The following is a 288,358-nucleotide window of genomic DNA, read 5'->3' on the forward strand; positions in this document are numbered from 1 at the left end:
TGGTGCACTCTTTTCAGTCTAACTAGAAGCCCAGTTTAGCACTAGCTGAATATTCTAGAAATGTGTTATTAAATTTGTCCATTAGCGTGTCTCCATTTGAATGTCCATAACGCTTTAAACCAGCATCAGTTAGTACTTCAGTACCTACCTGACTAGTTTATGAAATGACTGGCAGTTGATCAGATTGATGACTTGAACATCTATATGGAGTAGTTTGCTAAACATAAAAGGCTTACTGTACAGCACATCTGTCTAAGGGTTGTGTCCCAACACCAAGCTCCAAGCTACAGTATGTTACCTCATAGACCACTACAGAGTTCCATCACTTAGAATTTAGTATCTAAGATTCATCTTTCATTCCAAGTTTCTTGTCTGCCTACTAAGGAGCAGAGGACAAAGAGGAGGCTGAAGATTTTGAACTTTCAAAGGTCTGAAGGTCCTCTGTCTGGTATACTGGTGTGGTTATGGACCAGAGGACCATCCTTGGGTTCCTTATGAAGATATCTACACACCACAATTACTGCGGCAAGCTCACCTGCATTATTTGGGAAGGTGCTATGGGCTCGCACTGGAAGCAGTGCCACTTCTTGATTATGAGGCATTTAGCTCATGCAGAATCCATTACTGTTTGCTTTTTTTGTTTGTATTTGAGTATTATTGTATTTTAGTGTTTTTGTGATGTCATTGGCTTGATTTTGCCCCGCGACAGGCACTTTCAGTGTTTTCCCTGGTGATGCTGGTAACAGACACCCTGTCGCTGCCTTTGATAGTGGTGGGCTCGTGTAGTTGGGGCTGAAGATTCTTGGATGCTTTTAGGACTTCCTTGCGTGTTTTTTTCCACTTTGATTTTTGGAACTCATTGTTGGCTAGACTTCACATACTTTTCATTTTCCTGTTTTGACCATTGCCTGTTTATTTTTTGGTCGCCCAGTCCTGCTTTGATCTGCCTCTGGACATTCCTTTTACCACCTCAGGCATAGCAGAATGTGGCACAGAGTGGGACTTGCAGTTAAAGCATCTAGAAAACATGGAGGTAACCAACAGGGAGAATGATCTTTCTAGCCGTTTCTGGAGACGGTTAAGTTGCACGTGTCTTTTGTCCTGTTTGTTTTAGATTTGGAAGATTTTATCCCAAATGATGCAGTGTTTGTCATTATTGCCTTTTATTATAAAAGGATGGTTTGCAAAATATGGTTTACCTTTTTTAGAATGAAAAGACTTTACCTCTTTGCATACTTCAGTTCATTTTGCCTTATGCCCTTTTCAAAGCTCAGTTCGGTTTTTTGATTTCACGCCTGCACGGTTACAACTGGCTTGTCTAATTGTCTGATTTTCTAAAGCAGTTCTATGGTGAGGCTCACCCTGCTTATCTGGACATTCTTTTAAACTGACCTAAAAAGAAAGAGTCAGTCACTTTAACCCTCATATTCCTCTTAAACAGATCATTGCTGGCAAATCTTTCAGTTTTTAAATGAACTGCAGGACTCCATGGACGTTGTTTAGTAGAATGAGTTTGATTAATGCAGCATCATAGCTGGAGATTTTCTTTCTTTTTTTTTTTTTTAATTTTATTTCCACATCTGAACCATTAGGCTGAAAGGCCCAGCTAGACGTGTGTTTCACTTCAGGGTTATTTGTGCTATTTGAAGGGGCTTTGTGACGATGCGGGTTCTGCTCCGCGCTCCCTTTGTGCTTCTGGGAGCCCTGAACCCGTCACCGATGAGCTTGGCAGTGGGGCACAACAAATGGAGCAAGGGGTGGTGTACAAAAGTGCCAAGTGCTTGTATTAAAACAACAACAAAACAGTATTCAAATTAAATAAATAAAGTGCAGTGCATCAAAAATCATTAAATAAATAATCCATAAAATACGTGAAGTAGTGGAGGTTAAAACAAACAAATAAATCCTTTAAAACGAGGTCAAAACAATGCTGGAAGCAGTCCTTAAAAACACCAAGCCCCGTGACTTCTTTTTATCTGGCGGCTCCCCTGCTTCTCCCATCTGGGCCCCGCAACACGAGAGTCGCCCTACCAGCGGCTGACCATCTCTCTCCGCTCATCTGGTCTGGAGGCTTCGGGTTCCGCACTCTCCAGGCCGAGACTTGGGTTATCCAAAGGCCAGGACGCTCACAATGGGGACTCCCAACTCTCACTGCTTTCTCGGCCTTACGCAGCCAGCCGTCCTTCATCACTGGTCACTCGAGCACCTTGTTTGCTCTTCTGCCCCACCGAGCGTCGGCCAAACACCTCGCTCACATCGGCTCTCTCTCTCTCTCTTCCACTCCTCCTCCTCCTCACTACTTCCCGCTCTCCTGCAACCTCCGCCTCGCACTTCTATTTATGAAGAGGACGTGGCAATCAGCAGCCCCCGGGAACAATTACGGATGCGGACGGTTTCTCACCTGTGCACTTAGGTGAGAAACGTCTCCATCACGAATTCCCCAGGAACCGCTTCAGCCACACCACCACACCCTCTTGCTAAGCCGCGAGTGCAGCCATTATTTATTTTAGCAGTGTCCTCTTGACTTGAGCTGCAGACCCACTACACCACAGGCTTCTATTTGACTCCAGAGCATCTTCTACACACGAAATCTCCATCCATAGCAGTCACTGTCAACAGCACAGAGAACACACGTGGTAAGAGGCTCGGAAACAAATGACTTCCAGCTTTGCGTTGTTGTCACAGAAGGTGTGCTGTTTGAAGCCACAGAGCAAGTAGTGTGAAGCTGTAAAGGAACGGCGGTCAGTGGCAGTGAACTCCCAGTTTGAATTCTTCACAGATATGGTAATGTATGGAACAGTTGGGACCAACTTGTTAAATAGTCACACCTGATCTTAATAAAGAAAGAGCATAAGACCGGGATCCCCAACTCCAGTCCTGGAGGGCCGCAGTGGCTGCAGGTTTTCATTCTAACCATCTTCTTCATTAGTTTTTCCTGCTAATTGACTTCTTTTGCCTTAATTTTAATTAACTTGATTCAGGCCCCTTAGTTGTTTCTTTTTCTTTAATTAGCTGCCAAACAATAATGAGACAAAACAAGGTGCCACATGACCAGCTCACCCGTGCCCATCACATAATAGCTGAAAATAAAGAAAGGTGAAGGTCTCAGTGAGGTTGATCTCTCAGGTCCCCAAAACATTTTGATGGTGTTCTTAGAAAAAACAGAAAATCAACAGTTATGGAAATGTCTGCTGTATCAGAATGAGAGCAGCAACAAGCCATAGAATTAAATAACGAGTTTAATTAACAGCAAGAATTGGCTTCTCATTAAGAAACTGGTTGGAGTGAAATTAGTTGGAGTTTGAAGCCCCAATTTAGCTGGTCAACTGTTGACTTGTTCCACATCTCATTTCTGTTTGGCTGTCATTTAATGAAGAAAATAATCAATTCAGAGGACTGAATCCTTCAAAACAGGGCTATTAAAATGAAGGAAAAAGAAGTTAATTAGCAGTGAAAACTGGTCACTGATTAGGAAAAGGGTTAGAATGAAAACCTGCAGCCACTGCGTCACTCCAGGCCCGGAGTTCGCCACCCCTGGCCTAAGACCTCATAGAGGAGGGCAGAGAGAGAGTTTGCTGCCCGCTCATTTGGTTTGTCAGCTGCTGCGCTGTTGCTCTTTTATTGTTGTTGTGTTTTAAAGATTGTGTTGTTTCTTTCTTATTACTGTTGGGGATGTTTATATTTTAACTTTAAACATAATGTAAGATTGTGCTTGGGGGAGGAATTGGCTCTTTGCTTTATTTTATTTTGCATATGTGCACATTCGTGATTCTTTCTGTGGTCACTGGTACAGGACTTGTTTGTTGTTGTTTGTTAAACGATTCCCATTGCCAATTGTGATCATGGTTACAACTGGCAGTAATAAATAATTGGATTTTGTTTTCTGGTGCTCCTTTTGTTCTTTCATTCATTTCAAAGGGACCTGGATTAATTAGGTAATTCAGCACACACGTGGGCACAAAAAGTTAAGCGTTTCTATACATTTATAAAAAATACATTGGCAGGCCTGGGATTTACAATGGACCCCAACGTGGGGCTCCAACTGAAAACAAGAGCAGAAATACTTACAGAATACGGCCATTTGCCGAGTGCTACTCCACAGCTTGTGACTACATGCACGCTGTAAATTAGCTTAGACATGTCAACCCACACCAGATATTCAAGCAGCTGTGGATTAAGTGGCAGAGAAAGACGAATAAACATTAAGCTGCATAAAAAATAAAACAGGATTTTTGTGTTCAAAATTTCAGTATTTCTGGTCTTTCACTAAAAACAACTCAGAATTCTCCATCCCTGATGCATCTCGCCACAGATCCACAGGGTCCTATGAGCAAAGCACAACTTCTAGCTGCCTCCAAACACGCACCCACCAACTTCAGCTGATTATTAGATAACTTCCCAAATAACATTCTGAGAGCTCATACACGCTCCATTTTAACATTACAGTAAAATTTACTGAGTAACGTTCCTGTGATCTAAATGTCATCTTTGGAATACATTAAAGGGTTTGCTGGGATTGAAACAGCTGAGTGTTGGGGAGGTACCTCCAGATCTGACATGATATCTGTTATATACAGCAGTGCTCATGCTCTGCTGTGAAGGTTACACCGTGAGGAGACATTCGTTATGAAAACTGCCCAGACTCTGACATTGCATTGGTGCCTGTTGGATTAATTTGGTTATTAGGAAAAGCTGGGTGCATACGGAGCGATCAATTGTTAAATCTGTCATCGAGAAATGAGTTTGAGAGAAGGAGAGAGAGACAGTTATGCTTCAGATAGGATTCTACTAACATGGAACTGTCGACGTCACTACTTTCCACATACGGATTTCAGGGTCTTGTAGTGAAGAACATTTACAATTGTGACTGCAACACTCATTTTGATTAAACACACATATTTAACAAACAATGGTCTTTTTTCATTACATTTTCCCCGTGTTTTATAAAGGAATGTGTAGCTGCATGTCCTTAACTGTTCACTGAGACAGCACTTAGATGTAGGATCATCTTCTTCTAGTACTGTCCTATGTGGCTTGGTCTTGTTCTGCCGTTAGTACTTGTGGGTGCCATCTCAGGTACACTGCGACTGACCCACAGGGTCTACAAGCGCATCATGCCAGAATGAAAAGAAACCACTGAAATCTTCTAGAATAAGCTGATGACGTCTGTTTACCCTGAAATGAGTAAAAATCCATCTAATTCTTTGGTGCTCCTCTGATCCACAAGCTGGAGATACATTTTGAATTGGGACAATACTAACAAATACCAGAAGTTGCCATATTCAAAAAATCTCAAAAAATGCAAGACATAAAATGTTGCCAAGAATTCTCAGATAACCCTGGGACAAGGTGGTCTCCCATGCCTTGGCGGAGGTCAGTGTTCTTTGACTTTACCATCAGAAAGACGCTAAGCCAGGGGTGGGCAAAGTCGTTCCTGGAGGGCCGCAGTGGCTGCAGGTTTTTGCTCCAACCCAGTTGTTTAATAAGAAGCCCTTACTGCTCAAGTAACACTTGTGCTTCACTTTAGTTGTTTCGCTCGTTAAGATTTTGAACCCTTAGTGCTTAGTTTAGTCTTAAACAGCCGTATTCTTGGTTTTTAATTGCTCCTTATTAACAATAACATCCATCCATTTTCCAACCCGCTGAATCCGAACACAGGGTCACGGGGGTCTGCTGGAGCCAATCCCAGCCATCACAAGGCAGGAAACAATCCTGGGCAGGGTGCCAACCCACCGCAGGACACACACAAACACACCAAGCACACACTAGGGCCAATTTAGAATCGCCAATCCACCTAACCTGCATGTCTTTGGACTGTGGGAGGAAACCCACGCAGACACGGGGAGAACATGCAAACTCCACGCAGGGAGGACCCGGGAATCGAACCCAGGTCCCCAGATCTCCCAACTGCGAGGCAGCAGTGCTACCCACTGCGCCACCGTGCCGCCCTAACAATAACATGCAAATGACAAAAGAGACCAGCATTTCTCCATTTAGCTTGTTTCCATTTACACCTGTGTGTATATATCATGTACTATTGGGTTTAATTGAATACTTGGAAGGGCAGTGAAGAGAAAACAGTGAAGGACTGAGAATTACTGATCCATTTTAGGCTTCAAATCATTTGGATGTTATCCTTAGAAAGGAAAAAAAAATCCACGATATGAGAATGACCCGACATAGCAGAGTTAAAGCACTAACAAGCCGTGAAATTAAATTATTGGCAAGGGGTGTTTTCTAATTAAACAACACGGTTGGAACAAAAACCTGTAGCCACAGTGGCCCCCCAGGACTGACTTTGCCCACCCTGCACCAAGTTAAAAATCACATGGTATCAAGCCGAACTCCACTCCTTAATAATAATAATAATAACTCAGGTGCTCACCTCATGTTTGTCCAGAATGTATCGAGCAATCTTCAGACGTTGTGTAACAACGGCCTATGAAAATTCAGCCAGCACTGCATTCCACCGTAAACGTCAAATCAAACCACATGCATGGTGGTTGTAGGATTATTGTGTGGAAATACATCAGTACCTGGAAGATCTGCCCACTATGAAGGACCACAGGGACTTTCTGCTCTGCCTTCCTCTGGGCCATGTCAGGCCAGCTGTCTGTGAACTGAAGAGCAAATCCACATGGGGTCAGCAAAAGATTTTGAGCCTGAACTACTAAGACAAACACAAGCAAAGCCAAATCGCTTCTATTCTACTTTTGTTACTTTATGTTCCTCAATGAAATGGTTTGCCTTACTTGTACAACACTTCCGATGTTTTCATTAGGTGGCACTGCAAGCGTCCCAGAAGTAGCCCTTCACACTGAGGGGCACTCCCAGGGGGACTGTGGATGTGTGATCTTTTGAATTCACCCTTTCATAGAGGAGCTTTTGCAGCCCATGAGGTGTGCCCAGCAGAATTGTCTGTGGCAGAAGTGAAGATGGTCACCAGTTTTCCGTGATGCTTTTCCCTGACTGACTACCACAAACATCAAAGCAAATCAGCTTCCTGTTAGCTGGGTATGTGGGCTTCTTGCATCACGTATACAATATTTGTTTGGCTGTTGGTGTCTGAGCATCACCATGACTCCACTGTTTCGATGGTCACTTAGACTATGGATCATACTGATGCATCCAGGATTCATTGCCAGTTATGAAACATCTTCAACATCATTTCTCTCTTTGCATATCCCAATGAAGGTCATGGTAGCCACAAACATACCTGGGCAGGTCAGGCCACCCTATTATCTGTAGTCTGATCCAACACATACTGGGCAGTTACCAGATGTGCCAAGGCCAGCTAAAAGAAGCAAATCCCCACACTATGGCTATCCATGGGTCCTCTCCATGTGGGCCATGCCGTGAGCACCTCCTGCTGGATGCAACTGGGGGCTATCGTAACTAAATACCCAAAGCACCCCACTGAGTCCTCTTGATCTAGAGAAACAGGGACTCTACTACAGGGGTCTGCAAAGTCAGTTCTGGGGGGCCAATAGTGGCTGCATGTTTTTGTTCCAAATCCATTGCATAATTACACAGGAGTAATTGCCCAGAACAGATCTTACTTTATTTAATGACTTGTTAGTGTTTTCATCCTGCCATGACAGGTTATTTTGACAGATTTTTTTATTCCTTTCCCAAGATATCATCGACATGAATTGTAGACAGCAGCGGATTTGTAATTCTCAGTCCTTCACTTGTTTCTCTTTTTCCTCACAAATATATTTTACTAAACCAGACAGTTCACACTGAATACACACAGGTGAAAACTGAGACAAGTTAGATGGAGAGCTGGTGGTTCATCTGTCATGTGCAGCTTATTGCTGATAAGAAGCCCTTAAAACCATGCAGCTGTTTTAAGACTAAAATAATAATTTAAGGGTGGAGAATCTCAACAATCTCGCTTGACCAATAAGTGCTTTCAGCAGCAATAACTGACATCTCATTAAGAAACAGGTTGGAACAAAGACTACGGCCCTCCAGGACTGACTTTGCAGACCCCTGCTCTGCTACAAAGGTCTTCCTATATTAAAGAGCTCCTCATGGAAATTGTGCCCTGCAACCCTGCACAGGAACATCATTTTGTCCACTTGTGCTTGAGATCTCATTCTTCCACTCACTACCTAGAGCTCATAACCACAGAAGAGGATGGGGATGTAGGCTGATGAGCAAGCCGAGAACTTCATCTGTGGGCTTTTGTACCTCCTCCACCACCAACGTCCACTACAATACCCCAAACAAATGTGTGAGGAACTTCAACTCCACCACTTAGGGCAGCTGCTTACTCTTTACCTGAAAGGGGAGGACTATGACCTCAGATCTGGAGGATTCCCATCATAACCACAGCCACTCACATTCAAACCACTCAAGCTACAAGTTTTTTGAACAAACACCAGAGATAGTAGTTAAGAGGTCAATATCACTTGCAAACTGCAGATATAATCCTTGGGTTCCCACACTGAATCCAATCCAATCCTGGAATGTGCCTTGAGTTCTGTCCATGAATAGCAGCCGCAGAAGAGACAAGACACAATCCTCCTAGAATCCAACGCCCATACAGAACAGACTCACCTTAATGTCAAGTAAGCAAATCCCGGTGCTGGATGCTAGGCAGCAGTGCCCTGCCACCCCATACTCTTGAGGCACCTTTCACAAGGTAGCGCCGGGGCCACAGTCCAACTCCACACGTGTAATTTGAATGAGCACATTTAGACACGACTGTAAACTCCATATAACCCCTCAAACATCTGTGTAAAGATAAAGAGTTAAATTTCAGTTCTGCAGCAGAGCACAGCCCTCATGAATCCTCCCAGACCTGAGGTTTAAATTTCTAAAAGTGTCTCCATTCCTGTACCTTGGCATAGGCTGTCCCAGTGAGGCCGACTACTGTGGTACTTCGATGGCTCTTGTGTCCCTTTTAAAAATGCAAATCACCATTCCTGTCTGAGATGACCAGACACCAGCTTTCTTGTCACTTTAGGTTTGTCAGATTCTTCCCCTTTGAGTTCCACAAACCAGACAGCCATGTTGTTTGACTACACATTTGTTCTTCTTTATGTCAGCACCGTGTTTGATTAAAGTAATCCCTGACAAGACCTTCTTTTTTAACTAATTCTTTACCACATGTCCATTTCCAAAAACATGTTCATTCTAGTTAGCCGACAACTGTTACATTCTTTATACTACGTAACTCAAAAAAGAACAGAACGTTGACAGTAGGCTCCCAGAAACTGGCTGTCTTTTAAAAAAAGGGGAGTACGCAGTTTTGAGTTTTATCTTCACGTTTCACTCAACTTTTAGTTTTGCTGTTATATTGATTAACAAAAACAAGATAGCACAACCAAAAACAATTAAACAATTGACCAGTTATGTTCAGATCAGGCCATTGCTTCCATTTATGCCTCACCGGGCACCTCAGTTCTTCTCTGCAGGTATGACCACTGCACCAGTACATGGACTACTTCAACAGTCACTGAAAAGGTCAACCACTCTTTATATTTTTTAATTCATAAATGCAAACCCCCTGCCAAGTTTTCCTCTCTGCACCATAAGACCCAACACAATAAACTGTACGTCACCCAGCAGGAGGTCATGTCAGTGTCCCCACATCCATACAGAGCCTGCCCTGCGGGGCAATCCTTGTTCAGTGCTCTTCTTGAACGTGTTGTCCTGTGAGCCGCCTGTCACACAGGCTGGTGACTCCTGGGAACTCGTCTTTTGGTTCTGTTGTGGCTTTAGGTCTGCCAGACCAGTTCTTGTCAGAGTTTCCTTCATTTTCCAAGTTCCTGTTGATGCCGCAGGAAACTGTAGGCATTGACAACTTGGCTTTCCTTGCAGTTTCTCTAACTACAGATTGCACCTGCTTTTGAGTCGCACCTTGTCGTGATTCACCATTGTATTCAGTAGGAATGAGTCACATGTTTGCGAAGAGTCTTGCAATACGTTGCCGCTGGCATTTTAGAATTTAGTTTTGATGACAAGGGCAAGATTGGGTTGTGATAAAAAAAAAAAAAAAGTTTACAAACCACTGTTCTAAAAGAAAGAGCTACAAGGGTTACAATGGTCTGTCTGCCTGCCTGACGATTGCCTTTTTCTCACCATTATAACAGCAATATAAAGTGCAGGACTGTCCACGTAATTCGTTGGAGGGTGCAGAGACGCCGTTTGTCTCACCTCTGCTTTTATAGACAGAGGGTTTGCAAGGAATTAACACTGGGACACCCACAGGAATTGTTTGCATCAACTTTCATGACTTAGCTACTTGAACTTCCATTGCTGCTAAAAAATCTGAAAGTTGTCAACCCATTACTTGTCACCTGAAAAAAGGAATTTTAGCAAAATAGAAAATTACATTATTTTTCAGTTTTTGGTAACCTGAACCTTTTTTTTTTTTTTTTTTTGTAACCACTGGCACTTAACTGCTTACTTTTTTACCATTTCAGGTCATTGGATCTTAAACTGCTTAAATTTCAATTAAAACTGGAAAAATGGAGGTTTTCTAAATATTTTGTCCAGTAGTGTATGCATTTTTCCAGGACGTACTGTGCACGTCTAGTTTACTTATCTCGGTTGCTTTCATTTTAAACAAAGCTCGCCAACAAAGTATCTTCTGTAGGTGCATGATGTTGATCAAAATATTTGAAAGGGATACCCTACAGTTCTGATATTGAAAGTGGCAAAAGATTAGTTCTTGTGTACTAGAATTTTTGAATTTGTGCTCTCTTAGGTATGTTTCTTGTTTCTAAACCAGATGCAGAAACCCACAAAAATCAAGCAAAGTGCAACCAATGAGTTTCTTATGTTAGCCTAACACAAGCCATCAGGGATTCATTCTTGTCAAGTGAACATTTACCTGGCCCAGTCCCTTTTATGTGCCACAGTCAAGAGATGGCCTGCTGAATTCCATTATGACAGGATGTCTCTTAAAGGTGAGCCAGGGTATGGACAACCTTCAACATCAACAAGAGAAGAAATGTCTCCAACTGGAAAGTAATAGTAACAGAGAGTCAAAAAGTGAACAGTGTGTCAGATGGTGGACACTCCATTGTTAACTTTAGCTATCACTCAGCTGACTCATGACAAATTAAACACAAGCAAGGTCCGTGCACAATGGGCAACCAGCATGCTGACTCCAGAAATCAAGCATCACAGCAACCAAATGAGAATCTCAGGCTAATGACTGAAAGAAATGTGGAAAGCATCACTGTGACCCAAAGTCCAAACTACAATCAAAACAATGGGAACAGCAATTCTCCAACACAAAACACATCTTAAGTCCAAATCAGTGCTGCCAATATAGTTGTTGTTTTTGATTATGTTGACTCTGCTCGATAAGCCACTCTGTGAAACTGTAGATTTGAAAAGACGTCCCACCAACTCTGTCCTATAGACCTGCTCCCCAATCTGAAAGGCAACTTCCTTGGGACACAATGTTTCAAGAATGGTGACATTAAACTGGCCACAGAAGACTGGCTACACAAGTGGGACAAATCTGTACATGTGAGTAACTGCCTGAAACCGACAGACACATTTCTGTGAAATTCCAAACATTTCTAATAAGCAACACCAATCATTTACCCATGGAATGAGTTCAAAAAAAGTCAATAATTGACTCTTTAGTGATCAAGAAAAAAACCCAAATCTTGAAATGTGTAAAGATTTTGGTGTTAATTGGTTTTTATTATTTTTTCCTTAAGAAATTGTTTTCAAAAATCAGAATAAATCGTATCTTGTATTGCCAATTAATTGGGCTGAACAGAGAAAGGAAGGGCTGCTCCCAAAAACTCAAATAAGCACCAGACACATGAAGAAGCCTTGTGTTTAAGGATCAAGCTGGTCAAGAGGAGCCATCCACTCCTTAATAACTGACCTCTCGACAGAACAGAACGAAGTGCCCCCTTGTAAGACACATGATAATCACCACTTTAAACTGTTAGTCCAGTCTGCCACTGACATCAGCGTACTTGGAGCTTTGCATTAACATTTAAGAAAGTCTCCAGTGACTTGTTGGCACGTTATTACCATTGTACACATGACACAGCATAGGGACTGCACCTGGAGTAATGTTAAAAACTACAGAAACTCAACCTAAGTATATGAGTGGGACGAATCACGCATTAATATGGTCAGGCATATTAGCCATGGATTACATTAACTGTGATATAAAGGCTTGGGCAACACTGCATCCATAAAACTAAAACAATAATTCTGAACACCAACTAGAATCTGCGTATTATTACAAATGGCATCTGTGCAAACAGTATGTGCTCACTAATATTTTATCAGCAAAAAATTCTGAGCAGATATCAATATCTCTAGGAATTATAACAGCTAAACACACTTATTTAAAAACAGTATAAAAAAAAAAACCATAAAAACAAGACATGATTTTCACCTAAGGAGCACAGCCAATTAAGAACTCCCAAAAGTGCAGAATGTCTTGAAAAAGAAACACATATGCACACAGGCATGGAACATACACAGGTCTCTCAAACCCACAATCAGAACGTACGTAATTTAAGACAATAACACACCTCTTATGGAAATGGAGTTAACAGACTCAGTCGGACATAAGAAGAGAGTGGTGGCCAGGACTACAAGGTGGCACATGATATGGCTGAGCAACAAACAGGCAGACTGCAGCTGCCAGAGTGAAATTTTTCTGTTAGAGAATTGCCAATGGCAAAGTAAACAACGTTAAGATGACAAAGTAACATTCAAAGTTCTCTTGTGATTTTTATAACCTGACTCCCACCCTTTTGTTTTTCCTGCTGCATTTCCTTTCTTGCACACTCTTTTTCTGTTTGACACAACTCAAAGTGCCCAGGCCACCATCTTCAGATGGGCTTTTAAAGATGGAATGTCGGCTGGCAAAATCCTCTCTTATGCACTAAACAAGCAGTTACATGTGAAAACAAAGTGGAGCACTGCAAGGCGCAATCTCCATTTAACAAAACATTTTAATTTTTCATTTATTAAAAAAAACTGAGTTCTGTAACTGATATTTTTCAAATACACAAATAAAAATAAAGCAAAGTCCATACCATCTTCATTCATATCACTTTGTCCATTCGTTTTCATCAACCTGAATAGCTGCACCCAAATTGTCCTAACAGTCTATTAAAATCAGCTTAATGTATACCCTTATTTGGGTAATAATTCACATTTTTGTCCATTCATATGCAATTAAAAATTTTTAAAACTCTTCTTGCATAATATATAGCTCAGTAGAATGCATCTTGTGTGTTCTACCAAAACGTAAAGCTCTTTATCTTGATGTCTCCAGGATCTGAGTGGTTCACTTGCCCAGTAAAAAGCACAATGAAAGTCTCTCAGCAGCTTCTGTCAACCACCACCTCATCCTGCACCATGTTGCCTTGCTGGATGGCAGCTGTGGCCATACTGATGGCATCTTCCAGGGTTTGCTGTTCTTCAAGCTGCAAGAAAATGGAAAAGGCACTGAAACCTCTTTGCCAGGAGGCACATTTGCTTTTGCAAATAGCATCTGCGAAATTTAGAGAATGTTAAGTGATATGCACCAGAACTCTCAAAAGGAATCTTTGTGGACTCTGAACAGCCATTTGCTGAAGTAATGACATGTGCACAATGCCCAAAACTCTGATAATAATTGGTACATTTTTTCTTTTGGGCGACAAATGTGATCTGAAGCCAGGGATTCCAGGAAATGCACCAGTGGGCTAGGTGGTGTGCATTTTAGGATGATTATGTTACTTTCAGAGACAGTTGGTTTTGGAATGAATTTAGTTTAGCTCCTAAAAAAATGAAAAGATGGACTTCTAAATGAAAAAATTAGGCAACTTAAAAATGATAAAAGGGAATTTGAGAAAAATTATGTGTCTTTATTGTTTTAAAACATAAGGTGTACGTAGTATGGGGCTGTCTGTCATCTATGCAGATTCTGTTAAAAACAAAAACAAAACAAAGTCTTACTTTTGATTACAACACTGGGTGTTCAAATTGTAGTCCAAAACAAACACCATGCTTTAAAAAATGCACATGTATGAGGAAAAACACAGGTCTTGTTTTCATTGATGTGTGTTCATGTTTCACTTAATGGCTTCTTCCGGTACCGTCTGACACAAGTCTTAAGCATTAGTTGAATTTAAGAACTACCACCTCTCACATGTGGCTCTGCCTCTTCTGCTCTGATATTTTTGGCTTTTTGAGATCAGTTTCATGATCAAAATCTCATAAAGCACTTTAGATACAGCTATAGACAGTAAGAAGAAGAGAAAATATTTCTCTGTTTAAACAGCAAAGAAAGTAGAGTTATTCCAGCAGCTCAAAAAATGGTGTGTGAGTGTGGTGTCTAATTAAAAATGCTGTTCATTCAAGATGCACTGCATAGTATGCTAGTTTTATGAAATGTTTAGTATACTAAATAACATTTTTGTAAGGTTTATTTTCCTTACAAATAAGCTTACTGTATTTTACTCTCTAGATTTACCCCACTCATCTATATTACTAAACGACAGTTTAATATATGCACGGATGGCAGACGCAGGACACACCGAGGCGCATGTGCCAGAGTGCCTCAGCGCCCCAAAGTCAAACCCAGCAGCTTCCCAGGTACATCAGGTACATCATATAGCCATCTGAAAAAACAGTAGTACAAAAACAGGTCTTGCCAAGAATAAAAGAACCAAAATGTAATTTTCAGAGGAAAATATACTGGTTTCAAGTAGTTGAGAGTATAAAGCGCAAAACCCACCTGCACAGCAATCTGAGTGCCATTTGCTGTAGCCAACAGAGCCACCTGCTGGTAGTGGGGAGCAGCTATACTGGCATCTCCAGCAATCATTCCGTCTGTCGTTACAATAGCAACCTGTTCAGTTCAAGCATCAGAAGCAATAAAGTGGAAACAAAATGAAAAAAGTCAGGAATCACATGATGTACATTTAACAGTGAATGTAGCCACACAAATGTCAGGTTCTTAAATAGTGTGCACCTCTTTATCATAGGCACACGAGCATTATTTTAAAAAGCATATGATAGCCTTGATTCTGTATAGTATACTGGATAGGTTATAGTGTCACCACTGAGTCAGAAGATACAGTACTTGCAAAAATAAAACACTAAACTAAAACATTTAGGAATCAGATAAAGGTGACAAATAGGCATTGAACCTTTAAAAGACTGACCGGGGTGCAGGGTAATGGTATATTTCCTTAAAAACCTTATATCCCAGTCCCATAGCTCTTTCACTATAGGAGAGTGGTGATGTGTTGCTTGTACATATGACAATATTACTACTACTATTACTAATAAAATAATTTACAGTAATCCTCTTTTCCTAAGCCAAAATTGTTATGTTTTATTGTCTGTTTACCTTGAAATATCTGTTAATGTATGTGGCTTTTGTAAAATTTTGTATTTTGACTAATTAACATGTAAACACATGCTTGGAATTTTCAGCACACTCTGGAGGCTTACCTGCATGGGTTTAACTGATTCAACTTTTTAAATAATATTTCAAGCTATCCCTCAACCAAATGAGCTGCTACCATAAAATCACTGAATATAATCAAGCCTGTAGCAATGCAGTCAATTTTGTGCCATACTTTGTAACTCTGGTATTTTAAATATTTTTTAATTAAATTGTGGCAACAAATTTGCATCAGGGAAAACTACTATGAAAGATAAGTGACCAAAAAAAAGGTAACTCCATTTTTGAAACCAACAGAATAATCCAGAATACTATAGCTGGAGCTCTCAGGCTGATGAACAGGAGAAGTTAAAACGCACCAAAGAGTGCTCCTCATGAAGTTCTTTATGGCTATGGTTTAAATTTTAACACTATAAGTTCTGTCAAAAATGTCTGACAGGGTGAACTGTGGATCATTCACAAAAATAGTACTGATTTGTGTAGAGCAGCAGTGCCACCTGGTGACTACGATAATTAGCTTTCAGTTCAGAGTTTGCAACCTTAAGCCACTTAGTACCGCTAATGTGAGGGTCAAATGGTCATTCAAACTAAATAAAAGCATTATGAACCACAGAAGCTGGTGCTGAACAATTCACTTTTACATAGGTATGTCAATTTAAGAAACAGTGTTTACTAAAACTGCAACCTAAGACTGGGCATGTTGTGGATTACAAATAAATACAGTCTCTCTCTATCCACCCATCCACACATTTTGTAACAGGCTTATCCAATTCAGGTTTACAAGGAGCAGTCTGGATTTGCATTATCACAGCACTTGATGCAAGATGAAAACTAACTCTGGGTGAATTCACAAATACAATCCATTCCTTTTTTCTTTTTTTACATTTATATAGCACCTTTCTCACTCTCAAAGTGCGTTACATAGTAAGTGGAGAACCACTTCAACCCCCACTAACATGTAGCATCCACCTGGATTATGTGACAACAGCGATTTTTGCACTAGTACGCTTACCACACATTAGCTGTTAGATGGTGAAGTGGTGAGAGAGATAGCCAATTAGAGAAAGGGGATTATTAGGGGGCCAGAACGACTAGGACGTGGAGGGTAGTTTACCCTGGACTTTGGGATACACCCTACTCTTTATGAAGGATGCCCAGGGATCTTTTATGACCACAGACAGTCAGGACCTTGATTTTAGGACTCATCTGAAGAGTGGTGCCATTTTAACAGCACAGTGTCCCCATCACTGTACTGGGGCATTGGGATCCACATTCAGACCACAGGATAAGAGCCCCCTGCTGGCTTCACCAACACCTCTTCCAGCAGCCACCCAAGCTTTTCCTAGATGGTCTCCCATCCAAGTACTGGCCTGACCCTAACATGCTTAGCTTCATGTGGACGACCTGTCCTGAAGTACATGTGGTATGGCTACTGACAAGCTATTCTTGTGTTTAGCAATGTAATCTGAATAAGCAGGTTTTGATAATCTTATGTTTAAGGCAGTACTATAAACGTTTTCACCAGATGTTGTACATGTAAGTTCCAAAACACATACTGGCTGTGAATCGGAATCATCCGCTGTGACCATTGTGACAGTGTGCGTCTGTGAACCAGCAATGTCACTTTCATGAGCAGGAACGGTGATCGCTGTTCCATCTTGTGTCACCATGGTGATGGCTGTGCCAAGGACTTGTAAGTCTTCATTTGAAAGGTTCACCTTAACAACAACAGGCATTGTGTTATTACAAAATGTACAAATTAAATAATATGACATTTAAAAAATTATCTGATCTGACCTGGGGTAAAATTATAAAGAAATATCCAATTTAAATAGTAGAAAATGAGAACATTAGGCATCAAAATCCCGAATGAGCAGAGGGGAGACAAAATAAACCTATCAGGAAGTTACAAGTTGGAGAATGCTTCTCTGATACGCATTTTCAATGTGCATATTATATTAGCCAGCAAGATTTACACACAAAAGAACAACACATTTCTAATTACTGTATTTTGAAATGTCAATAATAGCAGAATGTTACTAATCACAGACAAAATGTATCATCTACAAAATGGACTTTTATACATTACACACAATAAGTGAAGATTGTATTGATTAACAAAAATACAGGCCAGAAATATAAAAATTCATTTCATACCAGTAAAATAATACAGTTCAAGACTCCAATTTTAATTTATCATTTATTTTCTGAATCTGCTTAGGTCAAAACAGGGTAGTGGAGTTGATTATACCTGTATCACTGGGATCAAAACTTGAACCGGCCGTGGATGAACCTAATCCAATACAGGACAATCAGGCAGGCGCGTGCGCGCGCACGCGCACACACACACACACACACACACACACACACACACACACACACAGTCACACTGGGCAAAGTTAGGTTAACCTAATAAGCATGCTTGAGGGATGTAAAATTAAAGAAAAAGAAATAGAGATCTCACATCCTACCAACAATTACATTCCAAATTTAACTTTCCAGCCACACATTTCTTTCACTACCTTCAAATTAGAAATTTTGTTAAACAGTGAAATAACGGAACAGCAAAAAGAGATTGAATACATGGACATAGGTGATATGACAGAAGTACGTAGATATTAAGTCGGAGAATTGTAGATCGTCTAATTCATGTTGCCATCATGGAAAAGTAGTGTTTCTTTCCGCGAGAATTAAAAGATTTGTTGTTTGGTGAAAGTGAAACCCACATACGCGAGTGGAAGAGATGCGAAGTGGCAAAGCCCCCTAGTTAATATATAAAAACAAGAGAGTCATATTAGCATGGTTCTGAAAATATTTAGTTTAGTTTAGTTTAAGTCAACCTAAAAAATATCAATTCTGAAGCACTGTTCTTTGTGTATAGAGCCTTTAATGCTAGTTTGCTGTGGTGGACAATGCAGTGAAGATGAGAAACGGAAAGAAAGCTAAGCCATCAATACAATACAGAACAACATACAATAAAACTCTCAAATCCACCTAATCTAATTTAGGACCACAGGTCACCAGAGCCTAACCTGGCAATATAGTGTGCAAGGCAGGAATCAGCTCGGAGATAACTTAACATTATCTTAGTAATATACAGTATCTCACAAAAGTGAATGCACCCCTCACATTTTTGTAAATATTTTATTATATCTTTTCATGGGACAACACTGAAGATATGACACTTTGATACTATGTAAAGTAGTCAGTGTACAGCTTGTATAACTGTAAATTTGCTGTCTCCTCAAAATAACTCCACACACAGCCATTAATGTCTAAACTGCTGGCAACAAAAGTGAGTACACCCCTAAGTGAAAAATGTCCAAATTGTGCCCAATTAGCCAGTGTGAATGGGGAGCAGGTGTGTTAAATTTGGTGTTATTGCTCTCACACTGGTCACTGGAAGTTCAACATGGAACCTCATGGCAAAGAACTCTCGGGAGGATCTGAAAAAAAGAATTGTTGCTCTACATAAAGATGGCCTAAGCTATAAGAAGATTGCCAACACCCTGAAACTGAGCTGCAAAACGTTGGCCAAGACCATACAGTGGTTTAACAGGACAGGTTCCACTCAGAACAGGCCTCGCCATAGTCAACCAAAGAAGTTCAGTGCACATTCTCGGCGTCATATCCAAAGGTTATCTTTTGAAAATAGACATATGAGTGCTGCCAGCATTGCTGCAGAGGTTGAAGGGGTGGGGGGTCAGCTTGTCAGTGCTCAGACCATACGCTGCACACTGCATTGAATTGGTCTGCATGGCTGTCATCCCAGAAGGAAGCCTCTTCTAAAGATGATGCACAAGAAAGCCCACAAACAGTTTGCTAAAGACAAGTAGACTAAGGACATGGATTACTGGAACCATGTCCTGTGGTCTGATGAGACCAAGATAAACTTATTTGGTTCAGATGGTGTCGATCGTGTGTGGCAGCAACCAGGTGAGGAGTACAAAGACAAGTGTGTCTTGCCTACAGTCAAGCATGGTGGTGGGAGTGTCATGGTTTGGGGCAGCATGAGTGCTGCCGGCACTGGGGTGCTACAGTTCATTGAGGGAACCATGAATGCCAATATGTATGGTGACATACTAAAGCAGAGCATGATCCCCTCCCTTTGGAAACTGGGCTGCAGGGCAGTATTCCAACATGATAACAACCCCAAAAACACCTCCAAGACGACCACTGCCTTGCTAAAGAAACTAAGGGTAAAGGTGCTGGACTGGCCAAGTCATGTCTCCAGACCTAAACCCTATTGAGCATCTGTGGGGCATCCTCAAATGGAAGGTGGAGGAGCGCAAGGTCTCTAACATCCACCAGCTCCGTGATGTCATCATGGAGGAGTGGAAGAGGATTCCAGTGGCAACCTGTTAAGCTCTAGTGAACTCCATGCCCAAGAGAGTTAAGGCAGTACAGTAATCCCTCGCTACTTCGCGGTTCACTTTTCGCAGATTCACGACTTCACGGATTTTATATGTAAGCATATCTAAATATATAACACGGATTTTTCACTGCTTCGCAGGTTTCTGCGGACAATGGGTCTTTTTACTTCTGGTATTTGCTTCCTCAGTTGGTTTGCCCAGTTGATTTCATACAAGAGATGCTATTGGTGGATGGCTGAGAAGCTACCCAATCAGAGCACGCAGTTAAGTTCCTGTGTGCTGCTGATTGGCTCAGCGACGGAGTGCTGCATTAACCAGGAAGTCTCATCTCACTCATTCAGCATTAACGTGCTCTTGCTACTGCATTCAGGGGATTATCACCTTCGTCGTCATCATTTTTACTGCGCAGCATATTCATCACCATCATCACGTCATATATAGCTACATGTACTTCGCTATACAGTAAGTGTAAACTTATCTACCGATTTCATATTGCTTAGCAGTTGTCCCTGTTATTAATAGAGTAAAGGGTGGGTTGTAAACAATACAGGGAGGGTTTAAAAACGTCCAAATACACGTTAAATAATTAAATAAATATGGTGTCCCTACTTCGCGGAAATTCAGTTATCGCGGTCGGCCTTGGAACCTATCTCCCGCGATAAGTGAGGGTTTACTGTACTGGAAAATAATGGTGGCCACACAAAATATTGACACTTTAGGCACAATTTGGACATTTTTCACTTAGGGGTGTGCTCACTTTTGTGTTATTTTGAGGTGACAGCAAATTTATACTGTTATACAAGCTGTACACTGATTACTTTACATTGTATCAAAGTGTCATATCTTCAGTGTTGTCCCAGGAAAAGATATAACAAAATATTTACAAAAATGTGAGGGGTGTACTCACTTTTGTGAGATACTGTATATACCTATGGGAATACTGTTTGGAAAGGATGTGAAGTAAGTGTTATCTTAGACAAACCAATTTAGTCACAAACTCGTCTATTCACAAAATGTGGTAAAAGTAAACAAATAGTGTGTAATTTATGGACTTAATACTAATAAACATAATACAACAAGCTTAGCAGACTTCACAAGGGCAAAATTAAAAATCCAAATACCCCAACTAACAGACCACCAGAAGACACAGCCTATACAGGTCCTTTGTGTGGCAGTGTTGGCATGAAAGTTAATCATTGCACATCTAAAAGAGGTCTTTATTGTACAAAATGACTGTGACCAGAGAGATGATGTCCTTGGTGAGAATGAAGCCCCAATGAAGCTGGGAACCTTAAACTGCAATATATATTGGGGGCTGATTTGTTTCGAACCTAGTTTTGTTAAACTTGACTTGCTTGTATGGAATGTTATTTGATTTTAATAAAATCAATAAAATGCAAAAAAAAATAAAAATAAACTGCAATATATAAAATAAATTGATGCATTGGAACACCATGGCATTTTTTTTTAATTTCCGCATCTAGAATTGTTGTTCTTTACACATTTTTTACACTTACGAAAAGTTAAAGTAGTGACTTTGGTTTGTAAGTTTAGTGCCTGTGTTTTATGTTTTTAATACCACGTAATATATTTAATCCCATACTCAAGCACCATATTAATGCATACTATGAGACAGATAAATGACAAGCGATCCTTACCAAATTATTTTACAGTTTACATTTCCCTCTTTGTAAGGAGTCATTAATAACAAAGGTTTTTGCCTTTTACAATCAAGTTGGTATTTTTTTTTTAATATATAGTACTGAACCATTGTTTTTCTGTTTTATTTATTGACTGATGAGGACAAACCATGAGTAGTTTTTAATTCATTACATCTATGCACATCCCGAGTTAAAAGAAGATGTTACAATTTTTGAAATTGTTATACTGTACTTATTGTTGTCACTGCTTTGTAAATGATTGAAATGTTTCATTCTAAACCATCTCTGAAAAGGTAATCAAATATGTAGGAACATGCACATTCTGTACAATGATGGTTAAATAGAAGATGTTTGCCATGTACCTGTATAAAATTTAGAAGAAAATTTTTTTAAAAAAAATTAGAGCAGCTTAGTGGAAAAAAGAGAAAGCGAGAACATAATTCAGCAACACTTCTAGCTCAAACCAGAAACCAGCTTCTGATTAGGAGAGTGGATGCTGTAAAAAAACAGAAACTGCACACTCTTCTAGATATCAATGTGTTTTAGTCAAGTAAGTTCAGCATCAGTTTCCTTGAGAGAATAATTAATTTAATTCTAGATTGGAAGCCAGTTCATGCAGTAATTGGAAAGAGAACAAACACATTTAAACAATCTGTAGCTACTGCTCAATAGCTTTGCCCTATAACAAACTAGTGTTTTGTTTTATCTCACTTATTACACTGTAAGTCTTTATAAAATACTTTTTCTGCTACACACCATGAGCCTAAGGAAAAAGAGAGAATGAATAGATGAACTTACTGTATAGCAGAACAAAACTTAGAAATCATAAAATAGGTGCTTTCACCCAAATTAATAAAACAGACTATATGATACAGCTCAAATGATTTCTTGAAAACACAAAGCAAATAAAGATACAATAGAATACCTTCAACCTACCTGTTGTGTGACATCTTGAGTAATAAGTGCAATTTGAGAGCCTATGACATCTTGTGTCACCATAGCAACCTGAGGGGAAATTTCGCCATCCTCATCTGGGCCCGAAAGGAAAGCGATTCTTTGGCGTTTCATATGGGGCTCCAAATCAGCCTCTGGGTCTTAACATAAGAATGCAAACAATGCAAAACAAGTGTTAAAAAGAAGGCCAACTCAGGACTGTGAGACAGCAGCAATCCTGTTTCCTAATTTGCTGGCATTTGTTGCCATCAGGCTGCAAACGATAGATTTCCAAGGATCAAGAACAACAGATTTAAGATCTCTTTTTCCCTTGAGCTCTAGGAATTTTGAGTTGTAGCAGTTGTAGATATCCTGCTGAATTCTGAATGATTATTTAGTAGTCTTAGAGATTATTATTCGTGTTTACAGAAATATTCTGGGTGTGTGTTCTGCTTATGACTAGAGCCGTCATCTGTTGTCTCTTGCCTTGTGTTCTTGTATCTGTAACAATATTTTCTACTTTCCTGCTGCAAAGAAACTTACATGTGGGAAATAAAAGTCTACCTAACGTAACCTTAAATAATTTTTTAAAATATTTAAGAAAATGCTGCTAAATTCACCAAAAAAATTCCGTATTCAAGTTTACATGATTTGGAGAGAGCCTAACTCAGAACAGGCAACAGCTACATTCTTGACGTACAACAAAGGAGTTTGACTTACATTAACAGAATTTTGCCACACATGGGAAACAACATTATAGCAGCTTAACATCACACACTATCTGGGAAGAACATTTTTCTAGTAACAACCAATGACATTATCAATATGCTATAGGAATTTCTTTGCAATGCCTTTAAAGATTGTGAAGACAGGTAGGGCAATACGCAAAAGAAACCTTTCTCGAGTCTTCAAAATGTCCTGGGGCTTCAGATGTGATTAATCTTCTGTACTTAATATATATAGCCAATATAGTAGTCAATATACACACATTGGAGTGATGTAAACTGCATTATGTCAATCAATATCACAGCAGCTTCTGAGATAGACCTGAATAGCAATAAGTGTCTACATCTGTCATAACCTACAGATCATTTACATAACCTGTAGGATTTAAATTAACATACACATTGTGGTGCAGTGGCTAAGAAACCAGGCACTACACAACTCGCCTCTAACGCAACCTGTATTGTGACCCTGAGCAAAATCACTTAACATGTTCTCCAAAGGTACTATCTGTACTTGTAAAGTGCATAGGAATAGGGGCTCACTAGATGAACTCGTTAAATAAAGTAAAAGATTATTTGTGTGTTTGTGCTGGTAACCTTGAGTATTCTGCAATAAAATCAGCAATTCACATCATTTCAATGGTTCTAGCAATTCATCTGCTTTTTTAACAGAAGATTTTTTTTTAATACGAGACTGAAAGAGGGTTAATAAGGTTCTCTTGGAATTACTTTTTTCCATTTCCTAATTTTAAAGCAACAACAGAAAGTCTTACAAATATACAAATGCAACATCTGAATAAAATGCCAAGAGAAGAGGTGAAGCAGTCACTTTGCATTGGCTTCAGAGGAAAAGATGCAAAGACACCTGGAGTTGGCAGAAAACAAAACACAAGAGGAAAGTCTTCCAAATGTAATCTATTTGGCCTGTGCTTTTAAGGTACTATAGTAAAGCACTGGTCATTAAGTAGTTGGAAACATCTTTAAAAATATTTATGTTTCACTTGAAATTGTTTAAATTTCTTATTTTATTTAGATGTTTTTGTATACAAACATAAATGCATCTTGCTGTAAAGTTCTACATTTGTTAAAGAGGAATGCAATGAGCTTGTTTGCTTAATAGGCTTTGTTGTCATGACTTTAAATAAGTTCATCTAAATAAGTATGGAGAATTACACAAAGGTATTTAAAGAGACCAAGTTGACATAGTTTTGTTATACAAGAGGGTATAGTGCTCTATCCACTTATCAAAAGGAGCAGTCCTGTTTGCCGCAAGTATAAAGAGTATTCCACTATGCTTAGCACACCAGGATATAGGGGTTTTGGGGTTTTTTTTTTTGTAAATCTTAAGTTAACTTTTTCTCTTTGCAATGAAGGTTGCAGTAACTTACACTCTCTGCCCCTGCAGTAGTACATACTTGAAAATCTGCTACTAGCTGGAACATGCATATACTGACTTTGTGCTCACTTTCATGCAAAAGCCTATAATCACACTGAAAATGAAACTATATTAGTGAATCTGACTATATGTGCAAAATCAAGTCAAGTGGCCTTATTGTCATACCATCCATCCAATGTTTCCCAGGACCTCGGTGCAACATATACATAAACACGTGGCAAGTGCAAGACAAGTGAAGAGCTACACTATAAATTTAGAAAAAAATAAATGGTAAATTATTTCATAGTAATAAATTGAAATAAATAAATAATAGTTAAAACTAATAATAATAACCTTTAATTCATTTATGATTATTAGTCTCCGAGCATCTACAAGCTACTTTTGATTAGCGAAATAGGTAAAATCATGAAAATAGTGCATCTAATGAAAAGCGTATGATCCAGCAGTAATTAAACCCATGTATCTACGTAAAATAAAAAAGGCCTGGCGATTTCTACATAACAGTAAAATCACACAGCCATTGCCACTTTCTACTGCAAGTGATTGACAAATAATTGAGCACTTTCCTTTGAATTGAATATTAGCATCTATAATTATGGTGAACAGTTTTGAACAAATTTTTTGTTGACTTCAATTCTTAAGCTTATTTACACTAAAAAAGGTATGCCGATTCTGAAAGTATAGTTAGTTTTCTTCTATCACATCAGGTTTTTTCTCTACCGCTTATATTCGTGTGATTACTGTAGCATGGATTTGTATAGGCTATTCATTTACACGCAAGACAGTCTGGTCAGAGGTTGTGCGCTGCTCTACGTAGTGAATAAGCAAAATCTATTTTTCTACTTACACACGTATTTCGTTTCTTTCAGATCATGTCTGGCTCTGCTATTTCTTGTCATAAGTGCCTAAACAACCCTGATTCATTTTGTTCTATCTGTGGCAGTTTCACCATTCCCAGTCAAAGGGCGAACATCAGCACATTTGAAGAGCAAGCCTATTTGGCATATTTCAAAGTTAAACTTGGTGATCAAGAGAAGTCTTGGGCCCCTCATTAGGTGTGCAAACAGTGTGTTGAGGGTTTACGGAAGTGGACAAAGGGAACAAGTGATAAGATGCCATTTGGTATACCTATGGTTTGGCAAGAGCCAGGAGATCATTTCAGTGATTGTTACTTTTGTATAGTGAAAACTTCAGGATATAACAAGAAAAATAAATGTAACATAGAGTATCCTAGTCTATCATGGGCTATACGCCCAGTGGCTCATTCAAATGAAATCCCAGTGCCAGCTTTCGTTACACTACCCTCTCTTGAAGAACATGATTATGGTGATGAACTAGGTGACAACAATGATGAAGAGTTTGAAACTGAAGTGGACTCTGTTCGTAAGGGATTTGATCAACATGAGTTGAGTAATTTGGCACATGATTTGGGACTATCGAAGAAGGCTTCAGAACTCCTAGCATCAAGACTGCATGAGAAAAACTTACTTGAAAAAGGAACAAAGGTATCGTACTTTTGAACCAGAGAAATTGCATTTCTGCAGTACTTTAGAACTGACAGTGTCTTTGTGTATTGCCATAACATACCTGGTTTAATGGAGGAATTGGGAATTCCAATCTAAAACTCAACTGAATGGCGACTATTCATCAATAGCTCAAAGCGGAGCTTAAAGTGTGTCCTCCTTCACAATGGCAATATATTTGGGTCAGTCAGTTTCTCTTTGTGAAGAATATGCTGACATAAACAGAGTCATTGAGTTGTTGCAATATCACCAACACAATTGGGTCATCTGTGTTGACCTTAAAATGGTATGCTTCCTTCTTGGTCAGCAACGCAGATACACCAAATACCCCTGTTATCTGTGCATGTGGGACAGCAGAGCTCGTGAGAGGCATTGGGTGGAAAGGTACTGGCCTCCAAGATCTGCCCTAAAACCAGGTGATCCAAACATTCTACATGAGCCACTTCTTGATAGAAAGAATATTATATTCCTGCCTCTGTACATGAAACTGGGTCTGATGAAGCAGTTCGTTAAAGCTTTGCTAACTGAAGGAGACTGTTTCAAGTACCTCATTTTGGCATTTCCTAGCCTGTCATTTGAAAAAATAAAGGCCAGTGTGTTTGATGGTCCACAGGTTCGGCAGCTCATCAAAGATGAATATTTCATCAGGACAATATCAGAAGTCGAAAAGAATGCTTGGTTATCATTCAAAGCCATTGTCAAGGACTTTCTTGGAAACACACAAGCAAATAATTATACAGGAATTGTCCAGAAACTCTTGGAGAGCTACAAAATGCTTGGTTGCAATATGAGCATCAAGGTGCATTTTCTGCATAGCCATCTTTCTAACTTCCCGGAAAACCTTGGTGCAGTCAGTGATGAGCAAGGTGAATGATTCCACCAAGATTTGAAGATCAAGGAAGGACGGTATCAGGGTAGATGGCATGTACATATGATGGCTGACTATTGTTGGAGCATCCGGCGGGATTGTCCTAACACTGAACACTCCAGGAAAAGCTATAAGCGTAAATCTTTACCTTAACCGCTTACCCAATTAATTTTCAATGTTTTACTGTAAAAAAAATGTCACAGAGTAACAATAAATCCTTTGTATGAACAAAAGAAATTAAAATAAACAGTACATTCAAGTTATTGTTTCATTATTTTTTCATTGTATGTAAAATTTGTATGTTTTTTGACAAAAAAAGGAGGGTACCCTGTATTGTAAAAACTGGATGTGATAGCAAAAAACTGGGTCCATTTCTGGATTCACCACCCAAAAATTAGTAAAAAAACAAGTGTACGATCTAACTCAACAAAAAATGCGTTCCCCAGTGTTTCTTTATGATGACTGTACTGAATATTTAATTAAAATTTACTAGCTTTATAAAATTTTCTAAAATTGTGGTATTATGGTACATAGCACAATCTGACAAGCTTGAAATTATTTAGTTCAGGCCATGAAAGCACTTTATTTAATGAACAGAGTGCTCATTTTTAAAATACAAAAATTAAAAACAGCAATTTGACAAGTACATATATATACAGCCACTCCAATTATATCTCTTTATGTCTTTCTCTTTCAATTTATTTGGCTACCAAAATTATGGCATGTGCCCTTTGCTGCCAGTACAGTCTCCAGTATTTTCCCGAGGTTTACAGCATACTGGCCTACTGGTTAAAAAATATTAACCTGGCACAGTCCAGCACGCCTTAAATATTAATGGACTTATTCAAACCCAATTCACTTAACATGAAAGACTGACCTGAGCCAATTTTGTGACCCTTGCACTTTACTCATGCCTATTTGTGCCGATGCACAGTTTAAACAATAAATAAATAAATTTAAAAAAAAATGCTGAGGCAAACATCACACAGCAGTAGTAACAGGTGTGGGATACCCTTAGGTCTCCGAGGGCTGCACATGCGCAGCACTCATCAGATCAGTGTGTGTCTACCCGCACCGAAAGGTATGGGTAATTTGTTGAACCCCATTTGTAATGTTCCTCACAAATGAGGTATTCCCAGTAAGTGCTGGCCAAAAGCCAGCACTGATTAAGTTTCTGCTGTTTCTACATGCAACCTGTCACTGCTAGCATTTGAATGGTTTAATGAGGTTCTCAGATTAGTCCTGCAGCGGTCACTCATGGCCTCTGGAGGACGCATGGAAGATGATCAAACCTGTAAAAGGTCACAACAAGTTTTCCATAGGTAAACCTGTGGAAGGATCATTATTGAGTCTTGAGGGATAAGAGCAGAAGGCCAGCACATCTGGCTGACAAACAAATGTTGCAGAATTAAAAGGAATACAAATTTCACTTGGAGCACTTTTTAGGTATGTTTGCATAGAATGTAAACAGCACCTAATGTTTTCGTCACTTCTATCAATACTGGCTTGTGTGAATATTTGTTACACCACCACACTTCTCCTGCTGTTTGAAATCGTACTTTTTTGATCTTCCTGATCATAAAAATAAAAGTAAAAAATGCAAGCAATTTAATTTATCTATAAATAAATGTAAGCACAACAACTCAAAGGTTCAAAATGTTGGAATTTATTAAAATCAAAAATGGAATTGACTTAAATCTGATTTGGGTTAAGGCTTAATGAACCAATTAAGATCTAAAAAATAAATAATCTCATATTTAACAACTTAAGAATATTTTCTTTTTTAAGACTTGACTGTAAGAAAGTAAAATTACGAATTAATATAAATAATTACTTACCATCTGAATTCTGCTTATCATAAAGAGCCTGTTCACTCTCCTCTGTTGCATCAAAGTCCCCATGGGCAGTGCGTTTGTGCATGGCAAGCGTGGAAGTTTGCCGATACGTCTTGCCACAGTGGTTGCAAGTGTATGGCTTGCAGTGTGTGTGTACCACATGGTGCTTGTACAAGCTGGAGTATTCTGTGAAGCGTTTGCCACAACCAGGCACAGTGCAAACATAGGGCTTTTCTCCTTAATAGGGGGAAAAGATAAAAAGCAATTGAAAAAACAAAATAAAACTTCACTTTTGAACTGCACCAATGACAAATTAAATGACTGACTGCTAATGGCAATATTTTTAGAAAATTGGTAAAAAATATTGACAACTAGCTGAAACAGATGACTTGCTGATAAATTAGTACATATTCAATTTGGATATTTATTTACCAAGAAAAATAAAAATCCCTGTCATAGATTATTGAAAAAGGTGGCAAAGGTTAATTGTAATGAATGCTTGCCACAGAAAGCTATTTTTATTTCTGTAGAATATTGGACAATCTTATACTTCTGACAAACTGGTGAGCTACCATTTATCCCTTTGTGGATTTGAGCTGAACAGAGTCCCAACTACCAACCTGTGTGTATTCTCATGTGATTCTTAAAATTGGTTGCGCTAGCAAACCCCCGTCCACATCCTGGTTCTTCACACAAGTATGGCCGCTCCCCAGTGTGAGTGCGAATATGAACTTTGCGTATGTTTGAAGTGGTGAAAGAGCGGCCACAGCCCTCAAATGGACACTTGAAGGGTCGTTCACCTAGAAAAGGAACACATAACCAAAATACAAATCCCCAGAGATTAATATGGATTTTATGGCGTAGATTGTAGGATCAGCTCTCAATGGTCTAAGGGAAAATAAATAAAAACAAGAGAAAAATATTATAAATTTAATAACATCAGGAGAATTGTGCCAATTATTTTCCTCTTTATTTTATAAATAAATAATAAAATAATTTTGAAGATCTTATTTTAAGATGTGCTTTTTATTAACCAGGCACTTGACAGGAGTGATGGCCCCTGCTCAGATTATTCCTTTTCCCTTGTTAAATTATGCAAGAAAACAAACAGAAAAAAGAAAAAGAAAAAAGCTTGAAGGAACACTGCGGAAGGGTGCATTAACCTGACCTGGGGCTGTCTTCAGTCAACCAGTTATGTGCACTACAGAACAGGGCCATCAGACTACCTGTGTGAGTTCGGATATGCTTTTGGAGGTCCCCTGATGTCTTGAATGCCTTCGTACACATGTCTTCTGGACACTTGTAGGGTTTTTCTCCTGTGTGAGTCCTGATGTGGCTTTTCAAGCCATAGCCTGTAGCAAAGGCTTTTCCACAGTCTGGCACATCACACCTGTATGGTCTGTCACCTGTATGTGCTCTTTCATGAACCTACAGACACAAGTAATGGTAAACATTCTAGAGCTTCATGCTTCACTTTCAAGCAAAAGAGATGAATAAACAAGTAATTTAAGAACCATGCATAATTATTTGGAAACGTGATGGGTGTGGCAAAATCACTTGGTGAGGTGCACAGTGCCATACCTTTAGGTGATGAGCTGTGGTATAAAGACGGCCACAGCCCTCATAATCACAGCGAAAGGACTTGTCACCGCCTTGCTGCAACTTCCCAGAGCTCTGTGGCTCCCCCTCAAACAAGACCTGCCAGAAGTGACACGGGAAGAGCACTTCAGATCGCAGAGAGTAGATCATTTCACTTTAGCCCACTGCCTCTGATATGAGAAACTGGTTCTCAGCAACCTCACAAACAAGAGAAGCTGCAGCTTACTTCATGTTAGAGGTATAAAACTACAGGTTGTTGCTGTCAAGATATTAAAACTGTGTTATAAACTGTAAGCTTGATTTTGATTAATCTGATATATTAATATCTACTCTCACCTGCACAGCAGGGTGTTCCTCAGGGGAGTCCATCTGCTGAAGTCCATTTGTGCCGGTTAAGTTTTGACTAACTGCAGACTCAGATATCTGCCACAAACAAAAACTTTATTAACAAATTTAACTACAATATATTGAAAAGAGTTAAAGACATAAAAAACAAAACATAAATATTTTGCTACTGGATTCATGCTACAGCTTGCAATAGTTTTCTTATTATTTGAATTAGTAAAAGCCCCCTAAAAAGTATTCCACAACAGTCCTTTTAATGTTTCTCTTTCTATTGTTCATTCTACCTCAAAGTTTTCTTTATTAGCTAAGTGTTAACGTTCAAACCCAATATATAGACCCAGTGTCTCCCTGTCTTGGTGCATTCTGTAAAATGCATAATCCTGTGAATTTGCATTTTAGGCATTGTAACTTTGACTTCTTCATAAAGTAAAATAACTATTATTTAACTGAGACACTAAAGTGCCATGATAGTGAGTTGACTGTTCACTCCACAGTAGACTTTTATTTACTCTGACACTTTTAAAGGAACTCTAGAACCCTTTATTATAAACGCATAATTTACGTTCCTCCCTTTACTTTAACAATTTAAGCTACAGAGAATATTACCAATAAATTCTAGGTGAATTAAAGAACATTATGAAAACATAAACAGTACTGTATGTACAAGCACATGCTGTTTCTCACAAGTGTAAATACATAACAGGCATAGAAAATTAAAACCAAATAAATGTGTGGAATCATCATCCTGCTTGTTAAAGCAAAAATTTGTACCTGCAAACACATTTAAAGACTTGGTCAATGGTTGTCTTTTGCAAACGTCATCACAGACGAATTTCCCTTTTAATAAAAATTGTATGTATAAAACAGATTTAGTTTTTAAACAAAGATTCAGCTTCCTTCTGAAAATAAGCCGTGTCAAAATATTCATACATAAATACTCATTCAAGACATTCAACAGAAATATTCAAAAGAAGACATTTTTTTACCAAGCTATTAAAATCCATACTAACACCTATGTAAAGATTACATAGTAAGAAGTAATACTTGGAAGTAAAGTTTAAGTGTCAGCCTGTACAGGTTTTCAAGTTTAGATGTCTGATGTAGCCATTCATCTTAAAAACCCAAATTACCTTGCTAGCATACTGCTCCAGAGTACTGATTGTGTCTGTGTCCACAGTGGTCTCTTCTGAGGTCAGTTCTTCAAGTCCTCCATCTGTGTGGACTACTAAGTTGGCGCCACCTGCCTGCATAGTCATGGGATGGTGAATATATGCTGTGCTTCCATCCTCCAGCTGGACAGCTTCCACAGCATTTGGATCATAGCCGTCTGGTAAACAATTGGTAAAACTTTTTTTTTACTATTTTTTTTTCTTGCAATTTGTATTTAATTTTATATTTGATTATGTAGTGTTGTTTTGTAAGTAAAGTTTCAACATGCTTTTTATCTTGTTTTGTAGTATGGTTAATTAGTTTGTAAACTTCTTTGTTACCCTGACCCTGAATTTGATTAAGAGGATGGAATTAGTGTTTTATGTTACATAAAACCTTGTTAGAGTATGTGAAGAGTAAATAATGGCAGAAAAAAAATTGTCACAAAAAAAAAAAAATCATCAAGAATAAAGCATGCTGACATACATTATATCGAACAAGCATCAAAAAAACAAAAATTCTTGGTTTAGTAGACTGTAGCACTGAAGTTTGTTTAAAGATGGTGTCTTCACACTATGAAGCATACAGACAATCTCAATGAAGAATGAAACTCATTGTAATGATTAAAACTACCATAAATGGCCCGTCAACTGCAAAGTACTGAAGGCACTCTAATATTTGTGACTACTAAAAAGTCTGAATTTATTCTAGGTGCCCTTATGGCAACAACAGACTTACGTTAGACTTGACAGTCAGAAGGCTGAATAAAAAGGAAACTTGATGTATGTTTCCAGAGGTTGTCCTGTGCCTGCATAACCAGAGTGGTGAATTAAAACATTTTGGAAGATAGCTTCTTAAAGTATGGTAGACCATTGCACCCTGGTCTTGTAGGAACACTGAGAATGCAAAGGCTTTTGTTTGAGTCAATTTCTAAATCCACTGCTGTTTCATGCTGTTAAATGAAACGTTTGTTTAATCAGACAGATTGTTTCAGCTCGCAGTACATATGACAATAAATTGGAACTTGAATTTGCCAGCAGTTTCAGAAATAATTAATTTCTCTTTTAAATTCCTGAAGATTTTAAATTCTTGTAAAATAATGCTATTGGTGTTATGACATAATTTTTTTCTATTTCTACATTTTTTTTAAATTTTACTTATTTATTAAACATTTTATGTGTTTATTTTTTTTTTTACTTAACCAACAGGAAATTAAAAATGAGGTGCAAATAACAAGACACTATAGTTACAAAATAGCGTAACAACCTATTTGGTTGCTATTTTCACCTTCTTATGATGTATTCATCATTAAGTAATTGTATTATTAACATATTTAGGAAAAACAATATAAAAGAATAATGTGTTTAGGAACTAAGGTTTCTAATCCCATCCATGAAGAAGGAGTACAACATCTGATTAAATTAAACAGGAATTAACCACAAAATTGCCTTCTACCAAAGACGCTGCTTAGCAAAAAAACAAGGACATTCACACTATAATAACAGCCAAGAAACAGCATTACGAAAATGGATCTGATGTCATAAATATATGGCAGGGAAATATTCTTGTGTGTTTTTTTTTTTTTATCACTTTCATTTTATCAAATGTGACATGTTATATATGAAACTATAACTTCCAATACTTTATCATAAAAATGGCCAAACACATGACTCAGAAACACAATTTCTAAGTTAAACTGAGACTAAGCTCTTCTGATATGAAGTTTGGGGTGCTGTTGATAAATCTAAAACTAATAAGTAATTCACTGCTTAACCTACATTGAAACAAAATAACAAAAACACTCTAGTGTCCCCATTATAAACAAAATCTTAAATCCATTCTCCATTGCCATGGCTCCAATGACATTACACTGGATCTGTTGCAAGATACTAGACATGATGAAGCCAGATAATCCAGCACATCATGACAGAAGTAGGCTAGCTTGGTAAGTGGCATTATATCGGATTTGTACCAGTGATGCACTTAAAAAGAATCAACATTTACTCTGCCCAAATATGCAAATTGAATTATTTTTAAGTTAAAAAAAGAAAAAAAAAACTGATCCCACTGCTATAAATGATTTACATTATTTTTTTTCTCCATTGCCACAACAGAAACTCCATACATGTAGGTACTTGCTTTCTCCTTGAGTGTCTGCTGCAATAAACTGGCATTTCTTGATAATGGAACATAACTAAGTCATGAGCAGTTCACTGATTTCATTATTTTGCAGTAAATAAGAAATATTTACTACAATAAATTGTTTTTAGCATAGCAGAGTAAATTGTTCATTATTCTGGTCCACAACATATCTGGACTCAACAGCACAAACATTGTAAAACTTCAAGAGAAAGCTGACCTATGCCTTGCACCAGATAATCCTATTACAATACATTGTAAAATGCAAACTGTCATGGGAAAAAATAAACATAAAAATTTCAAACCCACCTAATCCAATTCAGGGTCATGGGGGATAAGAGCCTACCCTAGCAGCACTGGGTACAAAGAAGGAAGCAGCCCTGGACAGGGCATCAGTGCATCACAGGGCCCACCCACAACTCACCAATTAACCAAATCTATGTGTCTTTGGGAATGTTAAAGGAAAACTTAAAATGATCTTGATCTTAATTTTTGATATAAAACAAAGGCTGGCATTTATTGTGCCTTTATAAATCAATGCAAGCTAAGTATTAAACATTTTTAAAAAATACATATTTTATGACTGCAAGACACTCTTTACTTAAACATACTGTATTTCACAAGTCCTTGACAATTATTCTAGGTATGACAGATGTGAGCGCAATCTAATGGCAGATGTTTTTTCACTCTTGATTCCTGATGTTGGTTTACACAAAATTCATTGCTGTGAATTTTGATTTGAATGCTAGAATGACTATAACTTGAGTGTGCCCTTATGACATCACTGTAAAAGGATGCATCAGATACATAGAAACAAAAAACACAAGATCAAGTTTATATAAAGACCTTCTGGTGCATTTTCTTTTTTTTTTCTTTATTCATTAAAAATATTCGAGAATACAGTTAAAATTTTCTAAGAATATATTTCAGGATCACATCCTAACAAAGCCAGAGGACATTACTAGGCAAAAACAAAGTCTGTGAAGTATGTAACATAACACACTTTAATAATAATACACATAAGTAACAATCAAAATTTGACCACATTTGAGAAAACAGAAGTACCAAAATACACTTAAACTCACCATGCACATTTAGATTTGCCAAGCAACTTGATTCCATGTCTTTGAATTATGACAGGGAAAACAATAGAAAATAGGGCACATCTTCACACAAACAGAGGATCCTCACCATTTTAAGATCTGATATAAGGGTGAGAAAAGTTGCACACCACCAGCATGCTATTCTGTTCATTACTAATGTGTGGCAACATCTTGAAATTAAACAAGGGGGAAAATTAATCTTTCTATCGACATGTTTCATGATATGACTGACTCTTTTACAAATGCCACTTTATGCAATTGCGGTAAAAATAAATAAACAATAAAAACAATACATTTATTGTAAACATGCAATTTAAAAATGTGCTTAACGTGAATTAAACTTTGTAAAATGTAATATGGTACTATATGCCAGAACACAAGCTACATTTCCAGCATACTATACATAGATACTACAACAGTTGAAGATAAAGAACTAAAGAATTTTATTACCTTTTGGTGTATGATGAATATATGCTGTGGTCCCATCTTCCAGCTGAACTGGTTGGCCATCTTCAAAGGTCATGGTCTCTAAAAGTACCAGAAATGATTGTTTATGTCTATTGTACACAATGAAAAAATACAAGATCCTGCAAGACCTCTTTGCACAAACCACTAATTTGATGAAGTTGTATAATAATGTACAGTTCTGAACTGAAGAAAACCAGGAAATAACATTCTCAAAGTATGATGATATACTAGCAACAGTATACTGTGTCATCATGCCATGTGAATTTTACTTTTTTTTTTTTTTTTTTTTTTACTTTAATAAGCCAAAACAGAGGAGAAGACTACTTAAAATAACTGTACAAAAACAAAGGAAAAAGGGCATAAAATCTAATGAAAATATATACCTCCTTTTAATGAATCTGTATATCCTTAGACTGAATTGTCAGAGCTTGATATAATCCTATGAAATATGATTATCTGACAGAACAATTAAGTAACAAATATTGATTCTCAGTTCCTATATTACAAACATATACATATTATTTAAAAACAGAAAGATTATAGAAATCTTGAAGAATAAAGTTACCAATAGTTATGGTTCTGTAAACAATTATAAAATAAGCTATAAAGCTCCGAAGGTTCACCAAAAGACACAATCAAAAGACATTGGATGCATTTTTGAAAAACGGCACAACACTGCAAATCATTACAATTATATTATACTTGTTTTAATATTTCTTTGAAATATTCTTCTTCAAAATTTAAATCATTACTCCCTTGTCCTTCTCCAATTTGCACATTTACATTTCAAAGCTTTAACATATGTGAGGTGTAGCAGATAACAACATAGTGCAAGAACACAATTTCTGATTAGTAAATACAATAAAAAATTCTTCAGTTCTCAAAATGAAAGAGATCTTGGATGATGATAAAAAAAAAAAACTTTTCAAAATTACTATTATATGAACGTAATTCCTCCAAAAAAAGTAAAGATCAAAACATTGTTTTTGCTACATTTTATGTAATTTTTTTTTAATTAAATGTTTCACTAACATATTAATAATGCTATACAAATTTATTTTACTATAAATTAAAGTAAAATCATGTTTCTTTTTTTTTTTATTAAAAAATTTTCTCTTTCAGTCACATTTTGATCCTAATGCTACTCATTTTATTTTATGCTGACATCATCATTTATTCATTTAATAGTAAAACAAATTCAATAATATTTATTCTACATTGGTGTTTTTACTGTCCTGCAGTGGGTTGGCACCCTGCCCGGGATTGGTTCCTGCCTTGTGCCCTGTGATGGCTGAGATTGGCTCCAGCAGACCCCCGTGACCCTGTGTTCGGATTCAGCGGGTTGGAAAATGGATGGATGGATGGTGTTTTTACAGATCTTTTAGCGATGATAACAAAGTATGTTTTTTCCCTAAGCCATGTACAGTGGGGCAAAAAAGTATTTAGTCAGCCACCAATTGTGCAAGTTCTCCCACTTAAAAAGATGAGAGAGGCCTGTAATTTTTATCATAGGTATACCTCAACTATGAGAGACAAAATGAAAAAAAAAAATCCAGAAAATCACATTGTCTGATTTTTAAAGAATTTATTTGCAAATTATGGTGGAAAATAAGTATTTGGTCACCTACAAACAAGCAAGATTTCTGGCTCTCACAGACCTGTAACTTCTTCTGTAAGAGGCTCCTCTGTCCTCCACTCGTTACCTGTATTAATGGCACCTGTTTGAACTCGTTATCAATATAAAAGACACCTGTCCACAACCTCAAACAGTCCCACTCCAAACTCCACTATGGCCAAGACCAAAGAGCTGTCAAAGGACACCACAAACAAAATTGTAGACCTGCACCAGGCTGGGAAGACTGAATCTGCAATAGGTAAGCAGCTTGGTGTGAAGAAATCAACTGTGGGAGCAATTATTAGAAAATGGAAGACATAGAAGACCACTGATAATCTCCCTCGATCTGGGGCTCCACGCAAGATCTCAGCCCATGGGTTCAAAATGATCACAAGAACGGTGAGCAAAAATCCCAGAACCACACGGGGGGACCTAGTGAATGACCTGCAGACAGCTGGGACCAAAGTAACAAAGGCTACCATCAGTAACACACTACGTCATCAGAGATTCAAATCCTGCAGTGCCAGACGTGTCCCCCTGCTTAAGCCAGTACATGTGCAGGCCCGTCTGAAGTTTGCTAGAGAGCATTTGGATGATCCAGAAGAGGAATGAAACCAAAATAGAACTTTTTGGTAAAAACTCTACTCGTCGTGTTTGGAGGAGAAAGAATGCTGAGTTGCATCCAAAGAACACCATACCTACTGTAAAGCAAAGGGGTGGAAACATCATGCTTTGGGGCTGTTTTTCTGCAAAGGGACCAGGACGACTGATCCGTGTAAAGGAAAGAATGAATGGGGCCATGTATCGTCAGATTTTGAGTGAAAACCTCCTTCCATCAACAAGGGCATTGAAGATGAAACATGGCTGGGTCTTTCAGCATGACAATGATCCCAAACACACCGCCCGGGTAATGAAGGAGTAGCTTCGTAAGAAGCATATCAAGGTCCTGGAGTGGCCTAGCCAGTCTCCAGATCTCAACCCCATAGAAAATCTTTGGAGGGAGTTGAAAGTCCATGTTGCCCAGCGACAGCCCCAAAACATCACTGCTCTAGAGGAGATCTGCATGGAGGAATGGGCCAAAATACCAGCAAACAGTGTGTGAGAACCTTGTGAAGACTTACAGAAAACGTTTGACCTCTGTCATTGCCAACAAATGGTATATAATAATTGAGATGAACTTTTGTTATTGACCAAATACTTTTTTTCCACCATAATTTGCAAATAAATTCTTCAAAAATCAGACAATGTGATTTTCTGGATTTTTTTTTCTCATTTTGTCTCTCATAGTTGAGGTATACCTATGATGAAAATTACAGGCTTCTCTCATCTTTTTAAGTGGGAGAACTTGCACAATTGGTGGCTGTCTAAATACTTTTTTGCCCCACATGGATGATGGCCCAACACATACACATTTTCACAGCAGAGAAGTAAAATATTCTGTAATGGTCAGTCACTTGAGGTCGGCCCAACTGAACATGCACTTCACTTGCTGAAGACAAAACTGAAGGCAGAAAGACCAATAAACAAGCAGTAACTGAAGACAGCTGAAGTAAAGTTCTGGTAAAGCATCACTAGGGAAGAACCCCAACATTTGGTAATGTCCTTGACTCTCAGACTTCAGGCAGTCATTGACTGCAACAGGTTTTCAACCAAGTATTGAAAATTATCATTATGTTTACGATAATGTCCAATTACTTTTGAGACCCTGAAAACGCCAGAGGGACTATTTATAAAAACTGGCTATTGTTTAATACAGCTTATGCAATATTTTTGTTAAAGCCCTTGAATTAAGTTTGAAAGTGTACACTTTAATCACAGAGACAAAAACTCATGCATGCATGACAACACTTGACCTCTAAAATTACTTTTGAAAATTACTTTTGAAATAAGCATGTGGTTTGAAAGTTTAGAGTTGCAGGCTATTATTTGCTATTTGCTGTAAGCACAATGTACGAGGGCAATCCCAAAAGTAAGGTCTCCAAAGCGGTGGGGACGTAGAGAAACTGTTCATACGGCTGTTGGCCACACTGTTGTGATTGGTGCTTCCTCCACTCCCAAACAAGCATGTGCGGCTTCGCTGGGATGCTCAATCTTGGCTTGGCAGCCCTTGAAAATGGAGCTCCTGTTGAATGCTACCGCCAAGTGCAAAGTTCACGCAGGAGACCGTCAATTTCCGACAAGAGAGTCGCGAATGTTGAGGAAAACATGCATAAAGATCGGCGGTTGGAACTTCATCACCCTCCCACCCTATAGTCCAGACTTGGCACCCAGTGACTACCACCTGTTCCCTAAGTTGAAAGAACATTTGTCCGGAAAGCGATTCTGCTCCGACGAAGAGGTGAAAGATGAGGTTCAACGCTTCCTGAAGGACATGGCAACGAGCTGGTATGACATGGGCATTCTAAAACTACCATAGCGTCTACAAAAATGCATCGACCGAAATGGCAATTATGTAGAAAAATAAGTAAGTCTTTAACCTTTAAAATGATGTAAACATTATAGAAAATAAACGGTTGTTTGTATTTCTAAAAAAATAGGAGACCTTACTTTTGGGATTACCCTCGTAATAAATGTTTACTCTTGTTCTTTCGGTATCCATTAATATTAACGCTGAGAGGGTTCAGAAATTAATAAAGAATCTGAGTAGTTCCATTATCCTGTGTAAACTGAATGTTTTAATTTGCATCAAAATGAATAAAAGATATGCATTTCAAGACATAAAGTACCGTACAGTATAGTTATGAGTCATAAGTGCCATATGTGGCAGGTCTTCAGCATCAACCCTTCCTGTCTTTTACCACCATAGACTTGTATGGATGTATACATTTTAAAAAAGTTTGGCAAGAAAGTTAACAGTTCACATTTGTTTTCACTGTGTTTGAAAGGAAGGCACACTATTTCTGTCATTGTTAATTATATTATTTTAAAGAGAATGTCCTGTTTAGTAATATTATTGTGTTATAGGGCTGTATTGACTTTTAAAAATATGTGAATAATAATGAAAGATATTCTTAAAATTATTTCATGGTTTGTGGTTTAATTTCCTATTTCTAATAGGAAAATATTATTTTGGTCTTAAACTTCTTCATATTTGATATTGTTAATGGATTTTTTGAGCCTGCAGACCTAATATATATAACACAAGTTTTGTGGATTTTGGAATGACCTTAAATCAAAATAGGAGCTGTAAAAAGTGAATTAGACCTTTGCCTTAAAAGGTAGAGTTTTTGATTTCTATTCATTTCAGCCTCCACACGTCAAGTCTATTAACATTCACAAATATGTTCTGCACTCTGTAACGAACTTAAGATTATAGGTGAAAATGATCAGAAAGCAGTTTCTCATATTTTGAAAGTAAACATATATTTCAGAAAAAAATATAATAAATTCACATTTTCTTGCCATACAGTCAAAGTTTGCTTTAAATGTCATGTGTACACACATGTGCACGTAAATATTTTTTAAAATGTGATACACAGATGAGACAATCTATGTATGACTAAAGTCTGTACACTCGGTAATCACTAAACTCGGTACACCAGCAACAGCATCTACCTTGATAGGTTATGTTCCATATTTACCCCATTGGGACCTCGAGTCCTTCATGTGCACAGTTGAGCCTCTAAGATTTTCATTGTACCCACAGACAGAAAATGTCAAACCGTTTCAAACTGCAGGCACAATTTTTCCGTTTCAAACTGCAGGCACAATTTTTATCAGGAATATTGTATCTAATTTCCTTAAAACTGCAGTTCTTCCAGGTTCTGCATTCCTCTGTTACTGTTGTTATAGTTTTCTTTACCCCTTTTCATATAACCTGTTTATTGTTGTTTCCACAATACTTTATATATTTAATTAAAAGTTATCGGGGTACCTGGAACATTTTAGGAGTTGTATTTAGGTGAACAAGCAATGAAAATTCATCCATTCAGGCAGTGTAACAAATCAGAAAACAGATAAATGAAACTGAATGCATGTAAACACTCAATTATTTTAAGTTTTTTATTTCAAGATATTTTTAAGTGATTAAAAAGACAAAAAGATACAATACAGACCATCTTCTGCATAATTTTGGCAAGCCAGAACATAAATGCATTTTAGTGACATACAGTATGATTTTATTTTGCGACTGACAGGTTTCATCTTCTAACTGAGTAATGGTATGTGGCTTCATTATCATGTAGTTTTACTGGAACAAATGTGGCTTCAGTATAATATAGTTGTATGGGAACACATTCCTTATATCTATGAGTAGTCATTTTGATGTAGACGGAATACAAAGCCAGATTTCAGATATGTGATGTCCGATTGTGATCTGTGTGCTAGTTTATGCATTTTTGTTTCCAAATTGGCAACGTACACCAGACAGTTATGTAAGCACACATATCAAAAAGTGATTTCATCTTCTAACCAAAGATTAACAAATGGCTGGTAAAAAAGTTTTCCATCAAAAAAATGAATCTTTATATTATGCACCTTGAATCAGATAATATTTAATGACACGGGGATGAATCTGTTTTGCATTGTTTTTCTTGTGATGAACTTACCAACATTTCTTTTTATTGTAGTTACTGTCAAGTACCATATGAAACTACACTGCTCAAATAATTAAGGGATCCCTTAATCATCACAGTCTAACACCAAGTCAAGTTTCAGGGATATCAGTCTGTCCAGTTAGGAAGTATAAGTGATTGTGAATCAACTTCACCTTCTTTGATGCAAATGAAAGTAACAACCCCCAAAAAGGGAATGATTTTACAGGTGGTGGCCACAGACAATTGCTCTCTCCTTATTCTTCCTGACAGATTCTTCTCTAGTTTGTGTTTTACTAGTGTCCTTGTCACTACTGGTAGCATGAGGCGGTACCTGCAGCCAATTCAAGTTGCACAGGTAGTCTACCTTCTTCAGGATAGCACATCCATATGTACCATTGCAAGAAGGTTTGCTGTGTCTCCCAGCACAGTCTCAAGAGCATGGATGAGATACCAGCAGATGGGCCGCTACACAATGAGAGCTAGACAGGGCTATATAACGCCAGCTACCCATCAGCAGGACTGGTGTCTGGTCCTTTGTGTGAGGAGGAACTGGAGAAGCACTGCTAGAGCCCTACAAAATGATCTTTTGCTGGTTCCTGGAGTTCATGTTTCTGACCAAACTGTCAGAAACAGATTCCATAAGAGTGGCAAGAGGGTCCGATGTCATCTAGTGAGACCTGTGTCCACAGCCCATCACTGTGCAGCTTGTTTGGTATTCGCCAGAAGATGCTAAAATTGGCAGCACCACCATTAGTGCCCCATTCTCTTCACAGATAAGAGCAGGTTCACACTGAGCACATGTGACAGACGTGAAAGAGTCTGGTGATGCCATGGTGAATGAAGTGCAGCCTGCATCATCATCCAGCATGACTGGTTTTTGGTGGGCCAGTGATGGTTTGGGGAGGCATATTCTTGAAGGGTCACACAGACCTCCCACATGCTAGGCGACAGTACCTCAACTGCTTTTAGGTACAAGGATGAAATCTTCAGAGCCACATTGTCAGACCTTATGCCGTGGGTTTCTCCAGGTGGAAGACAATGCCCGGCCTCATGTGGCCAGAGTGTGTAGGCAGTTCCTGAACGACAAACGCATATTTGAAGTGTACTTTTTTTAAACTATAGCCATGGATGAAAATTAAAGTGAACTCCCACTCAAGCATTTGCATACTTCTGCTGTCTGTAATGGTGAGGCTCATTTAATTTTTCCACCCATGAAAGCCCTTTACTTTATAGTTATAAAAATGAAAGTCATTTTTATTTCTCATAGGGTAATATAGTATTAAAGCTATGAAATCATATAGGTTAGCAGTTATTATTTATTCTTTGTGTGTGCCTTTGATTTATGTTCTGCTATTTAACCAAATAAAATATTATTTTTGAAATGTGTTTTTTTTTGTTTTTTTTCATGTATGAGAACAGGTGATTTTGTATGCCGTGTATTATTCTGACGTTTATCTTGCCTATGAAGTTTAGCTCAAAAACATTTTTACAATGGCCAAAAAAAAGAACAAGAAAGTGCATAAATCTTATATGTAATTTAACCAAGTAGATAAAAATGATTATAAATTAGTTTTGTTTTCTTAGTATTTTTTCATTTATTTAGCACCGTCCTATCACTTCTGTAGCATTTGCCTGAATCTGAGCAGACAGTTTAGCCCTTTTACACTTTAGATTTCATCCTGCTGCTTCTGTCAGCAATCATATCATCAACACACTCTAGTGACACAAGTCCTTTGGCAGCAATACATGCCCATGCCATAACACTGCCTCTGTCATGTTACACAATGGAATTCTAATATTGTGGAACATTTTAAAAAACTGCCTAAAACCCATTATTTTAATTTGGCTTTTTCATAACTACATTTTAGTTGTATTCCTAACAGAATATATGGACACGGAATTATCACATTCTTCAGGGAATCGCAGTCTTTACTAATCGATACTATTCTCTACTGTCTTTTCTGGTTCTCTGTGGTGGCGATCTGCACCACCACCATCTGATCAAGGCACCATGCAGCCACCTGTGATGATGGAATGAAGACTGTCCACGAGACAGACTTCATCAAATTCTATCATATGAAGCCTGAAAACAAAGAGGACTGATTTGCGAACATTTGTTAGGTAGTTCCCAGTGGGGGCTGGGCAGTCTTTAGGCCTTAGAACCCCTGAACATTTTGTTTTTCTCCATCCTATCTGGAGCCTTTTTGTTTTTTCTGTCCTCATAGCCATCTGACCGTACCTTTTTCTTTTGTTACTTATTTTTTAATATTATTGCCTATTCTTAATTGTTTTTTTCTTCATGTAACGTTTTCTTTGACAATTTTGTAAAGCACTTTGAGCTACATTGTTTGTATGAAAATGTGCTATATAAATAAAAAAATGCTGTTGTTGTTACACAGATGATGTGTATGCTTCAGATCATGAGCTATTTCTTCCCTTCTCCTTCCCTCATTCTTGTATATGTGTATCTTACTTTCATCTGTCAAAAGAAAATGGTTGGAAAACTGGGCAGGCCTTCCAATTCTTGAAGCTTATCAGTGGTCTTCACCTTGTGGTACATGCTCTGCACTTATTTTCATGAAGTTTTTGCTTGATTGTAGACTTTGACAATGATACATCTTCTTCCTGGTGGGTGTTCTTGACTTGGCTAGATGTTGTGAAAGAATTTTTCATTGCTAAGGAACAAATTTTGCGATCATATAGCACAGTTGTCTCCCATAGTCATCGAAGCCCTTTGGTGCTGCTGAGCTCACCAGTGCATTTCTTCTTTTTAAGGATGTACAAAATTGTTCATTTGGCCACTCCTAATGTTTCTGCCATCTCTCAGATGGGTCTACTTTATTTTTCAGCTTAATGATGCCTTGCTGTACTTGTATTGACAGCTCTTTAGACCTCATACGGAGGACTCACAGCATCAGCTTCCATATGCAAATTCCACACTTGAAATCAACTCCAGCCCTTTTCCCTGCTTATTTGTTAAATAAATAATGAAGGAACTGTCCACACCTGACCATGGAACAATTTCCCAGGCAAGTGTCCAATTACTTTTTATCACTTGAGATGGAGGAGACATCATACAGCATTTTTATAATTCCTAAACCATTCAACTAATTTTTATGTAAATTCACAAGTTAAAGCTGGCAGTCTGCACTTTCAGACCTCATTCATAATACAGCTACAAATCCAATATACTTTGGTAATAAGTTAAAATAACAACTTTCTCAATGTCCAAATACTAATGGGCCTAACTATATATAGACTGACTATGTTAAACTGGAAGTGATCCTATATAAACATCCATCCATTTTTTGAACTCACTCCAGTAAAGGGTAGGGTTATGGAGAGTAGAAGCCTATCCCAACTCCACTGGTCAAATGATTGGAAACAATCCCAGTTAAGACCCCAGGGCATCAAAATGCATATTCCTCATTCAACACACCACGTCTTTGAAACAGGAGTGAAAACCCATATGGACAAAATAAGAGCATACAAACACCACACTGAGAGCAACACGGCCAAGATATGAATGGGCTCCTGAGGTTGTGAGGTAGAAGCTGTAATTACTGTGTTTTTCTTGCAGACAGATTTTGAAGATTACAGATTGTTTTTTAGAATTGAGATACAGTGATCCCTCGCTATATCGCGCTTCGCCTTTCGCGGCTTCACTCCATCGCGGATTTTATATGTAAGCATATTTAAATATATATCGCGGATTTTTCGCTGCTTCGCGGGTTTCTGCGGACAATAGGTCTTTTAATTTCTGGTACATGCTTCCTCAGTTGGTTTGCCCAGTTGATTTCATACAAGGGACGCTATTGGCAGATGGCTGAAAAGCTATCCAGCTAACTTTCTCTTTCTCTCTCTCTCTCTCTCTCTCTCTCTCTCTCTCTTGCGCTGACGTAGGGGGGTGTGAGCAGGGGGGCTGTGTGCAGCTGCTTCCTGAAGGACAGGCTGCACGGAGCTTCGCATACTTAAAAGCTCAAAGGGCACGTATTGATTTTTTTTATCTGTCTCTCGCTATCTCTCTCTCTCTCTCTTCCTGCTCCTGACAGAGGGGGTGTGAGCTGCCGCCTTCAACAGCTTTGTACTGGCGGTGCTTCGCATACTTAAAAGCCGTATTGATTTTTTTTTTGACTGCTTGCTTTGCACTCCTTTGAAAAGGAAGATATGTTTGCATTCTTTTAATTGTGAGACAGAACTGTCATCTCTGTCTTGTCATGGAGCACAGTTTAAACTTTTGAAAAAGAGACAAATGTTTGTTTGCAGTGTTTGAATAACGTTCCTGTCTCTCTACAACCTCCTGTGTTTCTGCGCAAATCTGTGACCCAAGCATGACAATATAAAAATAACCATATAAACATATGGTTTCTACTTCGCGGATTTTCCTACTTCGCGGGTGGCTCTGGAACGCAACCCCCGCGATGGAGGAGGGATTACTGTATATTTATTATTTGTAATATTTCTAGATCATGCATATTCTGTATGAAACAGAGCTTAATATGCATTATTAAATTTAAATTGACTTCTTATAACAAACATTTAACTGGAACACAGAGCGACATCATAGTTCTAATAGAAAGAGAAGTGCTTCAATAAACTTTTATCCTTAAGAACAGGCTATTTTTTCATTTTTCTCTTGATCATCAGGTTAGCAGGTTACCCCAAATCCAAAAAACCCAACAATTTAAGGTTAATGTTTTTTGATAAGTTAAGCCCCTTTGTTCTTTCACTTGCTTATAAGAACAGATCTGAGTCAGACGGTCAACTACAATTCATTTTTTAAATTGTCAGAAACAGAACTAACACAGAGAGAAAACTCTCCAAATAAGGCAAAGTTTTTTTAGCATGCATTGGAAATGGGTAGTTTAGAAAAGATGAATAGAATGATGAAAATGACTTTTCTATCATAAGATACTGATTTACATCACAATCACTTTATCAAACCATGAAATGGAATAAGGTAATGTAGCATGGTTATGCAACAGAGAATGTCTATTTAATCTGGCACCATATTTAACAGTAAAGTCTGGCAGAAGTACATGAGTATTAAAAAGTCTGCCCTGTTGCACTGAGCACATCATTTGCTATAGTTACAGATACAGAGAAATTACTGTCATGGGGCAAACTTTTGACTAGAGTTTTAATGGATTTACATGTTGGCTACTTTCAAGGGAATGTCCCTGTATATATGTATGTGTGTGTGTGCATGTATGTGTGTGTGTGTGTGCATGTGTGTGTGTGTGTGTGTGTGTGTGCGTGTGTGAGGATGTCACTTTGTGGTCATGATAACTCCAAAATGAATCACTCAATCCTAATGAATCTTATTAGTATTGTAAAATGCTAGAAACTACTTGATTTTGAGCAAAAAAATACTGTCTCCACCACCTTGGCAAATATGATGCTGTACTAACTAAATAATTAATAGTTTACTGACCTTTCTGTTGGACTGTAACCTGCTGGATGTATGCAGTGGTTCCATCTTCTAGTTGTATGGTGTCCCCATCAATCAGCTTTCCATCTATGAGAAGGAAAAAGAACTTTTAAACTAACTTTGACACTGACTTTTTCCAGAGTACACGTATGCAAAGGTCAAAAGAGAAATGGTACAGGGTCAAATACGTGCATACTGATATCCATTACTGCTTCAAAACAAATAAACAATAACAAATAACTCCTGAAAATGAAAGTAGCCTGCAAACGGGAAGCCCCTTCACACTAGGTCACACATTTGAAATGAACACCCACCTCTCCCTCTTATACAAGAGTCCTGTCTTCAGTTTCATACAAACTTAATAATTAAGGGCACAGCCAATAAATAGGAGACTGTGTGAAGCCTTAAAAGGCTAATAAAACTTACAGTGGCAGATTGGTGAGCAGACAACATATTTTAAAGAAGTTATTGAATTGTAAACGGAAATTATTATTCCTATAATAAATGCATTTTTCTGAAAAACTAATACTAATGAATTAATGGGTCAGCAGAAACTGTAAATTGCTTAAAAAAAAGCTAACCGACAATACTTTAATGAAGGATGATGTAATGTCAGCAGATATTGCTAGTTGTGTTTGGTAATTAACCGATCAATCAACATTTTTTTTTTTTAAATTGATTTTATTAGAAGCAAATAAATTCCACACAAGCAAGTCTAATTTTACAGAACTAAGTTCAAGTCAAATCAACCCCCACCCCTAAGAAAGAGAGCTAGGCCAACAGAGTAAAACTTTAAGAGTAGGAAAAATAAAAAAATAAACAGATAAATAAATTAATTAAAAAAGGGAAGAGAATCCACTTCCTCAAAGTAAATGCTTATTCTAAAATGTTATTGATTAGATCTTGCCAGGTTTAAAAAAAAAACTCACAGATCCCCTACGTGAGAATTTGATTTTTTCCAATTTCAAATAATATATAACATCAGTTACCCACTGATTTAAAAGAGATGTGTTAGGATTCTTTCCGTTGAGCAAGTTCCTGTGTGCTGATTGGCTCAGCGACGGAGTGCTGCATTAACCAGGAAGTCTCATCTCACTCATTCAGCATTAACGTGCTCCTGCTACTGCTTCAGGGGCTGTGTACAAGCGACAACAGAAGATGCAAATGATTGCAGAAAAGGTAAAAGTTTTGGATATGTTGAAGGAAGGGAACAGCTACACCGCTGCAGGACACCATTATGGCATCAATGAGTCCACGATTCTTTTTATTTAAAAAGGAGGAAAAGCATATAAGATCTACGGCCGCAGTGTTCTTTAACCAGGGCACAAAACGAGTTGCAAGTGGATGTGATAAGGCAGTAGTCTGGATGGAATCTGCTTTAGGGATTTGGATTGAAGACTGCTGGAAGAAGAACAACGGCGGTGCTACACAGTCGCCTGAAGAGGCTCCTTTAGAAGAGCTGTAACGCTATCCTTTGTTGTGCAGTAAAATTAAACTCATCGGTATCGGACAAGTCGTCGTGTCATTGTTGGTGAGTAACCATAATTAATTATCTACGTACAGTACTTATTACATGTACATAGTTTAGTGTCACTGTACACACATTTTACTGTATACAATTTTTCTTGCATTGTACGTATTTATTGCTGGTGGCCTGTCTGTCGTAATGGCTGTAACATATGTGATATCGGAGACGCTCGATATCTTTAAAATAATATTTAGGTTTTACTGTATATAAACTGTGTTTACATACATAACTTCAATGAATCTTACCTAATATCTAAGAGAATACAAAGGGTTTATGCTGTATAATTGTGCGTGAAATGTTTATAATAGTGTGGGAGAGTTTATAAGGGCTTAAAATATATAAAAAGAACCATATGAACATATGGTTTCTACTTCGCAGATTTTCACCTTTCGCAGGGGGTTCTGGAACGCAACCCCCACGATGGAGGAGGGATTACTGTATTGATGTATATGGGAATGGTTTGCAATAGAAAAAGAAGCTTAGGAAGGATACTAATCTTGACAGTGTTAATTCTTCCAGCTAAAGTGAGATGGGAGGGTAGACCATCTATGCAAGTTTTGCTCAAGTTTTTCCATGCAGACAGCAAAATGTTGTTGATAAAGAACTTTATGTTTACTTGTGATGTTTACCCCTAGGTATTTAAACTGATCTGCGATGATAAAAGGGAAGGTGTCCAATCTAGTATTGTGTGCTAGAGAGTTCACTGGAAAGAGCACACTTTTATTCAAATTAATTCTGAGACCAGAAATCTTTTGAAATTCTGTTAGTGCCGTTAGGACTGCCCGCACAGTATTTTGTGGATCTGACATATATAGTACCATAACATCTGTATATAGTGAAATTTTCTGTTCAAGTCCTTCCTGATAATCCCATTTATCTCATAAGTACTTTGACAGTGAACTGCCAGTGGCTCAAAGGCGACTGTAAAAAGCAGTGGTGACAAGGAGGAGCCTTGTCTAGTATCCCATTCTAGTTTGAAGTACTGTAGTCTAAAATAATGTTGTTAATACAAACTGAAGCTTCTGGCCTGTTATATAGTAGTTTGACCCATGCATATATGTTCGGGCCAAACCCAAATATCTCCAATGTAGTGAAAAGGTAGTTCCATTCAACTATATCAAATGCTTTTTCTGCATCCAAAGATATTATCATCTCTGGGGTATTAGACTTTGTGGGTGCACATATTACATTAAACAAGCATAGATGATTTGAAGCTAAATGTTTGCCTTTAATAAATCCAGTTTGGTCTTGTGATATTACTGAAGGAAGCACTTTCTCAATCCTTCTAACCAGGACTTTGGAGAGTATCTTAACATCATTATTCAAAAGTGACATTAGTCTATATGATTCACATTGTAATAAGTCCTTATTTTGTTTAGGAAAGATGGTAATTAATGCTTGGCAAAACGTTTGAGGTAGAATTTTATTGTCTCTAGCTTTTGTAAATGTTGCTAATAAAAAGGGAGCTAACTTGAGAATTTTTTATAAAATTCGGCTGGGTAGCCATCAGGGTCTGCTGCTTTCCCATTCCGAAGGGAACTTATAGCATCTAGTAATTCTGATAGTGCCAGAGGTTTATCCAATTCCTCTGCACCGAGAGTATCTAGTTGTTGTATCCGTAATGTATCAGAAAACGCATTAGATTGTGTCTTTTCTTCATTAAACTGAGTAGAATAAAAGAACTTATAGTAGTCCCTAAATATGTGCATTATGCTTTTATGGTCAATGATTTTGTCTCTGTCTGTGTTGGCAAATACTGGTATTGCATTACAAACTTCCTGCTTGTGGATTTGTTGAGCTAAAATCTAGCCTTCTCTCTGTGTTCAATAGTAATGATGTCTTGATTTAAAAATGAGCTGTTCTGTTTCTTTAGTTGTCAAGAGGTTGAGTTCTGTATGTAAAGCCTGCCTTTTCCTATGAAGTGCCTCATTTGACACCGGGCATGCTTTTGATCTATTCTGGTAATTTCACTGATTAGCACTGATACCTTCTTGGTTTCCCATTTATTTTTGTAGGAAAGATATGAAATAAATCTGTCCTCTTAAGAAAGCCTCCAGAGTTTCTCCAGAGTATTCCTGCAGAGACCTCTGAGGATGTATTAGACCTCCGAGGATGTCTTTTTTTATTTTTAAAAGAAACGCTTTTGCTTTGACATAAATTCTGTACAGTTCTCGTCTGGTAATAAAAGTGGGTTAAGACACCAGCTGCGAGTATGTGGAGCATAGTGATTTAAGCTCCATGATCAAAGGGGTGTGGTTGGAGATAACAATAGTGTTGAATTTACAAGATTTGTGTCTTTTTTTATTTTTAAAAGAAACGCTTTTGCTTTGACATAAATTCTGTACAGTTCTCGTCTGGTAATAAAAGTGGGTTAAGACACCAGCTGCGAGTATGTGGAGCATAGTGATTTAAACTCCATGATCAAAGGGGTGTGGTTGGAGATAACAATAGTGTTGAATTTACAAGATTTAATAGTAGGCAAGAAATTGTTATCTATAAAGAAATAATCAATTCTTGAGTAACAGTGATGCACTGGTCAGTAGAAAGAATATGCTCTTCACCTTGGGTTTAGAAATCTCCAGGGGTCTGATAAGTTGTGATCAGTTACAAACTGTGTAATTGTTTTTGCAGCGTTAGATATCATTGCCTCTGTGGCAGGAGACCTAAGTCTGCATTTAAAACACAAAGTCACCAACCATTATAATTTTATGAGTGTTCACATTGGGAATGGATGCGTTTTTGCAGCGTTAGATATCATTGCCTCTGTGGCAGGAGACCTATCTAAGTCTGCATTTAAAACACAAAGTCACCAACCATTATAATTTTATGAGTGTTCACATTGGGAATGGATGCAAATATGTTTTGGATGAAGTCCCTATCATCCACATTAGGTGTGTAGATATTTATCAAAATCAATTTAGTTAAAAAAAAATTACCCACGACGATCACAATTTAATACTGTACTACAAATGAGATTGTTCTATGTATAAGAATTCCCACATCTCTAGTTTTCTTTGTAAAGCTGGAATGGAATATTTGGCCAGTCTAGTCTCTGAGCAGCCAAAACTGATCCTTACTTAATAAGTGGGACTCCTGTAAAAATACTATTTTAGCGTTTAGTCCTGTTAGGTGAGAGAATACTTTTTCTCTTTAATTCATGATTGAGACCTTTAACATTCTAGTTCACAAAGTTAACTGTTAGGTCATGGAGACAATGCTTATGAACTTTTGATGAAATTTTGTAGTCTAAATTTAAGATAATAATAATAATACTAATACAAAATAGTACATTATTATATAAGATAGCTTTGACCTTAATTTCAAATTTTTCCAGGCGTTATTGCCATAAAGACTACCGTTACGTTGGCTCTTACAATTATACGGATTAAAAGGATAGATTGCTTGCTCTCCTTCTCTCCCCCCCCCAAATGTGAGGCTAGACCATGCTTCACAAAGTCCCAGTCCTCTGACATACCTAGACACAGAGCACGTCCAAAACAAAACAAGCCCCCCAGCAGCTGTGTATAAGCCCTAATACAATAAACCAAGGGTATGATATTAAACAGTCCCCATGAGAAAAAAAATAATAACACATTAATCAACATCTTTATCAGCAGAATCTGACTCATCAATAGCTGTTATTTAATGCCATATTGTAAAGAATAAAATGTCAAATGCGAAACAATTATTTCATCTTGTGGTCTTTGCTGACATCTAGCGGATACAATCAAACAATACACTCTAGACACGTTTTGATGATGCTAATAGTTTCAGCAACCCAACCCTTGATGTCAACAGCCTTGAAAGTATTAAGCTAGAATTTAAAGTTTGTAATAAAAGTTATTGCTATGCATTTTTTGTAAATGTAATTTTAGAGTATACTATTACTGTTTTATAAATAATAGCATTGTGCAAGGTATAAAAAGTTTCTTTTTAAATAAAATAGTTGCACTTTTGCACAAACATTGCATAAAAGAAAAAGATTAATCAAAACAACTATAGGCCTACTGATTGTCAAAATAACTGTTAGTTGCAGCCCTATAGCAATGTTCAACTGTGTTTGGCTTTATACTTTGAATACTGTAAGAAATAAGAAAATGCTTAAATAATACAGGTGCAATTTTATTAACAACTGAACTCTGCAAGTCAGCTCAAAGAGCTACGAGCAATCACCTACGTAAATGCTTATTACATTTCATTAGCTGGTCTGTATAAACACTAATTCACTAATACAATATGTTTTCTTCCATAAACAAAATGTATAAAATGACAAAAGCTTAATGTAAATTGCATTTTACATAAATGTGTACAGATTTCAAATAGCAAGTACATATTCTTTTAACTAACAAAACTGCAAAATGAAACTGATACACACAGGATGAAATGTTTGTCTACTATGACACACTAATACGAAATCTCATCAAACAATAAAATAAATCACAAACCAAAAAAAACACTAGCTTTTAATGTGTCATCAATTACACTCCAATGAAGCCCTTGGCTCTTGTACATTTGAAGGGGCTGACATGACAAGAAAACATTGCACAGATTCTTCACATCTCAAAAATAAACTTCACATATTCTCTGAGGTCCCTCAGTTTACACATTCATTGACTTTTGTACCTTCTCAATTCAATATACAGTAATCCCTCCTCCATCGCGGGGGTTGCGTTCCAGAGCCACCCACGAAATAAGAAAATCCGCGAAGTAGAAACCATATGTTTATATAGTTATTTTTATATTGTCATGCTTGGGTCACAGATTTGCGCAGAAACACAGGAGGTTGTAGAGAGACAGGAACGTTATTCAAACACTGCAAACAAACATTTGTCTCTTTTTCAAAAGTTTAAACTGTGCTCCATGACAAGACAGAGATGACAGTTCCGTCTCACAATTAAAAGAATGCAAACATATCTTCCTCTTCAAAGGAGTGCGTGTCAGGAGCACAGAATGTCACATAGATAGAGAAAAGCAAACAAATCAATAGGGCAACTTTTAAGTAGCGAAGCACCGCGGCACAAAGCTGTTGAAGGCGGCAGCTCACACCCCCTCTGTCAGGAGCAGACAGAGAGAGAGAGAGAGAGAGAGAGAGAGTTTGTTTTTCAATCAAAAATCAATACGTGCCCTTCGAGCTTTTAAGTATGCGATGCACCGGGCAGCATGTCGTTTCAGGAAGCAGCTGCACAAAAGATAGCAACGTGAAGATAATCTTTCAGCATTTTTAGACGAGCGTCCGTATCGTCTAGGTTTGCGAACAGCCCCCCTGCTCACACCCCCTACATCAGGATCAGAGAAAGTCAGTGCAAAAGAGACGGAGAAAAGTAAGCCGGGTAGCTTCTCAGCCATCTGCCAATAGCGTCCCTTGTATGAAATCAACTGGGCAAACCAACTGACGAAGCATGTACCAGAAATTAAAAGACCCATTGTCCACAGAAACCCGCGAAGCAGCGAAAAATCCGCAATATATATTTAAATATGCTTACATATAAAATCCGCGATGGAGTGAAGCCGCGAAAGGCGACGCGCGATATAGCGAGGAATTACTGTACATTATAGTGGCAGCTCCTGGCGACAGAAACACTGAAAAGCAGATTTTTGTCATATACAGGTGCTGGTCATAAAATTAGAATATCATGACAGATTTATTTCAGTAACTCCATTCAAAAAGTGAAACTTGTATATTAGATTCATTCATTACACACAGACTAATGTATTTCAAATGTTTATTTCTTACTGAAATAAATCAACTTTGTCATGATATTCTAATTTTATTACCAGCACCTGTATATGCTATGAACAACTCACTTATCTCAAATTTCCACTTACCTTTGATAGCCTGCTGAATAAAAGAAGTGGAACCATCACTGAGCGTTACAGCTAGACTTTCCATTGTTCACAAGACCTCAATTTGGAAAAGAAAAGGAAAAAAAAACTTAAATTTCTAAACTGCACAGTCTGAAATCTACATTGTGTCGCGATCCCTGTGAAAAAGTACAATCTTTCATTAATGTAATTGTTGTGAAGGGGCCATTTACACCAAAAAATCAACCTGACTGGGACATCTTTGGAGTATGGAGGGAAGAAAACAAAAGTATGCAGAAAAAACAAAGCGTGATATAAGGAGAATGTGAAAACTTCACATAGACGATTTATGAGCCAGGATACAAATTGAAGACTTTGGGAGCTATGAGACACGACCATCATTAAAATTTAGAAAAAAACTAAACTTTATCTACAAAACCAATATATGTCATTTTAAAGATAACCACTAATAACTACTGAAACAGGTTTTAGATAAAGCACATTCTGTCAAAATAAAATTAGTTAATGGTAAAAGAAAGTAACACAACTAATGCAACACAAACTCTTACAATTAATTTATCAATTGATTTGCTAACGTTAAGATTTAGAGACTGAGCAACCAATGGATCAAATTATGTTACTTCTTATGCACGATTCCTCAGTAATTTTAAAGTAATAAGACATCAAACTTTATTTTTATTTTCTAAAATGAAACCAGCAAAGTGTTATTAGACTATTACAAATTAATTATTAAAAAGGTCAATTCTTGTGCTTACTTAAAGAGACTATAGTTAACTTAAAGTATACACCATCATTAACCTGCACACTAATTGTCAGTTTTATAGTCTCTATTGAAGAAATTAGATTAACACCTAAATGTTTTAAAGAATACAGACTAGCACTGTCAAAATGACATATTTACACTGTGTTAGTAAGTTTATAAAAATATTTTAACATCACTTGAAGCTACAAAAAAAATTTACGCACCATTTCTACATATGCCCAGTCTGTTCTGTTCAAGTAAATACCTGATGTTGGATTTACTGCACTGTTAGGTAGCAGGGGCAATCCATAGACACTTCTCTGAAAAAATAAAAATAAGTTTTACATTGTCTGACTCACAATTTGTAAAAGAGTAACCTCAAAAGTTTAACTCATGTCACTGATGAATTTATTGATTCATCTGTTTTCCTAACCTGCTTATTCTACTGCAAGGTATCATGTAGTAGAAACCTACTCCAGCATCATCACACACAAGGCTGGAACCAACCATGGAAGGCAGAAGAGTTCATTCACTTGCACAGAATACCTGTAAATTGGAAGACACAAACTTACCTGAAAGGCACATTTAGAGATGTGGGAGAATACAGGAATATTAGTAGAAAAAGCATGACAAACAAAAGAATATGCAAAATCTAACCAGCAGTGCCTGGGCTAGGATTTGAACACAGTTTAATCAAATTTGACAGATTAGAAATTTTAATTATATTTTATGCTGCAGCAAATGCTAGGCTCTAGAATACAATATAACACATTCAGCTCAAAAAAATTTGATCATCCTGTTTTCCCCCCAATGCAATGCTTGTCAACATAATGTATATTATATACATTTGCCAAGGCACTGTACTTTTATTCTTTTGCTGTATCTTTCAAGGAACACAGCTAATTATTTTTTCAATTCTGCCTCACTGCCCACTGAATTCAAATAAATGTAAAGGTATAGTTTTTTCAAAGTATACAGCAAAAATGAGTACACCAACCTCTGAACACAAAATAATTGTTGTATAAGCATTACAATTTATAAAAATTGTTGTATAAGCCTTACAATTTATAAAAAAACAAAATAATGTAATATCTGTAAAATAAATCAATTAGGCAAAATTTTTTTAACTTGGGGGCTGGGAATGAGTACATCCTTGGTTAGAAATATGAAAAATTGTAGTACTTGGCATGTTCACCACTACTTTTTAGTGCAGTAATGACCCTTCCTGGCATTGAGTGAATAGAGCATACTGTATTGTCACATCTATCCTGTTCCACTCCTAGAGGATGACTTCCCTAAATGATATGATGTTATGTGGAGATCTGTACATCTTTTTTCTTCAAAATTCCCCACAACTGCCCAATAGGGTAGTAGAGCTGAAGTCATGTGGCACACTTGGCCACTCTAGCACTTTCACTTTGCTCTTTCTTGGGAATACAGCAGTGGCCTTGGAAGAATATTAGTGGTCACCGTGATGTTGAAAAGTTGCCCTATGATCCAGGATGTAGAGAAATGTTAAATCTTTTATTCTAAGACTGTGCAGTGTATTTGTGAATTTATGATGCCATCATATTACTCCACTGTGTGAACCTTGCCTTTCTCACTGATCTCCTATCCCTTGCAATGCCATATATTCTGGGCACTATCAGATCTGAAAAGACTGATTTTAGTCTCATCAGACAAGAGTTGGGTCTTCTTGGGCTTTGGCTTCAGCAGTGGTTTCTTATATTGCCAACAACCATACATTACACTTCTGTGTAAAGTGCATCTTACTGTAGGAGATGAAACAGTCACTCCAGTTTTGTTTTCCACAGCTTCTGCTAGATCCAAGTCACCTGCTATGTGATTTTTTTTGGCAGCATAGCTTTTCACCATTGTATTAAAAAAATCATACTTTCCTGATTAGTACAGACATGTTTTGTTGGTAAATGATAAACCAGTATTGCAGACAAAGTATCATTGTATAGGAACCCCAATTATTTCTTACTTGTAAAGAGGGATAGCCATTTTTTTTTTTAAGCTTTCAGAGGGGGTGTACTCATTTGTGCTGTAGTAACAATTAAAATAAAGCTTATGTTCACCAGGCTCTAAAAATGCATGATTTAATCTATGCTATAAGTTAGGACTTTGATTAATATAAATAATTACTCGACAAAGTGCTGTATACTCCAAGCTTGGTTTTATCCCTGTTGGGATATATGGAGACAATTGATGTTGCCTACTATAACAAGGTCAGGTACCAACTATCTATAACAAGACAGAAACCAACAAAGGAAGGACAGTAGTCCATCATTGACTCAAACACACCCTGTCCACTCACTTCTACTGACCAATTTAAAAGTTATCCATTCGCCTCCGTATCTAGGTTTTCTCGGATGTGGACAGAAACCCACAGTATGCAGAGTAAAACCCAAGCAGCAATGGAGGAATGTACTGACTCCTTATAGTAAGCAGACTGGGAATCAAAACTAACTTCTAAAGTTGTGAAGTAGCAGCGATAAACACCTATCCAACCCTGTTTAGGATGCAAAAGAAATTACGTGCTTTCTTCAGCAAAAATATGATAAACAGATAAGCAGTAACAGCATTAATTTAACCTTACAAGATGCATTTACTCCACGGTATTATTAACATACATGCAATCAAAACAGAAACTCATAAACACAAAGCTTGGATACAGTGTGAACAGCTTCATTGCCATTTTATAGGTGGAACGCAAAAATCTACTAAATCTACAACTAATTCAAAATATACAGTTTTAAATAGTTTTCATTTCCTTACATTTTCATGGTATTCTTTAAACAGGTCAACTGCTTCTAACAGCTTATATTTTATCCCTGTGTATATAAGGGCATAACTTGCTTTGTTAAATTACTTCTACACATTAAACTCATTACTGCTAAACAATAAACATATAAGATGGGGTACACTGACCAGAAAGGACCCTGGAGATTTATATGTTTTTAAGTTAATGCAGCATTCTCAGTCTTCAGGTAGTGTGCACAGATGGGCACAAATATCAGAAATATTTTAGGTCAATGAGACACTGAATAAAGTATAAAAAAAAACAAAAAAACTAGGATATGTTATGCTGTAATTTCATCATGCTCTATCTAGAACATATATCAAGTACTATGTGCAAACCCAGTCAACATGCAGCAAAACAAAAATTAATATCTAGGTGCTGTGCAGAAAACAACACCACCATTCATGTCTGGACAGAAAGGCATGCCCTACTCTGACAGGCCATGGGAACAGAAACTCTTCAGTGTTAAACAGCAAAGTCTAGATGGGGACATAATCTAGGACTTTCGAAGGCATCGATACAGTTAAATTAAAACCAGTGAATCATATACTTGAGTACATTAATGAATATTAACCACATGAATTCATTACAGAAACAGAGAAGTACTTCACAAAAGTTTGAGGGAATCTGGAAAACATGTTGTGTAGCTGACATGGATACCTTGGCAACCACAAAAATATGACCAGATGTGATCCTAGGAAAAATAAAATAAACAGCTGGGTTACCTTGCCTGTAATATTTGGCATGCTCCCATGATTTCAGTATTTAACTATTTTAAGTATGTATGTAGACACATTCCCAATTGTAAAGTTACTTGATGATACCTTGCCTTATGCCATTTCCTGCTTTACACCCACTGCTACCGGGATAGGCTGTTGCATTCACGGCGCTAAACTGGATTAAGCAGGTTTGAGAGTGTTAACAATTTTTCTACTGCATTGGCTAACTGAAGAATTACTAGACATTGTCCTGGAGGGCCACAGCAGCTGAAGGTTTTTATTCTAGGCAGCTTGATAGGAAGCTAATGTTTTAGGTGTTTTTTAGATCATCTTCAAGGAGGGCAGGTATTTTTTTTTAAGTAAGGATGCCCATACTGACACTGACTTTCTTTAGTTGCCTTTTACAGAAGGACAGCGACCTTATTCTAACCTTGGTTCACTGGGTAAATAAACCCTAGATTTCAGAAGATACAGATCAAAGTGGTTTGGGCATGTAGAGTGAAAGGCAGAGAATGGCAGGATGAAGAGGTACACAAAGATGGAGGTGCAGGAGATGTGGGGCAGAGAGAGGCCGAATGTGATGTTTGATTACATGAAAAGAATGGGTCTCATCACAAAGGATGCTCAGAGCCACAGTAGGTAGAAGAAGTAGTTGTGGGGAGGTTAACAGCTAACATAATTAAACCTGAAAAATGCTTGTTAAACTGGTGACAATGATGTCTTAACTTTTACTTCACTTGCTTGTTCAGAATATTAAATCCTAAATTGCTTGTTTAACTTCAGAACAGCTGTATTCAAAATGGATAACTGCTCATTTATTTTCTTCTTAATCTGTTACCAATTAACAATGAAATCCAAATAACAAGGAAGCTGACATCTTACCAACTAACTTAGTCCCACTTGCACTTCTTGTTCATCAAAAACTACCATTATCATTACAATATTTAATTATTGTAAAATTACAAAACCTGGTAAAAACATAAAAATTAAAACACACCAGTCTGCTCCAGTTCACAAAACTTACTGACTAAATTCTCAGAAATGTAAAATTTATACTGATGTGACAGAGTGAAAACACTAACAAGGCATAAAATGACTCATTTGTTTTCGTAGACATAAATAATTAATTAGCTTCCAGTTGAAAAAAATCTAGTACCAAGACTGAGGACCCCTGGGCTAACTTCAAATTCTAATTTTCAAACTAAGCACTCACGGATATATTCATCAATCAAGGTTCTTATGTGCCCAGTGACTATTAGTGATAAATAAATGATTGCCACAATTTGGCACATTATACATTAGCCTAGCAGCTTCACAGGCTCAGACTCACTTCTCAGCCCTGTAACATTATTTGTGGATTAGCACATTCTTCCTGCATTTTTTTAGGCTTCTCTTGGTACTCTTTTTGGTTTCAATTTAGTAACTTGTTTATTGAACATTTCATGTTTTTGTATTGTTTCTTTCTATTTAATATAAGACAACTGAGTCACAAGTAACAAGCAAGACAACAAATAATCTGTTTTCATCTGTAGGCGTGTTCTGCTATTAAGTAGCAACTTTTAAGATAACAATTTGGTAAAAATGATAGAACAAATACGCTGAAGGGTTCTAATTTTATCCAGTGTATTTTGATGATTTACATAGTAAATGAAAATCAACACTGGATTAAAATTCTGATATGGCAGAAAATTAAAATGTAAAAAGTTGAATAATTTATTACACAGTAATTGTATATTCCAAAATACTGTAAATTATTTCTAATTAAGATAGAGCAAAAACCTGTAACCATTGAGACCATGTAAGGTTGGAGTTGAGCACCACATTCAGCCTCTTCCCACACTGCAGCTGATCACATGAAGCTGAGGATGAGTATGTGCACTGACTTGTGTCTGAAGTGGACAGGACTGAGTTCAGTTACCCATAACCCTAAAATGCATTAAGTGGGTTACAAATAAACAAACTGTGTCTCTGTTTCAGTTTTATAACAATTTAACTATATTTACTAATTATTCTGATAAAGTGTACAAATAATTGAAGAAAAATTAAAAGACATTTATTCAAATTCAAGGCTATTCACTGACAAGAAAACTGATCTTGCAAGCTACTCTTAAATGTTTTATACAATTTCAGCAGGACAAAGCAGTAAGTGATCTAACAAACAAGATATTTTATAAACTTAAAGTAGCTGGGTTAAAAAAGGCAGAGGGGTTTTACATGACAGATTTGTTTAGTCCTATGATGAGCTGGTGCTCTCTGCTTTGTGTTCAGTGCTGTGACAACAGGCCCTGGCATGCCACTACTCTGAATTAAGCAGATTTGACAATATTATGTTAGGTTATGATGTATTATTTACTTCAAACAATTAGCAAAAGCTGATTAATAAAAATTAGTTTCACCTCAGAGCTGGAAAAGTAGATTTCAGAAATCACAACCCTAAAACTAAAACTCTTTACTTGCAAGACTTAAAATTTCAGCTTCTGAATTAAAGAGGCCTTACAAATTTGTAGTCTCTTGCTTTAAGAGGTTGGGCACATTTCATGCTTTTATGTCTGTCTCAAGCTGATAAAAGATTCACATTTGAGATGGCCTGATAAGTCTCTGCTTGGAAGTAACAAAGATAAACTTGTCTGCTTAATCCACCCATCTTGCTATTAGTATCTACTCAGCTTGACACCTTTATCTAATGTGACTTATGAGGTCACGCTATGTTACAAATGTTTACAAGTATGTTTACAGCTGCACCAAAGGCAAGTTAAGGAATTTCCTCAGCCTAGGTGCAGCTTGACATCTAGGCTTGGGGAGGTGGCGGAAAAATCATAAAAAATAATCGCATTTTTTAGATTCTCATCTGTATTGCTACATATTTACATCAAATCCCTTGTCAAATATGGTAAAAAGTTTGTAAAATAAATTTTTAATATAAAGCAAGTCTCACATTAACACATTTACAACTTCAAAAATTACAAAAAAGTACACAAATATCATTAACAATAATTAAATGACAGAGTGTGTCTATGTATTTTAATTATAACAAAACAAGCACTTTCTTATTTTAACAAGTTAGAAAATGTATGCATTGCATATCATTTGGTTGCAAATTAAGCTGATGTCAAATTACATGACTTCTAGTCGGGGGTTTTGGGCTATGTCATATTTGCTGACCACTGCTGCTGAGCTTGTCACATTTACCAACTGTATGCTACTTTGTGAGGTCCAAAATGCCCAAAGTGTTTCTTATCACTACATTATATGTATTGTACTTCCGGGTGAGTATTCATTAGATGTAAATTTTCATGCACATAGAGTTTACCCCTGCAACTAAAGACAAAAACAAATCTGTTTGATTTTATGAGAACAAGTCACAGAATACCGAGTACAAAATCTACAAGTTGAACTGTTCTCTCTCAAGATAAATCTGGAACAGATCTTTAACTGAAATATATTCTGTTTTAAGGATTGGAAACATACAACGTACAGAGTTGCTTTGGGCATTACGGATTATAGTATTATTTGTGGATCCAGTCATCATCTAAACCCACTTATCCAGGGCAGAGTGCATCTGGAGCCTATCCAGCAAGCTACAAACGCAGTCAGGATCAGACCCCAGAAGACACATGCGCACACACACACATAGGTAAATTGGTGATACTAAATCACCCTAACATGCATGTTGCAGGAAACCTTGGCAAACCCATGTGCAAACTCCATGCTGGGAGCATCCAGGGTGCGACCCCCAGTAACCTTACTAGGAAGCAGCAGCGCTACAATTGTGTTGCCATGCACCTCATTCATTCATTAACATGTTTACATTAAATGTAGCCTTAAAACAATTTTGGAAAAGAATACTGTTCTTTATGTGACCTATTTTAGTAACACCTGTTTCAGTGTGGCAGGCCTGGCCCTCCCTTAAATGTAATCCATGTTCAGTATCACACAGCTGAACCAACAACCAGCTTTGGTAAACCACTTCTCCACTTCAGATTGTTGCTGGGAGGCAGTGCCCCTGTTCGCATCTCTGAACACAAGGCTGTGATCAAAGCTGAACTGGGCACCTGCAAAGTGCAGGAACTCACTCACACTTCCACACTCGGTCATTTTAGGCCAACTAACTTACTATGCGCTTAAACTCCGTAACAGAGAAAGCATGTAAAACCGCATGGCAGCCGGTAACAAATTCCGACACCGTGAGGCTAGTGTTGTGCCGAAATCATTCCCCAATACACGCAAGTTACCCATCCCAAAATGTATTACTTTATATTTCGTAAGGTAAAAAAGTAAGGGCTACTGATTGATTTCATAATTTTACGAATGCTTGTTGCAATCGTACGATCACAACAATTTATATGTTGCGTGCTACTCTGCACTTAGCAGTAGGAAATACTACTCGACTGTAACTGCGATATGCTTTTGGCATGTTGGTATCGCCAATGCCGAAATAATCCCCCGTTAAGTCCACACTAGAAGGTCAGAATCACTCAAGATTTCATCTGCGTTCACCTCCTGACCTGGAGAATAATTATACCCTAGAAATTTCATGACTGTAGCTAGCACACAGCTACTTACAGGGAAAGGGGGGAGATGAATGTGGCAACCACTGCCACTTTATCATCCTTGTTAGCAAGGTCAATCGCCATTTACTCATTGTGCAACTTTTAAGGAAACTCTTATTTTATTGTATTTACCGTTACAAAGGTTGGGTGGCAGTCTGATTACTTTCACTCGGTTAAAAACATCTAAAAAAGCCGAGAACTCGTGGTTATGAGACCCGAGTTCGATCTTCTCTGTATTACAACCTTCGTGAAATACACGGCTACATTTGTAAGACAGTGGAAATTTGTTCGACTGAGCTTCTTCTAGAATGTTCTGTTAAACCCAAAGACGAATACCAGGCCACGTTAGCGTTGCCTTTTTTTAACAACATGTGTTGTTCCTTTTAAAATGGGTGACACATTCGCAGGGCCTGCCGCAGTGCTGCCAAGATGCAGTGTAAACAGGCCCCTGGCCGCTCGTCTTTTTAAAAGGCTTTTCAGGGGCGCGAAGATGACTCCGCTCGCCCAGTTTCGCTCGCGTTATCGACAGCTCTGTCATGATTTACAGCTGCCTCGTTATTGGCGAGGAGAATTCCCTTTCCCTGAAAGACACTGGCCTCTGCGCAAGTTTGTCGGCTCGGCTCAGTAGCTTCTTCCCCCATTTTCCTATCCCATGTCTCCCTCCGCTCGGAGAGACTGCAGCGCAAACTGGGATACTCACCGCCAGCAGCCCGCCATGCACCAGGAGGGAGGACAAGCCCGGGAAGCTGCATACGGGACACTAGCCGCCCCGCTGAAGGCGAATTTCTTCTGTCGCATTCATGTTTCGGTGAGCGATTGGAAACACAACTCGAAGAGGTCTGCGCGCAGAACGTGCCGCCCCGGAACATGCATTCGAGCGGTCTATCGCGTGCGGACCAAGAACGGGTTATAACGTAGTCATGTTCCCACGATGTTATGTGAGGGATGCCATGGAAGCTGTATAAGTATAATTTATTGAGCATTGTTCAAGCACACGATGGGGCTCAATTCATGTTTTGGGGCGTTTGCATCAACTCTTCGTATTTTTTGTTTTGATTTTGACATTATGCAAACAAATAGTACAGTAAGAAAAAATGCATTTTAAATCTGCACAAAACCGAACGCCTTAATAATGCATGCGTAGTAAGTGTGATGTGAACTTAAAACTATATGCTAACGTAGAATTTGTAAGCAAAGAAAACTATTTATCTTGTTTTTAACTTGAACATTGTCTTACAGGTTCTTTCCAGGCTGTAATTTTTAGATGTTTACAACAAAATGCCAAAGCTACACTGACTGAAGAACACAGGAAGTCCAAGGCAACTTTAAACAATTGGATTATCCCGATCAGTAGCAGCCAATGGGGTGGGGTTATCTTGATCCCTTTCAAGCTAGTTCTAATCACAGTTCAATGGTAAATTCCAAGGTTTATTTACTCATACTGGCCCACCAGAAGTCAGGTGCTGTTGTGATGAATTGCCTCTGATTCACCACCATAGATATTTCAAGAATGCATTGTATTTGTTCTTGATGCCTTGAAAAAGTTACATCTATCCATCCATCCATTTTCCAACCCGCTGAATCCGAACACAGGGCCACGGGGGTCTGCTGGAGCCAATCCCAGCCAACACAGGGCACCAGGCAGGAACCAATCCTGGGCAGGGTGCCAACCCACCGCAGGACACACACAAACACACGTTTTAATATCCATTTAATATACATGGACTCCTTTACAAATCTGAAAAGTGACAGAGCCTGTTCAGGCACCTTAGAACACAAGGTTGGAAATAAACCAAAAATATATGTTCTAGCAGAAGACAATCCTGAAACCCATGTTAGTCCTTCACAAAACAAACAAATGTAAACACATTCTTACTGCTCCATCCTCTGTATATCATTGCAAACTAATTAACCCAGTTCAGGGCCATGGAGACTAAACCGTAGCCCAGCAACATCTGACACAAGGCATGAATCAGCTCTGAAAGTCACACACCATACAAACATCCATACTCATTCATTCCTCCATCACTAAAGCCAGTTAATCTAGTAGTTATAGAGGCAGCACTAGGCACAAAGGCTTTGCTGGATTCATTTACAGAAAGTCCTTATGCTTTGCCAATTATTCAATTGTTTAAGGGGTAGGAGGAGAACCAGCACAAAGCCCATGTAGGAACGGGGCGAAAAAGCAAAAATCCAGAACAGACTGTGACATGGCTTAGATTCAAACCCAGATCACAGGATCCATAAGGCATGAGAACTAAACACTGTCCCCAAATAAATGCACATCAATTTTCAAATCTGATTAATCCAGTTCACTGCTGTCAAAGTTGGAGCCAATCTTGGCAGCAGTGACCCTGGTCAAGATGCTAGTTTTAACTAAATATAACAGTCTCAAACAATCTAGAGGGACTAGAGCCTATGACAATAGCATTGGCCACAAGAACCAGCAGCAGATGGGACGCCAGTTCAAAATAAAAATGTTATAATACATTAATTCTGCTTTTTGTTATTTTTTTCCTCTCTCTAAGAGGCATGTAGCATGGTGCACAAAGTATTAATGCCCCCTTACAGACTATTGTTAAATTTCTCGGTTAGTATGCCTGCCGTAAGGGATTTGTTGATATTCTTGAGAAGTTACACATATTTCTTGGGGACTGTGCTCTCCTGATAGTGTTGGGACATTCTGTCAGGTTGATTAAAAGTACTAAATTACCTGTAGGAGAAGTGGATGTGTGGCTGTACATAATACAACTTTATAGGGGGTCTGACATTTTTTTCCTAATTGGTGTAAATTCCTGCTTCATTACTTGTGTGCCTTTCCCTGGTGATGATGGCCATATTAGGCAGGTACATACGATTAATTGTATAAAGTCTATTTCACTTGAATTTTCTGTTGGCAAACTTTTAGACCTGCTGGCAAACAAGGTCGTTCAATTGATATGATATGTCTTGGCAAACAATTGCAATATAAAAATTGTTCAATAAATAGATAGTGTTCAATAAATGTAACAAATGAGAAAACTCATTGTACAAGGTTTATTAAGAATTCACTTTAAATAAAACAATTCAAAATATTAACATCAATCCATAAAAACAATTAAAATGTTTCTACATCTAGACCATATTTATACACATTTTATCTCCTGGCATTTTAAGTAAATTATATAATGCACCTGAAAAAGAGCATGCATTACAAATTCATTTCAGCTTAAGAATACTGTAATAAAAACATCAATTTTAAATGTTAAATGCTGATGTACGATAGAACTGTAAAATAATGGATTGCATTGTACAGTAGTCTTCATATCACTGGGCCAACGATAACCTGTAACATTTAAAATACTTTCTGAATTCCTATGTCGTATACAGTACGTCTATACACACATACTGTCTGGAAAAGCAACAATGTTCTTCGGCATGGTCATTTTTGCATCTTGCCTTCACTGTATTAATATGTTAATGAGGCATTTTAAAATGAAAAGCACTGTACAAATGTATGGGCATATCCGTTTCTTTCCAATTTTACAAACATTGACATCTTTAACAGTGGTATGAATATTCTCCATTACGTTGTAAATGAGTCTTGTGAATAAAGTACAGTACATACCAAAGTCACTATGCTGTTAAGACATCTGAAAATTTGTAAGATGATTATTAACCTCCTTTTAAAATAATACAAATGTAAACTATACACATTTCTCCTGAGCTCTGACACTGAAAGTTTGTTAGGTCTTTAGATAAAATAGTTATTTAGCCATTGTAGCATGCTCATTCTCCCATGGAGAATAGGATTCTAGAATGTTTCTCCTCAGTAGATACACTACAAAGCAGTCCATTGTCTTTTTTTTGTTCCCTTTCAGTTCAGCTTTAGGCCCACTGGACCTGAGCATTCCCTCCATGTTTTTTTGGTTCCATTACAGGTAGCCCATGCAGCTGGTCACTAATGTCCTTTAATCTCTTCTCCTCTAAAAATGTCACTAAAGAGTTTCTCATATCCACCACATCTAGCATCTCTGCCAATACTCTCTCTTCTTCCTTGCGGTCCTCCATGGTTTTCACTGAATCTGAAAACAGGCAAAAAAAAACCCAAAACATTACCAAGATTTCATATTAACCACCAGAGAAACCCAAAATAATGTAAAATGGAGCAAAGACACTGGACTGTACATTGGGCATTTTTGCTTTCAACACACACAACACCCCACCCATTTGAACCTCCAATGATGTCAAAAGTCAAGGCAAACAAGCCTATTTAAAGATACATGACTAAATACAACAGGAATTAGAGTCTACATAGAACACAGTATCTATCCCCTTTCTCCATCCATTAGTTCACAAAGTCTTGTAACCCAGTTGATCAGTTTCTCTTTGAGGATCGTGGTTTGTCAACCACCCCGAGTTCCAGAGTCTCTTGCATATGACCATTATGGGGATGTCAGAAGAACTTCCTGTGCTTGGTGGCGGACTTGAAGAGGCACATATGAAGTAATGCAGAGAATAATGTGTTAGTTGTACATTGGCATACCAGCCTGATCCATCACATGGCTAAAAATGTACAGTATATGAACACAAGAACTTTGTCAGCTCTTTATTGTAGCAGATATTGGTCCTCGCGTGCACCCAGTTTTGGAGCTTAATGGGAGGGGGTTTTCACTCTGTTGGCTACATCATCATCTGTCATGTCACAACTCAAATGAGGGCTGAAGAAGATGGAATAAGAGAAGCCAGTCAAAGGGAAGTTTCAATTCACTAGCAATCACAAGGTAGGCTAGCAACATTCCTACTCTGTAGTGGTTTGTGACCTGGATGTGTAGCATTGTTGGGCAGAAGGTACTCTCAAAACTTTGTCCTTCATGTATAATTCATGCGGTATGCACATTTTTGGAGTTAACGTTGGTGATGTCTGACCTTGCCCCACTGTGATATGTTATAGATAGCATTTCAGGAGAAAACACTTGATTTGCAGTTTACAGTGGACCCTTGACTTACAAACTCAATTTGTTCACGAGGGCTGGTTGTAACTCAAGACTATTTTTCCCATAAGAAATAATGGAAATACCCATAATGCGTTCAGAACCTCCCATAGCAACACTTACTTAACCTTTTCAAAATAAAAAAGGGCTGTATAATGTGCATAATTTACCAAAAACACCAATAATTTTTCTAATGTACTAATCAAAAAGTTATAAAAAGTGCCCAGCCTACCAGAAACAACAATTTCATACTGTACTCACCATTTAAATTGACATCTTTGGCTTGCAGGAAGGGGGGAAGAGGAGAATGAAATGGAAGGTGGTTATCTTTTCTTTGTAAAATTGTCGAGATGGTGGATTTTGACATGCTGTACATATTAGCGAGATCGGTCACACGAACGCCACTCTCATATTTCCGCACAATTTCCTTCTTCATTTCAATTGTGATCGCTTTCTTTAGCTTTGTTACCTTCTCTTCCTTCCTTAGCTTCTTTTCTAGCTGTTTTGGGGCCATTTTGATAGAAATTATCGAAATAAATTATATAAATCACTGCACTGCCCGAAATTACATCCACAAACACACGTATCTGGGCTCCGACTGATGCTTATGAACGCTCTCGACTGTTTGTTTACAATCGCACAAGTGGATACACGTGACCGCATTTGGGTCATAACTCAAGACGTTGGTCGTAATTCAAAACAAAAATTTTGGTTGTAAACCAAGTTGTTCGCATGTCAGGCCAGTCATATATCGAGGGTCGACTGTATTTGCTGTTTTGTCAGCATAAAAATCAATTAAGGATTAACTCCAATTTTCCATGAAAATAAAAAATCAAACTAAGTTCATTGTATGTACTTATCTCTCCAATTACAATGCAACTACAGAAACACCATTTCTTATTGATCCGACTATTATGAGGTGAGCAGTCAACAATAAGTCAATACTGTGCTAATTCAAGGGCACCGTCCTCCCAATTCGTCCTGCTGAGTGCTGCCCCTTCAAAGTGCATTCATGTGAAATTTCCCCAAGGAAATTCTTATTTCCCACAGCACATAGACACAGCATCAGCCAGATGAGCTTGTACTGTATGTTCTCATTCAGAACTCTGTTTTTGCGCTCCATTCCCCATCACATTAGATTCAGGATTGTGGACAGCTGTCCAGGTGTGTTAAATGAACCACTGAGCACATATGAATTGCAGCCCATTGTGAGCTGTTGTTCTATTAAGCAGACCCCACTGCCATAGCAGCTTATCAAGGTGCAGAGAGTTATTGTCTGGATGGCTGTGAAAAAGGGGGTATTGCACTCACCCACTTCTAATGAGAGTTAAGGACTCACAATAAGTGTGTGGTGAGCTGGTGTTTCTCTATACATGTTTCTAGGGGGCAGAAGGCTATCTGTTTAGAGGAGCTGGGCTAGAAGAACCTGACTCCCCACAAAGGATGAATGCAGCATAGTGTTTTACTGGAAATTCAATGTCTTGTATAGTGTGTTGGCCTCAGATTAAACACCTTCATCACTGTTTCAGTTTCACCATTCCCAGATGACCATCGTATGTGATTTGAAGAACTTTAAAACCAGTGAATTTGTGTCTTTACTCTACAAAAGCTAACTGTTTATTAATAAGTGATGTCTTTCTGATGCTGGACAACATTTCTTTGTGTTCACTGTTGGCCACTGTAACTGTAGAGCATTTCTACCAAGTCATCAGGTAGATGATACTGGCCTTGAAAGGGGAGTCACAGCACTGCTTTTTAAAAAAAAAAAAAAAAAAAAACCTACACTGTAGAGTCTGCCTACCCATCTGAATAGCTTTAGTGGTTTGTGTCTTGACCCCTGTATTGTCAGTAGAGGTGTGAAGACTTGGTGATCAGTGCAACCTTGTTCAATACATTTGTATAAACCATTTTTCACAAGGTTTTACCTACAGTTCAAGTGTTAGGCCATATGACAAATCCAGATACATCCACGGCCCTTAAATAGTCTGTAGACCATGATAATGTGGGCCCTAGGTGAATCAGATAACTTAAAACCTAATCCATTAAACAGATCAGATCCTAGGATGATCGAAACCTTTGGGAGCCACACACAAATGACATTGCAGACTGCGACTTTAGTATAATTTATGTCATTTGTAACTTTTGTATAATTTAGGATTGTTTTAAAAAGTCCTTTCCTGGTGGGATAATCAGTGCAGATGCGGATGGCAGATTTGCACAAATGTGATTAGGCAAGTCCCATGTGGAAGCTTGGTAACTGGCCAGGGCCAACTGCAGTAGATGAATTAAGTGTAAAAGGGGAAATGAGCAATAAGTAGGGCTAAAAATTGAACCAGAGAAAGAAAACGTTAAAGAGAACAGAGAATGGAAAGAAGGAAAATAAATCAGTCAGATGGAGCAACAGAAAGAGGTACTGAGGTTGGTGGGTGAAAGTCTGCTGAGCAGTGTACAGAGAGCAGAGAAGATACACTTAGGTGGAGAGTTGCTGAAGCTAGTGTTAGTCGAGTCTCTTGAGCAATCGATTGATCGGGTAGCAGAGAAGACTGGAGATAATATTTGCAGAGAGCTCCACATAAAGGTGTCCTATGGCAAAGTGGCAATGGAGTGGATTGCTGAAGTGATTGTTCTAAGGTGGGATATAGGGGTTGCTTCATCTGGCTTTAGACAATGTTGTAACTAAGCTGCTTGCACTGGACAGGTTACTGAGGGCTTTGCTAAGATACCTGTTTCAATTACGGTGTCCTGTAATTTTGTTTCATTTTAAAGCTATTTATTGAACTTGGTAAGACGTTTTATTGAAGAAAATTTATTGGAATATGCTTGGGCACTTTTGCCCCTATTGAGTAAACTATGACCTTTGCACCTTTATAGTCGTGAGTATCTCCCAAGTTGCTTGTTCAGCTCAGTTGATGAGCTACAAGATAATTTACTTGGGATATGTGCCAATGGCCACAGGCATGGGGCATCACACAAACCCAGTTGGAGCTTCATGACCAACTTGGAGGAGCAGGCCTGTTCTAATAAAAGTTTATAATTGTAGCTGAAAAATATGTGCAAAAATCTCTTAAGTGTCTGTTAAACCGACCCATTTTTGGCCCTGATGTAAATCAGATATCAGTTTAATACTGAGAATTTAATAAGAGTTCATATTACTGACATTATCCTCAAAGCATTCACAGTCCAGTTAGCACTTTCAAACGGACTTAATTTTGACAGCATTGTTCCCTGAACAGATACTGGTTTGCACCATGGGCTCTGTCCAAAAACAATTGTAGGGCGATTATTACATCTCTTACAGCGCTTGCAAAGCTGACCTCAATGTCCTTGTGCACCCAGTAATATTCAATTGTATCATGTCAGTCTAGTGCTGCAGGAACTGGTATTACTGATATTTTTAGTGAAATCTGTTTATGTTCATTAATTAATTCAGAACTACAATTATGCATGGTCTTCGGATTTTGCTCGCAGTATGGTGGTGAAACACATGAATTAAACACAGTCGAGGTGAAAAGTATTCTATTCTATCGATCACAGTGGCTCTACAGCTACAAAGGACAAAGAATTGTGGGAAATAGAGGTGCAAAGCCCTGCCCACTGACCCACTCTATTTGCATGTTGAGAACTTGAAAATGCAAAGTGGAAATGCGCTTTACTTTTCATTTTTGCAGCTTCATTGCAGTTCAGGTTGAAAATGAAATTGCAAATGGATCATTTCATTTTAATTTTTCATTATTTCTGCATCCAGAGATTGCATTTTCATTTTATAATTTTCATTTTTGCAGAAAATACCTCCCCCATAAAAGTGCTCCTGCTGAACTAAGACAATCAAGGCAATTGACTCCCTGGGCAGTTGAACTCTATAAGAACAGAAATCAATTCATAATAATGCTGTGTGAATAACAAACACTTCGCATCCATCCAACAAAGGATCTCTAGCAATGTCTCCAATCAAGACAAGCAAACCTGCTTAAATATTCCTAAGTCAATACCATATAGACATAATGAGTGTCATCTTAGAATATAACATTTGAGACATGTAACCAGCTGTAGTCCAAATAAACGCAGAGTCTAAATAAACACACCTCTTAAAACAAATATAGGTACAGTGACCGCTTTGCTCTTGAACCCACCTGCTGCAGAAATGAATGAATGGGCATCCACAAGTGAAAACAAACATTATTTGTCTTATGATACCCATAATACAAATCAGAAAAATACCACCTTAATTAAATATAAAAAAAACAATTCACTCTAAGATTAAGAAAGAGGCAAACTGCTGACCTGGTTTCATCAAACAATGACAGACGACTTTTTTTTGCTTATTTCAGCTTGTTCTTTCATTTGATACCACTCATGCAGAATTAAAAATTTAGATTAAAGCATGAGAGAATAATAAATGAAAGTGATAGCTCCTGATCAATAAATACATTAATAAATTATCTAGTACGAAACAGTGTTTAGATAAGTAAAAGTACAGCTAATAATGTATGCAGTAAACTGGAGGGCAAGAGAATTAGGCAGCAATTGACAGAATGGAATTTTTAATACATTCTTCCAGGTGCCACACAGTATTAAATCACATAATTCAAGTAGGCCTCCACTAATCCACCTCCCTAAAATCTGGTTCCTTTGCTAATCCAGCATTAATGTTGGATTGGTACTAAAATTTTGACTTGGTATCGATACCATTATTTGGACCTCAGTACCGTTACCAAATAAGTTGCAAAGCAACTGGGTCCCAAATGAAGCTGTGGATGTGGGGTCGAAGCAGTAAGCAATAAGGGGGGGATGGAGTCCCCCGTGAACTTAAAATTGTGCCACACTTTGCACTACATGTCTCTTTATAACCACCTCCCTGGTGCGCCATGCCATGCACAGCATTGAAGCAATAAATCCATGTGAAGTCACAATTTTTTCAAATTAAATTATGGGAAGGGGTCCCCTGTGAAGTCCAGAATGCCTAGAAGCAATAAGAGTGTGGAAGGGGAGCCCGTGAATCCCTAATTGCACCACAGTTCGCATCACCTCCTCTCTCTTCATAGCCCTGGTACATCACGCCACACCCAAACAAAAAAGGGTTTGGGGGTTAGGGGTCTGATTGAGAGAAAGTCTGATGTTTACTTCCAGCACTGAAAATGCCAAAATGCTGGTACCTTCCCAGTACAGGTACATTACTCCATTAAAATTTAACTTGCTTTTTCATTTGATGTTTCTGTTTCCTTTATTATCTAACTTGCAAGGATCTAGTGATTTTACTGTTAAGAGGTGATCCTTCTGTGATGCAACATTTTCAGTAATCTGACATTTCTTAGGTCCCAGTGGTGCTGGATTAATGAAGGTGCTCCTGCTTTATGTTATCTGTCTGTCTATATGTAGAAAAAACAATCATTTGTTGCTACATTTCTACATGTAGTATCAGTCTGTGGCATCAAGTATACTGTTTTTTACACAGTTGTACATTGGAGCAGAAGCATAAAAAACATGAGGTGTCCAGAGACTTACAGTTAATCCTGGTATTGACCATTACCCTGAACTCTCTAGAGGCAGTAGCAGAGTGAAGGATTTCACCTATGCTCTTGTCTGTCTTTACTGATGCATACTGTGTGACAACCCAGAAGCAATCTGTGGTGTACCAACAGCACAAGCCTAATTATACCACTGTATATAATCAATGGTCAATGGGCCTCAATTTTAATGCCATTGGTTGATAAGATGTATCAAAAGTACTATATAATTAATACTTTTCTGTATACAATATTTGTATTTTTTATTTTTTTCACCAGTTGCTAATATCATTAGTTCACTGCTTACTGTTGAACGTGCTACATACATACATACATAGTTTATTTTTAATAAATTTTTTTATTTTTAATAAATTTGCAAAAACCTCAAGTAAACTTTTTTCACGTTGTCATTATGGGGTGTTGTATGTAGAATTCTGAGGAAAAAAATGAATTTAATCCATTTTGGAATAAGGCTGTAACATAACAAAATGTGGAAAAAGTGATGCGCTGTGAATACTTTCCGGATGCACTGTACATACATACATACAGTACATGGTTGTGTTAGCGTGACAGAGATTGCAGCAGAACTCCATATTAAAGGACATCACCAAATTAGGGTATTTGGTATTGTTAAAGGTGGATTAAAGTTGAGATTTTTTTTAGCAGTTTTTATCTTTGAATAAATTAACTCTCCATAAGCATCAAAGTCTACAAAAAAAGGTACTCTCAAAAGCACCATCCTGTTCTATTCTTGTCATTAGTATAGAAAAAAATAATCATGCCTTATTCTGTTCAATCATGGCTTGACTCCATCTCTTAATTTGCAGTATTATTTTTTTAACTTTAAAAAGCACCGAGTGATTGGTTGGATTTTGGGGTATATATTTTTTTCCCTGGGGTTAGGTTTACCCCAAAATATTGATATATTGAAATACCCTTTCTTAGCAGATACCTACTGCCCTAGATGTACCATCCTGCCAAATTTCAGCATTTCTAACTAAACAGGAAGTAGTGTTTTTGTTGATGGGTGAGTGAGTCAATCAGCTTTGCAGTTTTATATACAGTATGTATACATATACAAACACACGCACTCTGCCTAGAATATGTTTTTGTATAGAACTGCCTCCACTTTCTAACTCTCTTACAAGACCTTGGGGCCAGATTGCTGTATCCCGTGAACTGTATCAACATGTAAACAATTAAGTTTCACCAAAAGATTTTTAAAATTTACCATCCATTTCTAGATACCCTCTGAGCTCCTTTTCCAACATGCTTTGCTTATCTTCCAGTTCAAGCTGGCGTGACCTGCAAAAAATAGAGACGTCTTAAAAGAAATCACGCTTGTGCATACTTCATATACTTCCAAAGTGTTGTTTATGGCACCTATGTGTTATTTATTTTTCTGTTTAAAATGTATTTCTCAAATTTGCTATATACAGTATATTCATATTAAAAAAAATATTCAGACAACAAAAAAGGGATGCAGTGTTTTAACATCCTGGATATAACCATAAAACCATAGCCTTTTCATCACTGGTGGCACTGCAACAGTGCTCTAAAGCAATAATTCTGCCAAAATACTAAGGTACAGTATATAAATAACAATTAGGTTGTTGTAAGTCAAGTGGTGCTGTAATCCCACTAAGTTAGGTAAACTTATGTTTATGTGGAAGATAAAGCCAGCTGATTAGGATTAGAATGACCAATATCACTTTTAAGTCTAAACATTAATAATAATAATAAACAGCAAGAAAAACTACCTTAAACATATTGGGTAAAATTGTAAAGGACTGAAAGTAGTATACTAGCAGGAGTCCAATCCATGATTTGTACATAACCATGGAATAAACTTGTGATCTACTTAAAGCCCAACTACAGCAGACTTTGTCCCACTGCACCATACCAAATACCAACATAAACTGGTTTTCAGTTGCAACTGAACCCAAGGCAACAGCTGCTGCCCTCTAGAGGTCATAAAAGTAGCATGCTAACAAACAATGTAGTGCTGTATTTCGAGTAACTTTGAATGCATGTATTACTTGGAAAATTATACTAATATTTCATTAAAACTGCTTAACATTCATATAGCAATTTCTATTGATGCTTTCACATCAATTCATATTTTAGAATCTATGTTCAGGAATATATAGCAATTGACAAATCTAGTTCACTAAGTATGTTGAGTGATTTTCCCAACAAAAGCTAAGCAATGTGTTAATGACTGCAGACTGTTCAAGGCGCGGTTTGTTTTGTAATCATTTTTAGTGAATATTATGTTGGGATCAGGGAAAATACACAGTTGTTTGCAGGAAAGCAAAATCATATTTAACATAGGTTACTATCTCGTGAACACAAAGAACAGAACTTTGACAAGCAGTTCTGTTCTGTTGTGTGGAGTATTCCTTGAATATATGTTGATTTATTTAAGTGGCACTTCTCTTATTGTGAATCGGCTGATTCGTGCCTTACTAACAGTATGTAAATTATGAATACTTATTTTGATCTGAATGCAGATTTAACTATGCAGTTTTTGTATACTGTATTAAAAGTAGGGTAATAGTAGTCTTCCAATATTTTATTCAATATCAAACTACACTACTGTTCTTACATAAAAAATCACTTGTGTTATAAGAAAAAAATAAAAGACACACATCCACAAAAACGTCACCTTTAGTTGTTTGTGCCTAATCAGGGCTCAATACTTAACAATTTAGGACTGAACAAATTGTGCTATTTTGAAACATTCAAATGACATGAAAAGAAAAAAGGTTGAAATCCCCTGGACTAGAGATATAAAATAACATTTGATCTCATATGTGTCAGTAGTCTACTGTTGTTAAACATTTTCTTTGATTTTGACAAGTTTGCTATTATTCCAAACTAGCAGAAATAGCCAGCATTGCCCGGGAGGAAAATAAAGGTTTTTTTTTTTTTTTTTTTTAATTGTTTAAGAAAAATATAATTTAAAAAAAAAAAAAAAAACCAACACAACTTTAAAAGTAAATTAACCAACAATGAAGACTCACTAATGTGCTTGTCTTGCAGTCTTGTATGTACTTTATCATCCAGTTGACACTCGGAACAGGCCAACTGTATTTAATTTCAAAAGCAACAGGGGCGCGGTGGTGCTCAAACATAAAGAATGCTGGCAGTCATTCCAAGTGTCAACTGGATGATAACATGCATACAAGACCGCAAGATCACCCCCCACCCTATCCTGAAGGAGGTGGGTTAGGGTTGATTTCACCCTACAGTATATTTTTGTCGACCAATGAGAAACATGTGTACCAAGTTTCATGAAAATTACTCCAGCCGTTCAGATGTGATGCTGGAACATACATACATACCCACACACTTACACACATTGACTTTTATATATATATAGATTATTCTGTGTTACTACTGTTGGCACTAACCAAGGTCCAAGATCATGCTCAACTTTGCAGTGTTGGGTTTTTTCAAGTGCTTACCCAGATGGTATAAAGTTTTGGGGTGCCTCAGCTTAAAAAGTAAACTATTTAACATTTTAAAAAGTGATACTCATATCAAAATGTTACAGTTTAAACTAAATGTCAATATTTAGAACAAACAAGTTATAGCTACTCTATTTTCTTAGTCTCAAAAGTTTTACTTAGAACATTTTTTAGTCATACTTAATTCAAAACTACATGAGATCATTTAAAGACCATCTTTAAAAATCTAGCTTCATTTTTTAAGAACATCAAACTTGGCAGGGATGCTGTAGCCCCCCATTTGAAAAAACCCCGGTTTACTGCATTCTATTGAGGATTAGTTTTTGGAGACGTAGGCTTGTCAACTTAAATGGAAAATAGAATTTTTGAAAAAGGCACAAGTGTAATTATTTTGAATCAAATTCAATTGCAAATACATGTAGTCAAGTACAAACCGAGAACTGAATTGAAACAACTCACCATAAATTCATAGCCTTGTTTTATAAATCATGATGTTTAGTAACATGCATAAGTAACATACAAAGTTTTGTAATAACTAACTTAAACTTTGCTGCTCTGGCTTTCTAAATGTTTATTATTAACAGTTTTTTTTTGTTCAAGATATCAGAATTTTAATTTCCAGTTCTGTTAAAAGTAAAACTGTCACATGTACAGAGTACAGTGTGTGCTAATCAATATGCAACATGGCACCACTCTCTACTTTTATGATTAGTGAATATAACCACCATACTGTCAAAACGTATTATGCAAATGTGGACTGCACAGTAGCATTCTCGTTAGCATTCTGGGTTTAAATGTCTGCAAATCTTTCTCAAGGCACTCCAATTTTAAGACTTGCATGTTAATCGGTGATACTAAATTGGCCATATGCTAGTGTTCGTGTGAGTAAATATTGATCATTAGATGCCATCGTTTGAAATGCTTCAGTAGTATTGGTAGTGTTTTCTTGTTCACTAAGAGCATCTTCTTAAAGAATAATAACAAAGAAGCTGTAATAGTAAAGCAGCATTCCATTTGGGAACTGCCGTTGTAGTTGTCATTTGTTTTGAGACTAACTGCAATAGAAGATCTCCTCAGTTAGTTGCCCCTTACCTTTATCTGGTATATTTTAGCTTAAATGCACTTTATGTTAGAAAGTAATATTAATTTGTCAGGACAACTACATTAAATTAAAAAAAACAAATAACTAAACAATAACATAGCCTCAGGTTTTAGCTTACCAGTCAAATTAATTGGAAATTTCTTATGCAGAGTCTCTGCAGTTTGTGCCAGCTAATATAAAAAGAATTGTGTCCAGTCTAAGCAGAGGTTCAGTTGAAGTTCAGCTTTGTTCCACATTTTTTCCCCTGTAATTGACCTCAAACCTGGAGATGATCCTAAGAAAATACCACATTAACTAGTGTACCAGTTAGTACACTACTGCAGACTAACAATTGACCCATAAACGCCTGTTGCTATATCAACAACACCTCACCACTTAGTGAACAGAATTTAATATACAGTAAATAACAAATGTCAGTTTAACACTACACGTTGGAATAAATGGATGGGCATCCCTATACAAATGATAGGGCGTAACAGATTGTTGTCAAGAATGTTTTTTTGTTCATTTCCAGCTATTTTCTATTAGTAGATACTGCAAAACAGAACAATTTCTGTACTTCATTTAAAGCAACCTACTCAAATGTTATTAAACAAGTATCAATATATTAAAAAATACTGGTGGGCCGCTGTCTTCTTATTGAAAGTGAGGCTACCAAGATAGGCATGAGACCTCTCTAACTCTAAATTAAACTACAAAGGTTATGAAATGAATGGATACGGTTTTATTCCGTGTTAACTTGTAAAAATGTGCAAACATCCAGTGGGTTTTCATTTTCACGAATTTCCTATTATTCATTCCTATACTGGTACAAATTCACTGGAGTTACTACTTTGTGTTCATCAGGAATTCTCTGAACAAAATTGCTTTTCAGTTACACCGTGTTAGCCTGTTACAGTGTTCAAGCTTTTATTAATTACTTGTGAACTGGATTTAAAAGTTTGTGAATTCGCTGACCATCTAAAATAAATTATCTGAATCATTATTAGTATTTTTTTTATTTTTTAAACACTGTCATGAGCATGCAGGCAGCCTAAGGGCTCTAGTGATGATAACATGCCAAACCAGGGCGTGAGGCTATTATCTAATGCTTTCTTTCTTCCTCCCTCCACAGAACAGAAGACTATCAACCAGTCCATCGCTGATGCCACTTCCATTGTCCACTCTCCTGGACCCGCCCCTTCCTGCCAGGATCATTTAAAGGCAACAACTCCACCATTTTAAACCAGTTCTGCTCTAAACTTGCACCTAAAAAGACATTCTAATATTTTGTTAACAAACTATTGTTTTTTTTCCCCTACAATTATACAGGGTCACCTGGTGGTGTCCCCAAGTTTTTGTTGTTATTGTCTGTGGTTTCATTACAACAGTGATTAAAGTCCATAAACAACATGGATTTATATTTCCTGAAAAACTAAAACCTGGTAATAAAGGCAAAAAAAAAAAAAATCAAGACAGGAAGGCAGGTGTAAAAAGTTTGTGCACCCACTGGTCTAAAGTATGGCTGTTTTAAGTCTGGCCTTGAATTGGAGGCCATTCTTTACCACGATACCCCATTGGTTCTTGATTTCTGATGGGAATGGTTTAAGCTGGACAACCCATGTCCCTCTCTCTCACCATCTAGCTGTGAAGAGATGAAAACCCTGTCTCTCTTGCTATTTATCAATGATGAAGGCAACTCTGTCTCAGGAGCTATATTGAGACAAGCATCTGGCTTATTTCAATACTCAATTCAAAAGCCACGTGGTAGCAAATATCTAGCAATACTGAAGATAAGCCAACAGCCACCTGTGGATGCAAGATGCACTGCTACTTAGGCTGGAATGTTATTTTTGTCATACTTTTCTTAACAATGTGGGCATATTATCCATAATACAATGCATTTTAAGTGCAACTCTCCCCTGTTTGTTCGACTGCTATATTTTGTTGCTTGTGGGAATAGGTATAAATAGGTAGTGGAACATATGAAGGCTAAAAGTTTTGGATTTATGAGATTTTGCTAAGGTCTTCACTATAAAGAGGAAAACAGGGTCACCACAGGGCCCTGTATGACAAAACACCCACAACATAGTGCTGTTGTTGCACTTAAATGTTGGCACTGACATTCCAGAACTGAACTTCATTAATTTCTATTCAAAGGATGTTGGCTTGTGCTGATTAGTAAGCTGTCTGGGTACCCATCTTGTTCAAACTTTACATTACCTCAAGTCATCATGCACTACGGCATGTGCACATCCATAGGTAATATCCAAATGAGCAGCAACAGGGGACAATTAAATTAGTTGGTCTTCTCTGATGAAATCATTCACCATGTTGATGTGGGCTTGTGTGCGCAATGTTAATGGTTGACCATATTGTGCTTTGTCGGTTACACTTGCTCTTCCTACTTTAAACCTTTCTTCAGCTAGACTAACTACCCATAAAAAATCACGAATGTGTTGTAATGTGTCAGATTCTATCCATTGCATTTACTGCATAATTTTCAAATTCCCTTTTCTTTTTGATTTACCTGTAGGAAATGACAAGGGAACTTATAATTGAAAAAGAGAAAAGATGAGGATTAGACTCACGCAACCATGAGTTCAGACTCCTCAGACATCAGTTCATTCTTCTTATGAACAAGCTGGATCCACTTATCAATCTTATCTGATGACATATCAGAACCTAAAAATATTGAAACAAACATTTCAAGTCACACAATTTAAGACTGCTTTATGAATTTCTAAAATTTATATGAATTCAGCTACAGGCCTTAACTTATGCCCAAGAACTTGGACGTTTAGAGTAAGGATACATCCAATAGTGCACAAATGAGAAAACATTTTTAAATTCACATTTATGAAATGAAAATATACCTTTGAGTTTGAACATACAACCAGATATGGAAAACAAGTCACCCTTGACTGTTGGTAAAGCGCAAGTACGGTAACTTCTGCAGCCTTAAACACATTATTCTTACATTTTCTTTAATGTTTTTGGAAGCTGCAGAAATTGTTAGTAGTGGTTGTAGTATTATCACATGTACAGAGTACAGTGAAATTCTTATCTGCATATCAGAAAAAACATGTAACACATTTCCACTTGTCACTAATCACAATTCGTTAACAAATTGTGTCTGATGAATAATTCACATCATTACCACCATCACTCAATTCAAACAATGGTCCAGTCTGTCTAGTCTGTACTAAAACTAGCTTAACTGCTTTTCATTTGCCATAATGTTTTTGGTAGAAGGCTCCACCCCACTCATGAACACTGATGAGTTACCATAGTGGCAGAACACACAGAAATTTTCATGATTTTTAGCAGCATGACATAATTTCATCTACTAGATGGCAATGGAATACCATCCCAAGAATTATTCAGGCTTGACGCTGCAAAGTGGATTGTTACACGTCAGACCGAGTCTGAGGCTTACTCTGTTTACATAGAATTCCAAGCTCAAATCGCATTTAGGATCAACACCAAGGAAGCTAACTAAAAAAGAAAATTAAAGCAACAAATTAAAAAGCAAACAAAATGAAAAAGGCACAAAGAAAAGAAGTTTGGAAAATTGGAGAAAAAAAGATTTTTGCAGAAACTGTCAAGAAAGACAAAATCTAAGGATTTTATTGAACTTGTTACTCATCCAACCGCCTCCACTTTTTCTAGTGTGTATAGTGTTCTATTTTTTGTGTGTGTGTTTCCACCCTTTTTGTTTGAATTTTCAAATTTTGTTTGTGTTTTTTCTCTTTACTGAAACGGCAATAATCAATAATATTCAAATTATGAAATAAAAATAAAATTTAAAAGTTTTCAGGTTGCTCAAAGTGATTAAAGTCAAGTTTGATTGCTGTAAGCAAGTGGTCTTAATACAAGATTCAATGTTTTTTACTTTTCCACAAACTATTTTCTTATGCAAATTCAAAAAAAAATTGGAAGTACTGTATGATGATACTGATAAATGTCATTTGTGCACATACCTTGACATATAATTGTTTCATAAACAAAGCTGAACGATATAGGAGCTAATAATCAAATTTGACCTATCATTTCTACTACTTTGTGAACAGAAAGAGGCCCTATACAGCTAAATAATTTTATATTAGTACGAATCTCAAACTCTTACCTGCCTCCTTACGTAGCTCTCTCTCCAAAATGATACCCTTGTTTTCAAGTTCTTTGAACTTCACCTCAATTTCTTCCAGACGCCGTTGGATGGACTGAGAGTACAAAGAAGCAAGTAATTAGCTAATATGATTGCTAGAAAAACCATATAATGTACATCTTACGTAATTTTTATAGCCATATACTTGCATATAAAGCTTCCGTAAACGATAAAATACTGTTGTACCTATTGTGTATTGTCATAAATACTGTATAACAAAGCAGATGAGAGGTCATTTTTAAGTTTTTTCTCTTGCCTGTGAGCAAAAAAACACTTGTTTGTCTTAAATATTAAAATGAAAATTCTTTGTTTAATCAGGCAGGTCCACAGATCTGTTGGCATGGTGATGTAGTATGTAGTATTGTTGTGTCACAACAAGAGTCCTGGCTTACTAATCTTGGCCCTTACACCATCTGTTTGGAGATGGCATGTTTATCCCATGTCTGCAATAGTTTTTCTGTGAGTACTTCAATACTTCTACCATTTGCCAAAATTGTTGACTGTTAATTGGTCTAGTGCGGATGTTTGCACAAATCTGCACATGTGATGGACAAGTGTTTCATCCAGGTCTGATTCCTGCTTTCACCTGATGCTGTCAGGACAGGCTGAAATCCCCCCCCCCCCATTCCCCTGGCTGGATTAACCACTTTCAAAATTAGATGAATTGATTAATTATGTCCACAGGTCAATTGAACCACAAGCTTTTTTCATACCTGTTCTCACTTTTTAAAGAGGGCAAGCACTAGGATGAATAGATTTTCATAGTTCCAAAACCAGGCACAACTTGTTATTGCAGAGAGTTTGGTACACATTAATATACTTTAGAATGATGTTCTACTTTGAGTTTCATGTACAATTAATAAATGACCAGATGGTTAAAAACGAGACATTTTCTTAAATTCCAGGACACGATACATAAAACAGGATGTAATGCATACAAAAACAGGACATCTGGTCAGCTTAGTAAATACAAAAGTTGATACAAAAAAAGAGTTGTCCCTCTAATGCCCACAAAAGAGTAAAAAATGTTACAAATATTAAAGGACAGAGATAACAATCATGTATTATATAAACATAAAAACTACAGGATTAATATAATATTTAAGAACATTATATTTTTTAACAAAATTGGAATTATCAGAGCCATGATGCATGGATATTTTGTGTAGAATGCAAAGTGAAAGAGTACAACATACAGATACGGATACAGAGAGCTCAATATTCATGGGAGGCTATGACCATCCTGCATCACTTAAAAAGGACAAAAGCAGCAAACAAGTATTTGGTATCCATGTTTTCTTTTAATTAATCACGGAATTAGAGTGATTGTATGAAATCTACTCATTTAAGGAAGGAAGGGTTATACCTAGATGCCAAACAAATTGCATTATCAATTTCATTTGCTGTTTAAATATAACAAGTTTATACACTGCATTTTACATTTTACATCTTGAATTAAAAAAAAAAAACTCAAAATGGGAACACATGGTTATTTTTGTTTTAACTCATATTACATACAACATAATGTTTCAGAACCATAACTAATGTATGTCACACTATAGGATGTGGGAAAAGTGGCTTCTAGTTGAAATTGTCATTCAAACGACTTGAAAAAGAAAAAGAAAAAAAAAAAATCACTGAAAATGTGCAATATTAGCTGTGTTTGTAAATTAAATTAAGTGAGTACAAGCTGATCAATTGGCATCTTATTTTTCACTCAACTGCTGGTAATGATAAACATTTAGTTTGTAAAAAGAACTACAGTAATCCCTCCTCCATCGCGGGGGTTGCGTTCCAGAGCCACCCGCGAAGTAGGAAAATCCGCGAAGTAGAAACCATATGTTTATATGGTTATTTTTAGAATGTCATGCTTGGGTCACAGATTTGCGCAGAAACACAGGAGGTTGTAGAGAGACAGGAACGTTATTCAAACACTGCAAACAAACATTTGTCTCTTTTTCAAAAGTTTAAACTGTGCTCCATGACAAGACAGAGATGACAGTTCTGTCTCACAATTAAAAGAATGCAAACATATCTTCCTTTTCAAAGGAGTGCAAAGCAAGCAGTCAAAAAAAAAATCAATACGGCTTTTAAGTATGCGAAGCACCGCCGGTACAAAGCTGTTGAAGGCGGCAGCTCACACCCCCTCTGTCAGGAGCAGGAAGAGAGAGAGAGAGAGAGATAGCGAGAGACAGATAAAAAAAATCAATACGTGCCCTTTGAGCTTTTAAGTATGCGAAGCTTCGTGCAGCCTGTCCTTCAGGAAGCAGCTGCACACAGCCCCCCTGCTCACACCCCCTACGTCAGCGCAAGAGAGAGAGAGAGAGAGAGAGAGAGAGAGAAAGTAAGCTGGATAGCTTTTCAGCCATCTGCCAATAGCGTCCCTTGTATGAAATCAACTGGGCAAACCAACTGAGGAAGCATGTACCAGAAATTAAAAGACCTATTGTCCGCAGAAACCCGCGAAGCAGCGAAAAATCCGCGATATATATTTAAATATGCTTACATATAAAATCCGCGATGGAGTGAAGCCGCGAAAGGCGAAGCGCGATATAGCGAGGGATCACTGTACTCATATATATATACACACACACACACACATATATATATATAAACAATTTACCATAGAACAATAGAATGATCGTAACAAGAGCACACCATTTAGCCCAACAAGCTTGTCCATCTAATTCACCTAAACTTGAAATATGAAGGTTCACAAAGTCCTACTAGACTCTTCCACACTACTTGGTAAAGTATTCTATGCGTCTATTGTCCTTTGAATGGATTAAAACTTTCGAAACATTTGTGCAAAATCTGCCCATAACAAGTTACCAGCAATGTCAGTTAGATAAAACTGTCCTGTTCTGCATTTTTGTATATGTAATGCAGCTGCAGAAGGCTCACCTGTGCTTTATGAAACCTCTGCATCTCACACATTTTGGCTCTTCTTTCTAATGTTTTCATTTTAAGGGTTTCAAGTTTCTTTGCTTCTTTTGGATCAGTAGGAATTGTCTGAAACTAAAAATGAACATTACGTACTTTATTTAGCGATACCTTTTCTGCACAAAACACATGCATAGAATAGGAGTTGGACTCACTTTTTCATCAAACAGATCAAATTTATAAAACATTAAAAATTCATCCTCATTTTCATCATCTTCATCTTCCTTTTCACTAGAATATGGACTTTCTGTGTAAGAAAACATAATTGACATAGCATTTAGATAAAAACTGTAGGAATATGGGCTTTAACAATCTGGAGGTTCTGATTTTCATCACAATTATGTCTCACTTGCCTAAAAAACTGCTCCAGTGTACATTTCTTTATTTGAGAATGGGGAAACAGCAAAGAAACGATTTCTAGAGAATTCTAAAAAATGTAGTGGTAATACTCCCAGTTAGACATTGATTGGATTATTCTATGAAAACAATATATTGTTAAAAAAAAAAAAAAAAAAACACCCTAGCATTTGAGATCCCAGACATACAGGAACACCACAGCGTGACACTGGGACTTTAGAATTTTTAACCTTCAGTTACCTACCAAACTCTCCAGTGTTATCTCAAAGAAGGTAAAAGCTAGAGCAGTGACTACATCTCAGCTGTTACATTAGTCTCAGTTGACTTTTATTGTGGGTTTCCTGGCAGAGCACACTTATGGACTGTGCTGAATGTTTCATTAATACAAACTAAGTAAAAATTACTATTTGTGCTGTGACCTATTTTTGTTGTGGTTATTTTATTGCTGTTGTAGCTTTGACGTGGCACTGTAATCGGAACAAGCTTTCCACGGTGCAATTCTCAGTATTAAACATGGTCCATTCATTGAACTAATGTTTCCTGTTGAACAAAATACACAAAGTCTATATTCTGTAAGCCTCAGCTGTTTATTAATATTACGTTCAGGAAATTCAGAGGTACAAGTGGAGGTCTGTGATTGAATAGCACAGAGAAGTAGCCACCGAACCCCATTCTTCTGTAGCATCTTCCACAATATACCTGATTAAATATGGGTAGCCTTATCCAAGCCACAGAACACATTTAAACAAGATCAGTACAGTGGAACCTTGGTTTGCGAGCATAATTTGTTCCGGAAATGTGCTAGTAATCCAAAGCACTCGTATATCAAAGCTAATTTCCCCATAAGAAATAATGGAAACTCAGATAATTCGTTTCACAACCCACAAAGATTTATATAAATATGATTAATACAAAATCTTCACTCTAACAGAATCACTGCTATCTGTTGGCTCACTGGAATCTTTTTCTTTTTTTTGCAACTTTAACAAGGAAACCTATCCAATGACAGTTGCTTTAGCCTGAAGAGTCACTACACTTGGACACAAAATTAAAAAAATGCTTTAAGCACTGTAAGGTTTCTAAACTCTTTTGGGATTCCCCCCAACAGGACAACACACGGAAGCAAGCAACCGCAGGCTCCCACAGCTGTAGCAGTTCGCCATAAAAGAGAATCAGAAAAGATCGCGGTCTATAAGCGCCTGTCGTCGATGGGTGATGCAAGGAACATTATAAATGCAAGAGTACAGTATTACTTAGCCACTAACCTGGTCACGACCCTGCCAGATTGCTGTGTCTCTGTATAGGAGAGTGGTAGATCCCGCTACAACAAATAACTATGCTGTTCCTGTTTCACGCTGAATAAAGCTGGTTTTGCTAAAGTACTGAGACTCAGCCTCGTGTTTTGGGGTGCAAGACAGGGACTTGCATGTTACAGCATGCACACACGTGGTCACCATGCTATTGTAAACAGTATACGCTCATATAGATGTTGACTGTAACAGTGAGGCACGCCGACTGAGAACGAGCATGGGAGACGATTACCCACAATCCCCACGTGACGCTTGGTGGACAAAGCATATACGTACTACTCATATTGCTAGACCTCGCTCGTTTATCAAGTTAAACTTTATTAAAAACTTTAGCTCACCTTGCAAAACACTCGCAAACCAAGGTTTCACTGTATTACAATTGTATAAGGAGAGTTGGTCCACTGTTCCTTAGTAAGGATGAATTCTGCATTTCTGCTACTTGATATGAGGGCTAATTTTACTGAAACAGTGGTTTTAATTAAAACATTACAATCTCACTGGGAACAGGAATACTGTGAACCACTCCTGGAGTCAAACCTGGGGTTGATGTTTGCCAGCAAGTGCCTAGTGACCTGTGCTTGAGGATACACCATTGAACTGGCATGAGAGTTAGGCGTTATAGCAGTCCGGTGACATATTCATGACTAGAAGACCTCCAGACATGGCTCATCATGTAAAACATTTTTTATCTTCCATTTTAATTTCCATCTCGAATATATGGACCAACTTACCTGTCATGCTCTCTTCTGTTTTGATCTCTGGATCCATTTTGCTCGGTTTCATTTCTTGGACTCTGTTTCCTCTTTCTAGACGGGGAGATGAAAGTGTCCATGGAGAAAACTTAGACTTTTGGTGGGCAGGAATCGGAGCAGAAGGCAGTAACTTCACTTGTTCCTCCTTTCTCCTAAAAGACTGTCTATGCTTTTGATCCCTTACATTGCAAATTTCACCATTATGGGAAAATGTGCACTCTGTTGGCCCTTCAGGTTTCAAAAAAGATATAACTGAATTTGACTGATTGTTATCCACTTTGATTTTTTGTTGCTCTTCACAGACATTGTCTGACTCTGAGTCACTATCAAAACTGAGCCTATTTAATTGGCTTTTCTCACAATCTGAAAGGATAAGTTTTTTAAGTGAAGGCTTTGGACAAGATTCACTTTGATTGACACTGATCTCAGATGTCTTGGGAGTTGAAATTATGTTGCTGAAGGGGAATTTTGGAGACTCTTCATTGTCTCCTATTTCTTGTACATTGCCATCCAATACATCTGTATCAGATATATCTTTAGATTGCTCTCTTTCCTTAATTACAGCAGACAAATGGTCAGCAGTTGCAATCGGGACAATCTTTCGAGGTTTTGGCACAGGTATAGTTATGGATTCCCAAGAACTTGCACCTAAATCAAGGCCATCTTTATAGATGTCAGTATCTACAGCATCCAGACCTCCTAGATTACTGTCAAATGGTGGGGTTGGTTTTATAAAGATAGTCCTTGAAGCTGGAACTGGGCATTTTCTACGGGAACCATACCGCACTTCTGATGAATCCTGTGTGTTGGTACCAGATTCAGTCTCTTCAGTAGTCTTAGATGTTTCACCAATATCAGTTTTTAAGTCATCAGCTTCTGAAATAAACAGCTCCAGGTCCTTTGACTGCACATTGCCCACATTATCCACACCAAAGGTTGACTGCATGAAAGAAGAAAGCAAAATAAACATAAGAAATAAGGATATTTTCTGCTTTAGCTAATAACATTCATGTAAAAAAGTATTTATTTTAATTGCAGTCACCTTTTATTAAGTAAAACCATTTAAATTCAATAATATTTTATTCAAAATGTTAACAGGCAAGACTAGAATACAGAAACTGAAAACCAGCCTATATTGAAAAATATGCAGTTATAGCATTTGACTGAGACACCAGCTGTTGGATGAGCTCATCTTTGTGTGCATTTTAACTTGTTTGCAACAATCTGGCAATGTCATTTTAAATTTTCACAATTCAGAGCATCTGACTTTTTTTCCTCCTTAGAATTCAGCTCCTTAATTTTAATATCTATTGATACTATCTATTTATGCATTATTATCAATCTTTAATTTAATATTGGTTTTTTTTATCAGTAAGGTGCTGCTGGAGAATGTGAATTTCCCCTTGGGATTAATAAAGTATCTATCTATCTATCTACTCGCTTTAAGAATGTAAGGTAAAGGAGAACTTTAATATTTTAAATAGCATCAGTTTAGAGGGTTTAAAAGATATAGTGTTATCTATCAATTCTCAAATACAGAATTTTCACTGAAGGTCAGTAAGTCTTCACTATCCATATAATCTGAAAATTAAACTGAAGTGGAAGTAGCACCGCCTGAGAGAACACAACACTCAAAATATGGAAGCAACAAATTGAGAAAGCCCCTGAATATACAGCTGCCTACATTTTCAGTTTTTAATATTTTAAATACTTGTTAACCACATTTGGATTTCAAATTTTAATGTATAACATACAGTACTGATTTTTAAATGCATATAAAAGAATAAAGTTTAAAAAATACCTTTTCATATTTAGTACTTTCCAGTGCATTCAAGTTCAGAAAAATAAAAAGCTTTAAGGTTTTCCCCACATGGGGATCTCCTTACACCTTAAAGACGTAGACCATGATGCCTCTGGGAAGTACCGTTTCACTAAGATCAGATTTTTTTCAGCTGTATGTAAAGTATTCAGAAACCTTTTTAACTACTGTGAAATGTATGCATTTATAGCACTTACTAGTCAATAAGCATGGTATAACATTAATGAAAAATTAAAGTACTGCAGTAATTGTGCATACAAAAAACTCATTTCATCACAATTGAAGAAATCCATCCATCTTCCAAATCCACTTCATCTAGAGCAGGGGGGTTTCAGGGATGCTGAAGCCCATCCTAGCAAGCACAGCGTGCAAGGCAGCAGTAACACACAGACACACACATGCACACACACTCGCACACTAGGGCTATTTTACCATCACTAACCTACCTAGCCTGCATGTCTTTGGACTGTGGGACGAAACCATAGCCCCTGGAGAAAACACATGCAAACAAAGGGAGAACATTGAAAACTCCACAAAAGTAGTACCTGAGAAGTGAACAATGACCTTCTTGATGCAAGGCAGCAGCACTACTTCTGCAATATATGATACTAACATATGAAAACAATAGGATTCCAAAAAAGTCACAACAACAGTTTTTTTTTTCTTGAGATCAATTTTTTATTCCTAGATCTACACTTCCACCTAGGATTTATGTACCCTGATGATCTTTAGTGCTTTGCTTTTTGGGTCTACATGCTCCTAGTATTACCAGTGGCACTGTTATTTAAGGGAAAAGACAGCACAAACATCCACCCAAAAATAAGACTCTCAAGATTGTTCAAATAAGCCTAGGCAGACCACAACATAAACCATGACTCTGGGAACCATAGCCAGATGGTTGTTTTTCGCTGATAAACACTTTCTGGCTGAATAACAGTTAGTGCCTGGTCAGAATTAACTGAAAATGTTGTATGGAGCTGCCCTATAGGCTACTCATTACCAAAAGGTGAAACATGTGGGGTAGGTTTACTGACAGGCATAAGTGAGACAGATCCAGTAAGATAAATGCAATAGGAAAATAAAAAATAATCAGTTCCTAAGGTTCAACAATAAGAAAAAAGAAACCATAAACATTCCATCTTCCTCCACTCTTTCAGCAGGAACTACCAAAATAGCAAATTCTTTACATAATCTACAACACCTACCTCCCACATTGTCCACACCAAAGTAACTAACCCTTAACTATCCTTACTATGTGAACTGCCTGAAAATTGATGGTATTTAAGAAGTAAGACTTAGTTGCTGTAAGTGAACACTGGACACTCTGATCAAGAACAAGTCACTTAACCTGCCTATTAAAAATGTATACTGTATTAACAATGGGAATATATGAAGATCATAAAAGTCATCCTGAGTAAAGGTGGCTGCCAAATAAACAATAATAAAAAAAGATACATATGAAAATATGTTCTTCTCTTTCCAGTCCCCACAACTATACACAGTGGAATTAAACTGGGAACATGTGCATAAATTAGATGCTATTTTAACCCGGTCAGAGGAACCATTTCAATGGATTTTACTCCAGAAAAACTTTAAGTAATATGAACAATATACCAAACATATCTTCTAGGTTCATAAGTTTGACGTTTAATGCAAACATTATATACCGCTAATGGTGCAAATTTACTTAACTTAGAGCAGTAGAGTCAAATTCAATTTTAGTGAGGGACAAAATAAGAAACATAGTTTGATATATTTCACCCTACCACCTCCACATTTTCTTTACAATCAAAGCAAACAGGTACCTCTCTTCTTGTCACTAAGTATATTTTGCCTTGAATCTCTCTTGAATTTGTTAGCAACCATGGGACTGAAATAAGCAATGAGTGAAAAAAATGACAGTACATCTTTGTATAAAGTCAAGTGAGAGCAACAGACTGGATACATGCAAAATACATCTGTTAACATATGTATTAACCTGCATCACAATCGGATAGCACTAAATCATATTAAAAAAAAAAAAGGGTGTAAATATGCAGATGCTGAATCACAGACCACATCTGTAGTGGATCAGAAATAGACAGCAAAAACAAGTGAAATGCAAATATGTTTTCTATCTATATACAACAACCGAGCCAGTGGAAAAGACAAAAGAAAAATACAGAGCAGTAGCAGCAGCAGTCAAGTGAGTCATGGAAGGCTGGTCAGTCCTGACAACTATAAACCTTTAAAAAGTGAGCAGAGTGGCAGCAGTGACTTTTGTGAAGTCAAGCTACCAACTCCTTCATGAAATGGTCATATCTTGGGCATCATACTAAAACACTAAGGTTCTTATTGGCAGTGTAACATGGCTCATTAACTACAGGTTAGTATCAGTGTTGCACTGTGAAGGCAAGGTTGCATTTAATAACTGGTTATTAATGATTGTAGAATACAGTAATCCCTCCTCCATCGCGGGGGTTGCGTTCCAGAGTCACCCGCGAAATAAGAAAATCCGCGAAGTAGAAACCATATGTTTATATGGTTATTTTTATATTGTCATGCTTGGGTCACAGATTTGCGCAGAAACACAGGAGGTTGTAGAGAGACAGGAACGTTATTCAAACACTGCAAACAAACATTTGTCTCTTTTTCAAAAGTTTAAACTGTGCTCCATGACAAGACAGAGATGACAGTTCAGTCTCACAATTAAAAGAATGCAAACATATCTTCCTCTTCAAAGGGGTAAACAAATCAATAGGGCTGTTTGGCTTAAGTATGTGAAGCACCGCGGCACAAAGCTGTTGAAGGCAGCAGCTCACACCCCCTCCGTCAGGAGCAGAGAGAGAGCGAGAGAGAGAGAGAGAGAGAGAGAGAGAGAGAGAGATGGAGAGAGACAGATAAAAAAATCAATACGTGCCCTTTGAGCTTTTAAGTATGCGAAGCACCGTGCAGCATACTTAAAAGCTGCACACAGAAGGTAGCAACGTGAAAATAATCTTTCAGCATTTTTAGACGAGCGTCCGTATCGTCTAGGTGTGCGAACAGCCCCCCTGCTCACACCTCCTACGTCAGGATTACAGATAGTCAGCGCAAGAGAGAGAGAAAGAAAAGTAAGTTGGGTAGCTTCTCAGCCATCTGCCAATAGCGTCCCTTGTATGAAATCAACTGGGCAAACCAACTGAGGAAGCATGTACCAGAAACTAAAAGACCCATTGTCCTCAGAAACCCGCGAAGCAGCGAAAAATCCGCGATATATATTTAAATATGCTTACATATAAAATCCGCGATAGAGTGAAGCCGCAAAAGGCGAAGTGCGATATAGCGAGGGATTACTGTACAGAAATTCAGATACCTTTTTTCTTACCTGCATTTGTTTAGTTTAAGCTACATTGGACCTAACTATTAATTTTATGGTGGTAGTTTACAATCTATTTTTCTTCACTCAGCGTTGAACTGACCTTTGTTCTTAAACCATAAAATAACAATAAATAGGATGTGAATCGCTGAAGTGCATGGGTGAGCGGTCTTCTGGGTTAAGGGAGCATGCAACATGCAGTAAAACAAGCCAAGAGAATATCACTCAATTTTATAAATGGTGGAAAAGTTATTCATTTTGTTTGGTAATTTATGATTATCTTCTTTAACCTAGTACTTAGTTTATGGAAAAATAAATCATTTAACCCAGACCACGTGGGGGTGACCTCCCTGATGGCTTTGGGGACCACGGGAACAGAGCTTGGAAGCTCAATGCTATAGGGGCCCATGGTCTCCGCCAGGGGGCACCCAGATGCCAGGAGAGCCCTGGTCCTCAGCACTTCTGCCACACCCAGAAGTACTGGGGGGACAAAGACCAGGGACACTCGGAGTGCTTCTGGGTGCACGGCTGGCACTTCCGCCACACCAGGGAGTGCCGGCAGAAGATCATTGGGAAGCACCTGGAGCACGTCCGGGTGAAGATAAAAGGGGCTGCCTCCCTCCATTCAATAGCTGGAGTCGGGTGGAAGAGGATGAGGCCTGGTGGAGAGGAGTAGAGGAAGCCAGAAGAAAGGCATTAAGGAAAAGGCCTGGACTGTGGGTGATTGGTGCGGGAGCACTGGGTTGTGTGCGTCATTGTAAATAGTGTAAATAATATGAATAAACATGTGTTTGGGTGCAAACCAGCGGTGTCCGCCTGTCTGTGTCCAGGCTGCTTTCCACAATATATAAGCAATACTTTTAAAGAGTAATGGCCTTTTGTACCCTACCTTGTACAACAGTATAAATAATGTTGTGACCTACTGGTGATTTGTGGAAATTGCATTCTACAGTACAATGTAAGGTCTTCCACGCTTTCCACTACTGGTCTGATGTCCACTTGTCCTATCTAACTAAATTAGCACAGTAGTCTGACTGGCTGGGTCCATCCAACAACCAAAAGTTGAATAAATGGCTTCATCAGTTAAATTTCACCATATCAAATTGAGCAAAAATGTATTCCATGATCATCCAAATAATTAAGATGGAAGATCTAGGCAGCCAAATGCACTGGAATGATGCGCTCTGTACAACTTCTTAAATATACATCTAATAAGCATTCAAACATCATAAATAAACAAAAACTCTACTAGGTTTTAGCAGACATTTACATACTTCTTAAAATGGAGTAGTCACATCCAGTCACAGAAAAGGCTAAGACACCACCCAAAGTACACCCCATAGAGCAAGCCATAATGGCTACAACTATGCAGCTAGGAAGTTCAGGTAAGCAAGAACTTCACAGTTGCACATTAAACAAGAGTGAACTTTACATTTTCCCCAACAAGCAGCAGGTCTTACCTGCCTTAAAACACCCAAGCAAAATACAGGAAAGAAAAAATCGAACATCTAAGGTCTTTTCTTTCAAAGACTGCACCAGAGCAAGTACAAAACATTAAAATAAGACCAGTCACTCGAGGAAGGCTATGAACTGAATACAGATAACAAACAGGCATGTTTTGTTCTGTCTAGCTGATATACAACAGGAAAAGAAATACAGTAATCCCTCCTCCATCGCGGGGGTTGCGTTCCAGAGCCACCCGCGAAATAAGAAAATCCGCAAAGTAGAAACCATATGTTTATATGGTTATTTTTATATTGTCATGCTTGGGTCACAGATTTGCGCAGAAACACAGGAGGTTGTAGAGAGACAGGAACGTTATTCAAACACTGCAAACAAACATTTGTCTCTTTTTCAAAAGTTTAAACTGTGCTCCATGACAAGACAGAGATGACAGTTCTGTCTCACAATTAAAAGAATGCAAACATATCTTCCTCTTCAAAGGAGTGCGTGTCAGGAGCAGTGACTGTCACAGAGATAGAGAGAAAAGCAAACAAATCAATAGGGCTGTTTGGCTTAAGTATGCGAAGCACCGTGGCACAAAGCTGTTGAAGGCGGCAGCTCACACCCCCTCCGTCAGGAGCAGGGAGAGAGAGAGAGAGAGAGAGAGAGAGAGAGAGAGAGAGAGAGACAGTTTGTTTTTCAAGCACAAATCAATACGTGCCCTTCGAGCTTTTAAGTATGCGAAGCACCGTGCAGCTGCACAAAAGATAGCAACGTGAAGATAATCTTTCAGCATTTTTAGACGAGAGTCCGTATCGTCTAGGTGTGCGAACAGCCCCCCCTGCTCAATCTCCCTACGTCAGGATCAGAGAAAGTCCGCGCAAGAGAAAGAGAAAAGTAAGCTGGGTAGCTTCTCAGCCATCTGCCAATAGCGTCCCTTGTATGATATCAACTGGGCAAACCAACTGAGGAAGCATGTACCAGAAATTAAAAGACCCATTGTCCGCAGAAACCCGCGAAGCAGCGAAAAATCCGCGATATATATTTAAATATGCTTACATATAAAATCCGCGATGGAGTGAAGCCGAGAAAGGTGAAGCGCGATATAGCGAGGGATTACTGTATATAAAAGGACTAAGATTCTCATTTAAAACGTTTTCTGTGGATTCAAGTGTGAAAGTAAGAGTATGCTTGTTGTGATGTGAAATTTTGAAATTTTGCATACAAGTTGATAAATATTTTGTATATCTTTGTGACTTAGGCAAAGCAATGTAATATTAGTGTTACATTAGTGAGAAGCATTCATGTTTATAACCACCCCCCCACCCCCAGGACTAAGTCAGGAAAGTGAATTTCATGATATGGGGGGAGTGCCTCAAACAAGTTTCATAATTGTTTCTCTGAAGTCTCTCAACCCACCTAGGAAAGCCAGGCTGCTTAACTGCAATGTTTTACCTTAATATATGGTTTGGGGGGCAGGTATGAAGATGTTCTGTCCCCCCATTGGTCTGAAGTATGGCTGTTTGGAACTGGCTTGTATCAGAAGCCTTTAAGTACTATGATGCCCTATTGGCTCTAGGGGTTGGACAGAAAATCTATAAATTTGCTCACTCCCTTACTCTTTCTCTCACCAAACTGATGCATGAACTGAAAAGGACAACACAATGAAGACCACAGCTCGGCAGCCATATTGAGACAGGCATGCAGCCTGTTCTGAAGAAAGCTGAACACAAAATGATGCCTTAACTAGAGACATTTTAAGTAACTAACAAGTCTGTGTGCTGCCTGAAGCTACACAACACCATTTATCAGGTTGTATGGTTGCCAATATTCAAATGTACTTTGCATATTGTTATTATTTATGAATATTACCAATAATACATTGTTTAAATTGTTACTTAACTCCTGCTTGTCTTTTACTACACCTAATTGCCTGAGGTTATAGATGTAGAAGGAAAGGTGGGGAGAAGTTATATACTATAATACCTTATAAACAGTGGTAAGTCTGGGAGATTTGAGGCATGCTGACAAAGGCTACATATTAATAATACAAAAGGGGAAAGTAGAGCAATATATTACTCTACCAAGACAAAACAATGCCAAAAACAAGAAAATGCTTCTACCAAAAGAAAAACACAATTAGAATTGTAAAACCTGACATACGCACATTTCTATGTAATTGATCCTTCTTAAATCACTATCATCTATTAAATGTGTGTACATGAATGCACGTAAAAAAACAATACCATTGCCACCCTGACACACCCAAATATTGATAATGCTAATCAACCTCTTTCATATGCAATCCCAAAGCTGCAGACCTTCTATGGCAGACAGAGCAGCCTCCCATTTGAAACATCAAGACACTGCCACCAGCATTTGAGGAGTTATATGCTGCGCTCCACAACTGAGTATGCAAGAGTATGCATGTCATTATAGCACCTCTCCTTTGTGTTCTGGGGATTGGGAAAAGGCACTAAGTGTCAGTGTCTGTGACAATAGTCGCTATCATCTTGCAAATATAACAACATGACTGCTGTTACAATATTACAGACCATATGAAAAACTGAGGATTCAGCCAGATACATTAACAACAAGCCAGTAATCATGTACAACACTATCATCAAGTCATCTTCCAAAGCTACTTTGCTTCAAAACAAATGAATCATGGTTTGACCCAAGCCACTGAGCTACAACATTTTTGCCAGTCTCGTCTTGGCAACACAAATGACTTGTGCATTAATAGAATGTCATTGCTTTCTGTTAAAAAAAGCAGCTTCATTCTCGCTAGGTGCCGTTAATGCAATGTGAGCGTAGTGAATTGCTCCAAATATGTTAGGAAAACTGGACAATGCTGCAAATTGCCTTTTCATGCTAGCAGTTTTTATGTCGACAAAAACATGTTTTATGTATGTACACTCACACCATGTGAGAACTGAATGTAGTGCACAGCAGACATGACAGAGCTGAAGCTTGGCTGAGATATTTCTGACCTATTAGCAAGTTTCCTGAGAAAAGGCATCAAGTAGCCTATATAAACGGACAAAAATAAAAAAACAAAGAAGTTCTTTATTGCAAATACACACTGCAAAGGGACCTAAAATATAATCTTTAAATCATATTCATCACTTTTTATGTTTGTCATGTCAATGCACATTATAATAATAGCTCGATGATGTGAATTATTATGCATGTTAGAATTGTTTCACTTGCTTGGTTGCATTTCTCTACCTGGTCTGAGGTGCAATAAGTAAAAGCAAAGCTCTCAAGTTTTCTTTTATAAAAGTGACTTTTGTGTGGAACGTTGTGTACACACATTTTGGGCCTCTTTTTTCTATACCTGGTTTTATTAAACTGACTCCATGAAATGGACAAGACAAAATCATAGTCAAGAAACAGACTGATGTCAAAACCTGAAACAAATAAAAAAACCAGAAGCCAAAATCCAATATGTATTCCTAAATTGTAGTCAAAAATATAATGCTAATTTCTTAAACCCTGAATCATGAACTCACTCTTCTAAACAATGTGAAAGTATTTGTTTGTTATCCAGAATCTTGGAATACAAGAGATCTGCAACAAAGACTTTTATGCTCACGTACTAGTGACATAATTGGTCGTAACCTTACAGACTATACCCCCTAACAATCGGTCACTGCATCATGGCATCAATGAAAAAATAAAAATGGCACCACTTCATGATATGAAATACTTTTAAGACCCTTAAAACAGTCTTAACTAAATAAATGAATTCCCAAACATCAAAACCCCAGAAGGGAAGAATTAAAAATAAAGGAATTGACATTAAACCAAAGAAAAAAAAATACAATTTATAAACAGTTTAATGCTATACCACAATCCAAAGGGATAGCAAGAAAGACCTGATGTATAGCCAGAAGGAAGAAGCCAGCCAAAAGCTAGCCTTAAATGTTAAATGAACATTGATCTCTGGAGGACTAGCTAGTTTAATAGCAAAACCTGTACATATAGCACAACACACAGAAGCTTGAACTCCTTCAGATGATAGTAGAAACCTCTCAAAGTATGATTTTTGCTCTTTGAACTTAGCATAATGTAGGGAGTCTACAGTAAACATCTAGCCACTGCACAGGTAAATTTTATTTCTCATAAAAGATGCTTCTTTAGGAAAGAACGGTAAAGTGTACAGTTCAGGGAAAACATTCATTAGATTTACAGGGGAATGAATATTTATGCAATCAGTTTTTATAATTAATTTACAAAGAACCATATAATTTTGTTTTCATTTTGATATTCAATGTAACAAACACACTGACATTAAATGCCAAAATATCCAAGTTAAATAAACAATGATTCTATTATAACATATTCTTTCTATTATCCCACAGTCCAAAGACATGCATGTTAGGTGCATTGGCGATCCTAAATTGTCCCTAGTGTGTGCTTGGTGTGTGGGTGTGTGTGTGTGTGCCCTGCTGTGGGCTGGTGCTGACTAGGATTGGCCTCCAGCAGACCCCCATGACCCTATGTTAGGATATAGCGGGTTGGATAATGACTCTTTATTATAACACAATAAAGCTTGAAAAGTTTCAAGGTAAATACTATTTTAAAAGGTACACATCAGTTCAACTATAACACATATACATCACCATGAGCTAGGGATAGGCAAGAATAGGTAAGGAAAAAAAAATCTTGATTTCACCTCATTAATAGTACTGTATGGAGCAGTATTACATTTGCAGTGCTTCCCTAATGGAAATATATTGTAATGGACTCTTTGTCCTTTATGATTCTGAGGCACACAAAATACCTGCTTTTCTTCTAGTTCTGCTTCATCCATCTCCATATTTTCAGACTGGGTGACAGTATCATGAAACAAACAAAAAAAATGGCCTGTTGGAAAACAATATTTTTTTTAGTATAAACAAAACCGATGATTTTCATTCACAAAATGTAACATTTCTTGAACAGAGTTTAGAATGCAGTAAATCTAATACGCCAACACTTTCCAGGGAAACTCCTCTTAGATGAGAAGGAAATCCAAAGCATCACACTGTAATAACTAAACCTTAAAACTCACCACTTTCATTGTCATATGTGTAGTTCCCAAAATGCAAGGTGCTGCTACACTTGTGGCATTTGAAGCAGCGTCTGTGGAAGAACTTGCCTTCGACACTGACTCTCTCCAAGACATAAACTTGTTTTCCACAGAAATAACATTTGTCAGAAATAGAAGGCGATTCTAAAGCAACAAGTGTCAAGTCAGCCTGTAAAACCAGATAAGGTAATTTAAAAAAAAAAAAAAAAAAAAAGTCTGAGTGATCTCTAAATTCAACATGTGAATATGATGACATTTTTGAGCTCTAAATAAAAATCATTTATTTTTGACATAGTAGTTTTTTGTTTATATCTGTACACATTAAATATGTTTGGCTTTTGGTTTAGGAAAAATATTCTATAGTAAAAATTTTACCATCATTCATGAGAAAAACTTAATTTAACCACAGCCAATAAAGAAACAGACATTTAAGAAATACTGACCCATAGGGCATTATTTACAAGCTACAACATTAAGATACTAATATTAAACACAAAATAATGAAAGGAATATGTATTCAAGGAACACTTTCACATCACTTTGAGATCACATTAACAACTGCAGTAATGGAACTTTTTGAAACTAAGATCACCAGAGTTAGTGCAAATATAGTCAAATCCTTTTGGCTACCATTTAATAATAGGTTTCCACTTTTGCCCTCTGAGGTATTTGCAGCAACTCTGCGAAACCATGGCCACAGGTAATGTTTTTTTGAAGCATATGCAAAACTCACACGTGTATCTTTTTCCTTCACATTTTCTTTCTCCTCCTGTTCTATTTGTCGTTGCTGCAAAAATAACAGTTATGAATTCAAAAAGTAGTTATAGTATAAAGACAATGAATAAAACAATACCAATCTAAAAGGCTTTTAATGTTAATAACCTAAGGAGTTATTTTCATTTCTGTATACTGCAATGTACAAGCTTATGAGGGGTTACTACAATGTTCTAGTTCAAATAATGAGATCCTTTCCTGTCACCCAACACCAGCAGTATATAACATAAAACCTTTCTCAGAGGTTTATTAAAAAGATGGCTATTATAACTTCAGTCAATTTCTATTTAGCATACTGTCAAATCGATCTGGTTTCCAAACAACTGACCACAACACAGCATATTGTTTATATTCTCAGGTGCTTTGCTAAGTGGGGTAAAAAATATACCCAAAGCAAATGTTACTTTGCATATAGCAAAGGTCACTTTTTTTGAAAAATGCAACATGTATAAGAACCACTGTTGATTGTGCCTGTACTTCAAATATTTATGAAAAACTGGAAATGAAGACAAGGATGATTATCCCTGGCTAATCTAATTTTTTTTATTTTTAGGAAAATGGTACACATGTAGAGAAAAAAAATATGACATATATAACTGCTTGAAAGTGATCATACAAATAATCCAATTTTATACTTCTACTTTTTTTTGCTTGAGGCAGTGAGACTACTGAACGTCCCTCCCATTTACACTACCTTTTGTTTATGAAGAGTGTTATGCTTTAGCTTGCTCAAGAAGAGTAAGGCAGATTTGGTGCTTGACAGACTTGCAGATTTTGAAGGTGATAAGGGACCCATCATCTCTGCAAAGGAATGGCAATTATAGCAGCAACATGAAGACACTATCGTGTGATTACAGTACAATAAAGAACACAGTTCAATCATTCAATTTATTATGTACCGCCACTTAACATAAATACATAGTTAGGTCAACTAGCCAATTATTTGACTTTCTTCTATTCAAAAGACTTTTCCCCATTGTGACCTTCAACATTAATATTAAAAAATTCTAAATAATTAAATATTTAATAACATACAAAAAGATTTTATTATAAGCAAAGTTAATTATAGATACACACTGCTTTTGGGAGTGGTTATTATAATCTCTGCAATGAAATGATATACTGCTAGCCAAGACAGGACAACTTCTTTTTGAACGGTCACAATGCTATGGGTTTAATCTGAAATCTTCTACATTGGAAGTCTGCTATACAATTCAGATTGCATTAGAAGAGATTAATTCATCTGATCAGCCAGCAATTGAACTTGGAAGAACATAAAGATATAATATATAAATATGAAGAGACTGTACAATTCCTTCTTTACTGAACATTTAAGGTTTGTTTTTAGGTTAAAAGGTTAAAGCTACTGATTAAATGACAAGTTAAATTATATATATGACATTATTTGCATTTCGATTTTCTTTTGTACATTAGTATGTCAGGGGTGTAACTGTTTGCAGAAGAAACCTGTTGAGCACGTAAAGTTTAGCATTGTTACTGACTGACATCCTATACCAACACCAAAAAGAGTTTCCTTTAGGCTACCATGAGATCAGGGTTATCTAACTACAGGCTACTATTTCAAATGAAAATAATAATATTTGGCATTCCTGGATATAATGCTAAACTTGTGTGAAAACATTATGTAAAATATTCAGATAAGACAGGAAGACTCAATGCCCTCCATATAGTATATTTTGGGACAGTGAAATCAAAATTGCTGTTTTTGTCATTTACGCAAGTAGTTCATACAGGAGACAGTAGTATAAAATAACCATAAATATAGAAAGTCACATTTATGAGTATTTCTGCACTTATATGCTTTAACATTTTAGAACACATAATAATCCATCTCCCAATTTTATGTCATTACCTGTATCAGCTGGCTTCAGCCAGGAAATTTCCTAAGGCAAAAGGGCCTTTGTTATAGCGGTGTTGGTTAATCAGGTGTATCAGAAGTACTTGGTAACAGAGTACTTTTCTGTATACAATATTTGTTGGTTTTTTTTTTTTTGTTTGTTTCTTCTTCTCAGGGGATAATATTAGTTCATTAGAGCTCTTTACTCATGAACATGCTACATACAATTTCCCATTAGCAAAAAACACTCCTTTCCTAGATCAATTCTTGCTTGTAAAATATGATTTTAGAGGAAACTATTTTGAATGCAAACAGCTAATTAGTAGGAATAATGGGAATTTCTGGTATAAATATAATTTCACCCTGTACTACATACTGTAAAAACGGTAGCTTCCGTGAGATTTGAATATAACACTCTGATCTGTAATCTTATACCATTACAATGGTGGAGGGTTTAGATCAAAAGCAATATACACTTAATTCTGGTTTACATTAACTTAATACATAGAGGTTTACAGCATGTAACGTTACATGGACAATGCAATGAATTCAACATTATAAACATTGCACAGAAAAGAACATATGAAAAGAAATATGGTGAACTATGTACAACGTCCACCTCTTCTGTGTTCTGTCCATGTGGGGCCCTTTTACTGAGCTGTGCAAGTGTTTAAACAGACCAAGGCATGGCCACTGCTCCTGGTTTGCATTGTACATAGGGCTTGAAGTGAGCTGGTACACTGTACTGGAACTTGCCGTTTTGTGCTTTGTTAACCAGTGCTTAGCAGCACATCATGGTCTGACCTTGAAGGGGGCACCTCAGTTATCTGTAATACTGCATGTATTTCAACACCAAGGGCGCCAATCCCAACCCTGTTCTTTGAAGTATATGTATGCAAGCACACTCGACAATACAATCCAGGTTGAATTAGTATATATTTTATACTGCTTCACAAGGAGTAAGAATAAACAGACAGAAAAGGGAGTACTTCATGTACCCAAGGAGGACACTTCATAACCACGTCTTTCTTGAGTTTTACCTAACTTTTCTTCATCCCTTTTACCATGCAACTCGCCATGCTATTTCTTTTCCTTTGCAAGGAGAAACTACAGCTACAGCCCGATCAGTTGCATGCTTCTGCATTTTTGCATGCAATCACTTGTCAGCACTCTCTATGGCATTATTATCGACCAAAAAAAAAAAAAAAAAAAAAATGGTTATGCTATTTTTCTTCTAGAACGTCACCAAATTTCATTCAAAGCATTTAAGATTTTGGATATGTAGATTTCCTATTATGGGGAGTGTTAACCCCTAAATATTGATATATTGAAATGTCCAAATATATAAGTCACTAGTGTACTTAGCAATTAGAAACAATTAGGTCATTTGAAGGAAATAGCTGGTGTTGATGACCACTATTGGAAATTCTGAAAATAAATACCAAAAATGGAAGCAACAAAGTCTTAGTAAACAGGGTTAACAAACTAAAAAACTGATAGTGTCAATATATCTGAGGCTTGAAGCAGATATTCTATCCAAACAATGTCTAACCAAGTATGCTTTAAACTACTTTAAGGGAGACTACTTTAATTGGAGTGGATCAATTTGTATGCCCACCTAATGTGCAAAATTGTATTATTCTGAAACTAGATAGATAAATAGACCTTTATTTTGCAATTTACAGATGCGCAATAAACACATAAATATACTAACACACCAGAAAGAAAACTAAAAACAAAGAAATCTTCTGACTTGGTAAAAGAAGTCAAAATGAGGCATTATGCACATTTATTGCCATTGGTACAACAGATGCCCAAGTAGTTTTTCTTGACACACTTCTGCTGAATAAATTGTTAAAGTATATATGCATAAAAATACACCAAATCAAAGCTATTTTTCCATTATGTTATTCTGTTCAATTGAAAATTTTTATGTATACAGAAAATATAGTATGTTTGATTATACCTTCCTAACAATTACAGAGATGAAGGCACTAAACTGTATATGCTTAGGGTTTCAATAAAAATTAACTTAATCATAGAATGTATGATAATTAATACATGATGAACAAAAAATAGTATTCATGATACACATTTGTGTGGTCTTTGTGATAAGCAGACACCTTGCTGAATGCAATAACTATGCCTGAGAGCAGGGTCACAGCCTTTGATTTCATTCTCAAAATGAATATAAATAATATAAAAGCTGCTGGCTTTTGAATTTTTACATAATCCCTCTGTAACTGTGCATTTTTCATAGCCACGTTTCATAAACAATCTGCACTTCATTGCCACGTTTCATAAACAATCTGCACAATTTAAACCAACAAAAATTTTTTTTTTTCTGACATAAGTACAATATTAACTTCCTTAGCATTAGACCCAAGCATCACTCGGGCTATAAAAGCAGTGCTAAAAGAGTCCCGAGCATCACTCAGGCAACTGTATAGACATGTCTCACATATGTATTAGAATCGAGGATTACTTGGGCTGTTAAAGTGCCAACAGTGATAGTGCCGAGCTTTGCTCAAGAAGGATATAGGCATGTCTTGCATAGGCAACAAGCTAGAGCATTACCCAGGCAACAGTGCAGACAAGTCTTCTAGCCTCATAATACGAAAGTGATGCTTGTGTCAATTACACATGTGCAGTGTGCTGTTCAAAAGCTGATCAGTCTGGAAAGAAAATCTGCAAGGAATCACACAACTGTTGTCTCAACTATGACCCTGAATTGTGTATTTCACCATACTTCAAGATATACCACACAAATGACACATTTTGACAGTATATACAGTATTAGAATTATTTTCATTATTATTATTCAGTATTACTTGTATCATAATTAAACTTTCTACACTTCTGACTTTGTTCTTTTAGTGTTTTGAACATTTTACAGCAGAAAAATCAGATTTAATAAATATTTAATTTTTCACGCCAAAAAATGCAACCCTTTTTCATGAAAAAAAATGTAACGCTAAGGAGGTTAACAATAGAGTATGCAGTTTACTTCAATATAAATAAATAGAGAGATAATTATGTGTTTAAATTCTAAACCATCAGTGAAATGGGATCAAATGTCTCACTCGATGAAACCTACCAGTTGGAGATTCAGTTTCTTGGAAGATTTGGAAAAAATGGGTTAGGTACATAACCATGGCCAGTTTATCAGGATTGTTCTGGCAGGCCATGTCATTGCCTGACATAATTGGGGTGATGCCAAGTTCTTGTTCAGCAATATCAAATGCAGTCTGATTATTTCTGGCAGTGTCGCCCACATCCAAACTGTCAAAGTCACTGAAAGAAAAGAAAGCACCAATATCTGAAAATAGAAACAGAGTACTGAGTAAAAGAAAACTAAATTAAATATTTTAAAAAATACAAAAATAGGATTTTATAGACCAAGATCAGAGACAGATACTGAAGGTCTCAATCCAAACCATTACACAAATACTAACTTTACTTGGGATTTCATCTACTTACATAAGTTGGGGTTTAAAATGATGAATAAGAGCACAAAGTGCCAATCCACTTTTCCAGGAATTTGTGAAGTCTGTCACTTTCACATTTTTGTAACCAGTAGTGTGTTGCTGACACCATTTCAGAAGCTCCTCATACCCATTTGTTGAATCTGAGCAAAGAAGCAGAAGTATAGCTTTCACCGAGTAATTCATTCAAATTGTCCAATTAAAGCTATATCCTAACACACCCACTGAGGAACATATTACCTGTCCCCTATACAAATTCCTTCTTCTTTCAAGGAAATTCTTTATCCGCAAAATCTAAAATGCATGCACAATAATTTTACTTTATTGTTCGCATTTAATGTATGAACTTGTTAATAGATACTGTTGAGTGTCCTTTTCAACATCACCATTGTCTCCAAAGACAGTGGAATGCTCTGCTGCCATAAAGCTATTTTTTCCAAACTCAGCTCTGGAATTCTACCATGCTTTCTGGTGTTTTACTACTTCAACTGTTGTAACTGTAAATTCCACCAGTACACAGCAAATTTTTACACAGTAATGAAACACGTGCTCTCACATTAGTGTTCTATTGCTGACTCAATAAAGCATTTTCCTGATTTAAGGAGAAAGCCAACCATGGTTGCAACATGTATATTGCATACTGTTCACTCTAATGAAATCTGGGTCCATTAAGGAAATGCACTCAAAATGAAAAACAAAATTAAAAATTTCCATAAAACACACCCTGACTATGCAATGGAATTAGGGCCGAGGTGTTATTAGGTGGACACTACGCTATGTATGGTTTCTAATCCCCACAACATGTAAAATGAAAACAATATTAATCTCTCAGCAGGTAATTTTAAACTGTGTAAAACAAAATTTCCCGAGCAAATTATACCTGCTCATGAGTAGCCGATTTACCTCTTGCCAAATTGATTCTTACGACAGTATAACTTGCCTTGAAATCTGATGTTTACATAACTTAAATTGCTCAAATTGGTTCTTTATAATTTTACAACAAATCAAAAATGCATTCCTTTTAATCAGAAACTGTGACACAGTGTGAGGTATAACATCTACAACATCTAAGGTTGCTTTAAGAAAAATAATATATTTTAGTCAAGGTAGTAAGCCATTTAAAGAGCAATGGGCCAATTATAAATCAGCAGTGGTGTCCTAATAAAAATAAAAAAGCAAAATGTTGAACATATATAAGGAAAGCAAAACTAAATTCACCACACCTTTCGGAATGTTAGTGATCTTGTTCTTCACCTTCTTGTGGTCCTCCACTACATACAGATGAGAGACCTTTCAAAATTTGCAAGCAAAATTATAAAAAGAAAATAGTAAATACAGGTATCATAAACTAAAATCAAGCATCATTCTGACTGTATAACTCAGTTAAATTGCTTGACGCTAATTTTATTTCCTTAAGTAAAGGGAGAGTGTGGAGGGTTGTCAAAAAATTAAGTAGCCCTTTGAAAGTCTTTTTTCTCTAATCTGATCTCCTTAGTTTGCCTTTTTTATTTTACTTTTTTTGCAGTTTGCTTTGAGGAATTTGGTGTGTTCACTTTTGAGAGACACACGGGTGGTGCAATGATTACTGCTGCAGTCTTACAGTTTTTCTGATACTCTTTTTTTGACTACATTACAAAGACATGCTTGTTAGGTTAAATGAAAGAATAAACTGGCTCAGTGCGAGAGACTGAGGATGAGTACATGAATTTACCCAGTGATGGATGGACAAATGTGATGGATGGACATTTGTCCAGGACTGGTCTTGCTAATGATTCTAGAACAAGTTCTAGCTCAGTGTCTTTAAAATGCAGGCTTACAGAATTTTAGTAAATGGACTGATGGATGGATGTCCTAAAATGTATCTGGCAAAGGTAAAATATATGGCGGCTGCTAGTTAATACTAATGAGTGAAAAAGTATTTGAGTACCTGCTTGGTTTTAATAGAATCCAAGTTGATGTTGGGATATCTTGTGGTGGGGTTTATGCTATATTCAGTGATGTTTTTGTGGGTGTTCTCTGGAGTTGTTTGTGAAAGTAATTGGTAGATACTTTCTCTACAAAAAAGACAAATGAAAAAGTTAAAAAGACAGTCTGAGATAAATGTATTTTTCTTCCACTTGGGTCCTTTTCTAGTGATACGGAAATTGATGAACTATTATAAACAAAGGAATTGTTGGCTTAATTTTTTTTTTTAAACACCTTTCAGCAATGACTTCCAGAGGAGGTGCACCAAGACCCCACCGACGAACCATCCATCCTGCATCAAAGGCTGCCAAGAATCCCCGTGCTATCCCTGTTCCGAGTGGCCAAAAAGGCTAAAATGAAGATAAACATCATAAAATTTATATTGTTGCATTATATAGATAAAATCTTGAAAATGATAGGTTTGGATTATAGATTAATTATAAATTAAGTTTCAATGTTTTCTGCTTCTTTCATTATTTAATATGCAATTTGCACACATATATGCAGAGGTGAGCAGTGGCTCACAGCTGAGTGAATCTGCTTTTATCAAAGATCCCATTACCAAAGGCTCATTACCATCGGATAGCGGTGTTTGATGTATAGTTGTCCATGATCGGTCATTTGTACTACATATCATAGCTGTGTGTAAAAGGCAGGAAATAAACTGCTTGAGTGACTGCTCATCTTTACACACTTTTAAATGCACAATGCTTGAGTAGCGCAGTAACGCAGCGTGTGCGCTCTCCCTGTATTTGTTTTCTGAACAGTGCTCTTTTAATTTCAAGGTATAACACCCCCAAATGGGATCAACAACACTGTGTGATATATTTTTTTTAATCCCATTTCTAATTGTGCTTGCTTCACTACAATGCAGAAACAAGCACAATTATAAATAAAAAACAGAATCAAACAGCAGTCTGGGGGAGACTGAAGCAAGCACAATTAAACAAGATAAAAAAAATATTGCACAGTGTTGTCGATTCCATCTGTGGTGGGTAGGGGGAGAGAAAGATTATACCGTTAACAAGTCTTGTGTGCTTGTGGCTCAAAAGTGGCTGAGAAACACTGGTTTAGGTGTGTGTGTGTGTGTGTGACTAGCTTTAGGGGGCTCTGTCCAAGACCATTTCCTGCCCTGCATCCAGGACTTCCAGCAAAGGTATCGTCTCCACCCCCATAATGCAGCACTGGAAGAAGCTGGTATGAAAAAGTACATATTTAATTGGTTTATTGCAGAAATGAAATGCAAGAGAATAGTTACAACAAAATAAATAAATATGCACTAAACTTATGTGAGGCAACAACTTCTGTAAATTGATGAACCCAGTGACTTACTGCGTAGTTCAGTTCCTTATCCACAAAATCACAATGTCTACCATCATTTGAAGTTTTGCTTATCATTGTTTGGCCTTGTTTTCTATTTTAAGACACTTTTAAAAAGATGTAATATGATCTTCTTTAAGTATTCTCTAGTAATGCTGGATTGTGGTTCCCTATGAGCCACTTCATTTGTTTCTCTCCGTTAAGTTAGCGGAGAAAGGTTACTGACAAAAAGAAAAGTTATCTTACTGTGCCTACATGAACCTTTTGGATATCACTAGGAGGATATATCCCAATTTTGTATGGCTGGTAGCTTGAAAGTGAATTTTCTTACAGAACCGATGCACGACAAAGCAACATTTCTAAGCAAACTCTTATCTTTAATCTGCTAAGTCCACATTCTGCCAGTTAAAGCATAAATAAAACATACAATATATTAATTTTTCTTTATAAAAAAAAAAAAAAGTTAAAGCACTGAGCAACAGTATGTGATATAGAACTGTGGTGGACAAAGAGCACAATTAAGTGTCGTAAACATGCTGCTGCCATACCTCAACAAGACAGTCTCCAACCAGCCCAATCAGGAGTCTATGCCCATTTTTCTCTTTCACTAGAGAGGCATTTTCTGCACGGTACATACAAGTAAAGTCAAATACAGCCACATCAGGCTTCTTTGCACTGTTCAGTGCAAACTCTAAGTCAGGTAGCTGGTGATTAGTAGAGAATTGAGCGGCTTCATATGCAAAAAGCTTTAGGGCATCAAAGTTTACATTTGCAGTTGACAGTAAAGTATCTGTATCACTTTGATCCTAGGGTTAAAAAAAAAAATACATAAGGTGGGCTAAAAGTGAGTTAGAGAAACATTCAAATGTTACACAGTACTGGGCTAAAAGTGAGTTAGAGAAACATTCAAATGCTACAGACTTAAGTGTTTATTCATTGAACATGTCAACGCTAACACAACATCTTTCAAGTTGTGTGAGATGCCTCTTAGTGCAGACACTTTGACGTGGGGTATAAATCATAATAGAAGACTAAAAGAACTGGAGAAACCCAAGGACAAAGACAGCTATATCCAGAAAAGTGCTAACTTTTTTGCTTTATTGTACTGTATCTAAAGGTCCATGTGAATGCTTCTTCACTTTACAAAAAATCTACTTGAAACAACCCATATGCACAAGGAAATGGAGCCACCAATGACTAAGAACTAGATGAGTTATAAGAACTATACTAAACGAAAGCCTTTGAAGGTAATACTATCTTTTGTAGATTCCAATTTTGCTCAGCAAGACACAGTGAATTGTAAACCTGTCTATACAGAGTTTAGACACAGTATGAGTTGATGTCTCTACAGCTTCTGCTTCAGCATAGCAGAAGAATCACATTTAGAACTGCTTACACATTAATGAATCAAAACACTGAGCAAATTGGAAAGCACAAAATAAATGAACTCAGTTCGATGAGGCAAGTATAGTTCTGAAATGTATGACTGCTTTTTTTCTTGATGACAGTTTCTAATAATATATTCACGGATATCTTTAATGGTAAATACCATTGCAAAGAATTTACATGAATGGTAAAGCTTGATTACATACATTTAATCTTCATATAATTTGCAGATCAGTACAGTGCAGCTGCTTACTCATAGTCATATATTGAGCTAGGTTTTGCAGTCATATTTTAACCTCAAAACAAATCAAGCATTTCTACCACTGTGCCACAGTTCCTATAATGCCTGATTTTATTTCTTACAACCAGAAACAATGGTATTGAAAAATAGTCAGACCATTTTAAATCAAATCCTAAATATTAATGCTTTTTGCTAAAACCAAACTCTCCACTTTGAAGAGAAATAAATTCACAGTGCAGTTTTTTCATCTCTGTATGGTCAAATAAATACAAAATTACAAAAGACAATCCATCTCATAGTATGCATAGGAATGTAAATACAATAAGAAAACAAATTCCACGACTTTCTAAAAGTATTCTGAAAAGACAAGCATCCATTGTTCCTTTGGGATTCATAACACAAGACTTACTTTGCAGTTACATTTCACTTGAATGCTTATTTTTGCAGCACAAAAAACACTTCCGGAAAAATTTCAGTTGGTCAGTAATAATCTCTGGATCCGCACAAGTCAATGCATCCAGGGATTAAAGCACTCACAATGAATTAGCAAGGAATTAATGCTTATGGCACATTCACAGTGATTATTTGCTTATTTTTGGGGGAGAGTTAAGACACAAGGGATATACGACTCGAGTGTTCCTAGTGGATTATGCAGAGTTATCATATTAAGAGAAACCTCTTAATGGCATTCTGAAATCACATAAAATTCTGAAGTAAAAAAAAAAAAAAAATACAAAGTAATAAATATAAAAGCAACCGAAACAACACAAATTAGATTGAAAAGCCTTTTAAAGATTAATGCTGTGCTTAAACTTTAGCAGACTGCAACACTGTGGAACACATATGAGAAAAAACACAATTAGCATGTGATAAAATTTTTGCCATGCCTTTGCAATATTTCTTGTACAACGTGTACAGACTCTGTAGTCTACAAGAAAAATGTAACTAAATTAATTGGTTTCATTCAAATAAAAATAGGATTTTGTGCAGTAATCCAAGTTCAGGAATTTAGACTTTAAAAATGTATTATTAAAAGCTTGTTAAGACTCTTAACAAAAATGTTCCTGCCTTAAATTACACTCTAGAATCTTAGAGCTTGTAACAGTGAATCTTCAACAAACCTTTTTAATAACACCTTTGTTCAGTAGGCTCTTCTTCTTGGCGGTCATGACAAAATAATGAGTGTCATCTTTATAGTACACAATGTTCTCCAGGTCAATACCTGTAAAGAGTAAGAATTTGATAACAAATAGATTAGACCTTAAGTGAAATTAAGTGATTAATATTTATTAATTTTAAAACTTTATAAGCTGGAATTCTTGTAAGTCATATTTAGTTATTTGGTATTTAAAAGAGAAAGAAAGCCTTTTCACTTAACAACGGTGCATTAGACATATATAAATGAAAGACCTGTGTGTGTGTGTGTGTGTGTGTGTGTGTGTATGCGTGTATGTGTATGGAGTAGTCCGCTCTCCTCACACTCAACCACAGGCACTAGATAGCACATACATGCACTTTAAAAATTTTTTGCCGCTTGCATGCACCTCACTTCCCAGTACGAAATGACATGTGTGAAGCAAAAGCCATCGCACAACATCGACGCTGTGCTAATGACACAGATAAAAAGACACAGCCTTGAAACGAAGCAATCACCGTGGCTCAACAACATGCAAGTGAAATACCTCAGCAACACAGGGCAAGGCTTGAAGTTTTCATTAAAAACATTGTCTATTTGGAGGTATTTTCTTGAGACAAAGATTAATACGACTCACATGCCAGCAATACAGCTAAGATATGGTATCGCCAGTGTCTTCTTACGAAAGCCAGTGGGGCAGCAAGTACAAGGTGGGTCCATGTCCTCTGCACTGAGTAATTCTTAAGAGTTAGCTGACGCCTCTCCAAGTTCACAAATATAGTAAAACTGCTAGGGAATCTTCCGGTTGTTTTTTGTCCCGAAGACCACACGTAGCTAATTATCTATATTTTACCACAAATACATAGTAATACTTTTAAATGTAATTTGACATCCCTGTGTCACAAAAGCAAAGCCTATTAAAAATTTCACAAATAGTAAGCAGTTTTGTGTTCTTTGGTGTTAATATTACAATAGACATTTTGACAGAGTTCCATAATACTTAATAAATATTATATACTGTAGATAGATAGATAGATAGATAGATAGATAGATAGATAGATAGATAGATAGATAGAATATTTATAGCTAGAAATTCACCCCCTTCATTTGCTATATATTGCCTTTCATTCCTGTATGTCTAATCATTTTCTTCTGATGATGACACCTGGTAAGTGTTGAAAGCTCAGAAATAAAAGATTTTAAGATGCACAATTAATTTCTAGCGCTATACAGTACTATGCAAAAGTTTTAGGCAGGTGTAAAAAAAAATGCCGTAAACAAAGAATGCTTTCAAAAATGGAAGTGTTAATCATTTATTTTCATCAAATCAACAAAATGCAGTGAATGAACAAAAGAGAAATCTAAATCAAATCAGTATTTGGTGTGACCACCCTTTGCCTTCAAAACAGCATCAATTCTTCTAGGTACACTTGCACACAGTTTTAGAAGGAGCTCGGCTGGTAGGTTGTTCCAAACATCTTGGAGAACTAACCACAGATCTTCTGTGGATGTAGGCTTCCTCACATCCTTCTGTCTCTTCATGTAACCCAAGACACACTCGATAATGTTGAGATCAGGGCTCTGTGGGGGCCATACCATCACTTCCAGGACTTCTTGTTCTTCTTTATACTGAAGATAGTTCTTAATGACTTTGGCTGTATGTTTGGGGTCATTGTCCTGCTGCAGAATAAATTTGGGGCCAATCATACGCCTCCCTGATGGTATTGCATGATGGATAAGTATCTGCCTGTATTTCTCAGCATTGAGAACACCATTAATCCTGACCAAATCTCCAACTCCATTTGCAGAAATGCAGCCCCAAATGTTCAAGGAACCTCCACCATGCTTCACTGTTGCCTGCAGGCACTCATTATTGTACCGCTCTCCAGCCCTTTGACGAACAAACTGCCTTCTGCTACAGCCAAATATTTCAAATTTTGACTCATCAGCCAAGAGCACATGCTGCCATTTTTCTGCACTCCAGTTCCTATGTTTTCGTGCATACTTGAGTCGCTTGGCCTTGTTTCCACGTCGGAAGTATGGCTTTTTGGCTGCAACTCTTCCATGAAGACCACTTCTGGCCAGACTTCTCCGGACAGTAGATGGGTGTACCTGGGTCCCACTGGTTTCTGCCAGTTCTGAGCTGATGGCACTGCTGGACATGTTCCAATTTCGAAGGGTAATAAGCTTGATGGGTCTTTCATCTGCTGCACCAAGTTTCCTTGGCCGACCACTGCGTCTACGATCCTCAACGTTGCCCGTTTCTTTGTGCTTCTTCAAAAGAGCATTAACAGCACATCTTGAAACCATAGTCTGCTTTGAAATCTTTGTCTGGGAGAGACCTTGCTGATGCAGTATAACTACCTTGTGTCTTGTTGCTGTGCTCAGTCTTGCCATGACATGAAACTGTCTTCCACAACCTCACCTTGGTAGCAGAGTTTGGCTGTTCCTCACCCAGTTTTAAGCCTCCTACACAGCTGTTTCTGTTTCAATTAATGACTGTGTTTCAACCTACGTGTGACATTGATGATCATTAGCACCTGTCTGGTATAATTGGTTGATCATACACCTGACTATATTCCTACAAAATCCCTGACTTTGTGCAAGTATATCTATAAGAATTGATGCTGGTTTGAAGGCAAAAGATAGTAACACCAAATATTGATTTGATTTAGATTTTTCTTTTGTTCGCTCACTTTGCATTTTGTAAATTGATAACAATAAACAATCATTTATATTTCTGAACGCATTCTTTGTTTACAGCATTTTTTCACACCTGCCTAAAACTTTTGCACAGTACTGTATATAACGACTGGACATTAAACCCGTTACAATAACGGGCGCTAGAACAGTAGTGCATAAACATTAGTAGGAACAGTCTATATTAAATGGCAAGGGACCTTGACCTCATTCTGTTTCTTGTAAGACAGTAATACTGGCTTTGATGTCCGTAATATGCCTTTAATTTTCTGTCACAACAGTGGGCAATCAGCAGAGTCTCCCCAGCAACTGATGTAATGTGTGGCGTGCAGCGGATAATCGTGCCTGTGGCGTCTCCCCAGCAAGTACTGTGCAGTTCCACAGCAAGTATTTTAATCTGTGTTGGCGTGCAGCTGATTATTGTATGCGTGGCGTCTCTCCAGCAATGGATTTTATGTGCGCAGCCGCGACTACGCAATCAGCACTATCCCCAGTAATGATGTCCTTTATTTGCTTATCATGCACAGCCACGGCTAGGCCATTCACTGTGTGCCCAGCTTCCAGTGTGTGTGCGTCCACGGTGCCGTGCGCGGGGCATGGTGCGATGCACAGCATGGCCCCGCGCATGCGCACTTCACCAGAAGACACACACACACAGACACCCTGAACGCACACAGGAGTTTTATTAAAGAGTATGTGACCCAAAAGACTTTAATTTCAAGCAGTGCTTAATATGGCCTTAACAAAATCAATGTTCCAACATACCCCAACTATGGATTATTTAGTAGTTCACTGCTGGCAGACAGTTCCTGGATATAAAGCTGCACACAAAGATTATTATCTACAAGCCAACATACCACAGCAAACCATAACACACTATCCCATTTAACCAAGAAGACAATGTGAGTTGTGGTTTTTAAGTTCAGCCCTGGTGGACCCCCAAGGCTGCAGGTTTTTTATTTCAACTGACTTCATAATCAAAACATCATTCTAAATTTGAATCGCATTGCTCAATTATCTGGTCTATAAGTACTACTGAAAAAAAGCATATATATTGATTGGTATTATTTGCCATAGATTTAAATGCTCAGGTTTCCTTTGCCACATTCTCTTTAATGTAACTTTTTCTGTAGAGTTTGTTCCTTTAATTGTATCTAAATACTGATGATTAGCAATGAACACAGATGCAAACAGTGAATACTAAAGGGGAACCATTACAATGCCATTTTCCAAGGATTACTCATTAAGAGACATTTCTTACAAAAGAGCAGAAACAACACTATAGAAAAAGATTAATTATAAAGAAAACATAAAGGGAAATTTAAGTATTTAAAGTTTTGTAGCTCCGAGTACACATCAGAAAGCACATACAAGTTAAACAAAAAGTAATTTACCATATGCCACTAAAACAGGTTAGAAAAAAGGTACCTACCTGCTTATAACTTTTCAACATCCAACATGGTTATAGGATAGAATTAGCACATTTTTAAAAACATTAGGGAATAAAGTAAGATGATTTAATTGTAAAGATATTTGCTGAAGACGACTTGCATGCCATATTATACTTCTTTTCAAGACTACACATTACTTGTGCCCAAACTAAATTAAATTGAATGAGCTGACAGTGTCTCATGAGGTGGAGCAAGGAGTATCGACAGTATTAGTAAAAAGGAATTTCAATCATGACTATATGCTGGTGCACTAACAGCTATAAGCATGTTCTTCAAAAGATTACATGACATAACAAAACAGAGAGAAATGTAATTCTGGTCTCATTGGAAATGTCTACTCTTAAGAGTAAGAAGTCTAACATGGTTTGATGTTAGTTATTCAAGCCAAGTATAGCTGCCTATTTTAACTAGCTAAATACCTAGTATTTCTCAATATTAATGTGACCAAGTGCTTGGGTTTTTCATATCTTTATTCTGTATCCCCCCAGTTGTATTAACTAGAAATTACATCATTATCTAATTTTTTTCCTTCAAAATCTGCACTGTACCAAATATTTGACATATATTGATACTGAAAGAATAAAACAGCCAAAGCAAACGTTATTAATTAATTAGGAAAATACAGATACTCTGGAGAAGCAGTGGACTAAGAAGAACACTCCAGCACAATTTATAGATGTTCACGGAAAGAAATCCAATACACTACATTGCATGCCACACTGAAAAGTAATGAATCATTTGATTGATTTGTTTATAGTTATTACATGATTGTGCCAAAATGAACAGGCATTGCATTTCAGTAAATTTTCTGTGCTGGATTGCACTTAATTTTAAAACTGTTAGTCTTTCATAATTTACAGTTTGCACTGTTTGTCTTTCTTTTGAATGTCATGTATGTTTTTAAAACTGATAGTCTTTCATAATTTACAGTTTGCACTGTTTGTCTTTCTTTTGAATGTCATGTATGTTTTTTCTGACTAATATGTATGTGTTTTTCAGTAGTGTCTAAGGCAGCACCTCCCATGACCTTTCTGCCTTATGTTACTGCCTAGGGAGTAGGACCAACATCACATCTTACAGTGACTCTAAATGTGTGTTAAGTCCTCTTGTAAATCACTCCAGCTATAGAATGTTTGTCTGTGCCTACCTCCACTGCCCTTTGGCAGCTAGCTTGAAAACTGGTATGTAATTTACACCAGATTTATTGCAAATAACAGAACAATCTTTACTGCCAAGAAAAGCTGGCTGCTTTAGACTCACTACGTGGACAAGCACCACTAACCCAGCTGTCTTATGTGAATGTGTGTTCTGTTCCTGGACCTTGCACAACAATAATTAATAAAGTCAGTACTGAAGGACTGCTCAGTAGTGTTTTTTTGTTGGTTTTTGTAACATATGGCAATAAAGGAATATCATGAAAAATGTGAAAAAATATTTAGGTATGATAATTGTAAACTATTTTTATACCAAAGATGAAAGAATGCCACAGAGATGTTTAATGTTAATTTTCTTTTAAGGGCAATAGAAATCTGCATATAAAATTGAATACTGACAATATAATTAAAATCCAAATATTTTGAAAGGTACAGTAAATATACAATAAATGGCACAGGAATTAATTTAAAATCTAATGTTATAATTACTTTATACCTAATGTCTACAGTAATAACACTCAAAATGTAACCCTCAATCCTATTAATTAAATTATTTCAGATAATTACTAGTGTTGATCAGTGAATTTCGCTAAAGCGAAAGTAAATAATGCAGGTAAGCAGCATTAATTCGTTAATTAATGCTAATGGAAATGAATGCCATTACTTAAAGAAATTTACTATGATGACAAAATGCAACTATTCTTAAAATTCTCAGAACAAATGCAATTACTTAGAGAAATATGTATTATTTATGCCAAAATTAAAGATACACCATCACCATCAAACTTTTAAATCAAGGCTAAAGTCATAGCATACTCTTATTATGCTAGTAAAGCAGCTCACATTGTCTTCTTAATTATTTTTTGTCTTTATGATTGGTTGTTGCTAAGCTATTCCCATTCTCTTTGTGCTACTATCTTGACCACGTTATCCATCAATAATTGGCATAAGGACCTCAGATTTAAGGCGTCATCATTAATTATGCACCTAAGCCCTAGATATATACCACAGATATCATTTTTCTACACCTTAATGTGTATATACTTTTTATCAGTAACATTTTTATATGCAGAACTGTGTTTCCTACATGACATTTTGTGTATTTTGACTATATCTGTACATTTCTACAGTCCTTCAGTCTTATAAAGAAGTATGTTACATAAATATATTTAGCTGAAGGAGCACTTTTTCTTTCAAGTGCATTGAGGTGGAACTTAAGGCCACCGTTTCTTTCGCTCTTTTAACAACCATCATTAAGGTATTTGTATGGTACTTGCAAAAAGAATTAAAGTACTATCCACCATTATTTCATATTTCCATGCATAATTAAAGGTGGAAAGTCACACTGAATCTAAAACACAAGTTCAATGTAATATATTCTTATCAATATCTGAATATCCTTTCTGTCATTGATTGCAGAATAGACAACTTTGTAAAATTTGGATTTGAACACACGTCATCTGCCTGAATTAAGATTTATTATAATATACTACTAAGGCCTCAGAATTAAACAATGTCCTCTGTTATCCTAATTGTACTCTTGCCTCAACAACCTTCTGCCAATCACACCTCAAAAATGTATTCAATATCATGTAAAACTGCATGTAAATGATTGATATACAAGTATAAGCTGCACTCCTCATACTGCTGTATTGAACTAATAAAATATAAAAAAATGGGTTTAGGTGTGACATACTTAAGTGTCATAATATTCAACCAAACACTGTACTGCAGACTGCCTAGGGAGAACTATGCATCCAGTAGGCCAAAAGCACTTCTCTGAAATACAGTAAATGGAAATTAAATTAGTAAGCTCAAGACCTGTCTCTTTGTGCAGATTTTGAAAGAATTTTTGGTTGTAGATCTTGGCAACACCACTGATCTCTGAGACCTTAGCCTCGGCTGCTGTGTGCCTATTGATGAAGTTTGCGGTGATTCCAATTGCCAGTTTTCCTCGCATTTCCTTCCTCCTGAACCCTGTATCAAAAAAGTGAAGATCTGAATTAGTATAAGAATCAGTACCAAAAGATTAGATAATGCTTCAGGGTATATACAACAAACATGATTAAAAAAAGCATTATCACCAAAATGAGCACTGTGGACAAAAAATGCAACTTATTTTACATCTGGCCAACAAACTTGAACAAGATGCCACTCTGTTACAAACAACCGATTAGTAATTAAACCATTTTACACTAAATTCTTCTCTCCATCAGAATGGTTAAAAACACAGCATTTTCCAGTAAAATACCATGAGGTCATAGGAGAAGAATGCAAAATCCGCAACAGAGACAAGACTAAATTTCAGCCAGGTTCCCCACAGTTCTGATGCAGCAGTGGTACCCATTATATCACTTTAAACCTTTACATACATTCATCAATTACTGTCCATGCCTAAGCCACTTCAGGGTTGCCTAGGTCTGCTTGTGTACATTCTTGAATCCCTAAATCCCTGAAGCCTGCAATGCAAAACCCCTACAACTGCAAAACATTTTTCTTGAACTCTCCCAGTAAAAATTGACCATTTTTGAGAAAACATAGCCATTAACATGTCTAATGTTTGCTTTTCTCTTTTTTCGTTGATTTAACTTTTCATCACAAGTATTAGACAATTGTTGTGAGAGATTCTGGTGGTAGAATTTGTTTCAAAATATACAATAAGATACAAAGACATGTGTCCATCTATCTTTCAAATCCTGCCTCATCTAATTTCATGGTTACTGGATTTTGAAGCCTATTGTAGAGCACAAGGCAAAAAGACAGGAAGTAGTCTTGCAAAGAACACCAACACTGATATTAAACATTTGTAAAAAATCTCTTACTTCTTATAAGAAACAAATATGATGATCAATAATATACTGCCATTGTGGCTTATTAATGACATATCGCAATTTACTCAGAATGTTAGACACTCATTACGAAGTCACTATAATCCATCACCAACTATAATTTCCAATTTAATATTACTCACATCTCCCTGAATTATTTGTAAAACATTTATTTAAATAAACTCTGTTAATAGTTGTATCCTACTAGATAATTCAGTGTAATTACAACCCAACACTCCATAAGCTACTAAATATCTTGTAAAAAATAAATCTGGTTAGCTTTTGTGCTGGTAATGTACAACAAAGTGGGCTTGGCCCATTTTTGTTGACTCTTCAGTGGTACAGACGTGACAGTGGACACTTGAGTTGCTGAGCTACTCCACAGCTCTAGCTTGCTTTCTGAATTATAACCACAAATGTTAATCAAGAATAAGCGTATACCTCTGCAAACTTTAATAGGCAGAGAGGAGCCTGGAAGGACATTCATATCAAGTTGAATTCCAGAATCCATACCACATCCACTTCAGAACAGGTCATCCAGCTGAAGCTAATTATGTTTGGGCCCAGACAATACTTGGATGAGAGACCACCCCCAAATATGATCAGGCATTGATCTGTGAAGTTGGAGAGGACATGGCAACATGCAGAGCGAGTCAAGGAAGACAACATAAAGGACATGCAAGGAAAGTTCTTCACCTGATCCTGAGGCACACAGCATCGAATAAATCCTTAAAGACTAGCATGTTAAAAGTGTTTCATATGTGCCAAGACTAGATTAGAACTCTTAAGTAAACACACAGCCAAAACTTGAATTATCAGTTTTAATTTTTGCTGTTTAATAAGCTCTGGAAAACAAACTGCATCAGGTAATCATCTAGATTTTACATGCTTTAAGCTGAACTGGAAACAAAAGTGCCCTGGGTCACAGAAGAATATCAACTCCCACAGCAGTGCATTAGAACAAGACCACCATTCAGGATTAACATTACTTAGTGATATGTACATAGACAACGTCTTTGCATCCTACAAACAATTACACTCCAAATTTAACTTTACAGCAACACATTTCTTTCACTACCTTCAAATTAGAAACTTTGTTAAACAGAACCTACCCAATTTTCCTCACCTACCACCTACCTCTATGCCGGAAAAAATTTTGATCAGTCTTGAGGACTCAGACAGAATTTCTGTAATATATAAAGCCATTTTACAGATCCCTTTCAACAGATCCAAGAGTGCAGTGGGAAAAGGATCTCTCACTCAATATCTCAGAAAAGGAGTGGAAAGTAGCAGTGCACAGAATTCACTCCAGCTCCATATGCACAAAACATAGAATTATTTAACTCAAATTATATATCGAGCGCATCTCTCTCGTTTAAAATTGTCCAAAATGTTTCCAGTGCAAGATCCAACCTGTGAACACTGCAATCAAGTTCCGCCTCACTGGGCCACATGTTTTGAGCCTGCACCAAATAAACATCATTTTGGACCAAAATCTTTGAATGCCTTTCAGACAGCCTTGGTGTCACAATCCCTCCTAATCCACTAACAGCTGTGTTTGGTGTACTTCCAGATGGACTTAAAGTGGAGAAGGACAAACAAACTGTAATTGCCTTTACTTCACTATTAGCAAGTAGACTTACCTTGCTCAACTGGAAAAATCCTAACTCTCCTATTCTAAGTCAGTGGGTAACTGATGTTATATACTATTTGAAACTGGAAAAAATCAAATTCGCACTTAGAGGATCTGTATGAAACTTTATAAAAACCTGGCAGGATCTAATCAGTAACATTTCAGAATATGCATTTAAATTGAGGAACTAGGTTCTCTCCCCTCTTTTACTCCATTTATACTTATTAATTTATTAATTTATTTACTTATTTTTATAACCTTAAAGTTTTACTCTACTGGTCTAGCTCCCTTTCTGAGGTGTGGGGGTTGACTTGTTTCGAACCTTTTTTTGTAAAACTTGAATTATTTGTATGGAATGTTATTTGACTTTAATAAAATCAATAAAATTAAAAAAAAAAAAAAAAAAGAAGACTATGACATCATGCTAAAGTTCCAAACGACAAACATTAGATATAAAATCTTGTAATATCATGAAATTCTACTTAGCTTGAAAGAAAGAAAGAAAGAAAGAAAGAGCTTCTGTAATGTTTGTCTGATTTGGTGGTTTGTTTGTCTTGTGTCCCAAATTTGGTGTAAAATATATAAGCAACTGGAATATTTCTCCTTTTCTTGTGTATGTCAATAAATTGGTTAGTCTATCTTGATACAAGTTGTGGGATATGGCCGGCCGTTCATCCCCGCCAATACCCCCTGGCCGCCAGATGGAGCCCTCCCTGCAACACGGAGGTGCCCAGAGTTCTAGCAGGACCTCATGGACAGTGGAGTTTTAATGCACAGCCCTGCTGGATACCATGGGGGCCGCTAGGAGTCGCTGCATAGAGGCCCAGGGATTTATATTTTCCGTATAGCCTGGAAGTATTTCCAAGTCACGGGAATGGAAGAAATGATATACTTCCGGGCTGAAGAAAAAAGATAAGTTTTTACCTGACCTGGAAGTGCTGGATAATCACATGGACTGAGGGCTCAGAAGCACTTCCGGGTCGAGGACTATAAATGACTGTGGGAAATCCCAGACGGATTGAGTTGAGTTGGGAGGCAGGGTGGCTAAGCATCTGGGAGATTGGAGGATTGTTTATTTGTTGTTTATTGAGTATAGTGGAGTGGTGGTGCTTTGTGCACTTTATTTATAATAATAAGTATTATTATTGGACTTTTATCTGGTGTCTGACGTCTGGTCTGAGGGTTCAAGGGGTCGACAGTGCCTTTATTATCACAAAGTCTACTGGCTACAAAAATCGATCAAGACAGAAAGGTAAGGAAAATACAGAGGGAGCATATTAATTACTGACACGCCAAAAAGTGAACACAATAATTCACTGACTGATTGATTAACAATCAATTTAATTTCTCTTCCCTAGAGTAACAATACTTTTCTACTGTTGCTTTTTGACATTTAACAATCAATATTTAAAACTACACATTTAAAATAAATACAAAAAAAAAATTTTATTTCAGCTTCAAACCATATTCTCTTTTCTAAGCCTTTTTACTAGATTAGTTATAGCATTTTACTGAACCTCATTTTCAATATAAAAATATGTTTGAGGTTTCTTTAATAGATCACAATAATGCTTAATACCCCCTTCAATCAAAAGATAATTTTGTTTCTTTTACTCTGTAAAGTGGTATTATCTGTATTTTCACCTTCAGGAACAAATTTTCCACCTCCAGCAGAGATAAAAACATCAAAGCTGTACTGTCCAACTGGGTGAGACTCTGGATGTACATGTGCCTTCCAACCTATAGGAAGAACAAGGGAACAATGAAATTTCTTTTTTTGGCTTTACTTTCATTTACCATTGTATAATAAGGCAGTCTCCTGCATCTGTTTTCAATTTGTAAAATATAGGGATAACAGTGTAGTATGTTGGTACTAAAGTTAAGGGTACTGCTTCAGAAGATATGGACATCTGATTTGATTACTAGGTTGATGTGGCTTTTGTGTGTTATTTGAAGATCTGATTATTTGTAAAATAAGAGACGTTTGTTAACATACAATTAATAAAATAACAGGTTTTTCATTTCAAAGAAACTGATGATAGAGATGAACAATTAACTTGGTTCATCTTATTATATGCTGTGGTTTTCCGTCTCAGGTCCTAGAAAACACTTGTGGCTGCAGGTTTAAAGTTTTTGGTCCAACCATTTTCACAATCAATGAACGATTTTATCTATAACTTATCTAATTTGGAAGGGGTAGGTTTTGGATAGGCACGAGTCGCGGGGGGGATTCTTCAAAATCTATACCTGACAATGTCTTTTCCTTGTTTTGTTGCCTTACTATTTGTTTTTGAAACCAATAAAAAAATGATTACAAAAAAAAATGTATCAAATATAATCAGCTAGTCTTTTATTTCCTCTTCTCGTAGTCTGTTTTTAAGACATTTACATATGTTTATTTTTCTACAGCTTAAGTTTTCCTATTAACTTGCCATGGACGGTGTATGTGCCCAAAAAAGAAGCCTGACTGCATTCTCGTAGCATTGCTCGCGTACTAAAGTGTCAGCAGGCATTTTTTGTGGCATTACACGTGTAATTTGTGAGCATGCCCTTGCTGATCAAACAGAGGAAGCTCTGCAGTCTACGTGTGACTTTACTCTGTAAGGAAGATAAGTAAATAAATCAAGGTAAATAACATTTGACCTGGTTTTTATGTAAGTAACATATAAATGCTTCTTATATAAAGACCATCACAAAACATAATCACAAACAGGAGTTTGCACATTATGTCGGTGATATCTATAAGCCGTGCTGCTTTGTTGAAGGACAGGTATGGGGCAGACTGACTGTCAGGATGACGCCGGACTTCGTCCTGTATCCAAACAGTGCCATCTGGCGCTTTTATGCATGGTGCAGCTGCGCTGTTCTTATATGTGATTGGACGTTTCTTGCGGAGAGGGTCACCTCTGTTATAGCTCGTCTTTATTTGAAAACAGTAGTGTCAGATTGGGGTGAGTACCATACATTTACACGGGCTGTTACAGACTCAAATCAAATGTATGTTTTTATTGTATAATAGTAACAATAAGAGCAGCTCACTACGCAAAATGCTTATTTTGGGTCACGTTAAGACTCAAACCCAGGACCTTCTGAGTTGGAGTCAGCAGCTCTAATAAAGTATCTATCTATCTATCTATCTAACCACTGTACTACCAAAGAAGTCACGATAACAAGCCACACTAACCCAATTTCTTTTTGTTCGGTTATAGTCTTGAATAAAAGCACACTTGTTCTGTTGTATTTAGATTTTTTGTGAAAGTGTTTATTTGATATTTGGACTTCAGTCTTCACACATTTATACTTCATGTTGTAACAAGGCGCTATATAAACGCCCAACCCGACACAGGTTCACACCGGAGGCACGTATAAAATAAAAAGACTTTTATTTTTCTTCATCTGTGGGGCACGTCTTCCCCATAATCCCCACAGGCACAACACAGTCCCAAGTGTGAAAAAGCACCACCAAAAACACACCACACACTTTCTCTTTCACCACCACCACCACTCCTACTCCTCCTCCTCCTCCTAGGCAACCTTGTCCTCCTCCACCTGACTCTGGCCGCTCAGTGGTTGTTGCTGGCTCCTTTTATTAGGCAACCGGAAGTACTCTAGGTGCTTGATTGCCAACATCCAGCTGCACTTCCGGGTGTTGCGAATATGCTGCCCACACAGGCTCAAGAGTCCCAGCTGCAGCACCCCCTGGCGACACCTGCAGGAGCCAACAGGGCTGCACCCAACTCCAATTCCCATGGAGCCCTGCGGGGAACTAAGGCACTGCTCCAACCCAGGGGGTGGCCATCTAGCATCCAGGGGGAGGTATTGCACCATCCAGGGCTACTCCCCATGAATATACAGTGAAGGGGCGTCCCGGCCAGGCATGGACCCAGGCCGTCCAACACAATGTCTACATTTTGTCGTTAGTACTAAAACATAGAAAAACTTTGTCTTTTAGCTATGTGTTCAACATTTCTTGCATTTTCTGTCATCCTACACTTACATAGATCTTTGTAGACACGGAACACACATGAAATGCATGTGTTCCAAATAACAATATATTTTTTTTAGCCTAGGTACCTGACTCCCTAATAAACAAGGCTTGAGCTGTGAGGGGTTTTTGCAGTTTCTCTGGCGGGGTGGGGGGTGTGGTATAGCAGGCTGCTTGCTGCTTGGGATTATCAACACATTTACAAGACAAGAGACACTGAATGGAGAAGTGTGAGCGGATTTAAGGTGGCCGGATTTACGAGTTTTCTCATAAGCTTTGGTAATTCAAGTGTTAAATATATTTGGCTTGATACGTAAATAACCATTAAAGCTTGACACTATATATGATAATGGAATGATAAGGTTAAAACAGCAAGGTCTCTTTTTTAGAAAGGGTGAAAATGTAGAACTTTCTAGTTTGCTGTGTCACACATGCACATCACACAATCACCTTCCAGGCTCATCAGAGGTAAGCGATATCACACCCGGACAGAGGAGGTTCTGTCTCTAACAGTATCACCTCCTTTCTCACCTGCAGTGCCAAGAAAACGCCCAGTTAGGGCAACTGACTCTACCTCTTCCAGCAGGAGTCCTATAAGAACCCAGATCCACCTGACAGAGAAGTCTTGATCTGTACCTGAACCCGTTAGAGGATGGAGCGCCTAGCCAAGACCCACTCTACTGAGCTATTGATCCTTGAAGCCAAGAAGTCTACCATTATTTCTGTTGTTTTACACTGTTTTTGAGCCCGTTTTTTGATAGCAACCAAAGCAGGATTAAAAGGGGCAACCTGCTGGGCACCGCAACACTTCGTTGGAGTCCTCTTGTGTCCTTCCACCTGTCCACAGTTCTTATATATACTGTGGGCATGTCGCTACACATGACAGAAAGTCCAACATCCCACTCATAATTAACAGATGGAGAGTAATGCCCGACTCCAGGAAAAGGTGTTCATACATGATCACTTGACTATTGAAACCAAAAATTGTTTCTGAGTTATGAAATAGTAGACATGCCACAAGAAGGTTTAAAGCTCACTATAGGATAAAAAGGACATATTTGTTATTTGTTTGCCCAATGGGGGCTGAGCAGTCTCGTGGCCTTGGAACCTCTGCAGATTTTGTTTTTTTTTTCCTCTAGCCCTCTAGAGTTTTTTGTTTGTTTTGGTTTTTTTTTTTTGTCCTCCAGGCCATTGGACCTTACTTTATTCTTTGTTACTTAGCATTGCCTAATCTCATTTTTATATTTTTCTTTCTTCATCTTGTAAAGCACTTTGAGCTACACCATTTGTATGAAAATGTGCTATATAAATAAATGTTGTTGTTGTTATGCCCAGGAATAATCAGATTCTATTGTACTGAAGAGAACATGGATAAAATGTTAGAAATCCAACAAGAACACTTTAATCTTCCACAGGATTCCCTAAGCAGTTTTGTTTTTGAGGCTAATCCTGCACTGTAACAAAATAGGTGCATTTTTTAAAGATTATTATGTTCTGTGCTTTAATGTTTCTAGGAAGAGCACTGCTGGGTTGTAGAGCATTAACAGCTCCATTGTAGTTCTGTTCTTAGTATCTTTGATCACAAGACAATGGTTAGCTCAACAGTCTAAGAGCTCAGTTCATTTCTAACTTTGCATGCTATTAGCTGTTTTTATGTTTTGTTTCTATGCCAATCTACATACTCCAATATTTTGTCTGCGAGTCCTTTATTTTCACATCTTGCATGAAGGTTTACAATAAAGAGAGGACAGAACCTAGTCAGGGAAGACTGGACCGGGATGCTCATTTAAAGGTAAAAGCAAGGATAACTGGCAGAATACACACAATTTCCTGTCCAGGAAAACAGACTGTGATTTTGTTTTCCATTTAAAGTATGCAACTGGGGTGCTGCCTTGACAAACCAGTATCTAACATGCAATGCAGGCGGACGGCTTTAGCAACACCGAGGCTACTACATAGTTCTAGCCTGGAGTAAGCAAGCATTCCCAGTTATGGAAATCTTTAGGCACTTCCTCAAGCTACTATGAGTTTGGAACTGAAAGATGAGCCTGAAAAACTTACTGAAAGGTAACAATAGAAGCCAGAAGACAAAGACAGTTAGATATTGAGAAGATATAAGGTAAAGGACTTGTACAGTGCTTGAGAAGTAAGCAAGTGAGCAAGCCATTCCACTGCAAATATTTTTCTTTTGATAATCTGTACCTTTTCCTATTTTAAAAGCAACATAAGATTTTCTGAACAAGTGTCACTACCAAATATTGATCAAGACAACCACAAACAGCACCTTTATAAAGGAAATATACTAGTTTATATATACATTTTTTACAATAGAAAAAACTAAAAAGTAATGAACAAGTCAACTGTTGAAGCATCACTTTTTTGACAACAAAATCGTCCAGCACTTAATGTATGCTGTCCTACACACAGTGTGAATTTTTTTTAAGATATATAAGTTGCTCCTTTTTAAGTAAAATTGAAAAATGGATCAGTGTTGAAATATAGAGTTACCATAAATAGTACAAATGATCCTATGATTTAAATCCATAGTGCCTACCCGATGAATTCTGTTTTTCCTTGCATGGTTCAAGTAGATCTTTGTATTCCACACCAGTGTGAATCTCCACTCCCAAAATCAAAGCTACCTTTACTAGGATCAGCTGCAACTGTCTTATACCTGCAACATAGGTTTAAAAAAAAAAAAAAAAAAAAAACACATTGTTTTAGTAAAGAATAAAAATCTTACAGTATTTCAATTAATAGAACATGCCTCGACTTTTCTCTTCTACATATCATGCATCTTTTCCACCTTAATCTATTTCCTCTGTGGAATGCTTTCACCTTCCCTATTTCTTTCTACCTTCCATCCTGATTCTGTGGGTTAGTTTTTCTTCTTAGTTATTTATTATTATTATTATTATTATACTGTTTTCCTGCAACAGCATTTATAATACAGTTACAAAATCTTAAATGTTTTTTGAATATTTTGAGAAATTTACAATATACTTTTGATGAGTCAAAAAATGAGAATTACAGACAAACAATTTAATATTGATTAGTCAGAATATGAATTAGATATAACCATTTTTGTCCTCCATTGAAAAAAATACATATTAACATCCAATGGGGCATGGATTTGAATCTTATGTCAAATTAAGTCAATTTGGACTTGTCCAACTTCAATTATCTAATTACTTTATGGATTTAATTAATTTAAAATAGTCTCCTTAGAATATAACCGGAAAAATCTTCAGTCCACCAGACACAGTTACAGATATCTCTTTATATAATTTTGAATTCAGAATGTATTTGTGAAACAGTAATTAGCATGAACAAAATAGGCTGACCAAATGTGTGCCACTGCAGCTACAATTTTAAATATCTTTAAACCATTTCATGTACACAGGAAGTACTAAACTAACACTTTATGTGCCTATACAGTCAGGTGCAAGTTTATGAACAGATAGCTGATATTTGCTTTACATCATATAATGACATAAGTGTCAACTTCATTTGGGCTATTTTGGGTTAGTTTGATTTCTGTTATGCTGTTCTGATTAATTACAGTTAGAAAAGTCATATTGTTTACTAACAAACCTATTGAATTAAATTTTTAACTAAAAACAAATACGTAGACTGGAATGTATGTTATTTTGAGTGTGTATATAACTTTTACTATTGGAGAATTGATTGTTAGCACATTGTTGCAAGAAGTATTTAAGTTATGTGTGTACCATATGTGCACTGTAGTACTAGTAACAGCTTTAAGTAATGGATGCGTTTTTGTCCAAATTCTTTCCTGATAAAAGTGATTTTTAGTGGAAAATGAAACATTGCTTTACAATCTGAACCCCTGTGATGTCTACTCTCAAAAAGCTGCATCCCTAAAAATCTCCCTTTGAGTGCTGCATGCAACCTTTGCTTCCAGAACCAGAAGTGATCATCCATGTCTCCAAAAGCCATAATGATTGGAAAATTATATTGATTGGTAAATCATCACCATGAGTCAGTACATTGGCTGCGATCAAGCTTACCAGATCATCTTAAAACAATAAGCAAGTGGACAATTTACCGCAGGATTACAATCGTGCTGTCCTACAGCAAAACTACCTTTAAGTGCAAAAGACATTGCAGAATGCATCAAGTTTTGCAAACAAATACATGGGATGAAGTGCCATTGATGGGGAAAAGGTGATGCTTACAGATGCGACCTTCACCGAGTTTAAAAATTACACTGGGCATGAGTGGAGACTAGTTGGGCAATGGCACAATGCAAAATATATGGTGCCAATTGTCAAACAGTGTGAAAAAACTGTGGTTAGGGGTGCCATTTCAGTATTCGGGCGTGGTGGCCTGTGGATACTGCCAAAAAACCACCACAATGATAGGACCAATTTATTTGAAGGTGCTGAAAGACAATCTCCCAAATTTTACGGCAATACACAGTACAACTTATTTTGAACAGGATGGGGCACCCTGTCACACAAGCAAGACGGTGAAAGGCACAGCTTGCATCGGATGGATCAGTATTTATTATCTGTGACTTGGCAATTCACAAGACCTCAATCTAACTGAAAATGAATGAATGACAATGAAGAAAGCCGTTGCTAAAATGCACTCAACATCTATGGAAGACCTGAAACACAATATCAAAAACACGTTTGGGAGTCACAGATTGCAAAAGAGTACTGTCATCAACTCTGTCATTCCATGCCTGCTCGGATCAAGGCTGTACTCAATGATAAAGGCCAACATAAAATACTAAAAACTCTTCTAGTAGAGAGAACAGCTACTGGATTATTGTCAAATGTAACTTCATTCATGGCTTTCACTGTTCAGATTAAAAGAATTACCAGTGGCTACTTTTATTTTACTTACTTTTATGTTTTACTTTTGAATACTTGGCATATTTGCGCACCTCCATGCTACGCTCATAAACTTTTGCACTCGACTTTACAGTACGGAAGCACTGTTTTTATATATATATATATATATATATATATATATATATATATTAATATATATATATATATATATATATATATATATATATATTATATATATATATTATACACACACACACTTTTAAGCACTTTTTTTATCATTGTAAAGATGATAAAAAGAATTTGCAGAGAATTTGCCTTTCTCTGCAGAAAGGAGTAGCATAGATTTGGAGATTTCCTGTTGATGTCATAGTATAAAAACTCAAAAATTTTGCGTTAAATTCTACCCTCTGTACATTACATACATAAATAACAGATTTTTGAAATCCACTTTTATATACTATACAATTTACACACATAATTATGTATAATACATATAGTCATGTGAAAATGTATACCCTTGAAAATTGACATTTTCAACATACTTGAGCAGGTACCCAGTTGATCTTTTCATTTTTCTTTTTGAGGTATTCCTTGGTGAATTTGCAAGTGTGCTTTGAATCTTTATTTTGCTGAAAGGTCCATTTGCAGTTCAATTTCATATTTCAGACAGATGAATTCCCATTATCCTCAAGAACACTTTGATATGATGCAGAACTCATAGTTGACTCAATGACTGCAAGCTGCCCAGGCCCGAGGCGGCAAAGCAACCCCAAACCATAACATTTTCACCACCATGCTTCAAGGTTCTTCTCCTAAAATGCAGTCTTCAGTTTACACCAAACAAGTCTTTTGTTACTGGTGACAAACGACCCTTTCTTTGAATCATCTGTCCAGAACATGTTGTTCCAGAAGGCCCAATCTTTGCTTAAATGTTCAATGGCAAACTAATTTTACTGTAATGTTCTTTTTGGTTAGAAAAGTTTTGGCTTTTTCCTGGTAAACCTCACTTGCAGGTCAAATTTGTGCAGTTTCTTTCTCATTGTAGCACTGCACTTTGACACCAATGGTTGCAAGAGTTGCCTGAATATCGAATATCCCACAATGAAATGTAAGGTTCTTAGGGACTTTTGCTTAGTATCAAACAGTCAGCTCTTATGCCAAATTTGCTAGGCTAGCCAGTCCTGAACTTTATAGTCATTTGAAAACTATAATTAAATAAGATTTTCCTTACAGTGGAATGTGACTGATTTCAAATAATTTGGCAATCTTTTTAACTTCCCTGCTAGACTCATAGAAATTCACAACCTTCTTTCTGAGGGCCTTAGAGAGTTCTTTTGATCTAGGTATGAGGACTCCACACATGTGAACAAGAAAGAGAACACCAGACCCTAGATATCTACAGTTTAAATGCTTCCTAAGGACATGATAATCATTGGCACCTAATCTGGAACACCATATTCAGAGTTCATGGATTTAGTAGTGATAAATGTATGGGTTTGCTTATTTTTTTCCCCCCAAGTGACAATCTGCATTGTTATATTACAATGTGAGATTTAATACACCCTTTCAATTTTTGTCCCATTTGCTCAAGTATAACATGTCTGTTCAAATATGTTGAAAAAGTAAACAATTTCCATGGGGTGTACTTCCTTTTTTCACTATGACTATATTTTACTATTGCTGTATGACAATGCCATTTGAATTTGAACAATTTAAACAAATCGTCTATTGAGAAGGGGATTACAGTATACTAAAAATAATTTAGATTCAATGTACCTAGCAAAATCATTACCAGTACTTACTGATATGGTCAAGGGAGCCACTGCAGAACTTGCCATAGAACTTTTTGGCTGACAGATTGCGGAGATCGTGAATGGTGTACGGCCAGAGATGCAACACATTGTGTCTTGAGAAGGCATCCCTCTTCTCAATTAGGACCACTTTGGCACCTAGCAAGGCCAGCTCAATGGCAACACGTAGCCCACAGGGTCCAGCTCCCAGCACTAAACACTACAAAAAAATTGGAAGATGGATAGAAACTTAACATAGATTATCTATTACAAATTTCCATACAGTAATGCCCTAGTTGCAAAATGCTCAATAAAAATGCAACAGTCTGCAGCTTGCTCAGTTTTAAAGGAGCGATTTTCCAAAATATTAGGAAATGTTCAATGACAAGCACTGACATTTTGACAGGCAGTAATTCACAAGGGGAGAAGGGGAACTTTACTGGACAAGATCCTTTATACTTTAATTGTATATGCATATTACTGTACACTTTTATTTGTGTGTTTTTCCAATTCACAGGAAATTTGGATACAACCTCAGGAACATTATAACATTCACAACCTTGGTAAAAGTGCTGCTGATTATATTAGATTATCAGAAATGGTATTACACTGCCCCTCTACTGCACATACATTTGATATTTTTCTATAAATTGCCTTTTGAGAGTCAAATGTTCAGTAATTTACTATCCTGGCCATCTGGTACCATCCATGACCTTTTTTTTTGTATATTAACTATTCAGCAAGGAAAAGTAACATTTTTATAAACCAGAGCCAGGATATTGCTAAATACATTTAATTTTCTCAAAAGGATAAAAATACACTTCCCATTATGGTCATGCCGCCATAAAACACATACAGTATGTATTCCTTTCTCTCAAGTAACCAAAGCTTTGAGTTTCCACACTTGCTAATCTAACTGAGACACCTCAAATTTGTGCTTTTTATTTTTTTATTATTTAAACACTCATAGCAGGTTTCACTCTTGAGGAAAAAGTGACCTAGAGCCACTTTTTAAGTACAGAAAACAAACATTTTAATAAAAAAGGGCCATTGATAATACAAATTCTGAAATTTGCCAAATGCTTTGAACAGAGGAAAAGGGTTCTAAAAGTGTATTTATTAATATTAGAGAGAGAATAAAACATTTAAACATAATTAAGTCAAACCACAATCAAACCATTGATACAGTATTACAACATTACTCTCCAAAACAAATTACAAACTGAACACTTGAACCCCCTTTCCTGAAAATGTATTATTGTAATGAATTATCGCATTGCTTGGACTGTTGCTGTGTTCACGGATGGTTCTCACTTTGTACCCAATGCTTCCTGAATTAAATAAGCAGTTCAGAAAAAATTGTGGGATGGATGGATATTCTAAAAGTTCTTATAACTGTGCTAACACCTTTACTCAATTTTAACACTTGGTTGTTTTTTTTAGTCTTGCCCTTCCTTGTCTTTTTCTTTAGTTTATTTCTCCGAGATGCTAACTTCCTTTGCATTACAAAGCATAGAACAGTCTGATATTTACAGAAGAAAGAAAGGGAAAAAATGCCACAACTAGCCATCAGAGAGTGTATGAAGCAGCAAATTCCAATAGTATGCTGCTTTCTAATTCCTCATATCCTGTTTTGATCTGTACAATTCTTGGAATGCACATCTTCTTTTATTATCTTAGACCAACTCAGTGTTATTTGAACTTCCATTTTAATTTAGCACAATTAACTCCAAATAAAAAAACTGAAAAACAATCATGTTGAATATGAAAACATATCAATTGTTTTTGAGCAATGTAAGGACTAGTGGATCAGTCAGTGGTGCAAAGGTTATGCTGCCTCAAAGTTCCAAAAACTTAAATCCACTTCCTGGTCCAGCCAGTCTGTGTGTGAAGTTGGCACTTTTTGCCACCACATGTCTAATGTGCGAGGCTGGATGGCATCTCTAATTACCGGTAGGTGCTATAGAAGACCACCCAAGTGTCTGTACAAGCAGGCCTTGAAAAAGACTGGTTGCTCACCTGCAGTGACTCTACCAGGATTAATAATGGCATCCAATAACCCTACAATGAAACACATGGGCTGCAAAAAAAATGACATGCTTAGAAAACAGACAGATGACTGTATCTGTAATGTTTCTGGTGTAATAAAAGAACATTTCAGATAGACTTTTGAAAGAAAAAAAAAACAGTGCCACACTGTACTCCTATAGTGTACTTTTATCATTCACTAAAATGGATGGAAAACAAAAGGATAGGTTTTAATGGTAAGACAAAAATGATTTGCCGTGTGCAACTGTGTCAGTTGGTTCAAACATCAACTTGCATTTTGACGAAGCCTAATTTTTTTTGATTGACAGGTTTATAAATTTTACATTTCTTAAGGTTGACTTATTTGTGCTGCGGTGGGCTGGCGCCCTGCCCGGGGTTTGTTTCCTGCCCTCCACCCTGTGTTGGCTGGAATTGGCTCCAGCAGACCCCCCGTGACCCTGTAGTTAGGATATAGCGGGTTGGATAATGGATGGATGGACTTATTTGTGACACTACTCTTTGTGAGACACAGAACAGTTTCTTAATTGCTACAGTGATCTAATAGATGTGGTAAAGAGAACCCTGTCTGTGAAATGCATTGGTCACATTAGAGTATGCGACACCGATTTATTTTACTTAGAAACTGTTGACAGAAAGTGTTCTACAAACTATAAGACAGAAGAAGGCATATATCATTTTGAAAGTTACAATGAGGTATATATTCAAATTATTAAGGCAATATTTTCTACAAATACTTTTACCCTTACTCAGGTAACAACAAAATCAATCTTAAAGCATTTATAATGCTTTACACACATAGCGTTAAAAGGGAGGTGTTTTAGGAGACCCAAACTCTGGAACCACCAGCAGTTTGTACATGCTCACCTGGTTTTTGGCACAGGCTTTTCCATCCTTGTATTCTTGGTGTGCTGCTCGCTTGTCTAATTTGACCCAAATAGCTTTGGCTTTCCAATAGTTCAGCTTTTCCTTGAGCTTCTTATAGAAGCATTTATAGTCCCTAGGGTCAAGCTCCAGCTTGTGACAGAGTTGAGAGAAGGCTTGCTGGACATCTTTGAGACACTGGGCTTGGACAAATTCATCAAAATAAGCATGACACTCATTTTCTGGATGCAAGGGACTCATAACTCCAAAAGGATCAGACTACCTGCAAGAGGAAAAAAAAAATACACACACATCAGTTTATTCAGCACACCTCTGTTAAAGGCAAGCTACAATTTCTGTTAATTTGACTCAGAAAGAAAGATTCACACAGACAGGTATTGGTAATCTAAAATATGAAGTGTTCACAATTAAAACAAAACAGTGAGGGTCAACAGTAAAGAAAGCAAAACCAAATGAATACAGAAAACAAAAATAAATTACCAGTGTTAAAGAAAACTTACTAAGAAAAACCGAAATGGTTAAGTCACTAGATAGCTCAAACAAAATTCCATGAGGTTTAGAGCTTAGAAACTCCTAAATATCAAAATTCAGTACTTAATTTAAAAAAAATGTATATATATTATAAAATTGTGACAATGCTAGAGAGCATAGCAGCCACTCAACCCGACACAGACAGACATAAGAGGCACTCTGCTTAAACTCACGCTTTTTATTTTCTTTCTTCTGTACACGTACAGTGCACCAACCACCACAATAAACTCAGTCCTTTCTCTTCTTTTCTCTCTATTGCCCACTCCCACACCGGCTACTTGAATGGAGTGAGGCGGCTCCTTTTATACTGCACACAGATGTACTCCAGGTCCTGCCTGATGGCCTTCCTGCAGTACTTCCTGGTATGGCTGAAGTGCTGCAGTCCATGGCTTTGGAACCATCCAGGCACCTCCTGGTGGTAGCCACGGTCCCCCACAGGGTTGAGATTCCAAGCTCTGTGGCTCCCATGCAATCCAGGACGGCTGCCCTCTTGCATCCTGGGGGAGATACTGCCCCTCTCCCGGTCCTTCGCTTCACTAGGTGTCCTGGTGGGGTAAGGTCCCCGGTCTTCTGTCAATATACAGTGGGGCAAAAAAGTAATTAGTCAGCCACCAATTGTGCAAGTTCTCCCACTTAAAAAGATGAGAGAGGCCTGTAATTTTCATCATAGGTATACCTCAACTATGAGAGACAAAATGAGAAAAAAAATCCAGAAAATCACATTGTCTGATTTTTAAAGAATTCATTTGCAAATTATGGTGGAAAATAAGTATCTGGTCACCTACAAACAAGCAAGATTTCTGGCTTTCACAGACCTGCAACTTCTTCTGTAAGAGGCTCCTCTGTCCTCCACTCGTTACCTGTATTAATGGCACCTGTTTGAACTCGTTATCAATATAAAAGACACCTGTCCACAACCTCAAACAGTCACACTCCAAACTCCACTATGGCCAAGACCAAAGAGCTGTCAAAGGACACCACAAACAAAATTGTAGACCTGCACCAGGCTGGGAAGACTGAATCTGCAATAGGTAAGCAGCTTGGTGTGAAGAAATCAACTGTGGGAGCAATTATTAGAAAATGGAAGACATACAAGATCACTGATAATCTCCCTCCATCTGGCGCTCCACGCAAGATCTCACCCAGTGGGGTCGAAATGATCACAAGAACGGTGAGCAAAAATCCCAGAACCACACGGGGGGGACCTAGTGAATGACCTGCAGACAGCTGGGACCAAAGTAACAAAGGCTACCATCAGTAACACACTACACCGCCAGGGACTCAAATCCTGCAGTGCCAGACGTGTCCCCCTGCTTAAGCCAGTACATGTGCAGGCCCGTCTGAAGTTTGCTAGAGAGCATTTGGATGATCCAGAAGAGGATTGGGAGAATGTCATATGGTCAGATGAAAAAAAACTCTACTCGTCGTGTTTGGAGGAGAAAGGATGCTGAGTTGCATCCAAAGAACACCATACCTACTGTAAAGCATGGGGGTGGAAACATCATGCTTTGGGGCTGTTTTTCTGCAAAGGGACCAGGACAACTGATCCGTGTAAAGAAAAGAATGAATGAGGCCATGTATCGTCAGATTTTGAGTGAAAACCTCCTTCCATCAGCAAGTGCATTGAAGATGAAACGTGGCTGGGTCTTTCAGCATGACAATGATCCCAAACACACCGCCCGGGTAACGAAGGAGTGGCTTCGTAAGAAGCATTTCAAGGTCCTGGAGTGGCCTAGCCAGTCTCCAGATCTCAACCCCATAGAAAATCTTTGGAGGGAGTTGAAAGTCCGTGTTGCCCAGCGACAGCCCCAAAACATCACTGCTCTAGAGGAGATCTGCATGGAGGAATGGGCCAAAATACCAGCAACAGTGTGTGAAAACCTTGTGAAGACTTACAGAAAACGTTTGACCTCTGCCATTGCCAACAAAGGGTATATAACAAAGTATTGAGATGAACTTTTGTTATTGACCATATACTTTTTTTCCACCATAATTTGCAAAAATTTCTTTAAAAATCAGACAATGTGATTTTCTGGATTTATTATTTTCTCATTTTGTCTCTCATAGTTGAGGTATACCTATGATGAAAATTACAGGCCTCTCTCATCTTTTTAAGTGGGAGAACTTGCACAATTGGTGACTGACTAAATACTTTTTTGCCCCACTGTATAATATATTACAGTGTCATCTATAATCTTTGGACTGATTATAGTTGTCAGAAGACTAAAACAAGTGCTGACAGCATGAGGTGATTTTTATCTTTATTACAGACAAAAAAAAAACATTCTGTATTTGTGAAGGTGATGAGGAAGACCTTATCAATCTTTTAATACTCACTGCAAAAATAAATACATAGATGGCCTACAAAATTGTCAGTTATCAATGAGAAGTATTTTCTCTAAAAAGCTGGTGTGTCCACTTCCTCCATTACTACTTACCATCCTCTCGGTGTTATACAGCAAGATACCATTCTGTAAAAATAAGGATATCTCACTAAAAGGAAATAACCCATAAAAGTAACATACAGTATACATAGCTAAAAACAGTGCAGGCAATTGTGACCCAAGGACATTCAGCTTAATATAAAAAGTATCTTCATGATTACAATAAAGCTTATCAGGTTTCAGGATTCAGAATACAAAATGGACAAAATTAAATTTACTTTCACCTTTACACCAGTACTCTCAAATTACACTATATGCTTTGTTCCATACTTTTCTAATCTATTATGTTAGAGATATTAAATGCATCATGCAAGAATTTAACTACATTTTTATATAAATCAGGAACATGGTGATGGAAATATAACTTTTCAAAGCTAAACTTAAACACACAACATTGTATGGTGAATTCAGGAACTATTCAAACCCCTTCACTTTACGCACAATTTATTCAGTTGTAAATTTAATCTTAAATTAGACACATTTGTCGTTTTTGTCCTTCAATCTACATATAATAACCCACAATGAGAAAATAAAACTGTTTTCAGAAATGTCTACAAATTTATTAAAAATCAAAAACTGAAATCTCTCATTCGTATAAGTACTCAGGTCATTAATTTATTACTTTGCGTGCAAAGGGCCCTTTGGCAGCAATTATAGCCTACAGTCTTCTTGGGTAAGTCTCAACAAGCTTTGCACAACTGGATTTAGGCAGTTTATTCTCTTCTTGACAGATTCTTTCAAGTTCTATTACAGAGGACAGGAAGTGTCTGTACACTGTCATCTTCAGGTCTCTCTGCAGATGATATGTTGTGTTTAAGTCTGGGTTTTCTCTCAAAGAGAGTCAAGAGACTTGTCTCGATGCCACTCCAATATTGTCTTGGCTGTATGCTGAAAGGTGGACAGTTGTCCCAGTCTGAGGTTGCTTGCACTCTGGAATAGGTTGACTTCAAGGAACTCTATTTATTTGGGTCTCCCTGCTCCTGCCAATGAGAGGCGACATACAACATGATGCTGCTACTAGCATGCCTTACCATAGGGATGGTATTAGGCAGGTGATGAGCAGTGTGTTCTCTTCACCAGAAACAGTGCTTGTAGTTCTTCCCAAAAAGTTCAGTTTTTCTCTCATCAGACTAGAGAATTTATCCTCAGGCTCTCTAAGTCCCTTAAAATGTCATATGCCTTTTATTCACGAGTGGCTTCCATCTAGCCACACTACTATAAATGCCTGATTAACAGAGGACTGCCAAAATGATTCAAAGGTGAGTAACAAAGAAATAAACTGTACAAATCTAACCATTTATTTTAGCCATACCTTTTACAGTAAATTAATCACCACTTTAAAACAAGCCTTAACAGTCAACACCATGATTTAACAGACAAAACTTTCGTTTGCAAAAGTACCACAACAAAATTTTCAAAAAACTAAAAAGTAGCTGCAATATCTATAATATGTGGAAGAGCAAAGCTCTTCTTCCAATAATAGGTAACACTTTATTATTATTTCTTTACTGAGGACATCAGCTGTATTTCTAAACCACATTCCAATTAAAGTTACAAAAAGTGAACAGTATATTAGTCTCTCTTACTATTTCTGAAAAAAACAATACAACTATACCAGTAAAGTAATATTAGAGATGTCTCATTTCTTGCCTCAGTACATCCTGAAGGAGGTACAACGTTAACCCTTCAAAGTTTAGCAGTGCAAGCCATCCAGTGAAAAAGAGTCTACATTTATTTTCAATAGATTTCCAGTTGCTATCTGCATAGTGCCTGCACAGCGTTTTCTCCCACAACCCTAAAAACTAATGACTTTAAAATTGGCCCTGTACAAGTATGGGTGCATATATAAGCACGATTGCTACGTTACTTTCTAACACAGTAGAAATACACAGTTTTAATCTCCAAGTTCTATTTTGTGTTTTACTGGACACTGTAATTTTGGGATTCCACATGATTTTAGACAAAAAAAAAGATTTAGCATGAATAATAATGCAAACTAAATAACTGCAACAGAAGATTTATACAGAATTTTGTTTCTGAAATATTAAATCAATAGATCATAAAAATGACGTTACAGTACTATTTAAGTGTGTTTTCATCAAAGTCGGCTTACAACAAAAGCATAAAACAGATGTGAATTTCTCCACACCAACACCAGAGAGCACTATTTTAAAATAATGAGACAGCTGATCCAGTACAATTGTTTCAGTTAATAGTAGAAAGAACCATATTACCATTACCTTTGTTTATGATTAAATCCACATACCAAGGAATGCATACAGTATTTTACACAAAACACCTTTACTATAAATATATTCATATAGTAACCCTCAGTTTGTTCCAGCCTGATCCTCACAGGATGAGCTCTGGCCCGCATATTATTTAGAAGTCAATAAAACTGGTTTAGAGGAAGTTTTGCTGCGATACTGTCCCTCAGCTTGTTCTTTATTAATGATTCATTTCTGCCAGTGGAAATATAGGACGTCAGTGAAATGAGCACCTTATGTAGCTGTACAGTATTATATACAGACAGATAATAGAACTGCAAATTACCAATGGTCATGTAATGCAGCTTCTAAAAACAGAGTAAGGGTAATGGCACAAGGAAGTGCAACTAAAGCTTCAAATTAATCAGCCTGGAATGAATAAACTAAAAGTGTTTCAGTATGAACAGTATCAGTCTTTTAAGACTGTGCGAATTACAGGAATAAAAAAAAGAAATTTTTCAAACATTACCACAACAAAAAGCTAATTAGGCTTTTGAGATCCATAAAAATTAAGACATGCATGATTCAGCGTAGATGACTGATAAAATGTTTTATATGCTCAACTATTAACTGCAGTGTTTGAGATTAGGTGTTTAGAAGGCAAGTTATCTTAAGAGGAAGTGGAACCATGAGATGTAATAACAATCAAAATGGTTAATGTATTTTACAGTGAGTGTCAGGTCCAGGGAAAATGTATTCACCACTTTTCATTAGATACAAACTGCTTAGCAAGTTATCAGACAAAAGCAGATTTTATTTAATTTGAAAACTATAGTTGCGAGATACAAAAATAATTTGTGCCTGAAGAACTATTTTATGTTTACTAAATAGATTATATACTTACTGTTGTATTTGTTTTTGTGTGCAAAGATATTAGAGTTAAAAGAGGCTAATATACTACCTACTGCATGTATCTGTACATGTGACAATACTGTTTCTACTGCTAGTACAAATGTACAATTCAAGCATATTTCTTGCTATTGACTATAATTGACCTGAAACTGTTCTTCACAAGATGATATGTACCCCTGTATGTAACTGGCCAGCAAATTCACAGCTGTATATTTTCAAAGAGTCTTGGCAATACAAGAAAACTCTTGTGCAAGGCTAACTTAGTTATCTTACCTCATTTCCCTTTTCTGTTTCAGAAAAGCACATATGTCACAAGAACATCCTTGTGTAAATCAAAAAAGCAATGGTCTCTTGCCTTATTTTTTCCAGTAAGAGGAAGATTTACAGTATGACAGAAGGATCTTCTTGAGTGACCCTGGCAAAATGAATTTATATTCTGGTGCCTCAGAGGACATCTTATGAAATTCAGTGATTTAATAGCTTCCTGTGCTAATCCTAACTAATACACTTGTCCAAAAGTCACTGTTCACCTACACTTTTGTAAATTTTCCACATTTGCTTTTTGAAGTTTTGCCAAGTCATCTTGGGACTATGAAAGGTTTAATAGCACGTAAGCAATTTGACTTTTCTACCAAAAGAACAAAGAATAAACATCACGACTACTCTAAATAAAAGGAATATCAAACAACCATGGTTAACAAATAGTCCTGGGTAAAAATATTGCTTTTCTGATTAATCATTACTTTTCACTTTAACTATTCGATCAGTTCTTAAAGTCTCAAGATCGATCATGTTAATCTCTATCCTGCTCAATTATTATATGTAGATTTTTGCTTATCTTCATTTTTCATGTCCGACCCAGCAGATGTCACTAATGTTTCTGTTAAGGCTTTCTACAGAAAAACGCTCCTTACTATAAGTAGCCCTCACTGCAGGACACCGGATGGGGCAGAGACAGATCAGGGGGAGAAGCTCAAACATCTATGTAAATGCAGAAAACGTTAAATGGGCGAGACTGAAAGTTGATGTATCTGCACGACCTTCTAAGCTCCATCCCAGAGTTCCAGCCCTAACTTGCGACAGCTTAACATCCAGGGCAGCAGATTCAGACATGACCGTTACATCTCACTAAATTAAAAACGACTGGGCACCTGTGGTGGATGTGTTGCAGACAAGCGCACTGCATGCCAGTCACACCGGAAGCAACATCACTGCATATACAGTATGCAGAGCTGATAAGATGGCTGGCTGGCTGTTGTTCTTTTCTACCATTTTCAATGTGCTGTTCCATCGTGTGACTGCATCAATCACAAGTTTGTGTATTGGCAAGTCCAGTAAATGTTGCTTCTCTTTAAACACTTAGCTAACTGTAATGCTATGGTGAAAAAAGTTTCCAATACGCCTCACCCAGCCAGCCTGTGATACCAAAGTGAGTGTGTGCAGAGAGCAGCCAATGTGAAGTAACTACATAAGCTATACTATACGGATCATATCAGCGATATTATAATAATTGGTTCTTTGTCTTTTATATCAAATTCATCCAACGATGCTGTCAACAAGCATCAGCTATAGATCCTTGTTTTAACCTCCCTGGCGTTAGACCCGAGCATCACTCAAGCTGTGAAAACAGTGCTAAAAGTGTGTCACTCGTCAATGGTATAGACGTGACTCGCGTAAGTGTTAGCATTTTTACAGCCTGAGAAATCTAAAGGTCTAACAGCGTTAGTCTTGACTGTTTCTCAGGCAATAGTACAGACGTGTCTTACAGAAGTGTCAGGTCTGCACGTTACCTGGGCAACAGTGTAGATACATCTTCTCCTAGCCTCATAATGGCGTCTCACTAGAAGAGTTTTTCAGCAGCCCATATGCTGCATGCTCTGAACAGTGAATCAAGCAGTGATGTTGAGGAGCCTCTCATCAGCAGTGATAAAGAAGTGAATCTGCCTTCAGGCTACTTGAAAAGGACATTGAAACCGTAATTGATGCTGATGAATCCGAAAGGGACGCTTCTGTTTGGCTTTTCGTTGACCCTGCTTCAAATAAACCAGCACCACCTTGTTTTGATTTTGTGGGGCAGCCAGGAATAAAAGTGAATGTTGACAGCCAAGATCCACTTACTAACTTGAAGTTACTTCTTGATGATGACGTAATCAAAAGAACTGTTGTTCAGACAAACGGTTATAATGAACAGTGTCAGGTAAATGACTGTACACCTAAGCAGTTTTCCTGTTCAAAGATAACACATAAAAGACATTTTGAACAGTGTATACGGTATTAGCATTATTATTATTATTCTTCATCATTATTATTATTATTTCTATCAGTATTATACTTTTTGTACTTCTGCTTTTGTCCTTTTAACGCTTTGCACATTTTTGACAGTATATATGGTATTAGCATTCAAAACTATTTTAATTGTTCAATAGGGGAATAAATTTGGCTAACAGTTTAGTTGAAGAGTGTCTACATGGAGATTCATAATACATGAAGGTTATTGAATAATATTTATTATTTAAGAAACAATATTCGATTATTTTAAAATAAAATTCACAAGATGATAGATATTTTCTAAAGTAGATGCCGCTGTATTGCATTAAAATAAGGAGCCAACCCACAATGTGTGTGGTGATTTATATGTACTTGAATTTTAAATGAGTGCTGTGCAGTTAAAAGAAAAAAATTGGTTTTTTTTGTTCCACATCTTCCAAATACTGATATTAACTGTTCGTTACTAATCAAGTATTTCTTCTTAAATGCTATTACATGCTTATGCATATGTTATGAAGTCACGATGTAGACACCCATCAAATAAAGTGTTACTAAAATTTGCAACATTATAGTAATGTTCTCTATACATGGTTACATAATCTCTAAAAAAGCCACCACTTCAAATACATTAATGCATGCTAGTTCAGTCGACGTAAAATCAATATTGAATCAAACTGGAACCTTGTGAATCAGAATTGAATCGGGACATCAGCCCGCCAGCCCTATTACTAAATCAGCATGACAGAAGGCCATGGATAGATATTAGTTTTTGGCAACAGAATGGATGGAATGATTTATCACACATGGAGTATCAGTTGTAATGTGTCCTGTGATCATATGTATATATGAGGGTAAGAAAAAAAAATTCTTTATCATGGCAAAAGTTTGCAATACTAGACAGAAGCATACACTAGACTAATTTTAAACTCACAAGTACACAGACACAATCTTGAGAAGCTGACTGCCAAGAAACAGGCGGGCAAAACCAAGAATAAGAAATATGAAAAACTAAATTTGAATCAAATTAGTGTTGACCCTAAAAGAGCAATGATATCTAAAATGTTGCAGCAGACTCTGGCCTACCAATACAGGCATGTATGATTTTCATTTTTAAATGTGTTTCCATAAACATCTCTGTATATGAGTCACAAGGTTAAAATTAATTTGTGAAGAAAGCATCTATTTCAGTAATCTGTTTGCTCACGTTCAGTAACAGACCAGCTTAAAAGTTTGTGGTGATAAATACTATTCCTACCTCTTACAGGAACACTTGAGCTATGCTGGTTTTTGAAAAAAATGCTCAAACACATAAGGAAAGTAATGCTAAAACAATGAGTTACATTTTTATATTCTTCAATAACAGTGCTAAGTATAAAGTAGTCAGGCTTTATATTCAGCAGAGCTGAAAAAAACTTAATCATCAGAAAATGCACTATTTTCAGAAAAAAATCAGGGAAGTTTGAGCAGTGTTTATTCCAGGATTATGAACAAAATGAAAAATGATTTTCTTTATTAACAGGACATAACTGCATGCTCTATGTATGTATAGAGTATATGTGGGGATGTTTGACTGAATGAATACGAATACTGTACATCACATCTTTTTATTTTGTAGTCAAAGGCTTTCTTCAACTTTTAACCCAGCAGTTTTGAAGAACAAGGTTAAAGGGTACAGAAGTGTATTGTGCCTACAATGGGTATAAAGCAGGAACCATTCATAACTAGGAAATCTCCTACAGACTTACACACAGCAATATACATATGTATAGCAGATTAAAGTATTATACATATTTTATAAATACATCAGGCAATATCAATCCTGAATGACAATACCTAAGAAATAAAAAATACTATTTTATGATTTATATTACAGCAACAGGTACTGTATAAAATGCTTGTCTGTTACACATTAACACATCCACAAATATTACTTTGTATCAGGTAATTTAAGCACTGCTAATCCAACAACAAAATGAATTTAAAGGAGTGAAAAACATCCACATAAATATGGGGAAAGTAATGCATACTACCCTCACTATAGATATCCTGATCTTTGAAACAAGTATGGGCTTGGTCCTTGTGAGGTTACAACACAGCACAATGACACATATAATGAACACTGAAAATAAAAACTTATGTTTGAAGATAAATACAGGTAATAAACATTCATTCAAATGCTTGCTCTTCTTCACACTAATCTGGGCAATAATTAATTTATTAATCTTAATTAGTTTCTTTTCTTAATAGGCTGGTTCAAAATTCACCTATGCTCTTTTTATCATTATTATTCATATTATACATGAAAAATTAGTAACTGAAATACAAAATCGAAACTCTAGATGAAATGCTATATATGTGAAAAGTGTGCAAAATGACCAGAAATATTTTAATCAAACACCTTAGCACATAAGGATACTATTACTGTGACCCTAAAAACTAAGACATCATTAATGTTGTGTTAGTTAACCACTAACTCTAAAAAAAGCAAAACCAAAAAAGTGTGGCTTTAAGGCTCGAAAAACAAAAGAACCTCTTTCAAGGAGGTTAATATCTGTTTTTCAGACATTTGAAACAAAAGCTACAACACATCAGGCTTTTCTGTTGTTTTCTAAAATTTGAACCCCTAAGGGCATCTAAAAAAGAAAAGTTGGTAAAGTTGTTCTGTCAACAACATTTTAGATCACTTTTGTCATCATTGATAAAGTTAACAAATTGCCACTCACGTTTACCAAAGTGCTTAGAGAAGTTGAAGCCAGCACATGCCTTTTAAGCTGTAGAAGATAATCACATATGGTAAATAAAATTCTTCCACCTCCGGTTACTTTAGTCTTGTATGTGCAAGCCTGTATTCCAGGGAGAGGCTGCTTTTGTTATCAGTCTATGACGGGAAGGGGGGGGGGGGAGAGAAGAGAGAGAGAGAAAATGAGAGAAAGAGGGTGGAGAGTTACAACAGTTGTTCACTATGATCAGGAAATGAGCAAAAAAATTGCATGACCCAGAGCCTGCAGCTGATGAAAAAAAGATGTGTCAAATACTGCACAGACATAACCATAATTTTATCTATAGCACGACGTTGAAGCAGACTTAACAGTACTAATGAGTAAACGTGCAGAAGTGAATGTCCTTAATAACTTAACGACTTAAAAAAGCAAGCAAATAATTAGATCACACTAGACAATACAGCCAATGCATCTTCTGGATAGAAGGCAGAATTTTAAATTGCTGCAAACATCCTTTTTTTTTTTACCAGAAAAACCTCAATTATTTGGTGGTTTTCTTGAGGAGATAACTTCACTAAACATTTTGGCACCACATGTATGAAATGTATAAAAAGTGTGAAGATGCATGGCTTGAAACGTTGCACTTGAATTATGAGCAAGAAATTCTCATAATTCACAAATAATCACTTCAACAAGTCCAAAGAACACTTAATATAGGAAACAACACAGCCAAGAAAATCCTGTTTTACCGACCCATACTGGAAGACATAATAAATGTACAGTATTTTATATATTAAACTCAATATTCACATCACATTAAGTAGTGCAAGAACTCCAAAAAATTGTCAGAATGAAACCTGACTGTCCGTGAAGTATAGAAAAAAAACATTTCAAGCCACTTCAGTCTAAGACAAGGTAAATATAAAAAGTGTAGTAATTTATATCTGTCTGTTTACTAAAATTGTTTGATCTCATTTTAGCCTCAAGGTGAAATGTAGTCCCTGTGGGGAGTATCCAATGTGACAAGCATCCTACACAAGACAGGAATCAGTCCAGCACCACCGCAGAACATATTCACAGTGGGCCAATACACAATGTAGTAGATTTTGCAATTACCCTATTATCAACATCTTTGATTTTTAATCCTTTAATCGCCATATAGAACTTCTTGCATTAGGAATTACGATGACAAATATCAGAGACCAAGTAATAAAAATCTTACAGACATGGAAAAAATGTTTAAACACCACATTGACCAGCCTGTGATTTTTACCAGGCCTCCTGGAGATGGAAAGAAGCAGTGTCATCTATTGTACCATAGTGCTACTATGGAAAATAGTACTCTTCTATACACTACAGAACTTTATCCAAGACTAACTGAAAACAATGTATTTCTATTGGGACAAACGAAAAACATAGTAAGCATCCATCCATCCCATCCATTTTCCAACCCGCTGAATCCGAACACAGGGTCACGGGGGTCTGCTGTAGCCAGTCCCAGCCAACACAGGGCACAAGGTAGGAACCAATCCCGGGCAGGGTGCCAACCCACCGCAGGACACACACACACACACCCACACACCAAGCACACACTAGGGCCAATTTAGAATCGCCAATCCACCTAACCTGCATGTCTTTGGACTGTGGGAGGAAACTGGAGCGCCAGGAGGAAACCCACGCAGACACGGGGAGAACATGCAAACTCCACACAGGGAGGACCCGGGAAGTGAACCCAGGTCCCCAGGTCTCCCAACTGCGAGGCAGCAGTGCTACCCACTGCTCCACCGTGCCGCCACATAGTAAGCAGATACTGCAAAATAAACCAAAAAGATCAAGCAAGAAATTTAAAGGTCTTAACTCATTGCTCTGAGTAGCGCCATCCTGTTGTGAAGGACAGTGTTAGCATTCCAGACTACACTGTACATTTCTTCTGCAGATGGTGGAACAGAGAAAGGTTGTAGGTTTGAACAGCATAAATCTGCTGTAACAGCAAATATAAAGAAACGTTTCTGTTAAACTTGTCCTGTAAGGATCAGAAAGGATTTGTGTGTTCTGCTATAACATACTGTATTTTAGTAGGCCAAAACTGGAACTGCACCACCTTACATATCAGCACTGGTTAAGCAGCGGGTCACTTCTCGCTCTCTCAGAACATCAAGCACTGCTCGTCTCGAACCACCCTTACTTAAAAAAGAAGAGGACGACATGCATCAAGACTCTTTGCAGTGTTGGCTCCTCAGTGGTGGAACGAACTTCCTCTTGCTGTACGAACAGCAGAGACCCTCACTGTCTTCAAACGTCGTCTGAAGACACACTTCTTTAAACAGCACTTAGGGGACTAAAGTCCCCATACTTTTTTTCTACCCTTTTCTCAAAAAAAAAAAAAAATTTGTACTAACTCCTAGTACTAACAACTTACTATTTTCTTCTAGCATGGTTTTGTGTACAACTTGGTCAGCGGTAACTTGTTTAATGACAGTAGATTTAATCCTAGCCTTAAAGACTTAAGAACAGTCGTAGACTACTAAGCACTGTTGTAAGTCGCTCTGGATAAGAGCGTCTGCTAAATGATGTAAATGTAAATGTAAGTAAATGAAGTCACTCACAGCGGGTCTGAAAAGGAATGGATGAAATTAATTATAATTTAGTATAACATAATCAGAATTGCTCAGCATGGATGTAAAAGCTTTTGATAATAAAACATTGGAGCTTTACCTACTGAGAATATGGTTGTTGTTGTTGTTGTATATAAAGTACAAAGATTACACTCTGGAACACATTATTTATAGCTCAGCAGGGGCACTTTGATTTTTTGTGTCTTTAAATAATAGGAAGAGTCCACCCTGTAGGCCTGTAATTGCCTTTGTACAGAGCCCTTCACAGTGATTACGGGCAGATTAAAGGTCAGCCTTGATATAGAAGAAATCATGTGATGTTTACCTAATAGCACTCCTTTATTTGTGGAAGTTTCAAGGTGATATGACCACACTCATTATTGGAAATTAAAAGAGAAGCACAATTTGGTCTGAAATGTGTAAGGCAAGCAAAACCTAGCAATTGTAAAATTTTTGTCACTTGCATAATTTACATATACTAAGTCACATAACAAGCATGAATTCAAATATGGGAAATAATTTTTGGACATGTAAGTGCAAGGCAAAAATAAGCATGTGTGACAGAAGATGATAAAAAATATCTGCAGTACAAATCACTTCATGAGCTATCAATTCTATTTTCTTGTTCGTGTCCACCCTTTAAGTCAATTAAACGTTTTTTTTTTTTTTTCTACTGAAATTTAAAAAGGAACCAAGTATAATATGTTGTAACTTTACTGCAAATCTTCAGTATACTAATTGTTCAACATTCACCTCATAGTTGTTTTCAAAAATGGCATAAATGCACAAAAAACAAGACAGACAGCAACTAGGCATAACTGTACCTATTTGTTGCAGACTCAAAGACATTTTAAAGGCCTTTAGGTGGGTCATTATAAAATAATCAGGAGTGCAAAAGTACACAGTTAATTAAGTACAGACATACTTAAAACAAACAGACTGAACATAGTATTCAGTTAAAAGTAAAATCAACCCTAGAACTATAGATCTGCCATTGAAGGATAAGACTAGAGATGTTTGTCTAGTCTGGGAATAGAAAAACTGGTGAAACATCAATTAAACTATAAATAACTGGTTAAACTAAACCAACTATGGTAAATGGTTACAGTGAAAATGTATTAGAACTGCACACCTTCAAAACCAAGACTGAAAACTCCCGTTCTGGAAAATAAATAATGAAGATTCCTTGTTGTAGAGCTACCTGGATGTGAAAATGCTAACAAAGGAGAAATTCTGTAAGATGATGTACTATTTCTGAAGCATGTTTGCAAAGTGGATGTCTGCACATATTTACTGAACAGTAAAATTTTGTAGCAAAACAAAATTTTTTGTACATACAGTATGCAGTACATTGAAAAATCAAAGTAATTGATATACACTTTGAAAAGGAAATAAAATATTTAACTGATCCATCCATACTATGCAGTCTATCTTAGTAGCAACATCAAAAAAATGGTGGAGATGTCATTTTGATGCAAAGTCACAACTGGTTAGGTTTTACTCATGATCTGGGGAAAAAAAAGAAAAACTTCTAAAATTCTGTTTCCACTTTGTTATTCTGCAATATTGAGTGTCGCTTGGTGTGGGGAAAACTTCATTTAAACAATTTTACACTGTAACGTACCAAAATGTGAACAAAAATGTAATCTGAATACTTTCTGAACGTAATGTATACATAAAAGGTTTAAAAACATAACATTATACTAGTATCATTAAAGGATTCTGTTCATGATCTTGTACATTCCTTTATCACTTCAGATTTTTTTTTAATACTTAGGGTACAGCAGTTGGTCAAAAGTATTTAAGCCAAAAGGCAAGGTTAGTCCAGAAAACTTGAATTTTTTTTTGCTGTTGCACTTCCATTCATTTTCAAGCTTGCTTGATCTAGATCTGGGATGTAGGGTTCCTGAGCCTTTACTTTAAACTTTAATTCAATTCTCAAATTCATTAACTTCGTTTGAACACTTCGAAAAGACAATGTAAAAATATGTTCAATCTACATCTTTTAACTAACTGGACTAATAGTGCATTGTGTGGATTCGTCTGTTGCACAAACGACCGTCTCCCGTTTTGTGTTCAACGGGCCAAGTGGATTTATTTCTTAGCTATTTACCTTTATTTATGTGTTTTATTGGCACCCTTGCCGGATTGTAGTGTATGCATTTTGGTCATTGCAATTTTATAAAAAAAATGTAATTGCTTTATTGGTCGGATTATTAACTTAAAACAAAAATTGTGAAACTTTCTAAATACGAAAGATTGCTACTAGAAACATCGGAGATTTTAATCCTTAACCGCTGATGCCCGTTAGAACCAATTGTGACAAATGCAATATATTCGGCCTTTCTGATTTCACTCAAAAAATACACATTTCTATTAAACAAGAATGATAGCGGTTTCTTTTCTAAGTTTTAGCTTTTAGTTGGCAGTTTGTCACCCGCTGCAACACAGTGTGAAGTGGGCCTAAGCAAATCGTGCACGCCCTCTTGGTATCCTCATATTAATTAAACACAAACTGCCCTCTTGGTAGCCTCATGTTAATTAAACACAAACTGTAAGGATGAACCTCAGGAAGTGCTTGCCGTCCAGAAATAATATCGCTGATTAGCAAGGCTGGACTGCCACTACTTGCTGATTGTTCGCAGAGTCGCCCTACAACACAGCCCGAGGCTCCCACGCCGAAGGGTTGATTGCAACCGTCACGCCGGCCGCGGAGTTGGGACGCTCCTCCGGTGTGGCGCGCGCGCGGGACCGAAGCTGTCAGCGCCTTCCAAGCGCACACTCACCTGACAGGAAGGAGCAGGCAAGTCTGTGAGTCGCCGCTGCAGTCGACACAGATGTATGAGAAGAAAACCAAATACTGTAAAACGGAACGTGGGCGGTAGCTAACAAGATGTGGGGGTTGGTGTTTATTGTGTCACCATTCAAAGCTTGTTTAACTCACACGTAGGAAGCTTATCCGCGGACACGAGTAGCAGGCAGGTGAGTCCAGAGTCTGAGTTCTTACATACAGTTATAGGTTGTCCGTAAAATAGAGGTGCTCCACCCACTGATCAAGTGAAACTTTAATTCATGAAACGTGTAATTTCTCCCGGTATTTTGTCGCAATAACATCCAAGAAATAAAAAACATCCTCTTTATGCAGTGTTTGACTAGAGCAAAGAAGTAAAGGTGTTATGTATTTACCATGATTAGTAGCGCACATTGGCAAAAATAATTTCTGTTCTGGGGCAAAAAAAAGATTTAATGTTAAAGAGCAAGTGTTACCTGTATAAATATTAAAAAGGGTATACCTTGATATTCTTAGCCATAAATGGCCAAACAGATTGTAAATATTACACGTCAGGATATACAACAACGCAACATTGCGGCAAAGTTTCCAAGCAGCGAACATTTACATACGTACTAAGCACTACTAAGAAAATGCGTCACTTCACTGTATTTATCCAGTAATACGTATAAACAGTTTATACCAAGTAATATATAGGCGTATCATTTGTAAACACCATCTTAAGAGAAAATAAATGTACATAAAGAGTGATCAAAAAGATCTGAGTTTGAGCATGAAATATGATATGTATGGGTAAAAATAGCTAATGTCAGTCAGTGTCCAACACACTATATCCTAACACAGGGTCGCTGGGGTCTGCTGTAGCTAAACCCAGCCAACACAGGGCTCAAGGCAGGAACAAACCCGGGCAGGGCGCCAGCCCACCACATGGCACACACACACCAAGGCCAATTTAGGATCGCCAGTGCACCTAACCTGCATGTCTTTGGACTGTGGGAGGAAACCAGAGCACCCGGAGGAAACCCACCCACACACGGGGAGAACATGCAAACTCCACGCAGGGAGGATCCAGGAGGCAAACCCAGGTCTCCTAACTGCGAGACAGCAGTGCTAACACAGTGCCACTGTACCCCACTGCCCATAACTGTAATGTATATGCTGAAACCTTTTGTTATGTTAAATATAATGGCGATAGAAATGGCATCTTTTACTTTTATCAGTGTTTGTACATACAATATAAAGAAAAGTTCAGTTTATGCATGTTTTTTTTTTGTAAAGGTTGAAAGGTCAAAGGATGGAATATAAAAGAGGAAATTGCAGGAGACTGCATCAGATCAGATCAGTTGAGTTCAGTCGGATCAGAAGGGGGTAATCCAGAGAAGGATCTAGACCAGGGGTGTCCAGCTCCAGTCCTGGTGGGCTGCAGTGGCTGCAGGTTTTCATTCTAACCCTTTTCCTAATCAGTGAGCAGTTTTCACTGCTAATTAACTCCCTTTTCATTTCATTTTAATAGCCCTGTTTTTAAGGATTCAGTCCTCTAAATTGATTTGTTTCTTCATCAAATGGCAGCCAAACAGAAATGAGATGTGGAACAAGCCAAAAGATGACTGGCTAAATTGGAATGTCAAACTCCAGCCATTTTCACTCCAACCAGTTTCTTAATGAGAAGCCAATTCTTGCTGTTAATTAAACCCGTTATTGAATATCATGACTTGTTGCTGCTCTCATTCTGCCACAACAGACTGTTGATTGTCTGTTTTTTCTAAGACCACTGTCAAGATGTTTTGGTGACCTGAACAGACCAACATGACTGAGACCATCACCTTTCTTTATTTTAAGGTTAGCTCGTCATGTGGAAGCTTGTTTTGTGTCTCATTATTGTTTGGCTGCTCATTAAGGACAAAGAAACAACTAAGGGGTCTGAGTCATGTCAATTAAAACTAATGCAAAATAAGTAAATCAGCAGCAAAACTGGCTCGCTAATTAAGAAGATGGTTAGAATGAAAATCTTCAGCCCACCAGAACAGGAGTTGGACACCCCTGATCTAGACCAACACCCAGAAAGCTGTGCTTTTTTTTATTTTGGTGGAATGTTCAATTATTGTTCATGTCATATTAAATAAAGGAAGAAGACACCTGTAGATAATCTCGATCCCCTCTGAATTTGTGAAAAGACACAAGGATATTTTAAGTTGCTGAATTTTTAAGTGGTCAAAGATTAGTTCCTGATTACCGAAATAGCCAAATGTAAAGTTTATAGTAATTGTAGGTTATCCATATTACTAAACGAGAATGGTAAACCGGATGGACGCAGGGACATCCGGCCATGGGCCGTGGACGCAAAAGACGTACTGCGCCGGGGCCCCACAAACCCCCCCCTCCAAGCAACGGAAACCGGATGGAATGCATACCATTCTCGTTTAGTAATATGGATGTACCTTTCATAGATTCTCAGCTTTTTCAAAGGTTGACAAAAGTTAGCTCCTGACTACCAAAATAGCCAAATGTGAAGTTTATAGTAGTTGTAGGTTTTACTGTATGTTTCTTGTTTCCGGACCCAGTCAATAGATACACATACAAAAAAAAAAAACTAAAACTGTTTTTTTTTTTATTCTCAGCTTTTTCAATGGTTGCCAAAAATAAGGCCTCTTCGTGTGCTATTCAAGATTGTTCTGCCACGATAGAAAAAGACAATTAGATTTGAGATATCAGACACTATTGTATGTACTGTAGTTATGAATCTGTTTTTCATTAACAGTAAACTATCAACAAGATAAGTGCATGTTTTGTGCCCAGAATCTTGATGCCTGAAGCAAAGTAACACCGTATCTATTGTTCGAAGGAGAATTTAAAGCTAATGAATTGAATGACTGGGAGAAATTTTAGAAATGTTTCACAACTGGTAATGAAACTTTAATAATTACTATGATCTATAGTCCATACAATAATCAAAACATTGGAAACATGACATTTCCACAACATAAACAAAATTCAAAGTCCAAGCAAGCACCAGCAAGATCATGTGCACAATTGTTTACAATGTTGAGGGTGCAGCCTTATTGAATACATGTCTCAAAAGGCTCACTTAACCACCATTCAGTCAGGGACAATCTTTGAGTCATTCCCTCTGTGCAGAACTGTGGATTCAAAGAAATATCACCCGTCATGTTCACAGACCTGGTCCCATATGACTGCTACCTGTTCTCCAATCTGATGTGATGCTTTTCTGAAATGTACTGTGCCAAAGATAAAGATACCAAGTCAGCTACAGAAGAGTTGTTACACAAGCAAAATCAACCATTTTATTTGAGTTGCGTAGGAAAGCTTTGAGAAAGTTATAACAATTGTCATGTGACCCTGAACTGGATTAAGTGATTTTTAAAATGTATGTCTATATATAGGACATATTAGTACATAAAAAGCTTGATTTTTATTTAATTCACAGACACACTACATTTGTTTAATAGCACTAATGTCATTTATTCAAAAGATAAGAAGAGCATAGTATAGTTTTCCATAAAATAGACAACTACATCTGAACACACTGTTTTCTTTATATAATTTCCTACTTAATGTCAATTTTCAATACCAGGAAAATTTGTACGTGGACTATAATGCATTACATTGGCTTTTAGTTCAGCTAATTAACTGATTAGGAGAGATTATTTAATTAAAAAGCAGGGGTGTGTTTGTTCCTTTATTGTCTGGGACTGTAATGCATACAATAAGCAAGTCAAGAACAATACTAACTCACCAAGCTAAAGAATGTATGAAATATTAACTGTAAATCAGATTTGCCTGACTTCACCTTATCTTAAAATCCAACAGTTAAGCCACCTAGAACTGTAAATATTTATATCTAAGAAATGAATAACATAACATATATCAAACCTGCTTAACCTAAAGCAGCAGGATCAAATGGGTCAATGGCTATCACAGTAATACTGGCATAGGGCAGAGAGCAGCTATATACCAGAACTATTATATTACAGGGCTCACTCATGCACATGTTCATGCAAGACCAATTTGGAGTCAACAATCATCTTAACCAGCATGTCTGTGGTGTAGGAGGAAAGTAACAGTACCCAAAGGAGAATCCACACAGGCTCAGAGGGAAAGTGTAAACTCCATACTAACAGTGACAAGGAGCTAGATTCAAACCCAGGACAATGGATTCATTAGATGGCAGTGGTTCCCCTCATGCCACTCTATAAACAAATACCAAATATAAAAAATGAATCGGTATAGTTTAATGACTAAGAATTATTTTGGATGTTTAAATTACACATCTGGCTCACATAGTGACCCGACGTGTTGCAGCTCTAGATGTCTCTACTGAAGTTTTGATTATATTGACAGTACTTTGTAAGGAGATTGACTGAAATGTATTAATTTGTTAATACCTCTGCAGTCCTCAAAGGTGTATTTATGTTTTTTAGCTTTAAACCATTTTGAAAAGTTTTTCAACATTATGATTACCAATAATCTATTAATAAAAAGTATTAGTCCAGGATGGACAACTCATTTTAGGAAACCTGAAGAACTCTGTTTAGGCATGACACACTATGATGACTGGTTTCCTCCTGCCTGAACACATCAGGAGATGAGCTCCACACACTAGTGACTCATACATTCTATAAAAAATTAGGACATGCAAGTTATGTTTAAAGAATGTATTTTTTCCGTTTTATTACTTGCTTGTTTGGAGAGTATATAATTTTAGGTTGATTTTGTTGCTTCTATAACTGTCCATCATATAGCTCAACTTCCAGAGATAGGAAGAAAGGGACAGCGACACAACAGCATGCACATTCTTTCCTTCTGTTATGTAGCTAGTGAAACAAGTTGGTCAGTGAGTAGCAGTTTTAATGTAATATAATGTGGCATTTCTAAACAATATTTTTTATTTATGCAGCTTGAACTGCATTCAGTTGGTTTTGAAAATCTGAATTCATTGAGGTTGGCCATTTAAGACTGTAGTCTGGCAGTTTGGTTATGTGATGCTTAATTCTATTCAAGGTGCTATGCAGGTGTAACTAGTTTTAAGGGTTTTTAAAACAAAAAGTGAAAAGAGTGTTTTTTTATAGTATCATCACTGTTGTTTGGATTGGATTGTTTTAGCATTTTAAATCAAACAATTATTTGAAAACATAGCTTTAGTCAGTCAGTCACTCATTGTCCAACCCGCCATATCTTTATTAAAGGTTCAGAATATAACAGGATGAATATGAGTAAATATATAGCCTCAAAGTTCAGCCTATAAAGCCAATACATGGATATAACCAGGAAAAGAAGGCCACCAGCAGGACACAGGATGCCATACCGATAAGTACCCACAGCAGGAGCTGACGGCATTGAGCCTGTCTGCAGAATAGACTTGGTAACAGTTTTTGAGAGTAACTCCACCTGTGCAGGAGAAACAAATGAGACCAAGGTTATTTCATTCACAGTGCAGGTTCACAATATGGATAAATCTAATAGGTCATCTATCTATCTATCTATCTATCTATCTATCTATCTATCTATCTATCTATCTATCTATCTATCTATCTATCTATTATAACATCATTGATATGCTTTGCTTGTTGTAAATAGTGGAAATTGACATTTGAGTGGTATCCAAACTTTTTGGGGAAAAAGGACTCAGTTGGAGACTGTAGTAAGGGGTAACAGTATAGTACTCACTTATGCCAATGCTGCACTACTTCTGAATGTGTGGAAAAGTTAACGAGGTTCTAAACCATGCAGCCTTATTACACAAGACATTTAAAAGAAACTTAGGATAAAAGATAACAACTTTGAGTGAAAAGTGTAAAATATCTGAAAAGGTTTGAAAATATTTAAAATATTTTAAGTATTGAATTCTGATTTCTTGAAGTAATGTTTTGGCTGAAGTATAAACAGAATGCTCCTGTTTTTATATATACTTTCAATCTAACATTTCCTTACTGAAGTTTAAAGCAACATAAACATTTTTATAGTAGAGTTCTCACTTTTAAAAAATATCGGCATTATACAGTTAATAAATGACACAGCCTTATATAAATTAAACTTCTAGATATAATGTGACTACATACTATATGTTTTTTTTAGTTGCACTACATACATGGATATTTGAAAAGGAAATCTACATTAACCTTTTCTTTTAGGAAACAGTCTATCTGTCTCCATTTCTACAATAAACACAAACACAAAATTGTGGCAACCACAACCCAAACTGAGGCACAAAATGGATGTGTGGTAACATCATAAATAAAATGAAAAATAATTTTCATAACATCCAAACTAAGTTGAAAATCACTAAAACACATGAAAATTAATTCTCAAATATCCAAAACAATAACAATCATGACAGCCCCCCCTCCAAATGTATCGGCTCCAAATGTATCCATCGGACTACCTAGGATGACATAAAAGTCCTTAAATAGAACCCATGAATAATAATCCTCAGGATTACATTACAACCCTGCTAATGTACTGAATAAAACACTATGGCACCATGGCAACGAGAACCCAGTATCTTCTGGATTTCTTATTCTATTCACACTTCATTACAACTGGAAAGGGAGGCACAGTATTCCTTGATAGTGGGACTTAACTGGTTTTAATCTAGATATATGGAAGGTTGGATGGATTTTAAATTGACCATGAAGGGCCATTCAGTAAGTAGGTGTCCAAATACATTTAATAACAGCATAAGAAGCATCATTAGAAAAAAATATATCTCAAAGCTAGCTTTTCGACTTCACGTTCAGGTGCAAGTCTGGATAGTTCTAGCAAGAATGGTTTAAAACCCTTTAACACTCAAAGATTGATATTTTTATTGTGGAATTATACAAGACATTACCAACAAATTCTGATAGGGGCAGAGTTATACTGCAGTTTTTCTGAAAGTATTTACGGTACAATGGAGAAACCTTTCCAAATCTTGGTTAACCCATTCTGTTACAACATGTTATTGTTGATAAAAACCTAAAAGTTTAACTTACATTACAGCTGAGAACACAAATATCACCAAAATATGAGATAAATGTGCCTTAAATATGAAATTATGGATTTTACAAAGCCATTGAGATGAAAGACCTCTTCAATAAATATATTAGTGAGTTATTTTTTGCTGGAAGTATCATTAAAGTGACTAAATGAGCATATTTTAAAAATTGGTCTTCTATAACTAAAATCCTGTTTCTTCTTTTTTTTTCTAATAGGAGGTCACTTAGCCCAGTTCCATTTATCAAAAAAGGTTAGTAACTTAATGCAACATTTCCCCTATATCATGACTGGCAAATTTCTTCCTTATCTCACAGCTGCCTATCTTCACATGAGACTATGCTGTAACATTGCTACAACAAAACAGTAGTAGCCACCAGAAGGGAAAAGAAAATAGTGCCTCCGCGGCCCATAACAAGACAAAAAATTGTGATGCAGTAACATCAAAAACTAAATGAAAAATAAATTTCATAACAGCAAAATGAAGTTTAACTATAAAAAATAAATGAAAATTAATTTCCGCTTGTCCAACACATTAACATCTTGACACATATTTGTTCTACAGTATGTAGAAGGTCAGAGGAATATTAAGGATGGATTTTCTGACAGGCATTCACAGCATCTATTTTATGCTTTTGATGCCCATATGATGAGCCAGTGACTCTTTGGCAACTGTGACAATTTTTACTTTTGATTGTGCTGACCTAACTGCATCTTTATCAGCGCCATTAAGTCATCTTCAGGGATAAAGTCTTTCTCATTTGTTTGACCACCACACTTTCATACTCAGAGTTTATGGGCAATTTTTTTAGGATGACATTCATCAATAGTTGACAATTTTTACTTTTGATTGTGCTGACCTAACTGCATCTTTATCAGCGCCATTAAGTCATCTTCAGGGATAAAGTCTTTCTCATTTGTTTGACCACCACACTTTCATACTCAGAGTTTATGGGCAATTTTTTTAGGATGACATTCATCAATAGTGTACCAAAGAACAATGGGTGACAAGGTTTAGAAATGTATTGCTTATGATAACAGGTCAGCTCTGTTGCTTGTTATTGAGAATTTTATTACACAATAATGCAAAAAGTTTACCTTGTGACTTATTGCATGAACTTTCAATGGTGGCTTGCTTGTTGCCATTTTCCAACAAAGCAATGCCTAACCACATATTGCTGCAAAGTATGAAGGATTCTGTCTACTGTATGTACTGCTCCATCTGCTCCATTAACTGTTATGTTTGTTAACAATTCTTGGCTCGATATGCCATAGGACGTGGTTTTCACTAGGGGTCTGCCAGGCTACACTTGGGGTACCTGTGGCTCCTGGCAAGGTTCATGTTCTTTATATAAAAAAAAAAAAAAAAAAATAAGCATTGAAGATAGTCTTTAAATTAGCTCATATAGTTTTTAAACACATACAGTACTGTACAAAAGTTTTAGGCAGGTGTGAAAAAATGCTGTAAACAAAGAATGCTTTCAGAAATATAAATAATGATTGTTTATTGTTATCAATTTACAAAATGCAAAGTGAGCGAACAAAAGAAAAATCTAAATCAAATCAATATTTGGTGTTACTACATTTTGCCTTCAAACTAGCATGAATTCTTATAGGTACACTTGCACAAAGTCAGGGATTTTGTAGGATTATAGTTAGGTGTATGATCAACCAATTATACCAGACAGGTGCTAATGATCATCAATGTCACACGTAGGTTGAAACACAGTCATTAACTGAAACAGAAACAGCTGTGTAGGAGGCTTAAAACTGGGTGAGGAACAGCCAAACTCTGCTACCATGGTGAGGTTGTGGAAGACAGTTTCATGTCATGGCAAGATTGAGCACAGCAACAAGACACAAGGTAGTTATACTGCATCAGCAAGGTCTCTCCCAGACAAAGATTTCAAAGCAGACTGGGGTTTCAAGAGGTGCTGTTCAAGCTCTTTTGAAGAAGCACAAAGAAATGGGCAACGTTGAGGATCGTAGATGCAGTGGTCGGCCAAGGAAACTTAGTGCAGCAGATGAAAGACACATCAAGCTTATTACCCTTCGAAATCGGAAGATGTCTAGCAGTGCCATCAGCTGAGAACTGGCAGAAACCAGTGGGACCCAGGTACACCCATCTACTGTCCGGAGAAGTCTGGCCAGAAGTGGTCTTCATGGAAAAGTTGCAGCCAAAAAGCCATACTTCCGACGTGGAAACAAGGCCAAGCGACTCAAGTATGCACGAAAACATAGGAACTGGGGTGCAGAAAAATGGCAGCAGGTGCTCTGGACAGTTTGTTCATCGAAGGGCTGGAGAGCGGTACAATAATGAGTGTCTGCAGGCAACAGTGAAGCATGGTGGAGGTTCCTTGAACATTTGGGGCTGCATTTCTGCAAATGGAGTTGGAGATTTGGTCAGGATTAATGGTGTTCTCAATGCTGAGAAATACAGGCAGATACTTATCCATCATGCAATACCATCAGGGAGGCGTATGATTGGCCCCAAATGTATTCTGCAGCAGGACAACGACCTCAAAGATACAGCCAAAGTCATTAAGAACTATCTTCAGCGTAAAGAAGAACAAGAAGTCCTGGAAGTGATGGTATGGCCCCCACAGAGCCCTGATCTCAATATCATCGAGTGTGTCTGGGATTACATGAAGAGACAGAAGGATGTGAGGAAGCCTACATCCACAGAAGATCTGTGGTTAGTTCTCCAAGATGTTTGGAACAACCTACCAGCCGAGTTCCTTCAAAAACTGTGTGCAAGTGTACCTAGAAGAATTGCTGCTGTTTTGAAGGCAAAGGGTGGTCACACCAAATATTAATTTGATTTAGATTTTTCTTTTGTTCATTCACTGCATTTTGTTGATTGATGAAAATAAATGATTAACACTTCCACTTTTTAAAGCATTCTTTGTTTACAGCATTTTTTCACACCTGCTTAAAACTTTTGCACAGTACTGTATATCACTGGAAATGTTTAGCAATTGTTGCATGAATTTAGTTCTGTATGAATGTAGTTATAATCTAGTGCTGTAGTTCTAGCTGGAGGGCTGGGGAGTAGTCCTTAAAAAGTTCAGTTATTTACACAGAGGCTCAACCAAGTCTCCATGTCATGCTTAGGCTCCATTTCTACTCCACCACTACCATCTCATACTGCTCTTGCAGGGACTCTCCACTCTTGTCTCGCTCTGACCTGACCGCATTCTCCTATTTCTTGTCCACCACCAGTGCCAGTTTGTGTTGAGGAGTACAAGGTCATAGCTTCATCTCACTCCTCGCCTCTTTAACCCAATCCATGCTAGGATGGAGACAACCTGGCAATGCCAGGCCAAGATCAACTAATTTTTGCAAAAGAGTGCCTTATAACATGTGAGTGCTGTCTTAATCACCCCAACACAAGCAATCTGCAAAACATCTTACGCTGTATGTCACAGGTTCAGTACATCAATGCTACAATATTTTTAGCTTTGGTAAACTTTTTTGCTTTATCTTCATTTTGAGAACAGTTTTAGAAATTGGCAAAGTAGTACAGAATATACAATCAAGAGGAAAGCCAAATATTAACAATTATCAATAATAAAATGCATGTATGTAGTATTACATTTTAATCTATTAATACAATATTAATCAACAGCAGAAGGCTTTTAGAGTTGTCAATGTTTGGTAACCTTCATCCTTTCTAAGAACAGGGTGAACCTAGAAGCAAAACTGGGACACCATGAAACAGGTTCTGCCTTTACATTTACTTAGAACCATCTGTGAGTTACTTTACTCATTTTTGACCATAAGTTGTTTATAACTTGTGAGTGACTTTTCTCCTGCTTTTGGTCTTTTAGCTATATATTTTATGTAAATTTTGAAAGGGCTTTTTATTTCTTTATTCTTTATTTATTTTTCAACTATTACTACTATTATTTATTTCGCCAACTATTAAGCATGGGGGAGGATTGATCATGCTTTGGGCTTGTGTTGCAGCCAGTGGCACAGTGAACATGTCATTGGTAGAGGGAAAAATGTATTCAAATAAATACCAGCAAATTCTGGAAGCAAACCTCACACCATCTGTAAAAAAGATGAAGTTAAAAAGAGGATGGATCCTAAAACGAGATACTGATCCGAGACACACCTCAAAATCTACAATGGAATACTTCAAGAGACACAATCTGACAGTTTTGCTATGGCCCTCACAGTCCCCCAACCTAAGCATCGTTGAAAATCTATGGATAGATCTCAAAAGAGCAGCACATACAAGATGACCCAAGAATCTTGCAAAATTAGAAGCCAAATGGGCCAAAATACCCCAAGCAAGAAATTAAAGACTCTTAGCTGGCTACAAAAAGTTTTTACAAGCTGTGATACTTGCCAAAGGGGATGTTACTAAGAAATGACCATGTCGGGTGCCCAAACTTTTGCTTCACTCCCTTTTAATTTTTTTGTCATTTTGTACCTGTAAATGATGAAAATAAAAATATAGTTTTGCCTAAAATATTAAAGAAATGGGTGATCTTTAACTTTATGCATTTTGATTATCAGTTCATCTTCTGCTTACTTAACTATTCACAGTAACAAGTAAGTCTGTTATTGGCCCAGAATCATGTTGTGGGGAATGCTGTGAGCAGAAAACAAGATCCAGGATAATGCCCAGCTTCACAAAATTGTGTTTAATTGTAGGGTGGGGCCTGACCAGGTGGTACAACATTTTAGGGGGCCTTGGCTTAAAAAAAGTTTGGTAACCTATACCGTAGGACATCACTGTACACCAGTGTGACTGTGTAACAATTAATATCCATTTGCCAGCAGCTAATGCTTAACCTAACAGCAACCCCCAAATGTAGCTGCTATCTTCACTAAATATTTATGTGCTCTGCTTATGAAATTATTAAATACTCACATAACACCTGCTCTGTTTACAATTTAAACCACTGCTTCTGGGTACAACTTATTTATTGGCACAGGGCATTTATAAACACACATTTAAGTAACTTGAGAGGTGATTTATATTGTTTTGGAACTGGAGTGAGGAATTAGCCAAGAAAAGATACTTAAATACACATTTACTGTTGAAGCAAATAAATCAGTATATGAAACATTATGTATGGTTATGTTTTAAGTAAATGGCATATTTATCAAAGAAGCATAAAGTAAGGAGCTAATTTCAGTTCTAAATTTTGCCCCAGTATCACTTGCCTCATAAAATAATTAGGTTTCACTGCAAGTTCTCAAACATTGATAAATTGGGCATATTCTTTAATATCTCTTATAAAATAGGAATTCAAAATGTCAGAGAAGAAAATAAACATTACTGTACAGTACACATTTTGTAATTTTTTTGAGATATGCAAATAACCTTAAATGCTGAAATTGAACAAACACAATGGGAACAGATCTAAATTATATTTTTAGCCTGCCTGAAATAATTTTTGGGGCACTTCAGTCTCTACTTCCTATTTGTGGCCTGTGGTTAATCTCTTGCAAGATACTTTTCAAATACATTTTAGTTTTTTTACTGTCTTTGCTTCTTGTAGATCCTGTCTTGAAACAGATCAATTTCTCATCATTTATATTAACCTAAAACTATTGATTTTAATAAGGAATTGTAAATTATGCTCGGTGGCAGGTCCACCAACACTTATAAAAAATGAAGAGTTTGAGAAATGCAACAAAATTAATATTAGTTATTTAGAAAGTCATAAATGTTCAAAGATCTCCCACTGAGAGCTGCTGATGTTGTTCAAAAGAAATATTTTGTGATTACCAGATATCCATTTAAAGTCCTGAAGCACCACATAATAGTCCATATAGCAGTTTATTGATGATGAGAACTATCCGGATTATTGTTGTTTAGAATGTGATTGTCTTTTATAGCTTGTTACCCATACAGCAGCAGATCTGTATACTCTAGTATGTTTATAATTTTACAGATGTTATGGCACCATGTGGCAAAAACTACCATTTCTACCCACAAGTTAAAATGTTACCTTGTTTCTCATAGTGTGTATCTCTTTTCTTCAGTAAATATCATTTCATCTAATTAATTTTCCAATCAGTAATTTGCAAAGTTTACAAAAACAGTATGCCCTACTTTACTGACAAGTACACACCTATTCACACATTTGTCATCATCTTCATCTTGACTGTCAGAGGAAACCACTTGTTGTGATGGGGACAGGGAGAATATGAGGGGCATCTGGGAACAGTTAGCATGGGAGTCCTTGGTGGAACTATGAAGAGGAAACCTGAGAAACATATTGGTGGGGGGAATCAGTAGAGGAAGACAACATTACAAGGTCAATATGGAAAAATATCATTTTTAACTTTTACCTGCTGCAATCTTGGCTCACATCCTTCGTCACTTCTAGAGATTCCAAACCGTCTTTGATTTTCCCGGAATCAACTATTTTTGCTTCAGAGCTCTGCGACTGCTGGAAGGCAGAGAGTCATGAAAGATAATTCAAAAGCCAAGCAGCAATTAATCCTAACTGATGCATGGTTTTAGTGGTGCAACAGTCGATACAGCTGGGTCAGAACTCTAGAAGACTGGATTTAAATTCCGAGACTGGTCACAGCCTGGGTGAAGTTTGTCTGTCCTACTTGCTGAACAAAGGTTGAATTCTTTACTCATTCATTTATGGAGGTTTGCACAACATAGAATTATTGCATACCTCTGGAGAATTTCTTAGCCTCAGCTAGGTGATTGTTCTAAAGTCAAATGCAGACACAAAACTTCTGCAATTTAGAAGTTACCAAATTTATTATTACTTCTGGAAGCTTTTCTTCAAACCTTACTTGGTGTTTCTCATAAAAGACACACAAACAGACCATGAGTAGAACACTAAAAGATATAGATTTTAAGTCAAACTGCACAAGGATAAGTTAGGTGGTATAATATACATTCAGACAAAAAATGATGTATTCCATGTCTGGAACAGTGTTCTTGGAGCTTCAATTGGAGAAGAAATGTGTTTCAGCTTTCCTGATCCCAGTGTTGAGCTTTCCTGATTTGTAGATCTTGGCAGCTCAAAAACAGCATTAGTGTTTCCTGCCATTCACTTTTAACACTCCATTGTTTGTGTGGCCTTTTCTCTGGGTACTCTAGTTTTCATCCAGCATCCCAAAAGATACTTGTGTTAGGTTAGCTGGATACTGGAAACTGGCTTGGTATAAGTGAGTGTGGGTGTTAGCAAGAAAAGGCTGTCCTCCCTGTGGTTGATTCCCAACTTGCATTGAGTGCTGACAGGATAGGCTCAAACCCTCACGACTGCACACTAGATAAACCTGGTACAAATAATGGATGGATGGCAACATTTAAAATGAACATGGTGTTTGTTTAAATTAACTCACAGGCACATTTAATTAGCTGCCTGTCAAATTAACACCATTGCCCCTTTCTTTTTTTGAAAAAGGAAAATGAGTGTCCAAAGCATGGGAAAGTAAGAGAAAAAAATTACACCTGTGCTAAAAAGAAAATCTTGATTTAGAGCTGCCAGAGTTCTGCAGGTCTTAATGCCACTGAAGACATTTTTATTCATAAATGAGTGAAAAGATATGATGTATATCTAAAATGTGCTAAAAACCTATTTACATATGTTTCATGTGATGCATATCTGCAGTGTGCTAGAAAAAATAGCTTATTTGCATATGTTTCATGCCATGCATATCTGCAATGTGCTAAATACAGTCTTACTTAGATATTTTTTTCTACTATTTTAAAAACCCACACCTGCTCAATGCCTCTCATCCTGGGCAACTCCAGAATGAAACAGAGTCCAGTCCCTCTCTAGAGGTCTGGTTCCAGAGCCCATGCTGTGTGTCGAGGTGAGCCCAACTATATCTGGATGATCAATATCTACCACCAGACCCAAATGGCTCCTCTTGGAGGTGGTGGGCCCACTGGAGTGCAGACCGTGTTGCTTGTTTAGGCTGTGCCCAGCTGGGTCCCATGTGCTTGCTGATGAGCACCCCCTCCCAGGTCTGGCTCCAGAGCAGGGCAATGGCTTCCCTATTCTAGGCGAGGTTACTGGGTTTTTCATTTGACTTTCCATAGAGGTCAATATAAACTGCAATTACTCTGGTCCCTAACCTAGAACCAATTTGCTTTGGGTGACATTAGCTGGGACAACTGCCCCGGACACCATAGTTCTGTATTGGGCTACATAAATACCTCCACTACGGTAAGTGGGCAATTCATGGAGGGCCCAAGATTTTCTCTTTAGATAACATGAGAGAATAATTTAGAGGTAACAATAGCAGCAAAAGTATACTGCTCAAAAAAATTAAAGGAACACTTTTTAATCCGCGTATAGCATCAACTCAGTGAAACTTCTGGAATATTAACAACAGGTGAACTAGAGGGGCAACAATGAGACAACCCCCAAAACAGGAATGGTTTAACAGGTGGAGGCCACTGATATTTTTCCCTCCTCATCTTTTCTGTTTTTTCACTAGTTTTGCATTTGGCTACGGTCAGTGTCACTACTGGTAGCATGAGGCGATACCTGGACCCTGGACCCTACAGAAGATGCACAGGTAGTCCAACTTCTCCATGATGGCAAAGCAATACGTGCCATTGCCAGAAGGTTTGCTGTGTCTCCCAGCACAGTCTCAAGGGCATGGAGGAGATTCCAGGAGACAGGCAGGAGAGCTGGTCAGGGCCATGGAAGGTCCTTAACCTATCAGCAGGACCAGTATCTGCTTCTTTGGGCAAGGAGGAACAGGATAAGCACTGCCAGAGCCCTACAAAATGACCTCCAGCATGCCACTGGTGTGAATGTCTCTGACCAAACAATCAGAAACAGACATCGTGAGGGTGGCCTGAGGGCCCGATGTCCTCTAGTGGGCACTGTGCTCACTGCCCAGCACCATGGAGCTGGATTGGCATTGGCCATAGAATACCAGAATTGGCAAGTCCACCACTGGCGCCCTGTTCTTTTCACAGATGAGAGCAGGTTCACCCTAAGCACATGTGACAGAAGTGAAAGGGTCTGGAGAAGTCGTGGAGAATGTTATGCTGCCTGTAACATGGGTCAGCATGACCGGTTTGGTGATGGGTCAGAGATGGTCTGGGGAGGCATATTCATGGAGTGACACACAGACTTCTACAGGCTAGACAACGGCATCTTGACTGCTATTAGGTAACAGAATGAAATCCTTGGACCCATTGTCAGACCCAGTGCTGGTGCAGTGGGTCCTGGGTTCCCCCTGGTGCACGACAATGAGTGTGACGAGAGTATAAAGGCAGTTCCTGGAGGATGAAGGAATTGATACCATTGACTGGCCCCCACGCTCACCTGACCTAAATTCAATAGAGGACCTCTGGGACATTATGTTTCGGTCCATCCGATGCCGCCAGGTTGCACTTCAAACTGTCTATTTGCTTAGTGATGCCCTGGTCCAGATCTAGTAGGAGATCCCAAAGGACACCATCCGTCGTCTCATTAGGATCATGCCACGACATTATCAGGCATGCATATAAGCACGTGAGGGCCATACAAACTACTGAGTACGATTTTGAGTTGCTGTAATGAAATTTCGGCAAAATGGACTAGCCTGCCCCATCATTTTTTTACTTTGATTTTCGGGGTGTCTTTGAATTCAGCCCTCCGTAGGTTGATAATTTTAATTTCCATTAAATGATGTGGCATTACCCAGTTTATATCAGTATAGATATCTAGCATGACTTTTTTTCCCATTGAGATCTGATGTGTTTTCAAAGTATTCCTTTAATCTTTTTGAGCAGTTTGTTTTGGTTTACAGTGTACATTGAAATATATAAGAATTGGTTTTGAAAAACTACAGAGATGAAAGGTTGTAGTACACAAAATGTACTGAAAGATGACTAAGAGATGAATGACTAAGAAACCAGCAGATGCCCTGTAAACAACTGAAATGGCAGTTGTTACAAACACAAAAATTTCAAGGTTGGAGGCTCAACCCAAAGGGTAGAAGAAGAAGAAAATAATAAAATGGACTTTTATTTTATGTAAGTCATTTGGCTATAAACCAACAAACCCACCAGAGCAAAATGTATGCATTGATTGACACTGTATGTAAATTCAATAGTTTATAAAATGAACCTTTCTTTTGTTTCTCGGACATTCTGATCATGCTGTAATGGACTATCGTGAAGGGTGCATCCTTCTCAGTATGGTGTGCTGCAGGGGTAATAAATGACACAGATGGACAGGATTTTCTCCTGCTTGATTACTGACTCCAAAGGGTTTTTATCAGACTTGTCCAGTTAGATGATAAGTTTCTTTCTTTAATTAAGATGTTGATTTCTACCATAATAATAGTAAAAACAAACATTTATGTTTGACTCTCTCTAGAACTTTTCTATGTTGCTGCTTGCACTCTTTATATTATTGTTAGTGTTTAACTTAGACAAAGTGCTCTTAATGTGCTAGTTGTGTTTCCTGCTTAAGATGTACGGTTGATCTCACTTGTTAGGCATGTTGTCCCTATTGAAGACCACAAATAACCAGTTAACAAACTGTATAACATTCTCATAACAGCTTAATCTAATTTAGGGTAATGGGTGGCCAGAGCCTATCCCACCAGCACTGTGCATAAGGAAGGAAAAAGCCCTAGACAGATTGTCAGTGCTTTGCAGGATATGTCCTCAGCAATGCTTATTCATGGACAATTTTGAATTGCCAGTTATCTTAATTTGCAAGTCTTTGAGGATGATGTAAGTGAAAAGTCAAGTAAAATGACACCTTTTATTGACTACTAAAAAGATTACAATATGCAAGCTTACGAGGCAACTCAGGCCCCTTCTTCAGGCAAGATGTAATCAGGATGATGGAAGAAGCTGAAGTCATCTGGAGAAAAATCCAAACCCACTCTCACCCAGGGAAAACATGCAAACTCCACACAGACAACAAGGGGCACAAGAATCAACCAATGAGGCAGCTGTGCTACACATTGAGCCAACAACATTGCCCAGTTAATTATCGTTGCCCAGTTAATTAACTAGAAACATGCAAATAAATTTGACTGAGGGCCATGATTATAACAAGCTAGATCAGGTTTTCCATCTTTATGTAAAACAGGATCCTTCTCATGATTTTGCTGATTTCAGTATTATTCATTTCAATTATAGTTGCATTTATTTGATTTAATTGCATATAATTAATATCTAAAAATAAAAGTACTTGTGGATATTAACCCTACATCTTAGAAAATTAAAGGAATAAATTTAAAGGTTTATGTAGTAAAATGTAATATGAAATGAAGTCCAGAAGGGTTTAACAATTATTTATGCAGAACACTGTGCTCAACAGTCTCTATGTTGATTTTTAAAAAACATATACATAGATATTCAGAATTTAATTTTGGCTTTAAAAATCTTTAGATTTAAAAGTTGCTAAGAATTGCATGTTTGTATGTGTTTTATTTTTTAAGTGTAATACATTCTTAAAGGTCACTCATTTAGTTACTTAGCATATTTGGAGAGATGCAAATTGATGGTGGGGGGGAAAATCCCTCTTTATAGCTGCAGGACACATTAAAGAAGATTAAAGCTTTTAATTTTTGCCATAATTTTACATGTGATTGCTATATGTTTCAATGTTTTGGTCATCAAGTACACAGAGCGGTAAAAAAAAAAAGCTATGTACAATGTTAAATGTATTTACCAATATCCATCCATCCATTATCCAATCCGCTATATCCTTAATAAAGGGTCACAGGTCTGCTGGAGCCAATCCCAGCCAATACAGGGCGTAAGGCAGGAAACAAGCCCACCGCAGGGCACACACACCCACACACTAGGGACAATTTAGGATCGCCAATGCACCTAGCCTGCATGTCTTTTGGACAGTGGATGGAAACCGGAGCATCCAGAGGAAACCCACACAGACACGGGGAGAACATGCAAACTCCACGCAGGGAGGACCCGGGAAGTGAACCCAGGTCTCCTAACTGCAAGGCAGCAGCGTTACTGCTGTGCCACCGTCTCACCCTATTTACCAATATTTTACCCCTTAATATTACAGTGACTGATTACAATAAATTACACCCCCAAACATATTTTATGTATGCTTGTGTCTAATTACCATATGGTTATTATACAGTATTTGGCATTCACCATCTGTGTAAGGTTTGCACATGTACTAGTGTCTGTGTTGTTTTTTCTCTGCATGGTCTGGATTTTCTCCCATAGATCCAAAGACATGCATATTTTAATTGGCTCGGTATCACTGAGAAGGGTGAATGGTTCATTGTGCTCTGCAATTTGTTGGTTCTTTTTCCAGGATTAAACATTATTAAATTTGATGAGATTGTTTTGTCAGTATTTCTTCAACAACATATGTAGATAGTCTATAAATACTTCAACTAGACACATTACTGTTTGCATGCATATCCTTGCATATTTATTATTTTCACCAATTTTTGACACAGTTGCATCTGTTTGGTTAGTAGCAGATGTGCCCAGCTGGTATTTGCAAGTCAGTCAACACAATTGCTGAACACAGAGTGAGCTTGTTTTCTGTGCTGTTGTGTCATTTTTAATGACAGTTTGACTGTTCCCTAATTGTATCTAAGGTCTGATCATGTTAAGAATTGGATATGGATATTGGATGTGTGGCGCAGAATGAAAAAGTGTTGTATGCTTGCATGTAAAGAGAACTTTGAATCGGTGTGTATTTCCAGGTGTAGAATCTGTACAGCAATTACATTCACATCCACAGTGAAGTTTTTAAACAAAAAAAAATGCAGATCAAACCAGAAGGACATCTTATAGGCGATTTCTTCAGGGTTATACCGTAAATAAACAGAAGTCTTTTGAGCATATACCCTTACTTTTTACTATATTACTCTAAGCTGCATTATTTAGAAGATAAAATAATGAGTGCATTATATGAGGAAGTTCTTATGTTGTAATGTTTCTGAGGGGTGCTTTTGTGAGAATGTAGGAAATTAACTGAAAACTAGGGGAACTGATATACTTTTAAATTTCTGGACAGACTCATATTTGCTTTACAGGTTCTCCTAATGGTGAACCATTGCTGTCATGTAACTGAAAGATAACAAAGACTTAGAACAAAGTTTAAGACATTTTATCTGTTCCTGCCTTGAGCAATTTATGTTATTTGTTCTTTCATGAAATATATATTGTAGAAGCTATTATACATTTTATACTCTTCAGTTGTAAGGCTTATATTTTGATTTAGCTGAATCTGTCCAAAATATATCTGTTATCTTTCACACACACAATTATTGTATAGTGGTCTGGGCTCACAATTGGAAGGATATTTAACAAAAATAAATGTAATTGATTTCAGTTGACCTCTAGTATTACTACTGGGTCTAAGCCTAGAAATATTTTAGAGAGAAGAAAGCAGGTTTGGTTTTGTTCATGTGAGAGTGAAAATAGGAGTTGTATTAAAGATAACCTTAAGGTTTTCAAATTCTAGGAAGGATCTAAATATAGAATCATATTAATGTTCTCAACCTTTTTAGAAAGGCTTCTATCTATCTATCTATCTATCTATCTATCTATCTATCTATCTATCTATCTATCTATCTATCTTACATATTTAATAACAAGTAGGAGGCTCTAAACAGGGCAGTGTAAACACCCTATATAATAAATTATTGTCATGAGCAATTAAAAGTGCTTGGGAAACACTAATTGCTACATATTATTAATTAGTCGACCATTATTTTGTATAGCATGTTTCATACAATATACTGTCACTAGATGTTTGGAATAAGTAGTACAAAAAACAGAATTGACATAAAACATTACACAATGTAGATTCCAATTCTAAATTAAAAAATGACAGTTCATTAAGTTTCTTTGAAACCCCTACAGTAGCCTACATATGATAAAAATATAAAAAATAAGTTTTCATACAACTGTATGTTGTGTTCTGCTCCTGTTTGTCCCTTTTTGTCATTTGTCTTGAAGGTGAATGCATCATAGCAGACTTTGTTTTACCTGGCCATGACTATCTAGCCTTGTAATTGGCTGCATTCAAATTAGATTTGTTAGACTTTCTTTTACAGGCATGATGTGACATGGAGGGCCTGCCTGCATAGATCATATATTAATGTTGACAAACATCTCTGCCAATTTCCATCTGTACTGTAAAAATCTTCAACATATAAGGTGAGGAGGGTGCATGATGTGATATCCTTCTCTAAGTGAACTTGCTTATATCATTTTCATTCTAATTTTAATATAATTATGAGGTGACTGGGACAGAATTATGTAAAAGATATGCCGCAAACTAAAGAAAATGTGCTCTCGAAAAGAAAAGCAGTGTTTGGAAACCATTGAGTGCCTTTTGCGACAGATACAGTGGAAAGATTGCCTAAGTGACTCTCATACCTGCAGGTGCTTAGGAATAACTGCAATGCTCACTCTTCTTCTCACAGGGTGCTGTAGGGGACAGACAAGGATAGAGTTAGAAATACTATAAAAAAACATCATTTTACAAAGGATTTTGATTTTCCTTTATGATATCTAATCACAACATACCTTTAAAAGTAACCTGGAAATACTGAGCTATTAACCTTTCAGATATCTAATTTCTGGCAGACTTAAGTATTTACCTGGAGTGAGGGCCGCTGTAGCTTTTGACGTGTCTCACTTTCATCTGAAAAACATAGAAAATGCTACTTTAACCCTTTGTTCAGAGTTTTTCAGGATATGAAGAGGAGCAACATTATGTAAGTACATTTTTTGTATTACAAAGCACATGGAAGAGGACCAGACATCTACATATAATGCAACATTTCCTGTTTCCACTGTCCTTAGTCTTTTAATTACTGAAGGCAAAAGATGAAGGAATTTGTTTCTGATTAAAAACTGTTTCTATAAAAGAGACATATAATTGCTGTTGCTGAGAAGGAACTGTGGCTAACAAATGTGAGGCAATAAAACTCACATATTCCATTCAGAGATTAAGCTTCATTAATTCAGTAAATGTTTACAATATATTTGAGGAATGATAAAGTGGCATCATGCTTATCTCTGCTGACACATAAATTCAGGGCCCTGGATCCAGTCATTATAAATGTGTTTGTGTGTGCTTTCTCCAGGTACTCCAGTTTCTGTTCACATTGCAAAGACAGACATGTTAAGTCAACTACTCACACTAAATTGATCCAATGTGGTGTGAGTGACTGTGACGTGCCTTAGACTATGAAAAAAAGTGGCTTTTGAAAATTGGTATATGAATGGCCTAGGTTTGGAATACTAAATACATTTTAAAATCAAACACAATGTAATATTTTTTTTAGAATAAAATTCTTTTACCATTTCAATCAGAAAAATGTGATCAAAGCTTCTGTTGTTATTTTTATTAGCAGTTCTATCTTGACATGATGTGATAACTTGAAATCTAAGAGTGTGCTTTGTGATGGCTGATGTGTCATGGAAGGTTGCTTCCTGCCTCATGCTACAGAGATAGCCTATGAATCTGAGGTACTGAAATGAAAATAGCTGATTGTCTGTGAGGTACATTTTCCTTCCTTCTCTGCATCAGTGAACCTCACCTCTGCTGTCACTAAGCTTGCGGCTGTGGACATTTCTCTGAACAAGCCTCTTTGTCTCTTCAAGCTCTGTATGCTCCTTTGCATGACGTCGTTTGAGATTTTCCACATGAACTACCATCAGCTCCACGGCACGGCTCATTCTGGCCTCCTAAAGGTGGCAACAGAGCAAGAGGTAAGATTCAAAAGTGATGTTAAATATGATTTAGAAAAAGCAGTAAAAAAAAATGTTTTTCAATTCAAATTTTAGAGGCTGCTACAGTTAGAAACTGTCTAACTATTTTAGAAAGATGGTCAAAATCCAAAGCAAAGCTCTGTACAGTTCATTGTGACACAGTCAAAAAACAATCACACATTTTGATCTGAGGCCATAATGCTTTCTGCTTTCAGTTTGCAGATCGATCTACAGCCCCATATTCACCTATGTGAACTCTACATACGTCCTCAAAGAATGAGATGGCATTACCTGCACAAATACTGTACTACAGTAGCTGAAGATCGAACAGGAAAGTGCTACTTCTTGAGCACATACCACTCTGGACACAAGCATTCTGTTGTGTTTGATAGTAAAATTGGCCTCTCTCCTGCAGTGTGCCTCTGAGGCCAGTGCTTGCTTTACTTCTGCAGAGTATCTAAATTTTGTCAGCTGGATATTTGGTTTGTGATCACAATCTCGCCCCACTACTCTGTCAGTGATACCCATTTTGTATGAAAATCACCAATCAAATGAAAGCATGCTATATGCCTTCTTAAATGGCATAAATGCATGGATGTCTGCTGATCTGTCGTAATTGAACATAAATAAAACCAAATTGCTTATTGTGGGATTTCCTAATCAATTTAAAAAGCTTGACTTCTATCTCAGTTTCCATTAACTTTCCTCATGGCCCACCTTCACCAACTATGGAGTCATGCCCTAATGCAATCTGGGTTTTTAAATAACATCTCTGCAGCAGTCAGAATGTGTTTACCACAAAATGCTAGAGTCTGACCATTCCTCTTGTTCTCTGATGCAAGAATATATCTTGCATTCATTACATCTCCCTTGGATTAATGCAATTTCAAATGCCTTCCTTCTCAGATTATCTAAAGATTACAGTCTAATCCCAGAGGTCTATATAGATAGTTCCAATTTCTGTACGATACTAAATTATTTTCTAAACTATTTTACTGTTTTACAAGCTGTCAATTTTATCTCTCCATATTAGTTCCCTGTGCTGCTTACTTTATACTGAAATGCCAAAATATTCTTCATAGCAGAATATTTTAGTAGCTCTGACATTACCTTCCTTCTTTCCAAATTACAGAGTTCAGGTCGTCCTTCACAATATATTTTATTTATGCTTGCTTCTATTTCTAGTCATTGTGATTTAACTTCAAGTATTTCTCAATTAATTTTTTTAGTATGACAGAGAGATCTATAGCACTATGAAAGACCACTCTCATTGCTAGAAGACAACATTTCTTCTTTTTTCCTATAAATGTTCCAGTATTTTCATGACCATGTTCATTAAATTACATTTTTTTACATCTAGTGTTGACACTCCCCCACACACTTTTTATTCTTTCCCCTTAATCCTCTAAGCAATGTAGGTTGATTAAATTAAATTAAATATTATTGCACGGATTCAGCGGGTTGGAAAATGGATGGATGGATGCATGGTTTTTCATTGCTCGTCTTGTCTTCAGGAAGTTTCTATGACTCTTAAGATTCATCTTTGACAACCTCTTTTATTGTCATTTTAATCAAAGATTTTGATGGCTGAATTTACCATTAGGGTGACATACATACTGTATGTTCTGGTTGGTTAATATGGGTGGGGCACAATCAACACATCTGTCTAAAAGGTCACTTTTATGAGATCATATATTTCATGTGTTACTATGCTGCAAAAAACAAAAAGTCCACATGGATGGTCATTCAAAATGAGTATCTAGTACTGCAGCAAAAAACACAAATATATGAGAGTAACCTTAGAGATAGTCAGGAAATGACTAATAGCAACCTTGGCAACAATGTCCAATTTTGCAGAGTCCCAATATGATGACATAAAGGTAAACAACAGTGTGATGGACAAAGTGTCCTCTGCCTTAGATAAAATGCACCAAACAATGCCAAGCCTAAACAAAGGATCCCCTTTCCAGTGTTTTATTTTATTTGGCATAAATATACAATCCCTCAGTTACACTATGACCTTTTTGCCACAAAAATCCTTTCAAAAATCTTTATTCAATGGTTGATAACTATACTATCCAAAGAAAGGTGATTTCCTGCAGATGAAGTGTTACATTAATCTAGGAGTTTCTTACATTTATTGTAAGATTTTTATTTTACTTAGGAGACTGTTCCTTTAATGTGGAAACTGACATCCTTCATATATTCTACTACTCTGGGCAATGCAATTTTCTACGCAGTGGTGTACTAGATTAGTAATATCACTTCAAGATAGACGCACTGAATTAACAATATAATTAAATGGGCAGGCTCAGTTATGGGAGGCACTCTGGACAAAAAAAAACAAAACTGAGTGCCATTATGAACAATGATCCACTCTCTGACACCCTAACACTGAGGGATTTTCAGACGAAAAATTAATTAGCAGAAGTGTCTCAAAATGCTACTGGGGCTCCTTTATACCAACAGCAATATGTCAGCATAATGCCTCACTGTGACTGAGACAAGTCTGAATATTTACGTCTTTTTAATTTTCATCTTTTTAGTCATTCCGGTGTGTGTTCAGACAATAGCGTGTATTTCTATCTATCTATCTATCTATCTATCTATCTATCTATCTATCTATCTATCTATCTATCTATCTATCTATCTATCTATCTTCTGTAAAAAAAAAAGCCAAATGTTCTCTTGGGGACAAAATGTACAAAAATGTAAAAAACAGTGTAAAGTTGATCCAATGTAAGGTTTTGGATTTTATTTTCTAATAAAATCTATGTAACTTAATTTATTTTAACATATGTGATATTCATAATATCGGAGTGTGTAATGGGATGGTCTTCAGTTAAGAGTGAAGTGAGGGGGGAATCTTTTGAGTTTTGATACCCTGGACCTGTGAGGGTTTTAATCCAGTATTTGTGCTGGCCCTGCAGACAGACATGGACTAAATGGGTGGCAGATTGGTACACTCAGAGCCACCAAGATCTTAATGGCCAGAAGACTTCAGAAATGATACTGAACTTTAGGTGACATCTACTCCATAAATGTTCATGGAATAGTAGTTACCACGGTACCATCGTTTAAGTGCCCACCCTCCACGATCTCTATAAATCCGTGACCAGAAAACTTTCTGACAGGATCATTTCTTTCCTATCCGGGCAACCACAAAGTTCAACCCCTTCATTCAGAAAAAAAAATAACACAATCATTATCAGGACCAAAAGACACAAAAATAGATTTTTTATCACTTGCATCGCCTCTTATTTATCATTGCAGCATTTTTTTTTATTTTGTTCCAAATAACTGAGCCAGTTAAATGAATACTTAGGAAACAAACACATTAACAGATATTACCCAAATACTGTAATGACTACTGCACCATTACTTACACAAATTTTATTTGTGTATGTGTGTGTATATATATATTTCCACAAGGACAATTTACTTTATGTATTTATCACCTGTACACTGTAAAGGAACTGAAGGTAGTGAAACCGTTGCTAACCAACAATTACAGGACAGACAATACCTAAAATGAAATAATAATTCTCTTAATAGTACTAGGGGGCACTGTGTTTCAGGTTTCTGATGATATTTCGAAGCCTTTCTAATTCTCCCCAGTAAAATGCAGAGAGAGGAATACCAAGAACAGCTGGTACTTCTTGAGAAGCTCTTGTTATGATTTGTGTTTATTTTAAATTAATTACTCTTCTCTTGGAGCTCCGGTTACTACAGAAGTGAATTTTGGCATCTGTTTTTGGATTAGACATCACTTTCTAATGGTTTTATATTTTTGAGTATTTTTTTGGCACCATCATTGTTTTTCTGGGCACTGCCATTTTAAATGTTAATTGTTTTGCAATTTCTATGCAATAATACTGCTAACCTGCAAGTGTTGGTTGTTATGTACTTCTAGAAATAAAAAAACGTGAGTGTGCTCTCTTTGACTTTCTTGTATACTGAGATGGAGGAAAAAGTCATCAGAACCAATTTCAGTTGTGCAATATTTCACAAATATCACATCTCTTTGTTTCTCATCATAACTAATTGATAATATCAATACACAATTATTTATCTCTATTTATAATCCAACCTTATATTAAAATCATATTTTCGCACTTAGGGAGGTCGAAAACAGTGGTGGAATTGTTTCATGATTACATATGCATTACCTAGATTATGTGCAAAGTAAAAAGAGTTATAGTCACCTAAAAACATAGAAAAAGTGCTAGTATTATATAATATTTGTTACAAGAAATTGCTATAGGTAAAACTACATTTAGCTACATTTAATTATGATAATGATGGTGGGTAAGAAAAATGTAAAATTAAATGTATTACCAGGAACACAACAGGGACGTAGCAGCTTATTGTTCCCATTATATCTTTATATTTACATGGCATGTTCAATGTTTACACGTTATTGTTAAACTGATGATGTATAAATTCAAATTAATAATGGTTATTGAAAGAATATGTGTTATATTGAATACAGTTTTTAATATCATGTACACATTTATATTTCCATGATACAAAAAATTTAGATGGTTGTTTAAATAAAATACTACTTCCAGTTGAGTAATTTTTCTCAAATTTCATATCTGTTTGCTTTTTATCATTATAAATATCTATACAAAATTTGAATCATCCATCTGTAACTATAACCATAGTTTGCTTGAAAATTCATGAAAGCATTTAGTTAAAGTACCACTTCCAGTTGCTGGAAGTGGTCCAAAAGTTGATAGGATTCCTTATTTTTGATATAAAGCAGGTGTAGAAAATCTCATTGAGTTAGGTCTAAGCGTTTTCGAGTTATCGTGTTTACACACAGACAGACATAATTTCAAAAATGGTATTTTCGGACTCAGGAAAGTCTAAAATGTCAAGATTCATCAAAATCTTGAGGTCAAATTTTTTGCATGATTCCTATACTTTCTCTATACTATGTATACAAAAAAAGCAAAAAAAAACTAAGATCGGGAGAAGATACATAGTCATTTAAACAGTCAAAACCAGGATTTAAAAACTATCTTTCAAAAAAGCACAAACCAAAAATCAAAGTCCAGAAGATATGTCAAGAATTAATTAATGAGGGAATCAAGAAATGATAGTATCTTCAAACACTGAAGTGTTAGGTGTTATCAGGAATATCAGATGACAGGGCATTAGCAACAACTTTTTATCCCATTGCCCTGTAAACATTACACACCGCGTAATTCCGGGTTTTTTTCTAGGAAGCATATAAACAAATAGCTGCAGCCGTAAAAAAAATAAATGTGGCTATTAAACAGAATAATATCATTTTAATAATGTCAAAGACTCAACAAAACAAGAAACTAACACTATAATCCAGATCTCCATAATCAAAACCAACCAGTTCTTGGTATTGACCCTTTTTCTGGCAGTTTGACATTTCTTTTCCCAGTCACCTCCATTATTCTAGTTTGCCTTCCTTTTTCTTGGCAAAGGTAACATCACCACACAGTAATACTTGTGCTTATGGCAGGTTATCAGAAAATAATAGAAGACCCAGACTTAAAAGACCCTCTGTCGTAAAGATGTGGGAGTTTGAAAGTTTTAAGAGTGATAAGCGGCTAGGTAAGAGCGGCATTTAGGAGTGGCAAGTGGGGCGACCGCCTCAGGCCCTGCACGTAAGGAGGCCCCACTTTTGAGGTCCGTGTTTCCCGCTCAAGTGGATTTGACAAGTTATATTCTCCAGTATATATATATATATATATATATATATATATATATATATATATATATATATATATATATGAGATATATATTCAGTACATGTATGTCTTTGAAAACATTCTATAGTCCAAATATTAATGCACAAAAACATGTATCGCTAATGATAACCAGCTGACATGACATCAGCGTGAGTTATGACTATGACATCCTGCATATCAAAACTCAGAGTATACTTGCAATTTGGGTACTTTTCTAGAAGAGGCCTTGCTAATTTCCACGTGACACCACATTGCATTTCACACTGTTGTGGTATTGTCATGAATTATGAATTGCACTTTTTTAATAGATTATATCGCTATATTTTGATAAAGTCTGCATGTTATCTTGCAAAAAATTTGACCGAATACTTTAATGTGAAAGTCCGTTGTATGTTAACATTATTTTTATTAAATTCGTGCGCAAGTTTGTACACTCCATACATACCGGTGACAGCATTTGACGCAACCGGCCCTGCGTGGGGTTGGTCAGCCTTAGGCCCTGCACACCCCTAAGGTCGCCTGTGCGGCTAGGACACACCTGATGGGAGGAAAAGAGGCCAGAGGTGCTTAAGAGAGAGGAGGTGAAAAGGTGACTACTGTGTAGTTCTTGAGGTGAGAAAGTATACCAACCATCCAATGGGATAGTCAGATACCTTTATCTGTATGAGTAAGGCTTAGAGTGGCATAGCGTTTTGTTATTATGTTATTAGTATGTATTTTGTTACTTCTACATTTCATCTACCATTGTGTATTTACGTGTTTTATTATCCGATTTCCTAATTTATTTACAACTGGGCTTCCCGCATGTTATTCTGTGCTAAGGGTTGTCTTAGCATCCGCACAATAGAAGACATACAAGCTGTGCTAAGTTAGTACAGTCCAACATATCTTGTATATTTCATGTACAACATATCCTGTGTATCAGCAACTTACCAGCTCAGATTACTTATATATGAAAATTTGTGTGGACAATAAAATAATTCTTATATGAGCAGATGCATTTTATTTTTCATTCACAACCAATAAATAGATATTTGGATCAATGAAAATATGAATAAATGTGACTAAAGCCTTGTGGAACAGCATTAGTGACATAAATTGTTGCAGTTAAAAAGCTGATTTGAAATGTTCATGAAATTTGTACAATTAATTTGTGTTTTCTGTTATGTAGAGTGGTTCTTTTTTGTTTCTTGCTTACGTGCATTTGTAGGAATCTTGTAGACATGGCGGTGAACTAGTTATTGCTACAGCCTAACACTTCCAGAGTTTTGGCTTCACATCCCAGCACAGGCACCGTCTGTGTGCACTTTGTAGTTTCTTCCTGTGTCTGTATGATTTTCTCCCACATCCTAAAGATGCATGATGTCATGCATGCACACCAGAGAGTCACCTTCTGATCTCACCTGAAGTAAGTAATACCACCCAAGGACAAGAAGGGGCGCTGCCACTAACAGACTTGTCTCCTTCTTCCACCACAGCCTGGACTAACTGTCCCTTGAGGGCACCCATTTGAAAGAAGTCCCACTGCTTCCGGTTGTCAGCATATTCAGTAAAAGAAGAGCAGCCACAGTGGATTGTGTTACATTTTGATGTGGACCTGGCTTGAGATTCCTGAAGCCTGTTTCTTTTGGTGCCAGGTCAGGTGAAAGCATGTGTATGTATAAATGTGGCTTATAGTGAACTAGTGGTCTGCCTTGGGTGGTCCACACCTTGCAGTCACTCTCATAGTGAACTAGTGGTCTGTCCTTGGGAGGTCCACACCTTACAGCCACTGATACTTGTGATAGACACTGCCTCTCCACAACAATGAGCTGGATAAGCAGGTCAGAAACTTGAAAAATGATTTGAGGGCTCTTTATAAGTAATTATTGATTTCAGAGGAATTATAATGTAATGCTGTGTAAATTTAACAATAAACCTAATTGTATTGCATGATTTGGCATTAAATCCTATCCATGTACAGCAAATTACAATTGCCAGAGAAATAGAATATCCTCAGTATTCTACATTATTGATGCTACTTGCATTCCTATTTCTAGTCCTTGTTTGCAAATTCTTCTCATGGTCACAAGAGCAGAAGAAATTTGCTTTGTGTTTTTGTAGACTATTTTTCCAGTAGTTGCGAAGGTTTTGAACCCATACTTTTACAGCAAAACTGTTCAATTTCTGTGATGCAGATGTATAAATGTCACAAATCACAATCAAATTGTCGTGAAGACTTCATTTTCAAATGGTGTATATTTAAAATAAAAAGATAGTACTTTGTTTTAGGTTACCTGAAGCACCACATTTAAATAGTCTTTTTTACTCACCTTATCACCTTTCCTATAAATGCCTTCTTTTTTGTTTGAACTTCTTGATTCATTTGAAATTCTGAATTCACATAACATATATGACTCAAAACCCATCTCATCTAGGAGGATGACTTAAGGAACTGGCTATGCATGACATGCAGGGATATTTTTAATTACTGTATCTTCTTCCCTAGAGTCATGTTGAATCACAATGATAAGCTAGATCAGTGGTTCTCAAAATGTGGGGCGGGTCCCCCTAGGGGGGCGTGAAGTAACAAAAAGCGGAGCGCGAAGGTGTGAAAAAAAGAAAACAAGAATCGAATATATGAAAAATACATCTATTGAAACCAAAACAAATTAACTTAAACTACATTCTGATACTAGAAAAATAAATATAGAGTTAGATAAATGTCGATAAAAGTTAAGTAGGTATAATAAAATAAGCATCTATGATATATCATTAAATAAAAAAGAACAAATTGGTATTAGTGGGCTCCTTTCAAAAAAACGTTTGGGGGGCGCGATTAAAACTGTTATGAAAACTCGGGTCGCAAATACTTAAAGGTTGAGAAACGCTGAACTAGATGCAGAGAAGCATGAGCATCTTTGATTTTACTCTTCACAAACATTCCCATAATGCAGTAGTCTCTATTTTGGTAATTGTTTTGTTAATCTCTTGATCTCTTAAGTCTTTTTCCTATTGATATACAAAATTATGTTTCTTCAGGTCACTACAGTGACTTTGAAAATGAGAATATGGGTCATCTATTTGATGGCTGGTTTTGCTACACAATAGAGTTTAAATGGACATCCCTGCCATGCTTGTCACACAACAGGCCTGTTTCCTAGGTATGTACTAAATGAATGACTCAAGTCATATTAACTAGGCATATTGGCCAGATTTTCTTTGGTTTTGTTTGTGTGCTGATATTTCAGAATTGTGCTTTAATGTTCATTCTGGCTAATAGATATAATCAGCCATAATATAGAAGTGTTTTGCATAATTAAACAGAAATTTAAGGTACTCTGAAATTACATTTGTTCTCTGTGGTGTTGTTACTCATTATTATGTAATGTTTTGCCCAAAATATATATTGAACTTTTCTCACTATGCCTTATGTTTCTTTCATTACAGTGACATTTGTTATTTGTTTGCCTCGTTTTCATTCACTTAATCTGTCCTTTTTATATATTTGTGTAAAATATAAGCTCTTTTGCAGTAAGGAGACCTGGGTTCGCTTCCCGGGTCCTCTCTGGGTGGAGTTTCCATGTTCTCCCCGTGTCTGCGTGGGTTTCCTCCAGGTGCTCCGGTTTCCTCCCACAGTTTTAAGACATGCAGGTTAGGCGCATTGGCAATCCTAAATTGTCCCTAGTGTGTGCTTGGTGTGTGTGTGTGTGTCCTGCAGTGGGCTGGTGCCCTGCTCGAGATTTGTTGCTGCCTTGTGCACTGTGCTGGCTGGGATTGGCTTCAGCAGACCCCTGTGACCCTGTGCTAGGATGTAGCGGGTTGGATAATGACTGACTGACTATAAGCTCTTTTGTTTGATGACTAGATTAATTAAGATAAAATGCACAGATGTAATCCTTTTTCCACTATTTATCCTTAATGACTTAATGAATATGATAGACAGGATTGGACTGTTTTCCCCATAAGTAGAATTGAATTCTGTTTTCCCCATTCTCCTTCCTTTTATCCAAAAGACTATCCATCCATCCATTTTCCAACCCGCTGAATCCTAACTACAGGGTCACGGGGGTCTGCTGGAGCCAATCCCAGCCAACACAGGGCACAAGGCAGGAACCAATCCTGGGCAGGGTGCCAACCCACCGCAGTCCAAAAGACTAACTAAAGCTTAAATAAGTAAGTAGTAAGTTGTGCTAGCTGCTGGGTAAGTGATGTATTCTTCGCTATAGTTCCCTGTTTGTTGGATCCTTAAATTCTGGGCAAAGGGAAAGGTGAGCTTTTGATACTAAGCATGAATGATGTCATGACTGTTTTTAATTCTACATGTGATACAGGATATCATTGCCCACTTGTAGTTCTTTTTCCTTCTCTCCTTCTCTGTGTGCTGTTTTAAAAGTAAAAGTAAACTACATATCGGTTTAAAAGTGGACTAAACTACATATCTGAGACATTCATAAAATGTTTGGAAAGTTAAAGAGATGGGGAGCAGTACACAAGTTGAAGGTGTGCCACAAAGACAGAGCTGGACCTTTTCTCATCTATGAGATGGTGCTGACCATACATAACCTGAGGACTACTGAAGAGCGTGTGTGAATATTGCACTTTAAGCAGAATGGCTTGTCTTACTATTGTAGTTTCTTTCCCCTTTTACCATCGTCTGCCTTTATTTACTACTGTAGGATTAGGTATTAGATGTCAACTAATTGTGGTGAATAGATTTTTTACTACTGTCAAGAATGAGAAAACTTTAAGGAAACTTAAGGTACAACTGTTTGACAGGTAAGGGTAAGCTAAATATGGAAATATTTTGCATTTTCTATATCATGTATGGCTTTTTTGGGATTAGCATTTTAATATATTTTTTTAGATCATTTAGATAATTTTGTATATAGCACCTTGCAGTAGTGTAATGTTTCCCATTTTTGCCTTAAGGATCCAGCACCCTGTGTTCCAATTCCATGACTGGTCATTGTCTGTGTGTAGTTTACATATCCCCCTTATATCTATATGGGTTTTCCCATTGTGCGCATGAGAGAGTATTTTCTTGCACTTTGCCCAGTGTTGCTGGGATAGGCTCTGGCTCCTTCACCAGCTGTGAATTGTATTATTAGGTTTGAGAATGTCTATTTAGAATGATCAACAGCAGATAGACCACCAGTGGTGCTAGTTTATTGGAGGTGTGACATTATAAGGGTTATTGGTCATTATTGTCTCTTGTACAGAACACAATGAATTTTTTACCTGCATGTTCTAAACAACATGTATAATCTGTTATAACTAACTGTACACCTCCCAGAAGTTTGTCACCTGACCATGTGTCATTTAGAAGGTTAATGGACTTTTTGTTGTTAAAATTTTGTTTATGTTAATCAAAGCAAATTTGCTGTTTTACTCTGTTTAATGCAATTTGTGTTTTCATGTATGTGAACATATGCATGTCAATATATCAATACCGATATACCAATACCAGAGCATCGCACTGCTTTCACTGGTTTGTCTTCTTCACGTTTATCCTGCTGCCACCTCTTCATTGGGAAATGACGTACACACACCTGGCCATCTACATGATCTAAAAGAAAATGGCATCATTCATCCTATCAGGCCACTTTCTTCTATTGTTCCATGGTTTCATGCCCATTGTAGGTGCTTGCAGCAGTGGACAGTGGTCAGCTTAGGCACACTGACTGGTCTGCAATTACACAGACCCATACACAGCAAGCTGCGATGCTCTGTTTGTTTTGACACCTTTCTCTTATGGCCATCATTTCATGCTACAATAGCTGTTCTTTGGGATCTTCTTTAGGATCAGACCAGGCAGGCCAGCCTTCACCCCTCCATGCCCATAAATGAGCCTATCCATGACCCTGTGGCTGGTCCACTGGTTGTCCTTCCTTGGACCACTATTAGTAGGTAGTAACCAATGCACACCAATAACTCCCCAAAAGACATGTTGTTTTAGAGATGCTCTGACCCAGTTGTCTAGCCATTACAATTTGTCCCTGGTCCAAGTCACTCATATTCTCACGCTTTCCCATCTAAGTGTGTTGCTGTCATGACCCCTACCGCAAAAGTAGAACAAATGTGGTGATGATGATGTAAGTATTTGTTGTATAGTTATTAATATACTGTTAATGCACTGTAGTTGTGAAGCCTATACTCAGATTAAGATTAACTAACATGAGTTATGAGTTGTACATTATAGTTTAGTTTTATTGTTTTGAAGAAGGGCTGTTTCAGAAGGTGGTAGTTCTGAAGGGCATATTTGTTGTGTCAGGTGTTAGTCAGGTGTTTAGTTTTATATAGTTAGTATGTATATATATATATATATATATATATATATATCCATCCATCCATCCATCCATTGTCTCCCGCTTATCCGAGGTCGGGTCGCGGGGGGCAGCAGCTTGAGCAGAGATGCCCAGACTTCCCTCTCCCCGGCCACTTCTTCTAGCTCTTCCGGGAGAATCCCAAGGCGTTCCCAGGCCAGTCGAGAGACATAGTCCCTCCAATGTGTCCTGGGTCTTCCCCGGGGCCTCCTCCCGGTTAGACGTGCCCGGAACACCTCACCAGGGAGGCGTCCAGGAGGCATCCTGATCAGATGCCCGAGCCACCTCATCTGACTCCTCTCGATGCGGAGGAGCAGCGGCTCTACTCTGAGCCCCTCCCGGATGACTGAGCTTCTCACCCTATCTTTAAGGGAAAGCCCAGACACCCTGCGGAGGAAACTCATTTCAGCCGCTTGTATTCGCGATCTCGTTCTTTTGGTCACTACCCATAGCTCATGACCATAGGTAAGGGTAGGAACATAGATCGACTGGTAAATTGAGAGCTTCGCCTTGCGGCTCAGCTCCTTTTTCACCACGACAGACCGATGCAGCGCCCGCATTGCTGCGGATGCCGCACCGATTCGCCTGTCGATCTCACGCTCCATTCTTCCCTCACTCGTGAACAAGACCCCGAGATACTTGAACTCCTCCACTTGGGGCAGGATCTCGCTACCAACCCTGAGAGGGCACTCCACCCTTTTCCGGCTGAGGACCATGGTCTCGGATTTGGAGGTGCTGATTCTCATCCCAGCCGCTTCACACTCGGCTGCGAACCGATCCAGAGAGAGCTGAAGATCACGGCCTGATGAAGCAAACAGGACAACATCATCTGCAAAAAGCAGTGACCCAATCCTGAGCCCTCCAAACCGGACCCCCTCAACACCCTGGCTGCGCCTAGAAATTCTGTCCATAAAAGTTATAAACAGAATCGGTGACAAAGGGCAGCCCTGGCGGAGTCCAACTCTCACTGGAAACGGGTTCGACTTACTGCCGGCAATGCGGACCAAGCTCTGGCACCGATCGTACAGGGACCGAACAGCCCTTATCAGGGGGGCCGGTACCCCATACTCTCGGAGTACCCCCCACAGGATTCCCCGAGGGACACGGTCGAATGCCTTTTCCAAGTCCACAAAACACATGTAGACTGGTTGGGCAAACTCCCATGCACCCTCCAAGACCCTGTTAAGGGTATAGAGCTGGTCCAGTCCACTGTTCCGCGACCAGGACGAAAACCACACAGTTCCTCCTGAATCCGAGGCTCGACTATCCGATGGACCCTCCTCTCCAGGACCCCTGAATAGACTTTTCCAGGGAGGCGGAGGAGTGTGATCCCTCTGTAGTTGGAACACACCCTCCGATCCCCCTTCTTAAAGAGGGGGACTACCACCCCGGTCTGCCAATCCAGAGGCACTGTCCCTGATGTCCATGCGATGTTGCAAAGGCGTGTCAACCAAGACAGTCCTACAACATCCAGAGCCTTGAGGAACTCCGGGCGTATCTCATCCACCCCCGGGGCCCTCCCACCAAGGAGTTTTTTGACCACCTCGGTGACATCAGTCCCAGAGATGGGGGAGCCCACCTCTGAGTTCCCAGGCTCTGCTTCCTCATTGGAAGGCATGTTAATGGGATTGAGGAGGTCTTCGAAGTACTCCCCCCACCGACCCACAACGTCCCGAGTCGAGGTCAGCAGCGCACCATCCCCACCATATACAGTGTTGACACTGCATTGCTTCCCCTTCCTGAGACGCCGGATGGTGGACCAGAATCTCCTCGAAGCCGTCCGAAAGTCGTTCTCCATGGCCTCCCCAAACTCCTCCCACGCCCGAGTTTTTGCCTCAGCAACCACCAAAGCCGCATTCCGCTTGGCCTGCCGGTACCTATCAGCTGCCTCCAGGGTCCCACAGGACAAAAGGGTCCTGTAGGACTCCTTCTTCAGCTTGACGGCATCCTTCACCGCCGGTGTCCACCAACGGATTCGGGGATTGCCGCCACGACAGGCACCAACCACCTTACGGCCACAGCTCCGGTCAGCTGCCTCAACAATAGAGGCACGGAACATGGACCATTCGGACTCAATGTCCCCCACCTCCCTCGGGATGTGGTCGAAGTTCTGCCGGAGGTGGGAGTTGAAGCTACTTCTGACAGGGGGCTCTGCCAGACGTTCCCAGCAGACCCTCACAACACGTTTGGGCCTACCACGCCTGACCGGCATCCTCTCCCACCATCGAAGCCAACTCACCACCAGGTGGTGATCAGTTGACAGCTCCGCCCCTCTCTTCACCCGAGTGTCCAAGACATGTGGCCGCAAGCCCGACGACACGACCACAAAGTCGATCATCGAACTGAGGCCTAGGGTGTCCTGGTGCCAAGTGCACATATGAACACCCCTATGCTTGAACATGGTGTTCGTTATGGACAATCCGTGACGAGCACAGAAGTCCAATAACAAAACACCACTCGGGTTCAGATCGGGGGGGCCATTCCTCCCAATCACGCCTTTCCAGGTCTCACTGTCATTGCCCACGTGAGCATTGAAGTCTCCCAGCAGAACGAGGGAGTCCCCAGAAGGTATGCCCTCTAGCACACCCTCCAGGGACTCCAAAAAGGGTGGGTACTCTGAACTGCTGTTCGGTGCATACGCACAAACAACAGTTAGGACCCGTCCCCCCACCCGAAGGCGAAGGGAGGCTACCCTCTCGTCCACCGGGGTAAACCCCAATGTACAGGCTCCAAGTTGGGGGGCAATAAGTATACCCACACCCGCTCAGCGCCTCTCACCGGGGGCAACTCCAGAGTGGTACAGAGTCCAGCCCCTCTCAAGGAGATTGGTTCCAGAGTCCAAGCTGTGCGTCGAGGTGAGTCCGACTATATCTAGCCGGAACCTCTCAACTTCGCGCACTAGCTCAGGCTCCTTCCCCTTCAGAGAGTTGACATTCCACGTCCCAAGAGCCAGCTTCTGTAGCTGAGGATCGGACCGCCAAGGTCCCCGCCTTCGGCCACCACTCAACTCACACTGCACCCGACCTCCTTGGCCCCTCCCATAGGTGGTGAGCCCATGGGAAGGGGGACCTACGTTGTCTCTTCGGCTGTGCCCGGCCGAGCCCCATGGGTGCAGGCCCGGCCACCAGGCGCTCGCCATCGAGCGAGGCCCCGGTGACCCGCGTCCGGGCAAGGGAAAACGCCGTCCAAAATTGTTTTTCATCATAGGTTTTGTTTAACCGCTCTTTGTCTCATCCCTCACCTAGGACCAGTTTGCCTTGGGTGGCCCTACCAGGGGCATAAAGCCCCGGACAACAGAGCTCCTAGGATCATTGGGACACGCAAACCCCTCCACCACGATAAGGTGGCGGTTAAAGGAGAGGATATATATATATATATATATATATATATATATATATATATATTGTGGCACACGGCTGGGGGTGGCACCCAGCTGGGACGCCCAGGAGGACAGGAGGAGGGCTCATGCCTCCTCCGGACCACGAGGGGGTAACTGCCCTGGTTCCTTTTTGGGCCACGGGTACAGAGCTGGGAAGCTCAACCCTGTACGGGCCCGTGGTCATCGCCAGGGAGCGCCGCAGTGCCTGGAGAACCCTGGACCTCAGGACTGGAGACTGGGACTGAAGAAGACTGGGGACACCCGGAGGGCTTCCGGGAGCACAGCCGGCACTTCCGCCACACAGGGGAGTGTCCACGGAGGAGTGTCGGGAAGCACCTGGAGCCCATCCGGGCGTGTATAAAAGTGGCAGCCTCCCTGCAAACGATGACTGGAGACAGGCGAGGAGTGGGCGAAGTCTGAGTGGAGAAGAGTGGAGGCGGCTTGAAAGGAAGCAGGCACTGAGAAGAGAGGCCTGGACTTTGGGGGATTGGTGCTGGAGGCACTGGGTTTGTGCACGTTTGAATTGTAAATAGTGTAAATAAACGTGTGTTGGGTGAAAATATGATGTCCGTCTGTCTGTGTCCGGGCTGCTTCTCACAATATATATACATTGTGTATATATATATATATATATATATATATATATATATATATATATATATATATAATATTACTTCCAGGTGCCCTACATAACGGCCCAGCAGACACTACTCCAAGAGCCAGAGTCTGGACGAGAGGACGAAGCTTGCTGAGGAGGAGTGGAGGAGAAAGACAGAAAAAGACTGAGAGATAAAGGAAGAAAGAGAGAAAAGAGACAGAAAGTAAAGAAAGTGTGTTTGTGCTTGTTGGGACACTGTAAACTTGTAAATAAATCACGTGTGCTTTGTGACTTCTTTGTGTCCTGGTGTCTGTCTGTAATCCGGGCTGGAATCTTTCACAATATATACATACATAAATATATACTGTATATATATATATATATATATATATATATATATATATATATATAATAGGGGGGCTCTGGCCCCTATTTGCTCCACTTGCCAACCCTTGGGCGGGCGCTACACACTAGCCACTTTGCAGGCTCTGCCACTTGCGTATAGGGAAGCAGATGTATAATTTAAACAAATTGTTATTTTCATGGGAATTGTTACACATGCATAACAGAACTATTTTACCTTACAGCAAGTAATTAACCATAGTAAAAAATAGTAAAACATAATAAATTCAAAGAAAATTATGTTTCATGTTGCGTTCGAGTTTTTCATTGCGTTATACGTTTTCATTCTGTTTGGCTTTGAAATTAACACGCAAATACTTTTTAAAGTTACACTTTTACTGTAAAACTTCAGTAAAAATAATTTTTTTAATTAACTTTTTGTCAATATCGCACTGAATTTTGGTTCCGTGTTTGGAGTTACATCGTGACAACACAAAGTATAACTGCCTATGAGCGAATATCGTTTCTTTCTCTGTAATAAATAATCCAACTTTTTTAAATGTCCCTGTGATTTGTTAATTGTCATAGCAAAAGCTATTCTAACGAGAAACTGTAAATGTTTCAATATGAGTGGCATATCAAGATCTCCATTGGTGTGTAATGTTATCCGCAGAAGATGTACAACATTGCCTTTCTTGTCGCCTGTTAAAATTTTACATGTCAGATTTGTTCAACAGCATAATTTATTGATACACATTTAACCAATTTGCCGTGTAACCAATTGGCAATTTTCGCGTTAATTCATTTGACTTCATCGTTTCTCAGTGCTAGAATTGCCTGTGTACTCATTTCTTCTGTTGATAACCTTTCAGGATGAAATTCTTCAATAAGATTTGGACATAATAAGTCTTCTTTTATTGGGAACTTAAAGAGAGGAAAACGTAAAAATTTATAAGAGCTGAGAGCACAGGAACACTTTCACACGAATGAGAGGTGAGAGGAATGTGGGCGTGGTTGAAAATGGTTGAGAGGAGGGAGAGACTTGAAAAAATCTCCTAGCAATAGTCTCATCTCAAGATTTTCTTTTATAATATAGAGATGGAGATGTATTTATGAAGATATAAATCCAATTAGTGATAAACAGGTTTTATGTAATTTTTGTAAATCCAATTAGTGATAAACAAGTTTTATGTAATTTTTATACAGTGTGACCTGTTTCTGGCCTGTTTGTTAATAGATAGTGCTTGAGTATGTCATTTATTTTAGATGTAGGTGGCTTTTATTTTGTAATATTTATGTTTGTTGATAGTGCTAGGAAATCCATCTGATGGTAATATCCACTTGATCCAGTCTAGAATGGAGAGGAACCAGAGTTTATCTTCCCTGAATTGGAACAAAGGAGGAAACAACCCTGGATGAAACAATATTTATAACTCTCGCATATACACCTACTCCCAGGGCCAATTTAGAGAAAACAATGAACATATATCTATGGGATGTAGAGTGAAAACATACAGGCACACGGAAGAAATACGGGCTCCAGGCAGACAGTGACTATACTGATGCAAACAAATGCTCACTCTAAAATAATGATGGGTTAATTGATTGATTAACACTGTGACAGAGTTATTAACACACCAGCCTCACAGCATCAGGAATCAGCCAAGTTACACACTGTGTGGAGTCTGCATATTCTACACATCTTTGTAGGGTTTTCTTGGAGCTTCAGTTGTCTCTCACATATCAAACATGTGCATGTTAGGTAATTTTACATTTTGTTATATTGGCCATGAACTTGTTTTGCAATGTACTTTAGTGCTGCAGAGTGTCGATTTCAAACTTGTAATTGATGTAACCAGGATTGGCTCTGGCTCCCTGTGACTCTTGGGTGGAAAATGTGACACAATAAAGTAAATGGGTTAGGTTACTCTAAATACCTTTGCTGACAGAGGGGGAAGCCCACATAGCCCATTAGACCGTTTCTCTAGCTGGATTAGATGAGTGTTTGCTTTTTACACTGTGCAAAGGGAATTGGGGAACATAAGGGTCACAAGGCCAGATCACTGACAGAAGTCCATTAAACCAGTAGTGCGGCCTCTCCTGTTAGAAAAATACTACAAAAGCAGAGAGTGCATTAGTTAATGGATAAGACATTATTTGCTAGTAAAATTATCTAATTTTCTTTAACCGTTTTGTATAGTTCATTCAGATACCCTCAGGGTGTGGATGATCTTCAACTGAAATTATATGAGTACATATCTAAATTTAGTAATTGTAAAGTATTTTGGACTGACAAAAGATCAATCCATCCATCCTCTTACGCTTATCCGAGGTCGGGTTGCGGGGGCAGCAGCTTGAGCAGAGATGCCCAGACTTCCCTCTCCCCAGCCACTTCTTCTAGCTCTTCCGGGGGAATCCCAAGGCGTTCTCAGGCCAGCCGGGAGACATAGTCCCTCCAGCGTGTCCTGGGTCTTCCCCGGGGCCTCCTCCCGGTTGGACATGCCCGGAACACCTCACCAGGGAGGCGTCCAGGAGGCATCCTGATCAGGAGCCACCTCATCTGACTCCTCTCGATGCGGAGGAGCAGCGGCTCTACTGTAAGCCCCTCCCGGATGATTGAGCTTCTCACCCTATCTTTAAGGGAGAGCCCAGACACCCTGCGGAGAAAACTCATTTCAGCCGCTTGTATTCGCGATCTCGTTCTTTCGGTCACTACCCATAGCTCATGACCATAGGTGAGGGTAGGAACATAGATCGACTGGTAAATTGAGAGCTTCGCCTTGTGGCTCAGCTCCTTTTTCACCACGGCAGACCGATGCACAGCCCGCATCACTGCGGATGCCGCACCGAGTCGCCTGTCGATCTCACGCTCCATTCTTCCCTCACTCGTGAACAAGACCCAGAGATACTTGAACTCCTCCACTTGGGGCAGGATCTCGCTCCCAACCCTGAGAGGGCACTCCACCCTTTTCCGGCTGAGGACCATGGTCTCGGATTTGGAGGTGCTGATTCCCATCCCAGCTGCTTCACACTCAGCTGCGAACCGATCCAGAGAGAGCTGAAGATCACGGCCTGATGAAGCAAACAGGACAACATCATCTGCAAAAAGCAGTGACCCAATCCTGAGTCCACCAAGCCGGACCCCCTCAACACCCTGGCTGTGCCTAGAAATTCTGTCCATAAAAGTTATGAACAGAATCGGTGACAAAGGGCAGCCCTGGCGGAGTCCAACTCTCACTGGAAACGGGTTCGACTTACTGCCGGCAATGCGGACCAAGCTCTGACACCGATCGTACAGGGACCGAACAGCTCTTATCAGGGGGTCTGGTACCCCATACTCTCGGAGCACCCCCCACAGGATTCCCCGTGGGACACGGTCGAACGCCTTTTCCAAGTCCACAAAACACATGTAGACTGGTTGGGCGAACTCCCATTCACCCTCCAGGACCCTGCTAAGGGTGTAGAGCTGGTCCACTGTTCCGCGACCAGGACGAAAACCACACAGTTCCTCCTGAATCCGAGGCTCGACTATCCGACGGACCCTCCACTCCAGAACTCCCGAATAGACTTTTCCAGGGAGGCTGAGGAGTGTGATCCCTCTGTAGTTGGAACACACCCTCCGGTCCCCCTTCTTAAAGAGGGGGACCACCACCCCAGTCTGCCAATCCAGAGGCACTGTCCCTGATGTCCATGCGATGTTGCAGAGACGTGTCAACCAAGACAGCCCTACAACATCCAGAGCCTTGAGGAACTCCGGGCGTATCTCATCCACCCCTGGGGCCCTGCCACCAAGGAGTTTTTTGACCACCTCGGTGACCTCAGTCCCAGAGATGGGGGAGCCCACCTCCGAGTCCCCAGGCTCTGCTTCCTAATTGGAAGGCATGTTAGTGGGATTGAGGAGGTCTTCGAAGTACTCCCCCCACCGACCCACAACGTCCCAAGTTGAGGTCAGCAGCGCACCATCCCCACCATACACAGTGTTGACACTGCACTGCTTCCCCCTCCTGAGACGCCGGATGATGGACCAGAATCTCCTCGAAGCCGTCCGAAAGTCGTTCTCCATGGCCTCCCCAAACTCTTCCCATGCCCGAATTTTTGCCTCAGCAACCACCGAAGCCGCATTCCGCTTGGCCTGCCGGTACCTATCAGCTGCCTCCAGAGTCCCACAGGACAAAAGGGACTGGTAGGACTCCTTCTTCAGCTTGACGGCATCCTTCACCGCTGGTGTCCACCAACGGGTTCGGGGATTGCCGCCACAACAGGCACCAACTACCTTACGGCCACAGCTCCGGTCAGCCGCCTCAACAATAGAGGCACGGAACATGGCCCATTCGGACTCAATGTCCCCCACCTCCCTCGGGATGTGGTCGAAGTTCTGCCGGAGGTGGGAGTTGAAGCTACTTCTGACAGGGGGCTCTGCCAGACGTTCCCAGCAGACCCTCACAACACGTTTGGGGCTACCAGGCCTGACCGGCATCCTCCCCCACCATCAGAGCCAACTTACCACCAGGTGGTGAATAGTTGACAGCTCCGCCCCTCTCTTCACCCGAGTGTCCAAGACATGTGGCCGCAAGTCCGACGACACGACCACAAAGTCGATCATCGAACTGAGGCCTAGGGTGTCCTGGTGCCAAGTGCACATATGAACACCCCTATGCTTGTACATGGTGTTCGTTATGGACAATCCGTGACGAGCACAGAAGTCCAATAACAAAATACCACTCGGGTTCAGATCGGGGGGGCCATTCCTCCCAATCACGCCTTTCCAGGTCTCACTGTCATTGCCCACGTGAGCATTGAAGTCTCCCAGCAGTATGAGGGAGTCCCCAGAAGGTGTGCCATCCAGCACCCCCTCCAGGGACTCCAAAAAGGGTGGGTACTCCAAACTGCTGTTCGGTGCATACGCACAAACAACAGTTAGGACCCGTCCCCCCACCCGAAGGCGGAGGGAGGCTACCCTCTCGTCCACGGGGTAAACCCCAATGTACAGGCTCCAAGTCGGGGGGCAATAAGTATGCCCACACCCGCTCGGCGCCTCTCACCGGGGGCAACTCCAGAGTGGTAGAGAGTCCAGCCCCTCTCAAGAAGATTGGTTCCAGAGTCCAAGCTGTGCGTCGAGGTGAGACAAAAGATACATTGGCTAATTAGAAACAATATGCTTACAGCAGAAACTATTTTCTTCCTCCACCATTTTATTTAGGATAGTTCAGAAGTCATGAGGACAGTTAAGCATTTGTTGTTCTAATGTGTATCATCCGTGTCTTGCATGTTTTTGTTTCATTCATGCATTGCACTGAGTGGGCCCTCAGGCAATACATATCAATACATTCTCAAACCCACTTAATACAATTCAGGGCTACAGGGGGTTGGATCTCAGAGACACTGGATGCATGGTGGGTATAAACTCTGGACAGGGTACCAGTCCATTGCAGAGTACACACATACAAACCCATGCTCAGTCAATTAATTAAGCACAAATATCGTGGCTGATGCAGGAGAAAAAATATTAAAGATGTTAAAAAAAAAATTTAAAAACTCCTGAAGCAAAACAATCAAGCATGGAATTCTAACCAAGGATGCTAGAGATCTGGGAGGCAACACACTGACCACTGTGTCACCATGCCACCTTCGCTTAGATTTTGCCATTCCTTTATTAGATACAAGCAATGGTCTTGCTTATTCTGCAGCCTTTTTTTTCCTATTAAAAAAGAACTTTGTCACAGTCAACTGGCCTTACCTGGTGGACTGCTCCCAGCAGTTCTGCAGTGCAAGTGATACGTCCAATGGCATTTGACAAGATCTGTAGGCTGAGCTCCAGCTGCTGTAAAACTTCAAGCCGTTTCTTATCGGGACACAGAGATTTCAGAGTCTAAGAATTAATTTATGAAGGTTACTTTTTAAGCTTACGTCACCATTGTGCTAGATGTCTGAATGTTAAAAGTGAAGCATCATCACTTTATTTAAGTATGTTCATTATTAAATGTCTAAATAGAAAACCCTTTATTACTTTAACAGGCCTTATAGAAAAGATAGGCCAATTGTCTACTGATATTTGTGACATTGGCTAAGAAGGCCAAGCCTGTTTGGGCAGCTCATCAACCCTGTCTGGTTACCTCAAGCTTCCTATGAAAGAGACTTTTTTTTTTTACTGGAATTACTTTCTAACATCTCTGGCATAAAATACTGTCTCTGGGACCTGGCTTACCTTCAATATGGTGCAGCCAGCCTCCAACTCCCTTTTGATGTTCTCCTCTGCCACATCACGGGCCCTTTCCTCAACCTGCAGCCTCTTCTTCAGGGTATACTGGTCACACTTGAATGCCAGCGAAAGCTGAGCAAAAGCAGTCTGCACAGGGTGAGGACGATTGCAGAGACACAAAATGGCTTACAAAGAGATGCTTGCAGACTGGACAGTTAATGAAAAAAGACATTTAGATATTTAGAAAAAATGAGCAATGAGGAGCCATGCATCTGCCACCATGATGTGTAAAGCCATGAGAAGATACACTCTTGAGAGTGTTCGGCCAACAGGATGACTTCTGGAGTTTTAGTTTGTGATATGTGCCAATAGATGGAGTGATGACATAAATAGTCAGAGGCAGAAACAGTCATAGAGACATAGGGAAAAAAACAGTTGGACGAACACAGGAAGACCAACAGCCAACAAAGACAAGGACAGATAAGGAGGCCACAAGGGTGGACATAAACAATACAAAAGAGAGACAGACACATAGATAGCAATATCATTTATATGAAGAGGCGGACCGAAAGGTGAACACAACAAAACCAAAACACAGTCCTCCATAGATATCCTTAGTTACACAGATGAAGATATAGACACACAAGCACCCTGATCAGTCTTCAAAGTGACTAGTGAAATTACGTTGCTCTCACCTCTGCCTCCACTTCAGTCATCTGCAGGCTGGAAGGAGAAAAAACATAGATGACTCTGGTCAACTTTTGGGACAGTGTTTTAATGTCACCTCCTTGTCAGGACTGAGAAGTAAGAAAGATACTAATAGAAAAGCAAAACAGTTAATATCTTCCTTTCAGAGAAATGTTCCAACAGTTAATTCCCTAATGACCTGAAGAGGTGCAGGGCATTGTACATATGCAGGATTCCTAAAACAAACAGTCTGTGGAAAGTAATCTACTCCTTGAGACTTCCCCTTTTAAGTCAGATCTGCTAGAAAAGCCATGTTTGGTGTGTGGAGGAGCCCAGTAATTAACCCAAGGAAATGATGGGCTGCTTTCATATTAGATCATCTGATACCTGCTGAGGCCAAGACGTTCCAAGATGGACAGGTCATCCCAAGAGGTGGCCAGCAAGTCCCTGGTGCAGTTATCTAGGAAAGCAAGTGAAAGTTTGGACAGTTAATGATACTAACAATCAGTTTTAACTTTCACAGTGCCTTTTGTTAGTATCAGGAGCCCAGCACAACATGTACCAATGCACTTTTGGGCACTAAGAGGCCTTTTTTTGTTATTCTGTCCATTAGAACTGTGTCCAAATCTTGTGGCAGTTGTATGCCTGTCCCTCCAGGCTTTACCTTCATCACTTTCCTCACTGTCTCCCTGGTGATCAGTAACCTCACATGTCTTCTGTTCAGCCACCTGAGACAATAAAATAACAGATGATAGTTTCAAAGATGCAGAAGAACACTGAATGCAGTGGGACCTGACCATCACACCCAACCTCCCCAAGTCAACCGACTAAAAGAGCTGTCTCTCTCTTTCTTTTGACACGACACAGATAGGGACTTTATAAAATGAATGGTTTCTAGATTTGGCTGATCAGTGCTGTATAGTCAGTTGACCTCTACAGTGTCTACTTAACTCTGGATTTGTGATCCAGGCAGAATAGCTCCAAGAGCTATCCATCCTCACAGGTGGCGCAGTGATAGTGCTGCTGCTTTGCAGTAAGGAGACAGTGGACGATTGTGGGTTTGCTTCCCGGTTCCTCCCTGTGTGGATAGCGCTTTGAGTACTGAGAAAAGCGCTATATAAATGTAATGAATTATTTAATTATTATTAAGAGTGTTTGGCTCATTCCACTGCTGTCTAACCCATGGGGACACCTTTTGAGGAGTGTCTGAAGAGCTTTTTTCTTCAACGATCATGTGCTTATGATCTTATGTGCTAAGAACCTCTGGAAACAAGGCTCTAAAGCATAGAACTGCTTTGTAATTCATTATTCATTACTGTCCTTATGCCCTGAATTTTGGACAATGTCTTTTCAAACTCAGCAAGCACAAATGACACTGTCCAGAGTGGATAGCAAAGTATGTTCCATAGAAGACACCCACCATGTTGCTTTCTTCTTGCATTACTTCCTTGTCCAGCAACTTGTTTCACTCAGACACTTGCAGGGACTAGTTGCCTGCCCTAGCATAAAGCCTTAAGGTCCCATAACAACACGCCTGCTTACCATAGAAGGAACTCCTCCCCATTGCTAAAGGCCTGACTAAATAAGGACCCAGAAAGTGCAGCTCTGTGCTGCTGGCGCCAAGTGGAAACTATTTACTCTGTTTATTCTGTATTTTATGGCATGTATGTCTTGCTGACTTTTATGAAATAGTCAACTCCTTGGAATCACTGTAAATGAGACAGAGGTTAAGGGAAGAAGGAAGGATGAAAGAGAAGAATACTCGGCTCTTTGTTACAGGACAAGTGTGCCCTTCTGAACACAGAGCTGTCCAGATTTAAAATGAGGGGACACAATTTGGTAAAGGGGTTCTGGCCTCACCTGGTAGCTCATGCTGCTGCTGCCGCTGCCACTGCTGCTGCTGCTGCTGCTTGTCCAATCAGAGAAGCTTCCAGTGATGATGGCCTTAGAAGAAACCTGGGCAGCTATTATCAGACCAAGTTCAAAAAGCAGGCATATTACATGTAACAATCACACATGGAGCAATAGAAAATTATACATATGTTAATGATACAATGATATGCAAAGGCACAGAAGACTCTGCATGGCTAAAAATGTAGGGAGAAGCAATTCAGTGGCTGTCTGCACAAAGTCAAATGCGCTGTAATGGCAGTAGAAATTTTGCACTCCTGCTCAGTTTTATCCTTCACATGGACTTATCTTTTGTGTTTGTTTCATTAGATACAACTACCTGTTGAGCATGCATTCTTTGGATATGGTTTCTTACACAGTCATGGGGCTGTTACAAAAAGCCACGTATTGAAAAAAGGTGTACCCCAGACAAAGTGGTAAAATGCTTCAATTCAGAATGTAGCTGCTGAAGTTCTAACATGTGCCAAATGTCTTGACCACCTGGCTGGCCTCCCTCCATCAACTTTCTGTGTATTCACATTCTGGGCTGGCTTGCAGCTACTGTTTTTAGAATAGACTCTGCCTGCTGGAACAGGATTAAAAAAATGGATGACTTTTAGATAAGTCCATTAAGTGGCTTATCAGTAACAGCAATCAAATGGTGCTGTAGATGTGACCAGCTTCTCAGTGACATCTCAGTGGAGTTATTTTACCTTTATATAAATATGTAAACAAAAATTTAAATCCTTAGGAAAATGTATCTGTATAATGACTTGAAGATCAGGAAATGCCCTTCAGACAAGATGGCCATCACAAGATCAATTTAAGATAATTCTCAGTTTGGACAGAGTTAACTGGAGCATAGCCGGTCTCGGCAGGCAAAAGCTTGTCTAGCACAATAAAGACATTTTGGCAGCTTGCCACCAGATGCTGGAATGGCCTGTCACTCTTTGAGTCTTTCTGATCTTTTGCAAGTCATAGAAACATCAGCATTTGTCATGGAATGAAGAGAAGTTGGCTGACATTACCATTTCTCTGTTCTTATTTAGCTCAGCCTACCTGCTAAATCTGGATTTAAGAGAGCCTGTGAATTCTTCCGACTGTACCGGCAGCCCACCTTGCTGGAAGACAAAATGTTCAAAGTTCAGACCTAGTAAACTATGTCAAAGACTGACAAGAAAAAACAGTTGCTTTGCACAGTTGTTTTTGCTTTCAGCAGCATTAGTATAAAACAAGCAGGCAAGAGAAACAATGCAATATCATGCAAATTAAAAAATAATCTAGAAAGTGGCTAATTTATGGAATATTGCAGAGGAAAAGTGATAGGAACCCATTTGGGTCACACTAGCTCAAGTGAAACAGTCTCTTTAGATGATAGATAGATAGATAGATAGATAGATAGATAGATAGATAGATAGATAGATAGATAGATAGATAGATAGATACTTTATTAATCCCAAGGGGAAATTCACATACCTGAATTATTGTTAAATGATGGAACTACAGTACCATTTCATATCCTCGGGTCATCATCTTTCTCCATGAAAAGCTACTCACAACTTCATCTCTGAGTTCAGCTTTGACAGTAACCCTATGCTCACCCTCTGTTTATGTTGGTGGCTATAACATGTTTGAGCATTAGTGATGGTAAAACATTAATTTCAAATAGAGACAGAAACACCAACTAGTTTATTCCTAAATACCAAAAAGTAGGAAGCTAATAGCAGCCTCTTTTCCACTTAGGGTTCTGTCAGCCGTTGAACACAAAGCTCTGAGTCTTGATGTTTTTCTCAAGTAGCACTGCAGCCCCTAACAGTTTTAAACATGATGTTCGATTCTGACAGTGAACCCTTCCAAATACCCAAGACCTTGAAGAGATAAGTCCAGGAATAATTACATCATACATATGCTGGTACCGCTTTACCTTTTCACACAAGATAGTACTGGTCAATAGGTTCTGGGTCCTATGAACCAGAAAGGGATTAAGCGGCTTTCAAACTGGATGGATGTGTATGATAAGCCACTACATTGACGACTTTAATGTAAAGATAACATTCTCAAACCCACTTAATCCAATTCAGGGCCAAAAGGGTCCGGTGCCTGTTCCCATAACACTGGGTGCAAGGCAAGAACCAAGCCTGGGTGGGATACCAGTCCAGCACAATAATAAAATCTTTTAACTACCAAAATTTTAATTTTGCACAGCAATGTAATGTGTATTCTAACTTTAACCATTTCAAATAAAGGTGGAGTATTATTAATAGTTTGCAGTGTCTGTTACACAGAAACAAGGAGGGCTAGGTCAATCTGTGATGTCCTCAATCTTTCAAATGCAGAGAGTCATAGACACTGGGTATAAATTAACAAGTGTATGTGATTTTAGCGACCTTTAGATCTCAACTTATTATTTTCGACAATCTAGGGTTAACAAGGGCGGCATGGTGGCGCAGTGGTAGCGCTACTGCCTCGCAGTTAGGAGACCCGGGTTCACTTCCCGGGTCCTCCCTGCGTGGAGTTTCCATGTTCTCCCCGTGTCTGCGTGGGTTTCCTCAGGGTGCTCCGGTTTCCTCCCACAGTCCAAAGACATGCAGGTTAGGTGCATTGGCAATCCTAAATTGTCCCTAGTGTGTGCTTAGTGTGTGCGTGTGTGTGCCCTGCCCGGGATTTGTTTCCTGCCTTGCGCCCTGTGTTAGCTGGAATTGGCTCCAGCAGACCCCTGTGACTCTGTAGTTAGGATATAGCGGGTTGGATAATGCATGGAGGTTAACAGAATGGACAAGCTTGTTAGTCTAAATGGCCTGTTATATTAACAATTGTTCTAATATTCTAATAATGGCTGAGCACATGGCTGTCATTAACACACAGATTCAAATGGTGAAAAATGAAAGCCAACTGAGATAATAAGGTGAAACTGAAAACAGGAGCAACCAAAAATACAATAAAAAGCCAACTGTCACAAGCTAAAGAGTTAGAAAATGGAATTAAAAGAAAAAGATAAAAGAGTTGAGCATGCAGGGCCACAAAAGTGAGCACTAGAAATTGAATATGCTCTTCATTAGTGCTCAGCAGATGAGAATGTTACAATGGTGTATATTTTTAAACATTTCCTTAACAATTTTTTCACTTTTTTATGTACATTTTATATGTTTTGGGTAATATTCATATATTTTAGTTACTATGACATCATTGCAGCACCATCTTGTTTCTACTTCACAGATGCCCCCATCCTGTGTATCTGCTACATGACCGTGGCCATATTGTTCACAGTTGATACACACTGTCACTAACATGTTTGTGCTTCTCTCTGGCATTATGGTGCCACTTCATTTAAGATATCAAAATACTATTTTAACAATCCACATATTTAATAGGAGACAATATTTTTCTTTCAAAAGAAAAAGAGAAGGGACAGGTGAAGAACTCAGTATTTTTTTTTTTGGATCTCACTGTGTGGTGTGGGTGTTTGGTTTTCCAGCCTTTTAAATATTTGATCCTTGCCAGCCCATCAACTATATTTTAGTCTCTCCCATTAAAAGAGTCTTTCTTTCACACTTCCTGCATTGCCCATTACCTCAGTCATAACAAAAACAGTTTGCTAGAAGGGGCTGAGGAAGTATTTGTTAAAAACAGCAATAAGACTTGTCTGTTTAACACATACTGTAGATAGTTACATTCTCAAACTCACTTTATCCAGTCCAGGGTCACAGAGGCAAGGGTTTATTCTGGTAGCACTTGGCACAGGACAGGATTCAGTCCATCAAAGGGGCCTACCCACATCCACAACAAATGGCAATGTGGAGTTATTAACTACCCTGACACCTATGTCTTTAATAACTATTATTGTAATGAACAGAATGAGACATCTTTGCACAGCTAAGCCAACGTCAAACTGCATGACTTTTCCAACACCTTTCAGTTATAATTTTCATTTACATAATCTTTTTGCATAATAGCCAGTCATGGCCCACGCCTGTGGCCCCCAGTCAAGTAGTGTAACATTTCCATGGATAGTAGGCCACGAGTTGTCATGACAAAGTTAAACCTGTTTGATGTCTTAAGTCGCAGAGGCTGGTTAGGCTTGCGTGAGAGCTGACAACTGATGAGCATTGAGCTGGAAGCCGCTGGTGCCTTTAAGCAGCGTTCAAAATGTGGTGAGCTTGTGATACTTTAGAAATTTAAAACTGTGGTGAGTTGTGAGGCCATCGTGTAATATGTCACCCCCTGTGATTCTGAGTTGTATAATATGAGAACAAGATCCAGCAACTGTAGTTATTAAATATGATACACTCTCCAACAAAGTTATTATTATGGATTAACCAAAGTTTTGCCCATGGCAAGTAAATTCTTACTTGATTTATTGTTTGTTAAACATTACTTTATCTATTATGTTATTCCTTATATTTTGGACATTTGTGTTGTGAATATTGCTTTGTTTTCATGTAGTTTAGTATGCATGTATTATGTTTTTGTTGTATCAATTTAATTATGTGTCCTGTCCCCCTTAAAATAGAGTTTCAGAAGCTGGGCCACCATGACAAACAGCTGGAGGACTGTCCTCTGCCTATATGTGTTCTTGGCAGAGAGTCAAGTCCTCAAGAACAGTATTGTAAATTGGAATTCCATTTCAGAGATTGTTATGCATTGTTTTCTGGTTTCTGATTATTTGCTTTGCTTTGTGACATTCACTTTTGGATAGTGGGCTGGATTTTTGTTGCAAACCCTGCGTTTTGCATTTTCAAAATGCCAATGTTTTGACAATTTTTCTCTCCCTTGGTGAAGAAGGTTATTAGGCACTGTTTTATTGCTGGGTTATTCCCTATTTTGTTCAATTGCAGGCCAAAGCCTACTTAATTTTTTCAGTACTAGACCTCAGCCTTGATTTTGAGAGGCTTGACCTCATTTGACATATTGTGACAATCTCAACAAATCTAGTCAAAAACTAAAGACATCATGACTTGTTTGAAAAACACCTCACAGCCACCAGTTGACTGTGTGGGCCTACAACAGAGAGAGAAAGAGGAAAATTAGCAGGCCGGTCACACTCAAAATTAAATGTGGACTCAAGATAATCATCCCCTTGCACCCCTACTGATTCTCATGTTTCTGGCTGCTCCTTCTTTTCTCAGGTTCTCCTTTTGGGAGAACTCAATGTGATCAAAGCCTATGTCTTAGTGAAACCCACGTCTGACAGAGTCCTAGCATGGAGTAGTATTGTCCAACTTTTATCACAGTTAAGCAGTCCATTTCTACCCCTCAGCAGCAATGAAAGATTATGATGTAGCTTGAATTACAAGATCTCAGCATTCTATACAAATGGCATACATCAAGTGTAATGTAGAAAACAAGATCCAGTAAGCTTATTAGAAAGACTTTGGCAAGATAAAGTTGGTTTAGAGATATCCCACACTCTGGACTCGGCCACTAATGTGCTAAATACAATTTGGTTTCTTCATACTTTAACTCATATCCTAGGCCACAAAAGGCCATATACTGTCTGTCTCCACAAAAACTCTCACCTGGGTGGGAGCAACTCCTGCAGGTTGTAGGTCTTCTGTTCAGCAGCCAAGCTCTGCAGACACAAAAAATCAGGGTAGCACTGAGATTCTACATAAAGTAGGCATGAAACCTCTGTGGACTCATCAAACCATTTGTTTAAAGGCTCACTTTGGTATCAAATGAATCAGCTTGAAACTCAACCATGAGCCATCCTAAGACCTACCCTTTCACCATCTGCCAGGTTTAAAGCAGCAGTGTACATGAGCCCCAGGCACTCCACTGATGGGAATAAGGAAAAGGGTTATGAGGTGCTGTTGTTAAGGATGGCATACATGAACTTTTGTTGTGGAACTCGGCTGAAAATGTCTTCTGTGTTACCTGCAGGGGGGATGACTGGTCGCTCCAATGGCTCCGGCCTGGCAGAACTTCACCCAGGGAATGGTGAGATATGGAGAAGATGGAGGAGAGAGAGAAGGAGCGCTGTATAAGTGGGTGAGTTCGGGATGGACAACTCATACTGCACCCATCGACACCTGGGGGGAGGGTTAGACAAAAATCTAAATCTAGGAAGCTAACAAGATCATCACACACAGTCTCTCATGCACTTCATACACCTAAACTAAAGGAACACGGGAAAAAGTGTAGGTGGCCTGTACAGCTTTGCAAATTAATTTGGGCAAAGACTAGAAAACCACCATCATACCTTCTAATAAGTATTTAAATGTCACTTGTATCCTTGTTCATACAAAGGAAGTCATGGCACACAGTGTATGAATGTATAGTGGGAGACAGGAAACAACCATACTTCCTCACCATGGATGTTTTAAAAGATAAAGGCGGGATTTTTGTAGGCATGCCTGGGATAGACTGACCTCAAAAGGAGATACTGTACGTGCATTACACGTTCCATGATATAAGTGTCACATTCAGAGAATGTACGGGTTTTATGTGAGTGCACCCTATTCTGAGTGTGTTTCAGCCTTTCTGCAGCTGCTAGGACAGGTTCTGTACCCCTCTACTACTTTGTGAAAATGCTTGAATTTATAGATCTGCCTAAACAAAGAAAAATCCAAAGGTCCTATTGAAAAAGGAGCTCCTGGTGTGTCTTGAAATGCACTAAAAGTTTTACAAATAAGTGCAGGAAATCCTCTTAAAAAACTTTATTGCATTAAGTTAAATCCTAACCGATTGTGTTCAAAAATATCTCTCTAATGCTAGATTACTCTTAGGTGCTAGGGCACCACATGAACAAGCTGTGCTGGTCCAGGAGGGTCTCCAGGAGCCTCAGATCCATGGCCAGACCCTGGCTGAGGAAACTGGGGAAGCTTGTGATCTGACTTTTTCAGATGGTGAAACCCTGAGCGATTTGTAAATCCAATGGTGAGTGTTTATTTTAAAGTAAAGTGTATCACCGTAACACAAAGTAGGCTGTCAAGGCCAATCCCAACAGTAATCAGCAACATTTTTAGTGGTGTTAACAATTTGTCAGCAATATGGTTGTTGTCTCCACATTTCCATAATTATGAATTTATTTTACAGAAAGGCAATGTAATGTAGAAGTTTAAAAGCTCACAATTACAAGCTACAAGGATGATGTCTCAACTCCCATCTCCAACTCTCTTTGCAACCCTGAGTCTACTTGTGCTCAATCTGTAAATTTAGCCTCCTTCAATAAGGGTGTCAGCCAGAATCACATTAATACTACTACTACAACAACAATAAAAACAACAACAACTACTACTACTACTACTACTACTACTAATAATAATAATAATAATAATATGTCTAGACATTAACTTAACACCAAAAATGACCCCCTCCTCATGATTGCTACAGAGCATGAAAAGCAAAAGAAAAAGTACTCCATAGCTAGCCAACCCGCAATCTTCCAAAGAAAACTCAACCTCCCTGAAACACCACAACCTGTAAATGAAGCTCCAACCTTCCACACCCAAAAAGTCAAACAAAAAGCAAGGCATCACATCCAAGAACAAATGAAACAAAAATGGAAAGAGAAACAAATGCACAGGCAATAACCAAAAAAGAGTAGGTAAGAAAGTTGTAGACCAGCATATGACCAATCAATGGCTGAAAACAGAAAGCTTTATCATCGCAACCCAAGACGAGGTCATCAAGACAAACTACTACAAGAGTAAAATTCTCAAAGATGACACAGACCCAGCGTGCAAGATATGTGGTCAATTCCAGGAAACCATTGACCACATCGTGGCAGGATGCCCTGAACTGGTCAAAATGTAATACCTTCATAGACACAATAAGGCCTCCACATACCTGCACTGGAAATTTTACAAAGAATTCAACATCAACTCAAGAGAAAAATAGCATTAGCATGAGCCCCAAACAGTAACAAAAAAGATATCCTATAGGTCATGCCAATACAGACAAATCCTGAGATAAAGGCCCATAGACCAGACATCATCATTAAGAATAAAAAAGAAGAAAGCTGCCTACTCATCAATATGTCCGTCCCTACCGAAAGAAACACCTCAGTAAAAGTAACTGAAAAACTGTCAAAATATAAAGACCTTGAAATCGAACTTGAACAAATGTGGGGAGTGAAAGCCACAATACCAACAGTGATAGGGGCACTTGGACTTACAAAGAAAGGAATGGATAAATATACCCAAAAGATCCCAGGTAACATCAAAGTACAAGAATTACAGAAGTTCACACTACTTGGAATGTGTCATATCCCAAGAAAGGCACTGTCCATTAAATAAACTTCTGTCTCATTCTAACACTAAGCCCAAGGAATGGATCCAGTTATTATGTTGTACTATGGCAAGAACTCAAATGTACTACTCCTACTCCTACTACTACTACTAATAATAATAATGCTTGTTACTGATTAATAAACAACTATTTTCTTGATTTTTTTATCAGAATGTACAGTAGTTCCCAATCTTCTAAACACAGACCCATCACAACGCAAAGCAGCATAGTTTTAAAAAAATATATAAGATAAAATAGGGGGTGGCACAATAGTTACTGTTGTTACCTTACAAATTCAAAGTCCTGGATTTAAATCCTGCTACCAGTTGTTGTCAGTGTGAAGATTATGTTTTTCCTCCCACATGTCCAAAGATGTGCTGCTTACGTTAACCAAACTGACCTGGGATGAGTGGCCCTGAGATGGATCTATGCCATGTCCAAGTTTGCTTCCTGCCTTTCAGCCCATGCTGCTGGACACCAGACGCAAAATTAGATTACTGGCCTTGATAATGTTGTGTTGCATAATAAATGATAGGACTCTTTGAGCAGAGGAGAAGAACCCACCAGTGGTAAAAAAACTAAATAGGAAAGACAGCAGAGGCTGCTGTTTGAAAGCTGGCTTGTTTGCATTTCTAATTTCCACTTACAGTAGTGATGCACTTGACTTCATATTTATAAATGGTTGGATTTCCGAAGAATAAAATCAACTTGCAGAGGCACTAATATTAGTTATGGGTCTTACTTGTAGTGTTATAATTAGATATCCACACCTGCCATTAGTTGAACGCCTTCTTTAATTAGACAGCCTTGTCATTTCTCATCTTGTTCTTTGAAGTCAGAAATCCATAATAATATCCAATAACTTCATCAATTTTGTAACCTGCTCATCCAATTCAGAGTTACAGGGAGACACAGCCTACCCCAGCTGCATCAGGGCAAGACAAATACAAGGATGCCAGGTCCTTAAAATTTATAGGCCAAGAACAGTTTAAAAATAACGAATTTGCCTAAAAAAATAGACCAATACCTGAGGTGGACAGAATGACACACTGGAAAGCTGTGGTACTTACCATTGAAGCCTGGGGTTCAGTGTTCCCACTCAAAGATATTTCAGAATGATAGAATGGGTATATACCATCACAAAACAGGGTAGGAGAGTCCCCCTTGGAGATCTTACAACAATAGAGAACATATACAAATGCAAATATCAGTGGAAAAAACATGGTAAAAATGCAGTGGAGGGAGGTTAGATAATAGGCAGAAATACTGCTTTGCTTTTAAAAATGTAGCTCAGAAGACCGCAACCTGCGAAAGCCCATTTTTTCCTACGGATGTCGATCAGAAATAAAAAATTGGATGGAAACACCACAGATCTGTAAACACTGTTCAGATACTGCACTAATTCTGGATCGGATGCCAATCAATTGCAGAGCACATTCACATGCCCAGACTTAGACTTAATCATACTGGGCCAGAATAAAATGGGAACTAGCCTAATATACATTATTTGGGGTGTGGTGGTAAATTTGTACTTGGGGAAATTCGATAATACATTTTGTTACATTACATGAAACATGGACACAGGTGCAAGTGGTGCATGCAGACCTCTCTTGTATGGTTGGAGCAACAAGCTACAGTTTCGTTTCATCAGTCTGACCAAGGAGTTCATGTTTACTCATGCAAGAGAGGCGCTACCTTACAGGTACTTTTCATGTACAAAAGTAACCATGGCTGGTATAGATGTGAGGACTGGGGGGAGGTGGAGGGCAAAGAATGCAGTTGACCAAGCTGTGACTTGGGCACATTCAAATGGTGGGATCAGTGATGTTTGGATAAGCACGACTTTGTTGTATACCAAGAACTTGCTATGATAAGGCATGGGGCAAAACATTAGCTGGTTCAGAAGGAGGTACATACAAGTGAGAATAAAGTAGGATAGTGATGATGCAACAGAAGAGAGCCTGCACCAGATGGGAACAAGCAATGAACCAGACGATCTCTTGGTCAGAGCCTTGGAAAGCTGAGCCATTTCATATCAGGTTCCTGATCTAGTCGGTCTGTAATGTCCTCCATAGTCCATCCAGCCTCTTCTACTGTGGTAAGAGTGACACACCAGCAAGAAGAGGATCTCTAAAGAACATTCTTGGTTGTTGCCCAGAAGCCCTCAGAGAAGGCTAGTATCGTTGGCAGTATGGGCAGTTGCTGAAAGTGATAGCATTGGCTATCTGCAGTGGGATTAGCCAAAGCAGGTAGTTGCCTTTGTCAAGACTGGGGAGAAGCCACAGCTGCAGCCAAGAGTGTGAAGTGGGTTTCCTATCACAGTACAATATTGGAAGCTGATGCTTGGCCTGCCGAAGCAACTCAAGTTCCTGGATTCTATTGCAGCAACCATACTTAGGCCAGATATGGCCCTGGTGTCTGAATCAGCAAGTTTTGTTGGGACTGACAATTCCCTGGGAAGACTGGATGGAGGAGGCATATGAGAGGAAGAGGAACTGGTAGACATGGGCTAGAGTGGCATATGCAGTGTCTGCCAATAGATGTGGACTATAGAGGCTTTGCAGAGCAACTGTTCTACAGGGTCCTAAAGCTCCTTTGCATCACAGACAGCACATCAGGAAAGTCGCAGGGGCTACAGAGAGAGCCTCTAGATAGATGTGGATCAAGAGGGAGGCAAAAAGCAAAAAGCAGGTGCTACTTGGTGACAAGTCAGCGCCCCCAACAGAATTGCTTCAGCAGAGGTGTATGCTTGTTGAAAGACCCTAAACACCATGTGACCCCAGGTACAAGCACTGATGATATTAACAAGTGCATTGTAAGATGTGTGAAATGACTAGTGTGCGCAAATTGACATTTTAAAAATATAAAACCAAGTAAGAGAAAAATCATAACAAGTGCTAGGAATCCAAGAACATGTAGATCTTTGCTAAGCATTTACTAGAGAAAAGAGCATTCCCTGACAAAAAAAAATCCATCCTTAGATTTTCTTGATCAGATTGCTGGCAGTAGAGGCCTAACCCTGTGGTTATGAGCCCTAATCATAAATGTGCCCACTGACAGCCATACTCACAAACAACGCCTAAAGCTTTAACCTCCATGTCTTTGGGATTTAGGAAGGAGCTGCAGCACCCAAACAGACACAGTGATGATGTGTACAATCCACACATACATGACTCAAGCTGGAGCCTCACAGTCGCCATGCCATCAGAGAGAGCAGGACCTCTGCAGCCTGAGAAATCGATCAGAATGAGTATCTGGACACAATTTGTATTTATCTGTGTCCTTTCCTATGCATTGTGTATTCATTTCTTTTCAATAACATAGCATTCTCAAACCGGCTTAATCCAGTTTAGTGGTCACAGGGGTTGGATTCTGGCAGCACCAGGAACAAGGCAGGAAACAACCTTGGAAAGGGGAATCTGTCCATCTCTTACATGCACACATACTTGCACAGGACAATTTACCGTCATCAGTTAAATTAACCTGCACCATGGGGAAATTTTAGAGTACCAAGAAGAAAACCCACACAGGCACAGAGAGAACATGCAACACTATTACGATATAGAAATGAAAAGGTTCCCACATTTTCTAAAATACAGCCATTACTAAATTCTACTGCACACTACACAAACAGCTAGAGTGATACCGAGAGTTGAATTACCAGCCACTGGCCTCTCCAATATTGTCCTTCACTGGATGCAGAGGTTAATATCTGCCCTGCTGCTGTGATCTTCGTGCTGGAGTGCTCTGTGCGCACGCTTGCTAAGTGCCTGTGAGGAAATCTCTCCCCCCAGCTGTTTATACCACGTATCCTTCCCACCGTCTGGCTTTTCTCACAGTAATGTACACAAGCCCCTCTCATGTAGACAGCACCTGCTTTCTGCACCAGTGTGAAAGTTAGAGGAGGAGGTTGACGATGCTCCTCCTATGGCCTCTCTGGGCTGAAAGCTGCCAGGGCTAAAGGAATGCTTTTTTATGGTTGCGTTGCATTCCCATGTATTGCATCCATTTTACAGAAATTTTTCACAGATTGCTTGATTGTATAAAATCATCCTCTTAGCTTTGCCACTGAGGAGTGAGTCCACCACCATGACACTGGGAGGATCTGGGTGGTCTTGCCATTATACACTCAAACTCAAGATATATCCATCTTCATGATGTTTAGTGCAAGCCTGGCTTTAGACTCCACTGGAGACGTGTTTGCAGTGGATGGGTATCTAATGGGCATGCCATGTAAGAATCCTTGTTGATCAGGGCAGCTGAGAGTGGCAAAACTTGCCACGCTGGTCACACAAGCATGTATTTGCCTGTACTCTGTACACATGACAATACTATCACCTCTTTTTCTTTTGGCTGCTCCCGTTAGGGGTTGCCACAGCGGATCATCTTCTTCCATATCTTTCTGTCCTCTGCATCTTGTTCTGTTACACCCATCACCTGCATGTCCTGTCTCACCACATCCATAAACCTTCTCTTAGGCCTTCCTCTTTTTCTCTTGCCTGGCAGCTCTATCCTTAGCATCCTCCTCCCAATATACTTAGCATCTCTCCTCTGCACATGTCCAAACCAACACCATCTCGCCTCTCTGACTTTGTCTCCCAACCGTCCAACTTCAGCTGACCCTCTAATGTCCTCATTTCTAATCCTATCCATCCTCGTCACACCCAATGCAAATCTTAGTGTCTTTAACTCTGCTACCTCCAGCTCTGTCTCCTGCTTTCTGGTCAGTCCCACCGTCTCCAACCCATATAACATAGCTGGTCTCACTACCGTCCTGTAGACCTTCCCTTTCATTCTTGCTGATACCCGTCTGTCACAAATTACTCCTGACACTCTTCTCCACCCATTCCACCCTGCCTGCACTCTCTTTTTCACCTCTCTTCCACAATCCCCATTACTCTGTACTGTTGATCCCAAGTATTTAAACTCATCCACCTTCGCCAACTCTACTCCTTGCATCCTCACCATTCCACTGACCTCCCTCTCATTTACACACATGTATTCTGTCTTGTTCCTACTGACCTTCATTTCTCTCCTCTCTAGAGCATATCTCCACCTCTCCAGGTTCTCCTCAACCTGCTCCCTACCATAGCTACAGATCACAATGTCATCAGCAAACATCATAGTCCACGGGGACTCCTGTCTAATCTCATCTGTCAACTTTTCCATCACCATTGCAAATAAGAAAGGGCTCAGCGCCGATCCCTGATGTAATCCCACCTCCAACTTCAATGCATCCATCACTCCTACCGCAGACCTCACCACTGTCACACTTCCCTCATACATATCCTGTACAACTCTTACATACTTCTCTGCCACTCCCGACTTCCTCATACAATACCACAGCTCCTCTCGTGGCACCCTGTCATATGCTTTCTGCAGGTCCACAAAGACGCAATGCAACTCCTTCTGGCCTTCTCTAAACTTCTCCATCAACACCCTCAGAGCAAACATTGCATCTGTGGTGCTCTTTCTTGGCATGAAACCATACTGCTGCTCACTAATCATCACTTCTTAACCTAGCTTCCACTACTCTTTCCCATAACTTCATGCTGTGGCACCTCAATTTTATCCCTCTGTAGTTACTACAGTCCTGCACATCCCCCTTATTCTTAAATATCGGCACCAGTACACTTCTTCTCCACTCCTCAGGCATCCTCTCACTTTCCAAGATTCCATTAAACAATCTGGTTAAAAACTCCACTGCCATCTCTCCTAAACACCTCCATGCTTCCACAGATATGTCATCTGGACCAGCGGCTTTTCCATTTTTCATCCTCTTCATAGCTGTCCTTACTTCCTCCTTGCTAATCCGTTGCACTTCCTGATTCAATATCTCCACATTGTCCAACCTCTTCTCTCTCTCGTTCTCTTTATTCATATGCCTCTCAAAGTACTCTTCCCATCTGCTCAACACACTCTCCTCGCTTGTGAGTACATTTCCATCTTTATCCTTTATCACCCTAACCTGCTGCACATCTTTCCCAGCTCGGTCCCTCTGTCTAGTCAATCGGTACAGGTCCTTTTCTCCCTCCTTAGTGTCCAACCTCTCGTACAACTCATCATACACCTTTTCTTTAGCCTTCGTCACCTCTCTCTTCACCTTGCACCTTATCTCCTTGTACCCTTGTCTACTTTCTGCATCTCTCTGACTATCCCACTTCTTCTTTGCCATCCTCTTCCTCTGTATACTCTCCTGTATTTCCTCATTCTACCACCAGGTTTCCTTTTTCTCCTTCCTCTTTCCAGATGTCACGCCAAGCACCCTTCTTGCTGTCACCCTTACTACATCTGCTGTAGCTTCCCAGCTGTCTGGTAATTCTTCACTGCCACCCAGTGCCTGTCTCACCTTCTCCCTAAACTCAACCTTGCAGTCTTCCTTTTTCAGCTTCCACCATTTGATCCTTGGCTCTGCCCTCACTCTCTTCCTCTTCTTGATCTCCAACGTCATCCTACAGACCACCATCCTATGCTGCTTAACTACACTTTCCCCTGCCACCACTTTGCACTCTTCAATCTCCTTCAGATTGACTCTTCTGCATAGGATGTAATCTACCTGTGTGCATCTTCCTCCACTCTTGTATGTCACCCTATGTTCCTCCCTCTTCTTAAAATACGTAATTCACCACAGCCATGTCAATCCTTTTGGCAAAATCCACTATTCCCTGACCTTCTTCATTCCTCTCCTTGACACCATACCTACCCATCACCTCCTCGTCGCCACTGTTCCCTTCACCAACATGCCTATTGCAATCCACTCCAATCACCACTTTCTGTCCCTTGGGTACACTGTTCATCACTTCATCCAACCATTAGGTGGTCCTGCTGTTACAATAGCTGACAATGGCCTAGTCTACCTGAAGAATGACGACAAAGTTAAATGACATAGAGGCTCAACAAAAAGGCATGGGAAAAACGGAACAAAGCAGGGTGCAAATAGGACAACTTCAGCAGAAGGGGGTGAAGGCATTGAAAAGGCAAGAAGAATGATGGAGGTTTGATTTGGAGCAGTTCAGTAATCTACTTAGTACACAGTTTCCTTGTTTATTTAGGTCTTTAAACACATGCTCAAAATGCCACACAAACGCCGCTCTTCCCCCCACACAAAAACACACACACATTTTGTTCGCTAATATGTTATTAAACTAACACTCAGGTGCTAAGGATGCCCCTCCAAAATAGTCCCAACAAGTCCCATGGTTTGTCTTTTCATTAAACAATCCCAGGGTGGTGCAGTTTGTAGTGCTACCACCTCACAGTGCCATTGTCACTGGTCTGAGTCTCACACCTGGTTGTTGCTTCTCCTTGGCCCAAAAAATGTCCTTTGGCAGTTCCAAAATGGCCCTGTAGTGGACTGGTGTTTCCTGCATTTGCCCACTGATGCCTGGATATCCTCCAGCCCTCTCCTCTGTGACCCTGACTTAGATTAAGTGAGTTTGAGAATGTGATTTGAAAGAGCCCCAAGTGAGAGCCTGATGCCATAGCCATAGCTCTTCATACGTGCCTCATCATAAAGATGAAGGGTGTATCTTGGTGGCCATTCAGCCAGGTTTCAGTTCTTCCTGCCACATCAAAGTCGTCATTCCAGGAGAGCCATTCACTTTCAGCTTTAAAGTCCACTTCTGACATCATAAAATTACATCATTTCATGTCTTTTAATAACACATTTTCTCCAAGCTCAGAGGGTTTTTCTGAATGACAATGCAATTTTTTTTCTCTTCAATTGGGGGATTTTACTTGAAATTATGTGCAGTTCTTGCCATATAAAGTAAAATAATTTCAAAATTGATTGATTGAAGTATAAGAAACATAAACACTGACGTAAGCCAATGTAGCCTGTCAGCACCCCAGAGAGCAGCATGATGGTGCAGAGGTTCAAAGCCCATCGTGATGGCTGCCTGTGTAGAGTTTGTTTGTTCCCCCCATGTCTGCAGGGAGCAGCTGCTCAGGTTTTCTCCACACATCACAAAATTATGAAGCTAAGTGAAGTGTCAATCCTACATTGGCCCAGTGTGAGTGACCTGGGACCCCTGCTCTGGTGCACAGAACTGCTAGATAGGCTCTGCTTCTGATTTCTGACTTCCTCTTGTTTCTCAGACTTCATATGCCACATGTCACCAGACTGGACAGTACAAGATGGGCCTATGGCTTCCATCTTGAGTTGGGAGTCAGACTCAAACAATGAGTCAGTTGATCTTTGTTAAACTACAGTACTCCCTCCATTGCAAGGCTGCCATCCAATGCACTTCATGGGAAAATCCAGCCATCTCTTCACGTTATGGAGTTCACATAAAAAACAATGGAGGCACAGAGAGGGCCGGAGTCACACAGCAAGCCACTGGTGGGATCTGCAATCCTTGCTACAACATCCATCTGAATGCTCAATGCATTTCTGGACCTGCCTGTCATTATCTACCAGCACATCAGGATGCTTTAGAGCTACCTAAGCACTAATCTGGACCCGAGGAAAGTGTTAAGAATTTATAGTCACCAATCATATCTCCAGAGAATGGCAACAGGTTGCATGTTGATTAGCACGTGCAGGGAAGAATTTCACTCTGGTCTGACAATAATGAACTTATAAACCCACAAGTCAAGAATCAAGTTGCTCCACATCTCACACATTCTTTCCAACATCACGTCAATGCTTCTCCTGGGAGGCCTGAAGTGGGACTCCATCCTCTTATATAGTTCAGACAGCCAGGCATTGCAAAACCAGCCTGAGTCTTACCATTTCCAAAAATGCTTTCAGGTGGTCTATTGTCCCAAGAGCAGTCTGTCCAGAAATGCCAGTGGATTAAAGGTTAGGAGCCATCATCAGTAAGCCACACATAGCAATACATCAGCAAAAGAGCTGCACCATTATTAAATCGAGCTGGCCGCCCCCACACCACACCCCTCCCCATCATCGTCAAACAGAATAGAGCAAAGACAGTTCTTACAAGTCAGCAGAGCCCAGATGAGGGCACCCTGTGTAGTCCCTCCAGCTTCGGGTCTTCTCTTTCATTGGCCATCTTCAAGATTCCTCAAGCATTTTTCAACCCCCGTGCTCAGTAATCCTAAGCTGCCGTCACGAATCAAGCTCATTTGCAGGCATCTGCACCAGCGTCAGAGTATATTTAGTCACAGCAGAGCCTGCCTTGACAGTTATTTATATTACCTCCCAGGCTGCCTTTGTCCTCAGTCCGCTCTCGTAAGCTCCTTGCATTTGCCCCCACCATCCTTATAAGACACCCTTTATTGAAGCCACTGCCACTACATTCTTTATGGGCCTGCTGCAAGGGGCTTGGTTGGCACAGGGAAGAAGATGGCACAGCACACAGCCAGCTGTAACGACAACAACAACAACAACATTTATTTACGCAGCACATTATCATATATGACAGCAGCTTAAAGTGCTTTACAATAATATGGCTAAGCAGAATGGGCCAGAGAGGAAAATAAAAAATCCTAGTTGACGGGATGTTGAAGAAAAAAAAACCTCTAAGAGCCCTAGAACTAAAAGACCACCCGGCCCCCTCTACAGTCCATGAATGGGTGGCCATTAGCGCAATACTTTACTGGAGCTCTCCTCATCTTCTCAAGATCACGGGTGGCTGCAGAATCATGAGACCAGGGACTGCTTTTGAGTCCTAGGAAAAACAAAGAAAAAAAAAAACACAAAGCAGTGAATAGGAACCAGTCTATAAAACAAGAAATAAAACTGAATTTCATGAAAATAATCAACTTCCCCCTAATGTTAGCTAGCAATGCTACTAATTTGTTAAGAAAGCCACTGAGGGAGCTTTCCTTAGAGAAAGGAAAACATGGCTGTGGTATGCAACGAAAGAACCCACAGTTAAATAAAAAAGTACAGTTAAACCGTAAAGCAAACAAAACTGTTACTTCCCAAAAATATGAAACATCTCTCTGCTATAAAAAAAAAACTTGGGACGAGACTTCGACGAGATGTGATCTTTTGAAGAGAGACACTTTCACCTCCTGCGAGACGGACAAGTCACATCATACTTACAACCTTTGGAAGCAATTCCCGTGAAACACATGCAGAGCAGGTTAGAGATAATGGAAGTAGGAAATTTAGAAAGTCTCAAAAAATGAGAGTAAAGATCGCATTAGTGCAAACAAACGGAAAATATTACTCAGTGAAATAATAGAAAAGTGAAAAGAGATTGCAGAGTGTTTGAGGATGTCTGGGGGAGAAGAGACAAGGCAGTGACTTTTAAACGTTCGAACCGCCGCACGAAGTGCAGATCACGCTGCACAGGAGCAACAGCAGTCCAGCAGCTGATCGAGCAAAGAGGAGGTTAAAAAAACAACTGTTATTCTCTCCCATTGTATCACCATTTAAGAGGGGTTTTGGAGGAGCGGCCATGTCTCCTTGAGGTGCGTTCAGCCCCCCTCTTCACAATGGCGCATAGTTCTTAGCAGGGAGGGGTTGGCGAGCGAAGCGGGCAGGTGGCAAAGCCCCCTAGTTTATTAAATAAAAGTGCTTGTTAGTTGCTACCAGTCAAGAAGCTTATGCACTTGCTGTCATATTTTAGATTTTCCTACTCATATTTAACATGTGACTGAAACAGATCGCCAGTGGAGACTGGTAGCTGCAGCTTCTTCTCCAAATAATTTCACAATCCGAGTGCCTTCCTTACTTTTAAGTAGACATTTTTGTATTCTCTTATATAATGAAAGTCTTAAATAATATTTTTGACAAGACTTTACATACTTAGGTTTTCTTTATTATTTTATGTAGAGTTTGTTCCCATTAGCATATCCAAATGCTTCACTCTTAATTGTATGCAAATGAGGAATTGACCCTTCCTTGTATCCAAAGTGGCAGCAGTGACTTCAGTGCCACATTCACTTGTCTGCTCATTTGTGTCAAACGTTTCTTCATGAGCTGGCAAGTGAACATGGCAGTGAAGCAATTGCTCCCCTTTAATATTCATTGTTGTTTGCACCCGTGTCTGCACTGTTCATAATCATCAGCATTTGGAGACAATTCTTGGGAGCAAACTTTACAAAAAAAAGGGGACATTCAAAAGAAAATGGCAAAAGAAAGATAATCATTTAAAGCTGTGGCAAAGAATGCAAACATTTATATTTTCTGAAATATTTCTAGGCTAAACAACTAAACAATGAGATCAATTAACGCTAAGAATGATGTACTGATTGTGAGGCTGATTAGAATAAAACCCTGCAGCCACAGGGGTCCCCCAGGACTGTACTTGAAAACCACTGCCATACACAAAAGGAAGGTTACGCCATTAGTATCAGGACTTAGCTGTTCAGATCTGTCGTTGTAATTAAACTGAGGGTCACCAATGGGTGTCGGCAACTTTTGGCAGACAGAGAAAAAGCATAACCTGTAGATGAGCTGGATTCCCATCCTATGGAGTTTCATGTTCTCCCTGGGTGGATGTGGATTAATTGGCCGAGGGAGGGTGAACGCCTTGCAGAACCTCATCCAGATTAGGTTCCCACCTCGCAGGTGCTTCTGTGATAGGAACTGAATGAAGCTGATAAAAAGCAAATGGATGGAAAATGTAAATTCTGTTATCTTAAATTTCTTTGGTCGGCTTCAAGTGGTCAGTAAAATTACAAAAGATCTGGAAATTAGAAAACAAAGTGTCACTAGTGTTAGAAAGGCTACAAGCAATCAAACCACCCAGACTACAAAATATTTAACCAAAAATGCTTAATAATCTAGAGATTAATATACATACACCCAAACACATTGGTATTGTTTTCAGACCCTTTCACTTTAGCCACATTTTCCCATGTTGCAGTCTTGTGCTATAATCATTTAATCACTTTAAAACTATGCTCAATATCTCAGATTATGCTGCAAATATTAAAAGGGCCAATAATGTGTTTCAGGTAAATGATTCGTGTCTGTGAATGAAATGAATGTAACCAACCATACTTGGTCATTGCCGGTCAAAGGCTTGCTGCTGGTGCACACACACTGTAGTTTTTTGGATGCATTTCATATAGTGAGCCCCATGTGTCCAACTCCAAGTGCAAGCAGTTAGAAGGTTCTCCTAAATGTCTATAAAACTTGATGTTCAGGTAGAATGATTTAATGAATAAAGGACCAGACTTCAAACGATAAAGTTGCTATTCAGTTTTCATCTCCAACTCTGTGTAATCCTTACCAAGCCTCTTGTGCTCCACACATACTGTACAGTGGATTCATGAAGTATTCCGACCCCTTCACTCTCTGAACCCTTTATTGTGTTTTAATTTTAAATGAATACATCTGTCATTTTTGTCCATCACTCTGAACGCACTAATCCATAATGAATGGGCGAAAACATGTTTTTAGAAAGGTTTGCAAGTTTGATAAAAATTAAACCCTAAAATCATTTACTGTATATACCTTTTCAAACGCTTCAGTACCTTGTAGAAGGCCACAATTAGAGTTTTAAGTCTTCTTCAGTATGTTTTTACAAGATTTGCACACCTGGATTTGGACAGTTTATTCCATTCTTCCCAACAGATCCTTTCAAGCTGCTTTAGATCAGATTAAAAGGATCTGTAAACTCCCATCCTTCAAGTGTTTCTTCACAGATGTTCTATGGGGTTTAAGTCTGGGCCACTGAAGGATGGTCAGACTTCCCCTGAAGCCACTCCAGGGTTGTCTTGACGGTGTGCTTCGGGTCATTTTTGTGCTGAAAGATGAGCCGTCACCGCAGTGGGAGGTTCTGTGCACTCTGTGACACACCTACCTGTATTTGACTGCATTTACCCTTCAATTCTGACCAGTCCCCCTGTCCCTACCACTAAAAAGCATCAGAGAAACATGCTGCCACCATCACACTTCACTATAGGGATGGTATTAGCAGTTGATAAGCAGGGTCTGGTCTTTGACACACATGCTTGGAAGTTAAATTTTTGTCTGCTGGACCAGAAAACCTTTTTCGCCAATCTCTCAAGAATCGTTTAAACACCTTTTGGCAGACTCTAAGCAGGCTGTCATTTACCTTTTACTCAGTCTGTTTGTATAGAAGATGTGCCCGATAGAGGTAATAAAAATCAGCAAGTCTCAAACTTTTACAGTCCTGCTCATTTTGCACAGGAGTCCTCTTCCAGACAAGCTGGCTACAAATCCATGATTTTAACCTTTTAATTACTGCACTGTAAGTATAGTGATTTTCAGGTGAGTAGCTATTTATAGCCATTCCCAGACTTATGAAAGTTAACATACCTTTCCCTTATTTAAATTGCATGTGCTCTCTGATCTTAGCCAAGTGGATGGATGAATGAATGAATTTTGTCTCCAATGGAGCTATGCCACCTCCTATTTATACACCAGTGAAACGGGAAGTAATGGGCTACTGCTTGACCTCACACACTCTGATCAAACTTGGAAAAAGTCAAATAGTTGGAAAAATGGTTCAGTTACACTTTGTTCACAAGGATTTCTACAGATTTCATTAACCATGGCACATTTGATTAAGGATTTTTTTGCTCAGAGAAATACAACCTTTTAACTGTTCTGTTTATTCAGTGTGAGATGAAGGCAATTTACCCAAAAGTGATTTTACTCTTTATCAGGGCACCAATAATTGTGGAGGGGATTGTATACAAATCTAAAATTGTAGGTTACCCAATAGTGCTCAGAGAGACAAAATAAAATGCAGTGGATTTGTATGCCATCTGCCTCCCTGTACTCAATAGTGCCAGGCTCAGATTTCAAGAAGCTGAAACTGCATTAAACAGATTCCTCAAATTGAAGAAAGATCTGTGTTAGCTAGCATGCCACTCAGGAGAATTATAGCCAGCTAATTAGTTAAATCTGTAGCTTTCAATAACACTACATTTGTATCATTTAGGTTAATTTACCAAGTCTGATTATTAAAACCTACCCAAATATATTAAACAAGACATTGATCACACCATTAACATATGTTGTACAGAAAGAAAGCATGCATACAAATGTGAAATAAGGCCATTATTTCAGGATTTTTCAAACATATCTAAAAAGTTGTCAATTAACTCACACAAAGTTCCTCAGAATCAAGTCCATAAGGCCAGCACAAATTAGGAAAGATGCAATTGCATTTTTCGTAATCCAGTGCGCCTTGATGATGAATCTGGAGACAATTCATAAATCTAAAATTACATCCCACATGAATTGATTCACTGAATAAAATTGAAGACTCCCATACCTAATATTTAGCAGATATGGTCCTGGACTCCACTTCGAAGTGAATGAATCAGGATAAAGCTCAAAAAAGGAGGAAACTTTTAAAGTACATGCCAAACATCCTGGTAATTTCATAAAGGCATAAAATCTAATGGTTTTAATTTCAGTCCAGTTGCTCCGACTACTGCATTTGAAAAGTGAAGCTTAAAAGTTAGGATTTGAATTAAAACTCCAATTACTACTTCAAACTTCACTTTTTAGCAGTCATTTGTATTGGCATTAAAACCTTTGAAATTCACACACTGAAGCTGGATGTCTGGAATTTACGCACAATGAACTGTCAAAAGGCCGAGTGGATGTTTTTCACAAAGTTTAAGAAACCGTTCATCCATGTACTTTTTTTTTTTTTTTTTTTTTTTTTTTTTTAAACCACATAGGCCTACAGATCTTTCCAAAAATAATGTGCACTTTGTCCTTTCTGTTGAAAGCCCAAAGGATACTTAATACTTCATAGGACATTAAAAAAAAAAAAAAAAAAAGCACAGCGCTCAATTACAACTACTGTATAGCAACCCAAGAGAATGCATTTCTAAATTTATAGAGTGGACCAGCTGGTAAAGCCTCAATTACATCAAACGGAGACGTGGATGCAGCCACTGCTTCATTACCTGAAGTTCAAACAAATCCATGGTTAGAGTTTTAATGTGAGGTATAGAAACCAGACTTGTTTTGGTTGAGCTAGAGGGACAATGAGTGAATTTTACTATTCCAAATAGATTAAAAAGTGGTAAAACATGAAGCAGCTGCTCTAAGTGCAGTAAAGCATATAAATATGGGCTATTTTGTAATATATTCATAAATTATAGCTAAAAATGTGTGATCACAGTACAGGATGTCTATTTCTCACCAACATTTTACATACTGTATAATAACCATCACTAAAAATGATATTTGTTGTATTCCACTCCAACTGAACAGAATTACCGGGCCAAATGAATCGGTGTTGCCTCTACTAGGGGAGAGAAGGTCTGAATGTGTAAGTTTGAATGAAGCCATCAGAGTCTGCATTTGGGGTATGGTGTCAGAAAAGGTATAAAACAAACTAGAGAACTTTATGATGGCAAAGCAAACAACTTACAAAACGAGATTACAGCAGAGACCACTGAATTAGGCATTCTAAAATAAAACGCTGAATATTTTGCAAAAAAACACGATACAATTGGAACAAAAACAGTTCCTGGAAGACCTCAGCAATATTATGACTAACATGAACCACAACATCAAAAGAAATGACAGTCTTGAGGCACTAGGGTGAAAGGGTCAGAATTCATCTTTAGAAGAATTAGAGAATAAAGAAGCTACACTGCAACATGCAAATCCCACCTGCACCAAGACCAGATTAGAATTTGTAAAGTACAAAGAAACCAGAAGGATTCTAGAGTGACGTACACAGACCTTTACCAGAGTGATGTAAAGGGAAGCATGTAGAGAAAGGAGGGCTGCAATTGATCCTAAGCATGCCAGTCCAGTGAGCCGGTACCACTATGGTTAGGGCAGTTTCTGAAACTACATTTCAGACGGTTTTAAATGGCAGAAGTAGGATGAGACTGCCCAGAAACCACTGACATCTTGTAATTTAGTCTCCCATCTCTCTCTTTACCTTGAACATACTAATGTAACACAAATAACCCATAAAACCCCAATGTTTCAGTATTTTCTCCCCACTGTACATTGATATGCTAGACAGCACTGACCACCAGCCTACTCCAGTCACCAACTCCATGCAGTTTCCAGGGCGCCCTCCTAGACTTTATATTCATACTGTATTTACCCCTTTTATCTTAAGCCCACAATTTCTATACTATATTCCTTTCTATGTTAACTAATGTTGTCTTATTTTAATTTCTTATTTTGTCTTTTATTTTTCTTCTCTTCATTATGTAAAGTACTTTGAGCTACTTTTTGTATGAAAATGTGCTATATAAATAAATGTTGTTGTTGTTGTTATACTGAACCATCTTACACACAGTAATGAAGACCATACTACTGGGTCCTCCAACTTGTATCAATGTCTAGATTGACAATGGTTAATTAAAAATATTCATTTTTCACTGCTCTATCAAGTATCTTAACTAAAGATTTTATGTAAACATTAACATGACAAAACCACCAATGACTTGCATGAAGCAAAATTAACTTTTATTTATACAAAAAAAAAAAACTGTCTAGTAGAGGCGCTGGGGCTTGCCCATGGTACTCTTTATGTACAGTGCCCTTACATTCTGCCAATTCTTTTTGAGCAGAGACACCAGGAAGTTAATGGCCAAATGGATATTGTACACCAGCTCATCCTCACTCATTTTAACATGGCCAACAGCAACAGCCAAACACAGCACCTATGGGGAAAGAAAAATCTGAGTTAATGACAAGAGAACTCCAGTACCAGTGTAACCTTAGACAGCAGTATAAATAAACTGCATGTACATTAAAACCCAATGTATTCTCTGAAATTTATCCAAGAGTGGTGATTCCACCCATTATGCAGATTTCTGGTATGAAGAGGGCTCCTGTGTCCATGACTTGAGATTTCCCTCCTTTGCAAAAGTAATTTTAAAAATTCTTGCTAGTTCAAGAAGTGTCTCCTCCCACCCCCAAAAAACTATTCATGCAAACTGTCATTAACTCACTCAAGCGAAGTCCAGTACACAACAAATCTAATTTACCTTCTTCATTTGGAATTTGATGGTAGACTTCACCTCATCTACTTTAGACATCATGTTCTCATTGTGTGTAAGGAGGGAAGGAAATTTGCCAGCCTTGTTTAGCCCAGGTCCCAGGATACGTGGAATTTGCTTAATCAGTGACTCAGAGGCCAGGAAGGCATCAAACTTCTTCGCTAAAGAAAAGAAAAAAAAAAAAAAAAAAAAAAAATTAAATGACTTCTGGGAAACCATGGCAAAAAAGTTAGAAACATTAATTGCTCTTCAAACTGGAGCTTTCCATGCTCGAGATATTTAAATTCACTTGTGGGTCAAGTCATGGCTACACTTAGGTCTAGGATTACTGGACACACCTACAAGAAGTTAAACTACAATGAGGTCTGTACTAATAAAATAATTTAAAAAAAAAGGCCTGAATGCAAAAATAGTGTTGCATCCACAAAAACTGCATACCCTGAATACCTCCGTTATTGAGAGTCAAATCACATTCATTTAGTGATAAGTGCATTAGACCTGGCACACCAGCATAAAGGGTTGCTTTAATTTTCACCCAAATGTTCTGATTTAAATACATTTTTGTAATATACTGTGTGGAGTTAAATGACATTTTACTGTTTGAAATGTGTGTACTTAATTTCAGGTACAGTAATCCCTCGCTACTTCACGGTTCTTTCGTGGATTCACGACTTTGCGGATTTTATATGTAAGCATATCTAAATACATAACGCGGATTTTTCGCTGCTTTGCGGGTTTCTGCGGACAGTGGGTCTTTTTACTTGCTTCCTCAGTTGGTTTGCCCAGTTGATTTCATACAAGAGATGGTATTGGCGGATGGCTGAGAAGCTACCCAATCAGAGCACGCAGTTAAGTTCCTGTGTGCTGCTGATTGGCTCAGCGACGGAGTGTTGCATTAACCAGGAAGTCTCATCTCACTCATTCAGCATTAACGCGCTAATGCTTCAGGGGCCGTGTCCAAGCACCAACAGAAGATGCAAATGACTGCAGAAAAGGTCAAAGTTTTGGATATGTTGAAGGAAGGGAACAGCTACACCGCTGCAGGACACCGATTCTTTTTATTTAAAAAGGAGGAAAAGCATATAAGATCTACGGCCGCAGTGTCCTTTAACCAGGGTGCAAAACGAGTTGCAAGTGGACGTGATAAGGCAGTAGTCTGGATGGAATCTGCTTTAGGAATCTTTGCAACAAGGTCGACGACGTCATGACCACCTACAAGCTGCTACGTGTACTTCGCTATACAGTAAGTCTAAACTTATCTACCAATTTCATATTGCTTAGCAGTTGTCCCGGTTTTTAATAGAGTAAATGGTGGGTTGTAAACAATACAGGGAGGGTTTAAAAACGTCCAAATACACAATTAAATAAATATGGTGTCCCTACTTCGCGGAAATTCAGTTATTGCGGTCAGCCTTGGAACCTCTCTCCCGCGATAAGTGAGGGATTACTGTAATAGGCAAACTTTCTTTATAGGGGACCCTGGTTTGATCTGAGGCACAGCATCTTTGAAGTTCTCATATTTGTAACACTCCTCACCACACTATTTCCATATCTGGAGAAAGGTGGGATCATGCCTTGAGTTTCCATTCATCAATTGCTTCAATGCTAAAACTGATGTAACTGATCACAGGCACATGGTAATTTATATCCTGGTTAAAAGGATAAAAATGATTGTACTCAAACTGTGTGCTGTATACACAAGTTACATGCATTTATAAACATTTCCAGCCATCACTACTTTCAGATGTGAATGTAAAAAGATTCTCTAAAAAAGTTTGATTTCTCTTCTCCCTATACAAATTGAAGAGGTTTTCAAACACTCAGCATATACAGTGCAGATCTATGAGGTCACACCTCAAGTTAGATTATGGCTGTAAAAGATGCATCTTTTAAGACAGTAAACTGTTCAATACACTAGAAATGAAGCAGTTAAAGCAGTTTTAAAATTGTGCAGATGAATGACAAAACTGTGACAACAGTCAAGACAGTAAACTGTTGTAAAAAAGGCCAGCATTACACAACACTAGAAGAGTTCTAGGCAGAGAGTTTGCTAAATTTAACAGCTGCAGTTGCTGAATTCCACTGCCTCTTGCAGGGTCAACTCATACAAGTGGAATCACAGCCAGAGACTGCTCCCTCTACCGTTTCCTTCCTTCCTTCCACAGCCATAAAATTTAAATGCTAGGACATTACGCAGCATTTCAACCCTTATTGGGACCATTTAAGTGCTCCACACGGTAATGTGAACTTGCAAAGTTAAGAGGGTTTTCTCCAACTACCAATTATACATAATGGACATGGGCTGGGCCATGAGCAGACCAAGATTACTGAAGCAAAGATTAAAAACACACGCCACCGATCACCTTTCTTATTGAAGATTAAATTTAATATACATACTTCCAAAGGCTTTCCTGTCCTTTTGGAGATAACCTTCAAGACTATTTAAACTTAAATCATTCTTACCCAGCTTCTTGACAAGCTTCTTATTTTTGTTGAGTTTTTTCAGAGCCTCAATGTCCATATGAGGGACTTCTGCAGCCTTTGCCTCATCACAGTGCTGCTGATCTCCCAACACACATACAGAGAACTTGGGCCTTGGGGTAGTTTTCAGTCTGCAAGGGGGGGGGGGGGGGGGGGATGGGACATAATAGCATGAAACAAGCCATTAAAAATAAAAACAATGATACATCCTGGGTGCTGCAAATGTCAACAGCTTACCCTCTACATCACTGGCTTCACGTCTGATTCATCCACCAGCAAAACCCATTTCTTTAATAAAATGGTCGGCAGGAGCAGTTTAAAAACCTCTCCAAACCTCCCCTCATATTTTAAGACCCAGGGTAGGGGTCCGCCCACCTTCACCAAACCAGAGTGAAGCTTGGACTACCCAACTGTTCAGCCATGCCAACACACCTCCAAGCTACTATATTAAAAAAAAACTATCTGCACAGTAAGCTAGGATGGCAGTAGGCAGGGAGAAGGAAGGGTCAAGGATAGAATGGCCGAACCTGACAGTGCCAGAGAAACGCTTGTCCTTCTGAGGATCGTAGTTCTTCAAGCTGATCTGAAGTTCAACAGTTTCCAAAAACCTACAAAAAAAAAAAAGTTGGAAAATAACCACTAAAAATCTATTAGCATGGCAGAGGGAGAGGTCAGTTTATAAGCAAATGCATATGGTCAGGACAAATTGTGGTCATCACCTCCATTTAAAAAAAAAAAAGCAATGGACTCAAGTGTGTGTGTACGATTGCCAGGGATGCTGATGTATGCTCAATCATGTATTCATAGAGTGAAGCAGGATTGAAGGAGAAAACAGAAGTTAAAAGAATCCAAGTAAATACAGAAAAACGTTAAGTGGAGGCATAGGGGGTAGTACAATTTAGGTGCATGACTATGCGGTACATGTGGTTGAAAGAAACCAAAACGTCCAGTTTATAGCAGAAACTACTTGGTAAACAGCATCCAAAATCAAATTTCAATGTGGCTCAACTTTCTTGCAAAAACTGCTTGAAGATGCTACATTTAGTGGACAGTTTCACTTGGAAGCTTTCAGAAAGCAGGTAAGCCTTCCAACTACAAGGCTGCACACATCTGCATATGTAGCTTGAAACTGCATTCTAAATGTTAAAATAATTTAAAAGTAGCCAAAACAAAGCTAGGAGCAAAACATTCAGGAAAAACAAGGTTTTCCGAAGCGTTGTATCAAGCAATATACTTCAAAATAAATCCTCACTCACTAAATTATAAATTAGTACATTGGCTCCAACACCAAATAAAGATGACCAAATATGTATTTTAGTAAATGTGATCCCACATCAGACTTCAATACTAATGAGTAAAAACTGATGTACTTCCAAAAGTAGTTTCAAAACCAGAGTTAATAATTTAAAGCTGTTTAACAGTGGGGTAATATTACAGAAACTATGTTGACAAACTTACTTTCGTCTTTTCTTCCTGGACCCCTGTAGGACCTCTCGGGTCGCTTCATAGAGGGTGTCTCGTGAAACCTTGCTGCAAACAGAATCAAAATAACCCAGTTAATTTCAAAACATAGGGCATAAATAAAATGCAGTGGCATCAATCGAAAGCAGGACATAAAAAGCTTTTGGACATTTTTACTATATTTTTGATTTACACCTTCATACAAGGTTACTCTCTTAATGGAATCCAAACAATGACAATTAGTGAGCAGTATAGACATGGGTGCAAATGACACTGAATGTTAATGCAAAAGCAGAACCATTACTTCATTATTACATTCACGTGTGCTAGTTACTAATAAAAAAAGACTAAGCTGTCCTCAAATTCAGTCTTTTAGACCACCTTAGCTAGAGATGTTCATCCTAATCACCTTCTTTTACATGGACTCCTGCCTTTAATTAAACAAGCCGCAATTTCCCACTTTAAGCCACTGTTGGTGTCAATTCTGAAGTTACAAAAGGAGTTTGCTAAATTTATAGAGGAACGTATAAAGACTTTCTGCGAGAGATGTCAAGTATTGTTTTTTTCAGAATTTGCTCTTCATGTTCTTGTCATGTTCTTATGAAAATGGGCGCAAGAGTGTGTTTTATACATAAGTTGCTGCTCCCCTTCAGGATTCTGTGTCACTTGCAACTGTGTCTGTGGTGTCAGTTAGTTGTCTAGTTTTCAACATTTGACTACCATTAAGCGAGAACCTCGAATGCATTGCGGCACCTCACCAATCGAAGAACCCGGCGTTAACTTCCTGCGACTGGCCCGTTACCCAAATCCAGTCATTGGGCCAGGTATGGAGAATCAGGCCTCACCACAGACCGCTCTAACATTACTGTAAACGACATGGCCACATTACACTGAAACAGCTGCGACTAACTCATTAAACCAATAATAAGATCTGAAAGATGAATCTACAATAGGGGGTGCAATCCACCTTTTCAAAATGACCATAAGCAACGGCTGGAATCACACCAATGGCATCTCCCCAAGCTCATTTAAGAAAAATTGGTGACGCCAGTATAAATACCGGTGAATTCGTATATTGAACCAGTTTTTTAAAATAGAGTAAGAGGTCAGTTTCCAAACAGACACGTCCAAAAAAGAAAAATTCAATCAGACTTAAGAAATGTGCGGCCAGGTGTATACGGGTGGTAATGCTACATTACGATGAAGTATCTTCCGTCATAAAGAGGGTCCAGTAAAGCAGGATGTCAGCGGATTAGATAAAAGTGCTCAACGTGACCGCCATTGCCTTTCAGACCCTTCGCTGTATGTCTCCCCACTTTTAACTCATCCTTTTCCAAAAACTTTACATACGTCGGCTGCTGACAACAGCAATCCAACTTATATATCACTAAGTGCTTTATTAAGTGAAGAGGGAGTACATAACCAAAATAAATTATGAAACCTGTACCCACCTCATTTTCACAACGCGTTACTCTCTCAGCACTCGCTGGAAAAAGGAAATAGCTAGGGTATTTCCGGTCTAAATACACTTTGGATCGCGCGAGAGTTCAATAGTCCCGCCGGCCATCTTGCTAAGGTCTTTAGCGAAAGCGGTACATTGGTTTAAATTGGTTTTTAAATTCAATGTATGTTACTGCCACCTGCTGTATGAAGGGTGACATATTTGAACAATAAATTGGAAAATTCTGTAATCGTTTTTAAAATCGGTTTAATAATAAGTTATAAATTTAAATTCATTTATCTTTCTCCACCAAAAATATGTTTAATATATTACTTGTCCAAACTCCTTAAAGAAAAATGTTATTGGAGTGAATTACACTGAGGCACCTCATGTCCAACCACTCTTTACTACACATTTCACACAATTTAAACCTCATTGTTTTTCCAGTAAATATGACACCTGAACTAAAGCACAGTTACCTAATTTTAGTCGTCATAAAATAGAGGCATGGGGGGCAGATCCTCTCAGGGCCGTCTCACCAGCATCATAGACCCCCAGTAGTGCTCTGGGGTCCCTGTTTTCATAGCAAAATAGAAACATACATAGGCATTGGAAACACTGTGGGCTCCTATGCTCCTGGAGGCCCTAGCCAGTGCCCATTATGTCCATACATTAAGACAGTCCTGAACCAGCATATTCATCTATGCTGCTACGCCAACCTTCCATGGCTTTCCAATCCTTGGAGTCTAAACAGTCCTTCAGCCTTCCAACAGCCTCAGGAGTCCATCTGCAGCTAATAGTCCTTGTGAGCTTTGACTGGTCCTATTTCTGTTTATAGCTGGGAATAATCATAATCAGGGCATGGTCAGAACTGCCAAGAGCTGTACAGGAGAAATGGCAAAATGCCACTTTAACGTTGTTGAATATTTGGGCAAGTGGGAAGAAATCTCCATGCATACAACAACTGGAGAGCAATTCAACCTCTGGACACCGGATGCGCCGGACACAGTAATGCCTACCATTGCAGCACCATGCCACCTACTTAATATTGCAACATCAGTTAAAATGTACCTTTTGTGTCTCCCGCATATCCATGTTTGCCATACATTACATAAACTGTTTTTTTAAATAATGTTTTTGACTTGACCTCATAATATCTAACCATTTCCTTTAATTGTTGTATTTTGGTACCATTACCTGCAATCTCATTTCCCTCCACCTCTATTGGTGCTTCAGAAGCACATTCTTGCCTAAATGACCACTGACCAATTGAACTAAATATAAAGCAGAATGACGATCTGAAGATATTAGCATATTTTGGTGGTTTCAGGTCCATTGTAAACCCCATTAAATAAATCGATACTTACATGTATTTTTCCTTATCATAATCTAACAGAAAAAGCATTGTGCGTTTAATGACTAATATTTGAGATATCAGAAAATCTCACAATACAACCAACACTTTTACCATGCAAATAATCTTCAAACATGTAATTTAATCCAATATTATTTTTTTCTGCAAATTCTAGCAGATTTTTTTCAGCTGTAGGTGTTTCTAGTATCCATTGAAAGATTATGGACTGTATCATCATGGAGATCACACCTTTCTTGACACTCTCATACACTAAAACCTGTACGTTTGTAAGAAACACAGTCCTGATACTAATTTAATATTTCTGTTTTTGGGTAATTATCCTATAAAGGCACTTATTTAGAACAAGATGATGAGACAAATCTGCCAGTATTTGGAAGAAGATGAAGATGATGGCTCCAGCTGCCCAGCAACACTTCCATGGATAAGAGGGTTAGGAAGATGGATGGATGAATCTAATATACAAAGCAGAGTCGATGTATGTGTGTATGTATGTATGTTTGTTTGTCCGTCATACAAATCTGCACCGGGCGTCTGATCGCCACCAAACTGGGGATGAGACTCCTTTGTGACCAGGAGGAGGTCATGGGGTATGTTTGGTTGGGGAAAATGTTCGTGGTGAGGCACAGGGCACCTTTTCACCGACAATGAAACTCCCGAAGAAAGGCAATCCCGTCTGGCGTACCAAACAATTACAGCTGCTAGTTCAAGAGCCTATGAGTCATCTCAAGAAAGGGAAACCAGGCTGTCTGCCAATAGGAAAACGGCTGCTGATGCAAGACTGGATGAATCATCATGACCAACACTGGGACATGACAATGGCTGAAGCCACTGCAATGCAGTCATCATATAGACTAAGACACCATTTTGCTGACTACCTGTGCACTTGCCAGCCCATTTAAATTATAGGTAAAATACAAAACAGGTCTTAGTGAAGACATTTTAATACAGCTTAGAAAAGAGAATCCTGCTGTGACAGTTGACATCTGTAAAGAGATCTATAACACAGCTCTGACGCTTTTAGAAGACTTGTGCCTCTCAATGGCAGGGCAATCCTTACAAGTCCTTGGAATGCCACCTCATATCCGAGACTCGGGCGACAACCAACTGTCTTCTGAAATCTTACGAGAAACAAACTATAGAATCGAAGATCTTGAAAAATACATCTCTGAAAATGAGCTACAGCTGGTGACAGATCAGAGAGTTGCTTACAATACCATACTGAATGTCATACATACAAAGGATATATTGTTTTCCTTCATGCACCTGGTGGAACTGGAAAAACATTCCTCATCAACCTGATTTTCGCCAAGATTCGTCAGCAAAGGAAGATTGCACTGGTGGTGGCATCTTCAGGTATTGCTTCCACTCTCCTTCAAGGAGGGCGAACAGCCCATTCAGCGTTGAAGTCACCACTAAACTTGGCTTATACTGACAGTCCTGTATGCAACATTAACAAAGGATCAGGACAAGCCAAAGTGCTTCAATACTGCAGCGTGATCATTTGGGATGAGTGCACAATGGCTCATAGAAAAGCTCTAGACTCGGCTCTTGACCAAACACTACAAGACCTACGTTCAAACAACTCTTTGATCTGAGGAACTGTTGTTGTTTTAGCTGGTGACTTCCGGCAGACACTTCCCATTATTCCAAGATCAACACCTGCTGATGAGCTGAATGCATGTCTTAAAGCATCGCACCTGTGGAAATACGTCAGAAACATTACGCTCACAACAAACATATGAGTTCATTTGTGTCCCTGCTCAAGCTGTGTTGTTTCCAACAGTTTCTGAATTCTTTGGAACCAGCAGGACTTCCCCCACACAATTTGTGCCTTAAAACTGGAGAACCCATTATGCTACTTCACAGTCTTGATTCTCCAAAACTGTGTAATGGGACTCGTCTTTGTTTCAAGACTCTCTGTGCAAATATTATTGAAGCAACATCATAACAGGTTCTGCAAGACGTGAACATGTTTTCATACCAAGAATGCCGCTGATTTCGAATGATTTACCCTTTAATTTCAAACAGCTACAATTTCCTGTTTGTTTGCCTTTTGCTATGTCAATTAATAAGGCTCAAGGGCAACCACTGCAAGTTGCAGGCATCAATTTGGAAAATCCATGCTTTTCACACGGACAACTCTAAGTACCATGTTCTAGAGTGGGCAATCCTCAGAATTTGTTCATTTTCACTCCACATGGGAAAACAAAAAATATAGTGTATCCAAATGCTCTGGAATGACCACTTATATTACCTATTACAATAAAATGTCAATCAGAAAACTGTTTGTTCTATTTCTATGTTCTGTTTCTTTCATTTGCGAAATTCAACAGTTATAGATTCCCGGGCAACGCCGGGTACTCCAGCTAGTTCTTTAAAAATCCAACATTTCTTCTGCTTCCACCTGTGAGGCTGCAGTAACAGGAAAATCCGCAAAACATAAGGGTTAAGTATGAGCTTGAATTACTGCCAAACTATTTAAATAACTAACTGCTGATGCTTGGCATACAGGTATACAGTAATCCCTCCTCCATCGCGGGGGTTGCGTTCCAGAGCCACCCGCGAAATAAGAAAATCTGCGAAGTAGAAACCATGTTTATATGGTTATTTTTATATTGTCATGCTTGGGTCACAGATTTGCGCAGAAACACAGGAGGTTGTAGAGAGACAGGAACGTTATTCAAACACTGCAAACAAACATTTGTCTCTTTTTCAAAAGTTTAAACTGTGCTCCATGACAAGACAGAGATGACAGTTCTGTCTCACAATTAAAAGAATGCAAACATATCTTCCTCTTCAAAGGAGTGCTTGTCAGGAGCAGATCATGTCAGAGAGATAGAGAAAAGCAAACAAATCAATAGGGCTGTTTGGCTTTTAAGTATGTGAAGCACCGCGGCACAAAGCTGTTGAAGGCGGCAGCTCACACCCCCTCCGTCAGGAGCAGAGAAAGATAGAGAGAGAGAGATTGAAAAACAAACTCTGTCTCTCTCTATCAAAAATCAATACGTGCCCTTCGAGCTTTTAAGTATGCGAAGCACCGTGCAGCATGTCGCTTCAGGAAGCAGCTGCACAAAAGGTAGCAACGTGAAGATAATCTTTCAGCATTTTTAGACGAGCGGCCGTATCGTCTAGGTTTGCGAACAGCCCCCCTGCTCAATCCCCCTACGTCAGGATCAGAGAAAGTCAGCGCAAGAGAGAGACGGAGAAAAGTAAGTTGGGTAGCTTCTCAGCCATCTGCCAATAGCGTCCCTTGTATGAAATCAACTGGGCAAACCAACTGAGGAAGCATGTACCAGAAATTAAAAGATCCATTGTCCGCAGAAATCCGCGAACCAGCAAAAAATCCGCGATATATATTTAAATATGCTTACATATAAAATCCGCGATGGAGTGAAGCCGCGAAAGGCGAAGCGCGATATAGCGAGGGATTACTGTATAATGAAAAATGGTAATGCAAATAACAATGTTAATGTGGTTAAATCTGCTCCAAAATTATAGTCTGTCAAAACAGCTTATCATATTTAATACTTTTAAAATTTTCTTTCAATTTTTTCAGTATGTATTTTAATGGTAAACCTGTTATTAAACTTGAGCCTTAATATTTAATGTGGTCAATTACTTATAAAAACACAGTTACTTTAGCTTACTTTTTAGAAAAAAATTACCACTTTTGCTTAGATGGACATAATTAAAACCTAATGAAAAGTACCATTTTTGTACTGCATTTTTTTTTTAAATATTTGACTTCTCAGTCTTCCAGATCACTCCATCTGCCAAAAAAAAAAAAAAAAGTAATTAACTTTGATACCAAAGTCAGACTAAGCCTACTATTCTGAGGGACTCAATCTCGTTTGGAGCTCTTTAGATCCTAATCCTTCTATTTAAACTTGACTTTTTTTTATCTAATTATACATTCCTTTATTCACGTTTCTTTCAGTTTACATAATCTATATATATAAAATCCCTATGTGCGTCCAGGTGTCCATGTGGGTGTCTTTTGGTGAAGTGCGCATGCGCGGGGCATGGTGCGATGCGCGATATTACTGTCAGAGAAAGTTAGAGGCGTTTTACTGAAATACAACCGAGAGGAAATTAAAGGTACACAATACAGTGACGCATATTACAGCCACATACAAACCAGGATTAATGTCAGAGGAGATTAAAGGCATATTACTGACGCGCACGCCTGTATTACCGCCAGAGAAAATTAAAAGGTATATTACGGACATACGGATGTATATTACGGACGTACAAGACGGTATCCTTCAATAAGGGTGCACACAAAAAGGCGAGCCTCAAAAGGACGACCTCAATTGGGCGCAGCGAATAAAGGTGCGCGTAAATAAAGATCTGCACCTGTTGCTCTTCACATATTCCAGAGCCATTTGAACTAAATTATCTACGCGCCCTTATTGAATAGAGCCGTACCCTTACTGTCACAGAAAATTAAAGACACACAATACACGGCGGCAGCCCACGAAGAATGGTCAGCTCAGCAAGTAAACATCAACAAAAGAAAGGCTGAAAGAAAGAAAAATATGACCAACAAAAAGAATGAGGTCAAAGTCCCTTGCCATTTAATATAGACTGTTCCTACTAATGTTTATGCACTACTGTTCTAGCACCCGTTATTGTAACGGGCTTAATGACTAGTAGTCTATAAAGCATAAGAAGTCTAACAAATGGCAGGATACCATTCAGTCCACTAAGCACATTTGGTTTGCCAGTTATTAACTTATTTCAATATTGTACCATGATATTCTTGCACAACATAGTATAAGCATTTTGCAGGTCTAGAACAATGCCTATCACAACCTTATTACTCTCTTTAGGGACCACTTGCTGAAAAATAACATGCTCTAAAATAGATTGTGCCTAATTAAACTATTTCACCATGGATAAACTTCAGAAACAGCAGTTTGTTAATGTATTATTTATAGTACTCTCTCATCGTAACTTTTCGGGTTCCATGATAATGGAGTATAGCAAACATCTCTCAAAACTTACTGTAAGTTTTCCTTACTTGAAAATTTCTGAACATATTTATCAGTAACACATTTATTATTAAATTAAAATTCTGTATGTTTCCTCCATTTATTATAAAACAAACTGAATTTATTTTCTTTAAGTTACAACTTTAAGGAAATGAGGGTAGCGAATGCCATTTTAAGGTTCTTTTGCAGTATCAACCACACTTTTGTCAACTGCTTTGGTTTATTCTTTATAGTGCACTTTGAGCTATGGAGAGTAACACATAACTAATTCATGCATTTATCTCTAGTAGGATTGACTACTGCAATGCGGTGTTCACTGGATGTTCAAACTGTTCTTTATACAGCCTCCAGTTAATCCAAAATGCGGCTACGAGAATTATTACAAGAACAAGAAAATATGAACACATAACTCCAGTTCTTAAATCCTTACACTGGCTCCCGGTTAAGTTTAGGGCAGATTTCAAAATCCTTCTTTTAACATATAAAGCATTAAATGGTCGAGGTCCGGCTTACTTGTCTGAACTTATCATGACTTACAAACCAGAGCACACATTAAGATCTCAAGATGCTGGTCTGCTTACGATTCCAAGGATTAATAAAATAACAGTGGGAGGTCGAGCTTTTAGTTACAGGGCCCCTAAACTGTGGAATGGTCTGCCTGCTACTGTAAGAGATGCCCCTTCGGTCTCAGCTTTTAAATCCCGGCTGAAGACTCACTACTTCAGTTTAGCATATCCTGACTAGAGCTGCTGATTAACTGTACAGACTGCATCTCTGTTGTTAGTCATTAGCACTTAAACATAAGTAACATGACAGTTATAATTATATACTAACCCTCACTTATTCTGTTTTTCTTCTTGGTACTCAAATGTGGCACTTGGTGCCATGGCCCACCTGCCAAGTTGTTTTGCCTGCCTAAGGAAAAGTCATCCCAGATGGAGGATTGCAGGAATCGTGGGAGAGAGGGGTCCTTTCATCGGATTGGCTGGCCCAGCACTGTTTCAGCTGTGGAATGGCCAAATGGGGGAGGCAGCTTGATGGATGAGGTCTCCAGGACTCGATACAAATCCAAATCTTATTATGGGATATATCATCTACTGTTAAATTCTGCTCTGTACTTCTAAAATTTATATTTTTTATTTCTTACTATATTGAGAAATTGTTCTGTTCTGTGTATTGTATTGTATTGACCCCCTTCTTTTGACACCCACTGCACGCCCAACCTACCTGGAAAGGGGTCTCTCTTTGAACTGCCTTTCCCAAGGTTTCTTCCATTTTTCTCTACTAGGTTTTTTTGGGAGTTTTTCCTTGTCTTCTTAGAGAGTCAAGGCTGGGGGGCTATCAAGAGGCAGGGCCTGTTAAAGCCCATTGCGGCACTTCCTGTGTGATTTTGGGCTATACAAAAATAAACTGTATTGTATTGTATTGTATATCTACATGGGGCCTCTCCAGTGTAACTGAATATGACAAGCAGATCCAACAATATGATGACTGAATATTTTAGTTTATGTAAAACCATATGAAATTAGGCATTTAAGTATAACAAATGTACACAGCTCAGGAAATACATTCATATTTAATTGGGCGATTTAAAGATTTGTGTATGTTTAAAGTCAAGTATTTACTCTAATAAAACTTTGTGTAGATGGCTGTCTACAAATAGGTCTCCACACAATACTGCAAATTAAGAAAGTCAATATCACCTTCAAACTGAATAAACAGAAAATGACTGATTGTCCTTATATGGAACAGAATAAATATTTGCTTATTCTAATATTTTATCTTAACAATACTTTAGAAAAAGCTGACAGGAAAAAAATGAGCTACACAACATAATGTGTTTTTGTGATAAGTGGCAATAACAAAAAACATAAGACATACTAAGGACAATATTATCTTTATTTCTGTGGAACAATAAATTATTAACATTAACATATTATTAATATTAACATATTATAATGTTACTTTAGGGGAAAATGTTTACACTCCCCAGACCTGCACTGAGAAGCATACAAGTCCGTCATGACATACAGGTCAACTTGTAGAAATCCGTTTAAGGGCAGCCAGTAAGGACTTCTTCAAGAATGTTTCATTCAACATCAACACATGTGACAATGTGTTTTTATGTGCCACAGTTACCTAAAAAATGGAAAGGCAGAGAAAAAAAATAAATAAAATGTCTTATGAGAATCACAGTTTATAAAACCAGGTTGTAGTACAACATTAGAGGTTAATTTAGAAACTTTAATCATAAAGAGGGAAAGTGCATGTACAAACCTTTTTATACTCTTAAGTATAAGTTTAGGTGGTCTCTTGGTCACCTCCAATCTAACCCAACTTGTTAGTATAGACCAGGGTTAAAGAATACAAGACTAAAATCAGAGTGTGAAAGTTTCCCAGGCTCTGAAGGGTATTGTGGTGACTCAAAATATGATGAATTTGTCCATTTACTGTATTAATTTATTTCTCATATATCATTTTAAGGTTAACAAGTTCTCTCTCAAACACATGTTTTCACTCATTCAAATGACAAGTATGTGGTTTAAAGAAACTTACTTTACTGTGGTACTTTGTTAGGAAGGTCAGCAGCATCTTCGCAAACTTCATTGACTTGCTAAAACCAGATGCTTCTTGGCCAAACTTATTGATAATCTGGTCAAGTAATGAGGAACTCGGCTCCACCTGTACAAAAACAGCCGTCAACCACAAGAAAGTCATAGACTTACAGGTTCATTCATCCACCAAGCCTGTGAAAAGCACTCTACTGGTCACAGATGGATCTTTGTGTCATTTAACAATTCTTTATAAATAAAACTGATTATTACTTTTTAACTAACAAAATGCCAAATAGGAACAGGGCATAATTTAAACAACTGAAAGAGCAAACAAACATAACCTTTCTATCCAACAAGGAATGAACCACAGACAAAACCTCTTCATTCCATGTTATAGTCAGTACCTGTCTGGATACAAAGCACAAAAACCAGTGAATAACATTTCTGCTCCTCTTCCACACTACGAAGATGAAAAATTATTATTAAAGAAACATAAAGCCCTGTATTTGTAATTTTGGCTAACACTATTTTAATTATTTGAATACTGAATATAGTGTTAAAGTAAAGTAAAAACTGAAGGAAGATATACAAGGTTCTGCAGTGGCAAACTTACAGTAGCTTGGTCCATGATACGTTTCTGATTCATTCCAGGTGGCCTGATTAGAAAACATTTTATAATGTGTAGAGGTCTTCATTCATGTAAGATGTTATTTTTGCTGGCTTAAAGCTAAGATCATTTCAACATATGCACTCCACTTTTGATTGATTTAAGAGAAGACAGCACTTGAAGATAAATACATTTCACACTCATCTCTACACCAATGGTAAAAGGATGGCATGAATTAATTAAAGTGATACTGTAAATTGAAAAACTGATGAAAAAAGGGGAGGTCAGGAGGAATGAGATAAAAAACTTTCTAGGCATTAAGTTGTTAAACTTGATATTAAAAACATGTTTCCAGGTTTTACTTCTAGTTCTGAACATGAAATCCGCTTTACTTTTTTGCCTTAAGATGCCTGCTGGCAAAACCATGTAAATAATATGAAAGTTAGAAAATCAGACTATTAAACAATTTTGACGAGAAGAGGACAATCAGACAACAAAGCTTGGCAATCCTATCCACATACAGTTAGGTCCATAAATATTTGGACAGAGACAACTTTTTTCTAATTTTGGTTCTGTACATTATCACAATGAATTTTAAATGAAACAACTCAGATGCAGTTGAAGAACAGACTTTCAGCTTTAATTCAGTGGGGTGAACAAAACGATTGCATAAAAATGTGAGGCAACTAAAGCATTTTTAACACAATCCCTTCATTTCAGGGACTCAAAAGTAATTGGACAATTGACTCAAAGGCTATTTCATGGGCAGGTGTGGGCAAGTCCGTCATTATGTCATTATCAATGAAGCAGATAAAAGGCCTGGAGTTGATTTGAGGTGTGGTGCTTGCATGTGGAAGATTTTGCTGTGAACAGACAACATGCGGTCAAAGGAGCTCTCCATGCAGGTGAAAGAAGCCATCCTTAAACTGCAAAAACAGAAAAAACCCATTCGAGAAATTGCTAAAATATTATGAGTGGCAAAATCTACAGTTTGGTACATCCTGAGAAAGAAAGCAAGCACTGGTGAACTCAGCAACGCAAAAAGACCTGGACGTCCACGGAAGACAACAGTGGTGGATGATCGCAGAATCATTTCCATGGTGAAGAGAAACCCCTTCACAACAGCCAACCAAGTGAACAACACTCTCCAGGGGGTAGGCGTATCGATATCCAAGTCTACCATAAAGAGAAGACTGCATGAAAGTAAATACAGAGGGTGCACTGCAAGGTGCAAGCCACTCATAAGCCTCAAGAATAGAAAGGCTAGATTGGAATTTGCTAAAAAACATCTAAAAAAGCCAGCACAGCTCTGGAAAAACATTCTTTGGACAGATGAAACCAAGATCAACCTCTACCAGAATGATGGCAAGAAAAAAGTATGGAGAAGGAGTGGAACAGCTCATTATCCAAAGCATACCACATCATCTGTAAAACACGGTTGAGGCAGTGTGATGGCTTGGGCGTGCATGGCTGCCAGTGGCACTGGGACACAAGTGTTTATTGATGATGTGACACAGGACAGAAGCAGCTGAATGAATTCTGAGGTGTTCAGAGACATACTGTCTGCTCAAATCCAGCTAAATGCAGTCAAATTGATTGGGTGGCGTTTCATGATACAGATGGACAATGACCCAAAACATATAGCCAAAGCAACTCAGGAGTTTATTAAAGCAAAGAAGTGGAAAATTCTTGAATGACCAAGTCAGTCACCTGATCTTAACTCAATTGAGCATGCATTTCACTTGTTGAAGACTAAACTTCAGACAGAAAGGCCCACAAACAAACAGCAACTGAAAGCCGCTGCAGTAAAGGCCTGGCAGAGCATTAAAAAGGAGGAAACCCAGCATCTGGGGATGTCCATGAGTTCAAGACTTCAGGCTGTCATTGCCAGCAAAGGGTTTTCAACGAAGTATTAGAACTGAACATTTTATTTCCAGTTATTTAATTTGTCCAATTACTTTTGAGCCCCTGAAATGAAGGGATTGTGTTAAAAAAAATGCTTTAGTTGCCTCACATTTTTATGCAATAGTTTTGTTCACCCAACTGAATTAAAGCTGAAAGTCTGCACTTCAACTGCATCTGAGTTGTTTCATTTAAAATTCATTGTGGTAATGTACAGAACCAAAATTAGAAAAAAGTTGTCTCTGTCCAAATATTTATGGACCTAACTGTAATTTCTCCAAAATAACACTGAGTAGAGTTTTAAAGGATTCTAAAATCCTACTGTCTATATTATTGGATATGTGCATGAGACAGTCCTGCCTCGTACAGATTAAATAACATAAGCATCTTAATCCATAATTTGAAAATCAGGACTATGAAATCCAAAGTTTAAGATCACGTAAGTTGCCATGCATGCTCAGACAAAGGAGGAAGCATGAATGGGAAATTGTAGTCAATACCAATGCCTTACTGTCACCCTCCATATTCGGTTTTACTCGCACTGCAATAATAATACATACAGTCTGACATGTAATACGTATATACATTTCAGATTACATTACACATTAATTTTGCCGACAATCACACATCATGAAGAAAATCAAACTAATATTTGAAGTGCTGATGAGTATAGTATACCTACTCAAAAACTAAAATGTTGTATTCAGGCTCTAAATACTCCATAATCAGTTTGCAAACAATCTCCATCTGATTAGTCCCTAGAAACAAATAAAATAAAAGTAAATAAGTTTCAAGCACAGACAAGGTTAACCAATGAAGCATGTGTGTTTTTCATTTATTGTGCAAAATACAAAAAGTTTTTAATTCTGCAACTGCCACTGCCATGCTCAGCTTGGCTTGTTGGTACCTGGAGCTGCCACAGCAGTCCCACAAGCCAACCAAGCTCAAAAGGCTTCCTTTTTTAATCCAATGGCTCCCTTTACTGCTGACATCCACCACCAGTGTTTGGTGATTTTCAGGCACCAATGGCCTAATGTCTGCAGCTCTGCTCAGCCGCCTCAGCAATGGAGACATGGAACATGGCCCATTCAGGTTCAATGCCGCAGGCCTCCCTAGGAACGCAAGAAATATTCATCCAAAGGTACGTCTCTAGGATGGGGTTCGTCTACCACACACTCGGTATACATTTGAACATTGTGCTCATTATGGACGAGCTTTAACTAGCTCAAAGGTCCAATAACAAAGCATTGCTCAGGTTCATATCAGGTAGGTTGTTCATCCCATTCACACCCTTCCAGGTTTCACTGTCACTGCTCACGTAAGCATTAAAGTCTCTCAGTAGAACAAGAGTCCCCAATGGAATCACCTACCAGCACTTCCCACAAGATCTCCAAGAAGGCCAAATACTCTGACCCAACTATCAGCGCATAAGCATAAACGAGAATCAGAAACCTCCTCCTGACTCTAAGTCGCAGGGAGGCAACCCTCTTGTCAACTTGGATAAACTCCAACATGCACATGCTAAACTAGGGGGCTTTAAATAAGGCAACAACCGCTCAAAGCTTCTCACGCTATAGTGGTATAAAGTCCAGCCCCTCTCCGGGAGTTTGGTCCAATAGCCATACATTTGGGTGAGGCAGATAATGTCTAAACATGTCCTCTCTAACCTCCTTCACTAGCTCAGGTTCCTTTCAAGCCATAGAAGTCACATTCCCTGCCCCAACAGTGAGTTTCAGTAGCTGGAGATCCGTCCGCCAAGACACCTGCCTTTGATCACCCATCCAGGCCACAATGCTCCAAGACCATTATGGCTCCTCCTCAAGGTGGTGGTCCCACTGGAGGATGGACCCATGTTACTGACTTGGGCTGTGACTGACTGAGTCCCATGGGTAAAGGCCCAACCACCAGGTGCACATCAACAATCTCAAAATGATTGCGGCAAACTGTCAGGCGACTCAGGGGGGAGATGCCGTGCTTTGCCCATGCAGTTTATAGCATGGATGGAGTGCTGCTGACCTCACCAGGGGATATAATCGAGTGGCGGAAGAAACACTTTAAGGACATCCTAAATTCCCACCGACATGCCTGCCTTTGAGGAAGCACAGTCAGAAGATTTGGAAGAGGATTGAAGATGAAGTCACCGAGGTAATTAAAAAAAATTTTCCTCAATGGCAGGGCTCCAGTGGTGGATGATATTTGCCCAGAGTTCTTAAAGGCTCCTGGATGTTGTTCGGCTGTTTTGGCTGACAGCCATTGCATAGAGGTCAGGGACCGTGCCTCTAAATTGGTAAAATATGGCATTAGTCTCCAACTTTAACAAAGGGGACCGGAGGATGTGCTCCAATTTTACAGGGAATCACACTCCTCAGCTTCCCTGAGAAGGTCAATGCCAAGGTTCTGGAAAGGAGAATCTGGCTGTTGGGCGAGCCTCAGATTCTGGAGGAACAATGTGAATTTAGTCTCAGGTACAGAACGCTGGACCAGTTTCTTTTTTCCCTTCACAAGGATTCTGGAATATTCATGAGAGTATGCCCAACTAATCTACATGTGTTTTGTGCACTTGGAAAAGGTATATGACCATATCACTTGGGGTATCCTCTGGAGTACTTTGTGTGTATAGGGGTACCAAGCCAGCTGCTGTTGGCTATTCAGTCCTTGCAAAACTGGAGTGAAACTTTGGTTCACATTACTGGCAGTAAGTCAGACTTGGCACCAGGGCTGCACTTTGTCTCGGATTCTGTTTCAAAGGAGGAAGGGTGTCAAGTTTGGTGGCCTCAGGATCACATCTCTGCTTTTTGTGGATGATGTGGTCCTGCTGGCTTTATTGAGCTGTGACTTTAGACATGTACTGAGGCATGGGATAAGGATTCACACCTCCAAGTCCGTGGTCATTGTTCTCAGCCGGAAAAGGGTGGAGTCCCCTCTCCAGGTTAGGGATAAGGTGTTGCCTCAAGCAGAGGGGTTTTTAAGTATCTTGGGATCCTATTCAAAAGTAAGAGCTAGATCGACAAGCAGATGTAGATGTTACGGTTGTCGATCCATGTTCCTAATCTTGGCTATGCTCACAAGCTGTGGGTAGTGACCGAAAGAATTAGATTGCGGATACAAGTGGCAGAAATAAGTTACCTTCGCAAGGTGGCTGGGCTCAACATTAGAGGTAAGGTGAGAAGCAGATACAGTTGGGAGGAGTTAAAACTAGAATCACTACTCCTCCACATGAAAAGGAGTCAGTTGAGGTGATTTGGGGATCCGATTAGAACTCTTCCATGGAGAGGTGTTTCAGCATGTCTAACCATATGGAAACCTTGGGACAGACTGGGGACACGATGGAGAGATTCTCTCTCTTGGCTGGCCTGGGAATGCCTCCTTATTCCACCAGAGAAGTTGGAGAAGATGATGGGGAAAAGGGATGTCTGGGTGTCATTGCTTAGACTGCTACTCCCATGACCCAGATAAGTGGCAGAAAATAAATGGATGGATGGAAAAAAAGTAACAAACTTTTCCAATTAAATATACAGTACCTTTGTTATCTGCTTGCAATACAGGGCTAATCAGAGAGCAGCAGGTGGGTCGAGGGTAGTGGCTACAGAACATTGTCAAAGCTACCATAAGGAATCGGGAGGCAGGTTCAGTGAGGGTCAACACCTGGAATATTTTGCAAAACATAAATGTAACAAATGCTGCCTTATTAAGGTTTTCACCACAAAAAATGAAAAACTCCTCTCATGTGTAATAAGCTCAACAAAGAAAAGAAAAACTGTGGTCATATTTGCAGGCTATATTTCATAACTTGACTTTCTTGTTCTTAAATAAATAAGAAATATGACAAACAGGAGGCGACCATTCAGTCCATCAAGCGCATCTGTTTAGCTCATTAGTCATTATCTTTTGAAGAAGAAAAAAACAAAAAACAAAACAAAATTCACATTATTGTTGAGGATACAGCATATGAAAAAATCACCTTATTAAGGAAGAGGCTCCTGACAAGAACAGTTGCAGATCCATAGCTGAGATCAGTGGCTATGGCCAGCAACTGGCTACAGAACTGGGGCAACACCTGCTCAGGTACATCAGGGAGACCCAGAGCCTTACAAAGTACTCCCAACTACAAAAGTAAAAACAAAATATTTAAATAAGAAACATGGTAATGATGAAAGAAATACATTTTCTGTTGTTTTCTTTTTATCATAGTTGAAGCATTAACCAAAGGCTGTAACAGAGCAAGAAGAAAAGTCTTTTAGAAAAGATTTCTTGTCTTCAATCCAACAGAAAGAAAATACAAAGCAAAAGAACGGTCAGTCAGCAAAGTTGCTACTCTTAGCAGTTTAGAAGAAAAAAAAAAAAAAAGAAAAAACATGTAATTCCTGAAATGCTTTAGTTTTTAGATGATCTAGTACTATTAGTATTTACTTAATCCTGCAGCATAATGGACTTTAAAAAAAAAAAAAAATTCAAATTAGGATTCTACTATTTGTATATCTGTATTATGTACAGTAAGTGCATATTGATTCTTTATACATTATTTTTTATACATTAGTTTCTAACTTGCCATTTTGTTTTTCTTTTGTAACTCTTTTATATACCGTGTAACCAATTTGAGCTACATTTCTTGTATGAAAATGTGCTATAGAAATAAATGTTGTTGATCTGAACCCCTCCTTGCAGTACTGATTGTTGGAAGACCCGTTCCACACTTACACTGATGAAAGGCAAATTTAGAGGTGACAGTTAACCTATCCTGCACACTTTAGTGATGTTGGAATAAAACCTGTAGGATGTGTCTCTAGTTATGGCTTTGCGAGTTGTTCCATTTTGTACTTACTTTACTCTGTTTTTTCTCTTGCTACTACACATTTTATTCTTATTTTCAAATATATTAAGCTGCATTTTCCTATAAAACACCACACAGCCAAGATTCAAATGTAATGTTAGAATTACTATGCAGGTTGGTTGATGATGTTGGAATACATTCCAACCCCTTAGAGGCTCTCATATAAATAAGTGTCTTGGGTATTATATATATCTAGATTTTTAACAAAAAAATTGTATGAGCTGTTTGGAAAAGACAGTCATTAAAAGTATTTGTATAAACTAACAACCATAAATATAAACAAATAATCATTTTCAATATTTGGCTGAAAATCCTTTACAGTCAATGACTGCCTGAAGTCTGGAACCCATGCCAACATTAAGTGCTGTGTTTACACTCAGTGATGCTTTGCCAGTCCTTTACTGCAGCTGTCATCAGTTGTTCCTTGTTCATTGCACTTTCTGCCATAAGTTTTGTCTTCAGCAAGTGAAGTGCATGTGCAAATGAGTTGAGGTCAGTTGATTGACTAATGCTTCGGCCAGCAGTCATGTAATCAATAAACACTAGTGGCTGACTTCCACTGGCAGTCAGGCATGATCTTGCCATAACACTACCTCCCCCATGTTTCACAGATGATGTAGTATTTATTGTATCATGAGTTGTTTCTTCTCTTCTACATACTCTTCTTTTTCAAACATCCTGGTATATATTGATCTTAGTTTCCTTTGTCCAAAGAAAATTGTTCAAGAGCTGGACAGGCTTGTTAAAAAAATATTTTCTGCAAAGTCTAATCTGTCCTACATATACTTGAGGTTTACCAGTAGTTTGCACCTTGTGGTAAACCCTCGGTTTTCACTTTCATTAAGACTTCTCCTGATTGTAGACTGTGGCGATGATAGGTCTACCTCCCGGAGAGTGTTCTTGGTTTGTCCAAATGTTGTGAAGGGGTTCTACTTCACAAAGGATAGAATTCTACAACCATCCAGAACAGTTATCAGTGTGTTCCTTCTTTTTAATGGTTGATTTGACCACTCATCGTGTTTCTGATCTCTCGCTAAAGGGTTTGTTTTATTTTCTCAGCCAAATGATGGACTGTTTGTGCTTACTGATACTGAAAGTTCACAGTGACAGCTTCCAAATGCAAATTCTAAACTTGGAATCAATTCCCGACCTTTTACCTACTTAATAGTTAATGAAATAATGAGGGAACTGCTCCCACCTGGTTATGAAACAGCTTGTCAGTCAAATGTTCATATACTTTTAGGACCCTAGAAATGGGTGGGGGGATAGCTGTGCAGAAAAACAACAGTCATTTCTAAATGGCTTATACAATATTTTTGGCGAACCCCTTATATTAAAGCTGAAAGTGTACACTTTAATTACATAGTGATTGTTTTATTTCAAATCCATTGTGGTGGCGTACAGAGCCAAAATTATGAAAATTGTGTCACAGTTCAAATAATTATAGACCTGACTGTGTGTGTGCGTGTTATATTATATATATATATATATATATATATATATATATATATATATATATATATATATACACACACACACACACATATACATATACATATACATACACACACAGTGTATCCGGAAAGTATTCACAGCGCATCACTTTTTCCACATTTTGTTATGTTACAGCCTTATTCCAAAATGGATTAAATTCATTTTTTTCCTCAGAATCTGTTGATAATTCAAAGTCTAAGTTTTGACCCCATCATAATACTTTCCTTTTAATATATAGAGATTCAGGTCACTCTAGGAGTTAAACAAAAAACATATACTGTAAATACTTAAAATTGTGAGATTGTAGAGGGATAGGTTGACATAAATGATTTAGATGTTATGGAGAAGATAATTGGAGAGTCTACAAAGTGGAGACTATTATTCACCAAGACACACTGCTTACTCCTAAGTTTCTTAACAGGAACAGTGTCATATTTTCAATGCCTCTGTATTCAAAAATAATACTCACCTGAACAGGATCACACTCATTGAAAATATGCAGATCCTCAGGTGAGATCAAATCCAACTTCTATATACAGAAAAAAATAATATTAATTTACAATATAAGATAACACAAAAGGTTTACTGAGAATGAAAGATTATTCACAAACAAAGCTGCTGACCTCCAAATTTGTTTCAATCAATTCTTTGATTCTTGGAACATACAACTGTAAAAAACAAAGACAGCTAAAGTTAACATGACATGCCTTCTGAAAGCTGAAATCCATTGATTTACCATTTTATAATCCACACAGCCAATAAAGCAGATGTTCCAATCACAGCAGCAAAAGCTTTAATGCTGTTGCTTTTTCTGGTCTCTCACTGGATAAACACAAGCTCACTCTCTCTCATTCACACACGAATTGAATGTCATTACTTCTAAAATAATTTAGGTGCATTTGGAAAAAAGTATCTTATTTGATGACAAAAATCTAAGATATACACTTAAAAAAATAAAGATATATTTTTCTACCCCACACTAATTTCAGTATTGTGGTACTATAGACAAGCTCTGCAGTATTGCTGTATTTTGCACATCTCATTTCTAAGATCAGTCTTTTCATAATTTGAATGGCTAGCCTTCATCATCATAAAACAGCCTTCTGCTTCTTAAATAAACCCCCTTACAATGCATTATGGCACAGATTACACTACACTGCTGATCTGCTTTTTGAACAACAGGTGTACTAAGCAGATTTTTAAAGCAATTCTCTAGCACCATAAAAGTATGATTCTGCTTCTGACCCTGTTCTAGTTGATTTTAAAATCCCAATGGAAAATAATTTATATATTTCTTATTTTTATTATTATTATAACTAGGGGGCTTTGCCCTCATGCTCGCCAACCCCCGGGCTGGAGCTACATGCTAGCCACTTTGTGATTCTGCTGCTCACGTAAGGGGGTGCGGATGTACAATTTAAACAGATTGTTATTTTCATGGGAATTGTTACATATGCATAATAGAATTAACTATTTTACATTACAGCTAGTAATCAACTATCTTAAAAATAGTCAAACATAATAACTAGAAAGTAAATGTTTCATGTTGCATTCGAGTTTTCGTTGAGTTATACGATTTCATCGTTTGTCTTTGAAATTAAGACGCAAATATTTTTTAAACTTAGGTTTTACTGAAGTTTTACAGTAAAAGTGTATTTTTGAATTAAATTTTTGTCAATATCGCATTAAATTTCAATTCTGGACTTGCATTGTGACAACGCAACGTATAACTGCCTGAGAAAAAAGTTTGTTTGTTTCTTTCTAATAAATAAACTGACTTTTTCAAACGTCTCTGTGATTTGTTAATTGTCTTTGCAAAATCTATTCTAATGGGAAACAGTTAACGTTTTAATATGAATGGCATATCAAGATCTCCTTTGTTGACTAATGTTATCCACGGGAGAACGTACTACATTAACTTTCTTGGATACATCCTTCTTTCAACATAAATTCGGGCCATGGAAGACAGGACAATGTTAACGGTTGTAGTTATTCTTTATTGTAAGGTGATGTTTTCTTTTTCCACATGATCACCACCAACTGTTTCAGCATAGTCTACTGATACGCATTTAACCAATTTGCTGTGTAACCAATCGACAATTTTTGCGTTAATTCGTTTGACTTCATTGTTTCTTGCTGCTAGGATTGCCCATGTACTCATTTCTTCTGTTGATATCCCTTCAGGATGAAATTCATCAATAAGATTTGGACAGAATATGTCTTCTTTAATTGGGAACTTAGAGAGTGAGGAAAACGTGAAAATTTATAAGAGCTGAGAGAGCAAAACATGTGTCTGTCAAAAGCATTCACACAAATGAGATATGAGTGGACCGTGTGCATGCTTGAATATGATTGAGAGGAGGATGTGACTTGAAACAATCTCATGTCAAAAGTCTCGTCTCGCGGGACTTGAACGGATCTTCCAAAAAGTCTTGTCTTGTTGCAGGATTTTTTTTTTTTCCATATAATAGAGAGATGTCTTTAAAATTTACATTTTTAAAAAGCATTTTAAATGTCAGCAATACGCATTTAGCTACCTTCGCCAATATGCAACTCCTGGTTTATCATATAAAGCCTGAAACAAATGTGTAATATGCATTTTTGTTGCATCTATAAAGGAGGAAAAAGTACACCATTTAGTTTAATCTTGAAAGTTATTTCTTAACTGCTTGCTCCCTACTGCAGCACTCAGGTCACAACTTGCGCAACAAACTTATCAAATCTGGTCCACATACTATTTATACTCCACCAGGCTTTAAAACTAACTATATCATATGCTTCTTTGATTTGTTGATTGTGACTGGACTTCTTATGTGCATTACAGGCTGTGCAAACTGCATCCAGTTCCACGTTCTTTACGATTATCAATTTATATGCACAGAGAATCATGTTTTTGTGATGGGAAAATGTCAATTTTGTTTGAAATCTGTGTCTTTTAAACAAAAGTCCATGACTTATAAGCAATTTTTGCTTTTCAGGCTCACAGCAAGCACAAAAGTAAAATCAAAAATAAAAGTAAAATATAAAAAACAGGTACAGTTATATACTATATGTAACATCAAGAACTTTTAACCTATTTTTGAATATATTTATTTATCACTTTCTTGTACACATAGTATAGAGAAAGTATAGGAATCGTTTAAAAAAAAAAAAAAAAAAAATCAAACTCAACATTTTGATGAATTTTGACGTTGTAGATGTTCCCGAGTCCGAAAATACCATTTTTGAAATTGTCTGTCTGTATGTCAACACGATAACTCGAAAATGCTTTGACCTAGGTCAGTGAGATTTTATACTCCTGTTTTATATCAAAAATAAGGAATCCTTTTAACTTTTGGGCCACTTCCAGCAACAAGAAGTGGTACTTTAACTGAATACTTTCACAAATTTTCAAGTAAACGATGGTTATAATTACAGAGAGAGGATTCACATTTTGTATAGATATTTATAATGACAAAAAGCAAACAGATATGAAATTTGAGAAAAATTACTCAACCGGAAGACCTATTTCATTTAAATAACCATCTGAATTTTTTGTATCATGGAAATATACATTTATACATGATATTAAAAACTGTATTCAATATAACACATATTCTTTCAATAGCTATTGTCAATTCTATTTTAAATTTATGCATCATCAGTTTAACAATAAAGTGTAAACTTTGAACATGCCATGTAAATGTAAAGATGTAATGGGAACAATATGCTGCTACGTCCCCGTAGTGTTCCTGGTCATACATTTAATATATTTTTTTTTTTATTTCCGCCATCATTATAATAAGTAAATGTAACTAAATGCAGTTTTACCTATAACAATTTATTGCACTTTAGTTGAACTTTAAGTTTTGAGTAATTTGACTGTCCTTCACTACAGCATCACTAATAAACCAGGAGGTACTGTAGATTTATAAAAGATAACCAGTCAGCTCTTATTAAGGAACATCTCTGATATAATCTGATGCTGTTCAACCAGGGTATTTCAAATCATTTTCAAGCATGACCTAGAAGTAAAAAAGTCTGCATATAATGAATGTTTATAAAGTAAAAACGGTGCAAACTGTGCTGTTCTCAGGATATTTAACATAGCTTTCATATAGAATAGTTGTTACCTGCATTCTGTCTGGGAGGTCTTCACAACTTTCTGATGCTAAAGATAGCGGCCTTGGGGTGCTCTGTCTTAAGTGATCATCTCCTGCAGTCTGAACCTGTCCGTTTGGCCTGGCATCATTAACAATTGAAGAAACTGAATACTCTGTAACTTGGAGAAAGTCATCCTGAGCTTCAGAAACCAGCATTTCCTCCATATGAACCCCTTCATGCTTGCTGTCATCCAATTTGACAAAAGAATGGTACAGCTTCTGCTTTTTGATCTGGCTTCCCTCTTCCTCACTATCGGTAGCACTTCCCTGGCTCGTACAAACAGAATTGCTTTTTCTCTTTTTTTGATTTTCCTGATGTTGTACATCTAAAGTAAAAGGGCTTGACAACCTTTCATGAAACATGTTCATCCATCTTCCATTGCTTTTTTTTCCTTCCATTATTCTCTCACAAATCTTAGCCACTCGATGCTGACCATTTTCTGTTAGAGCACATGAGCCAACTGTGGTCGTTGTATTGGAAGAAGCCATTTCAAAATCCCACTTAATTGCCTCCAATATAGCATGAACCCAGGAATCAGAAATGTTATCTTTTTGGATAGCACAAATTAAATCATGAAGACAGTCCTCTGGGAAGATTGTTCTAATCATCTGTATTAAAGCTAACAGGTTTCTTTTAAACACAAGTGGGAGCTGGCAGATCAAAGGCTTTCTGTACATAAAAAACACATTAAAAAGCACTTAAAAGAACATTGACGAATTTATATTTTAAATAAAAGGCACTTGGCTACATTAGTGAATAAGACATAAATCCATACCAGTTACAGCCTTCACCCTAGTGAGTTATCAGTCACAGTTTTCAAAGATACTCAATGCTAAAAATACATTGTAAATATTTTCTTATTTGTCTCAGTAAAAAGTCACATTTACTTATCAGAAATGCTCACCACTCTAGATATTGTTATTATGGTGGAGACCTTTAAATAATTATATTTAGTCCAACTAAGTTTAAGTAAAATTCTGCCATTAACTGAACTAATATCTTAAATTAATATGTTGCTAATTTCCTGTTTATATATTTACTGCATTGCCTGAGCAACATTCAACAAAGTTTCTCTTTTAGAAGTAATTTATTACTATTTAGCGGAATATATCTCTTGTGTATAAAAGATCTAAACTTTGTTGTTATGCTATTTTAAAATATATGTATGGCATATATAAACCAACTACAGATTGTAGGCGAGCATTATTTTTTCACTTATGTCTGACCTCAGCTTTAAAACAAATATTTAGAACATATATGATTAACATTTTAAGGCTCATGAAACCAAGAAGAATTTAAATCCACATGTGTGTGTGTTCTCTTAATAGTAAAAAAAAGCAAATCAACAGTGATACTGACAATTTACTAATGTATCTAATTTTAGTAAACATTAAAAAAATTTTATGTAATTGTGGTACCACAGCACGGCATCTACTACAGCTATTGTAGCCATATGCATCTTCATTTCTACCTGACATTTTTCTTACTAATGTATAGTGTCAATATGTCTTATGCACAATTATTTATTTTGTACACTGTAAGTAGAAATCAATAATAGCACTGAAGCTAAAAATCACTCACAGAAGTAAATTCAAAATTAATATACTTGTCATTTTTGCTGAAAATATTGTTCTATTATGCACCAGATAAATACAAAGAGAATATATATTTTGGTTATAATCAATATTCACCAAAATTAAAAAAGGAGAAGCGCACTTAAAAATTCATACCACTACAATTTCTTAATTATGGAAAAATCACCAGAACTTCAAAAAGCAGCTGAAAACTATGTTACATACCCTCACAAAAAAGGAAAAACATTAAATATTGTAAGTGAAACACAGAGATGTAATTTGACATTAGCTTAAAAAATGCACATTAATATAATGCAGAATTGCTAATTTGTTTACTCATCAGCAGCCCTGGGCTGAGACCTCTTGTTCTACTTCAATGCTCTGTTGAAACTTCACTTAAATACTTTTATTTCCCAGGCCTTACAAAGTTAGGCGATTTTCTTCCTGATTTAGACATGGCTCATCTTGGGTCAGAACATCCACAAAGCTTCGCCAGCTGAAGTTTGCCAGCTCCTCATTCCTTGAACGCTGATGTTCAAACATTTGATATGCCAAACTGGCACCTGAGCAGGAAATCATCAGAGGATGGAGGAGTAAGCGTTGACAATGGGTGAAACGTTCTAGAAGCCTGCCATATGGCTCCATCCTAGTCAAGAGAAAAACAGATTAAAAATCAGTTTTTAATCGTTTGCAGTAAAAACGCTTATTGGAAATAAAAATATACAACAAAAATGAAATATCAACAAACAAGCATTTCATGTTACCCATATATTAAAGTTACACTGAAAGGAGCCATAATTCTAGGATTATTGCCAAAAATGCAGAGTTTGAATTTTACAACAGGCATCCAACGGTAACATAACATAAACTGTAACATTACCAAACCATTATCTAGTTCATCCTCAGGACAGCCAGGGCATACCATGGCAAATCTAAGCACACGGCAGGCTCTAACCCTGGACAGATGCTATAATCAGGGATCACACACTAACTCAACATGTATGCTTTTGGATTATGGGGAAACATAGTATGTGAAGGAATATTCTTGCAGACAGGAAGGGAACAAGCAAATTCCACACTGACCATGATTGTGCAGGATTTGAACACAATGCTCCACCCATGAAACCACTGCACCGGCCACTGCACTGCTCCAACATTTACATTATTTGAATGTAATGAATAAAAATCATAGTTCATCTTTCAACCATCCCCCAAGTTAGAAAGGCAAATTTTTCACTGTTAAGAAGCCAGTGCCATCTTGTACATTCTCTCATTTACTTGAAAAGCAACATTTTCAACAGAAAACCTAACTCCTGAGTGTATTAATAATAAAAAAAAAAACTGATGTTAACATTTATGAAAGGAATCAATGCTAATATAGGCTGAAGCTGAACATTTCAGCATATAACATTAAGAAAAATAATTAAAAAAATGAAAAAAAAATTAATTATTGGTGGAATATTGAATAATTATTATAAAACTTTATGTGTGCAAAGGTTTGGAGACTAACACCTAAATCATATTTATAAAATTTTACCTTTTCTCATTTTCAGCGAGAAAATAGATTCTCCCTTTATTTTATTAAGCAAATGTGTGCAGACACAGGTCTCAATAACATTAATATTTGCTTTAACCCTCACTATTCTTAACTAAACCTATGTCTTTTTTGAGATTCATAAAGTTTTACATTATAATACCTCAGTTGTTAAAGCTTCCTTTTGGTCCTAATCTGCTCTGGTATCGTGCTCCATACATACAACCAAAAGTGGGCAGCAGAAATAAGAAGCAGCTGTGGAGGTTAATCTCCTTTCCCTGTCATAAGAGTTCCTCCAAACCTGTCTACAGCAAGAAGTCACACAATAGAAACAATAGATTTTCGAGGTGGGATGTTTTTAAGTGGTTTTTCTCATTTACATTGGATGTGTGTCTTCACATGTGCTTTCGCACTTTTATTATTTTGGAAAATACTGCAAACTACACCAAACAAATGGCAGAATGCCAGTGATGAGGCAAACTATTCAAATTGAACATCAGTCGGTCCATCATTCCACTTTGTAATGCTCTTATCTAGCTCAGAGTCCCAAAGTGCCAGAGTCTCTCCTAGAGAAGCACTGAAATCAAGGCAGAAACCAATTCTGATTAGGGATCCATGGCAGGGTGCACTCACAGCTATCCCGGGTACTCTGGAAATCTCACTGACAAGCTTAATTCCCAATGGCATCTAATTTTATCTAGATGTGCACTTTGAAAACCCTGCCATAACTCTGAGATGTTACCTACAAGGCACTGCAAAGCATTCACCATCCTGGCCAATTCTTTCATTATACTGAATAACAAATCATAGACTGAAATTTAGTCCTCAGGGATTTTTAATTTCAAAGCACTAAAACTCAAAATTATTATTGTTTTTAATGTAAAATGTTTAATTTTAGAAAAACTCCTTTGAAGAAAAAAGAAGAAGCAGTTCTCTAACAACTGGTCTCCACCAGTGAATCATTTGAATAACGGACAATTGTTATTCATATAAACATTAAGAGATTTTATTCAGGCTGAAAATCTGAAGGATAGTTGTGAAAATTAAAGACAAAAGAGCATTCCAAACATGTAAGAGACTGAATGAACCAAATGCAGAAATTGAGAAAAAAAAAGGGTACAAAACAATATCCTAGTCTTTGGATGTCACAGTGGGCACTGTTGGTTCAGTTATTAAGAATTGGAAGTTTTGTCCAACATGCCACAGTCTAGAAAAGGTCACTCTCAAAACTCTGCTCAAACTTGTTAGAGAAGCCAACAGTCACTTTGAAGGTGCTAAGCTGTCCTGTATGGAGTTAGGTTCAAAAAGAACCACATGAATGCAGGTGCATCTTAATAAATTAGAATATCATCAAAAAGTTTATTTATTTTAGTAATTCAGTTCAAAAAGTGAAACTCCTATATTATATAAATTCATTACACACAGAGTGATATATTTCAAGCGTTTTTTTTCTTTTAATTTTGCTGATTATGGCCTACAAGTAATGAAAACTCAAAATTTAGTATCTCAGAAAATTAGATTATTATATAAGACCAATAATTTTTTTTTTTTTTTATAATACAAAAATGTTGGCCTACTAAAAAGTATGTCCATGTATGCCCTCAATACTTGGTCTGGGCTCCTTTTGCATGAATTACTGCATCAGTGAGGTGTGTCATGGAGGCGATCAGCCTGTGGCACTGCTAAGGTGTTATGGAAGCCCAGGATACTTTGATAGTTGCCATCAGCTTGTCTGCATTGTTGGGTCTGGTGTCACTCATCTTCCTCTTGGCAATATTAGGTCAGGTGACTTCGCTGGCCAATTAAGCACAGTGATACCATGGTCATTAAACCAGGTATTGGTACTTTTGGCAGAGTGGGCAGGTGCCAAGTACTGCTAGAAAATGAAATCAGCATCTCCATAAAGCTTGTTAGCAGAGGGAAGCATGAAGCACTCTAAAATTTTCTGGTAGATGGCTGCGCTGACTTTGGACTTGATAAAACACAGTGGACCAACAGCAGCAGATGACATGGCTCCCCAAATCCTCACTGACTGAGGAAACTTCACACTGAACCACAAGCAACTTGGATTCTGTGCCTCTTCACTCTTCCTCCAGACACTGGGACCTTGATTTCCAAATGAAATGCAAAATTTACTTTCATCTGAAAAGAGGATTTTGGTCCACTGAGCAACAGTCCAGTCCGTTTTCTTCTTAGCCCAGGTAAGACACTTCTGATGTTGTCTCTGGTTCAGGAGTGGCCTGACACAAGGAATGCTGCGACAGTGTAGCCCATGTCCCTGATACATCTATGTGTGGTGGCTCTTGAAGCACCGACTCCAGCAGCAGTCCACTCCTTGGGAATCTTCCCCCCATCCAAATTCTTGAATGGGCTGTGCTTCACAATCCTCTCATGGCTGCGGTTATCCCTGCTGCTTGTGCACCTTTTTCTGCCCCATTTTTTCCTTCAACTCAACTTTCCATTAATATGCTTGGATACAGCACTCTGTGAACAGCCAGCTTCTTTAGCAATGAGTCAGCAGTCTTCTCCACGATTGTGTGGCCTACTGAACCAGACTGACAGACCATTTAAAGGTGTTTTGGGTTCATTAGCTGAGTGTATTGTGAAACCAAGAGTCTAGAATATTGAACTTTTTCACAATATTCTAATTTTCCGAGATACTGAATTTAGGGTTTTCATTAGCTATAAGCCATACTCAGCAAAATGAAAAGAAATAAATGCTTGAAATATATCACTCTGTGCATAATTAATCTATATACAGTAATATAGGAGTTTCACTTTTTGAACTGAATTACTGAAATAAATGAACTTTTCGATGATATTCTAATTTATTGAGATGCACCTGTGCATGTCTGTAGTTAGCCAAAAAAAAATGAGAGTGAACTAGTTGTAATGTGACAAATGTTTTGACAGTTTTACATGAGCAGGAGTGTAAATATAATACCGGCCACAAAAACACCACACCTACAGTATAGATCAGTGGAGGTGGCTGCTTATAGTGTGGGGCTCTTTTTCAACATCAGGGGTTAGGCATCTGGTTAAAACAGAAGAAAGAGTGGACTGGAAAATACTGCAAAACAACCTGACTTGGTCTGCTAAAAGCTGAAGCTTGTGATAGTATTCTTCTTTCAGATGCACAATGATCAAAATATAAGGCAAAAGTGACCTTAGTGACGCTCAGACAAACAAGTGAATATCTACAATGGCCCAGTGAGAGCACTCATGTCAGTTTTATAAAGATCTGCAGCATCATATGAAAATGAGTTTGCACAAACTTAAAATATCACAGAGAACAAATTTTACTGTAGGATTTGTTATTGACTAAAATAAAGAATTGGTTGATAGACTTAATACAGTACTTTTATAAGGCACTGTATGTTTTTATGCCAGCTACAAGGAATAATTTCTATAGTGAAAGAAGACAAGAAAGGTCTAAGGCTTGGGTGTAGTAAACAAAATGGCTTGATTAAAGGTTGTATTTAAAGCACAGTTGTTCAAAGTATGCAAGTATTTTGTCAATAATAAATCTCAAAAAATGTTCAATACTGATAGCATTCCACATGCAAACTATTGTTACTAAGGGATGGTGGAAACACAGTACTGATTATGACTGAAAGTAACATCTCAGCCTTCAATTGTTTCCTACACTGGTACTATACAGTGAATTAGTGTTGAACCACTGGATGCGTACTTATTTTGTGGCAATTAATGGCAATTCATACACAAAAATGAGAATAAAACAAGGAATTGTGCCAATATTTTTCTCTCTATGGCTAACCAAAACGGTGCAGGTTTATTTTTCCTATGACACCTGCTATTCATCTCACAAGATTGCAATTGTCAGACATGGAATTTAGGTAGCATCATGACCCTTTGAAGAAACAAAGTTACAATTGCTTGCAATTTTGTGAAGGACGATTTAGCAGTATGCATTTGAATGCACTGAAAAGTTTGAGGAAATGTTAGGATGTGATGTGAGATGAACACATGAAGAGATGAAGAGCTCTGGGTTTACCACTTTCTATCTTCTCAACAAAATTAAATTCTCAAATTCTCTTTAAAATCAGTGTAACTTTGATTTCTACCTGCTGTAAAACATATAAAGACAACAAAGCCGACATGCAAGGCTAGTCACAGGAAATAACATGCTTTTCTTGTTCAAGTTAGTCTTACAAAGAATACTTACAATATAATCTAAGCACGTTCTAATGATGAGGTCTCAAAATGCGACCACCTGCAAAATCATCTGCGATTTCCTTGTCTTTAAACTCATGTTAAATCTTCAGTACATTCTTGTCTGTGAAATATACCGTTTGACCCCCTTAGCTGTAAAATCCCTATTCCCATTTACAACACGTCAACCAAAGTATGGCAGGAAGCAGCTCTGGATTAAATGCCAACTAACCCCCGGGGACAGTAAATACACTAACAGCCAGGAGGCAACTTCGAGCAAAAAATCAACTTTAAGACAAGCTCTGGACTAGAAAACTCTCGTTAATATTGGTTGTGCGATACATAGCGAAAACGTAACCGATTTCTTGTAAAATAAAAGTCTATATACTATTTACACATTTAGCTTTAAGGTCTGAAATGCAAAAAGGATCGATTCTTTAATATGGTGTCTTTCACAGGCTGCACGAACAGAACGTGCTTTACAAATCGGCTCAAATTACAGAAAGCCGCCACGAGTGCATTTTTGTTATATGGTAGCTTCCCGTTGAATCTGATAACAACACATAGAAAAACACTGTACTTTAATACTTACTTTAAAATCAAAAGCGTTGACCAAATATCTGTTTCACTGTGTGAACGTGGACTCAAAAAACATGTTTGACTAACGACGCTGTGACTTTAACCTTCAATTTTCCACCGGAAGTCCACATTAAGTTACGAGGCTGAAGTTGGCTACTTATTCGCGTCATTCCGTTGCAGTTTTACCAAAAACACTGGTGGAATTTATGCCACGGTCAGTGACATCTGACTCGATTACCCACACTTTCCTAACATTGCCAGCAAGTCGCTGTCAAAACAATCCCTAATCAGAGCTCGCGCGCAAAAACGGACCAATGGCAGTTGTCCAACCGCAGCCTAAAGCTTCATTTCCGCCGGAAACACTTTGCAGGTTCATACAGTTCCTGAGGTCTGTCCTCTGTCGATTTGCACCGCGCATGCACGCTGTTTTCTACATACATCGGTGGGGAGATTAACTTCAGATTAACAGTGTACCAGGAAGGTAGTACAGAAATGTAAGATCAAAGTAAATTTAATTAGATGTGTATCGGGACAATCATGGGGAGCAGACAGTAGTACATTATATAGGGTATACACAACACTAAGGGCAATAATAGACTATGGAAGTCGGGCATATTGTTCAGCATCAGCTAAATTATTGTCTTTACGAGATGGTTAATTATAGAACACTTAAAATATGTTTAGGTGATGACAGAACGACCACTGTGTTTGAGAAGGAATTTAACTAAATCTTAATTATTGGCTATATTTAAAGCAAAATCCAGGATATCCAGCAGAAGATTGTTAGGACTATTAATATGGGGGAATGAAATGTGATTCATTCGGTAAGAGTTTTTAAACTGTAGGAGGATTATCTTTTTAGTAAGTATTGAGTCAAATAAGATTTCAATTTGGCAATCATTGTATTTGGTGAAACCAATTATTGACTATAAAGTTAAGAGAATACAAAAGTAAAGTGAGGTGCATTTGCATGACAAAGTTATTATATATTTATTTGGAAGTACACACAATGTTACACATTTATACTGATGGATCAAAAGACACTGAAAGAATAGCCTTTGTATTTTTAGTTAAAAACAAGAATATAGAAAAGACCGTTAGAATATCCAATGAATTATTGGTCTTTACAGCAGAATGATGGCGACTATTCTTGCTTTGGAAAGGGTAAATGAGGTGAAACCTAATGGAGTCGTTATATATGAATGACTTCCGGCCTGTTGCTCTGACATCACATGTGATGAAGACCATGGAGAGGCTGCTGCTTCACCACCTGAGGCCACAGGTTCAACACGCCCTCGACTCTCTGCAGTTTGCATATCAGAAGGTGGGAGCGGAGGATGCCATCATCTATATGCTACATCGACCCCTTTCTCACTTGGACAGAGGCAGTGGTGCTGTAAGAATTATGTTTCTAGACTTCTCTAGCGCCTTCAACACAATCCAACCACTGCTCCTTAGGGACAAGCTGACAGAGATGGGAGTAGATTCATACCTGGTGGCATGGATCGTGGACTATCTTAAAGACACACCTCAGTATGTGCGTCTTGGGGACTGCATGTCTGACATTGTGGTCAGCAACACAGGAGCACCACAAGGGACTGTACTTTCTCCTATCCTGTTCAGCCTATATACATCGGACTTCCAATACAACTCGGAGTCCTGCCACGTGCAAAGGTTCGCTGTTGACACTGCTATCGTGGGCTGCATCAGGAGTGGACAGGAGGAGGAGTATAGGGACCTAATCAATGACTTTGTTAAATGGTGCGACTCAAACCACCTACACCTGAACACCAGCAAAACCAAGGAGCTGGTGGTGGATTTTAGGAGGCCCAGACCCCCCATGGACCCTGTGATCATCAGAGGTGACTGTGTGCAGATGGTGCAGACCTATAAATACCTGGGAGAGCAGCTGGATTATAAATTAGACTGGACTGCCAATACTGATGCTCTGTGTAAGAAAGGACAGAGCTGGTTATACTTCCTTAGAAGGCTGGCGTCCTTCAACATCTGCAATAAGATGCTGCAGATGTTCTATGAGATGGTTGTGGCGAGCGCCCTCTTCACTTGTAATCCATGGCTTGTTGTTAGCATAGCAGCGTACAGTTCTTACTGGAGCTACAATGTCCATACAGAAGTTGATATAGTCAGTAGTGCATTCAACAACCTCCTCAGTGTTCTCACTATATGATCCCTGCAGGATATCCCAGTCCGTATTTCCAAAGCAGTCTCTCAGAGCCTTCTCTGCCTCAGGGGACCACTTCCTGAATGAGCGTGTGGTTGTAGGTAGCTCCCTTACTCTTGGTTTGTAGTGTGGCTGAAGCAGAACCAGGTTATGATCTGCTTTCCCAAGTGCAGGCAGCGGGGTGGCACTGAATGCGTCCTTAACGTTTGCATAAAGTAGTTCAATAATCCTATTTCACTGGGTGTTACAATCCACGTACTGGGAGAAGGCAGGTAATGTTTTGTACAGCGTTGCATGGTTAAAATCTCCAAAGATCAGCACAAGCGCTTCTGGGTGCTGTGTTTGTAGTTTAGCAACATCGGAATGGATGATGTCACCCACTATCTCCACGTCCGCCTGAGGAGGGATGTAAACAATAACAATGACGTGTCCAAACTCTCTGGGCAAGTAGTAGGGACGCAGACTTAACGGCCAACAGTTCAATGTACCTGCAGCAAGTGGAGACCGTTGGGATAAGATAGCTAAAAAAAAACAACTTTTGTTTAGAACAGAAATAGGCTAATGTGAATTTCAATGTATAATTAAAAAGGCAGCTTTTACAGAAAGACAAAACATTTGGGGGAGTAGTAATAGGGGAAGACGTTTATATTAGTTAAAACCTTCAGTAAGAAATAAAAATAAATGGTATCTTCGATTAAAAAAGGGAAGAAATTAAAAGGAAAAGAGAGATCAGGAAGATATGGAAAAAGATGATCCTCTGTGTCAACCCCTAACAGGAGTAGCCGAAAGATGAAGAAGAAGATGGACATGTTTGTATGTATCAATACTATTATATTGGCAGGCATAAAATAGGAAAATGTGAGCATTGTGGTATTAATGAAGCATCAGAACACTACATGGTCTGGTGTTTGAAATATTGTAGGGTAAAACAAGGTGATTATTATAATAGACTTGAACAAAAAGGATTACCATTTAGTAATTTATATTTAATATATAAATATTAATAAAAATATTTAATAATTTAGTGTAATTGATATGGCTGAGAATAGAACTTTATTTAAAGCCTTTATTAAGGATCTAAAAGATAGAGAAAACTATGCTACGTTCCAGAAGAGTAAGTAATTAAGGTAAGTAGAATAATTAAGTTGAAACTTCCATTCAGTAGTTGGCAGTGCTGAATCATTTTATACTAGACAAAGAACCCGTTTCGACCACGTAAGATGAAACGGGCACGAGTTTGTGTCAGCAGTGTATGAAGAACAAATGATAAGTAACGAAGAAGTTGTTTTATAATGATTGTAGTCCGCTTTACTCATTACTGTACAGGCTTGTACGGTTAGTTGATGAATTTTCCAGGCCTATAGTATAATATTGAATGATGAATATTCCAGTACAATATGGAATAGTAATAAGTATAAGCACCACAAACCTGATAGAGGTGTATTGAACGAATGCGTAATTGAATCAGAATGCATAATAAGGCCTCGAGCTGTAGTCGAAAACGCCTTTCAGGCCTCTAGAGCTTTAATCGAAGTCACCTTTCTCTTTGAATTTTTGCGGCCGTAAATCCGCCACCTGCAGCGATGCTGGGGCTGGATGTCGATATCGTAAGGTTTTTCAGGCAGCTGCGCAGAAGGCAACTGCGCATTCGGCTTCGGACGGATGTGAGTGAGGAGGCAGGCTAATTATGTATTAAGATGATTGTCTGCCATTATCTGGAAAAAGAAAATTCTGTAGAGGTCTGCAGCTGGACAGCCAAGCTGTTCATACTATAGAATATTTGTTACATCTAATAGCTACTGCTACCATAAATAATTGACTTTTCTTTATATAATCTTATTTTTCAGATATTTGAGAATATATTAATCTATTTAGGATGTGTAATGGAGGAGATATTTAGGGCACCATTACTTAGCAATCCAAATAAAACCTATTTGAGTTTTATTTCCTGATGCTATAATAAAATACACAGGCAGTGTACAACTCATTGTATTACTTACTGTCATCTTCTAAGACACTGATGGTTTCATTGGTTAGTGCAGTGCCTGGTGCTAGTGCCTTAATAAATCCAGCATCTTGCATTCAAATCCAACACCCATATATTATCTTTACAAAACCTGCTTAATGGCCTGTGAGCATTTTCCTCCACCATTTCAAACAATGAAAATTAAGTTACTTGACAATTCTATATTGATCCATGGAGGGATGTCTGTGGGGCCTGTGATGACCTTGTACCTAATGCTGCTGACACAGGGCTGGGTTAAGTTTGGAGAAAGTCAGGGTCTTTGTACAAGGTAATTTTTGCATCTTGAATATTCTGTAATAATTTCATTTCAGCATCCATGCTCCTTGGAAGGAAAAAGTATCCAGCAATTCATTTGCTGTCGACGTGGCTTTTCCTCTCAAAGCACATCATACTCATCAGTAGTAGCACCTTTTGCAAGTAAAAATAAAGTGGTAGGATTAAAATACAATTAAAATTGATTCTAATTACTGTATATTTAATCTGTGTGAATTATCTTGTGAAAAGACAGCCCATGTGCTGTCCCGTGTATGCTGGGGACATTCATTCACATTCCCACTGATATGTGCCGGTGAGGCTAATTGCCAATTCCAAACTGACCCTGTGGGGCCTTACGAGCAAATTAAAATTTTTTTATAATATACAAATTGTGTAATTTCAGCCATGGTACACATATGCACACTTACACTCACTAGAAAAGGTCATTTTTTTTCCCCCCAATTTCTGCTGTAGTTTTGTCCAGAGCACCAATAAACAAAAAAAATGAACTGGTTTGACTTTAAAGTGGTGTGAGAGATATATTGGGGGGGGGGGGGGGGGGGAAGAGAAAGAGGAAAACCCCACTTCCACAGAGAAAGGCGGGGTGTCAGAGACCAATTTAAACAAACCATATCACCAAAACTTTGTGGCCAGCAAGCTGTCACACATATGACCTTGGTGGACATCCCATTCAAAAATCATGGGCATTAAAATGAAATTGCTTCCATACCCGCTTTTGTCACTAAGAGGTCAGATTCTGATGTTGGAGGTTTTAGTCCTGGCTCACAGGCAGGAGGGTTCAAGGAGGTTGAGATGAGGGCTCTGTGCAGACCATTCAAGTTCCTCCAGGTGTTTACGGACCTGGCTTTGTGTATAGTAATGCTGGAACAGAAAAGGGCCTTCCCCAAATTGTTGGCACAAAGTTGTAAGCACACAACTGTGTAAAATGTCTTTTGATGCTAGCGACACCAGTTCCAGCATACAGAGACTCGCCCCAAACCATGACAACCACCACCAGGCCAGTCCAACAGCAGTGTGCTTTACACCAGTCCAGCAGGCACTTGGCATTGCAAAGAGTGATTAGGCAGTTGTGCAACGGTTTGTCCAGAGAAATGCATTTCATGAAGCATTGCATGCACAGCTGTTGCTTCCAGAAGCAGTTTGGAACAGTTCTGCAAGTAATCGCATCAAGCAGCTGTTGTATTTCAACATTTTGCAGCTACATTCTGTTTGCTTGTACCACTTGGTGGCAAAGTGATCGCTGCTCCTACTTCACAGTAATAACATTTAAAAAAAGTTGACCAGGCAGATGTAGAAGAACAGACTTTTGGCAAAAGTGGCATTTTATGATGGCTTTAACAGTCATTGAGCTCTTTAGTATGAAGAATTCTACTGCCAAATTTTGTCAATGTCAACTGCATGGCTATGTGCTTGACATTACACAACTGGTAATAGGTGTGGCAGAAACTACTGAACTCTCATTTGGAAGGGTGTATGTATACTTTTACACATATGGTGTCTATACTGTTACTTTTTTTTTTTTTTTTGTCTGCAGCAAAAACATTTAAAATTCCTTTCGAGAGAGCAAACAGCGGTTATCCCAAATGGGCAAGTAGCTTCGTCTATTTAAAATAAAATGGCTATATAAGTTTTACAGAATAGCGGACATTAAGTTACAATCTTATAAGCACTTGTATTTTCAAAATCAAGTCAAAAGTGATGCACTTTTTTTTTTAAAACTTTGCTTCTCAAAACTCAATATGGCCTATCATTTAGGAAGAATAAGGTCCTGGTAGATGATGAAAATTCACACTACTGTGGTCATAAAATTGTAAACAGTAAAATGAAACTAATTAGAACACCACAAAATGCTATATGATTGGAGAGTCTTCAGCAGTCGGTTGTGGACATTAGCTGGAATCATTACTCAACCGATATTAGAGACATTCAGATATTGTTAGTAAATGTGTATATTAACTGGGTGAATGCTTGCAAAATGCAGTTTGATGTAAATGAGACATGGCAGGAGTACGCAAAAGTGTTAGATTGCTTTGTGAGTTGTACACCCTTCCAAAAAAAAAAAAAAAAAAAAAAAAAAAAAAAAAGCTTTAGGCTTTTTTTTTTTTTTTTTTTTTTTTAAAAAGGAGAAACCAAACTCTTAAAAAGGACAGCATTATACAAACAGGTGAAATTTCATTTATTTTGTGTACATACTTTTGCATAGACAAAACATTTCAGTCTTCATAAGAATTATTCTACTTTACACAAGGCATTAAGAAATTTAACACTCCCTCAGAAGTAAATGCCTGCTGTTTAAAAAGATGCAAACACAGAACAGGTAACCTTTCAAGATGCACAGATGACTTCAATTAAGAACCTAAAAATACGTGTATCCAGGTTGACCCAGACAATGCTGCTGCACAGGTGCTCAAATAAAATGTCAGTGTTTAATAAAGTGGTCTTTCATATAAAAGGTGCAATACAAAAAAAACTTAACATTAAGAAATCTGAAAGCAAAATTCACTTCAGGTAAGATGGCTGAATGCCTTTCATTGAAAAAGGTGTTATCTTCATGTAACATGGGTGAGAATGCCAGCTTTCAGGAGATTCAAACCAAAAAAAAATGTACCCTGTTTACATTAGCATTTACATTTTTTTTTTTTTTAAACCACAAACTACCCACACATAAAAAGGCTAATCAAATTAAAAACCCAAAAAGGGCAAGTCTTTTAAAAAACATTACAAGGAGAAAATTACCAAATTACTGTGAAACATGTGCAGCACAGAAGTGGGCCAAGATTTACAGGACTCTATATTGGGGGGGGGGGGGGGGGGAGAGAAGAGGGAGAAGGGAAGAAAAAAAAAAAAAATCCCACACTGAGGTAGAGACCGGCTAGAAGGGAGGAAGAATCAGCAAGGCACAAACTGCACCAAACAACTCCACAAGACCACAACACTAACATTTGCACCCCAATCCCCTAATACAATTAGGCATTAGTATTGTGCAACTTACAACTTGATAGAAATGGCAGCAGAGGTCACTGCTTAGATGTTTTTATTATAGGCTCAGTCAGAATCAAAGTCATCATCAAGAAACAGTTGAAAATAACGCCGATGGAAATAGTCCTCCAGAAGGTCATCATCAACCTCATGTAATAGAGCAAGTGCAATGGCATACTGCAAAATGTTGAAACCCTCACTGTCCGAATCATCCGAGCTTAGTCGCCGGGCCTGGTGTAGTTGAATTAAATTGGATGGGGAGAAAAAAAAAAAAAAAAAATGCAGCATGTGAATAAAAAACAGAACTCATGAAAAGCTTACATCAAATAACTGGGTGATAATTCATTTCTAATTTTAATGCCGAAATCTATGACCCAACTCAACCCTTACTTTGGTATGGGGCCTTGGAAGAAGAGATGTGTTGATGGCAGCATTTACCCAGAAACCTGGATATGCTTTTTTTTTTTTTTTTTTAAATTATACAAATGTCATTAACATTCCAATTCTCTAAGAGTTGGCAAAGCCTCCTTATTGCTTGATCTTTACAACACTCAGCTGTAGGAAGAACTTCACCTGAAGCAGATTTACATATCTAAAATTAGATACCAATTTCAATCACAATAGCATTCTCTTGGCCACCCCCCACAGAATTTAGCTTGTGTAAAAGCCAATCAGGGCTTGGGGAAGCCACAGGTTAAAGGTTATCCAAACCTTTTTTAAACTAAGCTTTATAACCAACACTGTTCAGATAAAACAGACATAACCATAACTTCCAACCATTTCCAATTATGGTAACTTCACACAATTTTGAAGTGAAACTGAATTATCTGAAAGTTGGTACTAATTAGTTATAAGCATTTGGGAATCTGCAAAAATTCTTACACATGGTGTAATGTTTGGGTACCAATTTAACATGAAGGTCTGAGCATGTCACTGTTACTTCAAGAGGGTCCGGTCTGTTGTAACATTCTTGTAACAGTCACATTCAAATATAATTTCATGCATTAGTCAACTACATTAAAATACATTTTTAAAAGCATGTTACAATATGTAGTTAAATGTAGCCCAAATAGGCTTGTGGTAGCATAGTTTTCCTCACAGACAGCAGAGTCCAATTAATGTAAAAATGGCATCAATTGATTGCTAGTGATTTTTAGTCAGAGCCTTCACCAATATTACCATATTAAAAGAAAAGCAACTGAAATAAGTTTCCCCATTTAGCTACTGATATTGGTTAAAACCAAGTGATACATTAAAATTTTATAAATATACCAAGAACTTGGGAAGGAAGCAATTTTACAAATAGGATAACTTTGGTATTCAAGATTTTAATTCCAGCCTGAAGACACATGGAAGCAAAAGCAACCTTTCAGGCTCTGAATCTAATCCTAGTTTAGTCTGTTGTATGTTACACGACTAAATGGCTATTAGCATGCATTAACTAATCTTGCCCTGTCCTTGGTATTTGCAGGACAATTCTCTTCATTGTAAGCCAAAGGCTGGAACACAAGTTCTTGGCTTTAAAAAAAAAAAAAAAAAAAGCCTCCGAGCATTGTGATAAAATGCTCAATCACAAGCCGAGACACAACCGGAGATGGCTCTCCAAGACATCATCCAAGAACCCAAGCTCAACTTCCAGCCTTGGACAAAACTTTTTGCTCTAGTCAATAAAACAAGGACAGCCTTATGTGCATCCAAGAAGCCAAAGACAAGGTATATGTTCCCGCTTTTAAAACTCTTTACACACCCTATATCTAGGCTTCCTCCATCAGCTCACGGCTCTCGACCTGGCCAGAAATGCTGCTCTATAGCATAGATCCCAATGCCTATAGGGTATGGCCACAAAGGCTAGAGCAATCTGTTTTACTTCAAAATGGTAGCTGGATTTGAAAGACTAGCCACACTTTCATTTTGTGGACTGACTGACAGCTGCTCAGCAGGTGTGATTTTGCTAGCAATCAGAAGACTGACACCAAGCATGAACCTCAGAGAAACTGCAATATGGTCAGCAACTAGAATGTGGGGCCAAGGCAAAGGAGGACACAAGGTCCTTATATATATATATATATATATAAAAAAAAAAAAAAAAAAAAAAAACACACCACACACAAACAACTCTTAATCATTTCACAGGTCTTAAGTCAGACAATAGGAACCAACCTTTGTTTATACCAAACCACTGGTGCACCTGCCTCGATGCCGAAAACTATTCTAGTTTAGTACTTCAGATAAAGCCAGCTAGTGTATTAGGGTACTGGTGTCACTAACTGAAAGGTAATGAACCTTAAGGTTAAGTTCCAGCAGTTGCGTTTCCTCCTAAATTCTTTAAGGAAGTGCACAGCAGTATTTCATACATGCACCACCTGCTTGTGGGTGGGGGTGTTATGCCAGTGTAGACCAGCCCTGCGCAAACAAATGCCACAGGGCAGGCAAAAAGTAATCAATTTCCAACCATCTTAAACCACAAATTCAAAAGATCAGAAGTTGTTTCTATAGGAGAGAAAAAAAAATTCAAAGCTAAAAACTTAAATGTTATATATCTAAGGACACATACTTCTGTTATAAACCAAATTTTGTTTATTGCAGCAAGCATGTCAGGGTTATTTGTGAAACTAGTCTGATCTCCATGCCAAAACACAAAGTGTAATCCAGACTTGCAGATTTATGTACCTCATTCATTAATTGTATAGATCTCTTCAGATTTCTGGAATCCAAGCAGGAAGGTGAAATGGAGAGCCCTCACTAAGCCTTCATTAATTTGGCATTACTGGGTGGGTGTCTTAAGGTTGGAGGATCAAACTCCATTACTGTCACAAGGGATCCTATTTGGTTAGGCCCTTCAGCAAGCCACTTAACCTAAAATGTGCTCCAGTGTCACTGTACAATGGTTGACCCTGCGCTATGACCCCAAAAAGGTCATGCAAAAAGCCACTGAACTCCAAATTCAGGTGGCAGAAAAATAGTAACTGGACTTAATACAGAACATTTTGGAACCACAGTAGTTAGAAATACAAGACAGGAAGAAAATAGGTCTAGTAGTAGAAAAACTGGACTATGGTTTTTGTCATGGAGAAATAAAGGGATGGCCGCTGTGCTAATCAGTCTTCTGTACACAAAACAACTCATGATCACTGTCCGCTGACATATGGAACGAGTCCCAACTCTTCTAATCTCCCCCCCCCCCCCCCCCTCCCCCCGCCCCCCCCCCCAAAAAATGACCTTACTCCTCTCAATCCCACCTATGTAAACATTTTTGGTACAACATGTGGGGTCCCAAAACCAATTCTAAAACTCACTTCAGTGTTTATTCAAAGCAAATGTGTGCTTTCTACTCTCTAAAACTTTTCAATAAAGTGGTGTTCATGAATAATTGTGGAAATTTAGACCAACACTATATAACCTTTGATACATGCAGTTTGGGTTTTTTGGTACTTTCCTAGTACATGTATACGACAAACCTGAGGGGGTGTGTACATACCAAGGGTCTGCAATATGGCCAAAAAAAAAAAAAAAAATTCTCAAATCTATGGACAATTCATGATTTGAATATTTCATCAAAAGTCACTTAACCCCTTAACCGCCCTCTGCCGGATATATCCGGCACCGTTGTTTTATTGCTAACGCCATACTGCCGGAATTATCCGGCACATTTGCCTGTGGTTATATGAATGCTTGGCAAGTAGTATAACTGACGGTTTGGCGTTGGGTATTATTACTACGTTGTATTTCGGACAAGTCTGTGGTTGTTTTGGCCGGTCATGTGACGTGATTCGCAATGTAACAGCTGTGAATATGCCGAAAACGTAAAACATGACTTCAAGTGAGGCTTTGCAGGCGTATTTTGGACAGTTCTGATCATGATGTGTAGCAGTTCTGAAGAAGATTTTAGCGACAGTGATGAGCAGCAACGTGCAGCTGTGCATGATACTGTGAATGAAGACGCATCGGATGACGGCGCTGAAGTGGGTGTATCCCCAGCATCTCAGCTGGGCTGCTGCCCGTGGTTGAACTACCTTTTCTGCATTCGTTTGAGGGGAACGTGTGGCTTTATTATTGATGTAAACAATTACACTGCTGAGCAGTTTTATGAGCTGTTTGTGTCACCTGATTTGATCAGACATTTTGTTCATCAGACAAATCTGTATACAGCACAGTTTGAGAAAAATCCCAATTTACCTCCACATTCCAGTGTTCGTGCTTGGTTTGACACTGATGAAAACGAAATGAAAAAATTCATTGGGATTTTGATGTTGATGGGAATAATCAGAAAACCAGATATTGAGATGTACTGGTCTAACAGATACCTATGTATGCAACACCTATTTTTGCAGCTGTCATGACACGTAACCGATTCTCTTTGCTGCTGAAATTCTTTCATTTGAATGGACAACAGAAACGAGCCAGATAAGAAAGATCCAAACCGCGGACCACTTGTTCAAGCTACGTCCTTTTGATTGATCATTTATTTGAAGCATTTCAGTTGCCCTACATGCCAGGACCGTCAGTTGCAGTTGATGAAAGTTTGTCGTGGAAGGGCCGCTTACAGTTTCAACAGTATCTACCATTGAAAAGGGCACGGTTTGGTATCAAGATGTTTTGCTTAGCTGGAGAATTTCAGGTTACATTTATAGATTTCGTGTATACACTGGCAACTTGCACAACATTTAGTGGTCAATACTGCTTGAATAAATGTAAAAAAAAAAAAAATGTAAAAAAGTAAAAAAACGAAAATTGTTCAGATTTCGCCTGGCGTGGGGAATATTTAGGGAGTTAGCGGTTAAAGGGTTAAGAAAAAGCTGTTCAGTTTTCAAACTGAAAATGGTATCTGACCCCCCCCCCCCCCCCCCCCCCACATTACAGCCTTCAATATCTCCAAAGGGCCTCTCACAGTCTCCCTGCACTTCCCTAAATGCCTTCATACCTTCTCTTTTCAGGAAAAGGGGATGTTTGCAGCACACTAGTCAGCTTATTCACTCTACAACTATAGGCAGGGCTGGCACCAATCATTCTGTGGCCCTATGCAAGGTTTTGCTACCCCACATCCCAATAGCACAATGCAAGTATATGAATATCAGAATGCATGATCATCAAGATGGTCCACATTCAAGGTGCAGCTGAAAAGAAGCTAAAGTTTTAAGTATGTACAAAGAGGGGCAATGGCATCTCAAGCTTCTGGTTGCATCGGTTATCACTATATTTAGGGTGTGGGCAGCACATGGCACAGATGTTTCTATTAAATGCAATCAAAAGAAATATTTAATTCAAGTCAGTCCAGCACAAGACAATTTCTCCCATTTCAGTTGCTGAAAGGAATAGCACAAAATGCTGCTTATAATCTAGGTTCTTCCTGCAGCCCAAAACAATTAAGTGTTATTTGTGCCTCATGGCTAAGATGGTGTGCAATCCAAAAATATTTGGATTACTTTATGTCACTCACTACTTGCTCAATTACCTTTAGGGAATTACTGTAGCTCATTTTGAACGGTTTTGCCAAGGTAGCTTAAGCAGGTGCATCTCAACGTGTTCTGTATACAGTTTCATAAATGCCACTCTAGAAGCAAACAAGATGACCACCAACAGCAAGCACAAGTGAGATTCCCTCGTTGAGATTTTCAACTGAATGGGAGAACCCCAAAGCTGAAATTTGGGGACAGGGTTCTCTTTACCCTGTGCTTTCTTATACTGGTTCCACTCTGCTCCATATGAAACGCCAAAATAAAATTTGACGTGCTGCCACTTAAGTGCCATATAGTTTTATCCCAGGCTCAAGGCCTTCCTTGTTTAGCACAAGAAATGGGTGAAGAGGAACTGAGCTACAGGTCTGCCGCACTGAATGAAATTATTCAACTAGAATGTTAACAATAATGCTTATTTGTAGGTTAAGGCAAACATTAGATAAGGCAACGGTCGTTTAAATTCCACTTAATCTTGAGATTACACTCTAAACCATCCTCTGCAATGTTGCTGTATTTTGCAGATCCCTTTTGCACAACTTCCATGATCAATTTGTAATCTTAATTAGCAACCCTTAAAAGCTACACTCTCCTCACATCATAGTTTGGGACAGAGTGATCCTTGCTATTTGCAGGTTAGGGCACAGGATCCCTGCAAATGCCAAAAAACACCCATATTTTGGTCCCCTGCCTCACCTAATATTGTAGAGTTGACCAAAAGCCTTACCAATTAGTCAATTTAACAAATTCTAGACAGGGCTGTACTGGCGATACTAAACACTATGCAAATTACTGTATTATATACTGCACTGCAACAAGTAAAATAGAGTCTTCACACCCACAGGTGTAGCTGCACCAATGGATTTAGATTCTTTCCTTGATATACAGTGGGGCAAAAAAGTATTTAGTCAGCCACCAATTGTTCAAGTTCTCCCACTGAAAGATGAGGCCTGTAATTTTCATCATAGGTATACCTCAACTATGAGACAAAATGAGAAAAAAAAAAATCCAGAAAAATCAGTCTGATTTTAAAGAATTTACTTGCAAATTATGGTGGAAAAGTATTTGGTCACCTACAAACAAGCAAGATTTCTGGCTCACAGACCTGTAAGTTCTTCTGTAAGAGGCTCCTCTGTCCTCCACTCGTTACCTGTATTAATGGCACCTTTTTGAACTCGTTATCAAGAGACACCTGTCCACAACCTCAAACAGTCCCACTCCAAACTCCACTATGGCCAAGACCAAAGAGCTGTCAAAGGACACCAGAAACAATTGTAGACCTGCACCTGGCTGGGAAGACTGAATCTGCAATAGGTAAGCAGCTTGGTGTGAAGAAATCAACTGTGGGAGCAATTAGAAAATGGAAGACGTACAGGACCACTGATAATCTCCCTCGATCTGGGGCTCCATGCAAGATCTCAACCCCAGGGGTGAAAATCACCACAAGAACTGTGAGCAAAAATCCCAGAACCACACAGGGGGACCTAGTGAATGACCTGCAGGGAGCTGGGACCAAAGTAACAAAGGCTACCATCAGTAACACTACACCGCCAGGGACTCAAATCCTGCAGTGTCAGACGTGTCCCCCTGCTTAAGCCAGTACATATGCAGGCCTGTCTGAAGTTTGCTAGAATGCATTGGGAGAATGTCATATGGTCAGATGAAACCAAAATAGAACTTTTTGGTAAAAACTCTACTAGTCGTGTTTAGAGGAGAAAGAATGCCAAGTTGCATCCAAAAGAACACCATACCTACTGTACTGTGGAAACATCATGCTTTGGGGCGGTTTTTCTGCAAAGGGACTAGGACGACTGATCCATGTAAAGGAAAGAATGAATGGGGCCATGTATCGTCAGATTTTGAGTGAAAACCTTCCATCAGCAAGGGCATTGAAGATGAAATGTGGCTGGGTCTTTCAGCATGACAAATGATCCCAAACACACCGCCCGGGTAATGGAGTGGCTTCGTAAGAAGCATTTCAAGGTCCTGGAGTGGCCTAGCCAGCCTCCAGATCTCAAACCCATAGAAAATCTTTGGAGGGAGTTGAAAGTCCGTGTTGCCCAGCAACAGCCCTAAAACATCACTGCTCTAGAGGAGATCTGCATGGAGGAATGGGCCAAAATACCAGCAACAGTGTGTGAAAACCTTGTGAAGACTTACAGAACACGTTTGACCTCTGTCATTGCCAACAAAGGGTATAACACAAAGTATTGAGATGAACTTTTGTTATTGAAAATACTTATTTTCCACCATAATTGGCAAATTCATTCTTCCAAAAAAAAAAAAAAAAAAAAAAGTTTCTGGATTTTTTTTCCTCATTGTCTGTCTCTCATAGGTGGTGATGTATACCTATGATGAAAAATTACAGGCCTCTCATCTAAGTGGGAGAACTTGCACAATTGGTGGCTGACTAAATATTTTGCCCCACTGTACTTCACCACAGACTCATTAAAAGGAATACTCTACTCAAAAGGCTTTTTAAAAATATTACTTATTCCATTTAGTTTGTAGAAGTGGCAGAGAAATTTTTAATTTAAGTTTTAGTAGAGAACTTACACCATGAATGTTCAAGCTACACCGATTATGGACAATGGTAATAAATTTGAAAAGGGTGGAAAGAGAAATTAAGTAAATTGTGTTACATAATCCATGTCATATCTTTGTATGGTTAAAATGTGATCTTTTGCAAAAAAATAATAAAAATAAACTTCCTGGATAGGCTGTAAACAGGAATGAGGTAATTCTCACAATGCACTGTGTCTTGAAGATCTGCCTCTTGACCAGTGAATGAGGGGGAGACTGCCATCTAATTTAAAATGCAGCATTACAGGAAAAATATTTCCTTTAATTGTAAAACAATTTCCATTTAATAGGCAAGTGCAAAAATTGAAAAAAGGCCAACTCTAAACAATTCAGATTTTTCCCTTTAACTCCCCACTCCCGGCACCTTTTCAGTGTCCGCAGTGTACATTTAGCTACCTCCGCAAACAGTGATACAGTAAGTCTGTATGAAAACAAACCAGAAAGGACAGTATGCCTAAAAATGCATGAAATTAAGCATTTATATGTATGTATGTGGGGGTTGAGAGGAAAGACCCCCTGCCAACCCATCCTACCTAGTCTGATCGTGTCTTATACTTGGATGGCCTCACAACAATCAAATATTGGCCCATGCCACAAGCTTATCAAGCCAGTTAAACATTTTTTCAGTGGGTGTAAGACGAGTTAAGGATATCCAATTTATTAAGTTACAAAAGACCTGTCTGGATGGCACTAGTCAGAAATAAATCCCATTTTCAAAAAATTAAAAAAGGGACACCAAAACTTATTTCCATGGTAAGACGTGCAGGAGCAACTTACCTGTACAGACAAAAATATATTTTCATCTAAATAGAAAAGAATGTCCAAGTCTGAACCTAAACAAGTGCACCGAGAGGCCACACAAAAGGTATCTAAGCCATAGCACTTATTGAATGGGTCCATATACAGCATGGTTAGACTATTCAGCAAGCACTAGATAAAAACACTTACCTGGGTTGTAGATCTTCGCCTCCGCCTGCGCCTGTGACCCTGGGGCATCTCATGTAGATATATGCACTCCGACTTAAAAGGACAGCAACCATGGCGAGTGAAAAACTTGCATTTTATTTTCCTAATAAAAAAATAAAGGCAACAGTTTCACCATTTATTAAACCCAAACAGAAAAGCATGTTATCAGCTACCAAAGCAGGTATCCTCTGGAATTCAGGATACTTAACATGAGAATTCTGAAACTTCACACAAGATGACAATATTTATGATTAATATTTGCATGACAAATCACAGGATTCACAAAATTTAAGATGTCTGAACACTTAGGTTTTTAACCAAAAAGACATTTGCTCATGAACAGCATCAATTTCATGCTGAAACGTAATGTAATTAAAAATTTAAGAATATACTGCAAGTATTTAGATGGTGATAGATACTGTTACATGCATGCTGGTGCACGTGTCCTACATAAAGACCACCATCAAATTTGGTGAATGCTATATATTATGACGGTTTACACAATAGTGAAGCAGGATAGATACACTTTTATGCTAAACTCTGTACATATCCCAAGTCACAGGATACTGAATCCCCAAGTGTAGCAGAGAGCATTCACTACATTGGATTAATCTTGCCATTTGCAAGCACCCACTTTATCATAATGAACTTCAACTCCTACTACAAATCAGTTGTGATTACATAAAAGTGCCATGTGTTTCAGAACCATCACTTGCAATATAACCTCGAAAAATAATTTGCAGGGGGGTGATGACTATTTTCTCCTGGGTGGTGTTAATTTTTGAGTACCTTCAGTTTTAAATTGGAGCCGTGTTTAGATATATAAAATGCCACAACTTCAGTTATCTGCATTTGCTTTCAGTAGCCTGCTCGAATCAGACGGCTATTAAAGCATAAACAGTGGTGTCATGGACCCAATGTTAATGGGATGCTGCATGAAAGCACTATGTGCTTGATTAGTTGGTTTTATACAGGTTTACACTCAGTGCACAGTACGCTTTGTAGCTCAACTTCATTGCTACTGAAAACTTAATTCCATTCTTCTATTTGGTACTAAAACCACAAACCAGACCTTTAAAATTTCTTTCGTAATGGGCACTGCAAACAAAATTAAAAGAAAAAAATCTGCAGATACATGTATTAGTTTTTGCAGTTTATGGTATGGGATTCCCAAAAAGTTGCCTAAAATCTAGTTGCCAGTTTAAGAACAGTTTACAGATACCACAACACTTGAGCACACGTCTTTTTGGCTGAAAATTCCAACTATAAAAAACTCATGCTGCCAACAAGCACACAGCACATGTGGCAAGACAATGTTCCAATGAGCACAGAAGGAAAACCAACCTCTATTGTAAGAGTTAAAGTTCTGTCGTTTTTGCAAGATTTTTGCTCAAGACTTTCCTGTCTAGGTATGCAATACATACTTAAAATGCAAGATTCTTTAAAACCCATTCCACCTAAAGTGATCAGATTTCAGTTGCTTTGACTTGTAAGAAACACTCCCTTTGAACCCAAGTCTCCCAATCTTGATCTATAGCCAATTTGAAGGTATGCCAGAAAAGCACAACACATAAAAACGGGTGCATTTAAAACACGAAGGGTGTAGTGCAGGAGCAAATTTGTAATGGGCCTTAAACTTAACCCACTTTGTACATATTGCTTAAAGTATAAAAATCAAAGAATTGCATGCTCCATTAACAACCACCTTAAATATTAGACTAGAAAGACTCACTTTAGCAGTGGAGCTGCCCTACTCCTCAATGCTTTTGAAACACACCACCTTTATGCAAGAGCAACAGTTTAGCACCCAAGACTACAGTAGAGAGCAACAGCACATTAAACTTACCCAGACCTCTCCTTGAAATTATTTATCAGAGTTTGCTTCTGGTCTGGATCACTGACCCAGTACTTGTATGGAATGTAGTAAGTAGACTTCACGCGACACTGAGGACAGGACCTAGTGAGGCATAATTATATTTTGAAAAATTCACAGCAAATCAGGAATTTTACAGGAAAGGGAGAAAAAAAAAATAAAAAAGGGGCTTTACTTTATGACTTCAGCCTGGAAGTCTTTGGTCTTTCTCCATGTCACAATACAGCTCAGACAGAAGGCATGATTACAGTTGGGAAGAATGCCAAAGCAACGGTCATCAGGTGCAGGTTTTTCATAAACTTTATCCATACAAATGCCACAGGTCACATCTTTACTCCTCTCATAGGCTTCTGCTGCTGTCACACATACATTCTGTGTTCTGCACTGGGACCCAGCGGTATCAATGTTTTCTCCCTGCTGATTGGCAAGTGTCAAAATTAGATTCTCATTGAAATAGTTAAACTAAAACAAAATTAGGTGCATGCACACACCTTAGAAGCATGTAAGCCATTCAAATCTTCATTCTCCTCTGTGATGTTCCCAACAGGATTATAAGGGACATGGGCAGATGTGGATTTTGCCCGGGTGTGGCTTTGGGAAGTTGCATTCTGGACCCGCAGTGTTGACCGAGCACTCAGAATTTCCAGTTCTGAAAGGAAAAATTGAGACTGGAGTATGACGAAGGGATTCATACAAAAAAAAATTTCCAAAACAAAATCTAATGAAACATTAAAAATAGGGGCCTAAATGTACATGATAGGCATGGCCCAGAAAATATGAGCAACCCAATTAAACCCATTTAAAAGAATGGGACCAGGACAGAACACAGATACCCACAACACATTTTAGTATTACTTAACAAATCCTAGTGACATTTCACTTAGACTATAAACATTTCATAACTATAACCACCATACTTGGCTGCTGTATCCTTGGGACAAACTCAGCCACTGTAGGTTCTTCTTCATATTCTGTGCTTAAGCGCTCAAAGTTTCTCTGCAGGCTTGCAACGGCAGGTTCGGACACACGGCGACTCCCAGCATAGGCACCATGTACTTGCTGAATGGATGGCTCTGAGCCACGACGGGTCTCTGCTGCTTCTCCACTCAAAACAGGGTGGATAACAGGTGCAGACCGTCGTCTGCTATCCAGAAAACTTCCATCAGTTTGGAGGACATGTTCATATCTAAAAAGGTAGCAGGACAGCACTGAGTAAAAGACCATAACCAAGACAAAGTACAATTGACAGTAGTAGCAAACTTGCATGCATGCCTGCATACATAGGATTATATAGAGTGCCTCACCTGCAGCGGTCACCAAACCAGCATCCTCCTCTCTGGAAATATCTGCAAACCTGAGAGGACTTCCATGCTGGAAGCTCATGAGAATGGCGACAGTTTTGACCAAATGGGCAAGCCCCATTTAGAAAATGCCTTAAAAAGAAAAAAAATTAGGTTAAGTTTAAACAGGTTCTGCAATTTGTTTTACAAAAAAAAATGCGGAATCTATTGTGCCTAACTTCCTAAACGCAGTTTAAACACTGTTTTATCAATGACTAAAGGCCTGTATCACACCAACATTGACACCTGAAGGGGGGAAACTCGCCCCCCTCCTCTCCCCTTTTTTTTTTTTTTTTTATTAAAAGTTTTTTGATGCACTTCAGAATTGAGTAAAGGAGAAGCAGCCCCGTTCCACAATACAATTGATACCTTTGTTACAGGTGCTCTTAGGCACCCCTTTATGCCGTGGCCTAACTAACCCAATGCAGAACAAAAACCACCAAATGTTGCACCTTCACAATCGTAATCGTAGCAAACAACTTGCATCGAAGCTCCCCTCAAAGCGCATGCGTGTAGCCTACTCCTCATTTTGAACAACACGAGGCAAGAAACGTTGCGAAATCGTGTCAGTCAAAAGAGACAAAAAGGTGACCCACTTATGCCAGGGAAAAAAAAAAAAAAAAAAAAAAAGTGGTACAGAACCTAGTCTTCTTGGATCAATTATGTGAATTCACAGCGATGCCGCGTTATTTGCTACGAACTACGACTTCCCTCCAAGTGCAGGGCTGGGGGGAGGGGCAGGTGTCCTTGCCAAGAGTTTTTACTAACTTCACTACGCTCGTAATGAATGCCATAGAAGAGGCCCACTATTTACGATACTGTTGCACCTTTCCTACCTGCACGGAGGAAGGCGTGCTGCTCTGGTAGTAGCCGGAGCCCGAGAGTTCGCGTACCGATGACCATAAGCGCCCCGCTCCATCGTGTTTACTAAAACAGTGAGCTATGGCCACAAAGCCCGACTTCCTGACCCAACTCTCCTGGCCCCGCCTTCGTCGTATACGACTGGAGCTCACTGGCGAAAAGTTTTAACGACAGGGCTTACAGGAGGAGACTTGCAAAACTAGCGCCTTTTTCAAAGAAAGTCGTGATGTTGTCAAAATGTTTTGGGTAAACTAAAAATCGGCCGTTTCACTTGAATGCTGCCAGCCACAGAGGACAGGAAACTGCTAGGAAGCAAGAAATGTAACGAAACCCAGATTCTCCGCCTCTTTATACAACTGCCATTCAGACCCAACACTAGGCGTTTTCGCAGAGATTCGTTTTTAGTACAAAGACATGCAAGGTTAGATAAACGTATGCAGTCCATGAATAATCCACTTCTAGCTCTGTCTACATACTTACGACGCACTAGCAGGTCCATTTTGGTGGTGGCAGATTTAAAACTGGAAATCAGGAATGGATACCGTTATCTTGAATACAATCCGCATTTATTAGCTTGCGTTTGGATGTAAAGCACATTGAAACGAGACAGAAATATGTCGCGTATACAGCAAAAAACATTTAGTCTCAAAGAAATTCCATGATTTTCTAAGGCTTCCCAAAGTATGTAGAAAGAAGACCCGTCTTCAATGCTTGTTTCTTCACCCATCCAATGACCATCTACCTTTAGAGAAGTTTTTCTTACTGTATTGACTTGCTTGGGGGCAAACGTATCCGCATGGGTGTACATCAATGGCATGTAACACCTTCTCATTTGATGTGTGCGCCATGTGCCCACAGGCAAGGTAAAGGGGTGCTGAAGTTTTGTTTTCTCTATTTTTCTTCATTGTTCTGCTCTGCAAATGCTACAGCACTGAACCCTTTTTGCTCTCTGCCCACACTTATTCTGGTGGGCATTTTTCTTCAAAGATGGAGGGATCTACCAAGTCAGTTTCAACTTTACGAGCCTAAAGCCAGCCCTGTTCGTTCTCTAACTATATACATTTTATATAAAATGTTCCTGCCTTGCACCCAAAGACAGCCAGAGTTAACTGTGGCTTATCACTGCTATGAGCTGGGAAACAGAAAATGAATGTATGGAAGCAGAGATGAAAATTATACTGTGCACTTCACTTCTGGAAAAATCATTAAGACTGAACGAATGCTCCAAATGTGGATCACAGGAAAAAAATAAAATAAAGGCCAAGTCAGGGTAAGAAATTTGGCAAATGTTTAGATAATTTGCAGGAAACCAATGGGATAAACAATAAGTAGGTCTACGGTTTCAGCATTGATATACTCAAACTTAATGACAGTTATGGAGGGGTGTTAGTTTGCCATACAATTTCCACTCTAAGAGGTGGGGAGAATCTACAGACTATTTTCAATTTAAATTTTGGGGCTTTTACATTTGCAACTTCACTATGTAAACAAACTAATGGAATGCTAGTTTGCTAGCTGGTATTCAAATGTTTAACTACATGAGAGGTACGTTTTTGGTATAAATTAGTACAACATATGTAATCTTTAGTTTATCTAGCTACAATTTAAAACGAAATCAGCTCTACTAATACAGTAATAAGTTTACATGTATACGGCCACTGCTGCATTAATCTCTAAACAGGACAAGCAGCGTAATCTAACGGCTAAGGCACTAGACTTAAAATTACAATTTTGTTGCTGAGCAAATTGCGCAAGTTTCTTTAGTACACTAAGCATTTTTAAAAGTTTCATAATCTTGTACGTCACTACAACCAAATTACTGTCCTGATATTTAAGAAAAAATAAAACTGATAATTGCATTCAAATTACTGTTTAACAGGGGTGTTTTAATACAACAAAACTCATTCCGACAGCACAGTGAAGAATGCTGGGCACAGCACTGGATTACGTAGCTGCATTCACTCGCGCACATTTAAACAATTTAAACGGAACAGACTGATTTACAATTACTGGAGAAGATGGTCATTTGATTGCTAACATTTTAAGTGGATCCAAGGATGAAAAAAAAAAAAATAAAGGCAATTATTTATTGCCAATCTATCGTTTCACCATTAACGATTTTAAAATGGGCAACTGATAAAACAAGACCTCGAGAAACCCCATAAGTTCTGGGTAGATTTGAAACGTTAATTAACCTTATGACAGATTCCCTTAGTTAAATCTTTTATAGAGTCACTTTGTAATACATATTATATATAAAAATAAACAACATTACTTAGCTGATGGGTCAGCGTCATAAAAACACTAACGCTTGATAAAATCTAGGGCAACACCAGGGGTCCTTAACAAAGACCACTGCAGGTAAAATTAAACTAAAAATACCCTTCGTTACACAGCGGGACAATTGGGCAGCAAAGACTGTGTAAGTGAAAGGAATATTAGATATTACTGGTCATAGTTTAAGAAAAAGAAATTGAAAGCAAGTAGCAGTCCTTTGCAAATGTTCGACGTTTTGTGTTGACCAGTTACTGAAACTGGCAACACTTGGATAACGAAAAAAAGCGATAGGAGGAGTTGTACGCACGCAGACCCTCACTTAAGTTTTCAGAATTACACTGGAACAGTTCGCAACGTAATTGTCAATCAACGTTAAGCTCCGAAAACTCAATGGTAGCAACACTAGTAAAACTGCCATTATACTACTTTACAAACTCTTTCTATGCAACGTTAAGTGGCAGCCGCCTGTTTACAGCAGGTGGCAGCCGCACGCTACACAGGTGAAAAACTTTATTATTGGTCCAAGGAAACAATGACGAAAAAGTTTCAGTTACGCACTTGTCCCAACGGCACAAAAGCACACTAAAAAACAAACAGACACGGCGTGACAGCAAGTCGTATCTTGCTAGAGCTGTAGGAGCCAAAAACGCTACACTTCAGTTATAAATGGACAAAGGTTAACGCTGCGACATAAAACCTACTTTGGCTAAGGAGTCTTTTCTCAGATGCGAAAATATTTCAAATTATGATGCCAACAGGAAAACGAAAAGCATCACTATAATACTCATTATTTCACAACACTACGCAATAGTACCTTTTAAAAAGTCGCTTTAATGCAGTAAAATAACGTTAGAGATGGCAACCCTTTAGCATCATGGACGTATACCAACTAGTTCAGGACTCACCGGCATAGGCGATCACTGCCTGTCCCAGGAGCGTCCCCAGCTGCTGCCCTAGATTCCATTGCTGCCTCCCCTTTAGCCACTATCTGATCAAAGGCCGGTGAATGGAATTATATACGGCGTCCGGAAGCAACGTCACTTCCGGTGTGCTCCAGACATCCCATATGTGAGGCGACTTTACATTTTATTTAGTATGTTTTGAATATATCTTTCAGCTAAGCGTCAACACGGTAACAATTATAAAAATAAAAGTAAATTATATGACATTTACATTATATCAAAACCATTATATTTAAATATAATACAGATGTTATCTGTTAGACGTATTATTTAATGTTGATGAAAACTGTTTCATTTATATTGTAAATGATTAAAACAATCGACAGTGTCAGTAAAACGTCCTGCTTTGAATAAGAAATATACATATGATATAGTGACAACAAATGTTACATTGTACTGTTTCTAACATGCAAAAATGATGTATTTTTCATTAATTGTAACATTTATTTTAATATGCTAGCTTATTTTGTTGGAAGAAGCATTTTATATAGGAGTAATACTAGGGTGTTGTACCGTGTTAGCCATTATGAATGTAGAGAAAAGCCAAGCAAAATGACACCTTTTATTGGCTAACTAAAAAGATTACAATATGCAAGCTTTCGAGGCAACTCAGGCCTCTTCTTCAGGCAAGATGTAATACAGAGACTGGAGTTCCACACAGGGAATCTACTAATATTTGTAATCTTTTTAGTTAGCCAATAAAAGGTGTCATTTTGCTTGGCTTTTCTCTATATAGGAGTAATGAAGGAAACGATCCAGTATTGTTTATTCTGTAAATACACTACACTTATTACATTTTTCTGAAATATTTGTACGTGTAATCCTCAGTATTACCTCTTCAATTTTGTTGGTGACTGTAAGTAAATGTACAGTTTTTCCTCGGGGTTAATTATCTATCTATCTATCTATCTATCTATCTATCTATCTATCTATCTATCTATCTATACATTTTATTACAAATATTTGGGTAAACTTACATTTCTGAATTTAAATTATTGAAGGAATAGTATTGGGATTTCAAGATTTACTTACTCATTACAGTATTTATAAAAAAGCTACATTCGTAAAATTGTAGCAGAAATGTTGTTGTCAGAAATTAAATCTTCATGTTTTTCCACTTTGCTTAATCCAATACAGAGCTGAGAGATGCTATTCCAGCATAATAAACAGGAATGAAGCTCAGGCAGGTCACCAGTCCATCATAGGGCATATGCAAACTTCTACAAACAGCCACACTGGGTCCATCTTTAGATGCTGGCAAAAACCTACGCAGACACAGAGAACATGCACGCTGCACACAAATAGTATCTGAAAATTGCATTTTCTTCCTTTCAGATTTTTTTATTAATGTATATTTCAGTCAATTTCTATTCATATTTAGTGATTGAATCTCTGGCATATTATTATTATTATTATTATATGACATACATATTATTACATATATGCTATATGGTGAACAATTGTGCTTGAAAAATAGTAATCAAATAATTAACAGTGTTTTTAAAAATGAGCAGGAGAAATGGAAATCTTTCTCATGTCAAAATTACAATTTTAAAAGGAAAGTACAGTACACTAATTGTTGGCTCAATATTTTTCTTCAGAATAGAAAAATTAGCGAATGAAATTGCTTTTTAGTCAAATTAATTTTTAATGTTTCCTTGAAGTACGGTGGGCGGAGTAGTGCTACCACTTCACGATCCAGCGTTCTGAGTTTGAATCCCACGCCTGGTGTTCTCCCCTTATCCCCCCCATATACCCAAAGAGGTGTGTGTTAGATTTATTGGTGCCTTGTCCAGTGCTTTTTCCTGTCTTGCACCCAGTGCTGCTGGGATAGGCTCTAGCCCCCCTTCATCCTGAATTGGATTATGAAGACTTGGATGTTATTATATCTTGGAGGTAATTAAATCCACCAAGCAACCATTGACATGATCATTAATTAACAATTGTCAGACAGAAATTAAAAAGAATTGCATCCATTACCTTTTAAAATATTTTGCTGATTGTGGTTGTGGGTCCAAACCAAAGCAGTATGAGTGAGATTAGTCAACCAGTATGCATAGCAAAATATGACCTTGGAACAAGAAATCCCTTGAATGCCATAAAAAAAATTAAATTTTTTCAGATAAATAGTATGCTACATTCTTGATATTAATAGATTTTTAAAATAATTCATTACTTTTTAAAAAAATTAAAGGTATCCTCCAGCTCAGAAATGTAAAAATCTGTAGCACAAATAATTTTCCATTATGTCCATCAGCCCTTACCTTTAACCTTTTAGCCAATTAAAAGATTACATGAGATACAGTACACCTTTGGTGACACCCAGAAGGTTGTATACTTTTAATGTTCACTTTAATGATGATAGCAAACTGCCTTTTCTGTAACTGCCTATTGCACTGCATGATTAATCCTTCTCTGTTTTTGGGAATAGCATAAGAATTTTTTAGCAAGTCAATGTCCATAAGTCAGGAGTACTCACTCCAATTACAATGAAATGTTTTGAGAGACAGGTCCAGGGAAATTCTAGGTTAATATTTTATAAAGTTTAAACCACCTACAGCTTGCGTATTGTCACAACCAGTCCACAAAGAATGCCATTCCCCTTGCACCTCATATCATCCTGGTACACCTGAACAGAAAAAAAAACTGCTATGCCAGAGTAATGTTAATAAACTACAGCTTAGCATTTAACACCATTATTCCACCAAGACCAATTAGCAAGCAACTAGACATTGGACTCAATCATTTATTTTGCTGATAACACCACACTCAAAAGTCTGGTCATCAAAAATGATGGAATGACCTGCAGAAAAGGACGGTGACAGTGGCGCCAGAACAACGATCTCTCCTTTAATGTAAGAAAGAGCAAGGAGCCGGTCATCAGTTAAAGGAAGCAGTAGGTAGATCACACTGACATCTTCATCAGAGGGGAGACACAGTGAAGAGGGTGAGCAGCTTTAAATGTCATGTAGTAGCCAATCACATCAGTATGTTCAGTGACATAAGGCTACTCAATAACCACTTATACAGACAACTTCATATTGTATCCATTGTCTTTTTGTCTGGTGTTGCTGGCATTGTGTTACTGTCAGTAGTCTGAGGGAGACATTCAATTAAGAATTTCAGTATAGAATTTATTGAGACTGGATTTTTTTTAAGGTCCAAAATCGTCTTCATAGAAGATCTTTTTACAAAATAAAAACAGTCATTAAATTGAATAGAAAGCTTAAGTATATCAAAACCTAAGTAATTTACGGATAATATAATAAAAATCATTCCTAATAATTAAATGTAATACTAAATTGATCTTATCTATCTTAAAGGAATCGTTTGATTGCTTTGTTTTTGTTTTCTTAGGTAAATATTTCCTCCCATATACAAGATCTTTATACAAAATAAAAAAAGTCTTATTAAATTGAATAGAAATGTAATGGAAGGAACAGGAGAGAGGCCATTTTCAGGACAATACCTCCCCCAGAACACAAGAGGGCAACCCCCCGGCTCACAGTGGGGCCACAGGTTTGGAGCTTAGAAGCTCAACCCTTCTGGGGCCTGCAGCCACCACCATAGACATAGAATTACTAGACCCCTCATGACCAGCAGCATCATACGTCAACGTCGCCGCCATATTGCGAGTGGCACTGCTGTGGCGTGAAGTAATGGATAAAGATGCCTCACGCATGTGCTGCTTGGAATTGTACAAACCGCTGTACGCTCCAAAAAAGATCACAGGGATTACATTTCATAGGTAAAGCTGAGTAATTGTTTTGGTTATATTTGGCCATTAGAAAATCCCGTTTTATAATCTTAACTTTAGCTATACCAGGCTAAGCTAGCAAAGCTATGCATTTATGTGCTCAAATGAGCCTCCAAACAATGTTTTGGCTAAACATATGTAGTCACTAACTATGTAGATTGTTGTTAGCTGTTAACATTTCTCAAAATTTGAAAGTTTCCCAAAGAAATCCACCTCAGGAAGCAGTGGGAGGTAGCCCTTAGATGGGATTTTGAGAAAGCTGTCCTGTGATGTGTGCCGTGCTAGTTTGGTAACAGATGCTGTACCGGCATCATATGATCAAAGCTACCACTTGCTCACATTAAAAAACAAAGGAGGTTTGATGATTCCTTCTGAAGGTGCAGTCGAGGTGGTCAAAGTAGCTGAGCATGTTATCCGACAGTTGACATTAGGGCAAGCTGTCAGTGTATCTTTGATCAGTCAGTTTGTTCGGGCTGAGATTGGTTCAGATGATGTGTTTTTTCTCAAGGAGCACATTGAGGAAACACAGTTTGAAATTGACAATCATCATTTTATGCTCATGTCTTTAGTTGTGTCTGTCTTCCACACACTAAGGCTGCACCATATTGCAAGACTGAATACTGTCAAGGTACAGAGTGGCAACACACGGAAAAAGCTATGTAAGACAGTTCTGTTTCATGGATTTTAGATCCTATCCTGTATATATTTAAGTAACCACATTGTGTGTGTGTGCGTGTGTGTGTGAGAGAGACAGATTGAGAGAGGAATGAGTGAAATGTTTTCAGAAATTATTAAGCCAATTTGTGTACAATAAAATTGTTGATTTTTGTCATTGAGTGTATCATTTCACTGTTAAAAGAAAGACAAACAAAGATAACAGGCAGTAACAGTGCAAAATTCACAATTGGTATTCCAGTTTGAAAGGATAAGTTTTGAGGACAGTTTTAAAATGTGATATTGAATCGAGTTGACGGATATGAGAGGAAAGAGAATTCCCGAGTTGAAGAGCACTATGAGAGACACTCGAGCTCCCAGAGAACAGAGTTTGATGTGCGGTACAGAAAGTAGAGCTGCAGATGAGGAGCTGAGTGAGCGAGAGGAGTGTAAGTCTGTAGGAGATCAGTGAGATAGGGACAAGTGAGGTGGTGGAGAGCTCTAAATGTTAAGAGCAGTATTTTGGATTGTATTCTATAGTTAACAGGGAGCCAGTGAAGTTGAGAGAGAATAGGTGTAGTATGTTCAGTGGATTTAGAACAGCGGGTTATTAACCTGGCAGCAGAATTTTGAAGAAGTTGTAAGCAATGGATAAGTCTTTGTGGGATGC

General features: G+C 38.2%; 6 protein-coding genes across 20 annotated transcripts; all 6 read right to left on the reverse strand.

Annotated features, from left to right (window-relative positions):
* Nucleotides 1–12,935: 12,935 nt before the first annotated feature.
* On the reverse strand, nt 12,936–64,099 carry znf76 (zinc finger protein 76). 7 transcript variants are annotated; one of them, XM_051924644.1, is made up of 16 exons: nt 63,967–64,099; nt 55,625–55,737; nt 55,416–55,511; nt 54,453–54,528; nt 47,102–47,185; nt 35,500–35,577; nt 31,789–31,985; nt 30,650–30,736; nt 30,296–30,412; nt 29,941–30,142; nt 29,335–29,514; nt 28,718–28,951; nt 22,371–22,528; nt 16,957–17,118; nt 14,726–14,839; nt 12,936–13,430 (listed from the first exon to the last, which is right to left on the reverse strand). In XM_051924644.1, exons 4-16 carry the CDS (start codon nt 54,514–54,516, stop codon nt 13,326–13,328), a joined length of 1,782 nt encoding a protein of 593 aa, XP_051780604.1. In that variant the 5' UTR covers nt 54,517–54,528; nt 55,416–55,511; nt 55,625–55,737; nt 63,967–64,099; the 3' UTR covers nt 12,936–13,325. The 7 variants fall into 7 exon arrangements, with proteins under 7 accessions (XP_051780604.1, XP_051780607.1, XP_051780605.1 ...); XM_051924647.1 differs by lacking the exon at nt 55,625–55,737 and having other exon boundaries at nt 55,457–55,511; nt 63,967–64,082; XM_051924645.1 differs by lacking the exon at nt 55,625–55,737 and having other exon boundaries at nt 63,967–64,081.
* A 3,002-nt stretch (nt 64,100–67,101) lies between these two features.
* Nucleotides 67,102–151,593, reverse strand: mical1 (microtubule associated monooxygenase, calponin and LIM domain containing 1). The gene is made up of 25 exons (XM_028797024.2): nt 151,446–151,593; nt 146,048–146,202; nt 134,945–135,224; nt 132,044–132,251; nt 127,973–128,092; nt 123,078–123,173; nt 118,794–118,949; nt 111,654–111,754; nt 109,454–109,711; nt 107,820–107,935; nt 107,548–107,674; nt 106,844–106,910; nt 105,616–105,763; nt 105,233–105,429; nt 100,972–101,078; nt 100,237–100,290; nt 99,486–99,672; nt 99,216–99,298; nt 87,807–88,767; nt 85,564–85,655; nt 85,370–85,483; nt 82,427–82,520; nt 80,889–80,982; nt 74,975–75,048; nt 67,102–67,330 (listed from the first exon to the last, which is right to left on the reverse strand). Exons 3-25 carry the CDS (start codon nt 135,200–135,202, stop codon nt 67,134–67,136), a joined length of 3,909 nt encoding a protein of 1,302 aa, XP_028652857.1. The 5' UTR covers nt 135,203–135,224; nt 146,048–146,202; nt 151,446–151,593; the 3' UTR covers nt 67,102–67,133.
* Nucleotides 151,594–156,647: 5,054 nt separating this feature from the next.
* Nucleotides 156,648–216,822, reverse strand: si:ch211-163l21.11 (inositol 1,4,5-triphosphate receptor associated 2). Of its 5 annotated transcripts, none has more exons than XM_051924654.1 (16): nt 216,417–216,820; nt 205,120–205,274; nt 204,762–204,814; nt 200,305–200,366; nt 199,216–199,319; nt 198,020–198,083; nt 197,743–197,815; nt 197,364–197,391; nt 196,675–196,815; nt 196,207–196,338; nt 173,942–174,089; nt 172,997–173,040; nt 172,773–172,823; nt 164,756–164,853; nt 164,536–164,670; nt 156,648–156,856 (listed from the first exon to the last, which is right to left on the reverse strand). In XM_051924654.1, the coding sequence occupies exons 2-16, from the start codon at nt 205,255–205,257 to the stop codon at nt 156,703–156,705; spliced, it is 1,425 nt and encodes a 474-aa protein (XP_051780614.1). In that variant the 5' UTR covers nt 205,258–205,274; nt 216,417–216,820; the 3' UTR covers nt 156,648–156,702. The 5 variants fall into 5 exon arrangements, with proteins under 5 accessions (XP_051780614.1, XP_051780612.1, XP_051780613.1 ...); XM_051924652.1 differs by having other exon boundaries at nt 164,756–164,856; nt 216,417–216,819; XM_051924653.1 differs by lacking the exon at nt 216,417–216,820 and adding an exon at nt 211,136–211,807 and having other exon boundaries at nt 164,756–164,856.
* A 6,971-nt stretch (nt 216,823–223,793) lies between these two features.
* On the reverse strand, nt 223,794–229,878 carry rpl10a (ribosomal protein L10a). The gene is made up of 6 exons (XM_028797030.2): nt 229,749–229,878; nt 228,295–228,366; nt 227,364–227,444; nt 226,819–226,967; nt 224,344–224,516; nt 223,794–224,016 (listed from the first exon to the last, which is right to left on the reverse strand). The coding sequence occupies exons 1-6, from the start codon at nt 229,751–229,753 to the stop codon at nt 223,846–223,848; spliced, it is 651 nt and encodes a 216-aa protein (XP_028652863.1). The 5' UTR covers nt 229,754–229,878; the 3' UTR covers nt 223,794–223,845.
* Nucleotides 229,879–237,988: 8,110 nt separating this feature from the next.
* On the reverse strand, nt 237,989–259,840 carry fance (FA complementation group E). 3 transcript variants are annotated; one of them, XM_028797028.2, is made up of 11 exons: nt 259,513–259,840; nt 253,638–253,859; nt 251,609–252,308; nt 248,120–248,164; nt 247,966–248,025; nt 245,133–245,276; nt 244,693–244,816; nt 241,854–241,929; nt 239,004–239,070; nt 238,664–238,789; nt 237,989–238,246 (listed from the first exon to the last, which is right to left on the reverse strand). In XM_028797028.2, the coding sequence occupies exons 2-11, from the start codon at nt 253,856–253,858 to the stop codon at nt 238,142–238,144; spliced, it is 1,668 nt and encodes a 555-aa protein (XP_028652861.1). In that variant the 5' UTR covers nt 253,859; nt 259,513–259,840; the 3' UTR covers nt 237,989–238,141. The 3 variants fall into 3 exon arrangements, 1 of the variants encoding a protein (XP_028652861.1); XR_007934441.1 differs by lacking the exon at nt 237,989–238,246 and having other exon boundaries at nt 238,715–238,789; nt 239,004–239,066; nt 241,850–241,929; XR_007934442.1 differs by lacking the exon at nt 237,989–238,246 and having other exon boundaries at nt 238,723–238,789; nt 241,850–241,929.
* Nucleotides 259,841–266,141: 6,301 nt separating this feature from the next.
* On the reverse strand, nt 266,142–283,321 carry mkrn4 (makorin, ring finger protein, 4). Of its 3 annotated transcripts, none has more exons than XM_028797033.2 (8): nt 283,221–283,321; nt 279,142–279,270; nt 278,755–279,023; nt 278,329–278,486; nt 278,013–278,254; nt 277,811–277,921; nt 275,947–276,067; nt 266,142–267,193 (listed from the first exon to the last, which is right to left on the reverse strand). In XM_028797033.2, the coding sequence occupies exons 1-8, from the start codon at nt 283,277–283,279 to the stop codon at nt 267,029–267,031; spliced, it is 1,254 nt and encodes a 417-aa protein (XP_028652866.1). In that variant the 5' UTR covers nt 283,280–283,321; the 3' UTR covers nt 266,142–267,028. The 3 variants fall into 3 exon arrangements, with proteins under 3 accessions (XP_028652866.1, XP_028652865.1, XP_028652864.1); XM_028797032.2 differs by lacking the exon at nt 283,221–283,321 and adding an exon at nt 280,014–280,178 and having other exon boundaries at nt 278,013–278,251; XM_028797031.2 differs by lacking the exon at nt 283,221–283,321 and adding an exon at nt 280,014–280,178.
* Nucleotides 283,322–288,358: the final 5,037 nt, after the last annotated feature.

The sequence above is a fragment of the Erpetoichthys calabaricus genome, chromosome 3 (genome assembly GCF_900747795.2).
Source record: "Erpetoichthys calabaricus chromosome 3, fErpCal1.3, whole genome shotgun sequence".
NCBI classification, from domain to species: domain Eukaryota; kingdom Metazoa; phylum Chordata; class Cladistia; order Polypteriformes; family Polypteridae; genus Erpetoichthys; species Erpetoichthys calabaricus.

What these genes read in the sequence shown, in the direction of transcription:
- znf76 (XM_051924644.1), bottom strand. Translation starts at nt 54,516, where the DNA reads ATGGAAAGTCTAGCTGTAACGCTCAGTGATGGTTCCACTTCTTTTATT. An exon ending in TGATAAGCAGAATTCAGATG is followed by an intron (nt 22,529 to 28,717) that starts GTAAGTAATTAT and finishes TCTTATGTTAAG; the next exon opens with ACCCAGAGGCTGATTTGGAG. An exon ending in GCACTCAGATTGCTGTGCAG is followed by an intron (nt 13,431 to 14,725) that starts GTGGGTTTTGCG and finishes ATTTTCTTGCAG; the next exon opens with CTTGAAGAACAGCAAACCCT.
- mical1 (XM_028797024.2), bottom strand. Translation starts at nt 135,202, where the DNA reads ATGAGTCCCTTGCATCCAGAAAATGAGTGTCATGCTTATTTTGATGAA. An exon ending in AAATCTGCACAAAGAGACAG is followed by an intron (nt 111,755 to 118,793) that starts GTCTTGAGCTTA and finishes TACTCTTTACAG; the next exon opens with GTATTGACCTGGAGAACATT. An exon ending in GATCACTAACATTCCGAAAG is followed by an intron (nt 105,764 to 106,843) that starts GTGTGGTGAATT and finishes TTCTTTGCTCAG; the next exon opens with ATTCAACAAATGGGTATGAG.
- si:ch211-163l21.11 (XM_051924652.1), bottom strand. Translation starts at nt 205,257, where the DNA reads ATGAGTTGTCCATCCCGAACTCACCCACTTATACAGCGCTCCTTCTCT. An exon ending in CAGTGAGGAAAGTGATGAAG is followed by an intron (nt 197,816 to 198,019) that starts GTAAAGCCTGGA and finishes TTGCTTTCCTAG; the next exon opens with ATAACTGCACCAGGGACTTG. An exon ending in GATGACAAATGTGTGAATAG is followed by an intron (nt 156,857 to 164,535) that starts GTGTGTACTTGT and finishes TCTCCTGCACAG; the next exon opens with GTGGAGTTACTCTCAAAAAC.
- rpl10a (XM_028797030.2), bottom strand. An exon ending in TCCAGGAAGAAAAGACGAAA is followed by an intron (nt 227,445 to 228,294) that starts GTAAGTTTGTCA and finishes TTTTTTTTGTAG; the next exon opens with GTTTTTGGAAACTGTTGAAC. An exon ending in GAAGCTTGTCAAGAAGCTGG is followed by an intron (nt 224,517 to 226,818) that starts GTAAGAATGATT and finishes TCTTTTCTTTAG; the next exon opens with CGAAGAAGTTTGATGCCTTC.
- fance (XM_028797028.2), bottom strand. Translation starts at nt 253,858, where the DNA reads ATGGAGCCATATGGCAGGCTTCTAGAACGTTTCACCCATTGTCAACGC. An exon ending in GAAGAAAATCGCCTAACTTT is followed by an intron (nt 252,309 to 253,637) that starts GTAAGGCCTGGG and finishes TTTTATGTACAG; the next exon opens with AAAGCCTTTGATCTGCCAGC. An exon ending in ATTCCTTGTTGGATAGAAAG is followed by an intron (nt 238,790 to 239,003) that starts GTTATGTTTGTT and finishes GTTTTTGTACAG; the next exon opens with GTGGAGCCGAGTTCCTCATT.
- mkrn4 (XM_028797031.2), bottom strand. Translation starts at nt 280,096, where the DNA reads ATGGAGCGGGGCGCTTATGGTCATCGGTACGCGAACTCTCGGGCTCCG. An exon ending in TGGTTTGGTGACCGCTGCAG is followed by an intron (nt 279,024 to 279,141) that starts GTGAGGCACTCT and finishes CTACCTTTTTAG; the next exon opens with ATATGAACATGTCCTCCAAA. An exon ending in ATGGCTTACATGCTTCTAAG is followed by an intron (nt 278,255 to 278,328) that starts GTGTGTGCATGC and finishes CTTGCCAATCAG; the next exon opens with CAGGGAGAAAACATTGATAC.